Genomic DNA, 243793 nt, shown 5'->3' with positions numbered 1-243793 from the left:
CTTCCTGTTGCTGTGGTATGACTAAATCCCAGCCATGATAATTTGCTTCCATGTAGTTGAGAGACGTCTGTATTTCCAAGTGGATCTTACAGTTATGACTACATGGCTGTTAGTGCAATTAAAAAGGTGTGGTTTAAGTTAAAAGATTATTTAAGTGCTCTTTGCTAAAGACTTGCATCTGTTTAGCAGCCTAAAAGTGCACAGTTCAGAGTGGTTCGGATTTTTCATTTCCCTGGTGCACTACTGAGTCCTGAATTCTAGCTGGTACTTCTGCTATAGCCCTGTCCCATTAACCTAGGCAATAATGACCTGAAGTTGTTGCAGTAAATAAAAATTTCAGATAAGTGCTTTAGTGTTCGAGCAAAGAATCCTATGGGAATATTTAAACTCATTCTGATTTCCTTTAAATATTATTTTGGCCACAAAATACTATTATTTGTCCTTGCAATATGATTTTTTTCTGGAAAGCTTTAACACAAATTCTCTTGTATGATATTGTCTTGTAATAAATTTTTGTGGTTTGGCTGATGTTCTGGTTTAAGCCTGCTCTAAAACAGAAGGAAGAAAAGTAGCCTAAAATAGCAATTAGAAGAGATATTTGAGGGTTATGAATTATTTTCTATTTCTGTCACTAGCTTAGGTCTCAGCTCAGCATGCCTTGAAGTTGCAGGAAATGTTTTATTAATTTCAGTAGATCTTGGTTCAGGTGCATTTAGTCTGACCTTGGACAAGTCAGGTGCCTTCTGTGCTTGGGACTGAAAAGTGTATGCTCTGCTTACCCCTCCAACAGGATCACTATAAAGCTTCATTCATTCACATCTGTAGAGAGCTTGAGGGCTTGTAAATGAATGCCACTTTCCAAGGAACAAACTATTATTTCAATGTAGATGAATTCATTTTACCTTCCCACCAGCTGCCAACAATCTGTTTAGTGCAATGAAATTCTGACAGCCTGTGTCAACAACTGAAAGCAGCTCATTCATGACAGAACGAAAAAAGAAAGAGAAAATGCAGACCTGAACTCTTCTCCTAGCAGAGAATGGCTTTGTGTCTGAAAATAAAATTTTTGTCTGTCATTTCAAAAGGCCCTCTCATAAAAGAAATGCACATTAAATTAAAACTGCTGTTATTTTTTCATTCCATCGCACTAGGGACCCCTCCTGGTTCTTGATGAAGAGTGAGGTGAAATATCGCACGACTGAGCTACAGAGAAAACAGCAAGCTGTTCCAAGTGCATAAGCCAAAATGAGCATTCAGAGAGAGCTCACCCTGTCATGAGCTCATGCTGGCAATATGTTTTTTTCTATGGGTGTAAACTGAGATTTGAGCCTGAGAGAGACTCCATATTCAGCCCTGCAGGAGCACTTTCGTGCATGTTGTTTTCTTTAGAATAAGCAAGGAACTTGTGAACTGCTCCCAGACCTAGAAAAATACCTACAGCCACAGTGAGTTCGATGGTCTCCTCCCCTTCCCTTCCCTCCCCACCATGCAGCAATAAAGTGAAGATGGAGTCAGAGAGAAAGCATGCAGGTTTCACTGAAGGGACAATGTCATTTTGCTCTGCATGATTGGGTTTGTGTGGTGGTCTGAGAGTTTTGCCTGTTTTCATTTGGGAGGTGGTAGGCAGATGTAGGTTTGTGGTGGGCAGAGGCAAGGACATGGTGGTCAGGGCTGGGAAGCTGAAAGGCAGAGTGAGTCCCCATGTCAGGCAGGCATGGTGTGGAGCCTGGTGTCCCTGCCCCTGTGTGGCAGTGGGAGCCCATCTGTATCATCCCAGCAGCAGCTCTTCCCATGCAGAGTGGGGGCTGTGGGGCAGCTGTGGCAGCCCTGAGGGAGGTTCTCTCCTAGAGACCAGCCTAGAGGCTGGCTGCAGATATGATCCATCTCTGGGTTGTGTGAAAGGAAAATGATGCTCTAGGCACAGCCTAAAGTCAGCAGAGCACCCGGTTTCTCTGTTCTCTGAATTTTCAGTCAAGTAACTATTGTGCAGTAGAGGAACGATGTCATTTGAAATCACTACGATATTTTATGCCCTTCTCAGTGCTGGTTTGTTTGTGCTAGATGTGAGCAACACTGAGATTTCTGGTCTAAACTGCCCCTTCCAGGCAGTTACACCTCCCTCTGCCTGAGGTATACTTCCAGCAGTGTTACCTGTTGCACATCCTATTCTAGACCTAAACACTTCACAGTTCCTTTTAAGAGCGTCATATCTTTCTTCTTGGTAAAGTCTGAAAAGCATAGCATTAATTCTTTTCCTTGGTCACCTAAAAAAGGCTAGTAACTCTTGTTAGGGAAAAAATGTATTTGAAAGTAGATGCACTCTTCTAATCCCCAAAGTGCTGGCACCCAGTTTTAGAGTATGACTGAGGCTGGTGGCACTGGGAGAGGCCACCCCAGCTGTGCTGTACCCAAGACACCTACTCTGATGAACATGTTTAGGAATCCAGTTTCATTTTCCTGATGGCATTTTTCAGTGCAGTTCAGAGAAGGGGATGCATTTTGTGTTATTTTGAAAGAAGCAGTTGTAAACCCTTTGATGCAGGAATTCAGAAACCATGTGGTCAAGTCAAGCATGAACACATGCCAAGTGTAATTGAAATAGTAAGCTAGGCCTACAGACAGTTCTTGCCTAAAATTAGCTGTAGGAATTTAGTATTCCTATGATACCTTCTTGTTCCTGTAGTCATATTCTATTGCATGAATATACATGGGTTTAGAAGTCCTGCATTCCTTTTACAGATGTCTAGCAGTTTTTATTTTTCCTCTGAATACATTACAGAAGTTTATTTTATGCCTTACTTAAAGGCTTAAGAAGCTTCTCCATTCTGTCCTTGTTGGCTGAGTTCACTCTGAAACAAACTGATTTCTGTATTTACTGCGGTATGATACATGCAAGCATTGCAAACCATACCCACGGTTATGTTAAAGGTAACATAGTCAAAGATGTGAATATTCATAAATATACTGGGAGTGATGGAAAAAAAAACATTTAGAAAGGTATTTTTGTTGACTCTTTTGTGCTGGGGAACAGTTTGCAATGGGTAACAGTGTGATGTCCACGTTTGAAACTTTAAAACCACTGCTGTGATGCTGTGATCTCAAGCATCTCATAGCTGACATTCCAGCCACCAGAGGAGAAGCTGCATAGCTAAAATTGGTAAAAGCCTGTGATATTTTATTCTTGAATATACACACACACACAAAAAAAAGAAAGGTCAGCAGTGAAATACAACTAGAACAGGCTGGGAAAAGCAAGCAAGGAAGAACAAGCCCAAAGCCACTGCCTTGGGATGCAGGAAGTGTAGATTGCATTGCTGATGCCCTCTGTGACTGCGCACATGCAGCGAGTGCTGCACAGGGAGCTCCCCACCCCAATGCACTCACTGTGTGTGAACACTGTCTTTGCACACTGCGAAGACTGTTTGGCACTAGAAACCATGATGGTGAGATAGCTGGGGATTTTCTGGCAAATAACCCCACCTTGGGTCTGTTATTTCAGGCTGGGGCCCCTGAGGGTGGTGCTATGACACCTCCAGCTGAAGAGCAGGGTCAATTTTACCTCAGGGCTCTCTGTCCATTGCAGGGTAAATGTGTCCTATGGAGACATAACTCAGTATCTGTCTGCAGTCCTCTGTGGAATGGTGATTATGAGCCTTCTCAGCCCTATAAAGGTTCTGTAGTGATAAAATCTATATAAAAAAAGATGAGATCTTGGATAATTCAGTGACAGCACCATAAAAGTAGGATTTCCCCCTGCTGACATGAAGAGGCTGGAGGAAGCTGTCAGAACTGCTTTTAGATGCAGCTTATATGACCTAAATTAAAATAGGCAATCAACTTCTGCCTCCAGCACTCAGTTTGGCTTACTTTCAATCAAATAAGATCCATTAATTAGGATTTGTACAAATGTGTTTTCACATCTAGTAAAAATGGGTGCCTGTCAAGAAGGTACTAGGTGCTCCACTACCATGGACCAAAATGACGTGAGCAGAATTACCCAGCAACAGTTTACTGACAGCTGCCAATAAAAACAAACCTGCTACAGGAGGGAACACAAACATCTGCTCCCCTATGGCTGCTGGGGGGTCTTCACCCTATCCAGCCACAGCTCCAGCTGTGTCACCTCCCCAAAGAAATACATAGTACTGCATAATACTGTGTGCCCTGAAAATCAGCAGGTCAGGGCACTTATACTGGGAGAAGGAGGATTGCTTTGTTCTTGTGTATTTATAGCTTTGCTTAATAGACTGTTTAAGAAAACACATGAACCTTTTAGGACTGTAATTGTAGTAGTGTCAGTTGTAGCACAGCAGCCAAAACTCAGGCATCAAAATTCTTTCTGAAATTATCATCTGGAAAAGGAATACAAAGGCTCAAAAATTGCTGGTAAATTCATTGCTTTTAGTGTTTGTGCACGTGAGAGAGAGAAAATAGCCAGGGCATTAATTCACATGTGGATTATGGTATATTTCACTTTTACAAGCAAAGCTCTTTTCTGATTTACAGCTATTTAAAATAATTACTTAGCTCAATGCAGCAAGGGAATCAGCTGGCAGAGTGGCTTAGCATATTAAGATACAGCTTTATGTGTAGACCCTCCCTCCTCTCAGTGCCACAAGCTTGAGTCCTCAGCAGGGACTTCAGCTGATGAAGTGATAGCAGCAGGCTTCCAGTCTCAAGCACACTGTGTGGGCTGCTCTTCTGCGATCAGGGCAGCTGCCCTGGGAAGCTGGATTTTCATAGATGTGAAAGCCAGAAAGGAACAGCCTAATCGTTTAGCCTGACTTCATTTTACTTGGTAATTCCTGCCTAAAGCCCTGTCATTTGTGGCTGAAATAGAACATGTCTGTTAGCTGTCTAACCTTGATTTAAAGACTGCAAGTGACAGAAAATGCATCCTATCCCATGGCATGCCATTGCAATCGTTCTTGCTATTTGCATCTTGTTTGCAGCTTGAATTCTGTTAACAGACTTTTATTGTTCAACTACTGTATTTTGGCTCGCTGGCACCACTAGTGCTGTGCACAGTGCTGGCCAATGTTAACATCAGCTCACTGACGTCACTGAAGGGAAATCTGGGAAGAGCTAATTCAGAGCAGTCCTCTGCTTGGTGACTTCTGTGTTTTAAGATATTGTTGTAATGGTTTTGTTTTGCTTGCTCTCAGCCAGTTCTTTCTTTTCAGAGCTTCAAAGCTTAGAGAGAGATAGATTGGTAAGCATAGTAAGTGCTAGGATATCATATCCTATAGATACAGAATAACTTGTATTAATACTGCACTCACATCCCTGATTTAAGAGGCTACATCCAGATGAAGATTATCTGGATTTGGAGCTCCTGCAAATGTGTTTGGTCACTGCATACTTTCAGTATCATCTGCAGTTCAGACAAACACATCAGATAACAGGATTTGGTCCCATTTTGTTTTCTCACACCTGCATCTTTTTTTCCTTCGCTCTTCTACACACAGAGTTTGACTACTGGATCTGATTGCAGGTTGTGATCTGTTATTGTGTGAGAAATGTTGATAATGTAGATAATCTCATACATTTTATGTGAAAATTCAACATAGTAGTCAAGGGAGATATTATATCCAAGGAGTATTAAATCCAGCCTGGGATGTATTTTATCAAGCTTTCTGGAACTCCCCTTCAGATTTTAGAGAGACCACTAAGGTCTGGATTCAGCAGTGGCAAGCAGATGGCAAAAGACAGCTTTATGTGGAATGCAACCCATGTAGTGGGAAGCTCTTGTGTGTTTATTCCTGGCCTGTAAGGGTGAACCCTTTGCCATCCTCAAGAGATTTGTTTCAAATCTGCATCAGCTTCTTGGAATAACAGACAGCTAAAGGAAGAAGCCTTTCTTCTATTTTAGAGATAACTTCATATCATGCTAATTACAGATGAGGCAGTGAATAGCAATCAAATATGGGGTCTTTTACTTTTGGATAAAATCTAATTGCTAGATAATTTAAATCTGTGACCAAGTTTATAAACTAGATATAGATATAAAATTGGTTAGGATGTCAAAATATGAATGAACACCTACCTAGCAGAATCTGATTTAATTATGTTAATATTTATTTTAATATTTGATTTGATATTTTCTATAAACTTCGGTCATAATAAAGGATCAGTTATATATATTGTGCATAACAAGGAATATCTTCATCCTGCAGGGGATAGTGGGATAAATTTAACATGTGTAGGACACAGCCAATTTCTTCAGGCAAATCTAAATATATTTGAACAATCATCTTGACAAGTGATGTGACACTTGTATTTGCAGCTGGAAAGGTGTGTAGGAACAAAATGGGGTCAACAGCAAAGAGATTAATGAAGATCCATAAAATTGGAGAAGAAACACAAAATTGGGACAGATTATTAAATCTGGCTGACAGCATATAAGTGGACTAGAAATAAAGTTAATGTGAAAATACTGATCTGGGTAATCCTACTTAGATGGTTATACCTGAGTGACAAATTCTGAAGTAATTGCCCACAGAAGGTGCCAGCAACATCCTCTGCAGGTGGAGCGAAGGCACTGTGGTATATCTGGAATGAAACTGAAAAACCCCACTACTACTATCTGTACCACAAAGAGTACGAAAGTCTTTCCTACCTTTGAAGACAGACTCAGTACATTATTTCCAGTCAGGTTCTGGCAACTAGATGATTTTTCATCAGAGAAGGCAAACCATCTATTATTTCACAGTAAAATGAGTTCTGCAAATTAGTTTGTGATTAAGAGTTAAATGATGGCTACCAGAAAAAAAAATTACTCCTAATTACATTTCGCTGCATTTATAAGGAGAGCAGTCCCTACATAGCTTTTTGTTATAGTAAGTGTGACCAGCCTCCATGTGGTCACCAGCAAATCTTTTGTGCAGCTGACGCTCCCTCAAGGAGGTGTTGCTGAAATCAATAAACATGTGCCTGGGGAACTATAAATAATGAAACACCTGATGTTCTGCAAAGTTAACGCTTTCTCCATATATCACGTATTACAGGCTGAGTATCCACAGTGACCCCAGCCAGCGAGGCTGGAGACAGATGTCCTTTCTTAGATCCAGCTGCAATACTTGAAGATATTAGTGCTTCTTCACACCACAATTTTGCCAGAAAGCTGATTTATATGGGCATTCTGTAACCCAGCATAGGAAAAAGAATCACTGGGGTTAATGGAAATCATTGTTTCAGCATTGCTTAAACTAATCTCTGTCCTTAAACTAAACCCACAGAGGATCAGGGAACACCACCTGGTAAGCAGAAATGGAAGCATGGTGCCCACTGGCTGAAAGGCAGTAACAAGCAGCTGAGCCCATGCTGTCTTCAAACAGCAGGAAATAACTTCATGGAAAATTTTCAGGTTTTATTTTATTTATTTGCTTCAGCCCTGTCTGGAGCAGTTCAGCGGCGCTCTGCCCTCAGCTGGCTGCTACCGCCCATCTAATGAGCGCTGGAATGGATCCTGCAGCGCTCCCGCCCTGCGTCAGCCCCGAGTCAGGTGGTTTGGCTTAAACTGCTGCTGCTGGAGATGGTTTGCAGTGAGCCAGCGAGCTGCAGAAAAGGAAGTGGTCATACTGCTTTACCACCTCAGCCATGTCTTCAGCATGGGAGGGTCACATCTTCAGCTGCCACAGCTGTTGCGTGGGTGAGGCAATGCTTGTAGGTAGAATTAACTCTGTTATTGACAGACCTTCATGGTTGTAACACTATCTCTGTTTCAGCGATCTTTTGTGCTGTAGTGTCATGCTTAGCTTTAGTTTGCTATAGTTTAATTCTCCTTGAAGAGAAAAAAGTTTCCAATTAATCCAAGGAGGATTAAGCTATAGTAAATTGTGATTTGCAAATATGAGCCGATTAAATTTGAGCAGCTGATAGAGCTAGCACCTTCCAGTTTCCTTCCTTGCTCCTTTCCTGGAGGTTGCATCCCTGCCACAGGACAGCTGAATTTGGCATGCGGAGCTGCTCTGGAAGCACCAGAGTTCACTGCCTTGGATAATGAATTAGAGGGATGCTCATGTAGGGTTGCCTGAAGAAACAGGGTTTGAAACTTCAGTGGTTTGAAAGTTTGAAAGTTACAAAGTCAGAGGTGGCCACCTCCAGGAAAGGAACGGGAGAACAGCAGAAGTAACTTTCTGCTATCAAACTGAGCAGGCTGGCTCAACTGGAATGCCCAGGCATTTTGTGTACTCTAACCAACATCCCTCATCTTCAAATAATATGCTTACACTCCTGTCCACTTTGTACACTGGAAGACTTGGTAGATCTGAGGAGCTGGCAAGTGCGTTCACTATGAGAGCGATCTGTTGAGGATGTAGCAGGTGGCTAGTGCACTTTGACACCTTGCTTCCTTTGGGATAATGTCATTGTGGCAGCTTCCCTCTATGTCTTACAAATGTCACTTCTCTTTTTTGTGTAGGTCAGCATGTCACTGAGAAGATGGGGAACAGCAGGGGTAGCTAAATATATCCAGGGGATGGCAAACATCTCCTCAAGACTTAGAAACTTCTGTTTGTGATTTGTTGAAGAAAAGAATGAGGTAATGAACGTGGCAAAAGAGAGGAAGAGAAAGAGTTTAAGAAAGGAATGGAGGAAAGAATAGACTCAGAGAAGGCAGAAACAGAGAAGGTGGAAGAATGTTTGCGAGGTAAGGCTCATGCTCACAGTAGGCAAAATATCTGTAGTGTCCCAAAGAAGTATTTCTGGAAATATGCTGTAGCTGGGCAGTGCTTTCATATGAGTTTACTTCGTATAAAACTGTTAAAGTGCCCTGGTTTCACAAAATACATGAATGCTGCCAGAACCACAGATAACTACCTCAATCTTATTTTTCCCCTGCTATCTTCATGCATGCTGTATCTGAATACAGAATTTTGCTCTTTAGGCACTGCCTGACCATGTCAACAGCAGGTTTTGTTTAGTTTTCCAGTGAATGTGCCTGATTGAACATGATTCACATGTTTTCTTAGTGACAGCATGGGCTGCATGGGACATGGCTGCTTTTCCAAACTTGCTGTGATTCAATGGAATTCAGGCATTTTCATATTGAACATCTGTGACTTGGGGAGGATCCATGTGTTTTCTCAATGAATATGAACGAAGCTGGCAAGGACCTCAGCATTTCCTTCTTGGTTCTATGCTTGTAATTATCACAGTGTATAAATATACAGAGACTTTCTCAGAATGTGCCTAAGAAGATCTGACAAGATCCAGCTTTTGCTCAGCCCTGTTTCTCTGTGTAAGGAGGCAAGTCAGATACAGTCAATGTGATCTCATCCGTTCCCCCTCCTATCCATGTAACTACACACATGCAGTAAGACTTCTAGACTTACTTTAGAACCTAGTTCTCCCTCTTAACCTGGATATGTGGTATTGTGTAGGTCCAAAAATGTTGGGAAAAAAAATCCTCTTCCACTTCTCCTCGCTGTTGCAGTGAGTTTGCTCTGTCCGCAGAATGCTCTGGCAGTATACTTGGGTAGTTCTTCCATGACTTGGAAAAGAGGCAAATAGTGAAACAGCTGCCCTCTCAAGTGCCCCTTCGTAGGAGAGGACTGAGCTACAGTAACTCCTCCTGCTACTTACTGTCTTTGTCCTGCTTTTACTTGGATGTCCTAGGATGAATTTACTTTTCTCTGAACAGCTGCTGGACTCTTGCCAGAAAGGTGAAGTTTGTAAAGTATCAGTGGAAACAGCAAGAGACTGGTAACCATTGAAGTATTGTACTTAGCTTTCATGGATAGAAGGAAGGTTGGTACTTAGCATTTTTATGATGCTGTATATTCTCAGTGTCACTGAAGAAGCACTAATTCATTCTTAGACCATTCTGAGATAGATATGGGAGTTAGGAATAGTGGTAAAGGAAAGAAGTTCTGGTCTTGCTGAAGCTGATGAAAGCATCTACTTAAAGGTTACTTCTGGTAAATGCTTTCCTGCCATGCTGAGTTGCTATTTACTGACCTAGTGCTATGATAACAAGCCAGCCTTTTAATGGAAAATGAGGACCAGAATACTAAGGCGAGACAAATCCTTGTTGAATTGTGCAAACTCGTTTATCCTCGCAGATTTCTATTTCATTTAAATTCTCCTCTTTCACAAGCCATGCCTCTGCATCGAGAGGCAGCCCGTGTGCTAGTCACACTTTGCCCCATCAGCAGGAAGCCAGCTGATTCCCCGAGGAATCAATTTCGGCGAAGACCTCTCCGAATTCTGAGCGGCACTGGAGCAGCGCCGCGCCATCCCGACCCAGCGCGACACGTCTGTGCGCGGGGGACGCCGCGGGGCGCCGGGTGGGTGGGCGGGCGGTGGCCCCAGAGCTGCGGGGGGGGCGGCGGGGCGGGGGCTGCGCGGGGCGGTGGCGGAGGGAGCCGCTCTCCCGCCCCCTCGCACACGCTCGTCCTTCCCATCACCGGCGGCGGCGTTCGGGAGTTGCTCCCGCGGCGGCGAGGCGAAGGCACCTGCCTGGCGGTGGCGAGTAGCAGAGCGCAGGCTGCCCGCGATGCCGGCTTAGCGGCCAAGCATGGCGCGGCGGCTGCGAGCCGGCAGGTGCCGGGGCGGGCAGGGCGGCGCTCCCCCGACGGGATGGGCGCTGGCGCTGCTGGTACCGCTGTGGCTGGGCGCGGCGGGCGGCGGCGCGGCGCCGGTGTATAACCTCAGCCTGGCAGTGGACGAGGGGCTGCCGGCGGAGACGCTGGTGGGCGATATCCGCGCGGGGCTGCCGGCGGGCGCGGACCCGCTGGGCGGCTTCCTGCTGTCAGAGGGGAGCGGCGAGTCGGCGGTGCTGGCGGACTTCCACGTCCAGCCGGAGACGGGCATCATCCGCACAGCACGGCGGCTGGACAGGGAGCGGCGGGCGCGCTACAGCTTCGCGGCGGCCACGCTGCGCGGCGAGGTGGTGCAGGTGGAGATCGCTGTCACCGACGTGAACGACCACCCGCCACGTTTCCCGAAGGACAGTCTGCAGCTCAACATCTCTGAGCTCAGCCCGCCCGGCACCGCTTTCCGCCTGCCGGCTGCCCGCGACCCCGACGCCGGCCGCTTCGGCACGCAGGGCTACGCGCTGCTGGAGGAGGGCGGCCCGGCGGGGGAGCCGCCGCTCTTTCAGCTGCGCTATGTGCGGCCGGAGCCGCTGGAGCTGGTGCTGCTGCGGCGGCTGGACCGCGAACGGGCGGAGGTCCACCGGCTGGTGGTGGAGGCGTGGGACGGCGGCAGCCCGCGGCGACGCGGCCGCCTGCGGGTGTTGGTGCGGGTGCTGGACGAGAACGACAACGCGCCCGCATTCAGCCGCGGCGAGTACAGGGCGCGGCTGCGGGAGGACGCGCCGCCGGGCACCGCCGTCTGCCGCCTACGGGCCGCTGACCCCGACCTGGGCGCCAACGGCGAGGTGCGGTACGCCATCAATCGCCGGCAGAGTGACCCCGACGGCTACTTCGCGGTGGAGGAGCGCAGCGGCGTCCTGCGCCTCCGCCGCCCGCTGGACCGCGAGGCGCGGGCCCTGCACCGCCTGGTCGTGGAGGCGCGGGACGGCGGCGCCCAGCCCGAAGTCTCCAGCGTCCTCGTCTCCGTGGCCGTGCTGGACGTGAACGACAACCGGCCCTCCATCCGTCTGCTCTACCTCACCGAGACCGGCGGTCCGCGGGTCTCCGAAGGGGCTCGGCCCGGCGACTACGTGGCCCGAGTCTCCGTCTCGGACGCCGACGAGGGCGGCGACGCGGAGGGAGCCGAGAGCGGCGGGGGCATCGCGCTGGCCCTGCTGGGCGGCGACGGCGCCTTCGCGTTGCGGGCGGCCGGGGCCGGCGTCTTCTTCCTCTGCGTGGCGGGGCCACTGGACCGCGAGAGACGCGACCTCTACGAGCTGCGGCTGGTGGCCACGGACGGCGGCACGCCGCCGCTTTCCGCCGAGGAGCCGCTGCTGCTGCGCGTCGCCGACCTCAACGACGAGGCGCCCGCGTTCCCGCAGCCCCACTACCGCGCCGCCGTCTCGGAGGCCGCCTCCCCCGGCACCGCCGTGCTCCGCCTCACCGCCTCCGACGCCGACGAGCCGGGCTCGCCCAACGCCGAGGTGCGGTACGAGCTGGAGGGCGACGCGGCCGCCCTGGCCCTGCTGCGCATCGACGCGCGGAGCGGCGCCGTCAGCACGCGCGCGCGCCTGGACCGGGAGCGGCAGGCGGCGCTGGAGCTGCGCGTGGTGGCGCGGGACGGCGGGGTGCCCCCGCGCGCCGCCGCGTGCCGCCTCAGCGTGCGCGTGGAGGACGCCAACGACAACGAGCCGCGGTTCGAGCGCGCCGTGTACCGCGCGGAACTGCCCGAGCACGCCGCGCGCGGCCGCCGCCTCCTCCAGGTGAGCCCCGCGCGGCCCCGCACTGCCCAGCGCTGCCCCGCACTGCCCCGCACTGCCCAGCACTGCCCCGCACTGCCCAGCACGGCCCAGCACTGCCCAGCGCTGCCCCGCACTGCCCCGCACTGCCCCGCACTGCCCAGCACGGCCCAGCACGGCCCCGCACTGCCCCGCACTGCCCCGCACTGCCCAGCACGGCCCAGCACTGCCCAGCGCTGCCCCGCACTTCCCCGCACTGCCCAGCGCAGCCCCGCACTGCCCAGCGCTGCCCAGCGCTGCCCAGCACTGCCCAGCACAGCCCAGCACTGCCCCGCACTGCCCAGCGCTGCCCAGCACTGCCCAGCACTGCCCCGCACTGCCCAGCACTGCCCCGCACTGCCCAGCGCTGCCCAGCACTGCCCAGCACTGCCCAGCACTGCCGGGGATCGCGGCCGGGCGAGCTCCGTTAATCAGCGCAGCCCTCGTACCGCCATCCTCACCAGTGCCCTTAGAAATGTGCTCCTTGTCCCGTAGCACTTGTAGCGAGGGTAACGAGCACAGAAGCTCAGGTCTTCGGTGGGAATCAAGTATCAGCTCTGGTTAAATCTCAGAGGGAGTTAAACCATCTGTGATACTTCTGAGGACTTGAGATGGTCCTCAGAGGAGAGCCAGTAGGACCCGTCCCCGAGGGCATCATGACCCAAGCTGAACCTGGGGGAAGGGCAGTGTAACACACAGTGTCCTGGAATTAAAGTGCACTTCAGGGTCTTTGTAATGGTTCCCGAACTCTCTGCTAACGAAGTGAATCAACTCACCGTGCCTTCGCAGAAACTGTTTGGTCCTAATAGAGAAAAATGTTCTACTCATCTATAAAACTCCCTTTATTCTTTGCAGGTGAGGTTGAATGGAGGTTTTGGAGGGCCAGGGGTTGACAGAGAGCCCTTTTGCTTTCAGCGTGGGAAAGCATGCAGAATGTATACCTTTGAACTGAACAAAGCCTTTGCCATCAGAAGAAAATTCACAGCAGTTGGTCCTGGGTGAACGTAGACGTGTTTCTGAGTTTGTGCAGAACTTAGATGAATTTGGGGAAAACCAGCACTTAAAGAGGAGACCTAGGGAGAGCTGCAATGTGTTTCCTCAGTACATTTGATGAAAAATCAAACTGTCTTTATCTTCAGGTGGCCTACTTAATTAATTTTTTTTTTTTTCAAATCAGGAGTCATTGATGATATCTGTCAGTAGTTTATTGGAACAAAAGGCGTTTTCTTCTCTATTTTTTCTCTTTTATCTAATTGCACTCTGAGTTCAAGAAGTACACCGTTTGTACAGCTCTAATACAATTTAATCTATAAAAACTCTGTGAAGGTTGAGCTCATGGTGCTTTTCATTTAGTATCCCAAGCCAAAAAGAAAACCCCATCACGCTTTCTTTTTCCTCCAACACCATGGGGAAAAAAAAAAAAAAAAAGTCGTCGTGCACCGGTGACCCCAGGAATGCCTAGAAGAAAATTAATAATGCGATTTTAGGAATTCGCCATCTCCTGGGGAGGAGAGAGGGGCGGCCCCGGCCTCTGGCGCTGGGCGCGGGCGTCCGTGGTGCTGAAAGGCAGCGGGGCAGGCGCCGTCGGGGAGCTGCCGCTGCCTGACTCCACGGTGGGGCTGATGGATAGCAATCGTGTGCTTTTGATTTAAGCGGACAGACGCCTCCTGAAGGGTTCCTGAACGTTTTGAAGAAGATAACCTGTGATTGTGGTTTTACTAATTTCTTTCTTTCTTGTAGGTTTTGATGCATTAATAGTGCAGACTTTCTAGGGCTGCAGGTGTCATGCACTGTGATGTCGTGTACGTGTACATCACTCACGCTGCACTGAATTTTGAAAGTGTCCCCATGCTGCCATAATCCTGTTTGGAGAGTAGAAAGAAATAGCTACGTCCTGGTAATGAATGAACCTGGGATAATAAAGCCAAACATGAATGAGAAGGAGGCATGAGAGACAGACACAGGAGGAACAACAGATGAGCATCCTATGGACTGCCAGGAAAGGAAGCTGGTTCTACTTGCAGGTTAATCCAGGATCATCTTAGTGATGTCCAAGTTTCATACTACATTGTGTAGCAGGCTTGAACTTTAAACATATCCACCTTTGACAATTATCCTCTTATCTTTGCCCTCACAAAAGGAAACCTTCTACTCAGACTGTGAGCAGGAAGGGCTATCATGAAGAGAGCAGCTTTGTTTATGTTGCTCTAGGAGTTGCAGTGAGTGATAAAAATGTAGAAAATAGATTTTGGTTTGGCCAAGCTCTTTTTCAGGGTCTGTGGTACGAGTCTTGGCTCCAGGTGAGCTCTTGTACTTCAGAGCTAGCATGAAAAGGAGGTAACCATGCACTCTGTTATTGGTGCTCCTGGAGAAATGGAAACAAACCAAGATACTGAAGGAGGCTACTCATGTCACATCTTCCTCTGCTCCACAACCTGGGAGGTGGTGATAAACATTTGTCTTGTATTTGAATCACCATCATGATACCTGGAAGTCTTCTAAACCCTCTAGTCTTTTCCCCCTGTACGCAGAGGGGCTCTTGCAGTAGGGCATTCCTGAAGTAGTCTTGTTCATCAGTAACCTTTCCTTGGGGGCCAGCTGGTGACAAACCATTGCCTCATACATAGTGTGTCTAGAGCCTTCTGCCTTAGTGCTTTGCTGTGCCTCTGCCCAGCCACTAAATAACTGGACAATTTGTTCCCTTATGTTCTTGACTTCATGCTGATAATGGGGGATTTCTTTCCTTCTGGGAAATCTTTAACTCCTCCTGTGATTATTCAAGTTATCTTCATTTCCCCCCTACTCTCCCCAGATGTAGCCCATAATAGTCTTATAGGCTAGTCTTATGAAATGGATCAAGTTGCATGTGAGTCTGTGTGTTAGTGGTTTCTCCTAGTCCGTAGGAATTCACCAATTAGAAGAATTAACCGTGCATTAAAAGATACATTCTTCAGCCACTTCTGGAATTACTGCTTTATTCCAGGCACATGTTTGGGCTTTTCCTTGTGGACAAAAGGCTCTTCCTTCCAGTGCAGATTGACCAGTAAGGGAGAATCTGCATCCTGAAAAATAAGTGGAATTTGTTTGCATTAGCTAATATAAAAAAGAAATGTGGTAGTGTAATGATTGCATCCTCAGTGTAGATAACAGAGGTGGAGATCAGAAATCTGAGCAGACAAATGGGAGAAAGTTAAATGAAGAAAAGGAAAATCAGTGGGAAAGTAGAGGGTTATCAGACATTAGAAAGTAGAGCAAAGGTATGCAGTGAAAGATGTAAGTAGAATTTTGAAGTCATTAACAGCCTTTATCACATTTTTGCCAAGTTTTTGATACTGAACTTCTGGTTTGTTACCAGTTGTTATAGACATGTTAAAATTTAAGCATTACTGGTGGCACGCTTAAAAAAGAAAAGGTACGGGGAGGTAAAAGTGAACACAAACAGAGATAAATTGTAGACCAAGGTAATTTGCAGTAACTAAACGTGGAGCATCAGAAGCACTCTTGGTGTGATGTGATGTCTGAAGACATTTTAGTAATGCTTTGATTTGTGCAGATGTATCAACATCCTGGTTTCTTCATGTATGGTCACTGGCCTTAAGGATGACATCAGTAACTATGCTGAACTTTCAGCGTGATATGAATCTGTTTTCCTGAAGATCTTCAGCATGGCCTAGGAATGGAATAAGACAGAGGAATGAGTGAGAACACATTGGGTGCTCTCCTATTTTTCTTACTATACTTTCTCAAGGACCAATGTGATTACAAATGTCCATCAGCTGTTGAGTGATGGTGGTGATGATGTCCTGTTTCTGCACTCTTTGGTGTGAGCTGGGCAATTTTAAGTAGATTTAGCATCTGATGATGTACAGCTCTTTGATAACTGCACCTCTGGTGCCTAAGGGTAAGGGGTGACAAAGTGTCTCTCTTCTGAGCCACTCACTTATCCTATGAATGAATTAAGAAATAAAGCTTTGTTGTAGACCTGCCTTGATAACAGAGGTTTAATTCTGATTATAAATTTTATTCTGAGGCTGGTTTTGGTGATTGTAATGCTCCTCAATACTCATTGTTATGTTTCTCTTTAGTATATCTCCAAATTACAGTATTGCCAAATTTGTTAGGATTTCCTGTCTTCTAGCTGAAGTGACAATATTCTTCCTCTCTCTTTCTCTCTCTGTCTCCGAGCAGGCTAAAACTTTATCTGAGTTAGGAGAAATCAGCACATCATGTTGGCATCAGTTTGCTTCGTGTTTTTTACCTAGATGGGGTGGAAACACCATGTTCTCTTTCTTATCCTCTATGGACTCCTGCATAAAAGAGTATTTCCCTTACTGGCCTCTGCAAAGATTTGTTGATGGTGACAGCTCTCAGTTCAACTCATATTTTGAACTTAATGAAGGTGTTTATTTTGTGTTATACAGCACAGTACATTCTGTGTATGTGTGGGGCTATATGTAAGTTAAACTTGCTTCCCCTGACGGGGTGTGCTGTAGCTTGTAGGGTATAAATGTGTAATGTAAATGTCATTCTCTTATACTGCACATGCATTCTTATGGAAAGTCTAACCAGTTATGTACCTGTAATTGCATCTTGAAGAGAACATTGTCATGACTTAGTCATGTCAGTAGCTTTTTAGTAAATTTATTTTCTCTTATGGCTTATTAGAAAATTCATGTTTATTGGCTTTAGAGTCATCTCTGAAAGAGCAGAGGAAGAGAAAAAAACATGTTATCTGGAAAATGATAGAGACCCATATACATTCCAGTGTTATGACAACTTGCACTTTTGTGGTCCATTAAGGAGGCTGTTTCAACTTACTGGGTAGAGCTCCTCTGCTCCTTTTATTTAAAAATAACAGACTTTCTGATGCTGAGATTGTGGAAGGTTTGTAAATGCAATGACAGCAAAGAAAGATTTTGTTTAAAGTTCTTAAAGCTAATCTAGGTATGCCAGGAATTATGGAATAATAAATCTATGAGGTTTTAGAAAATACTGTTTAAAGGTATAATATATGTAAGAAGGATGCATGGGGTTTGAGGATTTCTAAGTGCTTAGCATATTTGAGAGTTGTTTGTGCTTGCTTGAAAAACACATTTCCAAGAACTGCTTGCAGAACGAGAGAGTTCTAAAAAAGACATTACAACATGCATTGTCTCTAATTTTTCCCTGCCTTCTGCAAAATTAAGAAGAAAAGTAAGAAAAAGGATAGAGGATACGTCCCTGCTTTGAGGGATGGAGACTTAGAGACTAATCTGCCATTGAGACACTAAGCAGGTAGCAGCAGCATTGGCTGCAGACCACATTTTTATTCCTTTTCTTTCCCTGAATGTTGAAACAAGGAGCTAAAAGGACAGTCCTTTCCCTCATGGTTTTGGTTCTGGATCATTTAAGCCACACTGCAGTTACTGAAAGCAGAAATGAAACCCTCAAACAAGGTTCATGTAAATTCTAAAGAGTTATAAAATCCAACTCATCCCTGTTAGAGGTAAACCAGAAAAAAGCTAAAGACGTCACACCATGCATTCCTCTGTTTGCTTCTTGAGCTTTCCAGGTCTAATTTTCACTGCATTCAATTTAAATTCAGCTGCAGAAAATACGTATTTTGTTTGTTGACTTGAAATGCTACTGTGTTTTGAAACTAGTAGAGTTGACAACAGAGAGACCAAACCCCAGACTAAACCACAGTAACAGCAAAAAAATTTGTCATCTACTCTGTAACTATAATGCAAAACTATTTATTTCTTCATCCAATTTCTATTCTTATACTGAGTCTGAAAGCAGTTAGCATGTCATCATTTATCTGTTAGGTGTGTGATTTTGTAGCAATTATTTCTTTCTAAATTCCCAATAAGTATCCCTTCGCACTCCAGAAGCTGTTCAGTAGATTCTGAGTATAATAGCATTGTGGGTATAAAATCACTTTTCATAGCTATGCACAACTTTTTGTGATCTATTAATATGAAGCTTTAGAAGTGTGGGTGGTCTGGGCTAAAAGATAAATAAATGTTTCTTTGAATCTGTGCAGGACTGGTAGATGGCAAATCTGAGCTGATTGTAGGAAGGAAGAAAAGTAAAAGAAAATCAATGCCCAAACTATATAATGTTAATCATTAAGTAACTTCAGGTGAATAGGAATTCTACATATGCTTTTGCTTAAGAATTCTCTTATGGTGCCACTCTTGCATTTTAAAAATAGAAAAACCGTTCCATTTAGTAATTAAAGCATTTGTAAGAATGGGACTCTGTTCCTTGATGCAGTCCTTTCAGTCCAGCATCCAGCACTGAGTGGGTGCTTTGTAGATATCCTGGGAAATGGGAATTGGAAGCCTTTCACTTTTGCATCTCTTAGCTTCTGGTTACTCTCAAATGTGGCAAGTGTTAAATTTTTAGTGTCTAACACCTGCAAAAAAAACAGATCTCCAAAGGTAATCCCCTCCCCACCTGTGTAATAAACCTACAGCTGTTTGCTAACTTAATCCATGATTTAGAGAACATATGAAATATTGAAACATTGAAAACGCATTGACATGGAAACGTTTGGCTTTTATTTAAGAATTAAAAATCATGTTAAAGTTTAAGAACAAAAACATTTTAAAAATTACTGCAGTAAATGACCTTTTTTTCCCAGTTCACAGGAAGATCTTTTAACTGATGCCAGCAAACTGGGTCTGGAAAGAGGGAAATTTTGAAGGCTTGTGTATGGCTAAGTCCAAAATTTTCTGCATATTTCAGTCTATAGCTGTGATGTTAAGGAAAAGAAGCATATGTGATAAAGGTATTCTTGTCAGAGAAATTAGATGTGTCCCTACCTATTGAAGAGGAATAATGATATTGAATAATCTTAATCATAGACTGTCTATTGCAGAGAGCTGAGTATTAAAATATTAGCTATTAGACTACTCAGAGCACCAGTGGCAAAGATAGAGTCTTGAATATCTTTGGCTGCTAAATTTTTAGATTTTTATGCAGCATAATGAATTACATTTCAGTTAAGTGTCCAGCAAGAGTTCATTTATAGCCACTGACCTTCTGGAGTAATGGTCATGAACTATTTTTTAGATGAAAGTCATTCCAATTTAGAAATGGATGAGTTTTGTTGGTGTTCACTTTTATACAAAGAATTGGTATCAGCAGTTGTCTTACAGTACACTAGAGCAAATTATTAATAAGCTGTAAATGGCTGGCTATGGTTGGGTCTGTCCATTTATCAAATATTAATGACAGTTTATCATCCTTACAGATTTTCATGAATTGCTGGGTCAGCAGAAGGCTTAGGCTTTCCTGGAAGGCTTTAAAGCATTGGGAAACAGATGAGTTAGGAATCTCTTAAATTCCATCTTACTATGCCAGCAGATTGACACACAGCAGAATGAGCCTTTTTATTTTACTTCATGGCTCAGTTCATTCTTGAAAACAAACTTCTAGTTGCATGCTGAAAAAAGAAAAAAAATCAATGATTTCCAGAGTCTGCATTTTTCTTTTAAAGTGCATGAGTTTGATTTAGAACCTTATGGGCTTCACTGTCCATGTAGATAGCTTGGAGAAACTTGCTCTGCAGTGCTTTAATGATAAGAATTTGTCTGAGCAATCCCTGCTCCGCACTGAGCGTTGAACTGTAAATAATGGGAATACTGCTGTAGTGAGGAGTGGGGCTCTCTGTCCAGCTGATTGTTCAAATCCTGCTGCAGGGCTGAACAGCATGGAAACAGAGATATCAGCTAACAAAACACTTGGGGGAAAATATCACACAGCTCATTTGGCACAGGTGTTATATGTAAGAGCCAGTGTATGTATTGTAGCAGACCAATGTCCCATCTAGCCCCATATCCTTCTCACAGAAGCTAAAAGCATACACCCTGGATGAGTGTAAGAGCAGGGCAAACATATGTGAAGTTTTCCCTCGTGGATTCTTGGTGTTTGACCATTTTCAGCTTGAGGACATCCCAACCAAGGTAGTTTCTGCACATTTGTAAACCTGAATGGAATTTTTTTTCTGTGAAAATGACCTAGCCCTCACCTCAGCTTTTCCCAAGTATCATCGGCCCTAATATGCTGTGGTAGTGGGTGTGTCAGTCAGCTGCCTATTCCAGGAGAAAGCACCTTTGCTTTCAGCCTGGACACAAAGAGAATGATTGGTCCCAATGCCTTATGATTTCACACATCTGCTGTATCACATCTCCATCTCATTTCCAATACTCATGGCTTGTTAGCTGCAAAGAAAAAAAAAAAAAAAGCATTTGGCCAACAGCTACTCTTTAACGCCAAATGCTGAAATTTGCCACTGGTGAAAATATAAAATTAAGCCTTGTTTACAAAGGAAATGTAGCAGAAGAAAGTTCACATTTTATAGAATTGATAGAAGATAGTGCCCTTGCTCTCAGTCTATGAGAAAAGCGTACTAATCTGTGTGAAGAGGCACTCCTTTCAGGAGGAGTAATGGATTTTTCAAATGATGCTTATAAATCACAGTGCATTCAATCAGTGCTAAGCTCTTTGCGACAACTCTGTAAGAAGCTGTACAAAATCATTAATTTCATTGGCACTTAGGTGAAATAATTCATCTCTGAATATTGAATTGCAAGGGATTTCCATCATGACTGGAGAGCACGTCCAGTGTTGGTATATTTAGCATTGCAACAGAAGATGTGCAGATACTTCTCACCTCTTTGTACTGAACTAATCCCCTATATAAATTTGTGTATATAATTTTATATGTAAATAAATGTTCAGCTGATTAAACAGCTGTATCCTATCTAACACATACATGACCAAATGTAGTAACTGTGAGCATTTACAGTAACTACTAGTGCACTCTAATGCAGAAGGGATGTTTGTAAGGACCTGTGTGATGGCTGGCTATGCTTGGATATAAAATCTCTGCTGACTCCTCTTGATAATTACTTGTTAAGGGTTTTTAGGGTAAATGCAGGAAATATGTACCAAAGTAGGTGGATTACTGGTTGTGTTGTGTATGGAGTCAATTTATATTCCTCAGTCAGTCTCATTTAAATGAAATAGGGTAAAGAAAGTTTTAACTGGGCTTTCTTTGATGGTACAACCCAAGCTTCATTGTAACATCTGACAGGGAGAGTTAGCAGAACATATTTTCAGGGACGATACTTATGTTGCAATCCTTTTTTGTGCCTATTTCCTCACTTCCACAAGCTTCCCACTGATAACTTGGGTTACTCTAGATGGGTCAAATCTATGGAATTTGAAATGCTTTGAAGTGCTTTATTTAGAAGTGGGTTTTCATTCTATAACTGAAAGTACATTAAAGGTGCAGCTCTAGGTTCTCTCTCTTCCTATTCTCTGTACTAAATGAAAACAAGCATTACATTTATGCCAGACTTTACCAGTTCCATTTCCTGTGGGATATGACTTAAAATAAAAATCAGGATACTGTCATGCCTACTTACTTGTGCTCACAGGCTGCATTGCTTTAAGCATAAACTGTGGCAGTACCAACATTATTTGCTGTAATAAAAGCAAATTTACTAACTTCCAGCCCTGACAGATGTCTCAATCTCCTGCACTCAATCTCCTTGTGTAAAGTGTTTTTGTCTCCCCTTCCCCCTCCTTGTCCCCGGCTACTTCCCTCATGCAGGGAATTAGGTTGTTGTGCCTATGTCTGCTCCGCTTCCACTGACTTGTCCCTACATCTGGTACTGGGAAAGGGGCAACAGGAAGGGCAGTTTTTAGCTAATGTCTGGCTAAACATATGTGAGACAAACAACTTGTGTATGCTCCTTTTTTTAACAGTTATAAACAAACACGCATGGCTTAATGCAGTGTCCAAGGGACTGGATATATCTTGCCAATCAAAGAAACTGCTGGAGATGACTGCACTCTGCTTCTGGCGCATTACCTTCTACATGACCTTTTGTTTTCAATTGCATAAAACCCCAATACATACAATTTTATACTACACATTCAGTTTTTCCTGCTTTGAATTTCAAACTCCTGTCCAGACATACCAGAGTAATGATTTACCAAAGCCTTTTCTTCCATGTGTCCTTCTGTATGTGGCATTAATATTAGGCCTGTCATTTGTATGAAACTGTTTTCTCATAGGCTGTTATCAGTCACAGATATATTGATAATTTTATCTTTGCTTCTTTACACCAATAAGGTCACATATTAAGCACTCTGCATAGATACATGGACACCTAATTATTCTTACTTAAGGTTATTTCATTAATCATTGGATAGGCTATTGCATTTTTATTAATTAGCTAATTTTATGGATACATTTCAGTTTGGTATTTTCATCACTATGATGCTTAATTGACATTGTAAGATATAATGATATTCTGCAGGATCAATGTGCGTTTACATGGACCTGGACTCAATAAAGCCTGTCTGTTATTCTCTTCTGAAAAAATTGTCTTAATATGCTCCCAAATGGAGGAGAATAATCTCTTTGAGAGCAGGATTATCCCTCTGTTAATGCTTATGCCGTACATGGGACTGTAAGTATGTGTTGTGTAGATAGGGTTTTTGGTACACTATTAGAAAATGCATTCATCTCAAGAATGTATTGACTCAGAGTTTAGAAGTTGCAGTTACATTCAGGGGAAGGGAAGCTGGAACCTTAAAGTACCAAGCCAGCACTTGCTCAGTTCTCAACAGGCTGGTTCCTGTTTTGAGTGTTTTGTGTACTGTACTGCTACTGCTGCTCATGAAGACATCCAACAGAACCCGTTTTACAGCACTTTGAGAAATTAAATCACTGAAAGCACTTCAGATGTTTTGGGGCATGCTGTGCTTACCCCTGTAGTTATTCTAGTGAGGCTCTGGGGTAGCTGTTCAGCACCATTACTACCAAGGCTCTCTTGGTGTTTGGAGCCCCATCAGGATCTAGTCTCCAGCTCACGGTGCAAAATTAGGACAGGGCAAAATTTGCTCAAGTGGAACATTGTCTATTTAACTCAGAGCACAAGATTCAGTAATAATGGGTTTTATAATAGACAAAATCTGGTATTTCCTGCCTCTGCCTTCTGCTTTGTGTAGATCTGTAGTAATACTATATGATAATGTCATGCCAGTTGGTGACTGCACAAGTTGAGTGACAGTGGGGAGAACTGGGAGGGTCTTTTCAAAAAGCTGTTGTTGTTCAAACATACAGGAAGCTTAGGACCACAAGCTGCAATGAAATCAGCCACAGCTTGTTCTTTTGGGGGATTTCAGGTTCCCTGCATTTTGAGAATGCCAGCTAATTTAATGTGTGTCTGTGGGTTTCTGAGGGGGAGAGAGTGCTGTGTGCATGACACTGTAGGAGCAAGGGGATGAAACAAACAAATACTAAACAAACTAAATGTGACCTGCTTTCCCAGGGCACAGAACCCCTTCTTGATGTAACACATTTTAAAACAATGTGTGCTGCTGTCACCAGGAATAGTAGAATAATTGTTTTCCCCAAAAGTTTAATTTGAGAGTGAAGTCACAAGTTAGAAAGTTATTTTTCCTTTACTTTTAGATTTGTATAACTTTTAAAGGATCTAAGAGCATTTCATTCTGGATTCAAAAAAGAAAGAAGAATGGCAACCTCCCATATATTTGGCCCTTGTTTGTTTGTTTGCTCCCTTTTGTTACTATTAAAGTAATATTCCATATCCTGGAATTTGTTTCTTTTCTTTTTTTAGCTGTCTTTGAAGTTGGGGTCTGTAGCAATAATTTTGGCAGTGGTACAGTCTTATAATGATTTTGCTATGATACCAGGCTGCTTTTGTGTTCTCTTTCCATTGATAAAAAACAAGCCCCAAGTCTCTTAGGTTTGTAACATTCAATTAAAGAAGTAATGTTTACATTTTCTCAAAACTAATCAGTATTTTTTGGTTGTTTTTGTTTGTTTATTTTATTTTATTTTATTTTATTTTATTTTATTTTATTTTATTTTAATATCCACTTGTGCCTGTATCTGAGGAGGGGGGAAAGACCTGGCAGCTGAAACAGCCTTTTTGAAAGTCTGACTGCTTTTAATTTTCAGAAACGTTTGTCTGAAGGGAGGACCCTAGGCAATATTTGGGAGTTAGACTAGACCATGTATTACATTTCCAGAACCCTGTGGTTGTGGGACACAAGTTATCCCTCAGTTTCTAAAACTTTGTTGTTGAAAGGCAGTGTTCAGAAATCGCCAGGAAACACAAATGTTTTCCATGTCTATTACATCTCATTGGAGGCCTTTTATAGTGTATTTTTTGAGACTTTGATTTTATGGTATGCCATTATCTTGCTAATAGCTTCTAATGGAAACCATGTTTTAGGCCTATGAGCATGCCCTAAATCATGGTAGTTTTTCCTAGAAAGTGTGGATGAAAGTTAGAAACATTGGTAGGGATTATCAGGTGCAAATCTCAGTACCCACTGTTCTCAAAGTTTCCCAGTGACTACACCTCCCCTTGCCCACCCCACATTTCTGGGAAACATATCAAAACTGCTGTGCCTTCTGAAATGCATGGTCAGGCAGGTGTTTTCATCAAGTCTCTGGCTCTAGCTGGACCACTGGATCTCTCTGCTCCCATCATCTATACCCAGTATTTTCCAAGTGGAAAAGGACAAGTTATTTGCAGAGGAATGTTAGTACTTAACTGGTAACATCTCACCTAAATCAGTTTGCATTTATTCTTTTTTTATGCTGGATCACTTTGACTTATAGTCATCCATGTTTGTGGGTTTTTTTCTGCAGTTTCCTATGAATAAATTCCCATCTCACAGCAAAAAATATTAGTTTGTTGGTCTGTAATTTCATATTTTGTCATTCTATATTTATTACTTCAGACTTCTTGTTCCTCTGTATAAAGATCCTCTTGATATCCTGCACTGATAGTGCCTTATAGTTTCATGAATTAATGAATGTTATTGAATTGCTTATGTTCTGGGTTTTTTTTCTGGTTAATTAATAGATTTAACAAGCTGGTTATCAATACAAGCAGCATATTAATTAATTCCCTTTTTCGAGACAACTTGTTTCGATTCCTTGTTTACCTGGTTTTCTACAATATGATTCTTTGACTAAAAGCTGTGTTGCCTGTACTAAGTAATATGTAAAGAAATGTGATTTCTGTTGGTTGCTTTACTAAATCCAGATTGTGTGCCTAGAAAAAGCTCTTATTGGAAGGATACTGAAGGACTTGGCAAATGTTTTATCTTCTTTGCTGTCTTTATTCTTTGAAAGGTGTTCTAGTAATCTGTTTAGGTCAGGCTGTAGGATTGTAGTTGCCACATTCAGTTTTTCTCCTTTTCTGCAGTCCCTCCATTTGATATTTTTAAGAGAGATTGTTAAGATCTAGAATGCTTATGGCTGCAAACTTGTAATTTGATTTGTCAGTTTTATAATAATTCTATGTTGGGTCCTCCCACTTTGAATGCTGTTTGAATTTTACCTGTAAGGACCTGTTGTGTCCTCACTTTAGTTATGCTAGCCACAATCACTGCTGATAGCAGAAGTGAGGAAGGTACTCCTTCCTTTCTAGTACAATGGCCAATTTTAACAGTGTGCTCTCATTCCATTTTAGTACACACATTTCTGTTTATTTTCTTCTGTCCAGGAATACTGATGCCTTTTCCTGGTCTTAAAATTAAGAGTCATACACGGTTAGAAGGGGAAAAGGGATTTTTCCTTGGTGTTTATTTTTAAGGATCCTTAGGTGTACACGTCCAGGTCATATGCATCGAGATGCACCCCGCCGAGTCTCTCTCCCCAGCATCAGGTATAACATTATAGGTTTTACTAATTAGCATATCTATCAAAGATTCCCCAATGAGAGGCTCAAGTGAGCCCCCCTCCCCAAGGAGCCTTCCCCTGGGTGGTTCTATCTTGGTTTACAGAATGTGTTCTGGAGAGGACCTTGGGGTCTGGGGCACACTAACCCCTACCTATGAAGCTTCTAAAATGTTCAGTCTCTTAGCTTAACTAACAAGTCCAAGAATGTAGGCAAAAAGCACTAGGAATACAGAAGTTGTAAAAAGGTATAACAGGGGTATAAAAGAAAAGGCAAAAATCTTCATGGCATCAATACCTACATTTTTTTATGGGGATTGAATGAAGTCCTAGACTTTTCTCGTATCCAGAGCTCCATTTATTTTGGCCTTTGTTAACTGCTTATTTGAGCATTACATATTTATCACATAAACTTTGAGATACTGGCTAACTCTTGGTCATTCCTCCATTTAATTTAAACTTAGGTGATAATTACATGGTCTGAAACATTCAAGTACAATGGTTCTGCTATTTTCATTGGTTTATGAGTCTCTGAGAAGTCAAAGCTTCTTAGAAAGAAATGATTCTTGGTGATACTCTTTCTCCAAGAGTATTTTAATTCCCTCTGTATATCTTCAAGTCTAGCCCTGGGGCCAAGGAGACCTAGAGCAGATATTCAGCTTTATTCCATGTGATGCTGGGGAAAAAAAATCCACTGAACAGCATATCCTCCGAGCATTAGGTCAACACTTTGCAGCTGTTAAAATCTCATCTTCTTGCTCTGAGGACTAACCATCTATGTTTCTCTTGGCTCATAGACTTGCACATGAATTCATTCTGTTTCTTTTTTTTTTTTTTTTTTAATAACATACAGGTTAACTGGGGTTGCTGGTAGAGTTCCTCCTCTGGTGGGACATTTCACTGGCTTATGTGTTAGGGATTTATTTCGTTAGGCCATTCATTATTTAAGCCCCTGGAATCTGAACCTCTGTGGGGTCTCTAAGCACCTTCTGGAGATACCATAAATCTTTCAAGTGACTGTTGGGATTCAGCCCAGCTCCTCTTGGCTTCTGCACTTTCCGGCTTTTCTTCATAACAAAGCTTTTCTGACATTTTGTTCTCACATGAATCTTATGTGTCTCCAACTAAATAAGACCACCTTCTTTCTCCTCTCTGAAAATTACTGAGATTGCCCCCCATGCAGGCTTTTCTTTCAAATCTTTTTAAGCTTATGTTTTATCCACTCAATGAATTTTTCTTGCTTGGGGGTTCTCTGCTCTCTACTCTTCCTCCTTGTGGACAAGCAGGAGAAAACTCTTCCCTGACTTTAATCAGCTTCACCCAATGAAGCAATTGATACTCTTAATGGCCAGTCATTCTGTCTGGTTGGAGTGGTATGGTTGGAAATAATGTGTATGAGAATTAGTCAATTAAAAAACCAATATTTATCAAACAATTTTTCAATGTCAGACAAAGTTCACGAGTTGTTTACAGGGAGGATTCCTGGACTGTCTCAGTGAGTGTGGATATTCTCATTGTGCAGTATTAAAACTGCTTTTTTTGAGTGGAATTGTTAATGAAGCCTTCAGAGAGCCTCAATAGGCAGACAGTCATCTGTCATATTCTCCACCCTGCTTTTAAAAATCCTCTAGAAAATTCAGGACCTCTGAATATTTAGAATATCAGTAATCCCTTTTAGAATCAATATTCATTGAATTAAATAAGATACATCACTATAAGCAGGATATAGGATCTCTGACTCTGGAGGATAAACATCCCAGTCCTATTCCTCTTGAATCTGTGAAGTTCTTAAGCATGAGTGTAATTATGGTAATAATCAGCCTACTTTTGTTTATAACTTTGCTGTTGCATGTATGAAATGGGGGAAAAGATTACACAAGTAATTAAAGTCCTGATGGAAGGTAAAAACAGTTGTAAGATAATAAGAAGGAGGCAGACTAACAAATACAGAGATGAGACTGGAATATTAAGCTGCCATCTGTAGTGGCCAGGAATAAAAGGTATTTTGTCATTATCGTGGCTTGGTGGTCAGAAGAGAAAAATGAGCAGAGCCAAAGAGAACACCATGGATTGCCTCTGGAAAGAGTCCTGCAGAGTGTTTAGGTTTGTGTGAGTTTTGTTGCATGTGTATTGCAATTACTGTCCTTAAAATACTTGAAAAGTAAAACGAAGGAATTTTGGTTTGGGAATGAATGCTGTTGTGAGAGTTTCACCTGGTTATTAGGGCTGAGGCACGGTTCTACAAACTGCCAGACATTCAGTTAGCCTTTCAAAATAGAAGGATGTATCAGTTGTCTTTTTGAATTGAATTGAACAGTCAGGGTGAAGGACGCTCACCCAGAACAGCTGTGAACCCAGAACCTGTGTTACAAAGCTGAGGATTTGTGCAAATGGTTTTACAATGGCATGAGGCTACTTATGCTTAGCATTAGATATACTGCTCTCCAGACAGATCTACAGAAAAACTCTCCTAGCTGTGAGACACAAACTGACCACCAGTTGCAGCAGCATTTTTTGGAGAGAGGTGAAGTTTCAGGCAATTTGTGTGCTTGATAATGTTCTGGTCATTTAAAACAAAATTATGTAAGAGTGTAGGTGTATGAGGCATCAGATACAGATTTTCATTGTGTATCAAACTGTGATCTAAAACCAGTTTTTTCAGTGAGTGGGTGGGTAAAAAGGAGATAAAATTTCAAGGGGGAGATTTTTGTTGAAACCATGACAGTAGTAAATGTTTTTGTTTCAAAGCCTAGAAGGCGACATGCTGATAAAGTCATAGGCAGTCTGGCTTATTTTTGTTTCTTGCTCACTGATGGGTGCTTTAATACCATATAAATCTAGAATAATTTTTTCTCTTTGGATATCTGAATGCTTTTTACCTAGCCATTCAATATTCTTGTCATATTCTATTGCAGCAATAAAGTGGTGGTGTTACTTCTTCTCCTTTAAAATGTAATAAAAATGGGATTCAGTCTCATACAGAACCATAAGTTGAGTTCTAGTTATTTGGCTACTCTTGTTTAAAATGTGAACTTCAAGAAAAAGTTGGGGTTTTTTTACATAGAACTCCTCTAGAATTACTCATCTCACTGAATTAGTTCACATTCTCTTCATATGTACAGTCATTGCAGGCCTTGGAAACTAATGTGTACACAGATTGAGATACTGGGAACATTGTGTGTATTTGTGACAATTCCAGGGGGATTTTATATCTTCAGAGAGTTAATAAGCTGTAAGTATCTTGATCACTCCAGCTGCGGCATCAGTGATATGGATGCTCTTTATGTGACACATTGTTCAAAACTTTAAAATACTAACATTAATTTGGTAGAGTCATATTTGGTTTGTTCTTTCAATCTGCGTGTTCTGGGGTAATTTATCAATTTTCAGTAACTCCAGTACCATTAGTTAGAAGTTCTTTTCGGCAGATTTTTTTGATTGTCAATATGGTTTTGACATTTAGACCAGCAGCAAAAAATAAGTAGTAGCAGGATTAGGCTGTCGTTGATATCTTCTCTGGTTCAAATCCCTACAGATGTAACTTCTATTGGCTCTTTTATCACACTTATTCTGGTATAGTGCTTTAGATCTTATCTTGCCTTTTCTGAGCTGAAAAATTAATACAGGCTTTCACTTAGAATGAACCCAAAACGTATTTCATTGCTTTTTTTTCTATTTCCTATTAAATATGAAGTTAACAAGGTGCTGCAGGCTGAATGAAAAATTGACAGCCTTTAGAAATAAAGCACATTTTTTGATCCTTAAGGAAAGCAAAGAGGTTAATAAAGTAAATGTTCTCTCTTTTTTTTTTTCTTTTCTTTTTTTCCCCCTGATATCTCAGCTGTTAATTTACTCATAAAGGGACTGAGGCAGAAATCAAGCTCCCATTTTCCTTTTTCTGAAAAGGGGTGTGTGATATCTGTAGGTGAAGGCTTTTCTTGTACATTAAAACCAGACACAATTCCATAAATGTTTTCCACAATCACAGCTGTAGACCTGTGCTTGGAAAACATTTCTAGTCTTGAAGGTGTTCTTAATCATTGAGATATTAATCTGGTGAGATGGTGTAGCATGCCAGGATGTTTCCCAGGAAACTGATCACAATAAATCCAGAACGTGAAATTCATCTTGTGTAAATAAGACTTGAGAGAGGAAAGTTGAAAGAGAAAGAGAAGTCTTGGACAGTAAAGCAAGGTTCTCTTTCATAAAGGAGAGTTTACTGTGAAATTTCAGTTTTCTTTGTGCTCCCACCCTGTCAGTGCTGTTGGTTTATTTCCCCCAGAGGCCTCTTTACTACTGAAAGCCTGACTTAATTATCTTGAATTAATTAGTTCAGTATAAAGTGGACAACACTGAATATTGGTGATTGACTTGTGAGGGACCTGCAGTGAAGTTGTAGAAATGGGTATAAAAATGTGAAAGTCTTCAGGAATGCTTCTGCAGGACCAGCTGCTGGGAAAGGTAATGATTTACTTCCAAGCCTGATGGCTTTGTCCAGGTGTTAACAATCAAAATGGGGACAGTTTCAGCTGCAATCCCTGTAGTCGGATATAACACTTCAGGCAGTTAATTGCCTAACAGATTTGATTTCTGCAGGAGAGATTATTCATGTAGTCATTCCCATTCCCTAGAAATTTCACCTGTTCAGCATTCAATGTTCCCCTTGCTGTCACGTGCTACTTAGTGCACTATTCTATCGCTGACCCGTTTACTGCGTGTCAGTCTGTCCCTGGTTAGTGTGTGCTGTGAGCAGGAAAAATGGATTACTGGAAACTTAAACCTGTGTGTTACAACTGAAACCTCTGTAAATTTAGACAGCATCCTGAACGTCCATTGATCACAAAGTTTTCCATTTTGGTAGTTGTATGTGGGGGAAAGTCTTTGTTAGTGTCAGTGTTTGAAAGTCTCACAGACTGTGTTTTCCTTTGACAAATACAGTGTTTTTGTGAACTCCACTTAGTTTGTGCTGTTGTTCCCTCCAATTTGAAACAAATGGGTTTAGGAAGTTAACAGTAAATGCCTTTGTTATCTTTTAGTCTTTATCCATTTTGCTAGTATCTGAAAGGTGTTGTTAAGATACTGAGATGTGGTAAGTGCATGCCCAACATAAAATTGCCAGGTTGAAGATCATTAGGACAATGTGTTGCAGTTATCCTGCTACCAGATGAAAGTAATCAACTATTTGCCACTCACAAGCTTTATTATTTGATTGGAAAGACCCCTTTACATATAAATACCAGGCTGTGGTGAGCCTCTACAGCAAAAGTTAGGGGTTTTTTTTTAAATATCCTAGTGGAGGTAGTATCTATACTACTTTTTAGAAGTCCAGAAGATGCTTAAAGAAGATCTTTGGTGAGTTTTAGATGGTGGTATTTTCCATAGGAATTGTGCAAAAAGATGCATTGAATTTTCTTGGTGATGCTAATGTTTTTAATAAGGGGAATTAAAAATAATTAGTTACCTTTTCCTCTCCTACTTACGCAGTGTCCAGCTCTAAACCATATTTAGCCTCATGTAAAGCTTTTGTTCTCTAAAACCTCAGGTTACTGAGGCTCTTCTGCAGTTGTACTTTCAGGTAAGGCTGTATTAATGAGCAGTGAGCAGCTTGATTGATAGTGGTTAAATCAGAACGAGAGGGAGGGTTCTTCTCTCCCAGTCCTCTGCTTAAACTATGGAACTTAGTCTTTTGTCTTCTGTATTTTTAATTTTTTATCAAGGTGTCTAGTATTTCTTGCCTAGACCATGTGACTAGTTTATTTTTCTTATTTGATTTGTAACTGAAGCTGTTTCAACTTTTTACATCTCTCTTGTTCGGTCTGTCTGGACAGATACTTTCCTCCCAAAGTCACTTGTACAAAAATCATGAATTTGCTGCACTGTGCATTGCATCCTATGAAACTCTTCATGTTGTGAGCTGTAGCATAGTAAACTGACAGATAACAGAATGTGAAGACTGATTGTGGTAGTAAAATGTTTCCAAGTATACAGAGAACCTTTAGTTATTACATGGAGTTTCTAGTTGCTCATGTTAAACTTCTGCATTATAATATTCATCAGCACAATAGAATTGTTAGAATTTTTTATAGCATGAACCAGGGTGATGAGTTATTCTGTGTGCTGCTAAAAACTTGCTCCTATAAAAAGCATGCTTTTAATAATACAACTGGCTTTTATGTTTGTTAGCAATATTTGCATTTCCATGTTTGAGCAGTCAGGAAGGCTTTAGTAACATCCATGTGACAAATGCAGAACACTTAATCCTGTCATGATGCATTTTTTGTGTTTGGCAGTGTTTCTCTTTTTCTAATTCTAAGTCAACAAAAGACCCAGTTTTGGTTTCTTTCTTATCTGTCTGTATTGTGGTTGCTGAATCTCTAACAGTCCTACCCAAGACAGTGGTCAGTCTGTTTCATTCCTGTGGAGAAATGCTGACATGCATTGGCAAACTTTTCCAAGCTTCAAAGATTACTCTATTAACTGTTATACTTCTCTGGTTCTGTCAGTGTTATTATTTTTTCTAACAAAAGGTACATTTTTCTCCTGTATTTCTGGACATGATGGGAAAAAAAAAAAAATCTGTCTTCAAGTCTATTCCTGTCTTAAGCCCTTGAACATGTCCAGTAGCTAGGACTTTACTGAGATATTTAAGTACTTGTAATTATGTGGTCACCTGGCTTGCAAATACAAAAGAAGATGAGTTTTAATTCTGTCATTGAGGTTATCTACATAATAATTTTTTGTGTTGTGAGTTTTTATCTGTGTTTCTGTGGTACAGTGAAGAGTATCACAACTTCAAACAAACTTTCTGATCCTCTGCAGTCTGTCTTTAGATGCATCTATAAATGAAGAGCTGCTTGATTTCACTGTCTGAGTCCAAGGATGCTCAAGATAAGAATCAAGGATTGAATTTTTTGATAGCAGTGTATCAGCAGGAATCAAAAAACTTTGTGAGATTATTTTGCTTGACAGTAATTGTCAAATTTCCAGGTGTCTTTATTGCAGAAAAATTCCACCCCAGCTGTGTAGATAGCTTATGTATCTCACAGATACAGTTCATCAACAAGGGTCCTGAAACAAACTTAAAGCCACACATTTTATACCTTCAGGATAACTGTGGGCAGTATTTTATTACAGAATGAAATTTGCTTTCTTCCGGAGCTGAGCAGCTGTAGTGTGTCCAAGCGCCTTCATCTGAGGAGCTCCAGAACCAACAGATCAGGTCCTATTGTGAAAAATGAAGCCAGCCGCCCACTTTTCTTTGTAAAATAGGATACTGGCTCCTTGCTGTGAAATCAGGGCTCAAAGGAGAGTGAAAAATTTAACAGCTGCTTTTAATTTCTTGTGAGAAGGCTCACATGCCTCCATGAGACTTGTGTTCATTGTTTTTAGGCAGCAAGAATCACGACTGCTTGAAAATACTCTCAATCCTTCCACTTGCATGGATGTTATTCTGTGTGCTGGGGTGGTGACTCTCTCCATGGCTGTTTATCCTCAGCTCTGACTGTCCATCTAGAGTAGGTGTGAGTAGACTTGTTCTCACAAGCAACTCTGTTCCAAAGGCTGCATAACAAGCACATGAAGAAAACGCCACTGTTTGAAATGAACAGTAAAAAGTACTTTTTTTCAGGTATGGCAGATGCAGTTACAGTAAAGGAGTTGTGTATGAATTATCTTCTGGTACAAAAGCAGGGAGGGTAGCTGCTGCTTCTTGGGAGTTGAGTCTTTATGGGGCAGAGCTCTGGTGCCACCTCCTTATTGAGGCCCTTGGACAGGATGCTTGGCATTGCCAGATGATGTATACAAAGAAGTAATTAAACTGTAAAATGAGGCACTACTGTGGGACATTAATGACTGGAAAAGGAGCACATTAAGTCTAATTTATAAAACTTGTTAATGTACTGGGGTTTGTTAGTGTAAGAAAAAAATTCTGTTTATCTTAAGCACATTGAATGACACTATAAAAATACTGTTTTCATATACCCTGCTTGGGAGATTTTCATTTAGCAGTTACATAACTGCTTAGCCTGTTGAAATGACCATATTGAAAAGGTGTGGTGAAGTATTACCTTAATAAGCTTTAAGATATCTTTATCAACTATATTCAATATGGTTTTGAAAGGGAAGGGGTTATTATGTTTGTCAACAAGAATGCTTGAACTTAACAGATAGAACTGTAGAAATAATGTTGAAAATGTGAGAATGCTCCCCTACCTCCTCAACATTTTGTCAGCTCTCCTTCCTGTAATGGATGTCAGTAATGTTACTTGCTTTCAGCCCCAAATGATAGAAATTCTTTTGCTGTAGTTTCCCTCCAGTGGTTCTGTTCTTTCCTTTCCCTCTCCTTGTTTATGTACCAAGTGGCCCTCTGGCTCTCCAGAATCTGCTGCTGCTTCTGAGAGCCTTCATTCTTGCACTGTGGGACCTGAAAGAACCACAGCTGAACATTCTTCCCACTGAACAGCTGCTTCAGTGTTCATGGTCTTGTTGAGAAGGGAAGTTCTGTAATCATCTGGAAAAAATTTAATTTTGTTCAAGGACACATCTTTCTCATTCAGAAACTAGTGGTGCTTTTAGCCATGGTTCTTGAATTTGACCTGCTATTTAATGGGGAGTCAGTCAAAGGAGAATAAACTGAGAGGAGATGTGCTGAGTGCCTGTGGCTGCTGAGCAATTGCCATGCTGCCTTTCAGTCTGCAAGCCTTGCCAGGACTTGAGGCTGTGGTGTGTTCAGTTATCTGCTCCCTTGCAGTCAAACTTGTGAGGCCTGAAGGTGGAAGAACTTGTGATCATTGTGATTAAGTCCAGCTGTGGCAGAAATGGACACCACCACCACCACCTCCCCCCCTCCCCCCCCAGCTGTTTTGGCTTTCTGAGTGTTTGGGAAGGATGATCAATTCAGATGAATATCAAAACAGGTAGCCTAATGTTCTGTAGGGAGATTACATTTGGCATGAGTGATACTTGAAAGGGTCAGGGTTTTCTAACAACTCTTCTTTTCCACTAGCACAATCTTAGGATTGCTAGAGTTCAATCAGCTATTCTCTACATATCCTACATCTTGGATACCTGTGAAATCATGCTCTTATATATCATAGTAGAGAGGGATGTTGGCAGTACATAAGCCATTATATTTATTTTTTCCCCAGTGGTTTTGGGGAGAGGAAGAGCAGGAACACTTCAGTTTTCTGAAAAGAGCTCTAAAACCAGCTCACCATAAGCCCCGTAACCCCTGTGAGGTGTTTATGGCAGTAACATCCTCAACTGGGAGGAATCCTGCTTCTTGGAAGCTCCTGAACAGACTTGGAGGCAATTCTTGTCAAATGTTTAATTTGACTTCCTCGGGAATTGGGAGTTTACAGACAGTAAGTAAATAGGGGAATTGAATGAATGGATAGCCAAATATGGTGTGCCTCAAAGGAGACCTTTCTCAAAGGATTTTCAAAAGGGTATATGACATAACTGAAAAACAAGGGGAAAAAGTTAAATTTACCCTTATCTTACAAACCCAGATTCTTAGGAACAGCTTTATAGCATATTACTAATGAACAGTCTTTATACCTTCTTAGCCTTCATGAATGGGACTGGGTGTCTTAGACTTGCTATTGCTGCTTTTTTCCTCTCTGTCACAGAACAGACTGTGTAAGAAACTAGTCCTTTTGGCAGCCAAGTGAAAACCAAAACAGAACAGCCCCAAACTGTACCAATAGTGAAACCTCTGTACTAAAAGTGGGTTCCTTTGTGGCTGGTGCTGATATGCTCCAACAGGAACTTCTCCTGTCAGAGGACAGAAGGGGTTTCATTTAGCCAGGGCTGGCTGTTTGGGGCTTTTATGGGAACCAAATGTATGCTAAGGAAATATGTGAGAGTTTCCCACAAAATTAATAAAGTCTTATTACACTTGTTTACATTAAAATGTCCAAATGCAGTTGTTCACATGACATTATCTGGTTGCACACAAAATGACTGCTGTGTGACCCTTCAAATTTGATAGAAGTAGTATGTGGTTGTGGACAGGTTAACCCAATAGACGAAATAATAATAGTTACTTTACTGAATGAATAAAGCTCAAAAAGAAGGAAAAGTAGATATGTTTAGCTATAACCCAGCCAAAGAAAATAAGGACCAAGACCTCAACAGTAGCTGAGATTTATGGGATTCTGATGCTCGCTGAAAAAAAAGGGCTAATATCAACGATATACTAGCTTAAAATTAATTCAACATTTTCAATTTTGCATCTATATTGCAACTGTATTTGTGTTGTTAAGCATGTTAATGTGAGACAGCTGCTACAGCTTCGTACAGAGACTATGTCCACATGATGCTGCTTTTGCATGCAACAGAGGATCTAGTACTATTCATAATTTAAAATGTTGTAGAAAAAAGCTGTTTCACCTCAGAACTTTGTCTCGGCACTAAACAAGCAGGTTTTTCCGATTTCCACTGATTCAAAGTTCAAAACTGTAAATACTTGTTATCTCCAAACCAGCAGAAACAGCTTACTTTCCCAGCTGTTGTTGGTAACACATGTGAAGATGAGAAGCTTTTAGAGATTGTCAGGGTGTCTATCAGTGACCAATAGGCCCATGCGTGAAGCCAGATGATCTTTGGAGTTAGCATAATTCATCAAAGAATGCAGAGGAGCTGCATATAAATTAAGCAGACAGACAGACTGCATGCCTGCTCACCACAGGTTTTGCTAACTAAAGGCTGTGACTTTCTACACCTGATCTTTTGAGTTATGTAATTTGCTGTTATGTAATCATTGACTTTTGAATTAATGAGTTTGATTTCAAGGTGAGATCTCTCTGACAGACCTGCTTATATGATAAGCAGGTATTCATTCAAGGATTTAATTCTTTTTTTGAGGTCTGTGTAATTTTACTTGCTTGAAGAGACTTTGTTTCGCTGTATTTTGCAGCAAGAGACATTTCTCACTTCCATCCTGGAGTTATCCCATTCACTATTGACATGCCATCTTTGCTTTTACTGCTGGGAGTTCACAAATAACCACAGAACTGAGTTTTGCAGTGGGAGTTTTTACATTTAATAGTGCATTAATTGCATGAATAGTTTGTTTAATTCCTGAAGTGTATCTATTTTCTCCTTGTGGCATTCAATATTTTGGCATTGGTAGCCTGAGCTGTGGGCAGGGCTCTTTGCAGTGTTATCATCCATAGAAGCAGTCACCTGGAAGCACTGGGTTGTCATGAAGCTGCAGTCCGAAACACCTGATCATTCAATTTGTCTTTACCCCTTTATTTATTTTGCAAAACATTGTCAATATATAGTAGCAATTTATTTTTCTTGCCTCTGGGTAAGCTATCTCACTGCACAAGTAGCAGATAAATACACGCCAGCATGACTTTGCTCACGTTTTTATCACTGACACTTCTTGCCACAGGGTGATGTTATTTTCTATACTAGGTGTAAAATGAGCCTTAATAAAGGCACAAAGTCTGCATTTCTTTGCCTTTCAATGCCAAGGTGATGACATTATAAACCTAAAGGTAATTTTTCTGAAATTTCCCTGTCCATGGCTAGCATATTAAAAAATAGTGGAGTTCTTTGCAAGGAGAAACATTATTAAAGGAGGGCAAATATGCCATGACACAATTTGCTTTGAATTTTATATTAAATCTATTTTTATTAATTTCATAATAAAGATGAAATCGCATAGGATTTTTTATTTGTGAAAAGTCTTAGTTTAAGAATTTTGAACCAAGCACTGAAGATATATTTCTGTAACTAAAGGAGTAATTTAGACTGGAGGGAAGCTAGAGTAAATAGTTATTTTTCATCAAATTATAGATTACATGGCAGTACAGAAAGGAGATACTTGCAGGGAAGAAAAGAATGCTGAGAAAGAGACTGTTTTCTGCGTGCTGGCGTGCATAAAGTACTTTTCTTTTGTCTGGAACCCACAGGTGGTGACAGTGGGGTTAGTTTCAAAATATGTTGAGTGCAGTTATGGTCAGTTCAAACCAGTCCCTCAGGATTTCATGCAGTAATAGAGAATACTGCCTGTGCTGGGAAATTGATTTTGACATACATTTTGCAAATGCCTTTGCATGCCACTGTGATAGTGTTATTAAAATCCTGAATTCCTTGTGAAGAGTTGGAATTCATGGAAATGTTGCTATGTTTTTTTAAAATCTTTTTTATAGAATCTGTATTTTTTGTTTCTGTAGTATAATTTTATATTAATTTCATAGTGGAATCTCAGAACTATTTTCCTGCCTTTTCTTAGAACTGAGGGGAAAAAACCCCACCTGTAACTGCATTTCTCTCCTATCCTGTCTGATAGTTTTACAAAGTGTTTTTACTTTTTTTTCTTCAGATAGTTTCTACAGTTTCCTTTCTATTCTTTAGTTGGTCTCATCCTATCCTTTCTTTGCCTTCTTTATGTTATGTACTGTAAAAGATATTGGCATGTGGCCATATATTTACAAAACAAATATGAACTCGAATTTGCTCTTGGGATTTTAAATTTGCTGTGTGGGAAGCTGCACATCTTCCTGGAAAAGCTGTGGCAAGCAAGATCAATGCATAACGCTGGTATCAGTGTCTTTACATGAAAGCTCATTCCTCTTCCCTTCAGTTGTTTCATTTCTTTGCACACCAACAAAATTTGAATGGAATTTGTCCTTACATTTGTTTAATTTACTCTATTCTTTTTCTTAAAAGTTGTCTTTCTAATTAATTTAGGTCCCTGAACTTACTTTTTCTCTTGAACTTTTATTTTTTGCCTGCTGGGGGACTGAGGTGGAGGAACCAGAGCAAGTATTTTTTGGCTCTGAAATTATCTTAGAAATTGTTGTTCTTTGCTATGAATGGGTGAGTTACTCTAATTTTCTGGAAGTGGATCTTCAAGGAATTAGAAAAGAGACTTTTGCACTGTGGGCTGTGAAAAGCCACATGCTGTAGCCACTATGGTGTTATTGTCGAGGGCAGCTTTAGCACAAAGGACTGTATCACTTGGTACCCATGGTATGTACCTGCTTCTTTCTCTGAAAGCTGGAAACCTGGATTTCTCTCATTGTCTCATTTTCCTGGAGTTTTGGGCTGAGTTTCCCCTTTGCTCCTTTTCTATTTCTGTAGTTAAATTTCACAGCACTGTTTCATAGTACTCAGCCCATGGGTTTATATACCCATAGCTTGTATTCATTATCACTAATCATAGTAATCCAAATCTTGGACTGTAGTGCAAAGTATGGCTAAGCAGCTCCTGGTTTTGAAGCACTCCCTAGCTTCTTAAGTAGTGCTTATGGAAGATGCCTATAGAACTAAGTGGAAATGAAGTAAGTACTACTTCACAGAATAAAATGGTGAATGGCCACAGGATTTAGTAGAGGATCAGTTTGCAGTTCCAGCTCTTTGAACTTACTGGAGAAATAGACTGAATCCTACAGGGGAGAAGGCTGCAGGAAATGAGACCATGACGTTGGCATTGGACAAGTGATGGAAGAATCAGAGGATGATGGGAAGGGTCTTTTAAGGATTAAATTATGCATAACTCACAAATCTATCTCCTTTGACTTCACTGAAATATACATATATATAGAGAGAGAGAGAGTCAACTTCCATTCACTGTAATTGTATGTTCCAAGCACAACAACACACAAAAGGCACTTCCTTGCCTAAATTTAATAGCTTGGATTTTATATAATAGAGAAGTAGTAGTAGTGGTGCATGTGTGAAGCAGTGCTTTTATTTGCCTGATATTTTGTCCTGATAATGACAATCTTTTTGTGAGTAAAGAATACTACAGTACTTATGGACAGTTATCAGAGACAGCAAAACCATTTTCAATTGCCATAAGTGAGAGAAAACAAATGTAAATGTCACTCTTCCATCTTATGGTGCCTTTGGAAATTGCCTCTCTGCCAGACAGAATTCATTGTAACTTCAAAGCAAGTTTTGCCCCATAATGAGAACACAAAGTATAATTTTTGTTGTTTATTTTTTCTGTGAACCTCTTTACCTTGTTTACTTTTACATGTTTGTTTTTGAGCATATTGCACAGCCTAGCAGATAATTATTATAATCAAGTAGTTGGCAAGAATCCTCTGCTTTGTAGTAGTATTTAGCTCAGCTGCTGTCAAGAAGCAGCAGTTTCTTTCTTCAGTGTAGGCTATTTATGAGTGTGTGTTAATGGTAAAGTAGCTCTACCAAGAATTATTTAAGACAGCTCACTGTTCATGAGCTTTGGCTGCTACTGTTACGGTCACTGTGTTCAATTATTTCTAGATGTACTTCCAATCCATTCTGCATTCGCTTCAAAACACACTCATTTTGTATCACCCCACCTGCGCTCCCAGTGCCTGTGATGTGCATGACATTACCAGATGTGTGTTCAGGCTCAGGCATTGGGTTACTGATGTGAAAGCAGCTCAAATGACAGAGCTGGGAATTGTAATGGAGCACAGAGCATGGTGGCTATGAGGAGATCATGTTTCTGTTTCCTGTCCCAAAAAACTGTGTCTGCATTTACGGTACCTGACCGCTAAAGTGCTCAGGCTTCTTTAATTCTCCAAGTGTACATGTTAGAACTGGTGGGCCAGATGGAGTACACTTACTTTGTAAAAGAGCAGTTGCTTTACCACCAAGCCCCATCACTCTCATCATAATTACTTCTTTCATAAATATCTGAATTGTACTTTGTAACATCTTGTAGAAAGAATCACATTTTAAAATATTATTTTCCTGGTTTTGGTTTTTCTGTGAAGATTGCTTTTTTTTTCACTTTTAGGTTTCACCTATTTTTGGAAAGTAGTTCTTTGATAGTAGCCCATGTGTACATTCATGATGATTTGTTTTGATTGTTTTTTCTTCCCCTGTGGAACTGACTTTTTCAAAGTGTCAAGTTTTAATTTCAACTTTTTCATTTAAGACAGTGGGTGTCCTCCAACTGCATCACCCTTTCCCTGCCATCACTTTTCTGCTGGAGTTAATTTGATCTGCACGGGTGCTGTGCTTGCTTTAGGCCGCATGAGTTGTTCCATTATTCCCTAATGTCAGTTTTTATTCTTTAGTATTTCTATGAGTTGATTTCCATCCTGCTCCATGCACCATTGTTGCATTCTACCTTTCACTTAGCACACTGAAGGCTTCAAGTGCTACAGTAAAGGGTGTATTTTCAAATTTGAAACATCTGCCAGTTAAGGTTCTGTCCTTTGTGGTGAATAGAAATGTCAGATGTTGTGGAAGTATGCCACAGTGGTGTCTGTTGATGCCAGATCCAACAGTGGTAAAGACAAACCAACCGATTCCCTCTTCCTTCTTGATGGAGGACTCTGCTGCATTATTCAGGGTCGACTGATATTAGCTCAGCTGGTCACAGCATGGTGCTGATGACACCAAGATCATGGGTTTGATCCCTGTATGGTCTATTCATTTAAGAGTTGGACTTGATTCTTGTGGGTTTCTTCCAGGTCAAAGTATTTTGTGATTGGTTGACATCGCTTCATGAGTTTTCAACTTTCATGACTAAGTGATCATTAGCAGCAATTAGTTATTAGTTATTACCAGTGTTCCCACAGGCAAAAGGGACCTTACTGCAATCCGCGAGGGCAAAAGCATTAATGGATATCAAGGATTAGTAGATCATTATCTGTGGAAAAGGATCATTACTGGTACTGCTCCATTTTGTAGGACAGAGGATGAGCTTTCTCTTTTCTACAGTGCTGACCAATGCTGGCTTCATACTTCTCAAGGAGATGGATTTTTTTAGTGCTGTATGATGGGACTCTGCAGATACATTAGCCCAGCTTCCCAACACAAGCTGTGACTGATGTCAAGTGTTTCCCGTTTCGGGAATGGGAAAGAGAAAAGAAAGACTGGTATTGTTTATCTTGGCCAGAGAATGAACAAAAGGATACTAAGTAAAGGAATTATGAAATAATTGAATAGTTCAGTGTAGATATTAGGAGCTTTTTGCTACTTGTCTAACAACATAAAATACTTCATTAAATTGAAAAGGCATAAATTAAAAAATTATGAGAATGTTCTTCTTGGTAAGAAAATTTGTAGCAATGACTTTTCTTGGCAAGGGGTTTTCTTTGGAGAAAAGTTGGACATTTATGGATTTAACACAAGTTAAGACAGTTCATTTAGGAGAGTTTAAAGAAATAATAAAACCGTGACCTTTGGTTATTAGCCTGTTTAACTGTTATGTTGAGCCCTTCATGGTAGAGGAGAAGGGAGAGGGGAAGGGAGTAGTTTTGTCAGCTGTGTAGTTCTTGCATCCTGCTCTTCAGGTCTTCAGATTCTGGCAGTGACCACTGTCTGGTAACCAGGTCCTGTGCTAAAGATGCTGTCACTCTGCTCCAGGCTGGAAGTTTTATATCTTTATAATGTTCCTTCAAAAGCTACAACTTCACTTGGGAAGGAAGGGGGAAAAAATGAGATTGTAATGTGGTGAGACAAACTAGGAAACAAGCTCTGATTCTCTGTAGTGGAATGAGATCTTGAGAATAAAATATGCTGGCGTATTTACAAGCAAAGTGGAAAGCAGTGGTGCAAAGTGGAAAGAGCACACACTGTAGCCCAGATATCCCCATCTCTCTACTGTGTTCTCTCCAGGGTCCCTTGTGTGGATGAAATACAATAGCTCTGTTGTGAAACTTTAGTTTCTGTGATTCCCATTTCTGTTCTTTAGCAGGAGCCAGGTCTCAGCAAGAAACTGTTTAAAAAGTTAAATTGAAAGACTGTTGCTATGTGTCTGCTGTATAGCTGCTGGTGAGGGAGAGCTACCACTCTCTGAGGAGGTATGGGAAGGGATAGGACCAGGGCTAGGGATGAAATGACACGGCAGTGATTGGGAAAAATAAGCCACTTTTTTGGCCATATGGTGAAAAGTTCCAATAAAGGCAGCTGAGACTGACTAACATCATGGGCAGGTACCAGTAATATGCATGAAAGATGGAAGCAATTGAGAGAAGAATCTCATTATTCCTCAGTTTTCTATTCTAATGTATCTTTTTAACTTCTCCAGAAAATGAAGGATCATTACCCAACAATGGAAATTAAAGGGCTACAAATTTAGCACATAGATGTGACAAAACTGCAGGAATCCTTTTGGTTTAATCAGAATATCTGGTCTGTTTATAGTTTAAATACTATGGTTCAAATAGTCTCATCCATTAGTTTGAGAAAAAAGTAAGGAGGAAATAGGGAATGGGTTGTCTAAAAGCAGCACATGTGATAAATTGATTTAGTATTAGAGACATACTGTCTGAATATTCAGGGAGGCCTCAACCCTCCTGAAAACTGTGGATGTATAAACTCTGTATATACCAAGTTGGACATACACTTCTTTTTGGAGTGGCTATGTTTCTAATTTTTGTTTCCAAAGAGCAGATGCTGAAGAATTTCTCTACTTGCCAGCACCATCCCATTCTTCTGATCACTGAAACTGAAATTCATTCCAGTTAACTGTTTTGATCACTGAAGGGGCTAAATCCAAAATGTTCAGAACCAGTTCCCAGAATAGAGTATTTCCTTTTCCTAAGAGAAAACAAAAGACTTTGGAGAATTCTGGAGCTGAGAAAATGGACCTTAGCCATCTGATTTTCCTCATCTCCCACTTCAAAACAGCTGACTTATGCTGTGCAAGAAGTACAGGAACAATATAGGACTCCAGTGTCCTGTTTGGAGGAGAATTCCTTATCAAATGAAAGGGATGCTTGTGTCTGTATCACTGATGTGTCCAATTTACACCATCAGCCCCTCTCATTTCCTGCCCAGAACTTAATCCATTACTTTCGCTAATTAAAAATTGCTGCTAGTACACAGTGTGCTTTCCTTAAATGTTACACTATGAAACTTAACTACTTGCTGTGCTTGTATATGGGCTTGAGCTATTCCCTCATATGTTCCTTTAGTTATGTGGTGTATTTTGCAAAGGACTTAAGGTTTGTCAGATACTGCATTGCACTTTTTAAATGCTCTGAACTCATGAACAAAGGATGAGTGTAGAAATTGGAGTTTTTAATGCATCTGCTGTAATGGGGGGGAATCAACTTGTGCTGCAGGTTCATTACCCTTTCCCTTTGGCCCTGTTAGTTTGCTCTGGACTGTTCTGGCCTGGAAGCTTTTGTAACTTGGCATTTCTGTGTGGTGTGTGCAGCTCAGTAGGACAGTCTGCTCCTGGGTTCCCATCTGATGGAGGCACATCCCTCACGTTGTGTCACTCAATGCACAATCTGGCTGTGTTTCCTGACTTGTGCATGTGTAGCATGCTGGTCTTGTGGCCACCATGCAGGTGGGTTTGTGCATGGAGGCTGTATGAACAGGGACTGATTGTAGAAGGGAAGGTGCATCTCATGGTTTCATTCAGACATGTAGCCTGCTCTGAAAAGGGCACAGACTACTTCTGGCCCCATAATTCTGAGATGGTGTACTGAATGACGTAGATGTTACTGCATTCATTTGAAGATCTGTAGCTTGTGAAAGAGTGCATACACACAATTATTTTCATTATTGATGTGTATGACTTAGTTGGCATGATAATGTGTTCCAGGTAAATTTTACTAGCCTTTCACCAAACAGAATTTTTCTTGTATGAATAAGTGTAATTCTCATAATTCTAATCAGGAGTTTTAGTTTGGGATCGGGAACTATTTTATGGTAAGCTCAGTTTTAGGTGTTGAGAGTGTTTAAAAGCTCTGTCTTGTGTTAAATTTAGAGTGGTGGTGACTTTGTCATGCTTCTGCATATCATTGTTCAAACATCATGGATCATAGGTGATGCCCTTTAACTCTTAGGAAATGGCTCTGCCACCTCCACATATTCTGGGTCATCTGAATCATATTTGTAAAATATACAGCTAACTTAAATTGAAGAACTTGCTGGTTTAGTTACTTTTATTGTGTACTCAGTGGGTTTTGTATTTCAAACCAAATAAATTACTAAAGGATTCTTTTTATTTATTAGACATTATCCCAGATTTTGCCTCATGTCATGCAATTGAGGTTAAGATTGGCATGATTTGTAACTTTTGTTCTTTCTGAGGATTGCTTATTGTTGCACATTGCCCTCTGCTAGCCCCTACATTCTGTGAGTGTGAGGCTTGTGAAGAGCAAAAATAGGTAGAGATGTAGACAGGCAGTGTTAGAGAAAAAACAACATTGGTGTGCGTATGAAGAATTAATTTAGAAGGAAGGAGAGGGGAAATGTCTCAATACTTTGTGTCAGGCTTCATTTCTGCACCAGTTATTAGAGATATATAAGATCCCTTGCTAATTTTCAGTCTACAGTGAACAAAATATGAAAATTTTTTTTTCTCAAGTGCTATGAACACAATATTCAAGCTGTGAGTTTGGCCATGTTTTAAATTTTCCATAAAAGCAGAAATGAACTAAGAGAGCCCTCATCTGCTTACTTCCAAATATAAATTGGACATGATTTATAAGACTCCAGTTACAGAAAATGTATGCTTTCCTTAGGAGAGAGTTTATTCTTCTTTTTAACACTTAGGGACACAGCATTTTATGGGCAATAACTGAAAGTAGTGCAGGCCACATTTCTGAGAGCCAAGCTAGAAAATGCTATTATTACTGTGATTTTGGACATAAGCATGTTAACAGATATTCAGAAGGAGACAGGACAGAAGAGGCCAGCTTTCTGAAGAGATTCTGGAGGGCATTTCATATTTGTTAATATTTGGCAGTCTGTTTAAATGAGCATTCATATTCAGAACATTAGACATGCAAAGTGGTAGAAGCCTTTGCCTTCCTTCGCTTATGTGTTCTGCAAAGCCTGTCTTGAAGTGGTGCTCTTGAACCTCACCATGCTGATCAAAACAAAATGGGATAAATGATGATGATAATGATATTGTTTATCTAACTTACATTAGTACACTTGCTACGGTCATTAAAAAGCTGACTTTTAATGGATGAAATAGAAATACCTGTTTTTCAAGGTTGTGTGGATGACTAGGTAAATTAAACAAGTCCATTGCCATTTAACTCACTGACTCAGGTAGCAGTCTGAAAGGTAAATATCTGTAAAAAAAGGCTATGGGCAGTAGGAAGCCCACCACTATTTGAAGAAATGAATAAACTGAAATAGCTGATGACATGAGGAATGCAAAAGAATCTGTCTAACTTTGATCAACTTGCTTGTTCTGTTTTGTTTTGGGTTTTTTTTTTGGATGAGGGCTCCTTCCTGGTTTATGGAAAGGTGGTGACCAGTCTCTCACTGCTCTGGCAAGCACCCACGTGCAATGCATGGAATACCCACAGCTGTAATACATGTGTGGGAGGGGCTGGGCTCTGGGTTGACCCTCTCTGACATCTTCTCTGGACTTGAGCAAAACTGTACATTTTCTGAGTTAACTGTCTGCTAGGGGTTTTTGGACAAGTGATGATATCTTACAGGTTTCTTCTCCAGTGACAGCAGGCCTCCAGCTGGCCTTTCCCTTTCCCTGGTGTTAAACCACCATATTTACCCAAGGAGTGCAGCAATTTACAAGTGTATTTGTAAGTGGCAATATAGGTAGCCCACACATAATCTTTGCTTGCTGTAAAGGTCCAGCAACAAATCCTTTTAATCTGACAGCAAAATAAGTTTGAGCTTTCAGTCTTGGCTGCTCACTGATACTTGCTAGTGGGACTGAAATGAACTAGGAAAATTTTTTTCAGTAATCTGACTATACACAAATGAAGCTTCTTGGGTTTCATTTTGTCTTCTGTTTCGTTAAATGGACTTCTACTCTTAGTGATCTTGTTCAGAACAAAGCTCCATAAATAGTTGTAGAAGTCTGCTCAGGAATATTGGTTGGAGCATTGTGGTTTGAAGGCAGGAATTAGCAGCTCAGACTGGTTTTGGGACTTGGATAATTTTTTCACATATGGATGTAAGTGTTCAGATTTAGCCTATCTTAAAACCTTGCCACTGCTTAGAGAGGATTTAGGCTCTACCTGGACTGCACTTTTCCTGCCACCTTCTTACCATTTGCCTCTAGATCAGCTGCATCAGGAACTGACTTGGCTGAAATCCAGTGTTGCACCAATACCACAGTTTTTATGGTGAATTTTTATTAGATCATCTCTTTGATCCGACTCAAAATCCATTTGCACAAAATTGTGCCCAAAGGAAGGGGCAGCTGGGTGCAAGGCTGCTTTTCTACTTACACAGTTCTTTCTCTCCTTTGTAGCATCTTCCTGCAATTTGTCTATCAGAGACATGAGTATAATCAGAAGATTTTGTCAGTAGTGTCCTGTTTAAGGTCACACACATACTCCAAATTCAGGATACATACTTTGATCATTTAGGCTCAGTTAAATAATACATCACATTACAGCTTTATAAATATAGCAATGATGTTAATTGATCTAAGCAAAAAAATGGAATTATTCTATTTTTTTATTAATGCTATAATACATGCTACTAATAAAAGTTACATTTCTGATTTGTTTTTCATAGTGAGTTGCCCTAAACAAGGTAGGTAGTACCTTGAGTTGTGCTTTCTAAAACAACTTACTAAATAAAATTCTAAAATTAATCCTGCCATCAAAAGGTAAAACATGCTCCAGTGCAAGATCATTAAAATAACATATTCAGTACAAATATTTATTTATTTGTGAGATAGGTATGCTCAATTATTAAACCCATCACTCCTTGATTTATGTAAGTAGCACAAAATAGGGAAATTTTTGTGCTCTGCTGTTGCTTGGCAGAGGTATTCAGTCTTGGGGCTCTGTAGCTTACTAATGAATAAAAATGGATTTGTACTTAAACTCTTAACTGTACATAGCAAGGTTTTAGCATGCTATAAAATCTAAAATTGTAGCAGAGTATGTGAGCAGCATTAACAAATGGATGGAGCTGCTTTCACTGAAAAGTAGAGGAGTTGACTTTGATTAAATAAGCCTTTAGTCATGCAAATATTTTCTAGTTGCTGTTAAATCCTTTTTCTTTCCTCAGAAATACGTTCTCTTTTCATTTCTGTTCTTTCAGGTTACGTAGATGATAAAATTAAATTATTTTCTATTTGATTATATTTGCACAATAAGAAGGAAGGCAATGTAGACTAAATAGACTGACAGAGTAGATGGTCCTTTTAGCAGACATTTTCAGTGCTGGAACTCAAGCTTTGTTCTCCCAAAAAGACACTTGATGACCCCTACCCTACCATGTGCTAAGTAGGCATTAGCAGCACAGCTGCTTGCTATGAATTCAGACATTAACAAATGTATTTTGTAGTGGCCCAGAGCCTACCAGTGTGATAAAAGTGATAAGGTCAGGCATTCCAGGCTGGACCTGCCTCCCACACCTCTGGATCCTGGCTAGCCTCAATGGGATCTAGCTGCTTAGGCTGTTTTGCAGGAGGCATGGTAGAAAAACTTAAGGCATGTCAGGAATATCTGGGTTAAATTGGAATGAATTCAGGCCCTGGCTAGCATTAGAGCAGGAATTGCAGGTTACAATACAGACTGAAATGCCTAGTTCTTCCTGGATCTGCACTTGGCTTGCTGAATGGTGTGTGGTGTTCAGAATGAAAGCGTGATGCTGTAGTGTACTTAGGCTGTTTTCTCCTCCAGTGATTCTCATTTTTCTTGCTTTCTATAGACTAACTGGAAGCAGTAAATCAAAGATCTGTCAATATTTTTTATTGGCAGGTTTGTTCACAGTCATCAGTTAGATACACAGAAGAGCAGAGAAGGCAAAAAGCTAAGATCTCATAATCGTTCATCATGTAAATTAAGTTTCCTTTCATTTATTTGTTGTGGGGGAGATAATGTTGTAAAAATCAGTGTATTATAAAGGAGATAAAAATCAGTGCAATCTTTTATGAGAGATTCATATGTGAAGTGGGGTTATTTTACCTTATTTTAAAACCATGTAGTTCATTGGAATTTCTGTACAACTCATGGGAGCACAAGCAAAGAAAAAAAAGAACCAGACAGATGTAGTTGTTTCGAAAGGCCAAAACCAAAAGCCTTATCATAATTAAGAAATGTAATGTTTAGTTGAGGTTACAATGAATACCACTTTTCACATGCTGTCATTGAGCAGAGAAGGTGTCTACCCTCTTTCTTTTCTTGCATTTAGGCTTTTCTATTTTCACCTTGAAGGTTGTTGAGATTTAATTATTGAATTTTTTGATGGGACTTGCTTCTTAAAGCCTTAATAAAACTGATGGCAATTTCTGGAGTAACCGGGGGGAATCAGCATCATCTGCAGGACAGGTTAGGAAGGTCGTGTCTGTGCCGTGCTTATTATCAGTTGTTCAGCTGTGGTAGTCTCCATCCTAGAGCAGATTAAAAGAATGCAGAAAGATTGACATCAGTCAAGTCCATTGACCTGACCAGCACAGTGGAGATATTTTTGCATCAGAGCAAGGATGAGGACTAAGGATTTTCTTATTCATTGGGGGGGTTTTTGAGTATCTGGTACCTGTGGTGGTTGACAAAGTAAGCATCAATGCCAGTTGAATGATCAGCTTAAATTCCAGTTGTTATTTTGATTTATGGCTTTCCAGATGCAGCCCAGTTTGAGGATGAAGAGTGGGGCTTTTTCTGTTGTCAGTGCAATTGTTGTTCAAGGACCAGCTGATAAGTCCTCAGGCAAGCAGTTCTTGTTCTCAAAGTCAAGTCTCATGCTTTTAGGACTTCAAATAGATCTGCAGCTTTATTCCCATTTCCATGTGCTAAACCTGATGCACTAGGGAGATGAGGGTTAATCGTGAGTATTGAGGCAGATAGATAAAATTCCAAAGTAATGTATTTATTACACTCTTCAGGTTTGGTGTCAGCATTATTGTCTGCACTGCCTCAGGCAGCTGTGAAGTAGAGATCATTGGTTTGTATTTTATATGCTATTTTCTTGCTAACCAGGGTTGTAAGTCAGAGCACTGACTTCAAGACATTTGATCATGTGTGATTGCACCCAAGTGACTTGAAGAATGTCAACTACGAGTAATTTCACTGCCCGTATTTCTATAGTCACATTTTGCTGACAGCATGCCACCAACTCAGGCTGCTCCTCTCCTTCTCTGGCCATGGACCTGCCATAAAGGTCTGGCAGAGCAGATGCTTCCACAGTAGTTAACCATTTCTCCATTCCAACCTGGACATGTGTTATAGGGTTGAAGTGTATATCTGGGTGAGTTTAATTACCCCTACTTTCACAGATTATTTTGAGATCATCCCCTCTTTCCATATGCAAAGAGATTGTTTCTGCACTTCCAGCACTGAACACTGTGTCTGAACATCACACAGATGGGTCAGTGTTTTTTACACATTAATCTAGGTTCCCCTTTTTTCTCCTGAGAGGATATCTGTAGTCTGACCACTTTATTGGTAGTATCAACAGGACTGAAGAAACTTTCTTTTTCTCTGACGGATTTGCAGTCTAGACATTGTACAGGCTGACCAAAGGATGTAGCCTACAGGAAGCATGAGAAGTCCAGCCAGGAGCTATCCATACCATGACTTTTGTTGGCTTTAAAAAATGTTTCTTGGGGAAATACTTTGTCCTGAACTTATTCCCAAGTTTACACTCCTTAAAAATTTGGATGTTCAATTTACTGTACTGAAAACATATTTACTGAAAGGAGAAAGGGCCTGGGGGCATAACCTTTCCTTTTCTTCCCCTTTCTTTTTCTCTCATATTTCAATCTTGTTTTAGGCTTGTCAGAGGTGTTACATATATGGGACTCTCTCTCCTACTTCTTTAAGGCACATAAATCCATTCAACCTTTGTGATATTGCCAACATACAACACTCTTGATCAGTCTGCTGTGAAAATTCCTGCTGCTGCCTTCATTTCCTCCTGTTTGGACTGCTGTAACTCACAGCTCTTGGGCAGTTAACAGCTGCAATACTCTGTAGGATTGATACTCACAATATGCTAGCCCAACTCAGTGTGCTGTGGACAGTGACTACTGTGTGCTTTAACTTCTAAAATCTTCAGTAACTTGGTCTTTTAATTGTGTCAGAAAACGTGAATTTGTTAGCATGTTTTCACTGAATTCCTCCTTCTAAATCAGCTCGCATTTAGCTGATAATCTTAAGGGTCTTTTTTCAACCTAAGTGGTTCTATGATCATAGTTATATAGCTTCCCTGACCTCAAGTGTAGTGCCATTCCATTGTCAGATCTGCCTGCTACAGGAAATCTTTCATTTGCTTTTAATTCCAGATCTTCCCTCCTCAGATCAAAGGTTCCATGGTGAGTGATTAAAAAAAAAAAGGACTATTAAGTGGGTAGAAATTGAATGGATGTGAGGTACTTGAACGGGGAGAAGGATCATATTTTTCTGCAAAAATGGATGCCACTTAGTTCTGCTGCCTGAGATGATTATAGTAATTGAAGTTGATCACAATTAGACCTTTAAATTTGCATTGCCTTGAACTGAAGCATTTTTATTTAAATTCATCACCTATTATGCCTTTGCATGTACTATTCAAAGTCTGAGGACTGCATAATTTACAACAAAGAAAACAAGTCACCGAGCATAATGAGTTAAACTTCTAACAATACCCTCAAATTTCGCCCATAATTCATCACTCATGCTCAACTGCAGACAAAAATGTTAGCATTTACACATGTAGGCACATGTGCATGTAGGCACAGGCAGACAGAACCTTTCAGTACTGTCACCCCTGTTGGATTTCAGGCAAGAGACACAAACTGAAATACTTTTCTTATAAGGGCCAAGTGAATTATTGTTCCATAACATTGGGGTGGTAGATTGCTGAGAGCACACTAGATGTATGTTCTGTTCTTGTTTTTACGACAGAAATAACAAAGCACGAGGCTGGAGAAATATGCATGTTGTAGACTTGATTTACATACAGCTGTAAAGCATTTTTAGGGCTGGATCTTTGTTTAGCTGTGTGTGATTGTGAGTTTTGCCTTTAAATTTCCCAGAACGAGTGGTTGGACTGAGGTCAGGAGTAGCCACACGTTGCACCCTGTGCTGCAGCTGTGGGATGCAAACTGCAAGGGCATGGAAAGGGCATGAAGGGCTCTGCGAGCACAAGGCTCTCCTAAAGGAGCTTTCTTTTTGTGGAAACTCTGGTATAATGGCCTTTGGCATTGTGAAAAACCGTCTTGTGAGAGGAAAAATGCTCTGGAGTATGTGGTGCAGTCACAGCGATACTTCTGAAATACAAAATATCTTGAGCTTTCCATGAAGAAGTGGAAAAGTCTGAAAAACAAGCAAAAACCAAACCACAACAAGGAAAAAAATAATAATTGAAATAACACGTGTATCTTTTGGGCTCTCATTGTAAAATTCTGATTGATGTAACTTGTCTAGAGTAAGTTTTAGCTTTGTAATTTGAATTGGCACATTTATGTGGTTTCCCTTTCCCCACTTCCATGCTTTTCAGCCTTCCCAAGACATGTTTTGTTCATTTGGTTTTAATTCAGTCCCAGTTAAGTATCTTAGCGCCAAAACAATTCCTGTGTGGGCAAAGAAGGCAGCTTGTGATGCAGGCACTGACTGGTCTTTATGGCCACATTTGTTCTGGTAGGAGCAGCAGCCAAAGGCTGTTCTGGGTCCCAAGCCCAAATGACCTGGCACAGCTTGTGTCCATGCAACTAAATTAATTTATATCACCCAAACCAGGATGACCTAATCCAAACTTACTTCTAGGAACACTCCCTGGCCTGGACTGTTTCTTTTGAAACTCTACCTAAGACTGCGCCAGATGGTTTTCTGTACAGGCAGGCATGTGCAGACCTCCACCTTTGCCCTGTCTGTGGTGGATGGCTGTGGGTCTCACCTTAGCAACCTGTATCAGGTGCAGGCAGTGGCTGGTACAGGTCTTCTCTGGGAGTTTTCACCAATTCTAACTCTTGGGCTTTGTGATATTAGAGTTTCCAAAGCTCTGTTAAGGTCTTCGGGCATTGTGCTTGTACAGACAGGCTGATGGAAAATTCACAGAATTTATCATTTTGAAAGAAATAGTAGAAAAGGAAACCAGTTGCAAAGGAGAAATTCTTTATGTATCTCCAATAATGATAGATTAGAGAACTGAAAACACTGGCTTTCTTAATGCATACCTATTTTTATAAATTATTTTCTACCAAAATGTTTCTAAATTTAAGTGAAAACTTTCACAATGGAACATGCCAGAGAAGAGCCAAACTCAGCACAAAACACTTGTTACCAAAGATCTTAGGGGAATAAAACTGAAGGTGCAATGTACAAAATACATTGTGTGTTTATCAAATACATTTTAAATCAATCCACCTGTGGGTCAAAAAGCAGGAGTGCCACCAAGCCCTCTTTCAAGTGAAAACTAAATTAAGATCTGGGGTGTCTTTTATCAAATACATTAGGTAAGGATGTCCTGCAGCACTTTTCTGATCTACATGTGACATGGTTTTCATAAGAGTTGCCTCCACTGGTAAAAAGAACATGAAGGGAAAGTAGCTTAAGGTGTGGCCTACTGTCATGGCTTAATGAGCATGGCTTTTCCAGTAATGGGAAAGGAAGAATGAGAAGATTATTGACAGATACACAAGTAATGTTACTGACAGGTAACAATAATTACACTGTCAGTAGCTGAGATATTTTACAAGCTGCAGGCAGCCAGCTTAGGCAGCAGAACGTGTTTGTATTTATTGCGTGTATATACATTTGCTTTTACAACACGGGTTCAAAAATCACAGATACTTTGTTTTAATGAGCAAGAGTTTCACTGGCTTCATTTTTATCTCTGTTGTCTCCCTGCAGGTCAAAGCAACAGATGCAGATGCTGACCAGTTTGGAGAAATTGAGTATTCTCTTTATGATGGATTTAACTTTTATGAAAAATCCAAAGCTTTCCAGATTGAGCCACACACTGGTCAGATCTTTGTGTCTCAAGACATTGACAGAGAAGGAGATCCAACCACTTATGATCTCTTAGTAAAAGCTACAGATGGGGTAAGTTTTGCATTTCTACGCTGCCAGATTTGTGAATGGATTTGCAAATTTGCATGTCTGGTATACTGTTAAATGAGAATGTAGCGATTATGTAAAAATTGCATGAATTTGAACAAAATGTCTTATCCTTAAAGAGAGCAGAAAATCATACTCATGAACTGTACATTTTTACTGACATTAGTCAAATTGGCTGTAAAATATCCAATGACTCCTAAACAATGTTTGGAAAAATGTTTTTAGGATGTGTTAGTCCTTGCTGATTTTCTTCCTACTGTTGCAACCAATGGACTCCGAGTTACTTCTGCTCCCTGCTTTCAAGATTAGTGCAGCAGTAATAAGACAGTACCATGGGTTAGAACCTTATGGCTACTGTGAGTGACAGTGGCTTTCCTGTCCTTTCCTTGTCCTTTCTAGCTGGCTGATGCCACAGCTGCTGCTGTGGCTGGGTGCAGCCTCCCTGCAGCTGCGTGTCTGAAAGTTTTCCCACTTTACAAGCTCTGCTGGTTGGAAGTGGGTATTCATGGTACAGCAAGGGCAGGGTAGTTGTATGTGCCTGAAATAGTCCTTTGCAGATCTCTGGCAAAGAAGGTGAGGAGATATTTGCTGTGGTAGGAACATTTTAGGATGTCTGGGAATGGACACCTTGCCTACCTGATGCCATGTAACAAAAAATTTTGGTAGTAAGCTCCAGAAAAATAATGGAAGAAAATTATTCATTATTTTCATTACAAAATATTAATTTTATTATTTGCATGGTGATTTGCAATCTGAGGTGATTTGCAATGTGAGGCTAATTCTGTACTTGTCTTTACCTTCTTCAGCTTAATAATGAATTATGAAGAAGCTGAAGAAAAAGGTTATCAGTTGCCTTCAAATGTTAAAATTAACATAAGGAAACTTTTCAAAATGTTATTCAGGTCACATTTTGCAGTACAATTATCCTGAAAAACTTTGAAATTCATTTATTTCAGGCTATGCAGTCTTTATTTCTTATCTTGAATATTGAACTTGCATTTAAGATAATGTCCTAAGTGTATCTAATATAACTTTTTAAAAATGCAGCTGTGCTATAAATACTGTATTTTTCATTAAAATGCCTGTAATTTATAATACACTGAGGAAGCTTAGTGACCTATGATTTCCATATTCATGAGTAGATGGACTTAAATAGCTGCAGTTGATGGTTGGTATTAATTATTCTATTTTGAGAACGTAGCATTGAGGATATCTCTCTGTTCTGTTGAATTCAGATATATGTGTAATAGTTAAACAATTTTTTTTTCTTCAGCTGTCAAAATTCAGTGTTTTTTTCACAGGCTGCAGAAATAGTCTCTTATATTAATATTGCCTTTAACAGTGTGCCTTTTCTTCCTCACAGATTTCTTTAGAGGAGAAAAAAAATATGGAAATATATTTGTATGTTTGCTTCCATGCTCATCTTACTGGAATGTCTGATAACTTGACCCTGCTCATTGAAGGGGGCTTGGACTGGGCAACCTTTGAAAGGTCTCTTCCCATTCAAACCATTCTATGATTTTAATATAAGAATATAATTGTGGGTTTTTTCAAGACAGTGCCTGTAATTTTTATAGCAGAGGTAGGTCTGTGTGACCAGTTTGGAATTTCACTGGTATGTGATTTCTGTCTTCAAAATTTATACTTGAGTACAGAAATCCAAACTTTGAAGAGGAAAGCAGTCTATATTGCGATGTATAACAGCAGAAAATTGTATTTGGTTATACTTCATAATTTCATTTTTCCTCTCAGTCACGTTTTGAAGCTGTATAAATGTAAATAACACATAATATCAAGATTAGTCCTTAATAAAGGTTATGAGAGAGCTGGACAATTGGACAATAGCAGTAAAATTCTGAAAAGTTTCTAATTTTCTAAGATATTCAGTCTGGTACAGAAGATCATTTTGAAAATCTGAAAGAAAACATGTTTGCATGCAAAAAGCTTGATGCCTTAATTTTTTACCTCAAGTTAAAGGAAAATAGCTGAAACTATAGGGTATTTACTTTTTAAATTGCTCTGTCATTTATCTTCATTTAGGGACCTTGTGTTTTCAGAAGTTCAATAATGGGGAGAAAGGTTCAGTTTTTGATTGCCTTGTTTGTGACAGGCAAGGCTTGATCTTTTTACTGGAAGTCAGCACTTTGTAGATCCCATTGATTTATCTTCTAGAAGTTTGCCCATCTGAGACCTAAATACTAAAGCACCTAAATTCAGTATCAGCTTTTTAAATTTTTCAGTGCACCTGAACTTGGGTTAACCAACTCTCTACCTTTAAAGCAGAATTGTAATAGGATTTTTATTTCCTGACATTCTGCTGCTGATTTTGATGGATTAGAGATGTTAGGTATGGGGTTCAAAGTAGAGACTGTGATCAGGGGAGAAATATGTACAGAAAAGAGAGGAGAAGAATGAAGGGTCACTTATGGCAAAGGAGGGTAGAGAGATGAAAAGGAAAGAAAATAACACAGTTAATTAGAAATGAGGAGGAAAAGAAAGTATTTTCCAGGTGGTGTGCAGTTTATCTTACAGCAAAACTATCAGTTTCCTCCACCTGTTCCTGGCTACTCCATTACATGGCTTTAGAGCTTGTCACTCATGTCTTTTATGCATTGTGTAGAAAATGTAAGGAGTGAACTTAAATTGCACACAAGAGCCTGTGGGAGAGGCAGGTGGAAAACAGCTTCTGTTAAACTGGTGTTAAATAAACATCCTGTGAGAGCTTGCAGGAGTACTCTCCCTGATTAAGCAAAGATGAAAAGAAGCATCCTTGTGTCTTCTATATGGAATGTTAGGTCTGGAGTTTTTCAGCTGCCACATCATCACTGCAAAAGGTTCAGTACACCAGCAGCAGGTGTGTTAGTGACTCTGTTACTGCCTTTCTGCATAGAGAGATACTTTGTCTCTTGCTTTTTAGTAATCCACCCTGCCTATCCAATTTTCTTTGTCTTTTACACTGGAGCAATTGAAATCTAGATATAAACACTTGGCACTCACAGGCAAAGCTTCTGTAGAACTTAAGGCTTTTGAAATAATTGTAGATATCTCTCCACTTTGACAGTATTACAATTTTAAGACAACATATCCTTTAGGCTTACCAAAAAAAGCCTTTATGTCAGAGATTCTGTATCTCTGACATAAAGTTCAGTTTGGAACAAAAATTTGACAGCATGGTTCACTGACAAAAACTTTGGAGGCTGTGATTAAAATCTTGACGGAGTTTTAAGGATTTTACAGCACTGAAATGAAGAAATACAGCGACGCAAAATAGCATCATTTCTACTTAAGACAAAGAGTTTCCCCTGCCAAAGGCAGGATAATTATTTTTCTTTTTTTAAGACTTGATAAAGAGGTGTTCTAATTGCTTTAGATATTCACACAAATTTGATCCTCCTGAAGTAAAGAAAATGTTAATTGTTGTTATTTTGACTTGATGGTAGTTTATGTCCCCTTTTTCTTCCACGAGGGACACAACTCTCAGGACTCTGATAGAGAAGTCATTGTAATTGTGACTTTTTGTTGCATCAGAGAGTACAGCGGTAGTTAAAAATACTTGAACATTTGAGATAAGAGATTTTAAAATGAACAGCTGTGGCTTTCTGTTGCTTGTTAAAATGGTTTGACAAATGTAATGTTCTGTCAGCAATAGACTTCATATTTTGGAAGATCTGTGTTTTGCTTGCTTCTGAGTAGATGAAGTATATCCACATCGTTAGAAATAGGACTTTTTCTTCCTTCTCAGTTGGGATGATACTTACTTTCAGTTGTCAGAGAAAGAATTGGGCCATAAGTACTTAATATCATAAGTTATTAAGTAAATATCATACTTGACATGTGAAGGTATACACTGCTCCTTCAGGAAAAGAAGGTTCTGTCTCCATCATAAAATTTGGTCTACCCTCTGAGAGATTAGATTTCCCCTATATACTTAGAGTTGATCAGTTTCAAAAGACTTTGCAGTCTTTACATAACTCTGTAGCATAAATATAAATTGGCTGAAGAGTGGGGTTTGGAGTTTTTTTCATGTCTGTTTAGCAATAATGAAGCTTGAAAGAAACAGTTTAACACAAATTCTTGTGAGTTTGGTTTCATGCTGCTCCAACCATCTTTTTTCAGATACTTTTTATTCTTGACCTCACTTCTTCCCTGGCCCTCTTCCCTTAAAAATACTTCTGACTTCTGTTCTAAAGTATCTAAAAGCCATGGAGACACAGAGCATCTTCTGACAGTGATCAGAGCACATCCTTCCATTGCCTGCTCTTTTAGCTCCCATGCAGGGATTTCCTTACCATGGATATTAAGGTACTGGGGGAAAGGGCTTGCCCTGAAGTGGGGGTGTTGGCAGTGGGCTCACTGCCATCTCCATTTCTCCATATTGGCATGGGGTTTCTTGGCAGTCCCAGTAATTTGTAGGCTGATGCTAGTCCTTTAGAGTCCTGGTCCCAAGGCAAGTATCCTGGCTGCTGGCTGCCTGTGCAGCAGCATGAGCCCTGGAAGCATGCCATGCCTTATTTTCTTCAGAAGCACACCAGGAGGATGTGGGATGGACCTCCTCCTTTGTGGAAGAAAACACAGATAGATCATGCACAAGATCATCTTAATTTTCCACGTAGATGAGCCTTTATGGGAATGTCACTGCCACCCAACAGAGGTAACATTACAACACAGAAGAAAAAAACAAAACCAGGACAAAGCAAAAATCAATATGGATATGTGGAAGCAAATGCTGATAGTATTTTTTTTCCAAAAATAAGTCTGAATCTGTGGTCATACTGAGGAAACACTCAAAAATAGTTTTGTGGGTAATTGTTATGCGGCAGAGCAAGTCTAAAGGAGTCATATCCAGTCTGAATCATTGGAGGGTTTCATGAAGGCCAGGTTTAAAAATAATTGACTTGAAGAATTAGATTGCAGAAATGTGCAACATAGCTGTTTTTGGGTTGGCTTGGTTTTCTTTGTATCATAGCCACTGTGACTGCAAAATTCAGTTTGCACTAGCTCAGCATAGTCTGTCATCTGTATGCATGAACATCTGATCTGTGTCAGCAGTTTCTGTAAGTGACTGCTACAAGCACAGCATGCTCAGTGTGACTTTGAAGAGCTCAGGATTCTTCCTCCATCTGTGTCTTAATGTACTGCATAAAGCACATGTAGACTATCCATGCCTGTGCTGCCTTGTGCCTCTGAACATGCCAGTGTCTCACCATTCACTGTTCTCTGCCACAGCTGGACCTGCTTTCTTTTAAAAATCCTTGTACTTCCTATGGCTGTAAAATTATCTTGGAAGTACGAACCCCTCCAAACTCAGGGAGGGAGTCCACAGGGGGTACAAGGTAGTGCCTCTGAGAAGTAAATTGCCATTGGTTTCACTCAGATGCCTGTGGGGTTGGTCTACACTTCAGCACCCACAGAACTGTCTTTTTTGCGGACTGTCACAAAATCCAGTGCTTTGTCATAGCAAATCAGTATTTTTCTGTAGCATAGTCTGATAAGCCAGCTTGCAGTTGCTCCTTTCTTCTCCAGTTTCACTCCAGAGCAAGGCTAAATGTGGTGCTGTGACTGCCTGTGTGGTATTTTAGTGGCTTTTGTTGGGCATGTGTCAGTAAATTGAGGATAGGTCTTGCAGGCAGCAGCCTGACAGGTCAGCTTTTGGCTGTCCTGCACTGCTTTTGGTCTGTGTCCCTGGTTGAAAAAACCTCATATTCACCGTTATGATGGTCGTGCTTTTGCATCTGAAAGACTCAGAGAGAGAAGTTATTCCTGCTTTCCTGGAGCACCACAGTCACCTGAGGGGCATGTCTTTCTGGGGCATAAAGCCCTGAGTTTTACCTGTGAAAGGAGTAAGTGGGGTTTTGGTGATGTCAGCAGATGCATGTGAGGTTAGACTAGCAATATTTTTGACATGTGTGGTGCTCATTAGCATTAACAAAACTGGCTTTGTGTTCAAGCCTCACCATTGTAGAGAAGCTGGATTTCTTTATGAACTCAATCAGCCCATTGGTGTTGTGCTGAACACGTAGCTTGCTTATGTGCAATCTTTTGGGGTATTGCACATACTGTAAGTTGCTTTCAATGCACATTTTCATTGATCAATACTGTTGCAGCATGTTCCATTTCCAAATGATGGACTGAAGCCAGTTGTGCACCATCCTATTTTTAAAATTGATCTTGTTTTTTGAGGTTTCTTTCTTATTTATCCAACAGGGTGGTCTGAGTGCCCAAGCTTTTGTTCGCATCGAGATAGAAGATATTAATGACAATCAACCTGTTTTTGAACAAGACATCTATGTGACAAGCATCAGCATTCACACACAGCTGGGGACAGAAATCATCAATGTTGTTGCCACAGACAGAGATTCGGGAATATTTGGCGTTGTCACATATGAACTGGTCCCAGGAGAATTTTCTTCTTTTTTCACAGTGGATACATCCACAGGTACTGTATGAGTCCATGATTCAGAAAGGTGATAATTATGCAAGATGCGTCTTTTCCTGATATATATCAGGAATATATATTATATATATTTTTTTATATTTGGAGTCATGTCACACAGGTGAAACTTAGATTCTGATGGGAAGTAATTCTAGAGGAAGATGAAGGATTTAGGTTTAACATGAAACCTTTACATTCACTGGAATAAGCAGAAGAACAGAAAACATCGTTACATGCCAGTAGAATGAAGAACAAGCAGCATGATACTTACCCACTATTTTCAGCCCTAAATCTATTAATCATTATAAGAAATAATAAAAACATTACTTTTTACAAAAATATCTGTATTTCTGAAAATGCTTAGGGTTTACTCTCAAAGAGCCATAACAGATCCTTCAAGATGCTCATCCTTTCATTTCTTCTCTGTGTCTGTTCTAATCTTCCTCTGTACTGTGCTAGGATAAGTCCCTGTTCTGCTCTGTCTTACAAGACAGGTTTTCCCTCCCTGTTTGACTCAATGTTTAACTTTTTAAGTGTCTTTTTCTGCCTTTTTCTTTCTGATGTGAGACCTCATCCTTCTGGCTTCTGGAGAGAGGTTCAATGAAGGAGTGATGACAAGAGCAGAAAAACAATTATGGCAAAAGCAAATCTATGTGAATTTTTTTCAAAGACAGGTTGAATCTCACAGACTGAATTACTCTTCCCATTGCTAGGGAAGAGCAAAAAGCAAGAAAAGCAGCCTCTGTAGTTAGCTTTCTAACCTTAAAATAGTTGCCAGCATCAGCTGAAGAGAACATGAGCATTGCATCTACAAATGTCCATGGTGCCTTTCAGTGAGTGGTTGACTAAACTGAAATTGCCATTTTTCTTGAGGGCCAGCCCTTGTATATGAAGGTATCCTGATCAACAGATGGTCATGGCACAGATTATTTTATATGTTTTAAGATCTTTTTGGACTATGGTACACGTGTGTATATATTAGCTCTTTGGCATACAAAATCTTGCAAGGTTCTATTCTTTCAAAATGGTGTTTGTTTTTACACAGTTCCCAAAATATTCCGAAGAACAGAAGAAACTAATCTTCTTAGGAAGTCAGTCTGCTTGTCTATTTCAGAATTTATTTAACTGTGGGCTTTTAACTGCCTGTCAAATCAGGTTCTCAGGGGCATAACTGATGTCAAAAATACATAAGTCAGTCAATAATTAGGGAGCTGTATCTCCACAGGCATTTAAGTGGTCATTTTAAAACGGTCCCATCAGGCTTGTTGAAGAGAGCCCCTGTGGATCGTGTTAGCAGCACTGGCTTTGCAGCAGCCCTCTGCTGAAAGAAAGCCTTTTGAAAGGCATCTTCCTTGGATTGTGACCTTTTGGCCTCTCTTCCCAGTTTGGCACTTTGTATAGGAAAAATGTCATGCTTAATGATGAAGACTCTATAAGCTTGTAAGTTACTATTACCTCGTGGATCTATCATGGTATTTTATCAAAGGCAGACCAAATTCAGGGTGAAGTTGCTTGAGGTCATTATTGCTGACATTTCATGATGAGAAAAGCTCTTAGGTCAGACAGTATTCCCAGCATTATAGTGCTTGGAATCTGATTGCACTTAATCAGATCTCCTGGGTAATTCACAAGGTCAGACTGTGTCTAATTTTAACTTATTAATATTAATGCTATGGGTTGGGTTTTTTTCTGAATACACTTTTTCCTTTTATATTCTTCCACATCTACTTACAATAGGGCTTAGGCTCAGTCACTGGTGAGGAAAATTATTTTTAAACTATTTGAAAAAACAAACATTTTAAACAAAAAGACCCCCATTGAAATTGATGATTTATCACACAGAGGTTTTGCAATCTTAGATCTCCAAAACCTGTTCAGTATTCAGCTACAGATGAAACAAGTGGCTCACTGTTAGGGCACAGAGATTTTGAGCTCTTCCTCCTTACCTCTTGTTGTAACAGAGACATTTTCCAGTGTTCATTGTGCTAAAGCTGTCTTCATATGCTCTGATATATGGCCTAATTTAGCTGTGCCTCTCTGAAGGTTATGTGAGAGACTTCATCTAGTTATCTGGGCTGCATTTTGTGAACAGAGGGCAATGGACAAGTATGTGAAGGAATAGGCATTCTCCAGGAGATGGATGCTCGAACCAGAAAGCCAAATGAGATTATATTATAGTTTGGTCTCTGTTTTTCTGATCTTGTGGATGGGCAGTCTGTTACTGAAGTGTTCTGCAGTTTTTCCAATTTACAGTATAGCATATTCTGTTTTATCTGCTCCTCTCATTATTAGAGGACCTAAACAGAGGGGCAATGATGGTATTGGAGTATTTTGTGGATTTGTCTTCCTGATAAGTTGGTTTTTTTTAAAAATATTTTTTTTTTCTCACTGATTGAGCATTTAAAAAGGAGAAATGGAATTCAGTGCATTAGTAATTTTGACCTACTATGTTATTATAGCCCTTAATACTATATGTGAACAGAGATATTTTCAGTATTATGTGATTTAAAATAATTAGTAGCTAACAGTTTGTCACATTACACTATGATACATTAAAATCATATGCAAGATGATGCTGTTCTCCATGACACATGTAATCTCTGTTTTATGGCATCTATATGGCATCTGGATTTGCAAATTTATCTCACTGTAATTTTCTTCAGAGGTATTTCTTGAGTGCTGCGCTTAGAACACTCACCAAAAATTCAAAAGTGAATTTTTGGAAGAGACATGGATAAAACAGTAAAATAACCATTGAAACCCAAATTCTTCACTGCTATGGCTTGCTTCTGGCTCTTGCTTTGTTAAAGCTCTTAGTTTTTCAGTGAGCTGTGTTCACAATATCTTACCAGCTGGTTAAATCCTGACTTCATATAGAGTACAACAATACTGCTTTTGACACATAGATATTATGAAGTTGAGGCACATCCAGGCTCTTTGAAGGGGGTCCACCTTTTGTTTCAAGCAGTAGGACATGTGGATGTTATAAATAGATAAGTCCAGTGGGAGTGGGAAGGAACATCCTTTCATTGACCAGATAGACATTCCAGTGATTTTTTTTTTTTTTTAATCTAAACAAGATTTTATTAGTTACATTCGTTTGTTATTTTGGCTTTTAGACACTGCATTTATTGTTTGTGATATGCTGTTGTACTCATAAATAACATTTATTGTGTTTCCATTTGTAAAAAAGTTGAAGTGTTTTTCATTTGATTGATGATAGGCTTTCCACAAGAAAAACCACTTTAAGAACTGTGTAACTAGAAAAATGTATGGATAGGAAACTGTAAACCAGCTCCTCTGCTGGTTCGTGACTCCTGCTATCATTTGTTTCTAGTGTTGGTGTAAACAACATCTTGGCTTCATTATGTTGCCTTTTGTAGATATCTGATCCATGCATGATCTCTGAACACTACTTCTGAATTGATTAGAACAGGGCAAGTTGAAGAGCTCTTCTGGCTAAGGAACTGTTTGTGCTATGTTTGTTTATTTTCCCATTGTTACCTAACAGGCTATCTGAAAGACAGTGTATTTATAGTTATGGCTGAGCTGGTAATTAAACATGTAAGTCACAGGATGCAATCATAAGTGTGGCAGAAAACCTATGCAGTGCTTAACTTTAAGACTTTAGGATTAACAACTGAATTTGTAAACTTTCATTACGTTACCAGCATGAATACTTTCCTTCACCCAAAGGTGTGTAATTAATTTTCCGTTGATGATAGTGATGCCCTCTTTGAGAGATGGATAAAAAGATGGTTATCATCTTACTATAGCTCTGGTTCAGCAAAGTTGCTTCAAACCAACAAAATTAATAATAGTCCTTGAAAATTATTCTGGATCAGTGTGACTTCATGTGTCAGTCTTCAGGTAAATTGTCAATTTATAGAACAAATCCCCTAGCTAGTCAATGTGTGACTTCCATGAAGACTAGGAAAAAGGCAGCAGCCAGTGGTTTATCTTCATGTGAAGGTATTTGGTATTTTAACTTAGTATGAAAATGATGTAGAGAAAGTATCATTTGCTCAGTGTATGTTACAGCAGTATAAGCATTTAATTTAGCTTCCATTTCTTTCAAGTCTATAAGATATTTAGGTTTGTGTTTCCTACCTAAATTAGATGCCTAAAACAAAGTCTATGACCTTCCTTTTGTACATTTTATTGAGAATGTTTCTGTGAACATGGTGGATAGACCTTGGCTGGATGCCAGGTGCCCACCAGTCACACTACTACTCCCCTTCTCATTTGGGTGGGGGAAGGAAATGATGACAGAAGGCTTGTGGGTCAAGAAAAGGGCAGGGAGAAATCTCTCAGCAATTACTGTCATGGGCAAAAGAGACGCAATTTGAGGAAATGACTTTAAATTATTGCCAATCAAATCAGAGGAGGGTAATGAGAAATAAAAACTATATCATAAAAGACATCCCCCCCACCTCTCCCTTTTCCTTTTTAACTTCACTCCCAGTTTTCTCTCTCTCTGGTCCCGGCAGAGCAGGAAGATGGGGAATGGGAACTGTGCAGTTCATCACAGGTTGCTTCTGCTGCTCCTTTCTCCTCACACACTTCCTCTGTTTCAGCATAGCTCTTTTCAACAGGGTCCAGTCCTTCAGGAACAGAATGATCCTGAGGGATTTCCTGGGGGTTTCCTATGGGGTCACAAGTCCTGCCAGCAAACCCGCACCAGTATGGGCTTCCCATGGGGCCGCAGCCTTCTTTGGGCATCTGTCTGCTCCAGCGTGGGGTCTTCCATGGGCTGGGGGTGGATCTCTGCTCCACTGCAGACCTCCATGGGCTGCAGGGGGGCAGCTGCCTCACCATGGTCAGCACCACAGAAGCCACTCCTGTAGCCCCAACACTGCCAAACCCTTGCCACATAAACACATTGAGATATTTGGAGATCTCTCCATTGGCTTGAAGATACTTGGATCAACCTTTCATTATAATACCTTCTGTTACTTATTTACTCCAAAAAATACATGTCGAGCAGAACAGAAAAGCCTTGTTGCAAGAGCTGGTCAGTAGTTGAACATTAAAAAAAAAATTTCAGCACAGAAGTACAGCTCCTGCAAAATGAACATTCTTTTGAATAAATTTTGGCTTGCTAAAATCCCCCTCCCTTTAAGATGCACTCTGATTTCTTTTTAACAGATGAGCAAAGGGCGTCATGTGACTAAAATGTCCTGTGAAAGATGTAGAGCAGTCCAGGGGCTTGGTCTTTGCAGAGGAATAAAAGGAGGAATACACCTAAAGGTCATGCAAATTTAAAAATGTAAGAAGTAACTTAACCAAAAGCCAGTTTTAAGTCCAGCATATTATCACTTTTGCCTGGTAATGGATACAAGAAAAAGGAGTTAAGTGCAGAGCTTGTACAGAACAGTCCCTCACTGGTATATGTTTCTTGTTTTGGCAGTGTGTATTTTAGTGCTGTACTACTCTCATTACTGTGCTATGGAACCATATGTAAATGCAATTTAATGTCAAACTGACTTACAGTAAACTTTGATTTGGTTCAGAATAGATTAATTCCAGTTAAGGATGCTGACAAATTTTGTTTTATTAAAAAATGGAACTGTTTTTTAACAGATGTATCTTAGGAAATTTCAATTGAGTGAAAAAGTTTTGCTTTATTTTTACTGCAATACAGGTTGAAAAGTAATGTTGAAAGACCAACATTTCTTTTTATGGGGGGAAAAAAAATTGAAACTTTGCTTAACTCCATGTATTATACAGTGTTTAATATATAGCAGATTGTAATAGGCATCAAAGTAAAATGTGATGCACTCTTTCTAAAGAAAACAAGGCCATATTTATGATGATTGATGATGTTTTCGTATAGTATTGGAGGAAAAAATAGTTTATTTTTAAACTACTTTTGGCATTTTCCTACAGCATGTAGTACATTTGCTAAACATATGAAGAGCTTGACATAAATAACATTTAAAATTGAGTGTTTTATTTTGGAACATTTTGAGGCCACTTCTGTTTTTAAACTGCAGTTTCTTCAATTACTGTCTTTCTGATCTGTCATATGATATTGATAACGTATTCAGAATGCTGCAAATCAGAGGAATACATCTGAGATGTGGGTTTAGCACAGCAAGTTTTCACCTTCAAAGAATTTTGAGTTAAATCAAAAAGGAAAAATTAATTATCTCAGCTGAGTAATTTGTGGCCATTTACCTTCACTGAGATCTCATCTAATGAGAAATTTACCATACAGAGTACAGAAAATAGTATATTGTCCTAGAAGCACACAAATTTGCTGTAGTAATTGTAAGGGTGCAGATTTTGGCCCGAAAGAAAGTTGTGTAGCAGAACAACATGAGAAAATATCCATACTGCTAGCTCTTAATGTATGCATCTCTTTTTTCTTTTATGTATAAAATCCAATAGAATCAACCATCTACAAAGAGAAGTATTCCTACGAGCTATGTGCCAAAAACTCAACCATGCAATAGTGGGGTCACTCATGTGTACATGAGATTATTGAGAATGAAAGAACGCAAAGTATTAACAAAAATACTCTGGTCCACTCTCCTTTCTCCTAGTTAAGTCAAGGTCAGGTCTCAGAAACAGAGGAATCCATCAGAAGAGACAAAGAGCGAACTTCCTTGGCATTGCATGGATGATGTGGGCTGATTAAAAAAAAAAAAGGTGAAAAGGAAAATGTTATGCCCAGACCTCCCATTTTAGAGGAGGGGAATAGTGTGATATTTATACAGTAAAATTCAGACAAGCAGCCCTGTTCTTTGCTAGACACTGTATGGGTCTCAGAGTACAGGGTGTATGTACTGTACTTTGTGTTCTCAGTTAACCTGAAAAAAGTAAGAAAATCACAGCTCACACCAAGGGAGCAGACAGCCCTAGTACAATGTTTCAGTGTAGCAGGGGAGTGTGTGTAGTAGAAAATCAGTTCATGTAAATGAAGGGGAGCATCTGGAATGTTTTGTAATGCTCTTAATATAAGAATGGCAAATATATCTTCTTTGGTGCATAGCAGGCTTCATTCTGTATCTGCCCTGATACGTCTTTTTGTTCAGTACTTCCAAAGAAATATCATCCCTGGTTATCATGGCAGTCGAGTTTTGTTACCAGGTTGTGCACTGAGCTTTTTTGGATCTAGAGGCTGTCAGTTTGATTGAAAAGCTCCTTGATTTAAAAGATGTTTTTGGAAAACTTTGATAAGTTAAGCAAGCAAAGGTGATCTGTTGAGAAGGTGTGGTAGGGCTGAGGTGTACAGATTGTGAGGGGAAGTCCCTGCCTTTGTCTTTGAAAATACAGCAATTCAGCAGGCCAGAGTCCTGCCTGCTTACTGGTGTAAGCTTTGGTTTCTGGGTGGACTCATGTTTGTGTAGGAGTGTTCACATTTTTTGCAACCAGACAGCAAACACACTCTAAGTTACTATTAGGTCAGATTAACAGAAATAAACCAAGGTGAAACAAAGGAAGTCTTCTTGTAACAGCAAATTATATTTTTTCAGTTATCTGTTTTACTGAAAAAGTACCATTTTGTTGGGGCTTTTGTGGTTTGTTTGCTTGTTTGTGGTGTTTTTAGGCAGTAATTATAGGGAAAGCTGCATCAAAGTAATGCTTTTTTTCCTGTACTAAATTTAGTTTTTATGTCCTATGGTGAGTCATTATACATTTGTTGTATTAACATTAGAATTCTACTAAGCAAACCCCCCTCCCCGCCCCCCCCCCCCCCCCCCCCCAAATCCTGTCCTTTGAGACTTTTCTTTGATGGACTCTTACTGTTGCATAGTTCTTCCTTAGGGATTTGTCATCCTTCATGATGGCAAACAAACTTCTTAATAAAATAGTACTTATAAGTAGAAGCATTGCTCTAAAAAATTGCCTTCTTTAGACCCTCAGCTTCTCAAAATCACTGGGAAAATGCATTGCAAGTTTTGTTTGTCTGCAACTTTTCATGGATTTTGTGAGCATTTTTTAGGACTGTCCAGCACCTGAGGACTTTTTACAGAAGGTGCTATATGATTAAGTTTTTACCTACAAAATAAACAACCATCACACTAACTTTGTTTGTAGCAAACTTTGAACCATGCATTGACAGCACCCCTTAAATATTAATATTGCATATAATAATATTACCTGTAATTTAAGTTGCTGTAGAAATTTTAGATAGAGAATTTAAAATTTTGGTAGTGTTCAGAAAGCAGTTAGGCCAAGCACTTGATTCAAAAAGCCAGTAGTGTAAATATAAATACCACCTTGTATTTTTAAGTCTAGTTCTCTAGCTCACATCTTCGAGTTGCAGGCTTGTGGTTTTTTCATGGTTAGATGACACATGGGAAGGCTGAAAGAGATGAGCTTTACATGTTCTTTTACCTGCCCTGAGCATCAGGAGGCACCTGACCTTCTAAACTGGCAAACTGCAGTCTTCAGGGATGCAAAAATTTGCATCCCAAACTGCAAGATTCTAAAAAGCACTTGGGTAAGAGAAAATTGAGCCTAGATGATACAAAACCATTCTAGTACTAAACTCATGCACTCTCTTGCTCAGCGTTAGAGGCTGATGCTCAGGTGGATATTCTGTTTGTGAATAATGGAGCTGCTGTAATTAGAAATTCCTATTTTGTGTGCTGATGAATACTTCTTAGCTCATTAAAAGCCTCTGTAACGTGTTGTATTTGAAATGGTAGTGTCATGCTTCTGGGGCAGCTGCAGTGTTACAACTGCTCACATTAGCTTACAGGTATTGGTTTGTTATGTGCAGACTCCCAGCGTGGTCAGGGTCTGATGAAGTGCTCTGGAAGAGACTTTCATGTGCTAAGCAAATTCTTGTGATTAAACACAGTGTGTTTATATAGTATTGGTTGTAGACACTAAGCCATTTTATACCTATTTCTAAGAGGAAAGCTATGAATTTAGCACAAGAATTTGCTACGGAGGGGCCAGTGTTGAAAGCATCTCTAGTGCAGGAGTATGAGACTTCCATAAAGTACAAATGTAGCTACAAGATTGATATGAGTTCCATCAGTTATTTACCACAAAAACATCCAAACATGGAATATTTTCAAACTTGAAGAAGTCCTCTTTACTGAAATGAAAACCAGCATTTGTGCCATCAAAAACTAAGGTTTTTAAAGACTTTTCATATGAGCTGAAGCTGTGCGTATTACAGCAGGTAGACTGTAAATAACAATGTCATTCCTTATTAATTCCTTCCTTCCTTCCCCTGGCAGTTATTAAACCAGCTATTCAAACAGTGTATTTGGCAGTGTTGCTATGGTTACCATCAAGAATGCAGCTTCACTATAAAAGGTGCATTTTAAGTACAGGTAAAATGCTAAAGCTGGAACCTGTATGCGGTGCTAAGACTTGAGCATAGGCAATGAGTTGGATAAACTTCAACAGAAGTGTCAAGTAGAAACACTACCATTCTTCCTTAAAACAATGCAAATTTAATGTTAATGCAAAATGTCCACCTCCTAACTGCAACCAGCTTCTGGAGGGTCAACCTGTCTATGCTCATCTTGAAGTTTTTTCTGACATAAAAAGCAAAGCTGTCCATGCATCCCTGGGAAGCTGCTGTGCTAGTGTGGGTGCTCTGGGTACATCAGTGGGTCAGCTCTGACCTGCACAGTAGTGAGCAGCAGGTCCAGTGGCCAGCTTGAAGGTGAACTGGGGTGATGAACCATATGGACCTTTTGGCCATCTGCTTGTTGTCTGAGCTGTGTCAGATCATGCCAGCTGGCATTTGCTGAAGGAATACTGCCATCACTTAACATTTCTTAGGGTGTTTGGTTTCAAGGGCTTAGGTAACACCATTGATAACTGTTGATTTTATTCCTCTTGTCATGTTCTAAAATTGCTTTTTTTATTTCATGAACAATGATATAATATTAGAAGCCATTTAAGTACGCCTACCTCTGCAATCCAGACTTTGTTACTGAAGTTAGTGCATCCTGATTTTTATCTTTGCAACACTTGACTTGTGGAAAACATTTTGTTTACCTACGAATAGCTATAAATGTAGGGCTGATTTTGGTGTTGCTTATGGGAGAACCCTGTGCAAAAACAGATTTTCAAAGTGTTCATCTGGAGATCTGTATGGAAATCCTATTGAGTTAACAAGCATGATTTTTTTACCATACAAAAAGTTCTTTTGGTGGGTGAACCTACTTTGGTGCTGTATGCTCTTGCAAGATTGGGACTGAATACAGGATCATGAATAAAATTAAAATTGTATTTTAAAAGAATCATTATATGTGGATTCCTGTCTTCTTCCTTTAACTGCTGCGAAACAGCAGTTAACCCATTTGTGGAATAGGGTGCACCTCCACAAAAATAAGAACAGCAAAATCCCATGAGAAATGTCATCATTGCCAGAGGATGGTGGGTGTCACAGAGTCCTGTCCTCTGTTAGTGCATTTGCACTTTCTGGGCAAATAGGCACAAAGTGAAGAGCAAGGCTTCTCAGATGTTTGTGCCCTGCCATGTACAGTGAGCGAGGAAATCCAAAGCAGATGAAAGAGTTGGCAGTCATGACTTTGCCCTTCAATAGTTCTCCCTGTGCATTCAGTCCTCCAAGCTATTGTAACAATTTCTGCCAGCCCATAAGCACATATTGCTCTGCAGCAAAACCCCTGTAAATTCCAGCATGGCTGTGCTGAGCTAACCTGCCTTGGAGCCACAGCCTGCAGTGGCAGTTGCTAACATGCATCCAGCATTGCAGGATCTGCCCGAAATCTGTATCCAGATCGTATCCAGGCAGCAGGCACTCTGGATGTTATGCTTTTGATTTATAAGGGTTGGAATCTGCAATCATTAAGTTAGGCCGTGCAGACCTAGTCAAGAAAATGAGGTTGCCAAGGTGTGAATAAGGCTGGATGTTAATGCTTCATCTGGTGTGTAATTATAGGATTGTTCACCTGTGAAGCAGAATTGATTCCAGCTCTCTCTCATGCAGAATAAGGAATTAACCAGAGGTAAAGCACTTCAAAGCATTGCAGTGATATAAATATTAATTTGAAAAATGGGAATTAAATGTTTTTAAAGGCAGCAGATAAGACTACTCATTTATATGGCGAGTCAAGCTGTAAGAAAGGCAGCACTTTTCTTAAAGTGGACCCACACTTGTGTCTGTGTGATCTCCTGCTGGGAGCTTTGGTAAAAACATTCCTTGCAGAGGAGCTGTCTTGTTATTCCCTTTTCATTTTCAGTGCTATAGAAACCAGTTTTCATAATGGAAGAATATTTTCTGTACCACAGCAACCTGATTATCTTAAGTTCTCTGAAGCCATGAATAACAGGCTGCAAATGACTGTGGTGATAACAATAATAAGCCCCAATCTTAATTATGGAACGGGGAGGAAAGGAAAACCATGATTCATCTTTGGCCTGTTACTTAGTGAGACATGCCTCTGTTGAGTTTCACACACTGAACCTGTGCCTTTGACAGTTCCTGCTCCTTGCAATTTCCTCTGTGTTTTTGCCGTTGCAGTGCAGCGCTCGGGCATCTCCTGCACTCTGCTGCAGCAGATGAAATGTGCCCAGCCAGCCTGCTCTGAGGTGTGCTGGTAGCTGCTTTTGGCCCAAGTAGTCCTGACTGTCCATTTTAGTCACAGTCTGCTGTTTTACCTAATCATATAGAAAGTGAAATCCCAGATGCTGCTTTCTTCTCCCGCTTCTGTCCCGTCATGTGGTGCCATAATAGAGCCTAATGAGGCATGTTCACCAACATATGGCAGAGCCATCTCAAATGTCTGTGTAGATCATATATCAGATGAAAAGCTAATGCCCAGTCCTACAAATGCTGACGGAAACAGAATGTATACAGTTAAAAGTCAAAATGGGTTATTAAATTTTTGCATACTACAGTTTTTGAGGATGCAGGGAGCCATATGGAAATCACATACTTTTTACTTGGAATCTGCCATTGTTCTTACAGTGTCCCTGGTCCTGCAAAAGAGAGCTGAGTTGGCAAGATGTACTTGCCTATTGCCCTTTTTCCCTATGACACAGAGAAAGAATGAAGAAAGAAAATAAAATCTTTTATTAATTTTCTTTTTGCTTTCTGTAGCTGAACTGCATGGAGTGTGCTGCAATGTGTCTAGGTCAGCAGAGAAGGAGCTTTGGTTCTGGAATATTTCTGTTCCACCAGGTCTTCAGAGCTCCTGGAGTGGAGCACTGTTTGCTCCATCCTTTGCTAAAGGATGTTCTGAAGGCTTTAGTTACTGCTCTAAGATTTTCAGTTTGATGCTTTTCTGTAGAAGTTTTTCAATTCTCCACATACCTCTTGAAGTATCTGACATGAGAAAAAGATATTTTTATCATTGTCAATAGAAAAATATCCGATTGGTCAAGTTAACATACAGTCAATTTGATTGATTTAAATTAATTTGACAGAAATGATGTTAAAAATCCATGTGTATATGTTTATCCTCTGGGCAAAAAAGGTTAAACCCCTTTTTCTGTCAAGCTGCACTTGCTCAGATTACCTCAGAAAATGCCACAAAAGTTTATGTCCTTGAAGGACTACTTTGTTGAGCTGCTTAAGTAACCATAAAACTCAACCATCAGAAGAAAAAACCAAAAAATTAAGAAGCCAAAATAAGGTTGTTTCTTAGAACGGCATCAATTGTTAGCATAGGAGCTGGGTCAGTAGTGAACCCTAAATCTGTTTGTATCACAGTTGTGCTCTTAGTGTGGTTTATCACACTGGAATAAGTGTCCCTTTTTTGTTAGTGGAAAGCATTTTTCCTTGATCCTGAAGACCCTTTTAATGTATTTTAAGCATGTCAAGACACAGTTTATAATAGTGTCCTGGCAGTATATTTGGAAAGTATACTGCATGAACATTTGAATATTTATAAGGATTTTATGCATTTTCCATGTTTCTGCTTAAAAATGGATTATAGAAAGTTAGTGTTGTGGCTTCACCCTAAATTTTGAGAAGATATATTCATTGAATCATGCATTGATTCTCCTAAGACACTTTGAGCTAACTCTAGTTTTACCTTGTCTAGCCACTAAATGTCTGACTTGAATGGCAAACATCATCCCTAATAAACTTGAGAGCCAGGAAATTAAAAAGGTAGCTCAAAGTTTAAAGGTTTGCTTTTACTGAACTGCCAGATGTTCTGTGTCTTCACCAGCCTCTACAAAAAGCTGGGTGATTTCTTAAAAATATCTGTAGGTATGTGAAAGGTTGTCCCTATCAGTTGAATCACTTGAGTTTACTGCAACTTTGCTACTTAATACACTGTGATTTTAGCATTTAGTGCATATTTAGTTAAATGTACTCATTGCTAAGAAAAATTTTCCTGCATTTGGTCACCCTTCATCTTCACTTTCATGTTGAAAAACTTCACAAATAGTTTATCTTGAGGAATGTACATCCAAAGTGCTGTATATTTGGGACTGAACACTGTATTTTCTTTTCAAAGAATTAATTCATACAGTTTATATGAAATGCAGTTGTTAGCAGCTTACAAATTCAATGGACCTTAGAATCCACTATTAAAGGGTATTTTGACAGAAACTTGTGATCAGACAGCAGGTGATTGCTTCCCAGATACTTTCCACAGAGGCCCCCTACTCCTATGATTTATATTTTGGGGCTTTGATTCCATTTGTGTGTATGTTTTATTTCAGGAGTTACTTAAGCAGAATGTCTCCACAGCCTGTTTGAAATAACTTTAACTTTACCATTTGTAGAGATAAACTAATCTTTTGTTACAATACTTTTTTTCCCACCCCCAATGCACTTCCAAATTGCTAGAGACTAGTAATCCCAGTAAAATTTAACATTGTTAAAGATGTAGCTGAATCTGTTTTTCTAAAATCAGAATGACAGACACTGTTTTGAAACAGAATTTGCTGTGTTTCAGTGGCTTTGTGAATGGTAAAGACCATATAATTTGAAAAGAACTTGGCTCTCAAAAACTGAATTGGGAGTGCTGATTTTTGTCCACATTGTCTGACCTCCTCTTAGAGTAGCAATACATGTTGAAGCTATTCTGACAGCCTGCTGAATTTTATCGTACATCTCTCTTAAGTGTTATTTTATTTCTGTGTACTTTCAGGAATTATTTACCTGACCTCAGCTCTTGGCCAGCTGGCACATTCTGCACTCTTCCTGACTGTTTCTGCACGGGATGGGGGTGGCCTTCCCTCTGCCAGCAATGCAGCTGTCACAGTAAACATCCTTCAGACTGTTTTGGTCCCTGCCATATTTGAGAGATCCCGGTATACCTTTTCTGTTCCAGAAGATGCACCTGAAGACAGCGTGATTGGCACCGTAAAGGCCAGAGAGCCTCCAAGTAAATTGCATTCTCAGTCAGAGATTATGTTGTAATTTTGTTGTGGCCATTAACTGGAGATAGCTGTAGATGATTTTTGTTTTTTCCTCTAAACTTCAATGTTATTTATTCAGTCTGTCAAGCATTAAATAGAATTTACTGTTGGTACTTACAGCAACTGGTGTAATGGCTGGTGTATCAGGATGCTCTTTAGAACAGCTGGAGATTCATGGTACTCTCCTTGGTGGTCTATAGAGATTGGCAGTGGCCTCCATTTTCTCCCTGGTGGATTTCTATAGTTGTAAATGGGGAGATAGGAAGCATGTTGAGAAAGTTTAAGTAAGTGTGACAGGCTGGCCCATGTTTAAGCATTATCCATGCAAGGCAAATCTCAGAGCAATACTTATAATCAGAGAGTATTCAGAAGTTTCAGAGGATCTGCGAGAAGTGCTCCTGGCCACCCATCAAAAAAACCAAACCAACCAACCAGACAAAACCCCACATTGTCTCAAATTAAATGGAGAAGTCTAGATGAATGTTTGTGGGACCTTTTGAAAATATATTTAATCCATCTGGTTTTGTTATCATTTGTAAAGGGAAATGGCTTAGCTCCTGACAGTCCTTGGTCATAAAAGGCCCTGCTGGGAGCTGTACCTATTCTGTTCATATGCAGAGCAGTGGGATCTGAGAGTCCACATACCAGCCTGATGATAGATGTGTAAATGTAAAGTGGTAGATGCCATGGTTTCATTCAAGCTTGATTAGTCAGGTCCTCCCATTCCCTTCTTTTGAGAAGGACTGTCCTCAGGGTGGAGACAGCACCTGCAGGGTGGCCTTGGTAGTAAGCCTGAATCTTTAGACAGCTTGTGCTTTAGTTAGCATCTAATGTATAAATGTTGCTACAATGGTCACCCATGAACAGGAAGTTTATTAAAATACCTTTTTTTCAGAGAACTGCCACCTGTTTCGTTCCTTGCTATAGTGAATGCCTGTGTGTAGTGAAATTGCTCCCACAAGACTAATTTACAGGAGTGTTTTTTCTATATTTTAGATCAGGGAAAAACAAGAGGCTATTATATGATTTTCTCTATAGAGGTTTATAATACCAGTGTGATGAAAATCAAACAGTGCAGAAGTGGACAAACTGTATACATTCATATTTTACTGAAGGGATCCAGGGACGGGAAGAAGGAAGCGTAAAAAGCCCAAGAATGTCAAACATCTGTGTAGCTTACATTTATTCCATTGAATTGAACAGCATGCATTCTCCCCAGATGTTCTTGCCAATGTTTATGTTATCGCTTCCATATTTTATTTTTTTTTACATTTTTTGTTGTTTTTTTCCATTTCTAGATTCGTTAGAAGTGGTTTCTTACCGAATCTGCTCTGGTGATCCACATGGAAAGTTCTCCATCGACCCCCAGTTTGGCATTATTCGCACCAAGAAACAGCTTGACCACGAAGCTCAGTCTGTGGTGGTGCTCACTGTTCAGTCACAGCTGGGTAACTCCCCCGTCTACAGCAGCACTCAAGTCAACATATCTGTGACAGACATTAATGACAACCCTCCAGTATTTCTTACCAAATCTGATAAGGTAACCATCTCACATACCCAGCCTCCTGGCACTGCTGTCTACATTGCTCATGCAGAAGACAAAGACAGTGGCCTAAATGGGGCAATCAAATACAGTATTGCAAGCAAGCAGTCAAATGCATTTAGCATTGATCCAAGTCTCGGAGTGGTAAACCTTACCAGGACAGTGTTTGCAGAAAAGCAGCAGGAATATACTCTACACATAGCAGCCGAGGACTGTGGAAGTCCTCCTCTGACTTCTTTGCTGGTCTTGACAGTGTTTATTGAAGAGCAGAAGATGGGCCCTACTTTGGTTTTTCAAAGCTTGGTGTATCAAGTAGAAATCAGTGAAGCTACCTCTCCAGGTGCCCAGATCCTTCAGGTTCAAGCCCACTCGCTTGATCCACACAGTGTTACCTCCAGTCTGACATATTCCTTAGAGCCTAGCACTGATTCTGTTGCATTTGGAATCAGCTCTGATACTGGCTGGATTTATCTTCGGAAACATTTGAACTACGAGTGTGCACAGATGCTAAGTTTTAGAGCATTGGTTAGTGCCTCTGAGGATGAAAACCTTAGGCAAAATGCAAGCACATCTATAATAGTCAATGTCCTGGATGAAAATGATCATTCTCCCATGTTTATGCGTGAGAGCTACTTCTTTGAAGTTGAGGAAAATCCAATTCCCAGTGGTGTGGTTGGCACTATTGCAGCTGTTGACAAAGACTCCGGAAGAAATGGACAGCTTTCCTATTTCCTCTTGTCTGATGGAAAGTATTTCAAGATGAATTCCAACACAGGTAGCATTGTATGATTTGTAATCTGCCTAATATTGCTTTTGGAAAGCAGCCTTCCCTAAGGGTATGGAAGTAAAGTATAAAGCTTTCAGGAACTGCTGTGAATCTTTTGGGTTGATATATGAATATTTTAAGTCAGAGCTTCACAATTTGGGGAATGAAATAAACCCAATACATTTCCATGAAGAATGAACTAGCGCTTAGGATTTTATTTTTTCATGACTTTGTTCAGGTCAATTGGTCATAAGTTTCGGTGTTTGACGGCAACAAATTAAAAGGAGAAGTTTTAAGTTATAGCTTCAATAGTTCATATGGGGAATTCCTTTGCCTGTGATCAAGTAGAGTTGAAAAGTACAGATCAGCCATAACTATAAAGGTACTTATGAAGTTAGACAAAGTGATTTAAAATACTTGTGAATACTTCTGTAGCTGACATCAAAACTGAGTTCATGTTGTACATGGCATACCAGAGGTCAAATTGACTGAGAGAAATTTTTCACAGCACAGGGTGTACTCTGCAGTGAATCCCAAATGCCTTGAGTAATCAGGGTTATGTCTACAGAATATAACACCACAGGCCAGAGCATGGAGAGCCTGAAGGAAGGGAATCCTTCAAGGGGCACAGGCACCGTAAATAATCCAGTTTAGCAAAGTGATACATAGCAAACAAAGATCTGCTGTTTAAAATTCCTATTTCCAGATGTCTGTCTAGTCCCCATGGAGAGTAAACAGGCTTTCCCAGAATTTCTCTGTATGAATCTCAAAATACAAGCAGGTTCCTTTCGACTACACTTCTGGAAGTTTACAGGCAAGCAGAATACTAGGAGTCAACCAAGAAGATCTTAAAAAAACATGCGGTTATCTGTGTGATGGGCTTTGGTCAGCCACAAATCTCTGGCTACATTGGGTATTGCTAAGCAGATAGGGAGAAGATTGGTCAGATTTATTTGCTGCGTTTACTAGAATATATGGGAGACATAAGGGTTTCTGATTAATGTGCATAATTAATAAAGCCACTTGTCAGCAGTTAAACCCCTGTGCTCATGTATTATGTGTCCTGAAGGGTGGTAAAGACCAGATGGATTTCTTTGGAAGGTCAGCACTTTGGTTCATACTGTTTTATCTTTGCTCTGGGGCACCCAGTGTACAGTAAAAGATGTAATACGGTACTAAAGTACATGTGCAAAACTGTGATTGACAGAATATTTCTACGGAATGGGGCTTGTAAAGCTGATATTTTAATGTCGGTGGTCAGGTGTTAGAGGGCACGTACCACTATTTCACATTAAATTAAACGCATAATTGCACGCAGCAAGATGAGTGCTAGCACACAGTAAACGCCTAACTCCATTTCTCCCCCCTTTTCCTTGGCCGTCAGGTGAAATCATAAACTGGGCGGCGCTGGACCGCGAGGAGCGGGCGCACCACGAGCTGCGGGTGCTGGCGACGGACGCGGGCTGGCCCCGGCGCAGCGCCACGGCCGCCGTGCGCGTCTCCGTGCGCGACCGCAACGACCACGCGCCGCGCTTCCCGCAGGGGGCGCTGCGCCGCCAGGTGCGCGGGGGGGAGCGGGCTCCGCGCAGCGCGCAGCGCCGCCCCGCGGCCGCGGCCGGAACTGCAGGTCCCGCCGATCCCACCGGAGCGGGGCGCTCCCGCCGCCCCGGGCGCTGCCAGCGGGAAAGGATAACGCGAGCGCGGTTGTGTTTGTGCACGCAGTGGGATCTCTTTTGGTCTCCGACCTCCGAGTCTGCCATCCTAAAGATGTGTGAGGTAGCGCTCTATGCAGACCGCGACAGAGGGTTGCTAGAACTCTGTTATTTAACCATCTCCTGAAATGCTCGTTGCACTCACTGTAAATATTACTGAAATGGAAAGTAGAGCCGCAGCTAAACGCTTGTGTTATGGCGAGGGATTTGTTTTAAGCCTGACTTTATCCATATATCCATGCAATTGCGTAGTGGCAAATAATCTGTAAACTGCTTGGTGACAGGTTTTGGAAGGGCAGCCATCAGGGACACTTGTTACTACCGTCTTTGCAAAAGACTTTGATTCTGGAAACAACGGCATCATATTATATTCAATAGAACCAGGTAAGAATTTAAAGTGTTATTAATACGAAAGTAGACATTAAAATAACTGGAATTTCATAAAAGCCATATATTATACAAGGTTTTATGTTTATTTTGTGTCTGGTAGAATAAAAGTGCCTTTGTAAATAGGAATCAGAACCATCATGTGTCTTATGAAGTATCTAAGGAGGTGCAAGCTTTGCTCTCTGCCTCATCTTTCAAGGGATTTAGTTGCTTCTGTGGCTGGCCAAAAAGTGTTCAAACAGCACTCAGAAAAGATTAGGACCATGGTCTTGTTCTGCGCAGTTTAGTATTTCAGTCAGTTGTTTAACATCTTAAAGGAAAAATTATTTCTCTTTTCCCATAACCAATTGAAAATTTTCCTGCTAAAATAACAGTTTGTGACAGTCTGAGACAGGGATTAGAGGGATCAGCAGATAATCTGGGCAAACAATGAGGTTTGTGGGTTTTAGTTTAGGTTTCACTCTTTGTTTAGCACTGTGTTCACCTGACATAGCCTAGCCACTTAAAAACACTTCTCTTTAGTTTTCCCCATAATCTCTGCATGTAGTAGTTCACTTCTGGGGTAAGCTGTAGGATCTAGTTTTGTTTGCAGTGAAATTAATAACCAAGCAGTCCTAAATTAGAACATGAGTGGGACGGGGGCATTAATACTGGTAAGAGACATAGATGTGATGTCTGGTTTTGCTGCATAGCACTTGCTACACTTTTATGAAAGTGAGAACTCCATCTGTAACCAGGAAGGGAAACAGGTCTGTTTCTCCTGCTTTCCTTCACTATTGGTTCAAAACAGTAAGAGCTACCAGGAACAGAACTATTTCTTTTTTGTTTGGTTTCTGTTCCATTCTACCAGTTTAATGTAATCAATACTTTTTAAGCTTGGGATTTGTAATATATGGTATTTGTATGTCGAGCTTACTGTTTCATCAGAGCAAGAAAACATTATTCCATTAATTTGGATATAAATGATTGCATATTCCAGAGGGAATTGGGCAGTGTCTTAGACTTCTGCATTATGAGTAAGAATATTTTGCACAGGAAAGATCCCCCTTGTGAAAAAGGGAATGAGTAGTGTGCAACCCTTTGTCTGAAGGGTGATGGCCAGGCAATACAGGAAGTGCTTTTCAGGGGTCTCTGCCTGTTCAGATATCTTACTATATCCCCTTCCTTCAAACAGAACATTGGATTTTCTTACTGGCTTCCCTGTAGAGCCCCAGAGGGGGGAGTAAGTAAGAGTTCAAATTATAAAAATTACTAGAAACACAAAATATGACTGGTCTTGCAAAAGCTGTCTCTGGAAAGAACAAAAGGATAAAAACAGCAGCAAACACTCCCCCCCTCCACCCTTCAAACGCAAAAACCACTAAAAAATCCCTCCCAGCCTTGGAACTAGATATTTTCCTGATAAACAAATCCAGAAACAGCTGAGCTTCTCTGATACTAATTTTTGTTGTTGTTAGTTGGCTCATAGCCTTTAACATCTGGTCTTCTGTTTCATGGTGAAGTTCTTGCCTGGTTTATATTTAAAATAGTACTTTCTAGTTCTAGGACATTGTTCAGTGCTTAAATATGAAGAAGAAATATGATCTGATTTACAGCCATGTTTGTTAAACAGAGAGACAGCAGGTTAATTGGAGAACTGCATGCAGAGCAGTGCTCTGTTCTGCAGTCATGGGACTGCCACAAGATGAAGAGATGCAAGTGTCAGTGTCAGCTCTTAAGCTTGTAAATGTTGCTGGGTAATTTTTAATGTTCTTGAGATCTTACGGAAATGTCAAGATATCAGGACTATATTAAGCTATGCAGGAATGTTATTGATAAATGCCAACAAATTACATAAGGAAAAATCTGTAAAAGAACTGTGAGGTTTACACACCAGATGAATTTTTTAGGCTACAGGGAAGTGTTTCCGTCAAAATGCTCCTCCCTCTTCCTAGAAAATCAAAGCAAATCATCCTTTAAAAATGTATGTGGATGGAAGTGGGTGGTCACATGACCTTACCTCCACTTGTGTGTTATCACTGAGAGAGTAACCTGATCCACAGGGAGGTGAATCCCAGCTGTGTGTACTATTTATTCCTTAGTGATGCTGGCAGTCAGAAAGTGATTTGCCTGGTCTTCTTTATGACTGTCAGTAGGATGTAGCACAGCATTTACAACAGAAATTAGTGTGTATTTATAGTGCATCTGGAACTACTGCTTTGTGTGTTAAGACTAGCATTGACAGAGGCTGTTACAGTTATATTTGGAGCAATTATGTGGATGGAACATTAGCACTTGACCTCACAAGTGCCAAGAGAAGCCTAGTTACACTGCTAATGCACACAAATTGGCAAGTGCTGTACATGTGTCTGTGAAGAAGTACTTGTTCTCCAGAATGAGCAGCAAGCAGCGTGCAAGGAGCGTTCCTAGACTTGCAGAAGGCTACATTTCTGCAGAAGCCCCCATCGTGTTCAGGTTCTTTGGGAGCCATGGCATTGCCTTCTTCTTTTCTGTTAAGGGAAACAACTTTTCCATCATCTCAAAGGAGGAGGACATGGTCAGGGCACTAAGTATTTTGACACCTAGGAAAGAAACAGTTCTTCAGGAAATTAGGTAAAAATACATAGCTAGCTATCACTGCATGCTGAGGTCACTACTCTCTGAGAAATCTCTAGTGTTCCTTTGTGTCTGCTTTCTGTGCCTTTTTGCCTAAATGCCAGTCTCTGTAAGGCCTGAGTGTTCAGCCAAAGTTCACAGTAACACGTTGCTTGGTGTTTCTCAGGCCACCGGGTTTTTTGGTTCTAAACTACAGTTTCTCTGATCATCTTTGAGAGCACAGAGCTGAGAGATTGTCTGAGTTTTGGAGAACCTCATGTAAATGAAAGTCTGGCCAACAGGTTGGACAAGCCAGAGGTGAAAAATTTAATTGTAAAAGCATATGTATTTATTGGCAGGTTACTTTTGCAAGCACAAGAAGAGACTGGAGCCATTAGAGTCTAGTTATTGAGAGATTCAATTTTTTCTGTTCCATGCTTTAGCTGCTCTTTCCAGCTTCCTTATTCCTTATCCATTTCTGCTATACTTTCTTCCTTTTCTCCTCATATACAAAAGGACGTATTTAGGGTGTATGACATAAGCAGCAGCTGCCTAATTCAGGTGGCTTATGGAGATGAGAGCTAAAGAAATGTTTCTGGAAGTGCAGCGAGCATGAGCTTTTAGAGCAATGACTGGCATGCTCTATAGCATATAGAGCTACATAAACTTTTTTCTCAGTGTAAAAGTCTTTTCTGATTTCCAATCAAATGGCTACACTTGGAATCCATTTAAAAAATAGATTGATAAAAATACCAGAAAAATAGACATGGGGCATTTCAGTTTTGAATGTCTTTATAGCGTGGTATCAGATAAAAAATGAAAATGCGAAACACTTACAAAATGAAAGTCCCAAGGGGTTTTGCTTCTATACAATGTCTCTTTCCAATATTTTCAGACTTTTTTGTTACTTTTATTGCCCCCAAAATATGCACAAAACTCCTTCATGTAATATTTGGATTTTAGTGTAACTGTAAGTGTAGGTTTTAACAAAATACTGAAAATATATGCGTGCAATTCACATTATGTGTTCTGTTTCTCATATCTCCTGTGACTTTTGCTTAGCTGGGATTTTGGTTCATGAAACAATATATGGAACAAAATAGCAGATTTGTGAATGTAGACATATTGTTGGGACCTACACCAGGAAAGTAAACCAAAAGCTATTTATGAAAACAGTAATATAGCAGCAGCAATGTTTCAAAATTACCATGAAAAATGCAAAATTCAAGACTGTCTCATTCAATATAATTGTCTCTATATATGGGTTCCTTTTGTTGGCAAACCTTCCTTTTGTTGTTAATGTTCCAGACAGCAAGACTGAACCCAGGAGGGACTTCTGGGGAATTAGAAAGCTATAGTCACTCAAAAAATAGCAGAACAATATTGAAAAAAAACTTCTATTTGTTGGTTGTGAAAACCCAGTTTTCTAACTAGTCTGCTAAGTGCTTTTTTCTTCAAATGTTACAGGTGCAATTATTTTACAGTTGCAGATGATGTGATTGGATACAAAAGTGAACATCTACATGTGCAGTTAACTAATTTGAATGTGCACATTTGGAGAACATAAACAGCTTCATGCTCACTTAGGTGCCTATAGAAATATAGTTCTTTATGGGTGTTTTGTGTACTACATCTGCAGTGAATTTATTTTTACCATAGTTGCTTACTATAATAGCAGCTGTTGTGCTGCATGACTTTATTTAACCCACTAGTGCACCTTATTAAAAATTCACATAACAGAAAGCTGTTTGCATAGTATTCTAGCAGAGAAGTATTTATAATAACTGTGATTTTCTCAGTTTCTGATGATGTATACAAAGTAATAGCTACTTTCCCATTTTACTAAAATTTTTGAGTAATTTTATGCCATTTCTTGAAAATGGGGGAGGTATGTGTCAGTCTCTTTTCCCAGGAGAGGTTTAGACTGGATATTAGGGAAAATTTCTTCACTTAGTGGTTTGTCAAGCATTGGAGCAGGCTGCCCAGGGAGGTGGTGGAGACACCATCCCCTGCGGTATTTAAAAGACATGCAGACGTGGTACTTAGAGACATGGTTCAGTGAACTTGGCAGTGTTGGGTTAAGGGTTCCACTTGATGATTGTAATGATCTTTTTCAACTCAAATGATTCTATAATTCTTAGTCACAAAGAGCTGTTTACTCATCTGTGGTAGAATTATTCTTTGCAACTCTCCAATAAATGTCATATGATGTGGCTGCAATAACTTTAATTAAAAGTCACTTGTTATTGGAACGCCACCAAAGGAAGGATATAAGCATAATTTCCAATATTCACATGTTGCTATGCAGCAGCTTACTGTAAGATTTTAGGTACCCCCCAGCTGGCTGTGGGTACAGAGCACAAACAGCGGAGGTGGTATCACTGCAGTCACGGTGTGTCATAGGGGTCAGCAGTGCTCTTTGCTGGCCCCCATAATCTGTGAGTCACAAGAGCCACCTGGGTAGCTGGCAGGAGATACTCGACCCTTCATGCCAGTTTGGAGACTAAGACTTAGTTCTTTCTCTGGCCCTGTCTGCCAAGGTTAGAAATAGAAGGAGCAGTCCTGGGGTATCTGTTGCCCTCCTGATGCACACACCATTGGTGTGAGTAATGTTGGTACAAAACTGGGCAGCTGCTTTAGTACTCTATGGTGTTTCTCTCTGTACTTTTCTGAATCCAGATTAAGTGGTTTATAATCACTGTGTACTCAGTGAAAGAAGAGGTGAACCAAACAAACTAGAGAGATCCAAGTGAGTGCAGCAGGTTCCTTTCCTCTGGGTGCTGCTCATTTTCACTGTTCATTACCATGTTTAGTTCTATGGAGGCAAGCTGTTACTGATTTACAATAACACATATCCATTTTTACCCCACAGAAGAGGATATAGGATACTTCCAGATTGATGCTGTCAGTGGAGAGTTAAGAACAACTCGGCCTCTGTCACATGCTGAGAGATCAGACTACAGAATGAGGGTCACAGCCAAGGACCAGGGGATGCCTTCGCTTCAAGGACATGCTACAGTTTACATCCAGGTACTTATTTACATTGTACAGATAGAACAATTATGTTAGATGCTTAGTTTTTTTGAAAAAAAATTTTTGGAAGAACGTAGGGAAATAAACTGAAGGAAGAAGTTAAAAATTGTAAGCACCTTGTCTTGTGGTAATTTGTTTTGGACATTTTTCTGTTGAGGGAGGAAATGAGAGGGCAGACTAATTTTGATTTGTTAAGAATGCACAACAGCATTCTGGATCATCTTGCAAATAGATGATGCTTGTGCTTTAGTAGATTGGGAACACTGGAAAATAGGAGGAAAGTATCCAGGTAGCCAGGAAGAAAAGCAAATATCAAGAGGGACTGAAAGTGGGGAAGAGAGTAGACTTTTTTGTTTTCTCCACCAAGTTGCTGTTTTTTTCTAAATTCTGTCTCTATAACCTTGTATAAGGATATCTCATTTCTTTGTGCTGGTTTACACTGGGCTACTCTGCATGGCAGTGAAATGCAGTGTGTGCTCACAGGCAGCCACCTGCTGTTCATCAAGCCACAGTGGGGCTGCTTTGTCCAGGCCTCCTGTGAACTCCTCTATCAGAGGCTGAATGTCACTGAGGCTGCTGTTTTCAAGTCACCCTAAAGATGGTTAATTTTGGATAGCTTGTAATAACATGCTTCAATCCAGACAAGGCAAATGCTATTCCCACAGTTAAAGAGGGTTAAAGGACTCCTCTCCCTGAGCAACAGGAGAAACAGCGGGTGGTGAACTGACCATAAGCCCCACTCCCTGTCTTCCTGTGCCACTGGGGGGGAGGAGGTAGAGCTGGGAAGGATAGAGGGGTGGGGGGAAGGTGTGTTTTTAAGGCCTTATTTTACTTCTCCTCATCCTGCTCTGATTTTTTAGCAATAAGTTCATTTAATATCTCAAATTCTAGTCTGTTTTGGTTGTGATGGTATTTGCTGAGTGATCTCTCCTGGTCCTTAACTCATGAACCTTCATTGTATTTTCTCTCCACTGTTCAGTGGTGGAGGGGAGTGAGAGAGCAGCTTTGCTGGGTGCCTGACATCCAGCCAGGGTCAACCCACTACACATTACAATATTCATAATAACAGTGGGAAAATATTGCAGTCTTTGTGTTTTGGTTACAGGTGATCCCACTTCCCAATAGGAGATCTGGCTTCTCGCAAGACTTCAAGCACTTTGTTGTACCTGAAAATTTTAAGCCTGCACAAGTGCTGGACTCTCTGAAGGTGCCTGATAACCATCTAGCACCTAACAGGAAACTGCATTTCAGTATTGCTGAAGATGATGATAATGTTCATTTTGAAATTGACAGCTTGACAGGAGACCTTTATCTTTCCAAGGAGCTTGACTATGAAACAGATTCGCACTTTCTTTTGCAAGTTATTATAAAGGATTACAATAATCCCCCACAAAATAGCACTGTCTTCCTAAGTATTGATGTAGAAGATAAGAATGATCATTCTCCATATTTTCAAGATGACTTTGTAGTGATTGGCATAGAAGAAAATGTACCTGTTGGGACTCTGGTTTACACATTCAATGCAAAAGATGGAGATGGCAGTTTTCTGAACAGCAAAATAGAGTATTCCTTAGAAATGAGTAACATGAGTAGAACACCATTTCTTATTCACCCTTTGTATGGCTCCTTGACCACAGCTTCTCCACTAGACAGGGAGATTACTCGTTCTGTGATTTTGACAGTGTTTGCAGAAGACCAGGCAATAAATCTGACTGAGCGGAGGCTGGATTCCCTGGCTGTGAAAATTGTTATTTTAGATATCAATGACAACAGTCCCAGTTTTACATCTTTGCCCCTTTCCTATGTCATGGAGGACGTGGAGGTAGGCTTCCTTGTACACCACATAATTGCAAAGGATCCTGATGAGGGAAGAAATGGACAAGTTACGTATCACATTCTTTCAGGCAATGAAAACAAAGCATTTGTACTGGATAAAATCACAGGTACTGTAACTTCTCAGGGGTTTCTTGTGTTGTGCTTCTCACAGTAACACTTGGGAGTGTATACCATCCAATACTGAAATACCACATTAGTGTGGCACTCTGCCCAGGTGACTTATTGTGTCCTCAGGGGTGATTGCCTTGGGCAGAGCACCACACAAGCAGGGCAGTACTGCACATGGTGGTCAAGCTTTGTGAGACTCAGCCCAAAAATTTTGGCATGACACTTTTACTGTGTTGTGTAGGAGCATCTTCCAATAGCGCATTAAGGAAGGTGGGAAGAAAATGCGTGCAATGAAATACCTCATTCTGATTTTTGGCATGATGCATACTTAAAGCATGTGCACACATGTATGTTATGTTATGTACACATGAGGAAAGGCAAAGTCAAGGTTGAGGAGTCTGCATTACACTGTGGGTGGAACGTGTTCTGTGGAGGCTCAAATTGCTGATGAATTTCATTCTTCAGCCCTCTGAAATTCTCTGGTTTCTAACTATTATACTGTGTTCATACAAATGCAAATATCACCCTAGTAGTTGTAATATCTTCTGGTTCTTATTCTGATTTTTGAATCCATTAGGTGATGCAGCTGACACTGATTTGTAGAGCTCCTAACTGCATAACTTATGTGTAAAAGAAGACAAATATTTAAGTTAAATAAAGTTAAAAAGTTAAGCCCAAAGTTAAATAAGAAGAAATCACTGAACTTCACTTGAATTTTTCATTAATCCCAATTTCTCTGGATGCCAAAGGCAGTATTTCTGGGCCAGGGAATCGCAGGACTGCAAAGTCCAGAAGCCTTGCATCAGTGGCACAGTGATGCTACACTGAAGCTGTGAGTGCTGGAACAACTAGGATCCTAACCTGGACCAGAATACTTTTTTAAGACCCTTTTTCTTTAAATTAGGACTCTTAACTACAGCCCACCTTCTAGACCATGAGGTTCAGGAGCGCTACAGTTTGACAGTCATGGCTCTTGATGACGGCAGCCCAGCTCTCTCTGCCACACAAGTTCTAACCATCATTGTTCTTGATGTGAATGATGAGACCCCAGTGTTTCTGAAGCAACTTTACAAGACTGCAGTTCATGAAAACCAAGATCCAGGGGAGTTTGTCATAAAAGTGGAGGCTGTGGACCGAGATGCAGGTAATTTGTGTCCTTATGCTTGTAATTTACTTCTGGACCATAATAGACCAATTCGATCTTGCTGCCTTGCGTGTACAGCTCTTGTGCTTTTCCCAAGGTAATGTCTGACTTTTGAGTTTCAAAATATGGGTTTTGATTTAGACTCTCAATCTTCAATCGGGGCTTGGAGGTATTCTGACTTACTCTCTTGGGTAGCTTCAGCTCTGACGGGTATATTAAATGTAAAATGTGTGCTTGTGTGACACAGCATATTGTAGCTTTCATGTGAAGAAAGCCAAGGTGTGCCGGTTATAAATCAGCAAACAGTATTCAACTCAAAGTTAATATCTGAACACTTCCTTGCTCAGAGTGTTTTGGATAAAGTAGTTCACTAGTCAAGAGTCCTGGTTTTGTAACAGAACTGGCAAATATGTACTCATCTTTTCTGACCAGAGAGGGGCACTGTCATCCAAGATTTTCCAGCTGGTTGAGCTGTGAAGGGATTGTGAAAGCTGCTCCTCATTTTAAATAGGACTTTACATGCTAAAGAATGCTAATGCATTGCTTTTCAAAAATACACAGAATGCATTAATAGGATGTGGGTATGGTTCATCTCCTCAGTGAATCACATATGAGGACTAAACCTGAGTCTGCTAAGCAACAAAAACTTCCCTCCAGTTCTTCAACTACCTGCTCTTTTGAACTGTCTGAAATGTATAGCATATGATGTTACAGGTAGTCCATGTGCTGGAGCAGTTATATAGGGTCTGTGTGATAAATGATAAAGCCTGGAAAGAGAGGTAAATATTACAATACTGCTGTGTTCGGCCCAAAGGTAGTCTCAACTCTGTGAATGACTTCCTTTTTACTGTGGGTTCACTTTCTGTACTTCCTTTAAAATTGTGTAAGACTGAGCTATCCTAAAGTAGATAATGGAGCTTGTTAGCAAAATAATCTTCTGTATTAGTAAGATTTGTAATTTTAATGTAGAGCACATAGTGATTACAAAAGGCTGTTGTGAGCTCAGTAGAGGTGTTATATAGAAAAGGCATTTCCCCAAAAGTATGTAAGTATTTAGAAATTAGGAATGGGTGGGTATCCCTGTCTGTTACGATCTTCATAACAGCTGAGCTGCACTGCAGCCTGCCTCTGTATCTCACTCTTCCAAGTATTTTCTTTCTTTTGTGGATCACAATATTTAAAAAAGGTGATACTTGAAGAAAGGTTTGCAAGATAGAGGAGAAAACAGTGAGAATTTGCTTGAATTCTTCTCCCTTCTTTTCCATCCCTTGTAATTTTTCACATCTTGTGGGAAATACAGCAGAAATGAAATTTCCAGAGCAGTTAGTGGGAGGCAGTTGGGGTGGCTTGGCAGGGTGGAGAGGAAGGGCATTCCAAGTGCACTGGGTGGCACAGCGTGCGCCTGCCTGTTCAGACACTTTGGGCTGGAGCACTGTTGTGGCTGACGGTTCCTTCCTGCCATTTTTTTAAAGTGCATTTTCCAGTAACCACAGTCCTTCTGTTGGGTCTTTTTCTCGCATTTGCATGATTTGGCCCCATGTCATGGATGTGTAACTGTATTGTTTCAAATTAACATTGAAGTGATGTTCATTATGTAAGAAAAATTTGATTTATATAGGAGTCATGTAAATATAATTCTACTCACTTTTCTTACGTTTTTGGAACACAATTTTTAAATAAGATGACTCCTGTCATGGTGTTCTTTTTTTTTTTTTTACATCATATATTTATTTTTACACACTCTAAATTGCAGTTCACATCCCAGTGATATTTGCATAGTCTCAGAGGAGGGCTCTCTCCAATCACATATTTTTGTTCACTTCATATGTTCCCTGAGTGACCACTGGGAGGAACCAGTCATTATCAACCTTTTATTTTCCTTTCTGCTTCATTCTCTGTGACGGGAAGGGGATCGTTCTGAGGGGAAGTCACAAGTAACATTTCTGACTTTGAAACGGTTTTCTTTCACATGAATATCCCTGAAACATCTTGTTCAGCTACCTCCCTCCTGCACATTATGAGACTTGCACTTTCTGTATCTCTATGTTGCCTGACTTTGGGAGCCTTTTGGTAGCCCTCCATGCCCTCACCCCCCCACCCAGCTGACATCTGACAGCTCAACATCACTAAATGCAAGTGTAAAAAATGTTAATGTGGAAAAATACATATGGGAAAGCAAAGATACCAGCAGCATATTTAAGATAGGTCAGGGTTTTTTCTTGAGGTAGGTCTTTGCAGAACTAAACTAGCATTTGGCAAAGTCTGCTTTTAAGCTGATGTGCACCTCTGTGGTTCAATAGTCATGTCTGGAGCCTTAGGAGAAAAATCTCAAAAGGTTAATAGGAACCACTGACTTAGAGTTACGAGACAGGGCTTACTGCCATTCATTAGACATTATTGTAAAGCCCTATAAGGATGGGACTTGAGTCTGGATTTGGGGCAGGGGGGACATTTTTTATTTCAGTTTGTAATTTCAACCCCTAAAATGTGACCAGTGCTACTGAATAATTAACCAGCAGGCTGGATTGAGTGCAAATATGCTAGCTAGCTGCTGTGCTGTGATGTGTGAATGTGTAGTCATCACGCTCCTCTCCTGGGCAGGGTGTGCAGCTTTTTCCTAATGCTTCTTTACACTCCTAGCAGTTGGATATGGGAAAGGAGGCAGTAAATGCTTGGTAAATAAATGTAATTAAGCTCTCACGTAATCTGTGTCCTTTAAGAGTTAAAAGTTTTAACTTCAGCATTGTGTGAATAGCTAACTTGGATGGCACCCTTGGTTATTCAGCACTGGCTGTGTGTAATGTCCATGGTGGAATCTGCTAGAGAAGGAACTGGGTTGAAGCAGTTCAGTTGCAGGAGGCGAGGAGCTAATAGTTAGTATCAGACCTGCAGCTTCATGTCTCTTTTTTTCCATCTGGAGCATATTGGTGATTAAGGATAGATAAATGCAGGCAGAACTGTGAATGTCTTTTAAAATGTAGTTGAATGGTACCTAATATGGGCAGATCAGATAAATATATGTTAGTAACCTGAGGCTTTGAAGACATTCATCTTGATTGTCCTCACTGATGTGGTTTTTCTTCCTTCCTCTGTAAGGCTGAAAGGATTTCTGTAACTCATTTTTCCTCCTGCTGAGTATTGTATGAATATGTCCCTCCCTTGACTTAGGTGCAAATACTTTTACAGTAGTAATTCTCTTAATCAAATTTCAGTAGCACTGTCAACCACTTAACAAAGCTATTCAAAGGCAAATGAAGTCAAAGATGTTAAAAACTGTTGGCTCTGTTTCTGCTCTCACATGGGTGTTTCTCCATCAACTCCAGTGCAGATTGTCCTGTGCTTGACTGCAGCAGATGAGAACAGGCAGGCAGTGTTTGACATTGAATAGAAGTTTTTGTATGACTAGAAGTGTCACATAATTTTTCAGGTGTGCCAACTGTCCCTACCCTATTAAAGGACTAATTTCTTGGTGGGAAAAACACAGAATGGTTGAATGAAACTTATGAAAATTTTCAAAAAAATAAAAGGGCACAATAGTCCAACCCTGCAGGTATAAAGTAGGATTAAACTCATTGAAGGTAATAATATATTTGTGATGGAGATGACATTATACTTTCCTTGGGAGGATGTTGAAACTAGAAGAAATATGAAAGAAATTATCTTATAACCATAATAGGTGAGAAAGTTGAGTCTCATTGCCTGTTCAGCTAAGGTGGGCAACTTTGAAAGAAAGGCTTCTAAAAGCCTGTGTGGTTTTAGCCTATTTCCTAGAGAAAGATGGGAAGGCTAATATCACTGTACTACATGCAAATGGTAGGTCTGATCAGGAGCTGTATGGAATTGTAATTCAGAAAAACTTGGAGGGAGAGGAAAGAGACAAATAAGTAGACCTGAATGTGAGGAGACTTGCTGTGTTTTACTAAGACTTCCATTCTGTTTTAAAGGACTGAATTCCTTGCTTCAGTATGAAATCTTACCAGGAGCTGGTTATGAGAAATTCAAGATGAACTCGACCAGTGGAGAACTCATAACAGCTGCATCACTGGACAGGGAAACCCAGGAGGTTTTCAGTATTAAAGGTAGCAGTGTGAAATATCTATGAATGCCTCTAGAGTGGGAAGTGAGAATGAGTGTGGTGTTACTATCAGCGTTACTTTTTTCATGCTTTCTGAATTAGATGCGAGTGGTAAAATTTTCCAGTACAGAAGGGCATATGCTTTTTGCATAGCACAAATAAATCTCCTACTCTGATATTATTAAGGAACATCCGTTGTTGCACCCACAACCATTGAATGAAATTTGCTTTCTTTTTATTGATCTTAGTTTTGGTTCGGGACAGTGGAACCCCGTCGCTGTCAAGCACAGTGACAGTAATCTGCACAGTGCTGGATGAAAATGATCACTCTCCCACATTTCTTCTTCCTCCCTCTGAGATCTTCATTCCAGAGAACCAAGAGCCTTCTGTTGTTTACATTATCCGGGCTACAGATATGGATGCTGGCTATAATGGAGCTCTAAGATACAAAATAATTGGTAAGTTACATTCCATCATTTTTGTTGGGATAAATCAGGGGGTAAATAAACAGCAGCATCCAAGTTTTAGACTAGTCTTGACTTTACCAGGCCTCCCTAGCTCTCATCTTGTCCACATGCTTCTTTTATGTGGAAAAGCAAAGAGATCTTTCGCCCTTTTGTCAGCACTAATAAGCACTTCTCAGGCATACTTTCATTCTGCTTTCTGGATTTGAAATAGTGCAGAAGAGAAAAACAAAAAAAATATTAAATGCTGGAAGGAGCCATTAATCATGAAGGCATAAATTTGTCCTTTTTTGTTGTAGTTGTAGAAGCCTGAATGTAAATATGCCCTTGAAAATAAGTGCTAGAATTAATTGAATTTTATTTATTTAATGCCATTTATTAAATTTTATTTCATGAGAGCTTCTTTCACCCAGCCATTAGTAATGTCATACTTAGCTTCTGTCTTGTCAAACTCTCCCTGTGTCCACTATGCCAGTGTACACTCCACAGCTGTTCAAAGCCTCCTGTAATGTCTTTGGAAAAATACAAGTTTGCTGTGCTTAGTTTGGTTTGTGGCTCTCAGCAATAGCTCAAACGTAGGCAGAGAGCTAGTGTGGTAAAAACCAACATGTTTTTCTTTGAAGTAACAGTTATGAATTTCTTTGTTTTCTTGGTTTTAATGTCATGATCTTCTATGACATAATTTAATTACCTTTGGTCTTTATACATGCTATAAAGTATGTATGCTATTCACTGTTACTGAAAATGATGACTTTTCAGTTGACTGCTTCATATTTATTCCCACTGCTCCCAAATCGAGACCTTGCACAACTCTTGAATTCCAAGAGATAGGTTCTTAGAAGAGAACAAGGAGCCAGCAATTACAATTGTCAGCAATGCTTTATGGATTTCTGGAATTTGTAACTAAGGCTGGGAAGAGGTCACTTCATGCAGCAGCATAGCTGCATGAGCTTTTATAAAATGGGTTGGTTTGGGAAAAAAGATATGCATGTGGCCAAATAGCCAGTCTGTAAATTGATATGACATTCTGCATTTGCTTTCATTGCCACCCACCGATTTAAATGAAATACAGGTTTTAATTTGTGTGAGAAATAAAATATGTGAAAGGCACATGAGCACACCAGCTGTATGAGCAATTGGACCTTGGTATTGCAATTAGCATAGAGCATTCACAAGGGCTTCTTTTTTAAAGAGTACTTGTTTGTGATCATTTCATTTCTTATGTGTTTGAAAGGTGGAAATGTTGGAGAATACTTCACACTAAATAACACGTCAGGCAAATTGCTGGTCACTCGTAGCTTAGACAGAGAAGACATCAGCAATTTCACTCTTGTAATTGAGTGCCATGACCTAGGCAGTCCCTCAAGAAGCTCCACTGCACAGCTCTATCTAACAGTCTTGGATGAAAATGACCACAGCCCGTTGTTTGCAAAGACCCAGTATCAAATCTCTGTGACAGAAGACGTGGAGGAAGGCTCAGCCATCCTGGACCTCTCTGCTTCTGACGAAGACGACGGCCTGAATGGTGAAGTGATGTACTCCCTCATTGACGACACCTACGGAGCATTTGCTATCGACAGTGTCACGGGATCCATCATTTCTACAAAGGCACTGGACCGGGAAACCAAGTCCCAGTACACATTTAGGGCTGTAGCAAGTGACTGTAGCACCCATTTTCCAAGGAGCACCACTGTCAGTGTTGTGGTGCACATTGATGATGTCAATGACAACGATCCTGTTTTTTTGCAGAGTCCTATCAAGGCCTTTGTGCCTGCTGAAACTGCTGTGAATGAGACAGTAGCCACTGTGAGAGCAGAGGATGTGGATCTGGGATCAAATGGAGCTATTGTTTTTAATTTGATGCTAGCAGAACCTGTATTTCAGATTGATGCGAAGACAGGTGACATCATTCTCCGGGAGCCCTTGGCTTCCAAGGACTTCAGTACGCAGCTGCTTGTGACAGCTTCAGATCAAGGCATCTCACCTCGAACAGCCACAGCTATGGTCATTATCTTTACAGAAGAACAAGAGGAGGACATCTCATTCAGCCACAGCCTGTATGAAGCAAGTGTGCCTGAGAACAGTGCAGCAGGTGGGCATGAAATCCCTCTTCTTGGAGTTGCCAATCTCCCCTCATTTTGGAATGGTAATTGTAACAAACAGTATAGGGAAACCTTTCTGTTCTATGCAGCAGCAGGGAAAAGTTAACGTGGATGTAGCTAATACCCGTTTGCCCGTTTCCAGTGCACCAGCATGAAAAAAGATGCAATGGAGAAGGCATTGCCTGATCATCAGTGGGTTCATTCATTTAGCTAAATGGCTTTAATGATGGGTGGACAGCATTTACTTGTTGTTTCACTGCGCAGTGCACACAAGCTCAGATGAGGTGAGTGTTGGGAACCAGCTGCAAATTGGCATTTCTTGTTTTCACAGTTCCCTTCACAAACTGTAGCAGCTTTCAGGAATACCTTAGTGAAGTTTTGGACTCTGCAGAAGAAGGAGAAAGGGGGGTAGAATAGGGTAGAGAAGTTCAGAGGCTGTTGGTACACTGTCACTTGAACAGGCTTCTACAGTGTCTCTCTAGGTAGAGCCTGCACTGTGGAATGCCACCTACAGACAAACCAGCTCCAGGCACTTACAGATTTATTTGGATTTGTTCTGGATATTGATGAGAATTACTGCTCTACTTTTTATCACTCACAGAACGTTAGTAGTTATCCCTCCAGCCAGTTAGATGTGGTATATTCTCTTGCATCAGGGATTGGTTTTGTCCGAATGACGGGCAGAAAGGAGTGCCTTTCACATGTTTCTGTCCACAAATCTCACCATACAGTCGTCCAGATTATTTAAAGATCCGAAGTGCACTATATTCTCAATTCAAACAGCTCATGAGGTTCACCTTGAACAAGTAGTTTATCCTCTTTATAATTCCAATTTCCCTCAGTAAAACAAAAGGAGCATTCTTTATATCCTAAGGGTTTTGTGAGACTAGTGAATTCATAGATCTTGAGTAACAGCCTGTATATTGGATTATGAATCAGTTAAATAAGAAATGTGTTAGTAATTTTGGAAAACCAATCAATATTCTTGGATGATTGCAAACAGAAGAGAGAATGAAGGGTGAAGATGGCTGTTGCAGTAATTACTGCTGTGGTTACTCAGCCATTCCTTCCTCTGTGCTTGTTTGGGACTACAAGCCAAATTTTCAAGTTGTTACATTTAACGAAAGAAAATAAAGATCAGAGCTTTATGGCAATAGGTAAACTGCTCTGATCCAAGATTTTTTTTTTTAACTGTAGATGTGTTCCTGGGTCAGGCTATAAAAGCCAGCCAGAAATTACAGAAATGCCCCGAGGAACCATGGTATCAGAATGCCATTGTGTTCTCCTATTCAGTCTATGGAAATATAATTAAGCTTCAATTTAAGTTGTTTTGATTAAAGGAAATTTAGCAAAGCTTCAAGATAAACAGGAGGGTTTGATCACAAAATGTTAGTTTGTGTTTAATAATACTTCTATTTGCTAAGAAGATCAAATTCTTTTCAGAATATAAGAGATTTTACTAAATACTAATACTGTTTATCTCTGTTTATACTATTTTCCTTTTTTCATGAGCATACATAAATATCAAATATTTTACATTTCAGTGGGGAAGAAAAGCATGATTGTAATTAAAACTCTCATAGAAGTTAGCTTTCAGGGTAGATGTGATCCTGGGACCCCTACAAATGTGAATGGTTCCAGTGTATTCAGCCCAAGGAAGATTTACATTACATACTGATTATTTGTAGAACTGGAATTAATAAATGTGGCTTTTCTTCATAATTTTATTTCTGCCTCAACTGATGGAGGAGAAAAATGCTATGTTTATTTTAAAAAGAATAAAAAATGTGAATAATATAAACTACAAAAACCAAAGCCAAGGGTCCTTAGTTTTAATTTAGTCTAAACCCATCAAATGGGTAAGTGCCTTGGGAACTGGTCCTTGTGGTCACATTTTCTTTAAGTGTTTGACCTCCAAGTTTAATAACCTTCAGAAAACCCCATTTTTCTATTCTTTTTTGTTTAATATTGAATATTTAGTGTCTTTAAATATTATAAACTGTATTACAACAGGCACGTAGAAGCTAGTCAATAAATAATCAAGTGACTGTGCCCTTCAGAGGGTAAGAAACCTTTATTATTCACCAAACTTCCAGTTGAATGGTTGTTTGCATAGCAGTTCCATGGAGACAGATTCATCAGTATAACTTCTTGACTCCTCTGTGTTTTTTTTCCTATTAGATATCAAATATGTAACCCCTTATTCTTTAAGTCACAGAACTAGAGAATGGGTCAGATTGGAAGTGACCACAGTGGGTCATCTGGTCCCACCTCCCTGCTCAAGCAGAGTCATCCCAGAGCACATGGCACAGGATTGTGTCCAGACGGTTCTTGAATCATTATCTCCCTGTTCAGCTTTTCCTTTCGTGGCAATTAAGAGGTCTGAAGAAATAATGGCAGGGATGAACACAGGTTAGATGGCAAAGGATGGGGAAAAGAGACTATTATAATGAGTACTGAAGAGAGAAGAAAAACAACGATACAGTGATAAAGTAGCTCAGTGCGGTGCTGGTGTTAGGACATCTGTATAAAAAACCCCATACATAAAACATGGATGCCCTAACACAGAATTCAGCAAATGTTTTGGAGCTGATTTGTCCAGGTAGCAAATGCTGTTCACACTGCCATGTTTTGGTTTTGAGTCTGCAGGCATAATGTTGGGATCTAGGCTGTATAAAACAGTTTGAGATACTTCCAATGCAATTGGACTGTCTGCGATTAAACTGAAAACACCCCTAAATTTACACATATTACATCACTCTTCATGTCTTTCAATATTTTTAACTAATTCAGAGGTCAATTGCCTAGCATTTCAAGGCAATCTGACTGCTTTCTGTTTGGAACCTGATCTCCCTGCTGCCTTGCTCTATCATCAGTGTTGATCTCAGCCTCAATGTGGTTTGCAGGCAGAAAGCTCCCTTTCCCTGATTTTTCCCTCTGTTAAGAGCTACACAATGTGACCTCTGCTTGAGGCAATGTCTGAATCACAAATGATTGAAATGGCGAGTTCCAGAGATGGATATTTTCTGTTGCTCTTTATTTGTGTAGGGCCAGTTTATATCACAACAGATCTCAGAGTTTGGTCATATTCTTTAGAAAATGAACTGTAAAAATTCACTGTTTGGAGGAATAGTTTTCCGTGAAAGGTATCAGAACACAAGAGATTTGATCTCTGCCAAAAAGAAGCTGTAAACAATTCTATCTGTGAAAAATGTGGAGCTTAAAGGATTGGGATATGAGGACCCAGAACAACAGTTTATTAATCAACCTCTAAAAAATAAGGATTCAAGTAGAACTGCTGCTGCTTCCTTTATTTCTGGTAGTTTTTCTTCTTAAAGACACAAGAAAATAAACAAAAAGACTGCAGACAGCGTTAAAGATAAATAGGATATTCTTCAGACCTTGCTTTTTTTCTTATCTTTAACTCTCCTCTGAGGATGCTGTGAATGGTTGCCCTTGCAGTTTTCTGTAGCAAATCAAAGTTGCTTGACAACGGAAATTCAACATACAGCCCCTTATTTTAGTTCCTAAAAAACCCTAGGTCAGCATTCATGTATCTGTCTTTACATATTGGACAGATGGATGTTGATTCCAGAGCTTTTCTAGTAAATACCTTACAAGTATATCGACAAGTACAGAAAATTGCATGTCAAAATTGGCACCTTTTGTTTTTGACAGACAGATTTTGGGAGCAAATAGTAAACCCTTAACAGAAAAATTCTGGTTTTTAAAAAATAGTATGTTACTGCTAAAATAAAAAAGGTATCAGATTATGGTAGTAGCAATGTTTCCTCTCATTTTTTATACTAAAATATTTTCCTCTGACATCCAGGACACTGAGTATGAGCAGTATGCCCTTTGTGATACAATAAAACAGCTAGTTGTCGCTAATGCTGTTCGTAAGAGCTCAGGTTGCCTCATTCCACCACAGCTGCATGGAATCAATTACAATTTAATGAAATAATTAAAACTATTAAAATCAATTGCCATGTATGCTAGACAATTTCCTAAGTCACTTGAAAAGAACAATTATTTGGATGTTTTGATAATGCCTTTTAAACTTGCTACACTTTTGTTGAATGTGATGATTCTGAGCAGGATAATTTATTGAGTTCCACATTTTCCCTCTTATTGTATTCCAAACAGGATTTTTATTTCATGTCACTTGCATTCTATATTAAATTACTGGTTTTTTCATGGAATCTGGGTTCTATATGAATTGACACATAGCTATGCACACAGTTTCATCTTTTCATTCCCTTTGTCAAAAGGTGGCTAATTAAAATTCTGAAGGATATTTCATTTAAGGTATTGCTCAAAACCCCAAATTGAATCCTGATAAATGGAGAAAAAAGAAACTGTTTCTGGTCATTCATGGGTAACATGATGCACCAAAAAAAAAAAAATTAGATATGACTACAGGTAAGAGAGAGATCCATTGATTCATGTCAGTTTGCAATTAGGAAAAGTTTAATGTCATAATTTTATTTAGGCAGGTAGAGTTGTAATCAGATGTGTAGTTTACTGAGCAAAGAGGGATAAACAGTGCTTTGCCTATGAATTTGTAATACAAGAAAAATCATGGAGAATTATTTTTATTGTCTACTAAACTAATGAATAAGCACCTAACCTAGAACATAGTTGTGCATCTGCTATTAATACCAGTACTATAAAATTAGAACAAAACCTTCTAGGGTGGACACGATGAAAATGTCTTATTGCTTCTATAGGTACATCACTTCTAACAGTAGAAGCTTATGAACACAAACTTACAGGAGAAGACATAAAATACAGCATCTTCAGTGGCCAGGAAATGTTCTCCATACACCCCATTACAGGTACATTTTTACAATTTTTTTTCAAGTGTCTGGGTGTACTTTAGAGCATTAGCAAGTTCCTTCCACAAGAACAAGGGCTAGATATCTTAAAAGTACTCCCTAGTAATAATTCTGTTACATTGAACAGGTCATTAGTAAATCTAGGCAGTGTTGTAAACTTGATGTAAAAAGAAATTGGACACCAGCATACCTGTTTAAAACACCCAGTCCTGAGTTACTATTGATCACCAGGTGCTGGGAGTTAATAAACTACTGCTTTGTGATCCAAGCTGAGATGCCATCTTGTTTCTCATTGTAAAGTTTCCCAAAAACTCAGTAAACAAAATCCTTCAAAACACTTCTAATGTAGACGCATCAGACTCGTGTTGATTTTAATGCTCTTTGCTTCAGGCAAACCTCGACGCGTTTGTAAGTCTGGTTATTTTTTTGTGATTGTATTTGTGTTCTGCAGCAGGTCTGCTTTCACCTGCTCTTCAGTCAGGAATTCCAGGTGCCAGGAGTGTGGCGTGTTCCCCATGTTCTCCTCTAAGGCACATAAGAGAGCACAGTACTCTGGTTACCTCTCAGTTCTTAAACATCTGTAATAAGTTTGTCTTCTGAATAGCTGTAGTCTCTGTTTCTGGGATGGCATATAGACAGTGTAAGCAGTTTTCCTCAGAAACAGCATAAATAGTTTGTACCCTTAACAAATAGCTTTCTCCCTGAGTTTCTGAAGGCTTTAACCTCTGATTATCCTGATGTTTCCAGGCATAAAAAGGCACACCACTGTAAAGCTATCATGGTTGATGCTGATGGACACTTAGAATAATTTTTTTGGATGAGGGCACTTGAAGTGCATACTTGTGATTTTCAAGTCCTTCTTATTTCACTGAAATAAAACAAGAGAGATTAGTCTTAAAAAACATTTTAGACCCAGACAAGATTTTTGCTGAAGAAGTGAATCTTCCCCAATATCACTTTCAAAACAAAGAAAAAAAAGAAAAATCAAGGGGTATTTTCTTTTTTTTATCAAGCTAGGCTGAAAAAATGGTTACATGATGCTTTGAAGAGTCTCATAATCACTCTCTTCACAAACAGGACTGGAATTTCTATAGCAGTGAATATGTCACAAGTTTTCTTTCAAGACATTTGATCCATTGTGGTTTCTTCTGTTTCCTTTCCTCTGCAGCCTTTCTTCTTTCTTAGAAAACATTAATTGAAGTTCAGCCTTTAAGGACTTTTAAGAGCAGCTCTTACATTAGCATAATTTTGATACCAGTAATTCTCCACCCGTTGCTTCTACAGCGGAAGTATTTTGAGCTGTACCAATGTCTTGACTGTAATACATGTTCTGAACAGCCAAAGATCTGCTCTCCTTGTCTTTTCAAGCACTGATGTTAATTAACCACACTTTGAAGACTTTCTACAACTTTAATTTTTTATTATACTGTAGAATCATGGAAAGTAGAGTAGGAGGTGACTCAAAGACATGAACTAGTCTGTGCTCTGATGCAGAAGGGGACTCAGTTGTGCTGAAACCTGACAGAAATTTGTACTGTTCTTAAAAACCACCAGGGACAGTGATTCTGCAAACCCTCTCAGAAGTCTGCAAAAGTCTTGGCAGTTGGAAAGTTTTTTATTCCTATTTATCTGAATGTTTGTTGAAATGTTTTAAACTTATTACTTCTTAATCTAGTAAGAGTAGGCATAAGACAAAGGCAGCCCCCCCACCCCCCCATTATTTACATATTTGAAGACTGTTACCCTGTTTCTTCTTCATGTGCACTCCTCTAGAATGAGCAACTCTGGCTCTTTCACATGTTCCTCCTTGGTGGTGTACCTCAAATTTGATTATTTGTTTCACTCTACACTACAGTCTTTCAGTTTGCTCCCTGTCATCTGGAAGTGTATTCCTTCTGCCACTGTCAGCTTTCTTTTCTCTGTAAACAGAATGTGCTAATTTTTAAGTGTTGTGCTGAAAATAAACACCTTTGAAATCTTTATGTTCGAGACGCAGGTCCATAAACAATAGTTAATGTTTGCTTATCCTAGAAAATAAAAAATAAAAAGCACTAGTTTGGAGTGCCACAGTTGATGTGTTCTTATGATATCTCAAGTTTGGGGTAACAGTATTCATGACATAATTACTGAAAAGTCCATGCAATACTGAATTTGAATTCTAATGAAAATTAATATACAAATTAAGTATGTCTTATGCTTAGATGTAATGGAGGATTATGAGTATGTTCCTAGAACATTGAAACAATGACTATGGATTTCCAAGGACATTTTGCTTTTCATGTGGAGATGTCCAGTTGTGCTTGCTGTCTCAATAAGTCTCATTACTTATTTTTTTTTGGTAGAATAACAGCTATGGGGAAGGGGCCTCACTGCATCAGAAGGAGTCAGTGTTTCACCTGTCAGTCAGATACAGAAATTGATACAGCTGTTGCCTGATGTGCATTTTGATGGAGGGGAAGATGCAGCCACTCTCAGATGAGGGATGAGAGTCTCTTCTGACATGGCTGTCTTGCTGTCGTGCCAAGGAGGACACCTCATGCAGACACTTTGTCTCTATCCCTCTGCTAGTAAATTGGCTTCATTTTAGGAAATTGTCAGCATGGTGGTTGCTGAAAATTTAGCTATCCAATATTTGTTCAGTGACTAGCATGTTCAGGTGATGGTAAGTAAAAAAAGGACACAATGGAGAGCTTGCTGGAATTCTGTCATGTGTTCAATGGAAGTGACCATATATGTTAGGAGTTTCATAACTGCATTTGTACACATTTTTTCCTGAATGAGCGTGTCACATCTTGAGATTTTTTTTTTTTTCCTTGTAATAAACCAGGTACAATCACAGTAAAAGAGCCAAAGTACCTTGATTATGAAGTTAAGTGTAAAATACATCTTACAGTTGTGGCTGAAAATAGCTTCAATTCAGCGTTCTGTGGGGTGACAGTTTTGATTCAAGATGTGAATGACAATGTACCTAAATTTGAGCAAAGCTATTACAAAGCATCGGTATGGGAAGGCCAGAGTCCTAAAACAGACATCATACAGGTAAGTGGAAGTATATCTCCCCAAGCACAGTGCTGTAGTTAAGAAGTTGTTTGGCTGATTTGTTCATCACTGTAATCTGGTTAGGTCTGTTCTGGACCTCTCTGTCTTGAAAACTGAGAGTGGGGTTCTCGGTGTTGCTACTACTTTGCTTGGATATCTAAAATATTAAATGATTTTTTTTTTCTAGGCCACATTTCAGATCAGGTCATTCATTTGGGTCTGTTAAGTTGAAAGAGAATTCTGTATCGTCTTGATAATTATGCACCTAGAATTTAAATTCTCTTTTTTTAAAAAAATTCCATTTTTACCTTCAAGCAATTGAAAAATACTATTCAAGTCTGTGGTTCTGGTTACAATATAAGCTGGGTCTTAATGCCTCTGCTGAAAGGACTGTAGCAATAAAAAGAATACTTTCTACTCATCAGACTGGTAGAGTCAAACCCAAGTGTTCAATTTAAAATCTGATGCCTAAAGAACAGCTTGTCTTAATTTAAATGTGCAAACACTTCTTCCTCTGAATGGATCTATTCTCCCAAAATGTTTCCAGCTGGCCATGCTAGAGCAAAAGAAGACATCAGTTGGACTAGAAGAACACATAATTTCCTCAGTACATATTCTTGCATTGCAAGTCAGGTCACGGTGAGGGTCATGTTAGGTACTAAAGATATTCCTTCTCTAGAGAATAAATAAATGAAAAGCTACAAATGCCTCCAGGGCAAAGTGATTAGAAACTGATGGACATTGTATTTAGAGAAACATATGTCCAGGAATGGAGAAAAATCAAAAGGCAGTCAAGCCAGATGTGTAATCAAAATTTTATGACAGAATACATTATATTAGGTTTCCTTTATTCAATCTGACTGGTTGCCTCTGCTATGTTTTGGATCCTGGACTCATTATAATCCTTGTTCAGCAACCAAAAAAATACAAAGACAACTCTTCAAAGAGTAAGAGGAGTTTTTGAGAAACCTGTTCACTGCTGACAAATGTTATTTATTCTGTTGGCAAATCTTTACAGATTGCCTCTGCCCTTTTTACATTTTCTGGTTGGTATTTTAAAAAGGTAATTAATGAACTATTCCATGATAGCTCTGAAAGCTTAATAGTTCAATTATTTTATCCTTTGTCTGTATAGCAGCGATACTTTAAAGGTCAGTCCTGTACTACTGAGTAAGTGCATTTTTATGTGCTCAAAAGGGAGAGCATTCTAATGCAACCTAATAGTAAAATGATTACATTCAGCCCTAATGTTTTATGTAGCTGAATTTCAAATTACTCATTCATGTGCAGCCCACTGCAGTTTTTAGCAGATTTTGTGACCTTGCATGACACTCAAGCTGGGGACAAAGATGATGATTTATTTAAATGTGTGCAGTCAAAAGGAAAGTAATTAGAAATACCTGACTGTAGTAAAAGCGTTTTCTTTCTGAAATCACATTGCACTGGTTTTAATTAAGCCTCAGGTTTGCTCACAAACAGGTATTTGCAACTGACCTTGACAGTGGGCTGAATGGAGAAACTGAATACTCAATTTTATCTGGTAATGAAAATGGAGCATTTCTAATTGATTCAACGCGAGGAATTCTAGCAACTAATACAGGCCTAGATTATGAAAACACTTCGTCTTACAGGTTTGTATGGAAGGTTCTCATAAAAATGTATTCTTTTTGTTCAGCTTGAGAATATTCATGTGTGCTAGTTTGAAAACAAACCAGGGGGAGGCACCAAGTCAGAATAACAATTTAATGGAAATTAAAGAAAAGGAAAAGAAAGTAAAAGAAAACACTGACAGAGTCAAGATACAACCTGAGTCCCTGTTAGGCAGGGTGGTTGTAGCAGTCCTCTGAAGTGGTGATCCTGTAGTAGAAGGGGTCTGCTCTTCCTCAGAAAGTCCAGCGGTGGCTGTGTAGCTCCTGTCCTCTGGAAATCCAGTGGAGCCAGTGTCTTTGGTGCTCAGAGTCCCAGATTATATCCACGATGGGATGCTTGGTCCCTCCCTCTGGGTGGAGCATCTCACAATAGGGTAATGAGTCATGAGGCCAAGTGTTGATTAGGCTCATTAACAGAAGATAGTCCGGAGGGAGTTATCTCTGAGTCATGGGGCAGGACAATGATGGGCCATTAACAGAAAGATAGTCTGGGGGGAGGAGGCAAGGAAACACTGCCCCACCTGATTTCAACAGCTCATGAGGATGGTAATAGAATACACTTCAACCCAGGACATCATGTTACATATTTCATAGTTTCCTGTTGATATCCATTACGCACAGAACCTGAGTGCAAGCCAGACAGCACTGAGAACAGCACTAGAGCTGCCCATTTGTCCTATAGATTCTTGCATACTTACCAAATTTAGAGATAGAAATATAGTCTTGTTTAATCAGTGACAACACTTATTGATTGAAGTGTGATTATTCACTATAAGAATAATGACAGTTCCTGGATTTTAGTTTATTAATAACTGTGCAGCTATTCCCGCTCTGGAAACATTCTTTATAAATCTGTAAAGGCACAGTGAAAACACTCAAATCAATTCCAAGAAATAGGGACATGTTCTCATTTTTAATTGGCAGATAGTTCAAATTTTCTACTCAATAGTGTGATAAAGATGCTTTCCAAACTGTTTCCATCTAGAATGTCTTGCACTAAGTATTAGTTTTTTCTTGTTTTTCAAAAACTCTGAATAAATATGGTCAAGTAGACATGACAATTTTTCTTGATGGGTCATGCCATAGTAGGAATTAGAAAGCAAATAAATCATGCCTTGAAGAGAAAATATTACTATGCAGATTCAGTAACAGACCCATTTTAAGTACTGAAATCTCCACAAAAAGTATTATTTCTGTGTATGTGTCAGTAGAAATTACTTTTTTTTTTCCTCTGGTTGTGGTATCAGTTAAAATATTTGCAAGTTTTCCTGTCCTGTGGGACCTCAAAGTTTTAAACATCCAATAAGAATTCTTATGAATGAGAATAACTTGTAGAAAACCCCATCCAAAAAGATTGACAAAGTATGTGGAGTTTTTTTAGTATCAGGCTGAATTGTTAATAGTGTCCTCAAAAGACTTTGTTTTACCTTAATACATGGGACACTTAATTTGGAGGGGTTTTCTTCAGTTTGTCACTGAATTGAAAACATCAGTTCTGATTTTCAGTACTTTAAATAGCATAATACATTTTATTTGTAACTAGTACTTCAAAAGAACACCTGGAATAAATCCTTCAAAAGAAGGATGTTTACTGTTGGTGAAATGTTGAACACGGGAGCATAATGATTCTCACATCTCTCTTTAACTGATTTATTTCAGTATTTATGTTTGAATTCTAGACTTTCAGATTGACAGTTTGTTCAAGGAATCTGTAGCTTCATATTCCTTCTCTCTAAAATAAGTTATTAATCTGTACATTGTTAGGTGAAAAGTGAATAGCAAAAGAAGCTTTCAAAACTATTTTCCTATTTGATGTCAAAATGTTACCGTTGGTTCTTTCCAATTTGCTAGGAGTTGTTTATATATCTAAATTGAACATTTTCATCCCCAGAAGTTTTAAGTCCCTTATAACAGGACTTATAATGAAAGTGTTGACAGAACCTTATTTTTAATGCCTTGGCTAAGATATTTTCTTGAGAGGGTTTTTTTCCTGAAACCTTAGAAAGTGATTATTTTTAGTAAAATATTTCCATATGTATACCTTACCAATATTCATTCTAGAAAAAATACACTTTCTATATGGAATTATGCATGGTCACTGATTGAATACTAGCCTGCAATTCAAGTTATGTATTCTGTCGGATCAGAAACCACAAGGATACCCAGAGCAGAGCTGGTGTGGTTAAGGAATGGAAATGCTGCAGGGCACAGCTTGAGTTACAGCCTTGGTATTCCGTTCTGTCATGTGAACGTTTAGGAAGTGACATCAATTTGACACTTTTTAACTGTTACTTAGAAGAAAGAGGGAGAAATAAAGTGTTTAGAAGATCTTCAGGGAGGCCAAAAAAACCTGGTACAACATGAAAACAGTTGTTAGTACATAAAACATTTAATTGAGATGCTCAGCTTTGATCCGTATATCCTTTACCATAGCTCAATGTTTCCTTTTTTTGCCTTTTTAATTTTAAGACCACCTGTTGAGTTAGATTTAATTTTGAATCCCTTCTGGAATCTTCCCTACTGGGAAGTGGTGAAGTCTTCCAAATAATCTTTGCTTACACTTGCTTTTTATAGTTCAGAAACCTCTTCCCACAAAGAGCAAACCTCCTTTTTTCCGTGTTTATCATGTTGCTGCTTACTGTTTTCTTTGCTACATTGTTTGTGGAAATCAAAAAGTTGTTTACAGAATTTACTACCCATCCTTATGCAGGTGTGAAATGGAAGTGTACAGTTAAAACTCTTCTAATCTGACAGTAAGATTCTGGTCCCACTAAAATCAGTGGGAACTTTGCCATTGTCAAATGGTGCATGTATTGAGGGTTTTCACTTTATCACTTGCATTTATAATGTAGTAGTAGGGCTACTCTGTGTCTGCAGGCATTCTGGCTGAATAGTATTTTGGATGTTTTTGTATTCTCCCATTTCCACATCCCTTTTGTCCCTTTATAAACAATGAAGAGAGACAGGTTCCTCCAAATGATAATTTAGTACTTAGGTTTTAATTCCTGCTCTGAATTACCAATGGGAGAACTGCGTCTTATTTGAAAGAGTTGTTTAACCACTTATATTTGGTATGAAAATGGATGAAATGAATACAGATGAACACTTCCCTTTTCTTGGTATGACTTTACCATTTTTTTTGCCATGTAGAATCTCCTGGACTTTTTTTTCCTGCAAAACCAAAAAATAAAACTGTGGACAGTCAACCTTACAGAAAAAAAGATAGAATTTAAGAGTTGCAATGAGGAACAGAAATGACTAATCATTTGGGTTTAAAACTTCCCCTGCTTATAATAGTGGTGCATAATTCAGTGATTTCTGATCAGAAGTGACAATTAGTGCTTCCTTTAATTGTAGGTTGGTTGTACAAGCTGCTGATAAAGGAAACCCCAGATTCTCTGCTACAAGTATTGTGAAGATACAAGTGTTAGATGTTAATGACAATGCTCCAGTTGTCCAACCACTAGGTGAAGTGGAGGTCCCAGAAAGTAAGTGTGAAAGCACAGCTAAATTTTGCTAAGGCTAGGAATTGTCAGATGATGATAGTTCTTTTGGTGATTTGTGTAATCAAACAACTGTAGTAAAAATTATAGTGGATATTATTAAAACTGAAATATCAAAGCAAATTGTGATCTGCTTTTATTCTCAGAGGCATTATTTTTGATCTTTAAACATTGTGTTTAAGAATAGCTTGGAACAAAACCATAGGCAATTCAGAAAGAGGGAAAAAATCTGCAGAAATACAACTTTAATCTGTTCATGTTGGACTCCAGTATCGTATCCTTCATATGCCTTCAATTTCTGCTCTTCTCCAATAAAAATATTTGGTGTTAAAACCAGCATTGCTAGAAATGAAACATTTTGAACGTCATTGTGATGAAAGAAATACTTTCTATGAATTTGAATGAAGTGTTAAAATGCTCTATAGCTTGATCCAGTTGATGATCATGAAGAGAAGGACCCAGGACCTCCTGAGTTCTCATCCCAGCATACATCTTGTGTATTGTGTGACATTAGCTCAACATCTGCACACCCCGAGTCCTAAACTTGTAATTTTCAAATACAGGCATCGTGAATGCATTAAGATACAAAGCAGAAAATTTATAAACACCAGTATTCCTGTTAACAGAAGATACCAAGTCTGTATTTTCTGATAGGTTTTAGTCTTTCCTAAATTTCTCTCCCACCGGTAGTGACAAGTACAGAATTCATAGATGCACAGCAGCTGTTAACTACTGGTTACTTAATTAGTTTTTTGTATTCATTTTAAGAACACTTGCTTTAGGAAATGGTACAGCATTGTTGAGGCTTCGTGCCCCAGGCATGCAAATGAGAAATGGTTTAGCTCCTGTTAGTTCCAGGCTTTGTAAAATGATCACTAAAAGGTTCAGTCTGCAGTCTCTGGTACTGTCTGTTTGGCTGATGACAAAAGCTGTCTGTATCCAGTTTCTCAATCTCATGGGATTATACCTTGATCTCTTAATATTTTTGTGCCATGTAGGTCTGTCTGAAGGCCTTGTTTCTTTCTAGTGGCCTTCTCCTCTTTTGGAACAGCTTCAGAATTGCATTTGCTGGTCCTACCCAGATCAGGGGTCTCTGCCTCAGTTAAATATTCTTGTGGCATTGTTCAGTAAATTTACATCACCTAAATGCTTGTGGGAAACTATGTAAGTTCCCGTTGCTGGTGAAAAAAAACTGTTATGACTACACTGGATCTGGGAAAGTCTAAAGAAAACCCAAATTAAAATTGGGATACAGCACATATCTTTGAAGAAATCCACTATTTTTCCCATAGCTTTTCCGGATATTGCGATTATTGTAAAGCACAAGGTTTAAACATATCAAAAGCTATATGGAAAGATCATAAATATCCAAGATCCAATATTACAAAATAGGCAAAATCTTTAGAAATTGTAACATTATCTTTTAACTCTGACTTATTCTCGAAATTATTGTTTCAGATGCCCTGCCTGGTTTTATAGTGACTCGAGTGTCAGCAAGTGATGCAGACTCCAGACCAGCACTTCAGTTTGGTTTTATTTCTGATAATAGTCCTGGAATGAAATTTGCCATCGATCAACACACTGGTGTTATCATAGTGGTGGAACCATTAGATTTTGAAGAAACTGCTGTATATACGCTGCATATCATAGTTTCAGACTCTGTGCATCAAACAGCAGCAGAACTCACCATCCTTGTCTTGGACATCAATGATAACCCTCCGGTGTTTACTCAAGACTTTTATCAGGTGGGAACAAGGCAAATGGACAATCAGCACATGGTATCTTTCCATAATGATGACAAATAGTAGGAGTGCTTGTTTATATTTGTCTTGAGCACTTAGAAAGAAAGGTCTCTGCAAACTATTATTGAGGAGAAACAGAGCAGACCTCTTCTAGGAAACCCCATCCCCTTCCTAAGAATTCTGCTGAAAGGGCTGAGGAAACTATTCCGTTTCAATGCTTGTGGTTTCTGTCTCCTCTGTGTGTAAATACTAGTGTGGGCAAATAAAGATGGGCAAACCAAAGTCTTCTCTGTTGGGCCCAGTGACAGTACAGTGACAGTGGGCACAAATGGACATACAAGAAATTCTATTTAAACATCAGGAAACACTTTCTTTTTAAAAAAAACTCTAACATTGACTAGGTATTGGCACAGGTCGTCCAGAGAGGCTGTGGAACCTGTGTCTCTGGAGATGTTCAAAACTCAGCAGTATGCAGGCATGGGCACCCTGTTTTAGGCGACCCTACTCCGATCAAGGATTGCACAAGGTGACCTCCTTGGAGGTGCCCAACAGCCCCAGCCATTCTGCAATTCTGTGAACTGAGCTGTTTGACTTGGTGCTTTTTGTGTGTGGTAGATGTCCCCAGAGCCAAAAATATGAGGCACCACAGAAGACTTGGATTTAATAATGCTTCATTTATAAGTCTCAGACAGTTTTAGTAAAGAAAGAAGTCTAAACATTTGGCTTAGTAAAGAATTTTTCAACCTCTGAGCATGTGCAGGCACAGGAGTTTAGTCACTTAGATGCCTCTGGGACAAACTGTAGGCACCTGTGAAACTTTTGGGTGCCTGAGTTGACAGAATTTGTGTAAATTTTCCGCTTAAAATCTTAACTCTACATTCTGGAAAAAATGCACTATTAATACTCAAGTGATTTTTAGACCTTAGTTTTCCTCAACTCTCGTATGTGTCTGATTTTGGAGAGTAGTTTAGGCAAGTATTTGCTTGTGCAAATGCTAGGAACTTTTTTTGTAGATTGGAGTAGACATTATAGGGAGCATTATTAATTGATGCAAAACAGCATAGTTTTATTTGCTATTTTAATGTAAACAGCTGAGCTTCTCTTTCCACAATCCTGATGTTTTGATGTGTTGCTTGGCAAGTAAGATACACTGCTGCTTTTTGGTTGATGATATGTATAATTCCCTATTCATCATCCTGATTTTTACGCTTTTATTGTCCATTCAAGTGTTTTCGTATTTATGTTCCTGATATGTAGTTTAATATATGTATGTGATTATTATATACATATAATCTCTCTGTTTAAATTATTTAAACTAACACTTCAAGTTATGATAGAGGTGGCTGCTGTATCATACTGTTCATTTGAAGTTGGATTTATAAGGTGGAAGGAAATTTTGGTCACTAAAGTGCTGTATCTGGACTTGAAACAATGAAAATTCTTAAAAAGGGAATGGACTTTCTTGGTTTCCTAGAAGAAAAAAAATGGAGTATTTTGAAAAGCTGAATTCTAGGAATAGTCCAGTGGTGATTAAGTGCCCTAGTGTTGGAATTTTCAGGGTGCATATGTTGGCTTTTTTAGTGGTCAGTCTTACACTGCAGAGACTGCAGACTGTATTCCAAGTATGGAAATGAAGGGGTTTTTGAAAGCAAGGGGAAGAGCCTTTAGTTGCAGTCCATAAGTGAACTCTTGAAAAAAGTGATTCATTTATTCTCTGAAGCTGCTGTCATAATGAACTAGATGGATTTTACTACTGTTTAAAACTTACTATGAATTCTGGCCATATTGAAGGCATAGTTTTCAATATCTCAACTCTCTCTGGTTTTGTCCCAGAAGAAAATGGGTGGGTAAAACTTTTTCCAAAGCTGGGAACTCTGTGGGTTTTTCTAATAAGATCAAATAAAGGCAAATGTATTTTTTAATGTCTAAAATCTTTTCTAAAGCTCTATTTTTGCTTTGTATGTCAGGTGAACTTGCCAGAGTTCATTTCTATGGATGCCACTGTTCTGACACTCTCTGCCATGGATAGGGATTCTGAACGTAATGGAATGATTTCCTACCAAATCCTCTCTTCCTCTGAGGGATTTTCCATTGATCACAAGAAGGGTGAGTCTGTAAGCATGGTTTATTATTTCAGCTATTTAAGTATAAATCGAAGAGTCTTGTTGCTTTCTCATGTGTTTTTGCTAAATCTGCTGTTATCAGTGGGGAACTGATTGTATCAAAGACTGGAGTTCTCAGTTTGTCCCTGAACAGTGCATATTTTTTCTGGTCTAAGTGCAGTATGTGTATGTGATACTGCACCACTGAGGGGAGGTCTTGCATTCACAGCATCAGCTATGACCTCCTAGAATCATGGAATAGTTTGGATGTGATCTTTAATTGGTCATCTAGTCCAACCCTCTGCAATGAGCAGGTACATCTTCAAATAGGTCAGATTGCTCAGTGTCCTGTCCAACCCAACCTTGAATGTTTCTGGGGATGGGGCATCCACTAGCTTTCTGGGCAATGTGTTCCAGGGTTTCACCACCCTCAATGAAAAAAAAAAAATTCATATCTACTCTGAATTTACCCTCTTTCAATTGAAATTCATTACCCCTTCTCCTATCACAAAAAGCCTTACTAAAATGTCTGTCCCCATCCTTATAAACCCCCTTTAGGGCCACAGTAGGGTCTCCCTGGAGCCTTCTCTGGGCTGAATTATCTCAGCCTTTTCTCATAGGAGAGGGGCTCCAGCCCTCTGATTGTTTTTATGGCCCCCCTCTGGATTTCCTCCAACAGGTCCATGTGTTTTCTTTGCTGAGAACTCCAGAGCTGGATGCAGCACTCCAGGTGGGCTCTAACAAGAGCAGAGGGAGTGAATCACATCCCTCTCCCTGCTGCCCAGACTGTTTTTGGCACAGCCCAGGATACAAGTGGCTTTCTGGGTTGTAAGTGCACATTGATGGGTCATGTCCAGTTTTTCATCTACTGGTACCCCCAAGTCCTTCTACACAGGGCTGCTCTCAATGCCTTCCTCCCCCAGCCTATATTGATATCAAAGGTTGCCCTGACTCCTGTGCAGGACATTGCACTCAGCTTTGTTAAACTTCATGAGGTTCCCATGGGCCCACTTCTTGAGCTCGTCCAGGTCCTGCTGGATGGCATCCCATCCCTCAGGCATGTAAACTGCAGCACTGAGCTTGGTGTCATCTGCAAACTTGCACTCTATCCCACTATGTCACTGATGAAGGTATTAAACAGTACTGGTCCCAGTATAGACCCCGAGGGTCGCCACTTGTCACTGATGTCTATGCAGACATTGGCCCACTACTCTCCAGATGTGAGAGAGTTATTTTGTTGTGTACAGCCATTACAGCTGAGTCATTTTCAAATATGACTCTTTAGAATCAGCTTTTGGAATCACATTTACTTGCCTGGGAAGTCTGGGCTTTTGTTAATTCTGTTTTATTTTCAGGTACGGTGTTTGCCACGGAACCAGTTACGCAGCTGAAAAATATTTCCATTATTCATCTCCTGATAGAAGCCACAGATGGTGGCAGTCCCCCTCTGAATGCAGTTACCTCCATAGAGGTGCACGTAGAAGATGTAAATGACTGTGCCCCTCGCTTCACAAAGCTTCTGTACAATCTCAGTGTGAGCGAGGATGCCTCAGTTGGAGAAAGTATCCTCCTGTTCTCAGCCGTCGACTGCGACTGGACACGTGAAAACACCTATGTTGAATACTCTATTATTGCTGGCAACGCTGAGAATTTATTCTCCGTAGAAACAAGTGTCATGGGGTCAGAAACATCCTACAGACTTGTTGGCAGTCTTGTTTTGAGCAGTGCCCTTGACAGGGAAAGAGCTTCTTCTCACCAGTTGGTCCTCCTTGCCTCTGATCATGGAACACCCTCCTTGAATTCAACTGCTACGGTACTAATAACTGTGCTGGATGTTAATGATAATCCTCCAGTATTTAGCAGCCCAGAGTACTATGTTCATGTCAAAGAAAGCATCCCTATAGGCAGTCACATCACTGAGGTTTCAGCAAAAGACTCTGATGCTGGCACTAACGCAGAGATCACTTATGCTATCGTCTCTGGAAATGAGAGAGGGCATTTTTGCTTGGATGGTAGAACAGGATCTGTGAATTTGACGAAAACACTGGATTACGAGGATACCATGAAATTCACTTTGATTATCCAAGCCACAGATGGAGGAAATTATATAAAAAATATGGCTTTTGCTGTTGTTCTTGTTAGCATCCTAGATGACAATGATTATGCCCCACTTTTTTTGTTTCCCAGTCTGAGCTGCATTGTCAGTGAAAATCTGCCTACCTTTTCTTTTGTATGTGCTGTTTGTGCACTGGATTTTGACAAAGGCTCCTATGGACACCTTACCTACTCCATTCAGTCTTCATGTTTGGCTCATCGTGAAGCTCCTAGAGACCATGACATGTTCTTTATTGATCCTTTAACAGGAGATATTCATACAAAGCAAATGTTTGATTATGAAAGTCAAAATAGTTACTGTCTAATAATCCAAGCAAAAGACAAAGGTGACTTACTGGCTACCACTACAGTTCAGGTAGATATTGAGGGGAGAGATGAATTTGACCCAGTGTTTACACAAGAACATTATTTCTTTAATCTCCCCGAGAAGAATGAAGCAGGCCAGTTGATTGGCAGAGTAACAGCATCTGACAGTGATGGTGGACTGGATGGAGTTGTTCATTACTCCCTTCTAAAACCTTCTCCATTCTTTTCTGTGAATCGAACCAGTGGTAATATTTATTTGACTCAGACTATTCACAGAAAGAAAAATGGCATCAAAAGGAATGATGATACTCTGGAATTGTTGGTAAGAGCTCATGGCCCCAAAATTGAGTCGAGGTTCACAGTATGCACCGTTTTTGTAAATGTTTCTAGTTCTCCTGAGAGTGATCCCACACTGTCAGCACACAGCCTGACGGTGAGTGTTTCCACCTCACTGACAGTGTTCATGCTGCTTGCTGTCAGTCTTACCACACTTACCCTGAGACTTAAACAGAAAAATTTGATGAATGCTTGTGTGAAAAAAGCAGTATCCTCCTCAGCTACTGATGTGAATTCAGTAAGAGAAGATGAGGACTCCCAGAAAATCCAAAGTACAGAGAGCAGTATGCTTCCCATGGGCGCTATAGCAAAATGGCTGAGCCTAGCAGGAATCGGAGAGGGGAAGGATGATGATGTCTCCTGCAGGCATTCAGACTCCAGTGGCCACGGTTCTGCTGAAGGAGAGACTGCAGAGGACGAGGAAATCAAAAGGATCCATGAGTATCCTTGCAGAAAAAGCATTAGCTCAGCATTGAGCGAGCATGGCTCACAGATGCCAGATTCAGGGATCCCAAGAGAGCCTGATCAGTTCTCCTGTCAGTCTGGAGAAACGGATGTCACGGCTACCATGCAAAGCATGGAGAACATGCTGACCATTAAAGGAGAAAGCAGAGAAGAAGCCTGTGACACAGCCTATGCACACAAAATTTTGTCTCAAACAGTTGCAAAAATTGGAATAAAAGAGAAAGGCATAATGACAGACCTCACAAGAGAATATGTCCTGATGTCAGATAGGCAAGACTCTGGGTATGATTTGCTTGCAACTGTTGACACCTCTGATGAGGATCTTGGAGGTAGTTATAACTGGGATTATGTGCTCAGCTGCGAACCCAGATTTCAACCTCTTGCCTCAGTGTTTAATGATATTGCAGAACTGAAAGATGAAAATTTTCACATTCACAACTTCTCTAAGGATAAGAAATCTCTTGTTTTCCCTCCTCCCTTGATAACATCAGTAGCACAGCCTGGCATAAGGACAGTGCCACCAAGAATGCCAAATATAACATCAGGGCAAGCTTTTAATAAATACCCTTATCCTCCCCTTATCCATAATCATGGATACCCTCCACCAACCATGACCCCCAGATTTTCTCCTACTCTCTCTTTACTTACTATGCAGACACCTTCTGCTTCTCCAGTAGTGTCTGATGGGAAAATGATAGGAACATGTCTTATTGATCCAAGCTACGAACTTGCAACAGAGGAAGAAATTCAGGTCTAGGTTATTAACTGACAGTATTTTATGGTAAAAAATATGGATTAAAATGTGTTTTGCCATTTATTAACAGCAAAATATGCCTCTCAGAGCTGTATCACCAGTATTCTTTCTGTTCTCATGAGCCTAAAAAGTTAAAATATAAAATAGCCACAAACTTGGTAACTATACCTCTTCTTCTTCCCAGAAACCACTGTGAGAGCATGAGGCTTCTCTTCCAGCTCACAACTGTGGTTTCCTATGTAAAACATACAGCCAAGTGCCTGATAACCAATTCAACCAATTTTACCATTTTTCTTATAAAATACATTAATAACATATAAAATGGAAGTAATTCTTTATTGTGGAAAAAATTCTTTAGCATACTGGTGGGTTCTGACTGATTCTGTGGTGGCATTAGTGGAGGGTACTGGAGTTAGTACAGCAGGTTTGGGGGTGGGCAAAGGATAAAACAAGGATTCCTTCTGAGCTCTTTCTCTAGTGTTTACCCAGCTTTCCCACATCTCAGCCTCTGGGTCCCAACAATCTGTTGGGCCTGGTGTGGTTTCATCATCTGCAATGGCTGTGCAGTGGGCTTTCTTAGCTATTCTTTGTGCTGTGGAACCCCCTCAGCAGTTTCTGTGCACCTTTTGTTTATCTTCTGGTTTAAAGGCAGCAGGCACAATAATCTGAATAATGGATCACCTTTGGAAAACAGAATAACCAGCGGTAAGATAAAGGCAACCATCTTCTCTATTACTAGATCTCAAGTAGATATCTATTGTCTTTTTGTCCTATTACAGAGGTTGCCCTGGTGCTCAGGCAGCTCTAACAGACAGTGTTACAGTTCTGAAGGTCTTGTATGCCTCCACCCTGGTCATTGGTTCTGTGCTGGACCAAAGGTCTCTACAAGACCAGATAATCTGGCCTTGTTTGTTGTATGTATCATACACATGGCATTTTGTGTATGTGTGTATATCCAGACACATACACGTGCTGTATATGCTTGTATATTGTATATTGATCAATAAAATACACAGAAGATACATCTAGAGTAACTCTGTTTCTTCTTCAGAGTATGTTTAAAAGTCTTTTGCGTCACACGTATTAAAACTGGGCCGTAGGGAAGTGTCTATTTGGTGCATGGGAATCTGCTACAAGTTGGATGTGTACGGAGGTATGTATTGTACAGGTCAGAACAGGTGGGTGGAAGGCACACAGTGTGGTTAGGCTGAGTGATTTTGTGGGATCAGTATCACGTGTGCAGTGGCTGCTTTTCCTCAGTCATGCATGTCAAGGTTTGCAGCCTGTGGGCTTATAACCTGTCTTTGAGTAAGATCTTGTTTCTGAGGCTACACCAACACTGTACACCTTGCACATGCAACAGGATCCATAATGCTATGCAAGAGTGCTTCTTTCAAAGCTGGCATTTGTTCTTTGTACTGCCATGGAGTTGGAAATGAGACGTAGCTTAGGAATTCATTGGGACAGACAAATTTTACTAAGAAAGAAGATGGGATGTTAAGTTTTGTAGTCAGACAAAAAACTGTGCCAGGGAGAAGAAAGCAAAAAAGAGGAGTCGTTCCCAGTTCATATCTGAACACAGAGATTCAGTTTAAGGACATTATTTCAGAAAGAATGTTGTTCTCTGCCTGTTAGCATTATGTTATATATAGCCTTTTTGGTTTTGACTTATGTGTCTCAAGTTATAAAGTAATTTCTAATACAGTGAAAGGTGTTCTTTGGGTGTTCACTTCTGTGCAGTTATCAGGAGGCACCCAGGCTTACCTTTTCTATGAAGTCAACTTTGCTAATTTGATTTTAGTTTCAGATGGTCATGGACAAGTGGCAGCTATTGCTCTGGTGAGCAATGATCATGTGCCATCCTTAGACGGGTCATCTTTCCAACATGGGATCAGTGGAAGAATGCATGCTTTACACAGACTCTTTCATCCTTCACATTGATAGATATGAAGCAGGTAACTAGGCCTTCATTTTGTGTATAGAGTCTAGGCTAATGGATGAGTAGTTTTTTCTTTGCTAATATGGCTCTTGCAAATGTTCTAATGCTATTAGCATTAGAAATCATTCAAAAGTATCAGTAATCATATTTAGGACAATATTTGGACCTCACTGTGCTAATGGGTACCCACCTCCTAGAGTTCTTGGAAAACAAGAAAACTGTTTCTGTTCGTGCATTTTTTGCTCCTTCAAATTCAGCTTGTTTTCAATGCCTTTCTAAGAAGATTAGATGTGATTTGCATCCTATTCATCAAGCACATGATATAACCAATGCATACTTTGTGCTCCTATTAAGTGTTATAGCAATATTTCCCATGTCTCTTATGTATTTATTGATTTTTTTTTTTTATCAAATGGGAATCAACACTTAGCTGATTTACTGTTGTGTCCTTTATAGTCAAGCTCAAAAACGTAACCATTGAAACAAGTGTCTGCAATAAATCGTGTACAGTTCTTTTAACCTTACTGGTTTTTCCCCTAAGTAAACAGTATAACTTCTATGACTTACCATGACTTTAATATTATCTTGCCTTGAAGAGGCTCTGTTACTTTGCAATTCTGCACCAGTTTTAGCACTTTGGAGAAGGTACAGAACTTGTTAGTGGAAAATCATATTAAGCTCAAAAAGCATAAGCTATAAAATAAAAGACAGTTGTCTCTTCTGGAATTTTGGCTGCCTGCCTTCTGGATTTGCTTGTTGGCAGCCTTGAAAACACTGGTGTAAATCACTACCAAATGGATATAAAAATTCCATCTACCGGTAGTAATTGTTATATTGACGTTCAAGGAGATTTCTGTGCAAAGGGAAGAAACCTTCATATTTTTGGGGAACCCATCATTTACAGATTATAAAATTGCATGCATGCATGTTTTCTAAAATGATACTAAAACCACTAGTTACCTACACAAGTCCATATTTAGTTTGTGTTTTATCTTCAGCTGAAGACAAATATTATTCCTAAAGCAGTTTCAGGTAAAAATAGTTGTGATAAAAATGAACCGTTGTTGCTAAGTCTATTGCATTGACAATATCATTTATATTTGGTTGCCGTCCATCGTCTGTGCTGTATGTCACTTGTTCTCCATAACTGACATGCAGCTTCCTGAAAACTCTATTTAACTGTTCTCTTTGGGAGACCTATAAACTGCAAACATGCTGCCCTGACAAAAAAAATCAATGTTACTAGAACATCAGCTAGACTGACAATTGTGCCCATATGGCTTTATACTTCTTCAGCTCAAAGACCAATTGGCAATCCAGTTGGCCACCATAGGCATGTGTGAGGCCATTGGGATTAGACCTCCTCCCAATGGTGCTGCCTACATTGCTCCTTGAAAACCAGCCCTCTGGGGATGAAGAACACAGAGGAATTGAATCATTTGCAGGAAGGGAATTGCACTGGTTGGCTGCAAATGGAAGGGGGTGTTCCCTAAAATCCTGTAAAAACACTAATTGGAATAGGAGGCAGTTGCGACTTTGTAATTGAATATACTGTGGTGGGAGGTTTATATTTAGGATTTGGCTTGCTTGGCAAGTCAAATGGCTTTGCAGCCTCTTGCTCTTAATGTATCTCACAACAGAACAAACTCACCATGGCAATATGTGGCTTAGCTGCCCGTAGATGATCTGGTTGCAATAACTGAAGTGTTGCAGAATCAAATTGAGTATAGTTTTGGGTGCCTCATAGTTGCTAGCTCTGTTAGCTGTTTGCTAGCACATATGGAAAGCCTAATGTATATTCAGTCTGTGCATGGATTTGTATGTTCAGAACTCATTCAAAAAGCTGTAGTCTGACATCAAAATCCTCTTGGTGGCTTTGAAAATTCCTCCATAAATACATACAACATTTAAAAAACATTGGGGAAAATGTGGCTGTCTAAGCAAAAGAGAAGGGGCCTTATAGAAGGGAAAAGACCTAAAACTTTCCGGTTAAGACTTGCACTTTACATTACTGCTAGGGCTATTCTTCATAAAACATCAGATACTTTTCTTCTAAAATGTGTAAAAAATAATGGAAGAGCATCTGTAAGGAATACCAAGAGGCAGCAGGGTAGGCTAGAATTGCAAAATGTTTCTTGACATGGATGAGTTGCTTGAGCAACGAAGAAAATACCAAATCCTTTAGCTGATGATAGTCACAAAAATCACAATTGCTGCCTTGTTGCTATATGAGTGTTTATATATATAAATGACTGACCCAAATAAGTCCTGTACTGGATGAAGCATTAGGAGCCAAACCATATGCCTGAAAATGCAGATGTCATACTAAAGGACTAAAGGAATCTATCATGGTTTTCGAAACTTCAAATGAAAATATCATTACAATTAGAAAACTCAGTTTTCTTGACTATCATGTTTAAAACAAGGTATTTCTGCCCTGCATACTACACTGAAAACTGTCAGTCATATCTGCATAACTTTATCCTTTTGAAAACAACCTTATGTTTGAAACCTTTTTTGAAAGTTACTATTTACATAAGACTGGTCACCTTCCCTTAAACTGCATGTTGATTGCCTATGAAAAGCACTCAGAAAAGTCAGAAAATGAAAGTTAAGCTGTTGACTGTGAGAGCTGCTCGGCTACTAGTGGCTGTTGAATAGAAGTGACATTTCAGAATGGTTGTGGCTAGATGGTGCCTACTCACTAGCTCAGCCTGGGGGATTACTTTGCTGTTGCCTGTATTTGCGTCCACCCTTTTGTTGGAAACTTTCAAGCGGGAAATTCAAAAGAGTTTCTAAAATGGCGTTACTGGTGCCATAACCAAAAGAAATGAGTAGCAAGTCAAACTTGTTTGCGTTGACTTCCAAAAGCTCTGTCTCAAACCCCATCTTGCTAGGTTCAGACTCATTTCCAGCATTTCCCTTTTAACAAGCTGTAGGGTTCATTCAATGTCAAAGTTTTTAAAATTCTGAGTTCTGATCCAACATCCCAAGACTTCTTCCCCTGATTTCAGTGGGACTTGAATAAAAAATGCACCTGGAAGAAATGGGAAACATATGTGTTGCTGATGCTCCCGCAAGAGTCAGTGGCAGTGGAGAGCTGGCTCCCCAGTGTGCAGGGCTGTAAACCAGCAGGAAGGGAGCATTAGGAGAAGAGAAATCGAGAGCCTAGAGAAGAGTAGAACCAGCATGGGGCGGGGGGCTGGGATTTGGAGTGGAGGTTCCTCTATGCTTCCAGGTGATTGATGCAAACGTTGCTTTATATGCTTATTTGGAGTGACTTTCAGAGAAGTCTGGGAAGTTCTGTAAGGGAAAGGTCTCTTACTGTTTTCCTTATTCTTCTTTTATGTAAACTACAGTTGGCTGCCTTATTTGCTGCTTCTTTTATTGAATGCACAGAATATTTATACCTTCAGACAAGGATTTCTCTACTTGTCTTCTCTACTTTTCTTCTCTACTTCTCTAACTGAGGTCAAGGGTAGAATTAGTTTTGAAAATTATCCTAGTAACTGTTAAGGTAACCAGAAAGGATTTGGGAGTTGTTGAGTGGTTGTTGGGACTTGGGGTTTATTTGGGTTTTGGGAGATTTTGTGGTGCTGGTTTTTGGTAGGGTTTTTCTTGAGAGATGCACATGCTTTTCAGTTTAGGCTGAAATCCAGTAGTATAGCTCTTGAACTTCAAATTCTGTCTTCTGTCACACTAATGGAGCATCTTGTGCCATTGGCTGATCACATATTCACTGGGTAGAGATGGATAAGTTTAGCAGCCTGCTCTTTTCTCTGGCAATAGAATTGCAGTAAACTATATTTAATTTTGTTGCTGAATGTCATAAACTCTAGGCTTGATCACTGATATATTTGAACTCCTCATTTTTCCTTCAGATTTTTTCCATATGTAGCTAATATGTTTCAGTGTTCACCATTTTCATCCCTCTTATACTTCTTCTAACTTAGTTTTAATAACTGAAAATTGGGCATTCTGATCCCTATGCACTTAAGGTGTGAAGCCAAACTGTGAATATTTCCTATTAAAAGAATGTGGTGTGTTCTATCACTATAACAGAGGTAAATGAGGGTTTAGTAACACAAGCCTCCTCTTACCAATAGTTTTTGTGGGGGGTTTAATGAGGTCTTCTGTGATTTACAGAGAGTTAAGTAGTCATGTTTATACCACAAAGACAAAAAGCAACAAGGAAATTTGATTAATGCAACTAGTGTAAAGGTGAAATGATGAAGCAAGGAGGTTATCTTGATAACTGAGTTTTAAAACATGAGACTGAGTAAAAGGTGCATCCAGTTCGCCCACATGCTTGAGACATTGACTCCTTGGGAAGATCTTGTGTCAGTCAATACTGTGAGGTAGTACTTTGGGGAGTGCAAGCCTGCTAGTCCTTTGTTACAGCCCTTTTGTTTTGTAGCAATGATAATTCTCACATGTATGAACAACAGTGCCTTTTATTGTATCCCATGGCAGAATTAGTGATGCCTTATGGCAATAGTGGGGACTGAAAAATACACCATTAAACCCACTGAGATTCTTAATTTACAAAAAAACTGCCTAAAATAAATAATAAAAAGACAAATTTTGGGGTATTCTTCCTAAGAGAGAAATTAATTGTGAATCTGAGCAAAATCTTATAAGTGACTGCTGATTACATTCTTCTGCAATGTGTGTACATTTGTTTATTGGATGACTCTCCTAAGCAGAGATGTTGTGAGTCTCAGCAATGGAGAGATGAAGGTTTATGATAGAGAAGAGAAGATGGGATAAACTGGAGCTGAAAGGAAGAGCAAAAATACATAACAGACATAGAGCAGATCTCTGTTAGTGAGGACTCCCTGGTAAAAAAGAGCTGAGTACTTGACAGCTCAGCTGTTTCAGAAAATAATGTTGTGCTGCCTGCCAGGGATAGAATTGCATGTTAAAGACCCAACACTGAGAAATAATCTCTGAGGAACAACTTCTTTGCTCATCTGCAGTCTCATGACAAAAGAAACTATCTGCTGGAGTCTGTCAAGGATGATGATGAAAAGCTGAGGCTTCAGGACCTTGCAGTCTAGATGATTGTCCTGGCTCCAGCCAGGACAAGGTTAACTTTGGCAGTAGCCAGGAGGGGCCACAGCTGGGGTATGGAGGTTATTCTATACCACCTGATATCATTCCTGGGGGCAGGGAAAGGGGACTCTCTTCTGGGCAAAAGGGGTTCCTTCAACTCAAGGGGAGCCATCCATTATTGTCTATTGTCAGGTGTTTTTTTTCCGTGTGAATCGTTTCTTTTCTTATACCTTCTGTCATTAGTATTGTTACTGTTCATTTTCTTGTCTTATTGCTCATTCCAGTAAATTGTTCTTATCTCAACCTGTGATTTTCACCTTTAGTTCCTCCAATTCTCCTCTCCAACACACCACAGGAGTGAGGGTGGAGAGGGGGAGCGAGCGGCAGCGTGGGAGCACTAAATTGAAGAATACCATTCCTGAACAATGACAATACCTTCAGCAGAGTTCTGCTGGTCAGCCAAGAGGAGGGAAAGAATAGGGGAAGACAGTGTGGAGAAGGTCAGGGAGGACACACATGATTTCTCAAGCCTGGTTGAGTTACATGGAAGAGAAAAATCAAGTGAGAAGGTGAGATGAGTTCCAATTGTAATTATTTCAATACAAAAAAATATGTGCTGTTCAGGGAGAGCGGGTTTTGGTTGGTTACAGAGCCTGCTGTAGCCTCTAGGTATAGATACATTGATTAGATATATATATCTGGGTTAGGCACAGGTGTATATGTACACATAGGATTTTCTATAACTGTACTGCTGGGGTGTTTTCTGTAATTATATATATATATAGCTAGTAAACAGATACTGCTAATCATACTAGGACATACAGAGCTAACTCATTTGTTCATAAATTTAGTGACAAAATGTGATCTATATTAATTTTTATTTTCATAAAAAATTAGCATGCTATAGAAAACTTTGCTGGAGAAAACAAGCTTGCATCAGTAACCAAAAGTTACTTCTGTTAAAATTAAAAAATAAAAAGCCTGTTCCAAAGAAAGAAAGAAATAGGTCTGTAACTAAGAATTATGTCTACATGACATTATCTACCCAGCAAAGAGAACCAAACTACTTCGGAATGAGCTGATTTGAAGCTGTACTGCCATTCTTTGCTCCAGCTAATGGACTCAAAGTTTACTAGCTCAAGTGGAACATCACACTGACATAGCTACGCTACCCGAGAAAGCTTTGATCATATTCCCTACTGTGTCATATAATCTAAATTCTAGGATTACTGACTTCAAAGAACGAACTTTCATAAGTAGCGAGGTGAAGGCATTGGGACACAGCAGTCTGAATGCTGGAGAGGTTTAGAATTGTATCAAGTCAAAGATGTGAACATTAGCTGGAACTGTCTGGATAGCAAAGATTATTCAGGGCAAAAGAACTCCACGGGGTATGGATTGTCCAGTAAGAAGTGCTTATGTTTAAAAGGGGACATAGTGTGAGGATTGCAAAAAGTCAGTGAATAGACATTACTGCAAACTGCCAAAGGCTCTTTGCTCATAAAAAGAAAGAAAAGAAGTAGGAACCCTGAAAATTGAGGTAGAGGCTAAAAATAATCTCTTCCAGCTAAAGTGAAGGCATTTTTAACCTTAATTTGCAGTAAAGCTGCTGATAATGATGATCATGGGATTAATGACAGGACAAAGGCAATAATAAGGGCAGGGAAGGAAAAGAGACCACGCCTAAGGTGAAGACGATGTGCTCAAATAGAGGGGAAATAATAGTCCATGTCCTAAGACTGAGAAAGAGTATGTGGGTGTGGAGTTAGCCTGCCCAACAGCATGGTATGGTATGGCATGAAACAGTGTAGCTTTTAATGAAGGAAAGTATGCAACTGGAAGTTGTGATGGAGCCCCCCCTAGCAAAGAAGGGGAAAATAAAAGGATTCACCCAGCCCTCCAACAGTTCCCTCCACTGGAATGGAATCAGCTTTGGCAAAAAATCAGGACACACAGATGCAACAGTATTGTGCATGAGTTTCAGGGTAGGTCATGTGGCCAAACACTGCAGTCTTTGAGAAGACAGCTCAATGCGTAAATTCAGTGGAATTCATGTATTTGTGTTTCAGAAAGGCATTTGACACAATGCCAAGTAAGAGTTAATTCTAGAATTGCAACATGATACATTTATTGCAGAGTATATTGGCAGGGAAAAATAGAGTTGGAGCGAGGTCATTGGTAGAGACAGACAGATTTTTCTGGACTACTTAATATTTTCCAATAGAGCAAGTGACAGAAACAAGCCTGATTGAAACAGAGCTTGGTCAGTTTAAAAAAGGGAATTTGGATTAATTTCATATGTGAATTGTCCAAACTTTATCCACCAACTATTGGATCTTATAATACCTTTTTCTGCTTTAGGTTAAGGAGCACCTGATATGATTGCTCGTTGTAACCCTATCTATTTTAATCTCTTTAACCTTTTCTACTATCACACCATACATCATTTTCTCTAGTCCTTGAGCATTTTTGTGGTTGTCATCAGAATCTACATGTTCAGCACCTTGAAATACATTTCACTCAGTTGTTATTCCAGAATTCTTAAATACCAAAAATAATTGCAGCTTAACATTAGTAGACCTGAAGTATTTGCAGCCCATTTTTACTTGATTGTTGTATGCAAAGTACCCCAGTTTTTGATTCAGCCATATTCATCCCGTTGTGTGTTCTCTGACCTTTGTAACATCACCATTTCTTCACTTACTAATGGACTGGACAATGCTTATTATCCATAAAGAATGTTGGAGCTTCTTCATGTTTCTTCAGAAGAACAAACCAGAAAGAAGTATTTAACACTTCTGAATTAACAGTGCTTCACACAGACTGGTATCTGAAGAAAGAATTTACCTTTATTTGCGCTGAGAAAGAAAATACTGTCATTTGAAAAGGTTGCCTAAAACATGAATGCAAGTACGAAAGAGAATGTGATGGTGGCATCCAGGAGCATGTGTATTGGCATGGGCTTCAGTTCAAGTACCATAACTCACAGAGCTCTGTTTTATCCATTAGGCTATCTAGAACTGCCATTTCTTGATGAGAGTTTGGGACCAATTGAGTTTCTTCAAAATTTGCCCAGGGATTCAAATATTTAAAAATATTTTGTTTGAATTCTCATCAAGGCATTTTGAAATATAATGGAGGTGTTCACATTTAATAAATAATGCATGAAAATTCAAAGGCAGGAACATTTTACCTAACCTTCCAGTTTCACAAATCTACTTCTTTTTCTTCTGTTTCCTTGCCTCTCTTTCTCCCCACCCCCCAATACCTCTTCCTGCCAAAAATTATTTTGGGAATTGAACTCGAACTGGAGGGCTGTAGTCAGACTGCTGAAAGCATATTTTGCTATTAAATGTTGCATTACTGAGTCCTCTCACTCCATTTTAGAGATGTGAAAGTACGGAAGATATGTGTTTGGGATAGATATTATAACATTTTTGGAACGTGGTCTGAGAAAGTTTCACGGTGCGCATTTGGAAAGATTCGGTGTTTCTGAGAGAAGATGCTGTGAGTGAGTTATATAGGTCATCTCCAAGAAGCCACAATAAGGCCTTCAGAGCATTTCGCACCACAGCATGCTCTGTAGATGCCTGATATTTTACAGCAGCTATTCATAAAATATTTTAGTAAGTTTTAAAGTTTTATTGTTTCTATTTCTGTCTCTGCCTGTAAAGCCAAGCTTCATTACTACTACAATTCCAGCTATAAAGAATTCTGTGAGAGTAAGGGAACTTATAAATAATGCATTTAGAAACCTCTAAAAATGATCTTCAGAACTTTTGGCACTTGTTAAAGCAGAATATCTCATGATCAGTGACAGACAGACTTTTTTTTTTTTTTTTGGATCATAGACAGTTAGGTAGAAAGAGCTTCCTGGTTTTTTTAACTAAACTAAATATTTTGTTTGCAGCCTAGGAGGGTCATTAGGCTTATCAGTAGTTTTTACTCTGAGCAGGCTAATTCCATGGGTGAGATTCATAGTTTATTATGGGGGGAAAGGAGTCAACTTGGGGAAAGCATCACCCTTCTCACAGGACTGGGGTCTGAGTCCTCTGTGCATATGAAACTACCACAGCTGGATCCCAAGATCCTATCTGCTGATACTCTGCAAAGCGTCATCTGTAGCTCAAAGGCTGAATCAATCACTGGGGTTTATGTATTACAGCCTAAAATTGTATAATTTTCTGTGGAAATCTTGGAGGAAATGCCTCAAGTTCATCAGTAGTACCTCCTGCCCAGGAACTTTCCAAAAGGCCTTGTTGTTGTTTTAAATGTATTGCTGGTGGTGTAATTAATTCTTTTTTCCTATGGATGTTCCTCCTGGTCAGAGTGTTCAATTCAAACACAGTACAAACAATGTCCTTCCTCAAACGGACTTCAAGCCAGGAGCCTGTTTCTGTCAGGGGACACAGAAGAGAGAAGTCCCACTCCTTTTCTTCTCTCTAATGTCTTTTTCTCTTCTTGACATCAGCCACAAGGTTTCCTTCTTTTCAGTACCTGTAAGTATAAGACTATAACTTAGCCATTTGGGAATGGTTCATTTGAATACAGTTCTCCCCCAGGGCTTCAGGGGGAATTCTCACCCAGGACATATCTCTTAGATATGTGGAAGAGTGCTCACAGCATGAAAAATTTTATGCCTCCATCTGCATTAAATCTAACACTTTATGACTTTGACAAAACTCACTACTCAGAAACCAAATTTAAGAGTCAGAAACAACTTTAATGAATATGCTGTAAAAGATGTAGAGACCCAATAAGATAAGAGACAGTCTTTCTGTCAGAGCAGAAATTGCCAGTGGTTGAAAAATCTATGGAAGCATGTGCTTAAATCCTGTGCAGCTTCATGTTTCGATCTAGAAGATGTAGCCCAGTGTAGCTTGAAGAATTTCAAGAATTCCTGGCTGGCCTTCACCAAAGGAAAAACAAATCTTTGACTTCTTTTGTTTCCTTCTCTTTCTTTTATTGTAGACATTCTGAATGCTTTTCTTACTTTTTTTTTGTCTTCTAATTCCTCAGTTTTGAAGCATTTCAAATTCTTTTCTCCGTTGCATTCCCATAAATGTTAAACAGGCAAAAGAGAATACAAGTCAATACGATATTCAAGAAAAAACTCTTTGTTTGACAGTGACTGCTGAAGAATAAACCTGGTGATCTTAAAGGGAAAAGCTGGAGACCTGACAGATAAAAAAAGAAGTGAACTGAACACTCTCCCAAATTCTGTGGTTGTTAGATGGCTTGGCACAAGTATCAGGTTTCTGTTTTTGGTGAAGTCCCTGAAATGCAGCTCAAGAGTTTTAAGCCAGGTCCTGCAATTTCTGTCTTTGGAATGTGCTTTGTTCTCTGGTCGGTTCCGGACGTGATCCACCCACTGCTAGGATGGACTTTAAAGTTGTAATCCGGTCTTTGTGGGATCAAAGGCAACCCATCAAAATGAAACTCTTGAGAATAAGTTCCTTGTTCTGCATCTTGCTACTTGCAGTCCTGCCCACTTACTGTAAAACCATTTACCACACGATCAAAGTCTTTCCATGGCAAGTGACAAAAATTTAAAAATCAAGTATTGGAATTGAGAGCCTATAAAAGAAAAGGTAATTTAGGGTTTCTAACAGAAACAGCTTTATTGTTGCCAAAGAATTTAAAAGCCAACTCTTTTCTTGGGTCTGACTTGGTTCTTGCTTGCCTGTGCTGAGATGCTTCAGAGTATTCCAGTCCTTCCTTCACTGGTGATTAGAGGTTGATTAACCCAGCAGTAAAATATCTTTGATATTTAGGAAAGAACATATAAGTAGCTTATTTTGTATTAGATACCTTTTACACTTCAACCTTGAATACTGCTAAAATTAGTACTGAAAAGAATTCTCTGTTTTCAAAGAAATAGGAATTGTCATGGATTGTTTCTCTTTGGTTTTATGTAGCAGGTTTTATTCAGTTATAGCTGCAACTTTGCAAATGGATTGAAACTCATAAAGCAGTGAAAACCTTAGAGAATTGAAGAAATTTTTTTCTTCATATCTAGCGCTTCCCTGGTCATACATGATAGTGTTTTCAATATTAAAAGTGATTCTAGCATCATGTTTCTGCATAATTTTCTATGTGATTTTACCTGGCCAACCTTGTATGTTCACTTCATTTTCTCAAAGGGCTTAGAACTTGGCATTGGGTGCTTTGATGAAGGACAAAATAGATAAATATATTAAACTGATGAGCTCTTGATGGAAAAAAAAAAAAAAGAAGAGAATGTACAAAAGGTGTAAATCATATAACTAACTTCTAGAGTCCTGCGTTTCAGTATTGCTTGGTGGATAATGGCATTTCCCTCTGGTGCATAAATTCAAGGTATTAATCTGTCATGTATCATCCAAACGCTTTAAAGACTTTAAAAATAAGTAAAAGACACAACAGTAATTTTCAGATGAGTCAGAATGGTGTTATTTTCTTTATTCTTGCATTTATAAATTCTGTCAAGAAAGAGCTTCTCTTGTAATTAGTTGTCCAAGGAAATGATTCCCAGAGGAGGAATCTTATTTTAAAGAGCCAAAAATTGACATAGAGAAAATTGCTTAATAAGAATTTCTTTGAAGATTAATGCCAGAATTGAAACCTTTCAGCCACTGTGGGAGCCATTTATTCATGTAAACAAAGGTGCGCAGATGAGTGGTGTGTAGGGATATCGAGATATTCCAGAAGAACTCTCAGAAATTGTCACTGGGTGAAGCTGAGGCTGATTTTTGTTTGTTCCTTTGCTGGTTGTTGTCTTATGTGATTTCTTATATTGTTTCAAGCACAATGAAGCCTTAAAAACAATCAGATGTGGCCAACATTAAAAGAAATATTCCCTCCATGGTGGGAGGCCAAGTAGCCTAGGCACTAGCTTATCGATTTTCTAAGCATTTGGCCTTGCCAAGGTTCTTGCCTAGCCTGAATTATTTACTCAGTCAGTGAACTCCTTACTGAGGCAACAGGTGCCTCTGGAGGCGAGCTGTTAACTTTGTTGACTCCCTAAAGAGTCATGCTCAGAAGATGCCCTGGCCACCATCAGTGTCCCAGGGAGTGCACAGAATATAGCAGGAATCTCCAATTGCCTCTGTTCACACAGAGCTCCTCCTATTCCCTGGCTGCGAAGGAGTAAAAGCACTTATCCAAGAACTAAGAGTTATGAGGTAAGACCTATGTTAAGGAGTCCTAATCACCAACGTTTTTATCTTAGGGGCATCCCTGACCACCTGGGGACCACTGGTTTTTCTGAGGGAGGACTTTCCCTTCTCCAAAGCTGAGCTGCTGCAAGGATTTTCTTCCAGTGGGGAAAGAGTAAGAAGCAGATTTTTTCAAACTCAGTAGAGCTCTTAGAAAAGAGGATTGGTTTATTGATTCTTCCCTTTCACCTGTGCTTATCCTTTTTTGCATTCCGAGCACAGGGCCCTCACACCTGATGGAAGAAATCACACCTGGAAGAAATTCACAGGGTGGGTTAACTCAGATCTCCATACACATAAAAAAGAATTATTTCTTCTACAGGGTGACTTCAGTGAATGGAAGGCTCTGTAGCAACACAGAGATCTTTTTGGAATCAGTGCATGTGCTCATTGACCCCTGCACTACGTCCACCTGTAGACAACATCTCAGCCACGAGTACACAGCATGCTGTTTGTGAAAAGCCGCAACTTTGCTAAATTAAAGCAAATTACTTTCAAAGCATGCAAGAGCACTAATTTTCATTGATTACTCAGTCACGGCCAAGTTTCAAATTTCATCTGTTTTTATTGCAGTTCTTCTGGAAAAAATTTGGTTAGAATCACTCTCCCATAACCTAAAAATGGTTGCAGGGATTTTGCTTTGACTGTAAGAGGATAAGAAAACCTCTCTCTTTAGGCATGGAAAACTTCGGCTTGAACAATGAGTGATTCAGAAGACTGTGGTTGTGAGAAAAATGGACTTTTAATTGGATTCATTTTGCTTATATAACTGTTTGGTCCCTACTAAGAAACTATTCTAACAATAATTTTGCTTATCAATGATACATAGTCTCTTCTGAACTAATGTATCTATAGCAACAAAAATGTGCCACATATATATGCCTGTGTTTGTATGTAAAGTTTAAATATGTCCTGCAAAAATTTGTGGAAGAAAACCCTGCCCAGAGATCTTTATAGAAAGACATTGTTCTGGCTCAGGAAATCGTCCAGCCACAAGTGGCTGGAACTTGGGAACACATTCTGAAAAAACTAGATTTTCTGGGTTAGATGGACCTTTGATCCAGTTTGCTCAAACTTGGGTTTGAACAAAACAACAGCAGCGTGAAGAGAAGCTTCCTGTGAGAAGATTTAATGTTTACTGCTTTGTCCTAAGTTCCACGGAAAAAACTCCAGGCTTCGCCCTCCTGCTGTGGCTGCTGTCATTGCAAATATCCTGAGAGCTTTTAGCACCCCACTTTGGAGTTAGACAGACGTGCTGAGTCTGTTCTTGGTGAGCTCCTGCACAGGATGGCTGGAGAAAGGTCTTGCCTTCTTGTGGCTTTGTGAAGATGAGGAGCTGGGAGTTCTTTCTTGGGTTTGCAGCTGGATTTGCTGTTAAGTGATTCAAGCTGTTAATCCAGCTGGGTCAGCCACAGTGGATGAAGCTAAGCAGAAAGACTTAGCACTGAAGTTCCTGTCAGGGAAATACCAGAGGTGACAGATAGAAGAGGCAAGCAAGCGATGCTTTTATGCTGGCTGATCGTGCAATGCTTTCCACTAACACAGACAAATAGGTTAACCCCCAGGTCTCAATAATTAGTTTGTAAGAGTTTGTAAAGAGCTACATGAGAAGGGGCTGGTTTTTAAATGTGGCAGTCCCCCACAGCATGGGAAACTCATAAATGTACATGTTAAGTCAATGTTGAAATGGAGACAACTGGAGTCACTACTGTGGACTTGTCAGCCTGGCTGAAAAAAATGTTGGAAAGGCTGAAGTGTGACTCAAGAGGGAATTAAACAGCAATAAAATACCTAATACCAGTTCACAAAGATGAGACTTGAGGTAAGGGAAAAGATAATTTGCAATATAATTCAGTAGAAAATTAGTGCTCTTGCACATATTGTATAATTTACAATATAATATGGTGAAGTAAATTCACAACCTCATCAAAACCTGTGATGAGGTTGTGAATTTACTTGCTAATGATTGCTGTAGTGATACGAGATGTCTGGTATTTTACTTGTTTTTCATGGCTGTTTTTGTTTTGACATAATAGGAGTGTAAAATCCCTATGATCTCTAGTCAGTGAAATGAACAGGATCAGATCTTGGATCTGTGCAGTTTCTTACCTTTTATCAATGGCCTGAAGAGTAAGTTGCAGTTAACCAAGAGACCAGTAAATGAAGAGCAGCCAAAGGATGTGCTATGGCAAAAAGGGGTCAATCAGATACTTTTGGTACTGCTATGGCACTCTGTCCTGGCGCAATGTTGGCCACATTTGTCGTAGTACTCTGCAGTCCGAGGAGAGAGTTGGGAATCATGGTGGCTAATGGGTTAACTCAGGCTGCCTGTACAATTCTTTGTCTGAGAAAATGTGAGCTGAGCCTTCAGCCTTGCATCTATGACCAAGGAGATCATACATGGTGTGGAGACTTTCTCATGTTTGTGCTTTGCAGAGTGACTGCTGTGCAAACGCTGTCCTTTTCTAGCACTTGTTATTCGAGAATTTGTTGAATATAGGTTGGGTTTAGAGTTAAGCCATGACAGTGATAACAGCATTGATAAGTGACACTCAATTTCCCGCTGCTGAACTTGTCCTGCTGAGCACCAAATAAATCCAGATCCAGTCAAGTGAGAAAGGCCTCTAAACTTCTGATTAGTGCCTTTACCTTCCAGGAAACTGCTGCTTGTAAAACACTGAAGCTTTAGGAGGAGGCAATAGCACGAGCACTTTTCACAGGGGAGAGGCTGCCTCTACTGGCATGAGAAGGAGAGCCAAGAGGGCTTTAAGAGGAATAACTTCCTGTGTGATATATTTAATGAAATAAAAGAATCTCTAGACAAAACAGTCTCATGTAGGTAAAAATAAACCCAACTTTAGGGAAACTGTGATTGTGCACCGAGGTTTGGAGCACACTGCCCATGCAGTGATCATAAGCTCCCTTGAGCATTTTGAGCATTGCTGCTTTGCCTATGAACTCTCTCCTTATGGATCACATGGATTAGGGAGTGTTAATGCTATCCAGCAGCAAGTCTCACTAGGAAGGCATCTCTAAATTTCAGTAAGCAGAACAAATGGTTATCACTGGCTGCCTGCATGGGAGAGGTGCTAAGACAATAAGCTTTTGGGTTTGGTAGACAACCCCCAAAACTGCAGGAAGTAGTGAAGAAGGTTCAATGAATTATGTCCTTGTAAAATCAGGACCACCACCAAAAATGGATTTAGTTGAAAGCTTAATAAAAGCATTTATATTTTTTAAAAGTCCTTAGTAAAGCAGGAGGCAAAACAGTTCAAGTTAATGATGAATCAAAACATTTGAACTTCTGAATTGTTTGAAGGTCCAATTATTTTTGGCAGAAAAATATCAGTCAAATCACAAAGAATTTTGATTGATTTAAACATTTTTTAGAGAAAAGCATTTCTTCAAAAAAAAGTCACCCTTCTCTAGTCAACAGAGCACTATAAACAAGCCATGTAAAATCATAAATCTGTTATGCAAAACTATGTAAAAACCCCATCAGAGAATGATACTCCCTTTGAGTATATCTGCTCCATCTGACCAAAAATGAGAGCAAGAGGTTAGATATGATAATAAACTGAAGAGTCTAAGGTCAAAGTTCCCTCCCCTCCCTGCCAAACAAACATTATGAAGCTAGGCAGTTTAATCCAAGTTGTCTAGTTTCCAAGAGCTCAGAGCACATCTACTGATCCACAAGATTTCTACATTTTTGTTCTGGTTTTGTTTGTTGCCATGGAGTCTAGTAGAATATTTAGATGTGTGACCATTGGACAGGATCTTTGTGATTACAGTATGTGGCTGCTTGCCTTCTCCATGTGGAGAGGAGGCTGGGCCTGTGCTCCAGCCCTTCAGCTGTCTCTTAGCTCTGGATTCTGGCTTAGGGCTTGGGCCCCAGTCTTCCACCATCCTGACCAGTCAAGTCCTAGCTACATTAGAAGGTTGAATTACAGTTTGTGTGTTACCAGCAGAGCTGCAGCACTGCAGATCAGCATGCCCAACTATGCTGTGTGATGTCTCAGTCACAAGAGCCTGGAAGAGATCAGGCGAGTATAGAGTGGCTCCTGTGAGGAAACACAGTGAAACCTCCCTCTTTCCTGCCTTCAGAGCTGCCATTCATAAAACTTGTCTCCAAACCTCCTGACAACCACAATTAAAACAGCATTTTAAAAAGCAACAGGTTATTTCACTATAAAAATGTCATCTTTGGATATACATTTCCTTTTGATAATACATAGAGAGATAAAGAATATGGCAGAGTCCAATATTTGACATTTCAAGCTGAAGGTATTTACATTGAGGAGGAAAGAGAAAAAGAAGTATTGCATCTCCATTCTTCAGATGTGCCTTCAGTTTGAGCACAGAGGTATCTCTTAAGGAACTGTCACTTACATCAATGTCTGTAAAAATTAACAAAATGGAACTGTCAATTATTTAAAAATGTAGATGTAGCAGCTGGTGAGCAGTTTGCTGTCTGGCATTCCTCACAAAGAGAGGGGCCAGAAATTTACTGCCAAAACACTCCAGCTAAGTGATCTCAGATGAAAAAATGACAGCTTCTGCTAATGAACAGTCAGTGCTGTGAGCATAAACATTCATCTTAGTCCCAGAGTGGAAGGACTGTGGTAGTATCTGGCTTTGCAAAAACTCTCCTTTCTTTACACCCATGTGCATATTTAGCCCAGTCATACCCCGTGATATTTCTGGAGCTGGAGTGTGTACTATGAAAAGAAAGAGCAAAGGGCATCTCTTGCCAAGGACACAGCTCAAATGCCTTGGTGACCTCTTCTCAGAGTGTCATAACTTTGCTCCAGAGGCAGATGCAGGAAGGCTTGCTGTATCCCCAGCTCCTAAGGGAAGGCAGCGAAGATCATAGGAACCATCCCATGTCCTGCCCCAGCCACAGGCAACAAGAGATGTCTGGGAGAAGAGTACCAAAAAGTACCAAAACCAGAACAGTATTGTCCACTGGGGGCTAGGCATCCACTATGACACGAGGTAAGCTACAAGGTGTAAGGGCAAAATTGCCTTCAAGAGCCACTGCACTCCCCTGTTTCCTGTCAACTGCCCTAATCTCTTTTTTAGCTCCTTTAAACTTCTGTTTTTCCTATGGTAAGGACAATGTGTTTCACCATATCATCACACACTGTATGGGAAAAGGCCTTCCTTTATCTTCATGGCATTCAAAATGAGTTGTTTTGGGTGATGTGTATGTTTGGGAATATTTCTCTGTGACTGCAAATGAGTTATTAAGACCGATGAGAGCATCAACTTATTTAAAACCTAAAGCATTATATCAGCAGATTATGCACTGCAGACACCAACAAACGCTTTAGAGTGTTCTATAGCAAGAAACTTTTAAAGAAAGAAGACAGCTGTGGCTCTGGAGCTAAAGGTTTAGTGTCTTTATTTGTGGGAAGCCCGTGTTAACCGGCACAAATAACATCCTGACATTGCCAAAAGGGGCCTTTGCAATGCCTTCCAGTCACCTCCAGGTGACAAACACACAGATGTCTAGAAACTGAATACAGGCCTGGAAGACTTTTGGTATCTGCAGATGGATTTTCTACAGCATTTGAGAAAAATAACTAGGAATTGTACACATCATCTGAATGTAAGAAAGCTTGCAAAATTATCCAGGCTCTGAGAGACTAGAGGCCGTGGTGGGCAGTCATGCCTTGGGGTTGAGATGCTTTAGAAAGTTGCTGAGGCTGACAGGCCAGCTGGGACTACACCTCCCACCTGCCCACTCAGATTTCCTTAGGATTCTTGATGGGCATGGAGGCAAGCATATTCAAAATTGTAAGTCTGGGCCATATTCGAAAGTGTAAAATCAAAGAAAGGTATTTCGTTCTTTCCTTAAAAGGACAGAGAAACCAATAAAGCTGATTACACATGCCAAGGATACGAACCCTGGCAAATGGAAGAGTTAATATTGATGGCCAACAAAAATCCCTGCCCCCTTAGAGGGGGCAGAGGTGAATGAAGTTTCTCTCAGTTTACATTTACTGCAAAAACTTTGTTCTCATTTTAAATAGGTATTGTCAAACCACTGCTATAGCCCCCCTGCTAGAGGGGAATATTGCTAAACAGAAATAGTCTGCATCTATTTTAGTCAAACATGACTCAACAACTTGTCTTTTATCATTAAATATTATCCATTTCATACCTAGCCTTTGGGGTTTCATTGTGCTCTTACAGTCCTTTACTTGTCACTTTTCAGGCAGGAGGCATGATCCTAGTCAGTCTGCCACGAGGTGTTTTGGATAGGTAACTACTAACCTATTCTGTGCTCAATCCACTGCACACAGAAAAATGTTAGTAAATAATATAATGGCTCCTGAAGAGAACTACACATCCATCCATTCATCCATCCACATCTAATCCATACAGAAAAGTCAGGCCCTAACACAGAACTTGTACTGCAGGGTGGGTGTCTTTCTCAATGTCCTTGTATGGAGTCACCACAGCGTATTGTCCTTCCATGTGTCTCACTGTTGTTGCTTTGGTAAAAATAACATATTTTTGCAGTTTTATAAATAGCTATCAGGTGAGGTAGTTATTAGCTCATCTTCTCTGTTGTAGAAATACATGGCATACCAAGTATAGACTGTGTCCTCTCTTTTTATCCAGACCAAGAATATTCTCCAGTTTCAGGGAGCTCAAACTTTCCCCAAATGTTTGTTTTCTCCATGCAATTCAGTCCTCCAACTTGAATGTCCCATGTGTGACATCTACAGTCATCCCCTCTGAGGAACTGAAAAAGCATCATTTTTTTAGAGAGGCATGGCAGAGAGTTCCCTGGTCCTTAGCCGCAAATTGAACTGCCTGTGGCAGGTTTTTTCTCTGCAGCATTTGGGGGTATTCTCAGCAAAATGACAGCCTGTGGATAGGCAAAAATCCACATCAAAACAAATACAGAACACCTCCCTTCAGATACAGCAATGTGCCTGAAAAGTGAGTTTTCTTTGTGGGAACTGAGCTCATACACCTGTCAATCAGGGGGGCACCATAAAGTGCAGAGACTGGGAGTTAATAAATAATATTTTATCATTCTTATGGGCTTTTTCCTCTACTATAAAAATTCTTTATAATCATTGCTATGCTTCTGGCTTTATTTATTCACTGCCATCTGTTCTTTGTCTCCTTTCACTTTTTCTGGGGCTTGCTTACTATCCTCCTGCTTGTTTATGTTTCGGGGCATCCCTTTCTTGCTGCTTCTGTGCTCTTCCCAGTGGGCTCTTCTCCCCATGCTTTGCTGAGCAGTGGTGTTCTTGCTCGTGCACATTTTATGTCTGTGGGGGTACTTCTGCTGCAGCCTTTTCTTCCTTACTCTATGAATGTAGTTGTTACTCTGCACGACTGAGCTGATTCGGCTCATCTCAGTGGATTTCACATCTCTGTTTTGCATTCTCTTGCAGTCTGTTGGTGTAATTAAGTGCAGGGCAGAGGGACCGAGGGAGGCTGCTTGGGCTGGTGCTGGGCAGCCATCGAGCACAGAGGGCAGTGCTGCTCCTTGCTCTCTCCCGCAGGACAGGGAAGGGCAGGGACACAAGAAGCAGTGGCTTGAAGTCACTCAACTGCCAAATGTGACAGCAGGAATAGAAATGGGGCCTCCACCTACTGCTTTCTCACCATGAAAATACCATGAACTCTCACTGTAGCGTCCTGAAGGCACCTTCAGAGATGGGGCTGTTACATAGGAGAGACCTGCTTGAGGAAGCCACCAAACATCAGTGTTTTAGGTGTTAAATATAGACATTTCTAGCTAATATGGCAGAAGGAGACTGTAGCCAATTTTCTTCACATCAATCACTTGCAAAATTGTGTTTTCAAAACATGTTAAACAGAAAAAGATTTATCGGAGCTGTCTGGGGTGATCCATTGCATCTTTTCTGTAGCTATCAATTAACAGCAAGAAAGTTGTTTGCTGTCTCACATCTAACTAAGTAACAAAATTAATTTGCCATATTTACTACAGCCATGCCTACTTACGAAATTTTTGGAAAAACCACTAGGAGGAAGTAAAATAAGTTTTGAATTTTATTGAAAATTGATCTAGTTTTTTTAGACAATGAGAACCTTTTATTCTCTAAGTTAAAACAGAATGTATGCAGCCTGTTTCTAATTCACATTGTCAGTGAAATTGAAGCAATGGATTAATCTTGACTTTCATGTTTGTTGTCCCTAGTAAAAAATGCTCTCCATCAATTGCTCATTATTTGCTGAGGTTGTTTACTGCTAAGTTTGTGTATGATTGCAAATTAAACAAGCACGTTGAAGCTCCATCATCTAACACATGGCCCATATTCATATCTGGCAAGGCCTGCTTTTCTCATTGAAAAAGCACCTCAGATATAGTATTTTTCTTGATATTAAAGGAGTGATATGCTTCAGATCTTCTGTTGGGCAGAAAGTACAGGAGATAAGCAGGGGGTTTAGTATAAAACCAAGCTATTCTATGCCTAAAATAGTAACTAAATTTGTTCTGTGCAATCAACTGGATATTAATATTAGCATAATAATAAAACAATTATCTCATATATGACTATATGTACAAATATCCCAGCAGAATTTGATAAATAATTATTTATTAATTATAGTGAAATGATTCCTGGTTTATGGAAACAGTTTTTAAAGGCAACTGTTATTTTAGGGGTCATATTTCTTGGGTACCTATGCAAAATAACTTTAGAAAGGATTCATTTTCAGAAGGTTAGTTCTCGATGCCTTCTGAAGACCTGACATTGTCAGAGCCTCTCATATGAACACTTGAGATGTGATGCACTCAGTGCAATTATTTTTTGAATTTTACCCACTTTTATTCAAAAAATAATGAAAAAACATCCTGTAAATCAATGGATTTATCAGGGAAAAAACAAATCTTTTGTTCACCACTTCTTTTTCTTGCTGAAGGATGACTACTGTCTAAGCACCAAGCCATGCAAGTACACAAACACCAGTAGGAGCTCTTCAAGGCTGTATTTTCAGAAGTTTCTGAGTCAGACAGGAGCTGCTCCTGGTAGCACATTTGGCTGGTGGTGGGCATTTACTCTGCTGGCCATGGCTGTTTCATGTGGCTGGAAACACCTCCTGAAGGGAAACTACAGCAGCTTTACATGGACTCTCGCTGTGTGCTGTAGGAGAGCTCATGGCTGTTTTTCTTTTACTCACCTCCAACTGCTACAATCCATCTGTCATGGGAATTGATTTCTCTTTGTCAGCCAAAGACCTTCATCTGGTCTCCCCTGTTCAGAGCCTGATCTTACGGGAGACTGGGAAGCCACAGGCTACAGACATCTGTAAGAGATGCTGCAGTAAAAATGAAGGATGAGGCACTGCCACACTTGAACACAGCCCTCCACCTCTCACACCATTCTCTCTGATTTCTTCCTATTTCCTTTCCATTGCTGCTGCTCTTGGAAGGGTGGAGCCTTGCAGAGTTGGAGCCCAGCTGGTACAAAGGCAGCTGTCAAATTGCTCCTGGCTAAGGACATGAGAAGCTGCAGCCTCAAGTTTGAAAATTACTCAACAACATTGCAATGCCCATGTTGCTGCTCACGGTAAACACTGGATACTCCTATTCCCAGTGGCCCAGCAATGGGCTTCACAGTGGGGCAGTCATCAGCTGCATCCGGGGGTGAAGGGCGCTGAGTCTTCCCCATGCCCTGCAGTTGTGAGCACGTGGAATCACGGCAGGCAGGCGTCCTCTGGCGGGTAGATGAAAGCTGTGTAATCTGCAAACAGCATTTGACAAGCTGCTGGGGGAGAAAGGGCTGACAGCAAGGCAGCGGGAGTAACAAGTTTTATCTTCCACGTGGCAGCAGTCAGTGATAAAACAGCAGTGGGATTTATGTCCCAGGATCCAACTTCTCAGTGCCCAAGAAGAAACACTTCATGGGACAAACAGCAGTGTCAACAGAGCATGTGTGTGGAACTTATGTTTCTGCATAATCCAAGAATGCCAGCACGAGGTAACAGCTGACATCTAACCACAACTTCTTTAGGCATCCATAGGTTTATCTTTATCTTATACCCTATGCAATTTAACCCTTGGGTCTCCGTCTGTAAATTTATCTTTTGTAAGACAATATAACCTAGCCAAGGATGCTGGAGAATGAGGTGACCCAGCTGAGTTACATGGAAATTGAGATTGCAAAGTAGCTTGGGAGGTCAGGATGCAAGTTTTATATAGTTCCCCAGAATTTCGCAATATCACATTTGGCGTGGGGATCAGGATTCCTAAATTCTGTTGTTAAGGAAGAAAATGATGCATTTTTCACCCCATAAGGAGATGTCATATTTGATAGTGGAGCCAGCTTTGCAGAAGTATGTAGGAGCTAGTGGCAGGCTCCTTGTGAAACTGATAAATGGATGGAGCAGCTGTCCTGGATTTCCACTGCCAGCTCTTCCCAGGGGCTCCAGCTGCAGCAAGGAGACATCAACCTGCAGGTGGTTGGCCAGCCCTTGGGCACAGTCCAGCACAGTAAAACTGAATCACTGGTGAAGGCAAGAGGAAGATTTTTCAATTCATCCTAAAGAGGACCTGACCTCCATAAATTTAAAGTAGAAATTACAGTTATTTTCAGTCATCATCTTATTTCCTAGTATGGTATGTTGGTGAAAAGATGGGCATAGTACACTACCATGTCAGCAATGGATATGAAACCTAACTTCAGAGAAAGCTCAAGAGGTATTTATTGTCATTTTGATGCATTCAGTCCTACAAAAAATTGATTGTTTACTACCTTCTACAAAACGTGACTGCTTACTATGTTTTTTCAGACACAGAGCAAAATGTGGTTTAATTCTTCAGCTCCGTTCCCCAGCTCTGGGTAAGTCTGTGGTTTGGGGTGGAGAGGAGAAAGGCTCCAGGCAGAGGAATGAGACAAAATGTTCTTGTGGTCATTCACATGGCTTGTCATCAGCTCCAGTGGAGGCAGGCACAGCTCTTGTGACAGCTCTGACAGCACTGAAACCAGCTGGGATTGCAGAAAGAGATGCACAGAAGAAACAGTCCTGTGATGAAGAACTTGCTTCTCACGTGGAGAAAGCCCATCACAAACTGTAAACCCTGCAGTGACAGAAGGTTATGGAGGGTTCTGAGTGCACGTGAACATCAGGTCACTGGAGCTGTAATGTGACATTTTCTGCAACCACACAGCACAGATACACAAAGGTACCTGTTTCTATAGGGACAAGTAGGAGACCTCCTTTTTGCTTGGAGCAGTGCACAAGCAGTGAAAAGGGGAAGCACTTCCCATCCCAGGCAGTGGGGAGAGCTGCCCACCACTCCATGGATACCTGCCTGCTCTGAGGCATGTGTCCTACAGCCAAAAGACGCTTTGTCCACTGGCACGTGCACTCCGCACATGGTGCTTTTTCTGACGCAGAAAGCAAATTATCCACGCTTAAGCTCCATGGGGGAACTTTCCCAAGAGGAACGAACACCAGAGGGAAAAAATGAAAATGACATCCTTCCCCTTCCAAAGAAAACAGCCCTCCTCCCAGACCCCTAATTAAAATGTGAAGGTTTAATAGACAAACCGGCAGAAGGCCTAATCATTGTGACTCAGCTCACGGAAAGACATCCAGCATTCAGCTGAACAGCAGCAGATTGTTGGCTTCCTTTGAGGAGAGACTACCGTTCATCATTCCCTGGAAAGTGCCTGATGGTTTGATTGCAGGGGATGTAAGCAATGTCCTGTCATCTCTCATTTGCAAGGGAGCCAAATTCTGGTGAAAGAAAGAGGTGAGGACAGTCAGGAGAGCAAGCCTGGAGGCACGGGCTCACAGAGCCATGATGGAGGTGTGGGCTCACAGACCACCCAGATGCTCTTCCCTTTCATACTGGAACATCAGCTAAACCCAAACCTTTTCCAACAGGCTCTTCCTGGGCCTGACCTTGAGTATCTCCATCCTCCACAGACAAGTTTGGATGACATTTGACTAGCTGCGTCATAAGAATTTTTTTCTTGGGGCTTAGCCAGAGCATCCTCAGGTGCACGTCTGTCCCACTGATCCAGTACCACATGGGCACCAAGGGCCTCGATCCTCCTGTCAGTCTTGCCCTTCTGCCAGCTGGAACTGTACCCTTTACTCACCTTTACTGGGGTCCAGTTTTGTGTCACTCAGCTTAGGCATTATATATTTTCATGTAAAAAAACTTTCTTAAAAAAAACTTTTATTTTCAAGCTGGGCACCTGATAGCAGGCATGTTTTTATATATATGTATTTATTTATATATTTATATATAAATATATTTATGTGTTTTTGGAAATGTATGTGAACTTAGCACCAATGTTTATTTGTATATGATCTGTATGGTATAATATTAAGGTCATGACATGTTATGGAAAAGAAATCAAGATACCAGGCATATAATTTTTTTTGTGAATTCATAAAAAACTCAATGGATGCTTTTGGTCAGAAAAAAAACCCCAGAAAAACAAACCAAAAAGAGCACCTTTTTTCAACATTTATTAAGCAAATTTAAAAATAAATGGATTTTTAATAGCTTTTCACTTGGAAGTTAGTGTGTTCTAAGAGTTTTTAATAATGTAGAATGTTTTAGTCCATGGAAGTAACACTGAGAAGGGCAATATTTTGCAAACAAATGCAATTTGAAATTGGGATCAGGCTGAAACCATTTCTCTTTTGTCTCTCTCAGGCTGGCTGGCAAATTGAGGAGATTAATTGCATGGCTTCCACTGTCCCTCAACACAGGAGTTCAGGAATCCTGGTACCATGGAATTGTGACCACAGGAGCCTGCGAATCATGAAAGAACACTTAAGCACAGGACTCCGACTACAAATAAAAATACGTCTTTGTGGAAATTTAATGTGAAGATAATTCACAGGCATGTTTATTGGTAGGAAACCATTGCATAAAATGTACGGGGAAGGCAAAACATTGGTTAAAATACCACCCAGGTAAATCAGCTTCCCAGGCAATATATGGAGAGTGCTGCCATTTAACTGCTCTGAGGCAGCCAGCAAAAATTCTAGAGCTGCCTGCCAAATAGCTAGATGTTGCTGATGGAAAAAATTAGCTTCAGTACATTGGCATCTGGAATCTGTGACAGCCATCCAAAAAGAAAAGGGACTGGTGCTGTGGAATTGGGTAAGTGCACTCCAGAAGCCTACCACAAGTCTGCTGCGGCTTTGTCACTTAAAAAAAAAAAAAAAAAAAAAATTTAAAATGTTCTTAATTAAAAAATAAGCATTTGAAAGTATAGAAGGTAAGATGTTAGAGAAAAACATACAGTTAACCAGATAAAAAGAATCAGAGTTTCTGCGTGTGTCCGAGTACAACACAGACGTGTGCGTTTCTGTGCATGTGCTGGTTTGTGTTTCAAAGTATTTGTGTCAACTCTGTGTCCATTTCACAAAGAATTACACACTCCATTTACTTGAGATTCCAATGTATATTACTTGGGGGGGAAAAAAACCAGTTTCTGAGTACAGCCTATGTTTTAACAATTATATTCCTTCCTCTCTTCCCTGCCCACTCCCTGCTGTAAATAAAAACCTTTATTTTGGGGGGTGGGGGGGCCTGTCAGTTGCCAGCAGTCACCCCCTGTTGTGATTCCGAGGGTGGGAGTGTAGCTGAAGTAACCACAGTGGAACAGCAAGTAGAGATAAATTACCAGTTCTTAATCTGAAAGCATTCTTATTCATAGGGGAAATTTACAGGAATGCACGTTAATGCAAACCTTTTAGTTACCTGAATTGTCTCAGTTTGCTTCACTGCTGATGTCCCAGAGATGACACTGACGTCACTCTGCTTATATTTCTGCATTGCACTTTCATTTGAAGACTTTAGTTGCAGGTGTTTAGAAGTCCTTCTCGCCAAATGAGCAATAACACATCCTTCTCACATTTGAAATTTTGTGGAAAATCCACCTAGTAGTTTTCCCATTCAAATAAAAATCACTGTATTTCTTGTACAAGACTGACTGAAAGATGGTGTAGGTTTAGAACCTCAGGCCTAGAGAGCATCTGGTTCTCAGACAGGGATATGCTCAGTGCCAAGTTACCTGTTTATAAGAATTCAAGGATTTATCAATGATAAGAAACTGCACAACTTGTGGACATAAGGTACTATTCTACCTATTATTCCAAATATGCAGGGATGTGGTAAAATCTGATGTCTCCTGTCCTCTGTCCAAGCAGAGTGTGAGGAAACATGATATTTGTCATAGACATCAATGGGACTGATCACATGCTTAAAATTAGGGAAGCACTTAAATGTTTTGCTGGATAATGTCCTAAAAAAACATGTGCTGCATTGGGTACTCCTGAGGGGTATCTATGAAGGATACAATGCAGTTGCATTGTAATTCAGACTTTGCTGGGTGTCTTTTCTTCCCACAGTGTTAATTTTGTGTGTGTCTACGACAGCTGATTAACCTCACTTTCTATGAACAGAGCAACAGATAGGAGGTGGTTCATAGGCCATGGTGGAATACCCACGGAATAAGATAGTACCTGTCTTGTTTTGCCTGCCACAGCCTTTCTATACTACAGGAAAATGTGAGGAAAAGGGGGATGAGAAATTAATCAGAGGTGAGTTAATTATTGGGTGAAAATATCTGATGTCAAGAGAGGAGTTCAGAGGTATTTTGTTGGAATACACATGCTTTCTCTTTGGGATGGTAGACATGCTGAAGACAGTGCTAATTTGTAGAGTCAGTTCTTGTATGCATTATTAATAGCAGATAAGAAACATCAGTGAATAAATATTTGAAATTTTTTTAGCCATTTCTGGAGATCTATTTTTCTTAAAAATTAAATGAAGCAGAAACTTTTACTAAGAAAAAGGCAAGACAAACGTTAGTACAGGATAAAAACCACATTGATTAAGCACAGCCCCAGGCAGCAAAGCACTTAAGCAGGTACTTAAGGTAGGGCACATACCTATCTATCTATTTTTCTGAATCATTGCCATGATTACAGGACGTTTTATTTGCTCTTTGTAGTGTCCTCAGATTCAGAGATCTTTTTGCTTTCACAAAGAAATCAGTCATTAATTATAAGGCATTAACCTTCCCACCACTGGGATTATGAATTACATTTCTGTAATAAATGTGAATGCCATTTCCCTCATCTCCTGTTCTTTCAAGAGCCCTAAAAAATTTATTTCAACTTTCAGACTTGCACCGAGGGCTTTGGCTAGGAGTTCGTGCTTCTGGCTCGCTTGAGCTAATTTGGCAAGTAATTTTAAAACAACTTCTATTGTACAGAGAGCTGCAGGGTTTGAAATATTGCTCAGTCAGCTCTTACTTCATGAACAGTTTGTTTGATTAGGTGCCCAGGTGAAACACAATCGGGGAACCTGGTGAGCTGTAAGGCTTCCACGGGGAGGAGGAAATGAAGTGGATTTGCTTGCTCCTTGGCAGAACGTTCCAGCTGTTCATTCGGCTGTTGTGTAAAGGAGTATCACCCCCCTCTGTGCACCTTTCAATAGCATTGCTGCTGTATTTTGTGAACAGTCCTCTTCTGAAAACTCCTGTGAGGCGTGTCCTTGGGCATCCACTGGAGTGACCATCTAAGTGGGTCTTGTCTGTGGGCCTTGACTTGGCTTATGCTTGACAAGCTGCAAAGGCTTGGGCAGCACCCGGTGTGGGCAGGAGGACCATGCTCAGCCCTTATCAAGGGGCCACCCAGGTCCTGGTGCTCCCAGAAGGGTCAGCTGCCTGCTGAGCATGGGCTGTCAGGATTCATATTTTGGATTTAAACTTCTAAACTTGATCTGAGCTTGATTTTATGGCTCTCAGGACTTTTTGTGGACTTTCACTTCTTAGAGGTTCCTAAAAGCTGCTTTGGCCATGGTGGATTTTATAGCACCTGTATAAAGCTGAGCTGGTCAAAGGAGCTCTAGTGTGATCTGGCTGTTCAGGGCCTCAACTATTCCTCACTAGCCATGGTAGGCCCCTATTGGAGACACAAGCCTGTAGGCTTCAGGTAGGTTTTGGGATGTGCAAAAGTGAGTATGTAGGCAGTGCCCCCCATTGCTCTGGGGAGCCTGGCTCACCAGGTCTACAAGGAAGAGGAGGAATCCCAAAACCACTGACAGAAATCCCAGCAATAAATAATTCACCTTCAGCAAGGAATTAACAGAAAGTATAAGCATGAGCTGTGGAGAGGACGAAAAGCAAAGGAAACCAAAAAATCCCAGAGCATTTGTTTCCAAATTCTTCCTGAAGCAAGACACACTGTATCCCGAGGACAGAACAAGAAAATAGATTGAGTTTATATAAAGCTGCATGTGGAAACCTCCCTGGTAACAAAACGAGCTAATAAAAACCAAATATCAATGAGAATCCAAATATTCATCTTTAAAATCACTGAGCAGTAAATTACACATCACAGACCTCTTCAGTCTTCTGGCAAAAGCTGCAGAAATGGAAACTCTTAAACACAAATAAAAAATGTGTTTGTTTAATTCTGCAGTTAGAGCAAGTCTCTGGACAAGCTGCATTTTCTAAATAAGGCTTTTTTTGTCACCTGAGTTGAAGAATGCCTTATTCAACACAACCTACCAAGCACTTAATCATTCCTGATGGCAAATTTAAAATGGCAAATTCCTTCTACCTTGCCCAAAAGTAAAGAGCTGGGTGCATTTTCTAGGGCAATTTGAAAGAATTTTTCAGATATTCTTTACCATATTCTGCAATCTTAAAATTAATCCAAATGAACTCTGTGGGTTTGGTGATCACCCTCTGTCAGGGGCCTTTATTTGTTCTCAGCCAGGGGTTGGATCATGTCATGATGTCATGAGAAACTGCTCAGCCACATGAGACTGAGCTCCTGCTGTCATCTCCTAAAGCCTGAGCAGGAGAAAGAGGAGGATCCTGCTGTCCCAGGAGGAGGAGAGGAACACACATAGCTTTTGGAAAGGACTTCGAGCCCATCTTTTGCCCATGAGCCGAAGCCATGCCAGTTTTTGTCTGGCTTGGCTGGCATTTCACCTTAAAATGTCACTCTGAAGAATGTTCTCCTTTAGAGGTAAGGGACATTTCAAACTAATTTCCCCTTTTTCCTGTATCACAAGGCAGCAGCAAACCCATGAGAATGCAGCTGTTGGAGCAGTTTCTGCTCAGTGTGGGAGGCTGCAGAGTCAGGCCCTTAACAAGAAATGTTCTTCCTGTGCAGACATTGTTGGGATACAGGTCGTTCATGCCAACTTTATCTCTGTCATGATGTGATGCCCATGGTACTCCATCTCACAGGTGCTCTGGTTTTCTCAGTGCTTCATGTGTAGGTGATGGTAAAGTCTCCACTGTCTAAACTAGGCATGGACAAAGTACTAGTGCCTTTCTGAGCAGCTACACATAAGATATCAGAAGGACCTTTACATAACTCATTATTATTACTATTGATTTGGAATAAAGTAGTATGGCATCTTATATTTTATGAACAAATACACAGTCACCCTTGACATAAGAAATAGCAAAATGGGGTTGCAAAGCCCTCAAAAGTTTTTTTAATTGTTCTTTGCACCAAACTGGTTTAAGGTGACTGGCATTAAAAATTACATTGATAATTATTTGGCTCTTCCCCACTTTCCCCTTTGGTGAGCTGTGGTGATACGATGTGAAAAGCCCATTTTTGGTAGCATTTAATTGTGGATGTCTTCACAAGACATTTTAAAGCTTCAGTGATAAATTAGAAACCCTTTCTTTTAAACATGCCATTACAATTTCCCATTATATTGTTGCAGTGGGCTGAACATAGCAGCAAACCAAATCCTAAATCCATAAAGGCAGTAAATTAAATGTGGCTCCAGTGGTTTTGGAGCTTGACCAACAAGTTATCTTTATTAATGCATTCAGGGAAAAGGTCTCATTTTATTACATTATTTTCTTAATGATAAAGGCAGTAATGGAATCTCAGCAGAACACACCAAAGGAATCTTAGTTTGCTGGCAGTTGGGTCAAATTTTTTGTCTGTGTGTGCTTGGTACAGGGTTAAGACTTGGCAGTGTCCAACTCACTGACTTCTGTCTTGAAAAGCACAGTCTTTTGCTGCTTCTCTGTAGTTGCTAGTTGACATTTTCTTGGCTTTAAATGAAATTTTGACACATAAATCCCACATGTCAAATGATATTGTAAAACAAGCATCCAAGTGTCAGCACATAGCCCAATAGTCTAGGGAGTAGAGAATAGAATAAGGAACACCTTTATGCAGTCTTTCATCTGCATCCAGCCATCTGCAAGTAATTTGAAACCAGTTTCAAATGAAACTAGGTTGTTTGGTCTGTTAAGGCACACAAAGCCAAAGCAGAAGTTTGGAGTCTTCGTGGCTTTTATTGACTTGCTAATAGGTAGATAAAGCCTTTATTTTCCAAAACCATACTTTTCTCAGATAACCCATTCCAAAGAAAGCCTAATTGAAATTACAGAAGTCTCTTTCAGACTGCCACAAATTCCATTTTTAAATAGCCTGCTGATATTGAAAGACTTCATGATGAGCCTTTCACTTGCAAAGCAGGACTGGTGGGTTCCCCACTGATGAACTGTTTTGTTGACTTGGGGAGACATTAATGGTACCAGGTTCCTACAAAACCACACCAACAAAGGAGTGTGGATTTACATGATGATGGGCCAGCCCCAAGATTCACCACCAAATACTACAGCAAGCCTCATTTAGCTGCCAGCTGCAGTGTGTACTTTGCCATACATATTTCTTTTCTATGTAGTACCATTGGAAAAACAGAATTCAGGTAAGCCACGATCTAACAGGGTTGTTTTGTTTCTTTTCAAGGGCCTTCAGCTGTGGCAAACTGGTATTTAGTAGAAATAAACTGCATATTGAAATGGTATATTAGATATGAAGACTGTTACAGATTTCAGACGACACAGAAAGACAGACCCTGAAAATGATTATCTGTGTTCCCAAGACAAAGTGGGTTTAGCTGGTTTTCAGCATTTCAGCTCTGCCTGGTGTTTCTGCGCTTGCAAATGTGCCAGAACTGAATAGCTGGGGTGTGGAGGTAGCTAGGCCCTCCACATGTAATTTAAATGGTTGTTTGTACTTCAACAAGTGCCTGAGATGCCTTCAATTTGTGCTGATTGTTTTTAAGGGCAATAAAAAGCCACTCAAAGCCTACATATATGGTAGAGCAAAACAAAAGAACCTGATGGAACAAGGCCGGAGTGGAAAGAAACTCTCTTGTGAGCTGCCCAAAATACTAAGGCTTTTAGAGATCTCCATGCTCTGATTCATCATCTGATTCTTGATTCTGTTTATGGTGCTGTCCTGGAATGATTTGTGGTTCAGTGGGTATGCGAGCAAGTGGGGAACCAGACGCAGCAGTCAGAGGTGGTTTCATCACGTCCCTGCAGTCCTTGGCCTTGCACTGATGGGAGCAGCTGTGCCTCCCTTAGGTATCCTCCAATTGCCTGGTGGGGGTGACACCAGCACTACCCCTGCCTGGGAGCTCTGAGGGGAGTGCAATCCTCGGGGGTCCTACAGCTTGTCAACTCATCCCAGAAACACAGGGCAATGGAAATAGGCATCATCCACTCATCACTGCATCATTTCTGCCTACTCTCAGCACCTCATACAAGGCCACCAGGTGCTTCGGGGGAAGTGGACACAGCCTCAGTGCATAATGCTCCTTTTGCACTGAAACATGCAGCTGTCACTCCTCAGCACCTACAAAACCTGTTGAAGGAAGCTGACAAGCACAGTGGGGCAAAATGATAGGAGCACTGGGTGCATTGACGAAAGCCAGCTCTCTGCCCTCTGTTTCAGAGAATTTCACTTCTCCAAGAGTATCCATGAGATGAAACCACAGCAAACATGGGAGGAACCCCTAAAAAGATCCTCTTCTCCTGATCTCAGGCTCTTTTTCATCAACCATTTGCTGCAATGTATCAATCAATGCAACCAATCAATGTAATTTGCAGAGAGAGTCCTTATGGGAGCAGTTAGAGCAAGAAGGACACCTTGGGAAGATGCTCACTGGTAAGTGTGGGCACACCAAGGCAATATGGAGATAGACATCTCTCTCCCCCCATGCCCAGGAACTGTTTGAGACAACAGGGAGGGACTGTTACAACAGTATGTTCCCTGACACTGCTTGATTTACTGCTGTAGATGTAACCTGTGGGAGCCTGGTTTGTTATCCCTGCAGAAATGTGGCCATTTTTGCTGGATTATATTCTAGTCATCATTTTTTATCAGGTGCCTGGCTTTCTCAGGATCTGCCTTGCTATCTGGTTTGAGCAACATCAAAACGTATTTAGCTGACTCAAAATTAATAGTGGCTTTGCTTTCCCTGTGCCTCCTGCAGCCAATGCCTCACTTTGCTAACATGTGCTCCAGTATAAAACATGATATCCCTCTTTATTCAACTGTGCAGCACAGAAATATAACAGATATTCATGTGAGAACTCACGTAGAAGTTTTTAATGAGTTACTTTCCTTAGCATCTAATAGCTTAGCACAAAATAATTGGCCAGAAATGTGCTCATTGTAACTTCCTTAAAATCCATGCAGCTCCTGTTAGGGAATATTTTTATTCACTCATATTTATTTCAAGCTCCTGCAGTGTTCTATTTTCATGAATTATGAATTTAAGGCTCACAATTTTAGCATACTTGAAGCTGAGTTCACTGATGGACACGGCTATTACAAAATCATGCAGAAAATTTACAGGACCAAGTATATGACCAGGAATTTGAGACATGTAGAGCTGAACCCACTTTTGAGGATGACATAGTATCACCAAAAATTAATGTGATCCATTTTATGCGCTGCTCTCATTCAACAGCTAGCAAATTTGAAAGTGTGCTTTCAGAGACAAACTCCACACTTTTCCATTCAGCATAGATGGTTTTATTCCAACACACTCAGTTTCTCCAGTTCACAAAGCTACAGTAGAAACTGGGTTTATTTCATACCTATGGGCAGCCAGCAAAGCATACTGACACACTTAAATAGTTTATTGATCTTGGCCATTAACAATGGCATCACAAATCCAGTGATGCAAATGGCGTTTTGTGGAGTTTAAAAATTCTATGGTTCTATGTTTTTTGAGCAGTATGCCTAAGAGAAAGGAGAAAGAGCTAGAGAAAGGTATGTTTCTGCAAGAACTGTAATTGTGTTAGGCCAACTCAATCAACAGTTTTATGGAGTTTAGCTAGCTTCACTCATTTTTGTAATTAAAAGTTTCATCAGCACAGCAGACAGAATGTGGCATTTGTGGCCTCCTTTGGCTTTGGTTTGTTTTCATTACAGTGTTGATGCAGTCCAGAGAAACAGGAAACTATCTCTATCTCAAGGCATAGGCTTATGTAACAAATTTTACACTCAGTGTTTTTTCATACTCAGGGGTCAGCTGTGTAGCCTGTATATGGGCAGGACACAGATGATACAGGGTGATTGTTTTACACAAGTTTGTCTTCTTTCACAGTATTGAAATGTGTAGCTAGCAGCCTGGTATGCTTTCAAGAAATTATTAATCACCAGAGACTTTCCTTATTCAGAAAAACATGACCCTGAGTTGTGCACCATCACAACAAAGCAGCTTTCTCATGCTGCCATCTTGACAATCACCGAGTTCAAACTCATTTTGCTTGTATACATCTGCACATAATAGAGAAATTTGGAGAAGCTTTTGTACTTTGGAGAAAAATTCCTACCATTTCTTTTTCTTAAATATGTCACTAGCATTGTGTACTGTGTATATATGTGTGTAATTGCACCAGGTGTAAGAGCACATCAGCCACATGCAACATTAATCTACCTCACCAGCTGGGTTAATCCAGCTCTGCAGCATTCAGGACAGTTTCAAAGAATCAACATTTTAAAAAGCTTGTGGTTACAGAAATGTTTTTTCCCAATTTTTTTCAATCACCACCACATGTGCTCTAAAATGCAGATTAAAATTTAATCCTCAACCGGGGACACATTTGAGGTGCACATGTGGTTCTGCATGCAGGGTGAAATCCAAAGATGAAGTATGCATTTCTCTTCCAGACTTATACCCAAACAGGTGAGAGTGTGAGATGGTGTCAGTTACATACTGGGATCTAGAAGGCAAGTTAGGAAGACTTGATTTAAAGAGGCTTGAGTATTTGGCTCTTTGTGCTGCTGGACTACAGGATTTTTCCTTGCTTGCTGCTCTGTGTCTTTCATAACTTTTTTTTCTGTTATTCCTCTGCATGAGAACAAAATACAAAACGTTGGATTTGTGTGTCTTGTGAGGAAATGCTTTTGCTGATCTGCCATATCTACATAAAACATATATGCTATTCTCAGGATCCGCCTGAAATAATAAAGGAACTTTCTTTAATATCCCCGAAGGCCCTGTGCTGAAAAGATATTTTTACTGTTAACACCATGACTAAATAAACAAATAAAATATGAAAAGATAATCGCTGAATTGAAAACATTCACATATTAGCATGATTTCTATTAAGTGCACTGATGCTAGTGACAGAGGCTTGGAAACATTTGAAACTTAGTCTTTAATTCAGTCTGCTATCTTTCCTTAAAAATTTCCTTGTTTTCTCCCTCCTCCCTCATCTAGTTGTTCACCATGGGAATTCTCAGTATTATGCAGACAAGGGTCCTTATTGTCCATTCTAACATGGCAAATTTTCTGTCTGCCTGTTGGAGTCTAAAATGGCACCTGATTTTTTTGAGCCACACTTTGCTTATAAGGTTGAGAATGTGTAGAGGAATAATAATGCATAATAATACAACTGGGCCCTAAAATGTTAGGGCATTGAGCATACTTAGACATTGGCCTAGTCTTCTTAAATATTACTCATGAGACTGTGGTAGAGAGGACCAAACTTCAGTTCCTGCGGGAACCTAGAATGCAGAGAATATTTCTCTGCATTCTAGGTTCCCACAAGTTCCAAAGTGGGAGAAAAAAATGTTTAAGATGCCACAGTAGAATTTGATCCCAATTTCTGTCTAAATTTAAACATGTGACTCTGAAAATCCACTTTCATCTGCTTCCTAACTTCATCTATATCTTCCTTTCTATTCTCCAGACACCCAAGCTGTGCCTCTAAGAGGACAAATGTGTTTCCTTCTGAGAAGTCTGCACCAGGGATGCATGAGTTTGCTCTCAGGAGAATGAGGCTTACACACCTGGAAGAGGATTTCAAGATCCACCCCTGTGCACTGGGACAAGGTCACTTACACTTCCCTCATTCTTGAGAAAAGCCTGACTTGGTCCTGGCCATAGAGACCCCACATGCAGCTTGTTGTGTTGTAGTATCTGTCCTATTGGAAGGTCTTCAAAATGTCCAGTCTGAACTTTTTCCTGGCAAGCTGACTCTCTACACTTTGTCCTGTTCCCAGAGACACAGAGAACAATGTGTTGTTTCTCCTTGCTCCATGACAGGATAGTTACTTTCCCCTTTCTTGGTTTTTGTATCTTAAAGGTGCTCTGAGTGACCTCCCAGGTCACTTTTTGAGATCATTCTTGCTGATCTCTCCTTTGCAGCTTTTCTTATGTGTGTGTATTTTATTCAGTGACAATTAAATAGAAAATGTGGCCATGTAAAAAGTTTCTTTTGGCACCTGTGGATGCTCCAGGTTGTGGAGACCTCCCCATGAGCCAGCATTTCTCCACAGCTGCCTGGGCCCTTCGGTCCTCTATGGAATTCCTGTGGCAAGAAATCTGTGCATGAACGGAGCTTACAGCAGCTAATGTGGGGAAGGGGAAAATCTGCGAATGTCCTCTGACAATACAAAACCAGATACTGAAAACTTTTCCCTGTAAAACATCCTATGGTGATATACTGGGGGGGGGGAGGGGGGAGCAAAAAACCATATTTAATTCTCCCGGCAGTCAATCACCCTTGCAAAAATCTATTCCACTCTGCTCAGGGAAGGCCTCAGGCAAGGTCAGAGGTACCTAGAAAGACAAAAATGATGTGTTTGAGAGTTGATTGCACTGTAGTTTGCAGCCGTTTTTGCAGAGGTGTTTGCCTCTCCAGCAGTGGCAGTGAGATTCCCCCATGCTCAGCTGTAAGGAAGTGGGAACAGGGGGGACCCCGACCATGCTCCCGGGGCTGTCCCAGCAGGTGTGGCCAGCAAGGCTGGACCCCACTGTCACAGCCCCCTGGGCTCCTGCCACTCTTCGGTGAGGAGAAAACCCATTCTCCTGCCCTTTCCTGCATCCCCCATGGGCTGCCATCGTGTCCTCTGGATGCAATAAGCTGTGCTGTTCAGGAATGTCTGGGAGCAACCAAAAGCAAAAGCAGCCAGCAAAGAGGATGCCAGCAGATGGTGCTCCAGCCCATGCTGCCTCACTCTTCGGCTTGTGAAGGTTATTACTGGAAGTTATCATCTTGTTTGGAGGAACAGCTTGCTTTCTCTGTCCCCTAGTTTGGAGTGTGGAGTTATTTACAGCACATGATTAAGAGGATGGAGTCAATTGGTGAGCACAGGCTGAATTTTGGGTACCAGCTATCAAATGCTGTCAATGGTTAACGACCTGTCTGTAGAATAGAAGCAGACCTATAAGGACTGTGATAAATGTGATGGACAAAACAACAATTTGAAGAAATCACAATGTTCTTCTGGCAATGCTGAGGGCAGACAAGAAACAAAATTAATTCTTAAAAAATAAACATACCCTGATTTATTTTCCTAGCTCAAAGGAGGCCTCAGGAAGTCCCATGTATTTCTTCTTCTGCCTTTAAGCTGGAACAGCTGATAGAAGCTGAGATTAAAAATGTTCCCCACAACAGAGGAGTTGTACAATAACAAAACATACACAGTAAGTTAACAAAGTCATCTTACCTCCCTTGATTTATGTCTAACATAGCTTGATGTTAGCCTTGTGGCAAGAGTGCAGTAACTGTTAGGCAAATCCACCTATGTATTGACACAATAGCTTCCAGTGGCTGTTTTAAAGTACTCCATTTTTAGTGGTGTAAGTACAGAAAACAAAAAGAAACTGCAAGTTGAACTCCATTTCTCATCAAAAAATTGAGCAATGGTGGTTTGTTTTTTATTTTAATCATGATAAGTATATCAGTAATTGCCTAGTGGTTGGGTTTTTTTGAAAAAGCTTTGAAAACCAAAGTCACATCCAGTATGTCTATATAGTGATCCAGTCTAGTCAACAAGTCTTTTCAGCAGGAAAAGGTAACAGAGAATGCCCAGAAACAATTTTTGCATATTTCCTTCTGACATGGCTTGAATTTTACACTGCTCTATACCATTTATTTTAACTGGACTGGCTTAATGGTGGCTTAATCTGTTCACTTAAAATCAAAGAGAAAGATGAGGGAAAACTGGTTTTACTCAGCCTGTTCCAGCCCTTGGCTTTTGAGATACGGTGTCAGTTCCATGCTTTGCATCCCCTCTGTACCACACACATGGAGGATTTAAGTAAGATTTGATACTGGTCCCACAGTAGCCCAAAGCAGAAACCGAGCTGCACACCTTATGATGCTCAGTGACCCTGTGCCTCATGTGTAGGGGTGGGACTGGATCAAGATCTTGGTATTTATAGAGATCTTGGTATTTTTAGACGTCTGTTTCAGCCTTAACAACTATGATTCTGTAAGATGTCAGATACTGTTCCCCAGACCACTGTAGGTTCAGAGGCAGGTTTATACTTTGACCTGCAATAAGGTTATACACAGCAGTAAGTCCAGAGGCTTTCAGGGATGAAGAGAGTTAGTTTTACATGTGAAATGGGCGGTGTGGGTGGTATAGTGGCTTTGTGGATTCCATCTTTCAGCAAGAGAACATTAGTTTGCCATCCTCAGCCTTTCTCTTTCCCACTGTTAAATCCATCCCCTGCACAGTCAGGGCTCGGACTGAAATGAAAAAAGATTCCTATGTCATGTCTGCCTCTCTCTGTCTGTCTCACTGCTCTTGCTTATTTGTAGAGATCAGTGCAGGTGATACTTAGAAGTTGCTTACACTCCCTAATCTCTAGAGTGTGTTTTAAGTGGTGCTGCCCTGCTGCTATAGCTCTGCAATGCTTACTTTACATTTCCCTCCTAGCCTCTCACACACATCATTTACAAATGCTATTTTGATACATATCAAGTAGACTCACAAGGCAGGCAACATAACCTCGTGGGGATATGCCTCTAGATGGAGGAGCAGTAATTTAGCATTACACAAAGAAGGATCAGTATATACAGCGTGAACCTGTATGACTTCTGCCAATAACCTTTGATCCTCCACATAGTTACGTGTAAAGAGCAGCTCAGCCAAGGAAGCAACAGAACATCACAGTCCATATGCACGTGTTTTGGGCTGTCTGAAACACCTCATCCCATGGCAAAGATCATAGAATCACAGAATGGTTTGGGTTGGAAGGGGCCTTAAAGAGTATCTAGTTCCAACTCCCCTGCTGTGGGCAGAGACACCTTCCAGTAGATCACTTTGCTAAAAGCCCTGTCCAACCTGTTCATGAACTGTCCACCCACAACTTCTCTGGTTAACCTGTTCCAGTTCCTCACCACCCTCACAGTAAAGAATTTCTTCCTACTGTCTAAGCTAAATCCACCCTCTTCCAGTTTAAAGCCATTACCCCTTCTAAAAGCAATGTTGTTTCAGAACAAAAGCACCAAAATATTTTATTCTGAAATTGCCAAAAGAAAATGATCTGAATATACATCATTCCCTTCCTCCTATCTTCTCTGTTTTGGACACAAATGTCTTTGGAAATCACAACACATTTGCTGTGGGTTCTATCACTTGGCAAAATTTTGCTGTACTCAACCAATCTGTCAGGTAGACACATGAGTTTCGTGTTCATATCAATGTATTTTCTGATACTGCTCCTGCAGGTTTCACTGTTATTTATTACTTGCTTTAGCACTGGTGGGTTTAGGGGTCCTTGTCTGGCTATGTAATAAAAACAGTATTTGTCTCTGAAAACTCATAATTTTCAACATCTCTGAGGGATTTTGATGCATTAAATAATTTGGTTCTGCTGCTCTGAGTTAACTAGTTAGTTAATTCTTTGAGCAATGTACATAAAAACTTGGATACTGTAAAAGAGACAGCAGGCATGACTCCTGATGAACCACCCCATAATATCGACCAGATTTAGATCTCCTCCTCTTCATTCTATCTCCCATCTAGAGTAGTCACATGAAAGACCAAATGAATGAGCTATAAGAAATTCACAGCACGCAAGATTACTACAAGTAATAAATCTCCTGCAGTAAAGGAATTTGTACAGAAATAATAAAAGTATCGGATGCTAAGAAGAAGTAAAACCAGCTGTGTAATATAAAAGAAAATCTTTATCCTCATCTCACTGGTGAAAACTAATTCAAACAAAATACATTACACAAATCATAGACTTTGAAATTATTTACATAAGAACAGATGGAGAGAGTTCCTACTGCGATAATGAGGTTTTAGTAAAGTATGTCTTCCACAGAGTAGCCATCTTTCTGCAAACAACAGGGTTAATTCTGCTGTCACCAGGGGTGTGAATTCCCAACAGCCTCCCTGTCTTCCCTGGGGGCCCAGGTACAAGGTGGAGTAGAGCCTGCTTTGGTTGCTGGAGCCTCTTGTGAGTTTCATAACCTGCAGAAATGTTAAGGTCCACAGGTAAGCTGTTTTTGCATGCTCCCCACTTTTTGGGGGCCAGTGCAGCACATGCTGGCAGTTCTCACAGAGCACGGAATGGCCCTAAATGCCATGTGCTCTGCTGAGCATTACCCCACTTTGCTATTAATTAGCCCATTTTATGTGTTTGTCCATTCATTAATTTATTTACCCTCATGCTGATAAGATGTCAGCCCAAAGGTTCTTTTGTGGGCAGATAGGTGGGACCACATCCTTCTTTAATGCTGTTTTCTGTCCCAGAGCATATCACAGCTTTTTTGGCTGGGCTTTTACCAGTGGGTATAGGATGTAGCCCTGCTTCCCTCCCTACCTGCTGATCCTGAATGCTCAGATGTGCTCCCACAAGCCTGGGGTATACATCCCATGGAGGCTTTAAAGCTCTTCTTCTTCTCCTGCTTACTTTTTCTATTAAAAATTAAAACTTAAATCACTGTGGTTTCTACAATGGTTCAGGGTGCTTCTCCCACCAAACGGAGTCCCCCACAGCTGCTAATGCCACAGCTCCATGCTGCTGCTTCAGCTGCCACCAAGATCTGCTGCATGTTATAAACATATTATTCCTCTTAAAATAACAGCCTTAATTTCTTCCAAAGAATGGAAATTTATGCTGTCTCTTTAAAAATGTATCATGAAAATGAATGTCCATAAAATATGAGTCAAGTTTCCGTATACCTTAATCAAATTCTAGAGGGTCTCTGGGGGACGGCACTTACACTGCAGCTGTGCAATGTGAAGTTTGTTCCAGTACTGATTGAAAATATTTTTGTGCTTCATTCATTTTCGCCAGTGAAAACCCCAAGGCACTTTCTGCAGGCTGAAGGTGCCGTTATTCAGGGTGACAGTGATGGGTCACAGAGATGGTGTGGAGAACTAACTAGCAGATTGGAAACTAGCAGATCTCTGAAACAACTGTCAGTCTTGAAAACTTTGGAATATAACGTGGCTCTCTTTCTCATTCTCTATTTTTATTCCACAAGGGAACAGACAGGACCAGGTTTGCACAAGCTACAGAGGTTTTCTGTAAAAGCAATAATGTGATGGGGTGTCATAGTTTTTAATATGATTTCTTTTAATGAACAGTAGGATTTCTGGACTTTCTGGGTGTACTTTTTTCCCTTTCTCTATTGCTTTCCTCAGCAGTAACCATTGCCTGCTCCATCAGGTTAGTGTAGGACAGCCAGGGCAGTTCCCCCAGTTTTCCCAGACTGCTTGCTTTCTTTCTTCCCAGTCTGAGTATCTCCACCCAACCTCAAACTTTCCATCAGGACACGCAATACCATTGCAGTCCTGCATCCTCCCTGGTGTTCCCTGGGAGCTCATCTCTTTGCTAACCAGGAAAGTCCTCCCTCTGGCAGCATGGGACCCTCCAAGGCTCAGGACAGCTATAACAAGGCATTTTCAATGTAAGGTTCCTCAGTCCAGAAGCTCCAGCCATCACTGGGTTTTAATTACTGGTTTGAGAAAGGTGTCCTCACCTGATGCACAGTGAACAGTTGTAGGAGCCCTTCAGCTCCAGATAAACTTAATAAGCCTAAAACCAAATCAAAGCTCTACCAAAAGTCCTGCAAGCTAAAAGAAACAAAAGCTATCTTAATCCTCGAACAACTCTAACCCTGAGGCTCTGAGGTTCGTGCTGTGGTACCATGTAGGTGGTACCCAGGTGAGGGAGGTGGAGGGAACCTGTGTGTGTTGGGGCTGCCAAGGGCTGCTGCTGCCTGTCAGACACGGGCCAAGTTCCCAAGTGCAGGGGCTGGTGTCAGCTCCAGAGCGACTCCCACGATCACAGTGCAATGAGTCCACTTGTACATGGCCCTAGTGCCCTCTGGCTGCTCTCAGGTGTGACTGATCTGGCATTTCGAAGCCTTGTCTCCCCAACCACAGCAACACATCGCTCCCCAAATGACACTGATGGTGGCTTTTTGAAGAATGACAGAAATAGAGATCTGTCAGTGGAAGGCAGTTCTTCATTCACACCATATTTTCTGGTGTTCACTTCAATACAGTTTTAAATTATTCAATCAGTTAGGCTTCCCTCCACCATTTCCCTGGGGTGGATAAGCCACAGACCAGTAGACTCGACCATTATGACTTCTTTCCTAATATTCTCCCTAGCATTTCCTCTATTGTTTTGCTGTCTCAGGAAAACATTTTGGTTGTATGTCACTGTCAAACAGAAGAGAAAGTCAGCATTTTTGGCATCCAGAACAGGCATGTCCCAAATACTTGAGCTGAGGTTCATTTTGCTGTTAGGAAGATTTGTCAGGCTGTTTCACCTCTCCAGGCATGACATTGTTTTTATGAGCTACCAAACTCATCCATTTATTTTAGTGGAAACAACTAAGTTCCATCCATTCTTGAGGATATAAGAAATGATCCAGCTCTAGACATCACCTGAGCAAAGACACTTAATAAATGAGGGGAAAACATGGTTAGAATCCCCATGTTTCTCCTCAGCCTGCTAGATAGTCACAAAATGAGGAATTTTATGAAAAATTACTGCGCTATGATGTCCAGTTCTTAATATTACATTTCAAGGTTGGTCATGATACCCTTCTTTCTTGACTACACATCTGCTGCTTTATGCTTGACCCAGGAAACCTCTCCCTCCAAGCCCATGTTTGCTTTCTGCCTTTCTTGCTGGAATATCCTTCCTGGACTTGTGCATTCAGATATGTGAAATTTATAATCTATAATCTATAATCTCAGTATTAGTTGACAAATACAGCTCGTGTCCAGACTGAATATTGACTCAAAAGAAATAGCACAGGAAAATATTTCATGCTTTGTCTACCTTTTTTTTTTTTAAGTAAAGAGCAGCAGTTGTCTATTTAATAGCTTATTTTTATGCTCACTAAGGATAGTGAATCTCACCCTTCCAAACATCCTTTAGGTTGAAATGAGGAAGTAAATGGGAAAATTGATCTCTGATTTTTGCCTGCCAGTTCATAGCCCACTTGAGAGATTTGTTTTGTTTTGGGGTTTTTTTTTTGAGATTTTGTATATTGAGGTGATTTTTTATAGACTACGAATGAAGCTTACAAAGATGTTGAAAGCATGTGCATTCTTCCTATAAAAGTAATTCTATCCAGACACAGAATAAAAATGGCTGCACAGACCTTTAACACCTCAAAGTACTGAGCACTGAACATAAATCCAATTTTTTTCCAAAGTTGAAATGTCTGCTTTGAAAATATTCCAGGTGTCCTTTCACAAGGTACTCTCTGGAAGAACATGAAGAAGAACAGGACCAAAGGTTTGTACCTGTATCTGACATTTTTATTCTTCCTGAAGTTCTTCCTTTGGAACACAGTGGGCAGCAAGAAATGCCAGGACAGTTTTTAAAACTCTAAGCTAAGGATGTAAAGGACTGCTGAAGTGAGAGGGGAAGGGGCTGCGCCGTGTGCAGGCACTGCTGAAGGGTTTAACATGGTTTGCCTAGTATGTGGAGGGTTCATCAGTGCTTAAGAGCCCCCAAACGCTTTTTAATTTCCTATGCACCTACAGCACAAAGTTTTACACCAATTTACAAATGGCCATTCAATGCAAATATTGCAGTACTCACTCAAGCAAATTTTCCACTTGCTCAGAAAACATTGTTAAAGCCATTTACTGCTAGGAGTGAGACCTGGAGAGGAGCTGGACCTTCCCACTTGGCAAAGGCAGATAAACCTGTTCTGATGCAGAGGGCAGGGCAGCTCGCTTTCCACATCAGCACCCTATGTGACACAGCTCTTTTTAAAAAAAAACCTAAGAACTGTTATCTGGAGTCTGGAGACAATATTTTGCTCTCTTTTTTGTTGCAAATTTTACCCTTTTTTTGTTTTGTTTTTGGCATATCACTGTAGCTTTCAGTGTTAAACAAATTTGTAATTACAGTGATTATGTCCAGGATGTTGGAAGGGAAGTAGGGTTGTTTGTTTTTGTGTTAGTGGTGCTGATCTCACAGGAATTGTGAGTGGAGTTGGGGCAAGGTTTGTTTATGCTCTCTCACCAAAGCTGTGGGAAACAGGTGGGACTAATGGAAGATGGGAGGGTTGGGTCTCCCTCTGCTGGGTGGCTGTGCCTGGGACCCACACCTAAGGGGGCAGCCGTAGCACTCCCTCAGATATTACCAAGCATCTGAAAGCGAGTGAGCCATCACTGCTGTGTGTCTGAGCAGGGTGGTGATTGCCTGTAGGCTTCTGACTGCTACTGCAGATGGGAAAAAACACACCAAAATCGTGGTATGCTCTGCTGTCTGATTTGGGTTTTTTTCTGCTGTTAGATTTACATATGTGCCTGCAGACCGAATGGGCCAAGCTGATTTCTCCCAGCAAGGCTGAAATACATGAAAGGGCATCACTAAGTTCAGTGGAGGTAAGCCTGTATCAAACCAATGTAAATATGTGTAAAATCATGTTTCAAGTAGCTCTTCTAAGCAGGAGAATTGTTTCAAAGGCAACCTGATTCTGTAAATTCTGTGCAGGTAAAACTCTGGGATCAAGTTCTCTTTACTTATAACGTCATTGCTGGCAATTTTGTATGTCTGAGGCACAAAGAATAGGGTCTGTCTTTACATGACATGGCCAAAGTAATAGATATGAAAATAATAATGGGTTATTTTTGATCCCACACAGCAGAAAGTTCATGTAACTGATAAAGGGGGTTGACAACTTTTAACTTGAGCATCTGCTGTCAACAGATTCTGATCCTTAAAATAAAAAAAAAAAAAGCTTTGCTGGTACTCCAGTTGGGTTTAATTTCACATTGCAGAGTTCCAAGGCCAAAAGGAAGAGGGGAATGGCTGTAGCAGGACTTAGCACTTTTATTCACTTGGAGCAATGTTTGAGGAAAGCAAAGAGTCAGGGACATAAGCTGGGGACTTGGCTACAGCTGGCTGCTGCAGTTTGCACAGTGTGTAAGCACATCATCTGTGAACTATTAAGTTCTCATTACTTATGCCATCTAATATACTTGTTCAGGAATGTACATACTTCAAAATAAATTAGACGGGGTTATGGTACCTTGTATCTGTCTTAAGTCATTTGTCTCTGCAGAAGGAAATTCCCCACTCCTGAGTTCAGACCTTCCTGGTTGCCCAGAAATGGTGACAATGCTATTTTGAAGCCACTATCAGCTGCATTCAGAGGGACATGACAAGCAGTGAGTACCTTACATGCAAATCAGGGTGTTTCTCATGAAGGAGTATATTAGAGTCTTGGAAAGACTCTGGTGGACCCTGTGCAGGGTTGTCAAGACCTAAACTGATATGGCCTATTTGCTTAGAAGTTGCCACTGACATTCAGATGTTTGTTTATTATTCTGGCTGTGTAAAAAATAAAGTACAAAAAAAATATAAGAAAGGATAATGAAAAGAAAAGAAGAAAAAAGGGAAAAGGGAGAGGGGGGAAAATGAAAGAAGAAAGCAAAAAAGAAGAAGAAAAAATGGGAAAAGAAAAGAAGGAAAAAAGGAAGGCAGTGAAGATCTTATTTTCAAGAGAAGCAAGGTCAGACCACAGCTGGGGTGCCTCGGGGCAGGCCCAAAGGAGGCTGTGCCCTACCTGGGGGAAGCCAGTAGAGACCTGCACTCCCTGGCCCTGGGGCAGCTCGGGTGCTGCCGTAACCCTCTCCCAATTAAATCCCCAAAAGGGATTTCTCAGAATTCTATTGGGCTGAAAATATTTTGCTCAGACTAAACATATTAAATCAATTACAGCAAATTAGTCCACGTTCCCTGGTGACTTGAGCCCTGTTAAAAAGCAGCTATGGTAGTTATTAGCACATTGCCTTTAGCTACTGCTTTGTGAATGCAACGTTTCTTGCAAGTAAAATACCTGATCAGAGGAGGGTCCCTCTCCAGCAAACCAGGTACTGGTTACTGGATCCAAGGGATGCCACAGAACAACAAATGTGTCTCCCAGGGCCCCAGGCTGGCTTTTCTGGAGAGGCACTGTAAGCAGGGCAGCTTACAGTTGTGGGCTTTCCCCCAAGCACTGTGCAAACCCGGGTGGCTGAAGGAGGTTGTGACACAGAGGCACCACGGACAGCTTCCCTAATACCTGCGGGAATAAGGCTGACTGGGCCCTGCCCACGTGGTTTTCATAAGTCAGCGCTCTTCCCCTTGGAGGCTTCCTCCCTGTGGGAGAGGGAGTGGTGAAGGATGGGTCTGGGGGAAATCACTGCTCTGGGGTAATGTTTGTCGTGGTTTACTATTGCTGTCCTTTGAGGGCTACAAACATCTCCTGGGGACCGGAGCTGCGCTGCTGAGCACGCGGAAACTTCAAGTTTCCACAGGCTGCGTAAGACAAGCCGTGAGGAAATGTCACAAGTTTTGAGTCTGACTGTCATCTGCTTTTCAGGAAGACTATTTCTTGTAAAGCCAGGCTCACCCTGGACTGCTGGAAAATGCAGGGCACTTCAGCTGCTGGAGTCGCCTTTGTCCCCCAGGAGCCTTTCACCTCGAGCTCCTTGCCCTGTAACAGACAGGTCAGTTCCAAGTGACTGCTGGCATTTAACCATTCAGGTGAGATGGCAGCGTGTCTCATATCACATATCAAGATTATTGCTGTGCAATGAGCTGGGTTTGTTATTTATTAATTTTTAAGACGATGGCACCAGTAATTGTGTTGTTCTCTCTTGTAATTTCAACGAAACAAAAGGTCTTTCTAATGTGACTGTATATAGAGATTTCCCAAAAAGAGAACTACAAAAGTAGGCTAGTGGAACATTTTGTTTCATCTATTAACCCACAAAACAAAAGTCATGTGTTTTCACTTACAAATATTTTATTGAAAATGCGTTATGTGAAAATGGTTGGACTCGATTATCTTAAGAGGGCTTTTCCAACCTAAATGATTCTACAATTCTGTGATTTTACAATCAGGATATTTAGCTGAACTTTTGCCTTCTCACGGCTTGTGAAACCTCAGATGCTTATAATTTCGATTTGAATATGTATAAACAGAGTTGTTGTCAGTGATCTAAATGTAGAGCATTACTGAACTGAGACTGACACATTGAAATATTTCTCCTGAAAAGCTGTATAATGTAGTAATTACGAGTGGGAATGGAACTCTGGTCATAGAAGGGCTCTGAAAATCTGGAAGAACTCTATTTTGGCTTTCTGTGGGGCTCCTGGGGTAAGCGGGACCCAGAAAGTTTGACTCCCAGCAGCCAGCATTCTGCGTCTTTTTGTGATTAATTAGCAAAACCATCCAGCCCTGGCATGGCTCACAGACAGACCTCCAGGTAGAACCTCAAATATAGCTCAGGTTTCATCCTGATCTGTCATCCCTTCACCACTACATCCTCATGTGCTTCCCAGGACCCTCATGAGTTCAGGATTCCTCCTCAAAGCTTCTCTTCCCATTTCTGCTGCTGAACCACTGAAGTACAAGATTAATCCCCAGACAGGGCCCTGCAGCATCAAGGAGAGCTGTGTGGGATATGAATGGCTCCAGTGCTGCGTTTTGGATGACGACTGTGCTGTCCTATTTCTAGGCTAGCAGTTAATTTAATTTGTGTGGATGTTTGTCCTCAGAACAGCTCATTTCTCCTCAAAATAAGGTCCCTGCTCTCTCCAATCTGAAGGAGTACTGCTTGCATGTCCAGGCTGGGGAGCTGACATAGGAACGTCATTCAACGGATAACATTGGGCTGATCCCAGATTCCCAGAGGAGGGAAATGGTGAAACTGGGCTGAGACAAGGTCAGATTCCAGTTTCCCCTGGTGTTTGTATAAAGAACAGATCAGGTTTTTTTCTGACAGCTAGGATACAGCTATGAGCACAGCACTGGAATAATTCATAAAATGACAGTGTTTTCCAAAGCCTTCACTCAAACTGATTCTTTGGGTTGTTGAGGTTTTTTTCCCCATTTTGTTCCTCACATCATTTTATTTCCTATAAAACAAAGTCATGGTGTGACAGAAGCATAATAAACCTTATCCCTTAAATCCTAAAAATTCAGTGCTATTCCAGCCAATGCAGTATGAGCCGTAGCATGTGCAAGTGAGATTTCTTTTCATTTCATACATTTCATACTTTAAGAGGTTTCCTTTGTGAGCGGTTTAGGAGCTTTAAGTTGGAAGACTGTGTTATAACCAAACTGCAAAATATTTTCTGCAAATATATGCATATGCATTCACTTAATATGTCTTCAACTATATGATGGTGACAGAAGGACAGACATTTCTGTTCCTGTGCAAGAAGGGTGGCAGGCCCAGATGCAGTGGGCTGACATATAGCACCATGAGTCTGCTGGGAGGAGGGCTAAGGAGGGCATCTGGATGCCCTTTCCCCACTCCAGACATGGTCACCTGTAAGTAATATCTTCACGGTTCATCTAACTTTTCTCTAAATCCCCTGGTGCTGAGGGCTGAAAAAATTTCTTGAGCAATTTATTGCATGACTCACTTCCCTTTCTGGTAAAATGCTTTTCTTCAGTCATCGCTGCTGAAGTGACAGCCTGTCGTTTTGTGCCTGATCTGCAATGGACACAGAGGAGAGTTTGTTCCATTCATTTTGGCAAGAAGCTTTTACAGGTGGCCATGTCTCCCCTACTTCTTCTCTGCTTGGGATTTCATAAGTTTCTGCCCTTACTGGTCCTGTGGTACAGTCTCCTTGCTATTATCCAGACTGTCTGTAAATAAGCCATTAAGTGATCCATGGGATTCAACCCATGCTGGACCAAAGGGAGCAGTGGCATCTAAAATGGTGCTCATGAATGGTGTGTGCCTGCTCCCATGTGCAAAACAGATTACACACTCTCAGGATCACAGAATATTCTGAGTTGAAGGGGACTCACAAGAATCACCAAGTCCAATTCTCAGGTGAATGGTCCATACAGGGATCAAACCCACAACCTTGGTATTATTAACACCATCTGAGCTAATCTCAATAGCTAGGATGGGTCAAGGGGTCCTACCATACTAGTTGGAAGTTTTTTCCCTGCCAGGTTTCACATTTCTTCGTTGGTATTTAGAGCTGCAGCCCCCAAACACTCAAACCAGGAAAGCTGTGCTGTAAAACAAATCCATGCTCGCCAAAGCTAAGACTCTGTCTTTGCTCTGGAAGGGGTGGGGATGCCCATTGCAGATGTGAAGCTGATGTACCCCATGTCCTATCACTAGAGGCTAAGCCGGAGTCCTCAGTGTGCTGGTATCTAAAAAACTTTTGTAGGGTTCTGGCTGGCTTGCAAATGCCCTGCACAACCATCAGCCAGAGCTCTGTGTGCCCAGGGCTGACCAGATCCCACTGCCCCACGGAGCCACTTCTAAGACCCACACCTGGCATTGTGCCCTGAGTCACCTCTGCTGACCAGAACCTGCTCTTTCAAAAATGGAGCATGAGGCAGAGGTAACAGCAAAGTGACAGGAGCATCAGTGCAGATGGGACCATTTCTCCTTTAACTCTGGCTCTTGATGGAGCAGGGGGAGTGCAGTGCCTCAGCTGCCCCCCTATGTCTGCCTCAGCCTAGTTTGGGGGTCTGAGGTGGGACTGCAAACTTTTAGGGGAAAAAAATGATTCTTCATTTCCAGAAAGGTTTTTCTTTGGCATGAATGACAGTATGATCTTCCCTTGGACTGGGCACCCAAACTCTGCCTCTGTCACACTGCAAATATTAAAAGGAGTCTTCTTGTTCATTATCCTTCTTCTATAATCAGTTTCTCATTTACTCATATCACCAAAAAATATTTTAAAAGAAGTTTTACTCTTTCTCCATATTTTGTACCTAGTGGACACGGTTTAGTGGTGGACTTGGCAGTGATAGGCATGCAGTTGGATTTAATGATCTTAAAGGTCTTTTCCAACCTAAATTTTTCTGTGATTCTATGGTTCTATGCTCTTAGCTTAGATCAATTTTCTAATTGGTCTCAACTTGCAGGAACCAGGCAAGAATCAATGATGAGAGGATGGAACCAAAATTATCTCCAATACTCCGTCAGAAAAGTGGTGCTTCTTTAAGGCACTAAGGGATGAAACTGGAAAATACAGTGGAATCACGGTGGGATAGTTCATCCCTGGGAAAATCCATTTCTATGGCAAGAGGCAGGGCAAGGGCAGTGCCAGCTCACTGCTCTGCAGGGCTCACAGTAAGGGGAGAGGTGGTGGAGGGACAGGCTGCACAGGGGGTGCGTCTCTGTGCCTGCTTCCCCAGCAGAGACCTGCTACTCTGGCCCCAGCTGAAAACCCAGCAGCAGTGGTTCACTGCAGGCAGCTGCCTGCCTGCCAGGGGTGCTGAGGGCGTGAGTCACAACAGCAAAGTCAGTGTCTGGAGGGAGGGAAGATGAAAAAAGATCGCAACTCTTAAATAGTTGAGGGTTGAAAAAGCCACTGCTGACAGATGCTGAAACTCAGTCTTTTAAATACCAGGATGATCTTGAATCCCTAGAATTTTAAACTAATTAAAATAAAATGGGATGGGATTAATATAAACAGCCTCAAACCAGGCAAAGGAAAAACAAAACCCCATGCAAGCTGATCTGATGAAGATTATGGAATGTAAGTGCCATTCAATTTTCTGGAATACCACATTATTTTTTATTCTGATGTTAACAGGAAAATATTTTAAAGACTCTCTCAATAGATTATGTTGGACTTGATTCCAATGTCTCCTTTTGCAATAATGCTAGTGGCAAAAGAAATGCACATCAATGTTGTTTTAGCTGCAGTAGAAATGCCAGGAAACTCAAACCTACCCTGTGCACTATCACCTTGTCAGCTGGTAAATTACTAAATCGGAATTTTATGAAATTACTCAATCAATATTTGTGCAGATGGCTTCCAGGAAAAAGCACTTGTATGTCTGTTTAACTCCAGTGTGTAACAGATGGCGAAAGACAAGGCATTTCTTTTCATCCAGACTCAACACTGACACTTTAAGATAGCTTTAGTTGCTTATTAGTTCTTGTAAGCCAGCCACTAAATCTTGCTTTATGTATTACAGTTAGAATAAAATTCAGTCATACACAAGGCCTTTAAGAAATGTTGCAGCATATTACTTACAAAGAAATTAAGTGCAAGGTGTTCCTTAAAGTATATACTTAGTTTTAGCTTGTAGCATTTAGATGTTAGAAGTCAGCTACTTGCCTATACTTTTACTGCTATTCTTTAACCATTGTGGATCAAAGGAGTTCAGCTCTTGTTGCTAATCATCAGATGAGACTTAATTCTTCTCTTCTTCTTGTGACTCGAAACACCAGTCAGGCTCTAGGTAGCCTAATAGCTCTTTGGATGGACCAGAAAAAAGGATGCAATGTCTAATTCTGTAAATTGCAACTTTAACCTCTGTCCCTGGTCACAGTGAAGGATGCTTCATGGGTTAGGTTGCCAGAGAGCCTTGTCCCTGCTGGGCTCCCCAGCAGTTCTGGCAGCCCCGTGTCTGCCCCAGCTGTGATGGTACAGGAGCAAACCTCACCTCTCTATCTACAGCTCTGCTGCAACCCCAGCTTCAGTATCCTATGCCAAAACTGTCCAGATTTAGACCTCTTCTTCCCCATGTGGCAATGCTGTGAAAGTCTGAGACTCCTTCACAAGCCTCTACACCCCCCTGCTTGCTCTGTTTGGCTCAGACATTTATAGTCCCATTGCACAGACAGAAGTGAGGTAGTTGCAGGGATTCAAAAAGCATGTTCTCTGTTTGACACAGTTTCCACCACCCTCAGACTCTGTCACCTCTAATGTGCAGAAATGTGTCTCTGTGAGTGTTTCTCTTCCATCCATCCTTTCCAGCCTCCCAGCCATGATTACTTACACAGAAGTTTTAGCTTTTTGAGTGGCAAAACCTAATTGCCTGCTGCTTCACACTTGTTTCTGAATCATTGTGACCACAAGGCAAAAACAAGGACAACACATTTCAGTAAATGTAAATACAATTTCCCAACATATCCCCAGGCACTGCATATCTGACTTCTGTGACTTTTAGAGGAGTCTTTTATCTGAATGCATCTTTGCTGGGCTTTGTACATTAACTGCACATTTCACTGAGTTTTAGTGTGCCAGAATAACATTACCAGATGTATATTCTACTTTCTGATATCATCCTGAAAACAATTATGCAGTGGCTTAAACATCCAGTTAGAAGCCTTAGCTTTGTGGAAATAAGTTTCTTGTCAGAATACTCTTATGATACAGCATGGTAGAACTCACCATCCACTGAAGAACTGCTACTGAACCCCTGAACAGCTGGCATTTTTCACTACCATTGCACTCACCACAGCTGAGATGACAATGAGCAATGAAAGCCTTGTCTGCAAGATCCATTCTGCCACTCCTATGTTTTGCTTTCCCTGCCAGGGAGAGGTGCACCAAAGTGCTTTTGAAATATTATTGAAAATTCACAGTAGGGGCAAAGAGCAGTTTCACTGCACATCTCAGAATGATTTTGCCATCCATAGCTGTGAGCTACAGGTTTGCTTTAGGACACTCAGTCCTTCAGGGAGCTCCAAGACTAGTCTTGCTCTCAGGCCAGGTTCTGTCCACCAGACCAGAGATGCCTGAGCAAAACCAGAAAAGAAAGCCCAGTCCAAAGCCTTTGTTGATGAAGAAAATGAGAAAGAGAAGCTCTCTTGAGCAGCATGTCATTTCACAAGTATTTCTCATCAGCCACAGTGGAAAATGATAACAGTGGAATTCTCAAAGTAAGATCAATTTCAGTAATATTTCACACCAGGAAAATCCTTGCAGAATCCTCTGATTATTTCAACATCACCCTGTTAAAAAAACTGAATATCCTCATGGAGGCTCATAAAGCCAGTTTCTCCACCAGAGTTCATACAGGATACCTCTGTCTCTTAAGAAAGAGGCTGACAACAAATGACAGAAAGGAAGATCCTAAAGTAGCACCCATGTCCAAATCTGCTCAGCTCTGGGTGGCTCTCTTCCATTCTACATTTCCCTTCATTTCCCCTCTCCCCACTGCCTGTCTGTTCGGATAAGAACCACAGGACGTGACAAAGACTGAAGTGCTAAGGTTTTTACCTGCTACTCTGAAATGGAGAGGGATTTTGGGATTTCTACATGGGTGTCTGAAGTCATCTTACAGAACTTTCTACTCAGATACTTTATCAGTATGTGTAACGCTTATCAGCTAAGCTCCCTATGGGCTAAGTAATTCTAGGGTTACTTTAGCTATGATGACCTACACATTTGCAAGGATGTGTTTTCTTAAAAATTAGCTGATTCTTTCCCTACAAAAACTGCTGCCTCTGGAAATGTTATTGCGCTCTGCTGAGCAGAGTTCTCCTCATCTCTCTCTAGCCCAAACAGAAGGAAAGACTCACAAAGAAAATGAGCCTGGCTTTAGTGGATTTGATGAAGAAGAACTTTCCATCACAGATACAGCAGTAACAGCACAGTACAATACTATATGCACATCACCATTTTCTTCGGCCTAAGGAAGCTGGGTTCTGATTTTCTCCCATTTATTTAATTGCAAATTTTTTAATAGTCAGTTTATGTCACTAACCTCTCTTCTTTTTAATAACCTGCCTTAGAAGAAGTCACTGTAGACAAAAAAAGTACCCCAAACCTTTAACATAATGGGGACTTGCTTGCAAGCTATACAAACTGGAGGTTTATTTTCAGATACCCACTGAAAAAAACTTTTTGTATAGTACCCCTTACACAGGTCCACAAAAATATTTCTATATAATCTATATTTTTAAAAGCCTTATCTTTCTGTTCCAGATCTTTTAAAACCAGCTGAAATGAATACCTTTGACTTGTCCTAACCAGAGAGGCCACAACCCTGGCCCATCATTTAGGGCACAATGGGACTTTGTGAGCCAGTCTTCCTGGGGACTGGCCCTGCCCCAGAGGGACTGCCTGCTACAAAGCTTCCCAGATTTCTGTGTCCCGTGTACAGCGTAATTTACAGCTGGACACTTTTCCATGTCACTTATTTTCCCTCCGAGGCTCCTTTGGCAGCATATGCAGGGAGCACAAGGATCCTTGCTGCTCCCCCTGTTTCAGGGCTTTTAGGTGAGTGGGAATTCATTATCTGGATTTCAGCTGGCTCCATCAGTGGGATACAGACAGGAAGAAGCAAGGTCTTGTGCTGCCTTCCTGCTGGCAACCTGCCCTGGCCTGGGGCAGGGAGAAGCTGCTCTAATTAGGATAGGTTTAATGAGTGTAGTAGCCAATTTATGGCCATTCCTTCTTGTCCTTTTCCTTTTTTTTTTAATCAACAGTTTGGAAAGGCAGCTGTGAGGTTATCATCCCACAGAATATTATTAAAGTCTAGTGGAAATATTCATTTAGCACCAGCAACCTGGATATTTCATATAACTGCTGCTTTTTCATCATGTTAGAGCATGCTGTTAAACGTGTTTGAAACACCAATTGTGGACCCCACTTTGCCAGTTGTATAACATATTTGCTTGCCTGTCCAAGCAAAGCAGCCCAATGCACCAGTCTATTGAGGAGACATTTGTGTGGGCAGGGTTGCCTGCTGGGCTGAAATCTGCATTCAGACATCAGTTTCTGCCTAGTTCAGGGAATTTTTCAGTCATCCTGAAATTTCTGTGGCAGTTCATGCTACCAGAGAAGCAGTAAGGGGCCATTCAGGGCCAATGGACAAGAAAAGCAAGAGCATGGAAGTGACCACTTCCAGCTGGTCATGCTCTTGTCCCAGGGCAGCTGGAGGAATAAATGCTCTCTGTCCAAGCAGCACTGCTCCAGGCAGTGTGCTCTTGTGCTGAGCGGGCTGTGGATGCTGTCCCTAGAGCCTGCTGTGCAAGCAGCATGACTAGACCTGGCTCCTTCACCTCTGACAGCAGATCCTCACATTTTAGACACAGGCTACTTGAATCCTTTGCCAGCTAAACCATCGCAGTTAAACCACAAATCTTCATGCATTTGCACCAACAGCATTGCACCTTTGCACTGCTGGGCAACTGCTGCAGCTCCCCATCCCTGTCCTCGCGGGGGCTCCTTCCAGCGCCTGGCTCCTGCGGAGTCAGCAGGCAGGAGCTCACTGTGCTCAGCGTGGGGCAGCTGGGGACACCTGCACTCTGTGAGCTGCAACCCACTGTGTCATCAGGACTGCGCCTCTCAAAAGCTCTCACGCCAGCGAGAATGAGAGTATGTTTTATTGCCTTGATGAGCAAATGCAGCCCTTTGGGTTTGGAAAATAGCAGGTGGCTCTGCCAGAATAAGACCTTGCATCTTAGCATCAAGCCCTGTACAGCTGGGACTCCATAAACTTTCCCCTGAGCAAGGATTAATAGTGATTTGTGCCTGTGTGTATACTGTTAACGTGTCTGAGTAGGTTTTACTGAAGCTCAAATAAGTATGTGCCAAAGTACTCACAACAATTCACTGAGGGTCACTTTTTTAAGGTTTAGAAGGAGATAAATAAGAAAACCAATGTTTTCTTTAATTAATTTGCAGAAAACTCTTAAAGCTGAGAAATGATCAGGTACTTTGAATGTGTGAAAAATGCACACTGATAAATGAAAGACTCATCTGGGCACCAGTAAGATATTTGCATGCCCTGAAACCCCAGCCTCAGTCCCTTTATCTAGGCAAATGCATTTTTCCAACGTTAAGCAGACAGCAGAATATGCAGCTGCATCACTCTCTGCTAGATGAGCTGTTATTCATCCTGCTAGAAAGGTTATGCTGTGCACTTCTCAGAAGGGCACCCAAAGCACCTGCACTGATCTCTCAGTCTATTAAATTCAAAATAACCCAAGTAAATCACTACAGCTTCACCATCCTTTTCCAGGAAATCTGGGGATGGGGAGCAGACGCAATGCTCCAGATCACTTTGTCATTGAAAAGCAGTATCATGATGATGAGCTACTGCCTGTCAGAGACCCAGAGCCCAGCCACTGTACCTTGTAAATCAGTTTCCCAGGTAAGCTTGCCTGCTCCTCTTTAAGCACATGTAGTGCTGCATATTGCCTATAGCCTTTTGAACATAAGGCTTTCTATCCCATAGGAAATTCCAATGCAACATTTGCTGTTATCTGCAACTGGACTGAGCTTTAGAAATGTCCATTTCCCACAGAGGGGAAAAATTTAGGAGAAATACGAGTTTAAAAAGTCGTAATAACCTATGACACTGACATAGACTGGTCCACAAAAGCAAGTGGCTCTGATAAGGCTTTAGGTGTAGCTTAAGATACAGGAATAAACAAAGGTTTGTGTGCATGAGACCAGGAGGTGTGTCCTTGCAGCTCCCCAGTCACAGACAGTTTCACCACAGAGCATCTCAGCTTTGGCATGCACAGCCACTGTCCTCATTGTATGGCCAGGACAACAGGATCCACAGTAACCAGGTGGATTTGACAGCTGACAGCATTTACAGCAAATTTTGGGGCAAGTGCCAAAGGGTGTGATGTCTGAGGTTCATCTGGTATGCTCCTGCATTTTTGCGTTTTTTAGCCACAAAGTAAGTGATGACTTTAATATTTGTCTTTATAAAGTGAGTAGGAGTTATATTGGCTATACTGTTACTTGGCAGTCTTAATGGCCCTATGCTCATGATTAATAAGGAATAACTATCTTGCAATTGAGTCACAGAATGAAATGGGACATTTTGGTAGCACTAACCAAAGAAAATGTTGGCAGTGGCTGCTGTCTTTGGACTATTTTTGCCTAACTTGACTAGTATGAATAGATTTTTTGAATGGTTCAAGTGTATAAATATTCAAAGCAATGGCAATACTTTTTATTAAAACCAGCACGTTGCTTGGTAGGGAAGCAAGAAGAAAATAATGGCTCAAGGGTCTGGGAATGGGAAATGGAACCATTTACATCTATGTCTCTCTTTCACATCCAGCCAAGGTCAGAGTAAACAAGAATCATACCATTACCAGCTGGTGGCCTAGAGAATGAGAAATAAATTGATAGTGTGAGTCCAGTTTCCATTGACAGAGGCAAAACCATCTCAAAAGCAGAACCAGAACTAGAGCTAATTGACACCACTGCTGGCTCTACCTGGGAAGTTAAGGACAGAGCTTTGGTGGAAACCTGGCCACCTTCTCAGCGAGGAGGGTGGTCCCACCCGAGGGAGGTGTAGCCTGTGGGGCAAGGCGTGTGCCACCCTTCTTGCATCACAATAGAGTGGCACTACACCTTCCTCCTCTGGGGCAATGTGCCCGGTGTCCTGTGTGAGCCCCACAGAGATGCTAAACCCAGCAGGGCAAGGAGGGACCCCCTTAGCCTGCTGCCTGCCCTGGGAACCATACGCTCCCAGAAAAATGCTTATGACCCATGGATTTCCACTGGCATTGACATTAGGAATGGCCTCCACCTTCCTGTAATTATACGTCCACTTGAAATAATAAAGTTTTAACGTATAATACGTGAGCTTGGACTGAGGTGGCAGCTATGTTTATTATTATTTTTATTGTTTGTTTCTTCTGGATTTTCTGGTCTAATTAATTTATCCAGCCATAATATTTTAAAAACACAATCAAATGCCATTCAAATTTAGAGCCAAAAAATACAGACTCATAATATATGAATGCTTAAAAAAATGATGACTCTTTTTTGTTAATACCACAAAGAGAACGTCAGTTTAGCATAATTACATTAAAGAGCATTCCCCTGAAAGACAGAGAGAGAGGTGGGGGTTAAAAAAAAGAGTAAAGGCCTGCCAAATATAAAAAGGCAGCATGGATCCATGGTCAGTTGATTACAATGGACATGTTGCAATGTGCATGTGTATATACAAGCACATACATGCTTGTACATAATCGTATGTATAAACCAGCATGCTTTAACACTTATGTCCAGATTTATACTTTAAAAAATGGTCCTTTCATATGTATTAAGTGAGCATGAAATCCAGAACTACAAAAGGAAGTGTGCTGGTTTGTTTTTACTTTTCTCATATAACAGGCCAAATATTGCCTTTCTTGATGTTAATATCTGGAAATTTGTTACACAAGAAAGGTAGGGGGAAAAAATTAATAAATGGGACTCATTAGAGGTATTGCCAGAAAAAACTTACTAGATTTGGCCAGGCCACTGAGTTAATCAACATTTTTTCTTATTGAAAGCAAATGTTCAAGTACAGAGGAGTTGAACTGGCTAACGGGATTTTCAAAAAGCAGAAAATGAGTCTGTGTAATTCTCCATATAGCAAATATTTAATGGAAGATATCTCTGTCTGCATATGCAGGGAAAAGCAGAAATAAGAACAAAAAGGTAGAATAAAGCTCAGATGTCTGAAGAAGGATGCGTTGGCTCTCCTTTTCAGTTTCTGCTTGCTAGGGTGGTTGCTGGAGGCTGGCTACATTGTGAGGCTGAAGCTGCTGTGAGACACTTTTCTCTCTCCCCAACATATTTGGATTTACAGAAGTTTCCCTCCAAGAGCTGGAGATGTATGCTGAGTGCTGGCTGCCAAGGCAGATGCTCCCCACAGGAAGGCAGAGAGCTGCCCAACGCGCCTGGCAACTCGGTGGTGGCTGGCCCAGCCCTCTGTGCCTCCGCACCCCATCGCCTCTCCTGGCAAGAGCACTCGTGTCACTTTCTTGGAAGAGGTGGTCAAAGCCAGCCATGATGGAGGTATCTGGGGGAAAAGGGAACTGCAACCAAGGCAGCAGGGGCAATTTTTCCCCATCAGCCTCAGAGGTCAACACACATGTACCCCTCTGAGAGCTGATGCCTGGTAGAGAATCCTGGTGGCTCCAGCTCCCTGAAATACTACCTGCAACATGCATGCACCTTTATGCACCTAAATCAGGCCACATGGATCTGGGGAGAGGAGGCAAGCAGTCCCAGCAGCAGCTGGATGCAAATGCTGCCGGGCGTCTGTGCCTGGGGAGGAGAACCTCTCCTGGTTTCTGCACCAGGGCCAGAATGAAAGGCCAGTCTGCACCATCTTATCGTTGCACATCAGCATGGAAAAGAACAGCAGCATGTAAGATAAGACAGGCACTTCCACCTCATTTCATTTCCTTCTCTGATACTCAGTGAAGAAACTCTTCATGCCAAGTGACAACTGGCAAGGGGTTGAAGCAGATAAAATCACTAAGTACAAGCTGTGTTGCACATCTACAAGCAGCCTCATACAAGGCAGCTGTGCAAAGCTAAATATTGTCCTAACCCTCTGTGCCTACAACCTGCCCCTTCAGTCAACTCTGCCACCTTGCTATAGACAGAGACTTAGTTTCACATACAGGAGTCTTAAAAATAGCCTTCACCTGCTGAACCCCTTTCTACAAATGCTCCTCCATTAGCCACAAGCTGCAGCTAATTTTCACACAACATCTGCTGTAATCAAAACCATCTGTGTGGGTATAAGTTAAGGACAGAGAATTTATGGCCCATGTTCTTCTCATCTGACACTGGGAAGCTTTTGTGTGCATTGTCCATACATCTGCATTAGCTATCTGTCTTCAGGTCCAGACATCCTCACCATTTCTGTTTCAAAACCACTTTTTTTTAAAGTCAGCAAGGAATGGTCATTACCACAGTGCTTAGGAAGGAGTAAGTGATTCCAAGCTGACTCTAGCAGAGATGCAGGCTACTGTGCACAATTAGTTTTTAAGCACTGAAGAGGCCTGTCATGGTATTTTGATCATCCAGTATGTTTTATAAAGGTTTCTCAGCTTGGACCAGCTTTCTCTTACTATAGGTAATTAGGAAAGAAAAATAAATGAAAGCAGGGCTCCTCTGGCTGCAGAGGAGTGCTGTGCTCAACATAACCCCCTCAGCTGTACTGCACCAGAGGGAGTTGCTAACAGCACTGACAGTTCAGGGAAGTGATTTATGAAGCTTTTCTTCTGTGAAAAGTTGGCACCTAGACAAACTATACCCCTGCTGCTGCCTGTGTATACCTCTGGCAAATATAAAACCAGAGAATATTCTATAAACAGACTGCTATGCCCAGTCACTCCTCTTAAAAAGCATGATCAGAAACCAAAACAACTTGATCCATGTTCATATAATATAAGTATTGAGGATTATGATACAGCAACAGTAAAGCAGGACGCACATCATACCACCTGGTACCAGAGAAGATAAGTAACCATTTGTTTACTTAGATATAAACCTGAACTTCCCTGCTGAACATGTATTGCTGGGCTAATCCATTCTTTCATGCCAAACACATTTTTTCTTAAGGTATGTGACTAATGAACACTTTCTCTGCTGGTCTGGATGTGGCCACAGAAAATCTCTGCCATATAATTTCCTGTTTCCCATTCTTGTCACTTTTACAACAGCAGTGTGTGCACAAACTTTGCAGCTTAGTATAGTGACAAGCATGAACTCATGGGTCTCTTACACAGTTTGTGGTGGCCTCATCAGCTGCTCACAGGTACCATGGGTGAACAGTGTCATTAGTTAATGGGCATCAGTGGTGCTTGCTTAGACATCACCCCAAGGAGCAGCCTTTGCCCTCGGGCAGCAGACCATTATGCTGCATTTGGGACACTTTAAAGAACCAGTTAACTATTTTTAAGCAATAATTTACTGGGAAGCTTACAAGTTTTAAAACCTGATCCTGCATTTATGTATTTCACAGGAAGGATGCAGTCAAGCTTTGTGGTCAGAGATAATGAGATAATGTAGCACTGAGGGGTTCTGCATTATAAGAAAACCATTTCCCTGCAAGAACAACTGCAGAGGCGGATGAGGAACCCTGCCACATACACCATTCAGCTATTTCAAGGCTGCTCATAATTTGGATGAAAAACATCACTTCTAATTCATTAATCTCTAGTTACTACTGGATGCTCCAGCTAACAAAGCACTGGACAAAATCAGATGAGAATAAGGCAATACCTGTTCGGCAGGAAAGATACTAACTATTCCTCCAAAAATGTACTGAAAGGCATCTGTAAAAGAGCACTGGTTAGTGACTTCAAAAAAAATAATCTTGAGGATGTGTTAATAGTATCAAATCACTCCAACCTTTACAGCAAATGAAGTAACACCACTTTTAAGATGCGGAAAGAAGGTTACCTTCTCAAGGGACTTGGTTTAGAAGGGCAAAGTAACCTTTTTCTTACTGCATCACAACATTTGTCATGAAGAGAGGCACATTTGGCTGGAGAGCTACAGGAAAAGAAAAACGAGGAGTAGATGGGGGCATTTTGGATAATATCCATAGTGGGATACTGTGGCTTCAGGGTGCTGTTTTGTCAGCTTTGCACCCGTCCTGCCTGAGAAGCTCTGCAGAACAGCCTGATTAACACAAGTGAGTTTAATCACGACTCAAGGGGTCACCTCCCTGGCAGAAGTCTGTGAGGTTTTTATAACCCACCTATGCCATCACATCAGCTAAATAAGCTATCCCTGCACTTTCTGGAGTGGTGACAACATTCATTTGATCTCTTTGGCACCACAGATTAAATACAAAGCTGCACACTAAAGGAAAGAACTTTTTTCAATTACATTTTAGGTGAAGTGGAGCAAGAGTAAGAGAGAGAGAGAAAGAACAAAGTCAAATAACCAAGGTGTTACGTTAGAAAGAAAGGCCTTTTCCTTGGCACAAGGTAATTGGAAGTAGAGCCAGGAAATTATGATTCTAGTACCTACTCTGTCATCCTATTCCCTGTGTGGTCTTGGGCAAGTCCTTTAACCTGCCTGTCTAATTCCTTCAACTTTTAAAATGGGGACAACAAACCACAGAGGAGTTTGATGAGTACTAGCAGATGTTTTCACAGTACACTGAAAAAAATGTGAGAATCCATGGATGTGGTATTGCTAGTCCTCAGGAGTACATCTAAATAAAAGGAATCTGAAATTTAAAAATTACATTTAACATTCAAACAACACTCCTCTTATTGCAGTGGGCAATTTTATTTATTTGATTTGAGTAATAAAAGTATCCTTACCAAGGTTTCTTGCTCTAAAGCTGGCTGGGAAACAGCTTGTTGCAACCTTTTATCATCAAAAATGTCTGCTGTTTTAACTGGATCCCTAAGATTTGTGGTATACTTCTGTTTCTTAACTGTTGGAGTATGATATTAAGGATTAAGTTGCTGGAGAAAATATGAGAAAATTTTAAATTTTGTCAAATTTGTGGACTCAGAATGGAATTCAATACACCATTTCAAGGCAGACAGAACTGGAGGCTGTGTTCTGTCTCTGCATTTCCTTTTTTTCTTAATTATACCAGCTTCAAAAATAAAAGCCACTTCCCAGAGTCCCCACATAAGGAAAATGCAGAAAGGTTGTGCACAGGGACAAATGGAAGATACAAGAAATTAAAATGGGGAGACAGCAGGAAGATGAGATGAGAACCTCCCCAGCTTTGCTACTTGAGTGTGCAATGGCTTTCACTGCAATGAGAAGAACCACACAGCAGAAAGTTTAAATAGTTTGATAACTTGATGTCTAAAAGTATTTTCCTTTGCTCTTAGCCAATGTCCTAACATGGGTCTGATTTGCAAAGATGTTGACCATTTGCCAGACTTCACAGAAATCCACAGAAGCTGAGAGACACTGAGCAGGGTCAGAAAGCAAAGTCCTAGGCTAGGTGCCACGATACAGTGTGGAAATCCAACCCCCAGTGTCTCTGTTTGAAATTTCTGTACTATATTTGCTTTAAAATGGCTGCTGTGCTAACTCTAGCTTTGGTACAAATCAGCAGATTTAGGAATTTCTTATTGGCTTGAGATACACTGTAGAGTCCATTTCCAGCAGCTGAGGAAGGGGTTAGGATTTCTTGCAGTGCGGAAGTCAGGGTGTGACAGTACAAATTCCAGCTAATGGAGTGGATCCCACTCAAATTTAAAACACTTGCCATCCCCTGGAAGAAGTTCTGCTTTAGACAAGTAGCACAAAATGACAGTGTAAAACTGAGACTTCACTGCCATTCTCAAACAAAGAGCATATTCATTAGGAAAACCATCTCCTCCGAAGCACCTACACTGGTGTGTTTCCTACAGACAGGCTTCAAACCACGTCATGTGTTCCTCATTTACATTTCACATTAACTAGTGAAGAAAACAGAAATCTAATGTTACTTCCTAACCAGCTCAGGATCTCTCTGTATCTCATTAATTATCTCTTCCCTCAGAGCACTTGTGCTGTGCTGCACGGTTGCAGTTAAGAAGTGCCCAGATGGTACAGAGTCAGCATTCTACTATTTTAAACCAGAGCCCTCTTTTTTTTTTTTTTTTTAATTTTATTTTATTTTGGGGTATTTTTTCATTTTCTTTGGTTTTATTTTTTTTAGGTTTTTTGTGGGTTTTCTTTGTTTTGCTTTGTTTTTTTAAGAAACATGTTTTTAGTGAAAATCCAGCTACATGAGGAAGAAAAGAGCCTCAGTCCAGGAGAGGCATGCATGTGGTGGGAGTGAGTGTCAGCCAGTGAGTGTTGGGGCAGCTTGGTGTCCATGTATATGGTCAGAGGTGGAAAGACCTCACAGCAAGATGCCCCAAGAGCACAGAACTGTCTTGCTGCTTCTCCTGCCAACACTCCCAGAGCTGTACAACCTCGTGTGTCCAAGTGTCAAAACCATGGCCACTAAATGAATTTCACTGTCATTCATTAAAACTGGAGCAGCTCAACTGGCCACAGAAACCCGTAATAAACTTCTAAGAAGGAAAAGGTCTTTCAAGGGAGCTTGCTGATTTCTTTTCCTTAGAGGTCTCTGGGAAGAATTCAATTTCTTTGCCCTGTGGAAGAGAGTTATTTAAGCTTTTATATGGCACAATGTTGGTTTCATTTAAATCACTTAGCAGGCCTGCTTAAGGCATCTGCTTGTTTAACCAATCCTCTGCTTGTGCTCCCAAATCTCCAGAGTTCATATGCTGTTGGGCCAACACACTGAACGGCTTCCCAGCTCCAGAAACTGTGCATTCACAATGCCTGAAAGATGAGTTACTTCTCTAGTTTGCCAAGTAAATTTGATTCAAGATCATTATATTCTAGTAGTGGGTTTAGGGTATGTATCAACAGCTTTTGTTTAGTGCAGTTTAGTTGGCCCATCATAAATGGGATTATGTTATCAGGAAGTAACTTTGGGAGAGGTGAAGCAAATCTCCATTTTGAAAGCATTAAGGTAGGTAACAAGTCCTATTAAAGCTGATGGGGTTTTTTTACGGTAGCTTTTTCAGGATCTTTCAGGATCTTCCTTTTTCAGGATGTCAGTATGAAGGAGGAGTTGGTGACTTTAGTTGAAGCTCCACATCACAGAAGGGGCAGTGGTGTGACTAGCTGCATTAGCAAGGAGTGTCACACTCCTTGTGTGAAGAAGAAAATACCCTGGCAAATGTTTTCAGGGAAGTTTGCACAAACTGCCTAAATTTAACTTAAGATCACTGCTATTAACCTCTTGCTGTATCAAGCAACTTAGTTTTAAAAAAGAGGTTCTTCTTATAATACTTGGATATCAGGGCTTTGGTTGTTTCAGCAATAATCTATTTTCTGCTTTGGGATTTTAAATTAAAACCTTTTGCACTGTAGTCTTTCCACTTAGCAAGTGGATTACTGCTGCTTAAAACAATGAGGGGTAAGTATTTCCCTCGTGTTACAGAAGGATTTGAAAAAAACCACAAAAGCAATGGAAATATGCCAACTTTTGTTAACACATTTGTGCATATCAATGGTTTACAGGTGCAGGCACATGAGAGAAGGGCTGGGAAGAAAGTGACGGCATGATTGATTGCATTTTCCTGTTCGTGATTATCCGTCTATGTGACGTACATGTAACAGTACACATGGTTAGCACAGACCTCCTGACTCAATGTATTTCACACATATCCACCTCAAAATCAAAACTATGACTCCTTGCATTTGTTTATTTTGCTGGAGCACTATAGAGGGAAAGGTGACCCAAGGAAAATAAAATGAATAACACCAGAGAATTCCATTTTAACTCAAAACTCATCAAAAACCAGACAGTTTTCTGAGGCATAGAGAAGACGAGGGAGTTCTGTGGCTACCTGACCCTTTTCCCAGGAATGCTGCCATCTCCATCATCAATCCTTTAACTTCTCTATCTTTTTTTGCAACCTTCTCACACTAAATTTCCCAAAGTTGTTTCAACTGGGATAGAATGAATGAAAACTGAATTAGGTCCAACATTTTGTCTTCTATACTGGCAATATACTGGGAGAAAGGGCTGCTTAAATCTTTCGTCTTGCTCAGAAAGAAGCACATTGACCCTGCTACACAACCTGTCCATGAATAACCACAGTCTTTCAATGCTACTTCCCCCTGCTGCTGTCACCTCCCTTCAGCATTTTTCTCAGGTTTATATATCTTTTCTCAGGACCCTAGGAAGTATTGAAGTCAGTTTGAAAGATGCTCTTGTGATAATATTTCTGCCCCAATGCAAGTAAAAAAAAAAAAAAAAAAAAATCAAACCAACCTGAAAAAAAAGACAAAAGGGAAAAGAAAAGGAGAAAGATTGATCTGGGAATTTTGCCACTTAGTTTTTGGCTTTAGTTGCAGAGTTCTTGTAATTTTCTGAAGAGTAACCATAAAAATCTTTCCTCTTTCAGGGCTTTTAGGTTTCTCCTGGCCTTGTTTTGATACAGGAGCACTCAGACACACGGATGGTTGTTGCATTATACATTCTGACTGTTGATACTATAATTGCATCAGCTCATGGATGTGTCTTTTAAAGAGAGACCCTCGGTCTCCCAGAGGATGTCATTCTGACTCAGGGTAACAGCAATCCAGCCATGTGAGATTATACCTGATATCAGAATCCAGTCACTTCAAAATTTACTTGTCTCTGTCTCCAGTTTTGGAGTTCTTTTATCAGAGAAGAGAGGACAGAAGATACTGTACTCAAAGCCACTGGGTCCACAAATACCTTTTTTTTGCTGAAATACACATGAAAAAGCACTTTTTTCATATTTCCTTTTACGATTAATTTATTTCAAATTAAATTAATTTAGAATTAATGTAATAATTGTTTTTATTTATTACTTTTTTAAAGTCTCACTCACAGCCTATCAAGAATTATGTTAGACCCAAAACATAGCTCTTGTTTCATATGCAGTATGGAGAATAATAACTATTTTAAGAATAAAAACGATACTTGAACAAAATTCTGTTACACAATACTCCCCTGTTGGGGAAAGAAAATAAACCATAACCATGGTCTATCCACTTACTTTTTCCATTTCTATTCTCTTTCTGTCTAAGGAACGTTGTCAACAGTTTGAAGAGAGAACTAAGTGCCAGAGAAAAGGAGCAACAGGAATTTGATGGCTATCTTTCCAGCCATTTGTTTTCTTGTCCATTTATTCCCAGTCATTTGCTTCAGCGCTGCCTGGGAGTGCAGTGCCTGCCACCCTGTAAAAACATTACTACTTTTGGTGCATGATACTAGGTGCAATTCCCATTCCCCAGGATGCTCAGTATGATAACTGGGATCCGCTCTACCTCTTCCTCAATATGCTCAGACCAGAACATCACCAAATATGTTTTGCTGTGGTTTTTAGTTCATGCATTTCTTAACTGCAGATGTCTCCCACTTAAATGCACTGGCACCATTAGCCCTCCCAAACTTTGCAGGCTCTTCTCTGCTTTTCTCCATACTTTTTTGAAATGCCAAATGAAAGCACTTGTTTTTCTTCACAATGCATTTCTGTGCTTGGTGTACCTTATACCAAGATACACAGCTGTAAAGAGTCTCCCTCCTCCGTGTGATCTGAAGAAAGGTCAGAGACCATTATGATCCCTCTAAACCTGCATCTACTTCCATGGTGAGGGCACAGCAGCCTCCCAGCCACATGACACAGGGGTTCCTGCACTCCTTCCCCTACACCAGCCCAGGGAGCAGCACCAAGCCAGGGCGAGCTCTCTCTCCCTATGGATTTGTGGCAGGAGGATGCACTGTCCTTCCATGCTGGAAGTGTCCGGGTGTGGGTGTGCCCACAGAGCAGCACTCAGGAAGGCCAGGAAACTCATCTGTCAGTCACCAGTTCACCTGGAAGAAGTCCTACCTGCTTGAAGGCAGTTCACAAAGAAAGAGGGAAAAGAAAGAAAATTGCTGAATTAAGTCTTCCGTTCAGATGTTTTTCCCAGTCCCTTCTTTTGCTTCTTGTTGCTGTAGCCAAAACGTCACCATCCAAGCTGTGGGTACAGTGCACATGGGAAGAGCAAGACGCATCCCTCAAAGAGGGGATGGGTGAGCACCCCACAGCCCTGCAGTGCAGACAGGGGCTGCTTCGAGGCCTCTGCCTTTCAAGACAGTCTGACAGGATAAAGGTCCTCATATCCCCATCAGAACTCATCTTACACTACCAAGGAAAACACACATAATTAAATTAAGGCACTTTGTTTTCATATCATCAGTGCAATTTATAAAGATACCAGTGTGACAGTTTCTAGGCACAGATACAGCCTTCATATTTTTCCTGGATGCAGCACATTGTTTTCTCAGCCAGAAAGCTGTGCTAGGGAGACTCTTCAGCACAAAGCAATGCTCCAGGCCATCTTTCTTAGTAAGGAGAAGGGGTGTTATCTGCCCTTAAATTGTGTTTCTACCTAATTAAATTCAGCAAGATGCCTTCTTTAACCAAAACCAGTCACATGGAAATATTTGGAGCAGGGAATGATGATATCTGATACAAAAGTTCACACCAGCTGTCATGCCTTTTAAAGATGATAAAACATTCAGGCAAGCCATAAGCTGGAGTATTACATTTTGACAATGTATTTCCTGCATCCAGAGTCTCCAGTTGTGACAGGGGGACATTTTCAGCCCACTTTTGGTGTAGACAACTTTATGAGTGCAGTTACACACTAATAGGAAGTAATGCTTGAGAGTAGGAAGTATCTCTGCTGCCAATTGCAGAAGACTGTGACCCTTGCAAGGCATTGCTGTGGCAGCAGTTTGCTGACAAGGGTTTCCATAACTGCATCCTTGATAGCAGAAGGGGTTCTTCCCTTCTCACACTTTTGCTAGTAACACTGAGCACTGTCTTGTTCTGATCCCTGTGCTCCCCAGTGCCTTTTTTCCCCCTTTACTAGAAAAGATGTGAAATGAAGAACAAAAATCAAGCAATAACAGCACCCTGACCAGTTTTAGATCATATCTGCAGCTGTAGGAGTGGGATGCCCATAATGGGGGGTAGCAAATGGAGGAAGAAAGTAGATGGAGTCTCGTGTGGTGCAAGCATAGAACACATCTGAGTGAGGAGACCCAGGCAGAAAAAAACATGCAAATCATTGATGGCCAAATCAGTTATCTTAAAGTTTCCTCTCCAGAGCTATGATCTCCTAAAGGGAAGGAGAGTTTGATGGTATCTCACGGTAACAGCTCAGGATGTACACCCAGTGTTTCCCTGGGCTTCCTACACTCTGTGGGACATCAGTTGCACCAAGTTCACTTCAGAGCGGCCAAGTTTGGGGGCAAAAATTGTGAAGAACTAGAAAAGGGTGTTTCAGCTTCCCAGTGACCTGGAAGAAGGTGGTTGCTGCTGGCTGAGTTGTCAGACTTGTACCACAAGGGGACTGCCAAGCACCTTCTCCAGCACCACAGGAGCAAAGGCTGCTTTAGACATGCAAAGCCAGCATCTTCAGGGCCAGTGAAGTACCGGTGAAAAAGGAGGAGTGGCACCACACTGAGGCAGCACACTGGAAGGAATTTCTCCTTCAGGACAACCTCACAGTGCAGGCCAAGTTAGCACCAGGCAGATGCCTCTGGAGGCTATCCTTCTCTGGGAGAAGGCAAACCTTCCTCCCAGGAATATGGGGAGTGAGCTGCCCCCTTGCCTTCAAAAAAAGAAACATCCATTTTGCTGGAAGGCAGACGTTTGGGCATCATATGGTGCCTGCAGGCCACTGTCAGCTGGCATGCTGAGTCTGAGCCTGGACTGGCAGCAGAAATGGCCCTGAATGAAGTCAAAATTATTTCTGATGTAACTTATAAATTACTCTCTTTGATGTTTAACAAAACTGAACATGTTGTAAATTAAATTAATATTTTGTTCAAGGATTCATAAGATGCAATCATTGTCAGTTACAGATTATAGCAATAAGCCACAGAGGGTACAGAACAAATGAGATCTGGCTATAGTTTTTATAGGGCATACTCTCACAATGAAATAGTGACTAACTTTAAAAGTATAATGTAATAATATAATAATGTATTATGTTATAATTATAAAGTATAATGTAATAATAGTACTTTTATTTGCACAAAGAGTCTTTGGAGGGGAGGTGTTGCAATCAGCCTGGTCTAGATATTTACTGAAAGGAGAATTATTTCGTGTACTTGAATATCGGCAGCTAGGAAATCGTGCTTGATTTCTTTTGCTGTAGAGAATGAACTGACCCAGTTGTGATTTGGGCCAGTCAGGGTTAATGTTACTGGTTGCACTGGGACTGAGCCTCTGCCAGATGTCCTATCTATATGACCTTAAGAAAAGAAAGGGTGGCAAGGGTTATTTTGAGGCAACCAGCTCTCCCACAAAGTTTAACTGGATGATCCCAATAACTGTATTTCACTTAATTCACAGCCTCCTACACTCCCTCGTCAGAAGATACTGTTATACCCTTTTGTTGTGGGAGTGCATTGCACAAAATCTAATAATTTCTGCTGAGTTGAGAAAATAATAAAAATAATTCAGGTACACATTTTATGTGTCATGTTTTCTTGATCTTATGGAGTGACATAAGCATATTGTTCATGCAATCATAGCGACTAAAAGAGTAAGATCAGGCTGAAAAAACTACAGGCTAGAGATGGAAGAGAAGACCATCACAGCACTCACCTTTGACTACTCTGTCTTTTTGCCACTGACCCACTGAAAGCCAGTGGGTTACTTTAGGCAAAAAGAACCTCCTAAAAGCAAAGTCCCAGTGATGTCAGATCAAGTTTATATTGAATAAAAAGCAGAGCATTCAGCTTTCAGAGTTCAACGTCACACGTATGCCATCACCCATCAGTTTCCTGAACTAGCTCTTAGCTAGAAAACAAGAGCAGTGAAGGGAACTTTATCAAAGACTGCAGGAGGACTATGGGGCATTGTGCATCAAACAGTAAATACTTGCATCAGTATTACAATATATATTTTGGCTTACAGAGGCAAAAGAGAGTATTAGAGTAGTGACCAAGGCCCATGGTCTTAATGGGAAATAAAATTTCATCTGCAAACTGGCTTGGCACTGTGGCCACAGGCTGGAGAAGGCCAAGAAACAATGCTAGAGGGTAAAATTTTCAATTCCCCTCTGAAAACAAAGCAAACTCCGGTGCTTCAGATGAATGTCTAGTACACCCACCTAAGTCAGGAGACACCCAGCAGTTGTAACAGCTGTGACCCTGAGCCTCCCTGGGAAAGCATGCTGTCTGCTTCAGCCAGGAGTCCCGAGGCATTAACTTGGGGATAAAGTTCACATTTTCCAGGCTGACTGGCTGGACTCCTATTCAGCTGACTCAGAACTGAGGAAAAGGAGATCAGATACTTGAACATCTGCTTGAACCTCTGCAGACCTCTTCATGGGCTTTCACTGAAATAGTTTTGGAAAACATAATCATTTTATTGCATTCTGTAAGAAAATAATACAAATAAGACATTTGTTTTATTATAAAAACAGATTGCATTAGGAAAGGAAAGGTAGAAAAACTGTTCATGCCTCTTGTGCTTTACATATAGGCACACAGGGTGGGACTTTGGCTTGAGACTATTTTCTCCTCCCTACTATTCTCTCTAGTGCCTGTGTTGATCCAGGGTTAATGAAGAGTTATTGTCCATATGAGGGAATTGGAACCTCTTGCATTAAGATCCATATCTGACAGCCTTATAAAAATGTCATAGTGCATGCTCACCTAATAATATCTTGGTACTGAAAAGCTCCCATTTGTGGAATTTAAAATTAATTTGAAAATCAATACACCCTCACTTACCCTTAGTTTTTGAGAAGGAGTTGTGTGATATATTCAGAGTTTTGGCCATTTTTTTCAGTTTATTGGGATCATGATGAAACATACCACTCACAAACCCCATCCCTCATATCATCATCAAAGTATTCATTTGTTCTTCTCTAACTGGGATCAAGTTTTTAATAAGGAATTTATACCCATGTAAAGATAAACTCTTAAGCTATACATTTGATTTTTCTCTGTGTTTCCAAGGAACGGAAAACATGTTTCATCTTTTTCTGCTTCTTGCAGATAATTTGATACAGTGTATAGTAGAATATTTCTCTTGTATTTACATTTTGGCAGGAGTATATCATATTGTTACATTGTTCACAGCCTTACTATTGTCACTGCCAACTTCTTTTGGGAAAAATCAAAGAAAAGCTGAGAAAAGATATATCAAGCCACAAGCATTTGGCTGCCTAATACTTTATTGCTCCCTTCTTTCTTACTGGTTTCCAGTTGTCAATCTTGTCATTAGTACTAAATAAACTATTTTCTTGCTTGTTTAGAAAATAATTTTACAAACCAACAGAGCTGTTTGAGGACATGAATCATACTCTTTGTCATGTCACACAAGTTAAAGCAAGTATACAAAGCCATGCCGTGGCTGGCTAATTTTTGGAAGATTTCCTCTTTATGATGGTATATTCTAAACAGAAAAACAAGGTGACTTTCACTGAACTTAAAAAAAAAAAGACACTCACAATGTAATCAGTTTGGAATTTTAGGACTTAAATTGTTGAAGCCTCCTGACTAGAAAGTCTCATAACAAATGAATGCAGTTGCCCTCACACATACATTTTCTCCAAGTGGTCTTACTTATAATTATGTCTCTGTGTATTTACACAAACACAATCATATCAGAGGGATAGAAATTGCTTTTTCACCCATCTGTCTCAGCCACAGTTGTGCATCAGTCTTTCTCTTCTGAGGGCTTTCATGCATTCAGTAAAGCATTCAAGTGAGCAGTTTGTGCCAACCTGACATTCTCAATCAGCCAAAAAATAGTCATTCATAAACCTTAAAGAGAATCTGCTATGGTGTGGTTTATATTGTTTTTCCATAACATCCAGCACAGCATAGATGGTTTCCTAAGAAACAGTCAATTTCTGCCTGTGCTCCCCATAATGAAAAATCAAAGCCCACTCAAATTTATTCTCAAGATACAAGGTCTGGTATTGTAGAAGAACAGAAAAATCCCTTCAGTCAGTGGTATCTCTTCAGAAATTTAGGGTGAAACAACCAAGACATTGTGAGTCAAACAAGGAGCTTGTGGCTGATTTTGCTCCCTATCCCCATCTCCCTAACTTTTCTGCACCATGCTCCTGTGGAAAAAGAAGGTTAGCTCAGATATTTCTCTGTGTTAGGAAGGATTTTTGTCTCTGACTCCCCAGAGGCTCACAGAAGGTCCATATGGGGTAATTTTGAGGCAGTGACTGAGAGAAGAATCAAAAGGTCAGGCAAGTGTTATCATGGATCCACAGTACTGTGATTCCCAGAGAGGCAGGTGGCAACATCAGGCATCTCCAGTGCTTCTTGATGGCAGTTCAACAGAGGATGCAAGCTGGCTTCAGGTGTTAAATAAATAAGACTAAACTGGACATGATTCTGAACGTGGGCAAAGCACCCTTTTGAATCAAGCCACTCACACAGTCTACATTAATGGTCCCCATAGACCTCATTAGGCATTATTTTTTTAAGTTATTCCAATACCATACTTTTGCAGTTATTCTCCCCTTGAGACTGGATGATAGTCTTTCTTTAGGGCACTTAAATTTTTTTTTCTCATTTATTTTTCATTATATTCCCTTATTTAACTACAGATTTAGCTCTAGTTAGACTCAATGAGTGTCTGCTGTGTTTCAAATCTTTATCTCACACTACTGACCACCATGATTTCTTCTATTCTCTTAGGAGTCATTTCTCCTACATGTGGGGCAGTACTGCAGCAGTTCTCCACACAGCAAAACAGAGTCCATTGTTGCTAATGATCCCCAGGACTGATGAAGATTTCAGTATCCCTCAGATGGAAAAATGGTCCTGGATGGGAGGGTCAGCTTGTGCTGCCTGATGTCTGAACACAGCCCCTCATGACAGACAATGTGATACCCACTTCCACAGAGAATCCCTGGGGATTTTAATCTCTCTGATGGTTTACACCACATTTCACCAAAATGCATGGGCCTGATTTGTCCACATTCAGTAGAGCACTTGAGCACAGGCTTAGCCTGAAGCATGTGCTCAGGGCCATTAAAGTTAATGGTGCTTAGGCAGATTTCAAAGTTAAATGTGTGTTAAGGGCCTCTCTGCAGTAATGCCTTTCAGTGGTTTGCCCAAAAAGAAACTCCATAAAATACAGCTAGGTTGAACTGCATGGTTTTTCCACCGTGGCAAATTTGTTTGTCACAAAAACATAAATGGGGAAGTGTAAACCTCTGCACTTAATACTTCTAGAAGAATGATTTATACACAGCACTAAGAAAATATTGTTGCAATAGAACAGATTAGTATAAGCTCTCTGGGTAGACACTGTGCTTTCCTTGGGTTTTGCAGAGTGCCTGGCATAGTAGAAATGCCAGAGTTAACAAGTAGTTATTAATAATAATAAAATGCTTCTACTGAGAGAGTAGACACCAGTTCTTTGTGCCAACCAAATGCCAGATAGACGAATATCAGATAGATAAATATAAATGTACTCAAATTTACTCTTTGTGAGTTAATAGTTTTTTTAAGACAGGACTGTCTCTACTTTGTGTATTCTTTTACCCTTTACTCTGTCTCTTTGCAGTTTAACATGTCTTTTATCAGCCCAGAAGATAATGTGTCTGCCTCAGTCACATCAACCAGCCTAAGTACAATAGCATCAGCCACTCCTCTTTGGTCATAGCAGTAAACTAAGCCCAAGTTTCAGCAGAGCACAAGCTATTGAGAATTAGTGGCTCTCCAGCTCATATCTGACTATTTTTCACTAAGTAATTCCTAAACATTAATTTGTAGGTGGTTGGAACATCTTGTTGTATGTTCCCTGCTTTACTGCTCAACCATGAGACGTGCCAAAAGCTCCACTCTTTCAGAAAGGTGTGACATCTGAGAGGGAGAAAGTGCACATTCTCTCAGACTAATGCTGCCAAATTCAGGTGAAAAAGGCAAATTTTACTGAGTTGCCCACTGCAGCAGAACTGTTGCACTGGGTCTTGCTGGCATGTGCCAACAAGGCTGGAGGTATCAAAATGTGACACACAGAAAATGCACCATTACAATGTTTTGGGGAGGAAACTCGATGTGGGAGCAAGCTGACCTGCTATGAGATGCAAGCCCTCCTTTTCCAACTCACTGGTTTTCTGTTGCCAGCTGTTCCCAACACGGCCATCACCCACACCAGCCCAGCCCCTGGGAAATGCCCATGTGAGGCAGTGCGGCAGCAGCACAGCACGTGGCAAGGACACCTCGAGCTTGTTCTTCACTTCCTTTCCTGCCATGTCACCTCAGGCAAGCTATGCCATGGCCTCACACCTCTGCTAAAAACCTCGTAGAAGGATTGAAACTATTGCAAACCAGAGAAAAAATCTGGAGTTTAAAAAAAGACATGTCCCGGCCCCACAGTCCCAGCAGAGCTCTCTCTTTGTTTCCTTTCTGATTTTAGCACATCCAAAGCATGTTTTCAAGCTCCTTTTACCACAGCCACAAGAGCTAGAAACTTGTTTCGAAAAAAAATCATAAAGCTAGGATTCCAACCTAATCAAAGCACTCTGGAGGCTGGAACAATAAAAATAACACGGGAAGTTTTGAGAGCTGCCAGTGCAGCCAACGTTGCTGTTGTGTCCCCGCCACCTCTAGCTGCCTGAAGAGACAAGCACAGGCACTCAGCCTTCTCAAGAGCCCAGAGACACTCATATGTTTTGAGGAAAACAGGAGTATTTTGACAAGAGCTGCCAGAAAGTAAAAGGTTCATACATGCGAGGAGGACTGACTCTTCTATTTACAATAAACCAGCCCGGCGGCTCCCAGCCCAGCTCCTAAGGGCAAAGGTATAAAGAGGTTTTTTGGAAGCCTCAGTGCTCTCCGTCTGCCTCCAGGCAACTGTCTTGTATTTTCTCAACAGGATCCTCCCAGCTGAAACAAAAGTCCCTGGCCGGAAATCAGGCACCCAATGACACCGCGGGGACCTGCCAGAAATGGGGCACCCCCACCTTCCCCCCCCAGCTCCCAGTCCAACGCTTTTCCGCTCAAAACAGTGTGGCACTGCCCTGCCTGTGCTGCTGGTACTGTGGGAGGGAGAGATTGAAGGATCACAAGCCCTGCCTCCACAGCAGGGTCTAAACTGTGAGAAAGGGGCAGGGCTCCCTCCAAATGTGGATTTGGCCCATCACACTTCGCCTTCCACCATCTACGCCGTCTTTAAAAGCCATTTCACAAATAAATACATAAGCGTGTGGAAAGTTATCCTTAATAGAGTGTGTGAAGGGGCTTGGCACAGAAAAGGTGTGTGATAAAGTGCATTCCAAACCACAGTCCTGATTAAGTATTTAAGAATGTCTTCCAGTGGGGAAAAGGGTGAAGAAAAAAGTAAGAAACAAAATGAAACGAACTGAAGCAGTTTGTGAAGACAGATGAATCATGAAACTCTACATGGACCTGCCAAAGTTTCAAAAAGACTTTAGGTATGATATATAAAATCAACCAAATAAGAGGTGCTTGAAATTACAGATGTATGCAGATGTTGGTGGACTCCAGAATTAACTCTAAGCCTATTAAAACTTTAAACACTCAGTGTGCTTGACTGTCAACAAAGGTTTTTATATAGTGTTGCAGTTTGCAGGTCACCAGGGATTCAACTTTCCCAACTGAACACCTTAAGGCTGAGGGCTCAAAGGCTGCAGTCCACTATGGTTTAATGAGATACAAACCACAAAAACATGGAACACGCCTAGAAATAAATCACATCAGGGGAAGGTCCAGCAGAGCTGCTGAAACCATGATGTGTCACAAATTTAGGAATGAACATTTAAGATGTTTTGAATATGGCATCTGCTAGTATGTTCATTCAGTGCATCATGAGGTACTCAGCAGGGCACAAACTGGGCACTACCATGCCACCTCACCCTCCTGTTCTAGGTGTACAAACTTCCAGGAGAAACAATGGAGTCTCCCCTGATGGTGTGCTCAGAGACCTGGTCTTGTGCCACAGCACTTCTGCCCTAAAGACAGACCCAGTTTCACCTGAGGTATCTCCATCTATTGATGATCTCTAAAAGAGATGAAATTATAAGAGGACTAACTTACAAAATACAATGTTTTTACCATGTAAAAATGATGCTTAGAGCATCAAAGAAATGGACCATCATCTATTAAACTAAGCAAAATTCCAGCCCTAAAATCAAGGAACATTTCAGAAAAGAAGGTGGTGCACAACAGACCACATCTGTGGTTTTTAGTGGGCGCAAGCAGAGAGGTTCAGTCCTGATTTACACCAGTTGAGACACAGTTTTTGGATGTCAGTGACTCTACCAAGGCTGGCTCTGTCCTAATGACAAAAAGAAGCAGAATTAATGCAGATAAAGTGTTGCCTTTTTTTAACAAATCCACCCATGCCCTTGGGAAAGGGTGAAGCAGGAATCCCCCTCCCTTGTCAATGTTAGATTTCAAACATTTTTTGTTTTCTATCTGAACTTATTAAAACCCTTCATACACTTATAAATTCTTCTGTGGTACATGATATGTATAAAGCCAAAATAATAAAAGAATAAGAATGTTTCTACCCAGAGATACTTAAATATTGAATGCAAATGTCCTGATAAAAATCCTGAAGAATCACAACATAGTCTAGTGTACTATAAATTATGCTAAATCAAATAAATCAGACTATATCATCCCTGGTGGCTCCTACACAGTCTTTAAATATATTACCCACTCCTCATCAGTCCATTCCACTCAATAACCAGCTCTGTCTTCAGTCCCCAGGCCCGCTTTAATTTGAACAATATATTAGCCTTTGCAGTATAAAGGAGAAAGAAACCTCAGGAAGAAGGAAGGCCGGCTTACAAATGCATCTCCCATGGCAGCTCACTCAGACGTGCAGGACGGATGGCTATCCTGAGCAGACCGTGTCCCAAACGCACCCAGGGCTATAAATCCTTCCCTGGCCAGCATGAGCGGTCCCTGCCTCCGCCTTCTCAGTCCTCAGCCCACCTCATCCCTTCCAAATACAAAGGCTTGCAGCCTTTCCAGCTCCATTCAGAGGGCATAATGCATGGCAGACCTGGGAAGAAGAAAACCAGCAGCTCAGCCTCCAGGGAGAGGGGTCTCCCTTGGTGGGTCTCCCAGCACTGGGTGGCCATAGCCAACCTTGCATGGGACGTGGCTCTGACTTGGTACAGCCAGAGCCTCCATCCACCAGCCTCAGAAATTATGGGATATGAAGAAGATGGACCTGAGCACCACATCCTAGAAGCTGTGATCAGAAGGGTGGGAGAGGGCAACCAAAGGTAGCTGCTCCTCCCTGGAGTCCTTAAAGCAGGGAGACCAAACCACCTGGTTCCTTACCAGGGAACAGGCTGGTGTCCAATGTGCCTGAGACAGAGGGTCACAAGCTGAAGCCTGATGGTGCTGAGCCAAGGCTTTGCTCAACCTTCCCCCAGGAGCAAAGAGCCCTGTGTCTAACATCGTAAAACATCTGGTAAGGCTATCAGGAGGGAGACTGCTGAGGATACAGTTTAACAGAGCTGCTGGGATTTTTTTTTATTGCATTTATTTTCACAAATCATAACAATAAAAAAAGGAAAAGTTGGAGTCCACTCAATTGAGTTAATGCTTTCGGAATTTTATTAATCAACGTCTCAGCATTCATAAAAAAATGACACCTTTTAAAACCAGTGGAGAGAAACATTTCCAAATACTTCCAATCAAAAGAAATTATTTTAAAACTCACATTACATGTATTTTTAAACCAAACCCTCAGGGAGATGGGTGTGAACTCTGAATTATCCCAATTAACTTTAGTGCCAGAGATGAAGGCCAAAAATTGCAAAGTCAGCTCTAAGCTTTCTGAGTAGGTTGCTGAGGGTGCTACAATGCCAGTAAAGCAGCTGAGCTTTTTCCTGCCCTCTGCCTGGCTTTGTCCTGAAGGACCCCTAAGAAGAGCTCCAGCACAATAACATGGAGAACAGTGGTCTTGTGCAGAATAAAACAGCAGAGCCTGTGACAGTTGTGGTATTGACTAAATAAAATCTGCCTGGTGAGGAGAAACTGGAAGCCAAATTATGTTAATGCTCTTAAAAAGATGTTTACTGACCAAGCAAATGCATTCCTTTGTCTGGTCACATGGTTAGCGTTCACTTAAGGGCAGTAATTTCAGTTCTGAAATTCAGTATTTTGTGCCATGGCAGGGCTGAATACCAGTATTTTCACTGCGAGTCTGTGAGTAAGTGAGGGGGCAGCTCATCAACAGCGCCAGTAGCCTATGATTCCCAGTCGGTCTTCTCCTCCCTAACTCCAAATGCCAGATAAGAGATCATGTCTTGTGTCCTATTTAACCTGGAGATGAAAAAGTTAGTTTGAAAAATCTAAATTTGGTGCACCAAAACTGAATCTCCAAAAAACAGAGTCATGAAGAAATTACTTCCAGGATGAACACAAAGGCAGTGAGAGATCTGGGAAGTCACTGGTGTCTTTATTGGTGTCTTCACTCTTGCTTTAAGAAGATATTTCCTCCCTCTTTTTCCAACACTTAACTTTTCTTTTTTTCAGTCTCTTTTTCACTGTTATCTGACTGCATTTCTCTTTTCTAAGAAGTTCACTTTCCTCGTTGTCCCATGCTACTTTCTCCTCTTGAAATATCTGCTTGGCACTCCCCTCTCAGCCAAGGGAACTCATGAGTTCAACCTGTCCCTCTCTAAGGAGCACCATCTCTGCCTTCCCTGCTGTCTGGAAGGGGAAGGGCAGTGCAGACAGGAAGTTGATAATGATGAAGTGGATGTGAACAAATAGATCTGGTGGATCTGCCCAAGCTGTGAGGGTTGTACCATGCAGTTCAACCGACCAGGTGAAAGAGCAGCTCTGACCCACTGGGTAGGAGGGGAGCACAGACCTGATCATGATCAACGGGACTTGAGGTGCACAGGACATCGTTACTCTCAGTGGATCATTATCTCTTTAAAGAAACAAAATAAGATGCAGAGCCACGTCTTGCAGCAGCCCCCAGCAAGGTCCTGTCTACCAGTGATGCTGTTCTCCCCTCCAGAGAATTGACTCAGCATAACAGCAGTCTTCTGAGCCACTTCCAGCAGGTCCTACAGAAACCAGATGGCCATTCAGGGCACTGCCTTGATTCATCTTGTGAAATCAAATGGTAGAAGAGAGGAGCTGACAGGGGGGAGTGGTTGTCATTGTCCCCATGAGATACAGAAACTTTTTTGCAGCTATGAATGAAAGAATAACATTCAGAAACTACTAAGGCCTTTCATTCAAACACATTCAAACAGATGCAGCACTATTCATGCCACAAAGGCTTATTTAACTAGAAGACAGTGAGCGCCCAGGAACAAACACAGGGTTTGAAAGTTTTCAAGGGTGCTAAGCTAAATTCAGAATGATGCCTTATGAAGGCTAGCTGTTGTGTTGTTTACAGAAGTTCACTGTGAGCAGAAATGTTCATGTGAGCAAAAGTTACTGTGCATACCTGAGTTTTAGTGTCATACAAAGACCAATCCAAGAGCCACTTAGCTACCTAGAGCAAACGGCAAGGTTTTATCACAAGTCCTCATTCTTTAAAACAAGTTTTACTGCAACAGGTAAGACTTGGTGAGGCACTGCCTGCAACAGCAGCCAAGTAGCCCATGATCCTTGAAGGACCAGGTTTCTGTCAACCATGTTTGAGCCAGTTCTCAAACCCACTTTGCAAAGGCAACTTCCAGTTGGAGTGAGTGCGAACCTACTCATTTAGCAGCTGCTGCTGTTCAAATAAGTGTCTGGGAGTAAGGAATTCAATAATTCAAAAAGTTGTTGGATCTTAAGTCTCATTGACTCATCCCTCAAATAATTCAGCAGACTGCAATATTTACAGTCCATTGTTTTAATAAAATGATGCAAACTACATGTCTTTGTCAGATAAATTATTCCCATGAGTAACGTGCCCCTGCTGTTGTCCACAAATATAACTCCCGACCCAGTTAATTCTCCAGTAGTCTAACTACTGCTTCAGTTAGCTCAGGCTTTTGAGAAGCTATAGGCTTCAGCAAAAATAACTCACCCACTTCAGTCAGCTTAGCTCTGCAGTGTCACAGTTGCTCTGCCATTTAGGGCACTGTACAAGTAAGATGAAGATTGTTACCTTCATTTTATGGATAAGGCAGCAGAGTCATGGTAAAGATGGTGTTTATCCAAAAACGAACAGTGATAGAGCCAGAAGCACAATCCTCGTTGAAGATGCTCAGTCCTGTGCTGAAATCCACACTTTTCCAGATAAGGCTGGCAGCTTGCCTGCTTGAAAAACATCCATTTATATTCTCAGGTGTCTGAGATGCTATTAAGTTGTCGATTTGGGAATGGAGGACACTTGGAGATCCCAGCATGCTCCAAGACTGAATCTCATTATGCTCTGGTCACCCCAGAGAGCCACAGATCCCATCTGGAGACATTCAGATCAGAGAGGTATGCACAGCCTGAATTCAGGAGGAATTGTACATGGAGATCCATTTGCTGTGGCATAAACTAAGCAGACAGCTGGCATTTGGATAAAGAGGCCAGATCCATTGTAAGTTTTCCTTGGTGCATTCAAGTTCTAGACAAGGCTAGTACCAGGAAGGGTAACATTAACATAACAAGGAAAACCACAGGGAACAGGGTGATAATAGTTAAAGCATAGGTCTTACCAAATGGAGAAAGGAGAGGCAAGGAGGCAGAGAGAGAAGAAGCAGTGAGTGCATAGACTTTGCAGAGGGGCAGAAACACAGCCAAATGTTTAAAAGCCTCATTTACGTAGATTATTGAAAGAATGTAACACAGAAAATTTGAATTTTCCCCTCTAAGGGGAGAAGTCTTCGGGGATGTGGTTGATGCCAAATGTTTTCCTGTGCTTGATACAAGGTTTTGGCAGGTACTAGTGCACAAATGGAGCACAGATTTGTGCTCATGTAGCAAAGGAGAAGACCTCTTCCCTACAGGGATTGAAAGTTCAATGGCTTTGATAATTTGAATGAATACACTACATTTCTGATTGTGAAAAGTGTGCAAAGGTTTACATAAACAAAGTTTTGATCAGAGGGAAAATACCAGGGGTAGAGACTCTGCACAAGACTGAAAAGAAACAGAGTGCTGGCCTGAACCTGAAAAATTAAAAATACCCTTTATGTGTAATATAAATACATTCCTAGGAGAAAAATGAACAGAGTGAAAGGGGCAGAGAGGTACTGAGACTAAGACCATCAAACTCTAGGTACGCCAGCAGAAACAGGTAAAAAAGGACAGGCATACCTTAAAATAATGAATGAAAAAAGGAAATTTGTGCTTAATTCAGCTACTTGACCTGAGAGCCTGAAAATGGATCTGTGCCGATATGACTATAAAATGCTGGTAGTGTTAGGTCTGAGGTAGTTAATCAGAGGACTTCACTGGAGAAGTCCAGCCCTGAGCTGCTAAGACAGTAAGTGAAAAACAGACCCATGACTCTTCCATGAGAGGTACTGGTGAGGTCCTCCTAAAAGCATTAGTTTAAGTCTCACAGATTCTAATAAAAGTGTCAGTGCGCTGTAAAAGAGAACAAGGTTTGACTATGGTATTTGAGTGTCAAAGCTTTCATGTCTCCATGTACTGGTGGCTCATAATAGCTGGAAAGGACACTATGTCACCTACTGCTACTGCTGAAAGGAGCATGACAAACTTGCCTGGGAACAGTGGAGATTTCATTGTTATATATTTGTATACCAGATAAAAAACCTAGAAGGAAGATCCTAGTCAGAAACAGTCTCTAGAGCAACACTCTGAAGTGCAAGTGAAAAGACCAGAGGTGGGTGATGCTGCAGTGGCCTCTAGTGAGCAGAACAGCTGACTCCTCCTCCTCCAAGGGTTACAGTACAGGCCAAAGGAAGCAAGAGGCACATCTTCGCATCACAAGGAAAATTGTCATTTCCTTCCCAATACAGCAGGGAGGGGAGATAAACCAGCCATCCTTGGGATGCTCTCTTGGTACAGACTTTCACAGGGACACAGGGATTGTCCTGCTTTTACACCTCAGGCCCCAGCCTTGGGAAGTGACCCACTCTGAGCTCTGCACTTGCAGAGTCCACCTCCTGGCACAGACCATGCAGCAGCTGAGTGCCTCCTCATACAGCTCAAAACCCCTCATTCCTGGAGAGAGGATTAGCAGAAGACAGCATTCCTAAACAAGGAGCAGCTGCACTAAGCATGGCACTCTGCCCATAATGGTACATGACCATAGGCTGCACCCACCAGTGATCCAGTTTTAAATAAATTGCCGCAAAGTCCCAGACACATGGCTGCAGATCCCCTTCATACCAGCATGATGGGCCACTGAGCAAAGCCATCAAGGCACCAATTGGCAAAGGAGGGATAGAGGTAATCAGATCTATAGTAGTACTCTCAAACTATAAAATAACAAAAGGGGCATATGGGCTGTCAGCTGAAGACTTTTTTTTGAAAAGAAATGAGAAATCAAGATGCCATTAGAAAGTGAGCTCAGGAACTTGCTGGTACATGAAGCAATATTTAAAGAGAAGCCAATAATAAAACACAACGGGCCATCCTGAAAGCTGCTGCCATGCACTGGAAATGATGCTGTACATCTGTGCAGGAGGAAGATGAGGAAAGTGTCTACAGAAATTTTGACCAGAAAGGATAATTGCAGTAGCCTGAGCTCCCCACAGCACTAAATGGTTTACTTCTGCCCAGTGTTCATGGGGGCCCTCTCTGAAGCCAGGAGTAACCAGAATGTAAATTGGATGATCATGGTTACTTTGATTAACAAGCAAATGAGAAACTTTCCATATCCTTTCTAATCTCAATGCTGCTTGCTAAATGCTATTAGAACAATGAAGCCTATCTGGGAAAGGACAAGGTAGGCAACTGTGATTTACAACTCTCTGGCATGACCTGCCTGGACTGACCACTGTCTTATACAATAGTTGGCATTTAAATGTTAGCCACTATAAGAAATCATCTCTCTTGAACTTCATGGCCTCATGGGCTTTTCAACCAAACACAGAAACGCCAACTGAATTATAGGAAACTCTTGTTATTCTGCAGTCTGTGCACATGCTGCTGGGGTCTTTGAGAAAAGATGATGCTCAGAGACAGCACAGCAGTTTCTTCATGCAGATATCCCACCAAATACACAGATTCCTAAACATGAAAGGATGTCACAGGACACCCCTAGCTCCTTTATGGCAGGAGATCAATGGAGTTTACTTTGTTACTTGCTGCTACAAAAAATACTCCCCGTAACTTGTCTTTCTTGACAGGACAGTTGATGTTTCTACCACTGAAATATCAGCTGAGGTTTCAACACAGCTGAGGTTTCCATCACTAAAAGATGTGTCCCTGAATTCACAGTTTCCTACAGACATCTGCAGAGCCAAGGGTTCCCCCTGACTCTATAACACACAAGTGGGATGTAAGAGAGTCTGTTTCCCACAGATGCTACCACTCTTGCAGCAAACACACACACATGGAAATGAAGCAGCTCCTTCAGTCACAATTATCTGGTTTCCTTTACACAAACAGAAAAGTATGAGACCAAGAGGAGTCCTGGAGGGTACTCATTTCACACTGATTTCACATTGGTGATCTGAAACCATGGATGAGCTTTCTTGGCTGTAATAGTAAAAGTGCTCATTTCCTCTTTGCAACTGCTTGGGAACAACTGCACCCAAAGCTGTAGCAGACAGGAGTGCTGTGTGGAGAAAGGGGTCATGTGTTCCCATCCCTGTGGATTCACGAGTAGGCACAGATGTTAAGCCTTCCCTTTCCCTTTCAATCCATATCCCTTATTCCCCTGTCAGCCCCTCCTTGGCAAAGGAAGAAGATAATTTGCAAAAGAAAGATGCATTTCTTCCTTTTGTTTGGATATAATAGCATATTTCTCTTTTATCCTTTGAAGCACATATTTGTTCCATAGAGGCCATGGAGATTCAGAACCAGAAAATACCAACCCATGATGATGGCTGATGGCTTATGTCTGGTGCATGCCTGTCTCTGCCAGGCTGTAGCCTACACTGATATTTCCTTTGCAGGCAAAGACAGCAATACTGCTCCCTGAAAGTGGATAGCAGCTTTATTGCTCTAAGAGATGCCATTTAAAGCAATGTTAAAGACAACTTTCTGGTAGCTACCTTGTGTGTATATAAAAAATAAAAAAAAGAACCAAATAAAATTATTGTTGTCCAGCACAAAGTTAGTGGATCTCCAACTTGCTGGCATTTGCTTTTGGACTGAAGAGGGAAATATCTCTGTAAAGTTTCCATTGATCTATAAAGCAGAAACATCTGCTGAAAGTGTTGTCCCAGGCCATCTCTGACTGCAGTCAGCAGGAGGCGAGCCTGTGGTTAATAAGCTTTCTCCCTCCCTTCCACAGTAGATGTCATTGCAATGAATACGAAGCACAATAAGTAAGTTTACAGGATACGGTCTAACTCAGCCAGAAAATACAAAACACAAACATGGAAAAAAGGCATCACTAGAAGACTCTCAACAGCTTTCAGATTAGCGATGTACTCCTGCCAATGCAAAAACAGAAACACTGGAGCAGCTGCCTTGAACCAGCCCTGGGCCTTGCTTCCATTAAAAATGCCATAAGGACCACTTTAAAGCTCTCCTCCGCAATCCTATATAAAAGTGCTTGTAAGGCTGGGATTTAATAAAATACTGTCCTCTCTGGCAGGATTTTTTGAGAATTTTATTCAATTTGCAGTGTAGTTTAAGCCACATACCCACACTGAGAATTTTAATTTCCTCAGTGATGCTAATTGGTACACACTTCCAATGTGGCTAAGAGTATCCCACAGGTATCAGAGTAGTGGAAACTTCCCAGCACAGTGATGAGCATACAATTTACTGCTGGCAGCAATATTAAAAAAATCAAACAGCATTGGTGCTCTCTTGGGAAAAGTCTGTATTCCCCCAGGCTGCTTTTCATGACACTGCTGGTTGTTTTCCACCTACAGGATGTGTCAGAGAGCAGCCTACAGCATTTCAACTGGACATCTTCCCTGTGAAACCAACATCACTTCCCCACCACAGCCATCAGTAACATGGGGCACTGGTGGGTCCTTCACCACTCCACCATAGTGCTTGCCACAGCTTCCTGCACCCTGCAGTTCGGAACACCTGCTGCTTCACTCTCCCTCCAATGGAAAAACAGAAGGGACAGAGAGAGGGACAGTTTTCTGCACCCAAAGCAGCCAACAAGCCCCAGACTGGCTTGTGAAAAGGGCTTTTTGCTGCACTGGGGGGATCTGATGCCCTGAGGCTGAGGTAGCTCTCCGTGCTCGGGGAGGGCTCAGTTGGGACAAGCACCCCTAGGCAAGCACCCCAGCAAGGTCCACCTGTGGCACAGCCAGTGCTGCTGCCCCCAGAGTGTGCCAGGACCTCCTGAGGCTTTGCCACCCCCAGGGCCCCAAAGCCTCTAGGTCCTTAACAGCCTCTGGGTGAGTGTCCAGCAAACAGCACTGCTACAGACACAGCCAGTGCTTCTGTGAGGCTTAGCAACACTTCCCTCCTCCTGGGGAACCGAAAGTTAGCTGGTACAGAGAGCAGCCCTTTTAACAGCAGGATCAACAAGACTCTTCTTATTATGCCACGCTGGTTATAGCATGTCACTCTGTCATCACCCTATCATTCCTCCGCTGCGCACACCACTTACTGTAACTGTAATGGTGTTACACTTACCAAGGTTATAATTACACATTATAGTGCGGCTTTCCTACGCCAAGAAAGGACTAAACGTACAATTACACAGCTCATAAATAGGAGGATGCCATACTACTGCACAAGCGCACATGCCCACATAAAACCTTTAATTACAGCTGCTAACAGATTACAGAGATTTGACAAATATGTTATTCCGACTGTGGCAATTGTTAGCACCACCTCTTGGAGAGAACCTCCATCTGCACAGGGCTTCTCCCAGCAATGCCTCTCTGTGCGGTGCTGAGGGATATTGTACCTGCAAAGCCAGTCACTAATAAGAAAAGCATCATTAGAAAGCAGTTTGATGGGTTTTATTGTTATTATTCTTGTTTCAAATATTTAAAGGCAAATATCTGGACCTATGTGTACCTCTTTAAATTATTTTAGTATTTAGGAACACTGACTCCTGATAATCAAAGGTGTAGTCAAATGAAAAAGCCTGTGTGCCAAATTCAGTGACCCCCTCAAAAGTTTAATACAAGAGTGAAAGAGAAAAACATATGGTAAATACAAATGACTAGACAATTATAGATACTAAGATTAACTGCCACTGTTACAAGATGAGAATTAAGTGCTTTCTTCCAAAACCGCCCCTCATTTGAGTCATAAATACCTATCAAAGGAGATCAGGGGAAAAATAATCTCATCTCTAATCCCAAGAGGGTTTCTGGGAAAAACCTATTGCATGTTATTGATAAGAAAAATCATGATGCAATCAGACTCTACCAAGAGGATCTCCCAAAAGAATCAGGTATTTATTCTATTAATTTCTTTCTGCTCATTTAATTTTCAATTGTGGAGAACAGGCAAATATAAATAAATGATTGATGTTTCTTGAAATGTACAAAACCTGAAAAGTATGCCCTTCTCTTAATGTATCTTTTACATTACTTAAAGCACTTTGCACTCAGAGTTGCTCACTGTGGTGCAGAGTCCTGTGATTTATGAGGGGCAAGAGTTTCACAGATGGGAATGGGCCACTTTTCCTTCCCTTCCTTCTTTTTCTCACATTAGAATAACAACAAACAAACAAAACATATGAAATATGAGAAAAGTATCTCAGAGTCTCTTAGATTTCCTAGTTTGCCTCTGTTTTCTAGCATCATAGTCTTATGTGCATTACTTCAGGAGGGAAAGTTTTCTACTTGGCTACAGTAATTTCACCTTCCTCCCTCTTAGTTTCAGCAACAAAAACATCTCAGTTTGTAGGCTCATAAAGGCAGAATTAACAAGAATATACACATATATACTGAGCCACATAAATCCTGATCACAGATACAGATAGGAGCACACACATGCCTAGATACAGTCAACTTCTACCTCCCTTATTCATTCAGAAGTCCAACTGGAAGTACTTAACAGAGGGATATGAAGAAAGTGTGCAGGATATGGGTCTGGAACTTGGAGAAAGAAGAACATTTCAGTTCTGAGGGTCAAATGAGTTTGTGATGCTTTTTGTATATTAGCAGGAGCTTAAGTCAGCATTTTCAGGATTTATTTTCAATTTTAAGTGTTTTAAAATGAGACTGAGCCCTGATCTTTTTAAAGGGGCATGATGATTTCTCAAAACCAGACTCCTTGCTCCAGTCACATAAAATGCAGGGCAATCAATATGAGCTCTCATTTTTTAAAATCCCACCTTTTAACTGTGATGGTGCTTGGCTTTTGGCAACACTTTTGGCTGTCAAGTCTCAGCACAAAGTGTGCATACTCACAACTTAGCCACCTTCTTGTCCATAGGATAAATCGGCAGGAGGAAATGGAAGAAATTTTACAGTAATTTTTTGCAACATGAATTAATTCTTTGCCAGGGAAAACAACAGGAAAATACACATGTATTTGATGGCCTCATTCCCTGACTAATGAGTTTGTGATGCTTTTTGTATAATAGCAGGAGCTTAAGTCAGCATTTTCAGGATTTATTTTCAATTTTCAGTGGTTTAAAATTAGACTGATTTTAAGATGACCATGACGATGAAAAATCCCATGAGCCCTCATATTCTGCTACATTAGGACAGATTTCTAGAGAAAGAAGGACATCTCTGTGGGGATACAGGAGAATGTAATTGAACAGAGGCCTTGAGACAACACTAGTGGTGTCTACTCCAGGAGGAATGGAGGGAAGCAAGTTGGGCGAGGAAAGTTGAGTAAGGTCCTCTCAGGTTTTAGAGATTGGAGCAGGAAAATAAACAGGTATAAAGCAGTCTCCTGGGTCTGTAGGCAAAGGAGAAACAAGAAGAAAGTCTCTGAGAGGAGGCCCAGGGCAGCATTCAGAAATAAGAAGTGGGAAAGAACCAGTTAAAAACAAATAATGAGTGACTGGGTCATTTCCGCCACTTGCGCTCATGGATGAACATACATGCCACTAGTAATTTGCAATATTACAGGACACTCTGGGAGTTGTATTTGTTCCCAGAGGTTAAAAAACTAACTGTTCAATACAATACACTGGTGGCATTGCTATATCAGTCTAAAGAAAACAACAAAAGAGCACTGGAGGAAAGACTAAGCTCATCCCCCCACTACACAATGGAATACAGCTCCCTACGGTGTAGAGAGTCACGACGTGTTCGGTTCAGTCCTTCCCAACCAAAAAGCAGGAGCAGACAGCCCGGGCCCTGCCAGTGTTACAGGGGAAATAGCCAAACCCAGGGAACGGCATTTACCAGCGGTTACGCGGCCTTAACAGAAACGGCCGAGTCAGCACATCCTTTGACCTAAATCAACAAAACAAAGTGCCTGGGAGAAGCACTGTCGTATTCGCAGTGGGCAGCATCCTTCCAAGATGAATGCCCAAGTTTTTTTCCCCTTTTAGATGCCGCAAATGGTTTTTGGCAGATGCTTCTACACCCAGATGGCGCCAAGTTAACTACTTTTATTATGCCTTTTGGATGGTAATCCTTCCACAGACTTCCTTTTGGCATCGCTACTGCACCCAATATATTCCAAAGGAAATGACAAAGCTACTGCAGCACCTGGAAAGGGATAGTTGCTTGTACAGACAAAGTCCTGGGATATTGCCATTGAGAAGAGAAACATGATAAAAGCTGGTCTAGATTTCCAGAGACACTTGGTATTTGGGTCTGAAAAGCAATGAACACTGGGCTACATCAAAACTAGCTGAACTACTGAGATAACACACATGAAAACTAGGCATTAAAGTGGACTGAGGAAAGGTAAATTGGCCTAAGAAAGTAACAAATTAATGCAAACTCCTGAATCTATGTCAACGTGAAATGAAGGCTGGATTATGAATGCTAGCAATATATCCTTGTAATGAACTCCTGGAAAATCAAATCACCTGATATTTGAATATAATACAAGAATATGTTTTCAACTGAGTGGAAGCCCTACCTGAAGAACATAATTCTCCCTTCCCATAACCACTCAGAGCCACCCGCAACATTGCAACTTGGTCAGACTGGTGGGGCTGCTACATACTGCTCCTAGGCATTTGCTAATGATATAAATCACTCTCTGCAGACTGAGAACTGTCTCGTTGTAAAAGAAACATGTGAAAAATGTATAAAAAAAACTCTTCCAGAGAGTTAATTCAACTTTTGACTGACCACAAACCACTTGTACCCCTGATAAATACAAAAGACTTGGATCATGTGCCAGTGACTTGTCAAGCCCTACTTAGGGCTTAACTAGGTACAATCCACAGACATAACACAGTATTGTGCCTGGCACAGCCTTGCCCACTGGTGCTACCCTGCCCAGATACCTTGCAAATGTGACAGATGTATGAATATTGCAAATGGTTGAGGAAATTAAAGCTTTATGAGAGAGGTCTGCAAGCCTTAAAACCAGTGTCTGATTCATGCTTATAACACATGTGATTGGCTAATACCAAAAATGTGGAGCTACAATATTAGAGTGTGGGAAAAGTGACTGCCTTAAGTGCATTAGAATCACGCTCTTATTCCAGAAAGAAGTAGCATTTCAGAGCCAACATGGTTATCCCAGTAAAAATATCCCTGTGGCACTTCATTACTGAGAATTATGAAAAAGCCAAGATGTCCGTTCAGTGCCACAGGCAGGAGACATCCTGCTCTTTCTAGCTGTGCCTGTGTGTAGCTGCCTGTGAAACACAAAAGCTACTGCAGGCTCCCAGTAAGGTCCAAGATACCTGCCTCGATCCTCTGAGTTAGGCACATTCCTCACAAATTACCTCCTGACCCCATCCTTTCCCACGGGGACACTGCTGTGTTATGGCAGTAGTGCTGGAGCATGAGTGGAGAAACACAATTACTTCCCCTTTATTTGTGATTCTCTTGGCTGGGTTATCATCCTATAACACAGTGACTTCTAAACTGGAATGCCTTTACTCAAATGTTTTAAGGTTTAAGCTTTCCAGCAATGCATTGTACATCTCTATCTGACATTTTCTCTCTCTTTCCTCTCCTGGAATTCTTGCTCTCAGCAACCACATCCCTGGTTTTCGATTCCTGGAAAAAATTCTCCTTTCTCATGGTGTCTTGCTCGATCATTGAAGTTGACATGCCAAAAGCTTCCCACCAAGATCTTGTTGGCTTTTTTGGCATCCCACTTCTCCACATCTGTTATTTTATATAGCTATCCATAACATTACAATTATTGTGCCAGTAGTTTGTCCTCTTCATATGCAGACCATATCTCTCACAGATTTCTCCCCAAATGGGTGCCTTCTCCGCAACATTAACTTCTCCAGTCCCCAAAAATCCATCTGTCTGAAAACTCTTATGTTTTTCCGAAAACATAAATCACCGAGTCCCAAAACATCTGACAGCCTTATACAGCATAAAATTAATGACCAGAAAGTAATGCACTCATAACTCGTGATTGAAGGCCAATGAAACTGACACAAAAAACTTTCCTTTCCCCCATACTGTTGCAGCTGAAGTAGCATCCAGAAACTTGTTAATGACTGATGCCCACAAAACCAGGAATTAATGCTGTTTGTCAATGAATTATCAGGATTACTTTCTATTTATATTAAAGTGAATTTTTATTTGTGATACTAAAGTGATACTGCACACCATTCCCTTAGAAATCAGGAGAACACAACAATCTCTGTGCTTCAGATGATATGCCATCCTTCACCCACATCCTAAAAATTTGCCTTGAAATATTGAAGAAAACTACAAGACAGGGATAAAAGGAGAGGGATCCCCGAACAGAGGAACATCATCAAGGAGCCGTACCCATTTTTTACCATATTCAGCAACACAAAATAGCTAAATTATAGAAGGCAATTGGATATGATCATAACCATGTGCTCTTAAAAGTAAGAGAAAAACTAACATTTATTGCCTACTTAACATTCACACTCATTCTACTAAAATTTTGCTCAAAGTCTCATTTCATCTGTGCAACTTGCTGGGCCCTGGCTAATGCCTACTGGACATTGCTCATCACTGTACAGCATTTCTGGGGAGAGGGGAAGGAAAGCAGATGAACAAGCACCATGGCTTCTCAAGCCACAGCTGAAACAGAGGAATGACCCAAGCCAATGGGTTTTAAACCACTGGAATAGTACCACTTTTCCCCTCATCCTACCCTTTCTATAATGGTTTTCTACACTATCTCCAATATTATCTCACACTGCATGTTGCCCTTGAAAATTTACTCACAGGTCTACAACTGTGTATTGGGTTTGCAGTTGTTTATGGGGTGGGCACCTTCACCAGCCAAGGTCAAACCACTACAACCTGTCAGAGCGACAGGTCTATGATTTGTGAGACCTTACAGGAAAAGTTTTTGGTTGTTTTCCCCCCCAATGTCAGTGTTAAAAGCAAGATCAGGTACATATTCTGGCCAAACCTCACAATCAAAAAAAACCACCATCCCAAACAAAAACAACCAGCAGAGCACCAAACCTCAAAGAAAGCAGTTAATGAGTCTTAATGACAGGATTATTGTTAAAAAGTCACAAACAGAAAGAAAAACCACCAAATATTTGAGAAAATCAATACAGAAACTGCTCCCAGTCCTTGTCAGGAACTGTTTAACACTAGAGACATGTCTTTGTCTCCAGGCATATGCACAGCTATGCCTAAAGAGTGAAGTGTCCAACTTACACCTGGTCTTTTCTGGAAAACAGGAAATAGGTGTTTTCTTACCTGTCTTTTGAAAGAAGGAAGAAAATTCTTCTCATGGGGTGCAGTTGAGCACAGGAAAGCAGAAGGAGACTGCAGCATCCCTGCTCCCAGAGAGAGACACAGCTCACCCAACAAGGCCAGGGACAACATCATCTAATTGGGAAGTCAGGTATGCTTTCAGCATGGGGTTGGACCAGATGACCTCCAAATATCCTTTCCAGTCTATAGTTTGATGATTCTAATCAGTAACTTAACAAAAAAACTTAAATATTCTGCCAGCGAGAGGGTTTTGATATGTTCTTCTCATAGCTGTAACAGTTGATCTAAAGTATTCAATGTCAAAAATATATTGTCATGCAAATTCTTCCTCATGCACTGCTCAGTTCATGTTTTTTATAGCACACTTTAAATAGGACACAACCGTATGGGTTTACTTTGGTTGATTCTTTACAAAGACACCTCTGTGAAGAAAGAATGTTGAGCTAAGAGGCTTAGGGCCAGCACATCTGCAAGGAAGACATGAGCTGCTGTGCCAAGCATCTTACATCTTTCCTGCCTCTCCCTAGATGGGGTCTGGTCCTCATGGCACACATCCTGCAGTGCCCAATGACTTCCACTTACCTGCAGTATTTGTAGAACTTTCTGGGTTTTGTGGCCAGCCATTATTTTTGTACCAACCTTGCAGCAATTGCTAGTAACCTCAGCATTACCTTTCCAAGCTGTCATACAAGCTGTGTGCTCAAAAATGTCATCCATTTCAATAGGAAAGATACCCCAAGGACATAGATGTTGAGCAAGTATCTAACTGCTTAGCTTTCTACCAGACAACCAAGGTTTTTTGCTTAACTGCCAAAAGCAGAACTACAAAGCTGTTTGCCAGATCCTACTCACTGTCTGTGCAAGTCCCTTCTCATCTGTCAGAGACGTTCAGCTCCAGACAGGACAGGGCAGAAGAAACTGGCCCTTCTCTTCAACTTTACTGCCCACTGCAGGCACGTATGTGTGTCCCACCCCTGAGTATGTCATGCCACTGGCCATTGACATAATAATTCCTGTGAAATGCCAGTGCTCAAAACAAGTAGAGTCCCCAGCTGCCCTTGCAGTAGTGAAAGCCAAGTTTCCAAAGACTGCAAGGCAAAGAGGGGTGTTTCCAAGGGCAAGAACAGCAGTCATGTTCCTGACTGGTTGCTGTCCTTGAAAAAAAGGATCTGTCTTGCATGTGTGAGCAGCTGGGGCAGGGCATGATCTTCCTGCAGGGACATCCTCTCTTTGCATTGTTTTCCCTTTTTAAGAGTACAAGTGTTGGGCAGCCGCCTGCAACTGTTTCACTGTAGGATGAAATTAAATATAGTGTTCTTAATAAAAGAAAAAAGTAAGTCACACAATAGGAAGATTTAGTTAGGTTTCTGAAAAAGGAAGAGCAAAGAAGCAGTTCTCCCCACATGTCTAAGGAATTCTGGAGTGAATATTAGACTCATAGAGCTGCAAGGAGCTTGGCAACATATGCCAAATTTCCAGTGGGGCAGGCAGAAGGGCCAATGAGAAGGGATGCTGACAGGCTAGGAATGGAGTAGCAATGTGGCATTTTAACAAAGATGAAAAGTGTAGCTCTACATCTGAGAGCAGCTTTGTTAATGCAGTTGTGTTTCTCAGGCCACATAGCTGAACTGTCAGTGGGTTTGGCTGTGTCACCTCAGTATAAGCAGAGCTTGATGAAATGTGAGTAATTTCTAAAAGAAAGCATTTCTGTGGGTTTGATTCTCTGTTTTGTGGTCATTGCCTTGGAAGGAACATTAGTAATTTTGGGCTCTTGCACTTGTATAAAAAAAAAAAAAAAAGATGGGAGATACAGAAAGTTTTAGCAATGGTTAAAAGCTTGCTGAGGGCCTGCAGCCAGAGCCTCGCTGGACCCACAGGGTCACCTGGACTGCTGGCAGCCAGCTGTGTGAGGGCAAGGGGACTGCCTGCCCTGTGGGGGCTTGGCACTGACTGCCCTCCCCTTCCACCTCCTCCCGGCTGGGAGCTGAGACGAGGGTGAGGCAAGTACAGCCCCGCTCACTGCCATGCCTGAAGAGCCTGGGAGGGCACACACACTGCCCCTGCTCCACATCCAGCACAGGCACTCTCCCTCCCATGCAAACCTGAGGGTCAGGAACTGGCAGGATGAGCAGGGGACAGTGGAAATCAGCCAGTGCACAGCAGTAACATGAGCGCTTAGGGTCTAATCAACATTTAGACCCAGTTGAAGGAAGACACCTGGCTTCCATGTCCCTCCATTGTCCCCTTAGAGCTGGTCCATAGACCAGTCCTCTACAACCCAATTTTTTCCAGAACAGTTAAACACTGAGCATAACGGTAAGACTCATGATTGCTCAGCCCAAATTAAAACATCTTCTTGCCTCCTTAGAGATGCATCTGCTGTTAAGAACACTTTCCGACCATTCAGGAGCTCTCTGGCAGTCACAGTCCCACCCCAAGAGACTTTAAATTCTGGGACCAAAGCCCCTTTGCAGCGAGCAGCTACAGTGACCCAACAGGTACCTTGCCTGACTCCCTACACATCCCACATTCACACAGACAAGATTTTCTAAGCAGCTCAGTCCCAGGTTTCCCAAGGCAGAGTCTCGGACCTCTGGTTCCTTTAAGTAATTTTATCATGGTGTAGCAACAGAATAACAGCTCAAGCTTGTGCCTTGGAGAAGGGACCCTGAACAAAGGAAACACTGGGCTTTTATACCCTGAGTCTGGGGTCTTCCCCCTGAGTCCTCAGCTTGTGCTGTCTCTTGAATGTCCAGTCAGCTGGCTGGGCTAGGTCCTCATGCCCTTTGTTGGGCAAAGGGGCAGCACCAGGTCACAGCCTCTTGCCTCGAGCTGTCCTCCCCCAGGGCTCAATCTGCAGCTGCCCCCTGAGCTACCTGCACTACATGGATTCTTCAACAACTGCCTTAGGGTTAAGGGCCTGGCAGCTCCTACCTCTGGCCAAACCTGGCAGGAACTCACCTCTGAGCTCGCAGAAGTCTGTCAAATCCAAGGCATTTCAAAAGCCCAAGTAAATTGAATTACGAAAGCTGTGTAGATGCTTCCAACAAAATTTTGATTTGCTGAAAAATTTCCAAGGAAACCTAAGAGTTGACTGTGCAGCTGTAAGTTGAGAAAATGGGAAAAAAAAAAAGCATGGTCTTACTTAGTTTGTAATTGTAGCTCAGTTATAGTTATCTGCTCTAAAAAATCTTTTCCTTTGTTAAAAATCTTGAACAATAAAAAGTTGTCTCTATCCCCCCTGTAAATGCAGTGTAAGCTTTGTAGCTAACTAAGAAAAAGATCTGTAACATGTATTATGCCATTTGATACATTCCAGAAATAATTTTCCAATAGCATTGAGACAGAGTAAGTGTAGTGCATACAAACAAACAGAAAGTGCTTTGGGGCTTGATGTTTAAGGGTTTAGCTCTCAATTCTTCCTGCAAAAGTGGTGTCTCTGGCTCTGATGCTCCTGCAGTGGATGTGTAAAAATTCATATATTTAGCTTTGTAACTGCCCCAAGACATGGTTTTGATTCCCACATAAGCCGTGGCTTGCTAATTTCTTGGGTTTACAAAGCTTGCAGGGCTACATTTTTCTGACAGGTTTAAGGCTTACTACAGAATTGTTTTAAAGGGCATGATAGCTGCATGCACTTAGCCATATCTTAAGATAACACAACACCTTTCCACAAGCAGGGAAGGAACAACAGCTGCTGTCCTATGTACCCTGTATGTCCTGAGCATGGCGGGTCTGCTGAGGGAGAGATGCCTGAAATATCTGTGGAGTGTAATACCCTGAAGCAAAGACTGCACTCACCCTAGGCTCAGGTGAAGATGTTAGCATTGTTGATAGCTCCTTTTCTGTACTGCTGCACCAAACTTAGCTGTCAGCGGTGGATGCTGTAGGCAAAGCCAGCCCTGTGCTAAGGGAGGAACAATGACACTGTCTGGAGCCAAAGAAAGGGCCACCCCAGACTGAAGATCTCAGTCCAGCAGTCAGGTCTTCCTATATACTAAAAGAGATGTTTCCATCCTGCCAGGCTGATTGTTTACATGTTCCATCCACAGGGCTTAGGAGGTTGTCCCGACCAAGCACCGTCACTCAGAACAGCAACAGAGGGAACACGGCTGTCACAAGTCATTCACGATTATTCACAATTTCTGTCTATCCTTAAGATGGAAAGAGACCAAGGAAATCAGTGAAATGCATTAACAGGACTATTTCAGTTATTTTCCCCCAGCTTTTACACTCTGCATCTGTCTCTCACTTACTGGCTTGCAGATACTTTGATAGCAAGCCACAGAAACCACTGCAGCAAGTACTTCACCAGTACTGGGGAAACTCTCAGGGGAGAGGAGAAGAAATAAGTACAAAATTGTTACTCTTTTTGCTCTCTGCGTTTATTTATTTTGGACCCATTGGGCTAGACCGCAACTAAAACTTTATGAACCTAATAAAATTCCCAACATTCTCAGACATGGGTCGTGATGTTTATATATTAGGCAGAATACAAAGGTGTATTTATGAGGAGATTGGAAGTACTTAGAGATGCTTGAGCTCAGGCAAAGCATAAAACACACAGAAGAAATGTTTTCAAACTTAACACAGGTAAAGTCAAGCTAACCAGACGACACATCAAAACCAGAATTGTTTCAGAAATGCTGTGCTCCTCATCACAGAGCCATCCCATATAGTAACAGTGGTAACAAAATCATTCTTTTTCAATAGGTGCTATCTCTTTTTTTTTACATTGTTTTGCAAGTTCTAAAATACAGCTCTCTCATTATGGTAGTGGTAGTAACTATACACACTAATAAACAGGAGAAGGTTGCAAGAGCAAACTTATCTTTTCCTTTCTGTCTTCATAAAACACACACTATTCCCTGATTCAATAAGCAAGATGTACTGTCTGACTCAAGTCGAAGGATAATGGGTCTTGGCGACAGATTAGGCTTTCCATCTCTGTAAATAAGAAAAAGCTAGAGGGAATATATGCTGGGATTTATTTCTGCCAGGAGCAAATAAACAGTTCTGTCAATACAGATAATCCCACCTCCCTGCTTCCCCCATCTCTGTCTTGTCTTTGTCCATCTCCATTCCACCTCATCAAAAAAAAAAAAAAAAAAAAAAAAAAAAGGAAGGTTATGTGCTCATTTTCCTTCTGTCACGCATGGTTGCTTTACTGATTTCAGCACTAACTTTTTTGATACTTCCTGTCACTGGAAGACCTCTCACTCTCTCTCCCCACAAGAACAACATACGTTTTCAATTTAGGTTATGTTCCCAGCAGATGTTGCAGGACATGAAGGTCTTGCTTTCTCTTTCATTAAAAAGGCACTTGTAATACATTTTATTGTCTTGGATGGAAAATGGCATGTATTGCAATATTCAGGAATCAGTCAATGTGATTGCATAATCTCTATCTGAAAAAATCTAATGAGTTAACAAGAAAGAATAAAAACCAAGGTCTGCGTTACATCTCCGTGAAGAGCATTTTTAAGCATCCCTCCAAAGGGTGCTATGGAAGGTAAGGTTTAGTGTCTCAGAGGAACTCCCCAACACTAATACCCACACTCATCCCAAGAATCACTTCTTGTTTTCTTCATATTATTTTATATAAAAATTCTGAGTGCATACCAGTGCCTTTGGTTCTCCAGGCGGACCTCCCGGCTATGCTTCATTTGAATTTAGACCTGTTAACACAAACCCTCCTGTTCTCAAGGCATGACACCAACAGCTCATGTGGAGCCTGAGGTATTGGTTAAAGTGTCATGTCAAGATATACTATCCTTGACTGCTTGCTGCTGGCTGGTGGCCTGGCCAGGGACACACCATCCATGTCTTCCTTGCAGCAGGAGGACTGGTTTGAAATGGCTCAGAGCACCAAAAACCTCGGTGCTTTAAACTTACCTAAGAAAGATGGACCAGAACAAGTGAGCTCCTGCTTCAATAACTGTCACCCAAGAGCAAGGCTTGAAAGGAAAGGAATAAGGAAGGCTGCATAAAAAAATAACAATGAAATCTAATCAGAAACTCAATGCACCAGAAAATGTCCCAAAGGATTTTTTCAAAAACTTTTAAGCTTATGCACACTAGGAAATTGCTGATAGTAGTCTACAGGATGTTCACAGTGTCAGAGAACCATCTGTTACCTGATTTCACAAATACCTACTGCTAAACACACATATATATATATATATTTGTGTGTGTATGTGTATGCATCTTTGGGTGTATACTTTACATACACTCATATTTACTTATTCCATCCTTTGTGTCAAAACTAGGAACAATATGAGGTTATACCCTACAGCAAAACATACACAAACATAATGTGGAATCACCAGAGCTGCCAAAAAATCCCTACTGTAGAAAGAAGATTAAGTCTTACAAAATGGACAGCAAACCACAAGTTTCATACAGAATGCTTGTTTCCAATACACTTAGATTTTATCATTCCATTGTTTCTTCCTGTATTATGGAAGCAATTGTATTTTTACTAAAGCATAGGTATGTCAGAGCCAGAAGCAATGGTCCATCTAAACCTTCATTTGTGACAGTAAGTAATACAGACATCATACAATACATGGATATCTCAGCATCTATTCCCAACCACATAAATTCAGCCAGTGGCTGTGTCTCTGGTTTCCTCATTTTCCATAAATTTGTCTATCTTCTCTTGAGCTGATATGCAGCACTTTTTATTGCTGACTTTGGAAATTACTCTATAATTTAAAAACTCTTTGTGTAACAGAAATCCAGCTTGGATTATAACTGAGGTTGGTGGTTTCCACCTGGTATACTGGGGTTCCTGATTGCACACACTAACTTTCCACTTGCACCTTTCTCTAGGCACTTGCAGAAGGCACTTACTGTTTGAAGTGGCTCCTGGCATCCTGGGACCAACAGGGAGAGATCAGAGGCAATTTTGCATAGTGCTTGCCTTCTCCTGGCCATGGGCTGCTGGATCTGAGTGCTGGCCCCACAGTGGGTCAGTGCAGTGTGGATCCTTCCTTCCTGGCTCTAGCACCCAGCAAGCAGCAGCAGGGCTCAGCAGCACCCTGCTCATCCCTGAAGCCCCTCAGATCACTCCCCCACCATCTGCCTCCCTCCACATGGATTTATTTCTGACCCAACACCTTTCTATGTAAGGAAAACCCACTGGGGTTACACTGAACTCTGGTCAGTCAATGAAATGGTCTAGTTTTGACTGGCCACTTGCCACCTTGGCGTGGGTGCTGCTTGCCTGTTGCTGCCTGTTCCGAGCTTCCCTTCCCCCTCCCCGAGACAAGCCAGGACTTGCCTCTGCCATGTGCTCCTTTTTTCCAAGCGCCGGCAAAACCAAATGTAACTCAAACTCTTCAGCAGTGTCTGATTGGCCCCTCACCCCGGGTCCCCCCCCAGTCCTCCCCTTTCCCCTTCTCCCAATAAAAGAAGGACCCACGAGGGGGCCCGCGCTCTTTGGCTTTGCAATCCTTCTGCGAACATCTGTGTGTCTCTGTCTCTGTTTGAAAGCTTCTAATTGCAGGAATTAGGCAAACTGAAGGCTGTATTTCTCCCTCTTTGCTTCTACGGGTGGTATCAGCTTTGCAGCTGCGATTTAGCACTTTCAGAGCTACTGAAATGCTGGATTGCCCGTGCTACCTCTCTAGGCTGCCCAAGGCTTTCTAAGGCATTGAACTACGAGCCTAGCCGGTAAAAAGCTGTGAGTATTTTCCACACTTGCCCAGCATCTGTGCCCCATGGGGCCCATTGTGGCTCCACAAGCCAGTGGGGATGTAATGTCCAGATGATTACAACTGAAGGGCTATCCCATGTTCCATTTCAGCAAGCAGCAGACATTTTCTCAAATCCCAAGGAAGTCCTGGTGCTCAGTACCATAAGCTCCTGAGCCATGCAGGGACCAGGAGCCAGTGGTATCCCCATGGAGTCAGGAACATTTGGGAATTCAGCCACTGGGACTCTGGGCCCAGCAACCCTCAGCTTGGACTTGTTTTCCTACCTGCAAATAACCTGTTAAGTTTAATTTTCACAACTGATCACAGCAAAACCAAGCCTGAAAATCCTTCCAGCAGCGTGACAAGCTCTGTCCACACCGCTCCCGGTACCTGGCAGTGACAATCCCCATCCTGCTGGCATGGGAGCGGGGCTGCCCAGTGCCAGCCCCAGTGAGCACGTGGCCAGCAGTGGAAGATGGACCCTGCCAACAGCACCTGCCTGCACACTGAGGGACACCATGCAGGGGGAGGTTGGGCTTCTCCTTCATGGCATTGAGGGCATTGAGACCAAAACCAAACTTGGTGCAGCAGGAGCAGCCCCAGCCCCTCGGCACTGCAGACCCATGAGCACCTCAGGCAGAAAAGGAGCTGAGGAACAAAGCTAGGATGTGCAATGGGAAATGAGATTTCAACAATCTGTCAGAATTACCGCTTACACTTCAGCTTGTAAAAAATGATCAATGTGCAGACTGAAATATTCCTGCTCCTGAGGTACCTTTTTTTCTTTTAAGATTGAAATTTTTCCCTCTTCTGTATATGCCAGTTGTTTGTAGCCTAGGGATTAGCATTCTGACATTTCTCTATGCCTTTTCAGGCTGCATGTTGCTGTGCACAGTGATCCCTCTAACTTTTTCTTTATGCTCCTGACACTTCTTGGCCCTGACACTCAGGCTTGCCTCTCCATGTTCGAACAGTAGCACAAGGCTGGGCTGCATGAGCCCAAATGAGGCAGACAGCCCTGAGGATCACAGTGGGATGGCAGGGAAAGCAGCTGAGAGACTCTGGAGTGCACCAGCAAGTGGGAGCAGCCGTATCAGGGTGAGGAGAAACAATCATGGCTACAGGGATGGTCATCCTTGTTTCCCCATGCCTGGGAAAGAACCTCCAGGAGGGCAGCGTGCCGCAGAGATGGGGAGGGAAAAGGCAAAAGGTTATCTCGAGGATATGGTGGCTCCTTGCAGGCAGAAAATCTGAATTGAGCATATAAACATCCCACGCTTCCCAGCATGGTTTTCAATTAAAATAAACCCATTCTGTAACACCGCCAAAGAATGGTTCACGGAGAAATTTATAGTCTGAAGTATCAAGGAACTCAATCACTATTACTCTGTGAACATTTATTAAGAATATAAAAATGAAATTAAAATTGCCAGATTAGGGAGATTTGATGCCCTTTGTGGACACATACTTTTATTTTCAGGACAAAGTTGCTTTACTTCCAAGAAGTCCGATTAATTCAGAGATGGGAACTCAATAAAATCATCCACCATGGTATTGTATAGCACTCATTTTGCTTGCTGTTAAGTGATATTTTGTAGTTCCTCTGTTACCTCAAGAGACTGAGTTGATTGGCCTGGGTTAAGCCAAAAAAACAAAAATAGAAAACCACAAAATATTGTAACGTATATCCAAAAATCATAAATCTGTAATCAGCAAAGCAGAAAACCTCTGTTAACATCTTCTTCACGTAAAACAAGTATTTTTTGAAGCATGCAAATAAAGAGAGTTAATGAGACCAATTTTAAAAAGTAGCTTTTGCAAGCCCAAGAGTTTTGGATTACTTAGGATGCAGATTGCTGAAAGCTGGGCTGCTCTCAGGAATCCCTTAACTTTTTGACGGCTCTGTGCTGCACACTTACATCCCTGTGAGCTGCGTTGGTCCTTCCTGGGAGAGACAGCCTTCCCGAGACCCATGGACCAGCTCATGGTTACGCGTTTTCCATGGGCTGGTCCCTACAGCTTTTTAGCACAGTTTCACACAGCACTTATAACTGCATCAATAAAATAAATTTGGCACACCAATGCCAAAATCCCCATGTAATTCTTTCTCCTGAGAAGTTCAACTGCTCAATAAAAATGGACAACAGGAAAAAAGCTTTATCACGTGCATTATCTTATATGAAAAAACACCAATGTTTGATCTTGATTTAGGCTGTTTCTTAATACTGCCACAAGATGTTAGCACCTTGATATTTTGTTGTTATTATTGCTGCTTTCATTTCTAAGCTGGTACATCTTCCACCTCCACCTCCTCCTAGGCATGTCCTGTGCTCTTGCCCTAGGGAACAAGACATCACCTCTTTCCTGGTCTTTTAGGGATTATCAATGAACATATAGTAACTATGAAATAATTAACCTGTAGATCAATCTCTTCTCACAAGTACATGACCAAGTCAACTGGTAAACTCAGAAATATGTGCATGGTTTTCAAGAGGTAAATATGCCTCTCTGTGTGACATATACTTGAAAAATAACCAGCATGTCTGAAAAAAGTTACTTTCTAGATGTTTCCGTACGAATTCAAATTTTACCATTAGATCCCAGTTTTTCAGTTTGCTGCAACACATACTTTCACCCTGAGAGTTACACAGCATCTAACATCACCACAGTCTTGGCAGAAAGGCCCTTATTGATACTTCTATCACTGTAAAATCCACTCATGCTGAGTGAATTAATTACTTACTAAGCTAACAGTTTTTAAGACAGCACAAGATAAAACCAACCAAAAAGAAAGCCAAATATAAAATTCCAAATAGAACCACAGTGTCTGTTGAAATGTTAAAATAAGAATGGGATAATGTTTGCAGTGCTGAATGTTGGTCCTTGGATGAGTTTTTAGTATCACATTTCAAAACACATTGCTCATACAGCTTTTTTGCAATGCTTTTCAACATGCATATCAGCCAGTCCCAATAGTCTAAAACCTCTCAGGCCAACTCTGGAAACTATGTAGCACCTGAATCCCATTTATTTCTACATAAACATCTCAGTTCCTTAATCATAACTGGGAAATCTGTACTCCTCTACCTCTCAGGACTTATTTAACAAACTTTACATAATACTTCTAAACTCCTTTAGATACCACTCTCTGGGCAAAAGGAGAGCCCAAAGATATCCTAAACAGATCAAAGTGAAATAAAAAATTAAGTGAGATCAGCAGTGAAAAGATGTGCCTTGCTTTGGCTCCCGGAGATAAATAGATAGATAGATAGATAGATAGATAGATAGATAGATAGATAAACAGCATGTAAACACACTACTAAAAGCCTCAGATTATAATCCATAATTTGCAAACTCCAGATAAGAGCGTTTTCAGTATGCATACTGAAACTCAAAACTATTGCTAATTCATGGCATTGAATTTTACCTCTACTGACACTTATATCAAATTATTTCCATTATTCACCAGAACAGATAAATAGTAAAATTCAGAAATTAATACCAGAAGTTATATACTGCCTAATTTTTGAAAAAACAACTTTGTGCCATGTCACTGGCTCAATACAGATGGCATCATAAACCTCTCAGCAATGTATAAAACCCAGGTCTATATTTGACTCCAGGCTCCAGGACCTGCATCTCACAGATGACTGAGTGCTGCAGCAGAGAACCAGAAGCTTTTTCTGCCCAGTGGTGGGATGTGAGCTCAACAGGCCATCACCTGCACACAGTGCAGGGTGAAGCCAAACTGGGGAGTGACCAAGAGCTGCTGTCCCCACCAGTGCGCCGCAGCACCACGTTGCACTGCCAACAACAAGCTGCAGATCCGTGAGCTCCTAGATTTCCTAAATCACTTTTTGGACATATGCTCACTCCCAAGACTGAGTGGTGAGGCTGAAACAAAAGCCCAGGGAAGCAGCATGCTACAGAGCAGAGCCTGAATTTATACACACTGCCCTTTCTGGCTCCACAAGCATTCATAGACAGCCCTTCTCTGTTATCAGTATACATGGTAAGAACATCAGACTTCACGACATATTCTCATTTACTGTCTTTTACAAGAGACACCTGTTTACTTAAGTCAATATATCTACAGCTTAAATACTCCCATTTATCCTACTATCCCTACTCCTATCTCCTCCCATGGTACAAATCTGCCTGAGGTTTAATTACTGGAAAACCTCTGAAATAGCACAGATTGCAGATACTAAGGGATGCCCTGTCCCAGGTCCACCTTGTGCTTGCTCAGGGATGCTGCCCATGCTGGGCACAGCTGACATACAACAAGACCACACACACCTGCCTTGTCTCCTCTGCCCTGATGGTGCTTCTTGCTGGACTCAGGTGCTGAGCAGGAAGAATCCATCAGGCTCCAAAGCAGAGTGGCACAGCTGGAAGGAGGAAGTCTGGGAGGGAATATTTCCACACAAGTAGCCAGCAGAAGGAAGGTGGCAGGGAAGTAAAGCCAGGAAATTATGCAAAGAAATCTCTGTTCAAAACACAATATTAAGGTTTCTCCCAAAACACTGCTGAAGAAACCTAGAATTAAAATCATCCATGCTGTTTAATTTTAGCCCTTGCAAGTACATCTTCCAGGGACAGATGGGCCCTGAATGCCATTACCACACAGTACATTTTTCTGTGTCTCAACACACTACCTCATTAGGTAGTGGATGGCACTACCTAATGAGCAGTGGCAGCAAAATACCTTGATCTTCACTGTCTACAGCATCACCAGGCTTCTGCGTCTGAGCAAGGAGAAGCAACGAGTGGTCTGAGTAGGCTGTCAGAGCTCTCCGGGGATATGAACATGTTGATTGCCAGTGATCTCCCCAGGCATCTGCTGGCAGCAGAGAAATCATGAACTCAGAAATCTCATTGTTTTGCAGATCCTTAAGGCAGTTCTGGCTCTCTCTCACAGCCTTGGCTCAATATGCTGTTCTTCAGCTTGTTTTCATCCAGATCTGTCTCTTCCACCTCCTCGGCTAGGCCTCCTCAGGCCTCCCCAGCCAGCAGTGCTGGGTATAGATCTAAGAGTCCAACCCAGCCTGGAGACCCAATCCACCCTACTTACATCTCCTCCCTGCCATGGCACTTCCAACCTCACCCACCTCCTATTTAGTCTTTGTTCTCCTGGATCACCTCCCTGCCCCACAGTTTCCAGTTCCCTCATTCACTGGTGGTGGGTGCATGTGTGGCTGTCTGTGTGCTGCCATGCCTGAAGACTTCTTGAACAGAGAAAGGACAAGAAACACAAGGACACACACTTCCATTGAAGCCATGAGCACATGAACTAAGCAGAGACCATGTTTCACTGTTACTTTGGCAGCCACAGGATTACACATACCAAGGTTTGCTCTTCCAACTGGTCTCCATGTCGTCATAGGTTAGCAAGCATAGTCCCGGAAGGGATATCCTTGCTAAGGGGTGCTTACAGCTTCCTCTGGGACCTGATAGAACCTATCAGCTGGCCAGTTTGAATATGGACAATTCTTTAAGCCACTTAAAGTTGTGACTGCCTCTGTGATCCACACTTCAGAACAGACAAACTCCCCCCCAAGCTCTCTCTCGTTTGCAGCGCTGGGACAGGTGGCTGCAGGCCCCGTGCGGGGCCTTTTTTTTATTCATCTGGAAAACGCTCTCATGCTGTTGGCCACGTAAGAGATGGCAAACAGCTAGACAAGGGGGTGGAGATTCAGTGTGGGATCCCAGGGATGCTCCAGAGGGCTTTGTGAGTTCAGAGTTGTGAATGCAATAAATGCTGTCACAAGTGGTCCACTGACATATATCCCAAGTAGTAAAAAAACAACTTCCCCACAGAGACTTGTGACTCATTTTGTAGCCATAGCCATGCTAGGCAGAAGAGTACTCTTGGAAGGCTGTACCAGCCTTGGTAGGAGTGACATTTTTTGGATTAACTTTTCAGGAGTCCCCAGCTTAGAGAAGGTACCAGCATTCTTCACCTTTTTTTACCCATGATTTCCCCTATTGCCTGTTTCTTTGTACCCTGGAGACTGTCTGACGCACACACTTCCATCTGATTTTTAAGAACTCTTGGTTTTGAGACATCTTTCTTCTGTTCCAATCAGTAGATACTTTACTTGAAACCCCTATCCAGCTGCTAACATACCTTGAAAAAGAAACTGAGTATCTGCAGTGTGGAAGGTTTTGGGTTACTTTCAGTGATTATCAGGCCATTTCACATTTGCCCACAGTACCATTAAAATGCTTATAAATGCCCCTCCTCATCCCTGAATTGCTTTGCCTTGTCCAGTTTTAACTCATCATGGCTTTTAACTCTCATTTTTTCCTGCTAGCAGTAACTTAGAGAATGTTCTTGTGTAGCTGCCACCTCTGTTTTCCATTTCCAGAGTTCATTTGTTAACCTCAGACTTTTTGAGTAGTCCCTTGTGAAGTCACATTCGTTTTTTACTTGTTCTCTGCATATTTTTTTTTCAGAGGAATTTTAATTTGTTGCATCCTAAATTCAGATTTCTTAATATAATTCTCCAGCTTGTTTGCCCATCCCTGGATCTGCAGTACTTCTCATCATATCCAGGCCACTAAGACCCTGATCTAACTAGGCAGTTAAGGATGTACTTTATTTAAAGAACATGTATAATCCAATCCCTGTTCAATAGAACACATGTACCAACGGCTGTTCCGATGGGACAAAAGCACATGCTGAAAGTTTCTGTAGATTTGTAAAACTTCTGTTCTTGAAATCTAAGCCTTCAGTACTACTGCAGCACCTTCTGGCTCCTAAACATTTTTTCTCAACTAAACAAAAGGAGATTTGCAATACTCTGTTGTTTTCATCTTTTCATTTTCATAGGATTTGACACCTTCTGGGTTTTATGTCACTGCAGGTCTTTACATCCTTTAGAGAAAAGCAACAGCATGTTTTACTATAGTGATGACAAGTCACCATGCTCTTGAAAGGCAAGAGATCCCTTATTCAGGTGAGCAAAATGATGCAGACTTTTTACACATCCAATTTCTGACCAGTAGGATTTGCATTTGTGGAAGAATCTGTAGAAATCAGCTGTGAAGTCTCAAGTTTACACATATTTCTCCAGGGCTCAGAGTGAGAGGCTGCACAAAGCCTGTATGCTCTCAGGCCAGGCTTCAGCTCAGCTCTCTGTTCAGGTTCCTTCTTTCCTTCTTGCAGAAAGTGACACCTACCATGCATACAGAAGTGTGTTTCCATGAGATGAAGGGATGGGGAAAGGCTTCCCACTGCCATCTCCGTGGAGTAATATGTCCATGTCTTGCCATGAACCCTCCTGGAAGAGCAAAGTTATGATTCAGTAGTATAGTACTGTCCTGGTGATTATTTTGTTTGTTTGTTTTCACACAAAACTTAAAAAAATATTCATTTTTGCTCTAATAACCAAATACAAATTGAATATAAATGGAAAGGAAGTGGTATGGCTGAGCAGAAAATCTTTTTACCAGTCAGCTTTGCATTTAAAATTAAAGATAATTAAAGATAATGCTTAAAAACTTTGCACCTTGAGACAATCAAGCAACATTCCTGCAGTCAACCAGTTGCAGTACTTACAGCTTCACTCAGTGTCTCTGAAGAAAAAAGTTGTTTTGCTTCCTGGCTAAACTGTTGACTTGGGGTAGAACATGATTTCCAGGCAAAAGGCAGAACAGAGCACAGACCTGTTTGATTCCTGGCTTGGTGTCCTGTTGTTGGCTTACACAACATTTCAGTTTAAATTATTTTGAGTTGTCTTTTCTTTCTCTTTTTTCTTTTCTTGTCCTTTTTTTTTTTTTGTAGGTTTGCCTCATGTTTCAGTATTATCTGTTAAAAATGCTGTGCAGCTTGATACTATCACCAACACCCCAACAGCACTTTAGCACTTTATCACTTACTCCCTTTCAAGCAGAAAAGGAATTTTTCTTGGTGTTAATGGAAGTGCAGTCAAGGGCTGTGTGAGACCCCTCTGAGAAGAGGAGAATATACTATGCATTTAGTTTAAATCAGGAGACTTTTTAAAATACAAAAATAAAAGGTTTTATTAACATAGGAAATGATTCAGAAGAATCTGCAGGCTACAAAGGAGGGTAATATCCCTCAGATGGTACAATTATCCAGACAACTGGAAAAGCTTCCAATTATACAAATAAGGCATAGCACTGCAGAGCTGATAGCAATGTGGAAAGTTACAGAAAGGTATTCTGCAAATTCTTCTAGAGAATAAAGGGTGAGCATGTTGCAATCAGCAGCCAAACTTGGATAACACGATATTTAACGTATTAAAGATGTTTAACATCTCTTCATAACAAAATAGAGGAGTCATAAATCACAAAGTACTGGTTCCTTTGAGTATCACAATTCTACAAGTTTGAAGACAAAGAATATATCAAGTTTCCTTCTCATTATAATCTCCATGTAGTAACCTTGAGGTTGAAGAGAGAGGTGAGAGTTTGTGGAAATATGCCTTCAATGAGGGAGAGGCAATTATGCTTTGGATTGCTTGAATTTCTTAAGGGAAGAGTCTGCTGCCTGAATAACTGCAAGCGTTTTGCCTCATAGGGATGAAATAACAGAAAAATTGGTATTATATTAAGTAATCTGAATAGTATTTTGTAACTGAGACTGACCTTTAAATTTATCCACTTTCCCTATCAAATGCTCTCTTCCAAAAACTAATTATTGAGTCATTCTTTTCCTGTCTCATATAAATACTCTTTCTTTCCATCTTCAGGGCTTTTTGTGTTTGCACGAACTATTCCTCTTTCTCCACACTAGCACAATTTAGCTACTAAAAAGACCCCAAACAAACACAGAAGGGGCACTTCAAAGTAGCCAGACATCATGCGTCAGAGGAGAATTAGAGAATTCTAATAACTGTCTGGGTATTTATTTGCAATCATTTACCTGATAATTTTAAAGTACTTTTGATCCATTAAAGCTTCACAACATCCCACAAAGTTGGTGGTTTTAACCTTCTTTCACAGACAGTAAAAATGATAAAGAAATAGCTTAGCCCCCATGCTGTAGGTCATATGGATAGTAATAGAGAGGTGCTATAAACAAGGTGACAAGGCTACAATGTTCCAGCCATTAGCCACCACCATCTCCTTCTGGAATGAGCAGTCAGTAACGTGGCTGTCTGAGGGAAATGGGGAAATCACTGCAACTTGAAAATTATTACACAAGGCAGCCTTCTCTAAAAACTGGAGAGCCAAAGGTGAATTCTGAATCACATTGTGTATATTTCTACATTAAAATAAAACCAGTTAGGTGCTTAGATGGTGCTCTAAACAATAGAGGGAGATACATGAAAGAAGAGCCTGCTTCTTGGCATCTGCATCTCCCAGGAGCTGTGGGGGTACAAAAAGCCCATGTGTGCAGCAGGATCAACAGGAGCACCAGGACACTGGGTGGGAAGGAAGGCTGCACTACATGAAGGCACGTGAGCAAGCTTTTGTGGGCAGCTGCACCTGGGGTCCACAGCCTGCAGTGCTGTTTGCTGGGCAAGGCTGCCACCAGTACCCAGGCAGGGCAGCTCAGGGCTGGGAACACTGCTGTACCTGTGCTGTACCTGTGCTGTACCCAGAGCCACTCCATTATCTGCTCTAGTGCCACACGGGAGGGTTCCTGCCAATACGACTCACAGAGTGGACCTGAGAGCATGGCATGAAGCTGTGTCAGGGGAGGTTGGGTATTAGGAAAAGGTTTCACAGCCACAGGATGTTCGGGCACTAGAACAGGCTCCACAGGGGAGAGGTCACAGCTCCAAGGCTGACAGTGTTCACGAAGCCTTTGGACAATGCTCTCAGGCATCTTGGGGATGGTTCTGTGCAAGGCCAGGAGCTGGACTCCATGATCCTTATAGGTCCCTTCCAGATCAGGGGTTTCTATGATTCTATGACTGCTTCTGAAGTTTCAGCCCTGTGCAGAGAAGCATCTCCAAGCAGATTGCATCCAGCACTCGGGATGTATGGAGCTGAGATCATTACAGTGCCGTGACGACCACAGCAAACGTTGAAAGGAGTCCAGGCCATTATTGCATAAGATTTGAGCACTTTCCTGGCAGTGACTGCAAAGAATATGAAAATGTTGAAACTGAATTCATCCTCAGTTTCAACATCATCTCTCAGAGAGAGTCAAACAGCAATGGAATTTCAAGGGGGAAAAGCTCCTATAAAACTAATGGCTTTTCACTCTGTCAGCAGATGATTAATTCCTGGTGCTGGAGGTGCATCTGAGTGACTTAGAATGCAGTTCTGGAAATCACAAAGAAGCAAGAGAGATTCTGACTGAAGCTTAATCATTCTATTCTCAGCCCTTGCTCTGTCCAAAGCTCTGCTGAATAGAAACCAGCAAGAATTTTTCCTTGAAAAAGGCAAAGGAAAACGTCAAGATAATCTTGGTTTGCAACTTGGGATCTCACATTAAGAAGAAAGTAAAGCAAGACAGATTAAAAGTAGTAGTAGTTTTTCTCGAAGTCAGATGCCTGATGTTCAGCACCTAAATCTGCTTTTTTTTTTTTGAATTTGTGTGTCTCCTCCCAAAGCCAGTATAAACAGGCTGATTGGGCCCTCGGAAACATATGCCACACAGGCTGACATTAATTTGGAATTGTAAGCTAGTTAGAGTGACCCAAGTTAGAAAACTTTCTCTAAGTGATTCACCAGTGATTACAGAAAAAAGCAAGTCCTACATCTCCTCTCTCCCTATTTCTAAGTCTAAAGACAGGAGAATGCAAATCTGTACTTTTCCCAACAGCAATCTGCACCACTTCTGGAAATACATTCCCCAGCCCAACACTAACTTGTTGTAGTCACTGTAAAGTGGGTCTCAACAATCTACCTCTAAAAACCTCCTGTGCTAGAGCTGAGAATAGAGACATGAAAATATTTAATGCTTTTTTATCATTCTATTTAACTTTAAAAAGTACTAACTAGACAATGTAAATCCAGCATATATGCATATAGATAAGATTATTGTATTTTTTAATGTTGAAATATTTTTACCAGTGTTTATTAAGCTAACCTCCAAACATGCAGAAATTTTAATTTTTAAAAAATCAGGTTTTTTAGCAAGCAGTAGAACAACCAAAACTTTTTTGCCAATCAAAACATTCCCAAACACAGATTTCACTTTTCCCAAAACTTCATAAATATTTTTTTAAATTCCTTGTTATTCTTTTTCCCAAAATGGAAATTTTGGCTTAAGCAGTGCTGCCATTAGAGACAAAGTTCCTGATGTAGCTATTCAACAGTGTTTAAATGCATTAATCATTATCTTTCTGCATTGCCCTTCATACAGTCCATACCTCTAACTTCTGCAGAAGAAAAAGCAATTAAAAAAACAAACAAACAAACAAATTGCCTGATCCACCTCTAGCTCTCAGAGTAATCTCAGCCTTAGCAGTCTTTACATGGAACTCAGTTGACATGCTATGAGAAGCAGTAGCTTGGGATCACCTAATTAAAGACTGTTTAATAAAGCAAGCAACTTTTACTCAGCATAGGAGGTTACACTAGGATGTCCCATCAAAGGAATGTGTACTGAGGTGTTAACTTCCTTCACCTTGCCCTTTGCCTTGCTGTATTTTGTCCAGCTGCTCACACACCATCCAGAAGGTCCATCTAGTTTTGCTGGGATATTATTTCAAACCTTCTTTCAGCAGACAACAACTCCCAGCTGGTTTCCTCAGCCTGTGCTTTAGCATGCTGTGACTTCTGGTGACAAAGTCATCAATGGCACAATTAAACAGGAACGCTTTCCAGATGCTGCAGGAGGAATGCCATGGCTCTCTTCCTCCAGCTCAACCCTTGCCCTTTCAGGTGGTGGCTCTGTGGCCTCTTCTTGAAACTGTCCCCTACCACTTGAGAGTCTGCCTACAAATTCTTATCTCCCTCAGGTTATTTTAGGCTCCTGCACAGCTCAGTGGCACTGAAGCCCTGCTAGATTGAATCTCTACACTTCGCTTCCTTTGCAGAGGAATTACCTTGTAAAAGAGAAATATCATCTAACCTGGTACAATTCACCTTTGAAAAACTCCAGTTGCTTTTAATTTTTACATTCTTCACTTGCCTATCTTTGTTCTCTATTGTTTCAAATCTCTGCATACTACTGAAGTGACACTAACGAGCTGCCCAGATCATTTTTCCCTTCCTGCAACAGAGGGTGTTACAGGCATTATCCCCCAACCATAAAGTGCTGCCTTGGAGTTCATAGCTTATTAAAAATCCTTTCTACCAGACCTGCAATTTCCTCTGCCATATCTTGGGCTATTATGAGATGGACATTATCCAGCTACTCTTCAATTGCACACACACTCATTTGCACTTCCACAGTTACCCCTGGCTACCTTTGTTCCCACAGTCTGCCCTACAAAATATAGTCTCATTATCAAACAAAAGCAAAGTATCCTGTAGTCTGAGATAATACATGGACTAGTTTTACCTCCATCCCCTCCTTATTTGACTGTTGAAAAGAGGGGATTTTTTTAGACCCTGCTTCTAATTGGGTGAAATATATTAAGTTTGGAAATGCTCTTGTCTCCAGTTACAGACCTCAACAAAAGGTTCAGATAAGCCATCGATTGCACTGAGTTATGTGACAGAAAGGTCCTAAAACTTAGACATAATCAAATTTGAAGGTTCTTTGCCCTGGAATTGCACTGGCTGATATGCCAGTTATCATCTAAAAACCTACTTGGTCCAAAAGAGAGAAGAAAACTATTTCAACACAAATTTCAGCTTTCAATGTATTTGTCATTTTAAGTATCTAGATTAGCAAACACTGCCCAGAAACTGCTTCAATGACTACCTTACCTTATTTGCTACAACATCCCAGAAGAGCTCCATCCAAGTAGAACAGCCCTGTCTGGGTCTGAAGTGCCTGGGCCAAACCCTTTGTTTCTGCAGAACACCTGCTCATCTTCCAGGTCACCCAGTGCACACCCTACACTTCCTGCCCACCCATCATCCAGTAGACAAAACTAGTGCTCACAGCAAATATAGAAAAAATAGGGAGAGTTTGTATTCATTAAATCCCCAAAACCCCTCTTCCAAGTCCTCTGGCTTCAGTGTATACACTGAAGATCTTCCCTTCTCTGTCTCAAGCTCCTTCCATCTTCACCATGCCAAAACCCCAGATCAAGCCTCATTTAAACCATATACAAGGAGCAATTTCAATCCACTTAATATGTGTAATCAAATCACTCACTGTTCAATATATTCCAGAGTTTGGGAGTGTTTATGAAGCTGCCACAAAATTTTCAGTGCACTGTAGAGCTCTGCTTTGAACTGCCAAAGAAACTGGAGGTTCTTGCCATAAAATTGAGGACCAGTGTGTCACAGAGCACACATTGTTTTGTCTAATTTGAACCTGGAAACAATTTCTATGTTTTTTTCAGAACTGGTGAGTAACCATTGTGCAACTAAATTCATGCTTCCATGTTAGTACTGAAACAGATTTTCACAGTGGGTTTGGCCTTCTAAGAACTTTCTACCCCACGATGCCATCTCCTCTCGTAATATCCACATATTAGATTTCATTAAAGAACGGCTGAAATGCAGAATGCTTTTTTCCTTCACATCACACTTCCAAGAGAACCTTTACTTTTAGCTTCTATAGCGATTTTATGAAAGACTGAGGAAGCAAGACATCCCAATACATCAAAATGGTGTCTTTTTAGCCAGTGTCCATAATGTTTTATAGTTCAATTAAACAGCATGCTTGTGAACTCTATTCCCATGAGAGATGCCTCACCTGGCAGTGGCATGGTGGTGCTCCCAGGTGCTACATGCTGAAGTAGAGCTGGCAGCACATCTTTGCTTAGGGATGCCCTGGTACAAGGCATGCAGGAATGCTCCTGAGCTTCTGAGGGCTTTAACAACACAAGCTCATGAGAAATGCCCTCTGGGGCCAGACCAGTCATCCATCCAGTCCTGCAATCCATCTGTGACAATGGCTATAATTGTCAGTAAATGTGTACAAATACAAATGCAGTAATATGTCTGGCAGAGCTTAATTAATCCCTGTTGTTGTAATCAAAGCAACAGAGCACTCATTTTGGATTGGTAATGTACACATTTGTATTGTGTTCTGTACAATCCTAATGACCAAACAAAATAAACTTGGTCAGTTTAACCCCTTAAGCTATCCTCAAAGAGTCTGATTTCAAACAATGAGCAGGCAGCACCTCTTCATGAGGAAAAAGGGAGAGAAACATTAAATGACCATACAAACCCCATAGGTTAAATTGGCTTATTAAAATGTATTCATCCTGGCTAGCATATTTTATTGAGCAGAGCCAGAAAATGGCTCTAAGTGGTTATGGAGGGAGTCTCCCATGCTGTTAGTCATCTTTGAAAGAGTGGAAAACACACTAGAATAAACTGTATGGAAAGGAAGAGGGAGGTCCATACACACCTCTGAAAAACAGCTCTCTCTCAGCCCCAAATATATTAGTATCATTCCCCCAAGTTCAGCTACAATAGGAATGAAATTCAGTGCAAGTTGCAAGTACCATCTCTTGTTTGTCAAGAGATGCTCCGTGATGATTTATTGCCAAGTTGCATTTAACCAGCATTTTTAAGAGACTCACAACCAGTTTCCTTAGAGGTGGGTGTTTGGCTGAAAATTAAATCCTTTTTCAAAAAGTGGGGATAGTGAGGAATACTTGACCAGACCTTCTTCCAGTTTTCTGGAAGAAAAGCCTGGACTGGCCTGTGGTCTCTCTCCTCTAGCCCCTGAACCACCCATGGTGTCAGTAACCTGTGACTTGGAGGGTGCTGCCTTTCACACTGCTTTCTAGCATTGGTCTTGTCAGCAGAGAGGAAAAGAGAGATGGAAAGGGACAGAGCACTCAAGGAAGGCAGAATCCTTAGAAACAACCACTAATGAACTCAGACAGACAAGTTAGAAGTGAAATACTATAAAAGGATACTGTCAGATGTTCTCAGAAATGGCCTGCAGTGGAGAACTGGCCAGTCACACAGTGCTGGGGCTGGGGAGAGCCAGCTGTTAAACTGTTATGAAGCTAAAGTTGCATGAAATACTTTCCTAACTTCACTTTTCCATGGATGTAATAATTATCCACACCACAAGGGCGTTTCACAACTGCAGAATGGGAAGAGGAGAGATACACAAGACATTCTGTATTAAAATGTGATCCATGCTATGGAAAACAAATGAGAATCCTGGATCTGGCCTAACTGTGACGCAACTTCAAGTGATAATAAGACACCAATGATGAATTTGTGAAATCTGGAGTACATGTGGAACTCATCTGAAGCATACAGCCGAAAAAGAAATGCACTGATTTTAAAAGGGATGCAACAGGATATTTTGTCCATAGCAACTAGCTGAGGACAGTCTAGCCTGCAATTATACCTTTGTAGACACAAGTTTGGTAAATATTTTTATGTATGTTAATATTTGTTGTTTACATAAGAGCTCATCAAGACAGCATTTTCCTCCCCAGTTTAGAGACACCAAAAGTTACAAGGCCCAGTACAGCAAGGGGCCTACCACTAATTCATGGTGTATTAGTCTTTTAGCTCAGAAGAAAACAAAATCAGTATTTGGTTTCAAAAGCATCACAATTATTTTGAATTGCTCATGGATTTCTAATATCAGCCTGTTCACAAAATAGCTAGAGCCAATCCCTACTGCAACCATGCTGTCAGTATGTCCATAGAAGGACCAAATAAGTGAATCTTATGAAATCTTTTCCAGCATGACATTTTTGTATTTTCATTCCATTAAATAAGTGCTGTCTTTTTTTGAATCAAGCTCCAATGTGCCCAAACTGTCCCTCCTAGATTCTGTCTAATCTCTTGAAAGACCTCAGTGACAGCAATTCGGCTACTTCCCAACAATGTTTGTTCCAAAATCTAAGCCTTCTGGATATATCTATAGAGTATCTCAGTTTTCCATCTACTACGTGGTTTGTATTTATGTTATTTCTTTGTAGTTCTTAGCAATTCTCATTTCTGACATTTATGGACAACATTTTGCAATAGCCTATCTTGTTCTCATATGCTGATTTCTGCATATTCACTGAATATGGAACTTAGGTCTCCAAGCTGGATTTCTTTTTTCTGTTTCCAGTGCCAGGAGCTCACAAGTCAGGTGTGGAGATGTTGAGCACTGAAGGACTGATGGATCTGGGTGTAAGTATCCCTAGCCAATGAGGTTCATCTACATATCAGAAGAGAATGCAGCTTGAAAGGAAAATAAGAATAATTCTATGACAAGCCACACTCAGAGAAGCTTTTAGTGGCTAAAATAGCACATCACTCGGCAGTTAGCTTTTAGACAACAAAAACTAGATGCACCCTCCTCATCATCAACAGTATAACAATGTCAGGCTGCTTGCTGCCATTCATTTTTCTAACAGGTTTTGATCTTACATAGCTCAGGAACAATTTGCCCACTTGGCAGAGACTTCACTTCCACTGTACAGCAAAATCTTGAAGTAGGTGAATATTGCCATATAATATTGATAATGACAAAAGTCAAAGTATTTTTTATTCCTTATTTTTTTGCTCCACCTTAAAGCATCACTCCTTTTTTTCCATAGCCTAATACTGAAATAAAAAACAGTTAAGGTGTACTTTTATGTCAAACACTGGTAATTTATCAGTAAGGGGGGAGAGACAGAGATTTATCAAGGAGACAGTGACTCCAAAGTACTGTGACATTAAAAAGGAGCATTCTAAATTTTCAAGGACTTTTTGGATTAGTCCATGGAGAAATCAGGAAGTAGGACACACATGTTACACTGCAACCTTTCACAACACAACAGCCTAAAGGCAATGAAAATATTTTCGTACTGCTGAGGGTAAGTGGTTTGTGAATCCTACAGTAAAATATTCAGTGTCAGGACAATTACCTCGATCTTTGCCCTCTGCATGATTCATATTCTTTCAAGTTAACACTGAAAACAAAACATATGAAAATGCAAGTATGATGAGTGTCTAGCTATAAACACAGGACTGTCTGGTCAAAAACAGATGTAATTTTTACTCCCTTCATTTACATTTGTCTTCCTGCATGCAATGTTACCACTGAGAATTAAATCCCCATCATGCTTCTGGTTAGGTTTTCAGACTAAATTCAGTTTATTGAGTATTCAAATGAATATGCAATGAACATGGAACTCACCCTAAAACTCTCATGAAAAACTATCTTTTAATCTTCACAGAATCACAGAATCAACTAGGTTGGAAAAGACCTTTGAGATTATCGAGGACAACCTATGACCTAACACCACCTTGTCTTAATTACTTAACTTTCAGGACTGAAAATTTAACCAGAAGAAAGACTTCTATTGATTTCACAAACTAGGATGCTTTTTTTTTAACATAATATCTTTAAAGACTTCCTGTGCCTGTAGCACAACCATGTAGGCAAAAATTTCCCAGTCAAGAGATATTTGCTAAGCACAGATACTGTAAATACCTGGTTGCACATTTATAAAGAACAGCACAGAAGACAAGCATGTGTTGCTTCAACACCCTAAGAAAGTCACTCTTTTGGAAACATCAACACTTCCTTCCAAAAAAAGAACAGTCCAAACCAAATTATAACTCCAGTCCATATGTTGATAAAGTTCCAGAACAAGCTGGTTTGTGTTGATGAGAAAAGGCCAAGGAAAGGCAAACAATAAGTCTGGCCCTCTCCACACTAAGTCCCTTTTATACTAGTTTGGCATTGTAAAAAAAAGCCTTTTCTGATGTGCAATTTATATTTTCAACCATACAAAGACTTTTACCTTGCCAAAAGAGTACAAAGAAGGCCTGGCAAATGAAAACCAGCCCAGCATTGGCATATGAAGTATTAGTGTCTCCTCTCTTCCCAATCAATTGGGTAAGTTTACAATAATGTGTATTTTCACAACAAGAAGCCCACATACACCCTTGTCTTTACAGAATTGTTTATGTTTCTATTATTTTGCCATATATCAGGGTGGGACTCAACATGCCACATGCAAACCAACTTTTCACCTTCAGTTATTGCTAAGGTGTGTTACAATACAGGCCGAGGCTTGGTATTACCCCTGAATCTCTGTGATCCATACATCAGAACTGCAATCCTAGTCTTGAATGTCATCACTCTAAAATACTTGACAGCATAAAGTCCCTGCAGCTACCAAAAGCAGTCTGCATGTACCAAAGTCCCCACCTACAGCGTGTGAAGATGCTCAGTTTTGTTTAAATTTCGCAAGCATTTTCTCAGTCTTCCCAGGTCTGCAAGATCTGTAAACTCCTTAGTTCGGAAAATACAGAGTGTCTTGGGTCAGGTCATCTACCCAGCAAAATGCACTGTCCTCCTCAGTGGCAGGAGGGTCACTGCACATAGACCTGGACTGCTCCATCCACATCAGGGCTGCTCACAGTGCTGCCTTCTGCTCCACAGGCACAGCCACAGTGAGGTGGACAGGCTTTGCACATGTCTGGTAAGTCAACATTACGATGGGAAAAATTCACCCAATGCCAAGTGCTCCAGCATAACCACATAACACTTCATTTGTGTGCTAAAAACTCAACAGGGATTTAAATGAATTAGATCCTTGTGCACAAGAGAAAGTTAACCCTTGCTGAATAAACCTTCTTTATTAGTGTAGCAGAATTAGAAAGAACATACTACTTTAAAAATAGCTTAATTTGGATGCAGATTAAATGACTGACATACCATGTCTTCAAATATTCCCGTTTCATAATTGTTTCTTCTTTTTTGATGTTGCTTTATGAGTGCAATGTTCCACCAGGATCTTCTTTTCCCTATGTACAACAAAACCAAAGATATCTTCTAAAAACAGATGAAATAAATCAGAACACTCAAAGTCTAGGCTCTCTCTCTGGTTTGACTTAAAACAGAAAAAGCATATTACAAAGTACAACAAAAATTTGCCAAGTCTCTTCAGTGACCCAGAAACTGATTATGATGTACTGAATTTTGCAAGTTACTAAATCTGCCCACATATACAGCACCAAAACAAAATGTTGGGACTCTGTCACCAACAGGATTTTCTGTTCAAAATTAGATGCAGTAGCATAGTGACTCCCAAGGAAATCCCTTGCTGGCTAACTGGATGAAACCAAAAGGCACAGAATTTTCTGAAGGTATCAGCAGATGCACCTTCAGTGGAATATTTCTATCAGCCGTGCTGCAGTCATCCGTTGTAACCACGCAAAGGCCCTCAAAAAGCCTCACTTGAGACTGGAGGGCTAAAGCCAAATCTTCATCCCAATGTCTGTGTCTGCCTCCTCTTGCCTGCGCACTCCTGTCGGTGTGTGAAAATACGGCACCGTTCCCAGCTTCCTCAGGGAGCAGCACGGGACAAAGACAAACCTTTGCATTCAGAAGTATCGTTCCTTTTTGCATTAGCACCAGGACCTGACCCAAAGCCTTCTCAAGCTGGCTGTTGTCTGTCCATTTGCTCCCCTGGGCTTTTGACCAGCACAGGTTGCAGTGTGGTATAAAGCTGGGCACAACTATTTTCACACACAAATACAATGACAAGAGGGCACCAGGGCTGTGCCTATCAAAGCCGTGGGGTCCTAAATGTAAGAAGTGACTGAATTAGTGTACAGAAGGACAAGGCTGGAAAATTAAATTATGTGTGCTACAGAAAATCTGTCTTTGTTTTCCAAGCTGTTATTGCTTTCATACTCAAGTGTTTTGTGTTTCCCTCACCAGTAAGCACCACCACTTGGGAATGGCTGTGTCCTTGGGTGGACACATGATTCATGGTGTTGTTGCTGCAATTTCTATGTGTCTTCCTGGAAAATTTCTGTCTTAATGGTACTTTTTTTCTTAAAGAAATGTACTTTTAAGTCAAAACGGGTTTTCAAATATCTCACCAAGTCAAGTCCAAGTGGGTGAAAGGCAGTATTATTTTCTCACTACAAATTTTCCAATCACACCTATTTTTATGTTACCAAGGGAAACCTCCATGATTTACTAACTACAAGCCCCTTAACAAACATGAATTCAAACAAGCACTTGTAGAGAACAAAAACAAATGCTTCACTCTGAAAGGTATGTTTTCCTTTTAAACACTTCTTTCGTTAGAATAGAAACATAAATTCAACTGATTTTCACTTTTTTTTTAACAAAATGCTACTCCCCCCCCCTCCCATCCCAGATGTCTAGATGTTGACTCAGTGCAAAGAACTTGGGAGGCTAAGCAAACACAAGCCTAGTTTGACAATCCATTATAACTTGGCTAATGCTCCTCTGTCACCAATAATCAAGGCTCTGCTAACACTTTCATTTTTTTCCTTTTTTTTTTTTTTGCTGAGTACACTGCACTCTGCTCAGCTGAATCACCAGGATTTCTTCTCTGTCAAGAGGGCCCTTTATTTTAAAGCTTCTTAAGGGAAAAATATTTCTTTCTTCAGTGAAGCCCTTGAAGTGGTTTGCTTCTTGCAGGTGAATTAGCAGACATGTTGGTCTGCAGAATAGTTTCAGGCGTATCTTTCTGCTCCCTCCCTTTTCCAATGCAGCACTGTGCAGGGCAACAGTACCCAGCTGCAGCACTTAACCCTGTATTGTCTGCCCTGCTCCAGCACGATTTGATAGAAAATCCAAACCTGAGGCTTGATTTAACAGAAGCCCTGAGTCTGCCCCTTACAAAGTTCCTCAACCCTATTAGAAAACCTCCAAACAAAATAATCCCACTAATTTGGGCTTCTTTATCAACTTATTTGTGGAGACCAGAAATACCCCTTTTAAAGGGGTATTGGGGCACCGTGCTAGCTTTTGGGCATAGTTTCTCCAAACACCCAAATTCAGGTTCTCCCAGGGGAAGTCTGGATGCACTGTGGCACAGTGAACCAACAGTCCATCCATGGGCACACAAGCCTGTGTGGATCCCAATCCCGGTGGAGAAAATATAACTGCACCTTGGCCTGCTGGTACAGGTGTCTGCAAAGAGGCTTTGGCATGGCCCCAGGCTCTGCTCCTGCCCTGCCCCCGGGGAGGAAGGAGCAGTGGCTGTATGAAGAGCACCAGCACCTGTCTCAGCAAAGGAGCCTGAGGCCTGGCACACAAATCACAAGCAGTGCAGGAAGGATGTGTGTCCTGCTTCTGCCAGGCAATACATCTCTCCTGGACAATCTCCAAAGTGTGTCAGACTTGTGCATCTCTCAGTGAGCTGAACCACATGCTGGGCTGAGGTAAGCAAAGCCTGGCAAGTTTGCATTTCCCTGCAGAGCATCACTGCTGCAGGCAGGGGCACCTCTGGGCTGGAAAAAACATAAGAAATGGGGATCTCCAAATTCTCCCAGTTGGGGTCTCTTGGATGAAGCAAAGCAGGACCAAAAAAATAAACTCATTTTACCCAGTCTCTGCAGGAATACAAACATTTATGAGGATTTTGCCATCTGAAGTTTAATATAGAAGCAAGGCTAATATATTGAAAAGATCCTAAGGTAGTAAAACTTTATTTAAAAGAACAGTGACTTAAGAGCACTGAAAATTACTCCTGCCAAAGCCCGCAGACCTGGGGTCCTAAATCACTTAGGTGCTCTCAAAGACTGGAAATTTCAGCATTTAAAAGTGATGTCTAAGGCTTTCATCCAGACAGCAAGCTTTAAAACTGTCATATTTACAAAGGCTTTGAAATCCCACTCCTGCCCCCCCCACCCCCAATGGGAAAGACAACCCCCCCACATGAAATCAGGTTAAGGCAGAAATGTCTCTAAAGCAAAACTTCACTTCAGTGAAGCCTTTTCTCATGCCTTTCCCCACTGCCACCAAAAGAAGGCATACCCCTGTAGGGGACCCTCTGCAACATAAGGCTGTTCTGAGCAGGGGGTGATAGCACTGGAGTGAAGTCCATGGGATGGGTGGTCATCTCCTGGAGAGCAGTGCCACTGGCAGGCACATGGCAGGCAGAAGGCTGGGGACCACACTCTATGGGACTGTTGGCAGGACAGGATGATGCACTGTGGCCCCACGTGCCGCAGCATGCTCCTACCTGCTGGGATGAGCGTGGGGCAGCCAGCTCATCTCCCATCACAAATTAACAGAGAAAAGACCTACCTGCCAAGGCAAGGCTAGCATGCCTGCCCCACTTCTAATGCTGCAGAGGCCAACTTTCGATGGCGGGAGCATCCTAAAGCATTTGCAGAGCCAAACAGTCAGTGAGCCAGAAGACGTGGAGAGAGCCAGCGGAGAGCACAGCATCCAAATCAGCAAATCCCTTAAGCAGGTGTTTAAGAGCTTTACTAAATCAGGACCACGGGCTGTCTTCACAAATGGCCCTCACGGATCCTAGGATACGTGCTAGTATTCCATGAAGGGACAAGGAGGCAGCTGAAACCCCTGCAAAAACACACCATGGCAAGCAAAGAGAGCATGGGGACGTGGGTAGAGTCTGCAGCCCTCTGTAGCAGAGAGGATCTGCATCCAGAGGGATACTCCTTGGAGCAGTTCACTTCTCTGGGCAGTCACATGGAGTTATTACCATACAACATCTTCCCTCTCTTTTTTCTTTTGCCATTTTTTTTTCTCTAATGTTGTTTATTTCAAGTTCTCATCTCCAGTTGAAAGCCTTATCCTACATATGTTCTGCAGATTATTGGACACACCTCCCCCTCTAAGTGTTTCGACAACAATCGCTAGTTTTCTGTGCAGCAAGAAGGATTACAGCCCTGTGGCATCTTTCTGCATTCTTTAAAATCTTCTCTCCTCTCTGGGGAAGAATCTGTTTCTGATGTTAATATGGTGCTACGTGTTTTTAAAGTGTTCTGATCCTGCCTGCTGTCACCACAACATGGTGATAAATTAAGTTTAATTTGCACATGCAGATTAAGAAACACAGGGGACAGGGCATGGAAGGACAAGAACAGCTCTAATATCTCTGCCTTGCTCATGTGCATTTCTGGTGACTGTAAACTGCTTCATCCTAGTGTTGATGAAGAAGAAGTAAGAAACTTGAAGATTTAATACATTCAATATTATTTTTACTCAGATATTATGGAAGGTGAGAATTTAAGAAAAACTCCCTGGCAACAAAGTTAACACAAATCCTTCTCACTTGCCTTAAGCTTTTCTTCTTTCTTAGTACTGCAAGAAGGCAGTAACGTGCTGCATTTAAGTATGCCCTTAACCCCTCAACTGAGCTGAAGAGAGTTGGATAAACAATTATTCCAGCACTGGAATTACTCATCCCAGTGAGATGGATGGAAACAGAGATGCAGGCTCTCCAGTGAAGGCACAAACACTCCAAAGGCACCCACCCAGAAGGAGACAATCTCATCCCTGCTGAAGGCATGATGGTCTTCAGCCCAACCAGACATGGGGGAACCGTTCAGGATGCAGGACATCCAGCCAGGTCCCCCTCACCCTTGCCATATGGATAGCTGGCCTTACCGACCCTTCCAAAGTCACTGAGTCACTGTGGGGACTCTGCACCTCTCAGGCACCCCGTTTCTCAGACCCTTAGAGGGAAGAGACGAGGTCAGAAAATGTTATAAAGAAAAAGGTTGGAGCAGAGACCACTCAGATTTTGGCAAGACTGTTTAAATTGATTGAAGTGATAAAAATGGAATGCCCATATTTTGACTGTAACATATAGAAATTGTGCTAGGCATCAAGAACTTTTCAAAGAGTGCTAATTTATAGATGCTTTTCTAAGGAGGACAAGTGAGTATACTACTTTTCCTTTAAAGTGCAGCTGCAACAGCAAACCACACATACTGTAGATTTTATAACCTTGCTAATTTTCCCTAAGCCTTGGGAGATATTGGTGGTAAGTATAAAGGTATTTTGTTTCAACCTAAGAAGAAAAAGAAAACTGAAAACAAAAGAACTTGTTTTCAGAGTACAGTTAACAGACAAACTGAAGAGATATCGACTCTGTTTGCCACGGAACAGCCAGTGATGCCAGGGAGACTGGTATGTACCACTTACTCTCAATTCAACTAAAGAAATTGGGTTATTTTTATTCCTCTTGATGTTAGTGAGAAAACTGGGCACCCTAAGCATACAGGAACAGAACAACAACCTAAAGGAAATGCTGTATGAATCAGTAACCCAACTGGCTGTGTGCAGAAAAATTGGAGCTGTGAGAAGAGAGCACTGAACTGCATGAGGTACGTGCATGACGAGGAATCAGCTACGGAAGCAAGGAGAAGCGTTTAAGCGCTGAGACTGAAAGCCGCATCCTCTGTTAACATCACCATCTGAAGCACTGACCAGCCATTTAATTTTATGCCAGCTCTTAAAGCTTTGATTGTTGCTTTTGTCTCATAGCAGAAGCAAACCTTGTTTTTCGTGGCATCATGTCAGAATAGCTCAGTAATGAGGTACCAGCCTACACTGAGTTCACCTTTCCATTTCAACAGTTATAGGGGAAAGCTTTTGATCTGACTCAGAAAGAAGAGAGCTTAGACTGCAGGTTTGCCTGGCTGCCTATGCTGAAGGGGTGGAATTAACTTTCTCTATGACAGAACATTTTCTAGGGACATAAAATTAAGATCTTCTGTCCAAACTCTAACCACAGTCCAAATTTGTAAATAAAACATTTCAGTCATGCCTTAATACGAGGGGGGCAGGCTGTACAGAAAGCTTATTTGCCTACAGCAGCCCAAAAATTGAACTGAAGAACTTTCTCTCTGCCCATTCTATGGACTTTTGTCCTTGCTTGTAGATCTATGGGAAAAATTCACTGTCTAACCCACAGAGATGTCCACAATGCTTCTCACATTCCAAAATCACTGGGACAGCTCACATAATAAAATATTTGCTGGAAAGGGACCAAGGCATATTAAGTATAGAGAAGCAGCCTTAACTCTCACTTTCCACAATTTCATGAGCCTGAGTCAGAACTGTAATTTTTTTTGAACTATATATGTACTTAACTTACAACATTTCTTCACCTAACCAACACCTTTTTATTTACTCCCATATGTTATCTCATATTATCTCATTAGTTAGGTTATTTTAGCTGCAGTTAGCATGAAGGTGATACTGCAAATTTGCTACCTAGTCATAAAACTGTGTATCCTTTTATTGTCATTGGGGTTTTCCAAAATATGCACTAATTCTACCATCTCAAGATATATTACACCAGCTGAAGAGTACATTATTAAGCATTTCATTACTGTAATAAAATGAAAATGTATGAATAGAAAAATCACAGATTTTTTTTGTATTCCGTTCTCATTATTCTAATTCTCATTTGCTTCTGATTCTATATATATCCTGATTAACGAATGCCACATGAGAGGCTTAAAACTAAATGGTCTGGAAATGGGAATAGAAGTTAAATAAGTTTATAATGGCACCCAGAGATCAGCCAAAATAAGTTTTAAACTGTTTCCCACCAAGCTATTAAAGTACAAGGCTAGCTACACTCACCAGCACAAAAGCAGTGATATCATCAGCTCACTAATATATCTTCCATTTTAAGACCACCATCAGCCAAGCAGAAGACTCAGCCTGTTGGGTTCATTCCATAAATAGTTATTAGCCACAGCACTGAGCAGAGTGATGAGAGAGTGTTAATGTCCAGCAATGAGTTTGTGTTGCAACGAAGGAGCAGCAGCAGAAATTAAACCTGCTTTGTCCTTAAACTGAGAGATCATCCTCTGGCTCACAGGGAAAACCCAACCGAGTCTCTGTAGAGTTCTCGAGATTCTCCTGCTTTCCCTTTTGCCTTACTGGTCTGAGGCCAAGACTTTTCAGGTGACTTTGGCATAAAAATTCAGCATACTACATTTATATACTCATTTACTAAACTCACAGAAAAACAGTTTATCCCTTAAACCTTTACATATGAAAACTTTATATTTCAGAGTTAGTCAGCACTGCCCACAACTCGTGGTGGCTACTTCCTTTCTTAGACATCAAACATGAAAGGCTTCCTGAATTATATATTTCTTCCTCCTGAAACTAATTGCTGCTGTAGTACATGTGAAACAAGTTTCCTAACCTACAGCATCCATGTTATGTTCAAAAAAGACAAGCTGACGAAATGTCATTGGGTGAGATGGCAAGTAATGAATTTTCTCAATTGCTTCAGAGAGAACAAGAATCTCTGGGTGTCTCTGCTGAATTTTCAATCACAATTAACTTATTTAATTAAACAGGTGAAATAATAGGCAAAAGTGAACCACATCAGTTCTTTTGATTCATTATAGGATGTACAAAAAAATCACATTTTGCCACAGATCTGTGAAAAGTGACAGTGAGACTAAATTGTAGCGACTGAACTCACCAAATATCAAAGTAAAAACAAGAAGCAAGTATCTTGCAGTGTTAAAGTGTGAGTTTTTTCAAAATAATGTGCAAAGACAGGTCATATGTTACTGGTCTTAGAAAAACCCTGTGTATCCAATCTCAAAACTCACTTCTGCTGAGCAGCAGATAGGACAGGATCTTCAAGATCACATTAGTCAACTTGAAAAGCTTATTTCAGCTCTAATGGACCTTTCCAAGTATGTACTCTGCACTGGGGCATGTATCAGCAAAATCATCCACAGCTCCACACAGCACTCCCACTTCCAAACAAGGAAATGAAAAAGACAAACAGCAGGGCTTATCTTCTCCTTTAACCAGAGATACATACCTTCCAATTAGCATGCCTATGGTTCACAGAGGGGAAAAAGTAACAAAACACAACAAACACAATTCTTCTCCTAAAAGAGTGCTGCTACAGCAGCACTGTGATCTCCGGGCCCCAGGAAGTCCACTGCCAGAAGCAGATCAAAATCTCATTCCTGTCACCAAGGCACAGTTTTGTGAACCCATGCATGCCAAAGCCTAAGAAATACTGTGCAAAAGTCAAACTGCATCTTTTCTGAGGAAGAGTTACTGGCACACTGAGTATTAACACATGGCAGTAACACAGAAAGCTGTGCATGCTCCCTCTATACGGAAACAAAACCAGTACAGATGTTTGCTGTCAGTCCAAACCTGCACCCTTTTATGTACATCATCTTCAGCCATGCACAGAAAGTTCAACAACTATCCTTGAGTGAGGGAAAACCTACGGTTCACATGTATCCCTTCAACCAGTGAGAAACAGTGCTCTGCAGGGGTGAATGCACTAAGGACTCAGCTGAATCAAAATCTGCATTTGACTTTCCTACAGAGATCGTGGGATCTTGACTACTCAATTCCTCCCTAATTTCTCAAAACGGAGGCTATGCATGCCAACTATACATAGAAATGTTTAAAGAGTTTAGTG

At 41.0% G+C, this 243793-nt stretch overlaps 1 protein-coding gene and 3 long non-coding RNA genes across 4 annotated transcripts; 3 read left to right on the top strand and 1 right to left on the bottom strand.

The window, feature by feature from the left end:
* The first annotated feature begins 7503 nt into the window (after positions 1-7503).
* Positions 7504-10115, top strand: LOC138109019 (uncharacterized). Its single transcript, XR_011150204.1, has 3 exons — positions 7504-7651; positions 8423-8650; positions 8973-10115. It is a non-coding gene; the product is annotated as an uncharacterized lncRNA (long non-coding RNA).
* A 404-nt stretch (positions 10116-10519) lies between these two features.
* On the top strand, positions 10520-116243 carry DCHS2 (dachsous cadherin-related 2). Its single transcript, XM_069014868.1, has 20 exons — positions 10520-12340; positions 53771-53962; positions 60182-60413; positions 74459-74695; positions 76028-77047; positions 78423-78598; positions 79035-79134; positions 84584-84741; positions 85850-86687; positions 87593-87832; positions 91777-91911; positions 92156-92365; positions 93606-94463; positions 99204-99311; positions 102139-102350; positions 103830-103981; positions 107357-107487; positions 108961-109247; positions 111212-111350; positions 112702-116243. Exons 1-20 carry the CDS (start codon positions 10520-10522, stop codon positions 115323-115325), a joined length of 9870 nt encoding a protein of 3289 aa, XP_068870969.1. The 3' UTR covers positions 115326-116243.
* Positions 31014-33459, top strand: LOC138109690 (uncharacterized). Its single transcript, XR_011150659.1, has 3 exons — positions 31014-31430; positions 31563-31653; positions 32898-33459. It is a non-coding gene; the product is annotated as an uncharacterized lncRNA (long non-coding RNA).
* A 97392-nt stretch (positions 116244-213635) lies between the features above and the next one.
* Positions 213636-216197, bottom strand: LOC138109018 (uncharacterized). Its single transcript, XR_011150203.1, has 4 exons — positions 215764-216197; positions 214804-214890; positions 214531-214586; positions 213636-213855 (listed from the first exon to the last, which is right to left on the bottom strand). It is a non-coding gene; the product is annotated as an uncharacterized lncRNA (long non-coding RNA).
* Between the last annotated feature and the right edge of the window lie 27596 nt (positions 216198-243793).

This window comes from Aphelocoma coerulescens, chromosome 4, assembly GCF_041296385.1.
Source record: "Aphelocoma coerulescens isolate FSJ_1873_10779 chromosome 4, UR_Acoe_1.0, whole genome shotgun sequence".
Classification (NCBI taxonomy): Eukaryota; Metazoa; Chordata; class Aves; order Passeriformes; family Corvidae; genus Aphelocoma; species Aphelocoma coerulescens.
This window is presented reverse-complemented; position numbering and strand designations above follow the sequence as displayed.

Coding starts and splice junctions, on each gene's coding strand:
- DCHS2 (XM_069014868.1), top strand. CDS start 10,520: ATGGCGCGGCGGCTGCGAGCCGGCAGGTGCCGGGGCGGGCAGGGCGGC. Junction 92,366..93,605: donor TCTAAGATACAAAATAATTG/GTAAGTTACATT, acceptor TGTGTTTGAAAG/GTGGAAATGTTGGAGAATAC. Junction 109,248..111,211: donor TTACTCAAGACTTTTATCAG/GTGGGAACAAGG, acceptor TTTGTATGTCAG/GTGAACTTGCCAGAGTTCAT.